Raw genomic sequence first — 280,712 nt, forward strand, 5'->3', positions numbered from 1 at the left:
TAGTGGGAGGAAAGCTTTAATGTCATACACTTTGTAAAGTATAATCTTTAGTCTTCGCAATGTGGAGCAACTGAGAGTCACTGTTTACCTGGCACTTTGGTTTGACTTTAAGAAGTGCCAAATGGGGAGGGAAGCATGCGATCCCTGAGGTCTGCTCTCTGTCTGGTTGACTGTTTAAAAAAAAAAAAACTACTGTACACATTGCAAGGTTTGGTTTCCATGATCACTATCCACCATGTAGACCTAATTATATATTCATACATGAGCTTGTTTTAATGAGAGTGACATTTTTTTTTATAAATCTTACACACTTACAAAAGCTTTACCCGAAAAAGGCTCTAATCATGATGTGAAACATAACTAAGAGTATAATCATTCATGGAAATACAAGGATGGAAGTGTCATCAACCTGAATTTTTTTTAAATTGAGTCGTTTTCATTTTGCAAAAACTATATAATGACAAAACCTGTTGGGTTTCTGTCAATTAATTACGCACAACACAGCATGCAAACTTTAAAAAGATTATTTCCTGCCCCTCTAATCTTCCTACAAAAGGTTTATTCTATTTCCCTACCTTTAGATCAGAAAAAGCGTGTCAAAGAAACCGTTACTGTTTGAATTTATATATATATATATGTATATATATATATATATATCACATGATATATCACATGATCATAATATCGTCATTTGACACAATAAAGAGTAAAAAGAAATAGTATAAAAAGAAATAGTATAAAACATAACTAGAAAAAACTAAAATAACTAGAATGACAAGATATGAACTATTATATGAAAGAAAATCTGATACAAGAGTTAAAATTTAAACATAATACAATGGCAGATATTAGCTTGAAAGCAAATGGTGTTTTTTTAACATGCTCACTATTACCTCATTCCACTCAAGTGGAATATATTTAGGTATATTTTATACTAGCTATTAAGAAAAACTTGAAAATAAACTCCAGTTTAATCTATTTAAAACGTTAAGTCTAGACTTTGCATGAGCTGGAACAACTCGCAAATGACTGCAAATTGCGACTGATAATCTGTCATTTATCCCCAAAGGGACTTGTTGATTTTACAATAATTTGTTAGTGAACTGGAAGAATTATAAGCAAAGCAGAAGAAGGGGGGGGGGAAAAGCATTACAAAGTATAGTAAACACACTTGCGAGGGAACTCGGGTTATTCCGTTGACCTCCCTGGGAACCTGCGAGAGTGATGATGATTAACTCGAACTCTTCACGGTATTTAGCGGTACGTGTAAACTCTCCCGCTAATAGGTCACTGATTTTTGCCGCCATGCATCAAAACAGAGCCACTTACGGACGCCACTGGCCGGCCGGTACGCGAAGGGAGAAGCATCTTTTTTTTTTTTTTTTTTTTCCCCCTAGCAGAGCTCGGTGGGTGGCGGAGGACGAACTCCCTCTCCTAAGTGATTCTCTCAGCCCGATCCACTCCGTGGCAGAGAGATGTATGTTTTCCCCAAGAGTTTACATGCTTTTCATAAATGTGTTTACGCATCTGCGAGCGTCCCGCTCTCTGAAGGTCATGCGCGTGTTATGATAACATCTCTGGGGGGGAAAAGCATAAATGATTCCACCGGAATTGATTTATGGCACGGGTTGCTGCTTGCCGCTGCACGGTGATTATTTATCTACATGAGATTTTGCTTTATTCTTGATGACTCTTTACTTGTCCATTCCCACAGGATGTCCTCTGAGTTATTTCCTTCGCTACGTGGAGCCCTCGCTGTATAAGGGCTGCACCGAAATTGCATAATGCAGCGTGTGTTATGTAACAGGAAGCAAGTCATTGTATGTCCGTTACGTTACGAGGAGGGGAAAGAAGACCCGACTCAGCATTGATTTATTGCAATTTCTTTGTTAGTTTAGGTTTTTGTGTTAACTGGTGATGGATCACATAAGTTGTCAATTAAAACGTACAAAGTGTCACGAAATGCTACATTGAAAAATAATAAAATTGTGGTTAATGCTCTTCCTACACTCCTTATGTCCATGTGACCTTTCCGTGTGGAGCTTACATGGTCAACCTGTGTTTCTATGTTACCGTAAATGGAAATTAAGGACAATTTTGGTGACATGGATGCATTGTTCTAAATCATGAGCCTGTCAATTTCTCCCCTTTTTCCAGTCACCTGATATATAATGACCACAGAAACTCCCCATTAGAGCTGCAAGATCAGAGATTTCTATGATGCACTCATTTAGTCTAATAAATCTCTGATTCTAACGCAAAAATGAAACACATAATAAAAGGTACCTTACCTGCCTGATATATCCCAGCCTCCAACACAAGCCCTGATTAAAAAAAAAAAGTGGTCCTCATGTTACAGTTGATGAATGGAAAGTACTGTACAGTACACTTAAACACTGCTACTCTTATAGGATTACATTTTGCTCAAATAGTAATACAAGCTAACTGTTAAGTAGCTGTTAAAAAGATGGAGAATTACACTCTTCTTAACCACATTATACTGCAAAATCACTGGGAGACTCATTTCAATTAGATTAACCTGTGAGAAAAACCTCTGCTCAAAGCAAATATATGAGTAAAATAAGAGGTTAAAAACAAAACCTGCATATTTATAGTACTGTAGAGCTGAAGTTGAAATTTTCTATAATTACAGGTATAAAATTATTGTTGGATCAAAGGTTTTTATTATTAATTTTAATTGTGGTGAATTATCAAAATTCATGGTTAAAATTGGAGAAAAAAAATATATACAAGGAGAGGAAAATTTTATAAAATGTTTCCAAAAAAAGAGTACTATTTATATTCCTTTAATGTGGGCATTTTGTTACTTTTGCCACATTTAAAGCTTATTTCTTCCTTTGACCTTTAATATTTGTGTATCTATTGAATGTTATAGTGACTCGTGCAAATATATTTTACCAGACACATCCAAGGAATATTAATAAAAATACACAAGTACTCAGAACAAAATCACTGACTTACAGTAATGCAGTATTTGCATCTTCTCAATTGATAATATCACTATAAAAGTGAAATACAAATGCTTACAATAGTTCATCTTCATGTATTTAATGTTAGTTTTGCATATATAATCAGCACGAGCCCAAACGTGACGCCGACTTTTCTCGTCGTCATTTGCAGCTTTTCATCATTGCATGTGAAGCCTTTCTTTTATGGGCCTTTGTACAAAAAGGAAAAACAAAGAGAGAGAGAGAGAGAGAGAGAGAGAACCACTGCAGCTTGATTACAAGTCCAGCTATTTTGACCAGAACATTTAGATTGGAGATAAAAGCCTGTGGTCTGAGCAGAATGCTTATCATCCGCGACACATGCTCCTTCAGACAATGAGACTTTTCTCAGGCAATTGTGTCCAAGTACAATGGTCTGAGCCAAGATGAGGGAATGTTTCATCTTGTTTCGTTTTGGGGCTGTATTTTGGAATAACAAGCCTTCTTTTACTATTTGTCTGATTGCTAAAAAACACCAAAAAAAGGAAATATTTCTAATATGATGTGATATTCAGAATTTTTGTGGGGTAAATCATTAAACTCAGCACTATCTTATATCATTCATCATCTCCTCCTATCATTCTGCCATCTTTCCCCACTAGATGGTCTGGCTGCCTTCCGCAGCTTCCTGCAGTCCGAGTTCAGCGACGAGAACGTTGAATTCTGGGTGGCCTGTGAGGATTTCAAGAAAAACAAGAACCCGGTGAAGATGGCCTCTAAGGCCAAGAAGATCTACGAAGACTTCATCCAGTCCGAGGGACCCAGAGAGGTCGGGGGTCTTCTTTTTGAAACTTTTGCAATCAGCTCAACTCCAAAGAGACTATAAATGACTCACGAACTGCAGTTTGCGTCACACACTGGCCACCGACTTTAGGAAGTCAAAGCGGTGCCTCGCTCATTAATTATCCACTACTTTAGAAGAATAAAATAGAGGAATTGAAATTCTGCACCGTGACATTTAACGCCAGTATCACAGTAATTTAGAGGAAAGGAGGAGATGAGGCTTTTCATCACATTTTGAATCAGAAGATTAAAATTGGGGTCAGATCAGGTGCAGTTCAGCCAGTAGATGAACTCACGATGTTAGTAGTGTGTGACAGGAGGACTTTATGAGGAGGACTCACAATGGGACACAAACTGAAAAGATCTATGTGAGCTGTATAACATTAAAGTCTTGATTAATAGATAAATTGTAATTGTACTAAAATAAGAAAAAAAAAGTTACAGACTTGGGTACTGAGCTACTAAAAGGACACACTGAGAATTGTGTCAAACAAAATACAACATAATATCCATTTAGCACATGTTACAGATGTTCTTAAGTTATCTTCCAAACTGGCAACCCGTGACATTTATTTGCACACTAATAAAGCTGATAATAAATATAAACAGACGTAGTTGTCGTTGTCTTTGGTGCAATGATAGGATGCTCTACTGATTGAATTTATTCTTTCATAATCAAATCTTAGAGGAAAATCGAATATAAGAAAACCCGCCAGCCTAAAATTGCACGACTAATTCTGCATATTAATACGTCGCAAAGGGCTTCCTCTCCTCGTCCTCACTTCGCTTTTTGCATCACAGGTGAACATCGACCACTTCACCAAGGACGTGACCCTGAGGAACCTGGTGGATCTCTCCCCGGCCACCTTCGACCTGGCACAGAAGAGGATCTTCGCCCTCATGGAGAAAGACTCCTTCGGGCGCTTCCTCCGGTCCGACCAGTACCAGGAGCTCCTGGTCAACTAAGCCTGAAGCCGAGAAGAGTGGGTCGGGAGGTGGGGGAAGGTCTCAAACGGCAGTTATGGAAAAAAAAACAAAAAACGATCTCAGTCGGAGGGTGGCTTTGAATTAAATATTTTGAATAAAACTACAAGTATGCAAGTCCGTTGAAGACTTTTATTTGACTAAAATCAAATATTTGAGGGTGACATAGGTCCAAAAAAAAAATGTGTTAAAGGGAAAAACTGTGGTTTGAAACAATCCCACCTCCCCACCCTAACACACACACACACACACACACACACACACACACACACACACACACACACACACACACACACACACACACACACACACACACACACACACACACACACACACACACACACATTCCTGACTTTCTATCCAAAATCAAGGCCATGGACATTATTTCCAAACCTTTTAAAGAACTACATATAATTTGGATGTTTTTGTTAAAAAAAACAAAAACAAAAACAAAAAAACGGCCTTCAGAGAGATTTGCCATTAAGATAGAAGGACAAGAACACAAATTAAAATAAAAATAAATTGTGCACACATATTTAAAATGAATGATTTTGAAACAAAGGAAAAAAAAACATGTGCCCCTTTCTATTAGGTTACAAATACTTTTATTAACCTGTTAGCTCCTACGTAACACACTTTACTTTCACTCGTGTGCCAAAGCTTTGTCAGACCTTTCAGGTTTATCGTTATGCGCGACCCAGACGACTCCATTCACCACCAAGCACTTTGTCGCACATTCCCAGAATTACTTTCCAGCACAAAGTGGCAACAGCGTCAGTTAAAGGGATGTTTGTTCTGGTTTTGAGAAGAACAAGATAACCTGCCCATTTTCTTTGGCCCGTTTAAAGTTGGCTTTTGGTTTTAACAAGCAGTATTTGGTCTGGAACATCTAAAGCCTTCCAGAGTAGTAAAGTTGGTTAAAAAAAAAAAAAAGCTACAGCAGAGCTAAAGCTGAGCTTTTGATCACAGTATTTTGTCTTATTTGGGCTTAACTGAAGACTGTTTCTGTCCATTTTGAACCTTTGGGTTCCCCTGATGGCACAAGTTTCTGTGTTATCATGCAATCTTATTAAACTTTTGCAACCTGTCTCTGAACACGAGCCTGAACATGACGTCCGCTTTCACCGCAAACATTTGCTTCCATCACATTTAATAACCAAAGCAAAACTCACCAAACAGAAATGTCTCAATGAAATTAGTTTTTTTCATTTTTTTTCTGAATTTGTCATGCAGATAGGAATGCTGGCCTGCTTCCTTTGCCCACAGACATTACAGCTCAAACCAAACGTCAGCCCACAGGGTCCATTGTGGGTTTTAAAGCCCCATAACATCATTGTTATATTTAGTGCTCGTAAACACTGTGACCTTGAATTACTTTTGACGACATTCGAAGCAGGAAATCTCTCAAACAACGTCGGTTACACCTCAATAATTTCCAATTACTCAATCCATTATTCCATGGAATCCGTAACATATTCAATCCGCGTCATTGCATCTCTTCTCTGTTCCGCTCTCACACTCCTAAAACATGTTGAATTTATATTTTCACATAGCTCTAGCTCTTAGTGAGATCCATCGGTGCTTGGCTATAGTTCGGATGAGTGGTCCGGCTCCTCTGCCGCCACGACACTGCAAGTCGCTCAGATGGCAAAAAATCAAAGAAGGAGGGGAATCTTAGAAAATAAGAGGCACAAACAGAGCAGAGGTTTCATTCAGCGATCGGTCCTCTATCCATGTTGCGCTACCAATGTTGTACGCACGCATGCCGAGCCCCTGCGAACACCCAGACGTGAGTCCTCAGTGGCAAACATGGGAGACAGAATATGGAAGTTTGCAGCACTTGGTTGTCCCTCAATGAGCTACCGATTATTGTACTCACATACCTACTCAATGGATCATAATACTAAGTTCTTAATTCAATATAAACTCTTAAAGGATATTTAGATTTACCACTACATACAAAAAACAGACACAGTTTTACGAGTCATCCATATGCATTATTGTTCACTAATTTCCACTTCAATGTAACACTGATTTACATCATTTCTGAGACATAAACAGATGCAGTGGTGGGTTTGGTGTTGCTGTGCAATGTTTAAATGTCCTACATATATATGTAGTTGAATGTAGCAATCAAGCGTGATCATATTTGCTCTTTTCTCACGTTTTGTTTTAATGTGTCACATATTATGTCACAAAGTACACATATATTATCATCTATATATTCAGCATTTTACAAGTCCTTATTGTTCCTTGAATGTAAATTTGCAACACAAAGCAAGAGACCCTACAGAGCTGAGCATAAGGAGAGACATATTTTCAACATAATTTGAATTTGGGAGAAAAAAAATGCTGACGAAAGCATTACGAATGACATCAAATGTTTAAAAAAATAAAATGAAGAAGATTTATTTGAGTGACAAGAGGGGATGATGTGGCTCAGATTGACCAGTCTGGAGTCATACCCGGAAATGTCATAAGTGAATAATTAAGACAAAAAAAAAATGTAAAGTCAATAAGGGCTTCAACTGTGCTGAGTATGCATTATCGAATGTAGCCGTGCATGTACGTTTTGAAGTCTATCACATAAAAATATATAAATGCATACAAATTCCTGAAGATGTATTTATTTGAATGTGTAAATATCTAAGTTATTCTAAAAAAATACAACAATGGAAAAATGTGTTTTTTTTTCTTTTGTTTTTTTTTTAATTGAGAGTTGGCAAGGGCTCTAAACACGAGTGTTTTATTTGCTATAAACAAGAAAAATCTAACTTTCCATTGTCATTTTTGTTTCTTTCATAAAAATATTTCAACAAAATTTTCAACTGCATAAATTAATCGAACCTTTTTTCCTTTTCCTTCAGTCACAATTTTAATTCGTCTCAATCTTCAATGGTTGTACAATATATTTCAGTAATAGTACCGTCGGCCTCTGATGGATGTGTTTTGAGCCATTTTGTGAAAATTAGTAAATAAGAGGGTAAAGATGAAAAACATTACGTCTGATTTTAGCGTGGCCCATATAGCAGACGACTTTATTTCTATATATATATCACTTTAAATTGAGAGAAGGCCTGCGTTAAAGTTCATAAAGAAACAATGGAGAAGAACATGGACGTCCATGTCTGGGGTCTGCAGAGGAAACGATTCAGGATGACTCATATCGCAACCAGGCCGTTTAGCAGAAGGGATGTCCCTTCTGCTTCATAGAAACAAAATCCAATCTCAAGTGGTTAGCCTGAAAAACATGATACAAACAAGTGTAAACAGTCTGTCGCTCCGTTCACGTCGCCGGTCTTGAAGCTCGAGTCCTGGGATCCATTTTTTTTTGCGCGATCATTTCACATTTGCGACCTGCCGTGTGAGCGCGATCGCATGGTCTAAAAGAGTTTTGAAATTGAAATGTTTTCCCAGTCCTGACTGATGCATTACTTTAGCTGCTCAACAGTTGACGGTGTTCCCGGCCGGATATTTGCTTCATGATCCATCTAATGAACCCATTCCCAAACAAATAGAATTAATCATTATTACACCAAAATGACATAATCTCTTATTAAGTCAACATTAAAGGAGAGTGTTATTGTTAAATGTCAAATATTCTGTATTTGCTTTTGCGGGTTTTTTTTGGTGTGTTTTCTTTGGATCTGTTTCTTAAGAGAGAAAAGAAGTATTTCAAATTGTAGAATGTTCTGGACAGCAGTGACGTCAGTTTGAAGTCATTTACTCCTATGACGACTACAGGATGTGGCGTAACGTTGTCTTGCTGGAATATTAAGACATTCCCAGAAAAGATTCAGATTCAGGCTTTTTGACTGGATCATCTCTCTCCTCTAGTCTACAAGACACGGAATCATTTACAAAGGAATTTCACGTTTTATCCATCTTGACGACGGAACAAATTTTGCAATTCTGCCCGAAAACATTTTAAATGGACTTTTGGATTGTAGAAGTGTCTCAGGATCATTTCCTCACATGACGTCGCCTTTGCAAGACAGTGTTCACAGATGTTAATTCCCGTAAGTGTCCCTGAGCAGAGAAACTGAAAAGCCTCCGTTCACAGCAGCACAGCCTCAGCGTAAGGTGCACATAAGTATAGGGGACCAAGCCTCGTACACTAAGGTCATCCAGGGAGTGCATCTCCTCACAACGAGTGAAGGCAACTCAGCTCTGGCATAAACTTCACAGTGGTGTTTGATTAATTAGTAAAATGTCTTAGTTTCAACATTTGTTTATGTTCTCTGGGCCATAAAATGTGTGTTTAAGAAATTGCAATTGACCACATTTTGATTTTATATTTGACATAGCGTTGTTTTTTCAGAATTAAGTTTTTTTTTTTTTTTTTTTTAACATCTGGAAGTTGCAACAGAGACACAACCAAAGACAAATTGCTCTTTAAACAAACTACAAGCCCTTCAGTGTGTCAAATCCAGAGTGTCAAATCTCTAAGAAAACAGATCAGTTCAATGGTGTATTTCCGTTCTTTCATTCTTTCTTTCTTTTTTTTTTAATTTTAATTGAGCCTCAGAATAAATTAGCCCCCTTGAAGAACAAAGCTGCGTGTGAAGAGCACTGCCACCGAGAAGTGTCGGCGAGGAGCGAAAAAGCAGAGCGGAAACAGATGCGGCCGAGGAACTGCCTGCCAAAACAAACACTGTCAGGAGCTCGCATTGGACGCATCCGTTACTGCAGCGGTTCCTAGAAATAGACGTAAAAGGTCAAATGCCTTCGGTCCCCTAAGGAGGTTAGTGCCATTACTGACAAACGCTCTGTTGAACCCGTGCATGTACAGTAGTACGTCACTGCACTCACACTGGATTTACACTGTTGGAGGTCCTGTTCTTGGTATTACGTCATGTTCACACATATTTTTGTAGTTCAGCAAGTAGAGATTGAAGTTATTGATGTATCTCATAGGCCCAATTAGCACCTGTGAGTGATTTATTTCATCTACGTGACCTGATTTTCCTGCAAATTTTGGCCAAAAGACGATTTTGATTATGTATTCGTGATAAGGTCTTCATAAGATGAATCATTTGTTTTCACTTCGCCTGCAGTGATGATTAAACCTGTAAACACAAAGCGGATACGCAAATTGATTTTCAACTCCATCTCCGGCAGCTACAACTGTGATTGGATTTTAGACGAAAACAAACAAACAGTTGGTGAAAGTAAGTTCAACATGGCCGTTCCTTTGTGGTCTTAGCTTCTGTATGAAAGGAAATAAAAGACGACAGACAAGGTGCCAACAGGAACTGGTGAATAAAAAAAATAAAAAAAATTTCTATGATAGTGATGATGGATTAAGGCAATAAAACTTTACAGTATTGTTTGTTTTTTTTATTCGAGTGTCAATAAAAGGTCAATAAAAGGACCGGTGAGCATGTTGGAAGCTGATTTCACATTTTATTCCTCATCAGATAGACCTGTTTTCAACGAGACAATGAGGCAATGCGTTCTCATGGCTTAAATACTGTTTATATACTTTTGAGAAAGATTCTTGTCTTTGAGAACATTCAGTCCATTTCTCCAGCGAGATCTGTGACGGGCAATACCAAACGACCGCTGACAAGTCTACACCCTCAGGGGTTTCTGTTCCCGAGCTGGTCAAAGTCTGAGCACTTTGAGCTGAAAAGACATAAACGTCATGTTTAACCCGTTGAGACCTGAGGCAACAGCAACACGATCTGTGTTTTGTTTTGGGTTTTTTTTTGTGCTTTCGATTTAAATGAAATGTGATTTAGTTTTTCCCCTTGAGTTTTTTCAATGAGTCACGTTGCATTGCACTGGTTAACGGCATCATCGGAAAACCCACTGACATGGGACCCCCGTCTCGAAAAGGGAGCAATGCACATTTATTGTTTCAAGTCTGGATGGAGGGGGGTAAAGGCTGCTGCGGCGTTGAGGAAACGTCGGTGCTTCAGAAGCTGCCAATTCTTTCCACATTAAGTGGATGCCTCCCTGGAGCGATGTTGTTTTTCTGATACAGGGAAGTGCACATTATGCTTGGCATTCAGGCTCAAGCTGAGAGAACACAGTTGCTAGGTGACCACCAACAAAAATAGGTTTTTGTCTTCTATCCTTTTTTTTCCGCAATAGTGAATGTTTATGAGCGATCACGATTTGGAATGAGGCAGAGATACACAGACGAAGACCTGAAACTTCAGAGATTCTTCGATAATTGAAAGTGACTGTCAAGATGACAACATCAGCTTCAACATTACCATCCAGATTAGTCGTTGCCAGACGACCCACCTTGGGACTGCCTGCCAGAAATGTAGTGGACCCTCCTATTATTGATTTCTGATAATATTAAGGTGAAGTCAAACACTGGTGAAGGTGCCCACTCTCACAGACATTCAAACCCTGAACCCTTCAAAGTAAATGTCATTATTGACTCAAGATTAATGATTACCTTTCAACTGAAAACAAAACATAACTACGTTTATTGTTGTCGTGTTCGATCACACATTCAGACCCTAAGATAATTGTATTATTTTCTACTTAAACGGTTGTCTTTCCTAAATGTAACCAACATAAATAGGGGTTAAATAACTGTTTCATCTAATTTCATTTTATGTTGATATATATTTTGAGTTTTATTTTTAAAGAACCGGAAGTTTATCTTTGTGAAACCGGAAGTAGCTTGCAAGGCGGCCGGAGCACATTTGTTTCATCGGTGAGAGTGACAAAAAGGAGAGAAAAAGGTATGAATAATCCCAACTTTTTGTGTCAAAATTGAGAAATTATTTAGTTAATAAGATTTGAAATCTTGTTTTAGAGGTTTGAGAACCAAGGAGGAAGATTTTTCTCCAGAAAAAAAAAACTAATTTGGAGAAGTAATCAGTAACTAATTACCATTACCAAATAACTTGACCACTACTGGTTGTTATGTTATTAAAGGGAGCTGTGCTTGTATTTTAAAAAACGGTGCTATTTCTCTGTTTGGGCTGCGATTTTACGCACAAACGCAGCGACGACTCACCACAAATGTTGATCCCTGAAAACTCCAACCACAGTGGAGATTTAGAAAAACCCTCGGTTAGAATCTAAAGTGGGGTAGACGGGAGATTTATGTCACAATTTGTGAAATTTCTATTTTTCCAGGATTCTGATTGGCAATCACGGCTTCATGCTTCTTGTTACACTGCCCCCTACAGGCTTGACAGGCTCTTTTTTTTCTTTTTTTAACCCAGCAACACAGGAGCAGAAACGCAGAAGAACCAATAACTAGACACCCAACACAAGTCCCTTATAGACGAGGAACACCAGGTGCAGCTAATCACTCGCTCAGGTGCAGGTGAAAGACCTCAGGGTGAACAGCAATCCGCCACAAGGAAGGGAAACCGAGGCTTGGTTCACACTGCAGGGAAATGCGACCCAATTAAGATTTTTTTGCTCACAGTGACTCATATCTGATCTGTTTTGTAGCCATGTGGAAGCTACAATTCCAATTTTTTCACACCAGACCCAGGCCTCGTTCCTATGTGGTATCAATTTGGATATTTTTCTACATGCAGCGGCCTCGTCATTGACGTGTGACTGACGTCATCGAGAAGCGACGGAGGAAGCGGCTGTTAAAAGGTGTGCTCTCTTTTTTCCCCTCATTCTCCTTCTTTCTCTCCTAATTTTTTCTTGATTCTGTCGACACTTATTTAACAGCCAGTTGAAAATAAATCTACACAGGCTGCCCTATGTTGCCAGATATGGCTGGCATCCTCCAATTGGGGCACCAAATTATCTTTCCTTTTAAGTTCATTCTGTGGTTTTGTGTATTTATGGAGTAGTGTTTATTACACGTATAGTAGTTTTTTTGGTTTTAACATGATTTCCACGCAGTCTGACATTTCGGCTGGTTTTTATTGAGGTCTGTGGGTTTTATTTTTGTTTGGGCTGGAAATGGCAACCATGGTGCTGACCTGTGTGGTGTCCATATTTACTTATGTTTAAAATGTTTAAAATGTAATGGAAACGACGAGGCAAAAAAATAGGAAACGTACATGAAGACCTGCAGTGTGAACGGAGCCTTATACTCATACAAAAACAGCAGAATTAACCTCTTTTTACCCAAAGATCCTTCTCCCCTGCAACAGGAAGTCAAGTCCAGGTGGGTGCAGGAGCCACATTTTATAAATGGGAAAACTTTAAGCTGGAAACTGAATTTGTTCTTCTAAACTGGCAGCTTGTGTTCTTCCTCACACGACTGACTTTTCTCAACTTTGTAAACACAGCATGAAATTAAAATGGCTCTGAGGCCGGCAGCAGCTCTCAAAACACCCTGTGCTATAACCTGCCAGGCAGATTAGAGGATTCAGCAGCCAGGCAAAAGGATGTTATCCAATTTACCCTTCTGGAAAATAGGACGGCTCAGGAGACACAATTTTGAATTGTCTGCACATTTCTATTGTATGAACTGCTTGTTCAAGTAGCTATACATGGCTATTATCCATTTCAGCAGCTGACTCTGAGAGATGGTGTGATCGCCACACCTGTCAGTCCATCAACAAAACCTCTTTTCAATCACTGCATACTATCTTTAATAATAATAAAAAAAATCCATGTGTTCATACTTAAAATGGCATATTTTTTCATGTCCACAAAAACGTTGTTTGATTACTTCTTTATTAAAAGTTTCATCAGATATTATAGTGCTTTTGCACATTTGAGTTGCCTAAATATGCAAAAGTTTATAGTGTATTCAAACATAGTGTGTCATGAGAGGTCATTCTGTATGTGGACACACTAGGTCACTTCTGTTTTTCTTTTTAGTTCAAAAACATCACATGTACCAAGTGATTGAAAAATGGTAACTTAGTTACTCATCAAAACTTGTATTTACATCCACTAGTCACTAAAAAAATTTAAGCAAACTTAACTTCTTTCAAATTTCAGTTTCTCTGATACGCCAGGTGAGCTTTGAGCGCTGCATGAATCTGTGCGGTGACAATTTCACTCATAGGTGTGAGGAAGATGCTCTGCAATCTGGTTATCAGCAGTTTGTGAAAGAAATGAGAAGCAGTGGCAAAAAGAACTCCTGAAATAAACTTGACAACATGCAGACAGCAGCAATTTTTATTGCGTCTCTTTACACCACAATAGTGCTTGGAGACACTGAAAATGCAACTTTTGAAAAGTTTTTTGAAAATCCTTCAACTCCATCTCCATGGAAACAGGGGGCTGTATTTCTGCATGAGCAGCTGGACAATGACAACAATGGTGGCCTCCAGATTGGCAGTCCATGTTTTCCTGGAACTTGGCAGATTTATAGTCGAGTCACCCGGAATAGCAACGCAATGTGTCCGTGTACTCGCCATTGTTGACGTTTAAAGCATGTAGTTCTCTGCGTATGTGTGCCACTTCATGGCCCAGTATACTAAATTCACCATTTTCAGTGTTTCTGCAATTTTTGTAATTGTTTTCAAATTGTCGCATTGAAAATGTAAAATTTTTCTGAGACGCAAAGATTATGTGTGACCGGAGCCAAAGAGAGTTTATTTAAGGCTGCTTATGCATTACAGATTGACATTTTGAAGTTACCGAGTTTGTTGAAAACTTCTACGGAACCGTTGCCGTTAAGAAAAATGTGTCATCTAATAGTGAGAGACCGTAGCTCTGCCGCTCCACAACAAGTTTCCGGCATGGAAAAAATAACAAGCCCACTGAAATCGTATTGATAAATATGAGTTATGAGTGCATCCTGGCCAAAAGTAGTGGCTTTATATAATCATCACCCCAGGCCGTGTTGACATGATGATATAATGATGTACATGCTGAGTACATCCAGGCCCGAGGACTCAATCATTTGTGTGGTACAGATATGTACTCCTCATGACAAAACCTCATCATAAGCCGTCATGCACTCATCATCCGATGCACAGAAAAGGAGGTTGAGCACGACCACCTGTTCAATCTGTCACCTTGTTTTCGAACTTCACCCGGACCAGATGGTGCGGAGGGGTGAACTCGAAACCCTCAGACGGTGGCTGACCTACATTTCACAGTCTCACCCTGTCCTCACGTGAAATACAAAGATGTGGGTCAAATACACATTATCCAAGTCCTGCCTTGGGTTTATGTGTGCCGTTTCCTCCGCTTTCATAACAATTGATTTATTTCAACTCAAAACAAAGAGGTTACTATAGTTGGGGCTGGGCGACGTGGCCTCAAATCAATATCACCATATATTGAGCAGTTCACCTCTAACGATAAATGGACGATAACGACTCCACTGCGCAAAGAAAATGTTTGGCCACTAGATGTAGCAGTTCTATTGATGGTATGACTCTCCTGGACCTATTTATTGCCACTTTAAAGGACTGTAAAACTACAGTCTGACTAGAGTCACGCAGCTCACATCACTCTGCCCGCTGTTTCTAAATTCGGAGGATTTGGACGATCAAAGCGGAGTTTCAATTTTATTTTTAATAAAGAAAAATTCCAATTTGCACTCAGTGGAAGGGAATGAATGCGCAGGCAGTATTTTGGCTGCGAATGACAATTTTATTAGCATCAGGTCCATTTCAGTGTGAAGTGACAGTACTGCCTGGGACCACTAGATGTCACTTTTGGCCACAGAATGTTGCTACTCTTTTGTGGCCCCGACCACCAGACATTACAAGTTATCACTTAGGGGGTTGCAGTGCACATATACATATGACACTGAATGGAATAACGTTATTCTCGTGTTTTGAAGTTGTAAGTGTCAACTCTGTAAAGAATGACATCGTATAGTCCATTAATGAAAACACAGCAATGTTTCAAGTGAAAATGAATTGTTTTTGCATTATCGTTTCAGAAAGGTTTTGCGTCTACGCGGCAATATATTGAAAACGATGTCTGGTTCCACAAAAATGGCAGAAAATGTTGTAGTTGGCATGCCGGTTCACTAGTGGGTGCTATTTTTTTCGTTTATGTAATGCAACAGAACACACATGCATACGGAGAACTACGCTACAACCATTAACAATTACGTTTTCAGAACATTCCACCATGGCCATTTTAAAAAGTTGCATTTTTAATAGCTTTTATGCTCCTTTGTCGTGTAAACGGACACCCAAAAATGTAACAAAAGGAGTAGCAGATAATGAACTCGTAGAACTTTTGGAATCCGACAGTCTGTTGGACTTTCACTCCTGTTTCAGTATCACGATGTGCTGGACACTTTTTTTCCCCTCAATGTCTGAACGTGAAATTGTACAAATTGGATTTTCACGTTTCAGCTCTACAACCTCTTATTTGGTGAACCATGAAAAGCAGTTAACCCACTTTTTTTTGTTTTTTTTCAGAATACAAAAACACTTTTTGTTCTTCTCTCTGGGCTACAAGGCTCGAGTAATGAATGCAAACTCCAGGGGAGCAACGTGACCGTCTGTAGCCATGGTGAGGAAAGTTTTGCTGCCTGGGTGAGTGCACGGCTCACATTTTACTTGCTGATTCATACATTACACCTGTACTTCATTGCAGTTTGATTGACTTGACCCTGTAGCACCCCGTGACACGAGAGGCATTCAAAACGGCATGTTTTCGAAGGGATTTAGAATTGTTGGTGACCCTTAAAAAGTGGGTTACAGTGGAGTTATTTTGTGCGGCTTCATGGGGTTGAACTGAGGTGATGTGTAAAGGACGTCTTCACAAAGGCAGTCATGTCTCACCTGCTCACCAGAAGCCCCCGCTGCCGCTCTGACATTCACACCTGCTTCTTACCAGCTAATTGACTTTGTGAAGTGCCGCCTGCCCGCACAGCTGCACCTCAACGTAAACTGCCTTTAGTCAGTCGTTTGGTCTCTAAAATATTGGTAAAATGCTGTTTTTTCCTATGCATTTCTTTTTTGTTTTTTATTTTCAGTTTTGTCACGATCATGTGCAAAATTAGGCAATTTTTATTTGAGCATGAGGGTGAATCATCACTCTTTCACTAAAGTAAAATTGCCGGCCTGCATGCAGTTCTTGTCCTCACCATTGAAGTGTGGGGGCGCTGGTCTTAAATGTCACTTTAAATCAGACAGCCACTCAATTTCAAACTGGGAAACCTCGCAAATGTCAGATTTCCCAATAAAAATCATGTGGGGGACTCTGAGGAGCAGCAACAGGAAGCTGATCCAGGTCTGTGGTGGCTTCCGTCTGAAGGTAATGTCTATTAACTGTATTATTGATATTCAGCACTGTGTTGTTTATGATGGTGCTCAGGACTGGATCTCTGATATTCCGGACCTCCTTCTTCTAATTCTGGTGGTCATGCGTGTTTGGTTTCAATTATTGGTTTGTTGATGCGTATTAACGTCTTTCAGAGGTTATTTTGTGCATTTTAAGGTGGATTTGATTTGTTGAGTCGCAATTGATCTTTTTTCCATGACGTTCATAAGACATCAATGCGATGTCCAGGGAATTCATACAACAAAACCTTTAATTGTGGCATTAATGCATTTTGAGTCATCGCCCTAACACATGATGATAAAGATCTGTTTTCCTGTACCTCATCAATTCCCACTTAGATTAGAGGTAAAGTCCTCTCTTTTATCTCAGATGAGGAGACCAATGTATGGATTTTGTGACAAGCACTGAACTTTACGTGCCAAAAGGTGTCTTCTCTGGGCCGAGGTGATGTGACTTTCAAAGTAGAGTTGCATTAAGAAACAACTGGAAAGAAAAGTGCATATATACGCACAAATATGTTAAAGCTTACCATATACGGGGGAAAAAATATCTTATTTTTTTGTTTCCTCTGGTAACTTGGATTCAAAAGTGAGGCCCCCTAATTCTGTTATAGTTTTTAATTGGTGATTGACGGGGACTAGCATGAGAGGCTATAATCTGGCATGTTGGCTGCTTTTCTTTAGCTTCCTGCAATATGGAGGATCTAATAAAAAAATATAATCAAACAAATCAAAATTAACACCATTATTTTTTCCTGAAATACGACTGGACATGACACAAAATAGGTGAGTGATTTTTGAATTTATTGCGCGGCTTTCACTCTCCAACTATGACAATTTGGGGTCTTGTGCTTCACTCGGATACAGTTAATGTCTCACTCTAATGATGAAGTAGCCTCAAACAGAAACTCTGCAATCAAACAAAACAATAACATACGAGTGCATCCGTATACCAGAAGAGGATTCTCCCTTCACCAAAGCATGTAATGTCAGCAATCACACAGGGTCAGGAATATTAAATGAGTTGTCCCTGTAGGGTTTGGCAAGATTTAAACTTATTCAAGATGAATTTAGAAAATACGCCATTTGTGTGGCGATTGCTTGATGAAACAAGCTTCTGAGTGTAGGTCAGGCACATTATGACAATGTGCAGATTTAATTTGCAGGTACAGACGCGTATTGTGACAATCGATGTTGCACAGTCACCCTTGTTATCTAAACTTTTCCTCACAACAAGCCAGAGATCCAGACACAAAGCCCCCGGGGTTTGCAGGGCTATGTGTACCGAGTGCGCTGGGCCGATAAGTGAGACTTGCGAGATAAGTGGCTCTGCGCGTGCACATGTCGGTGGGTACGTGCTTTCCTGCATGCCTGATTACATTATGACAGCAGGTCCCGCTGTCGGGTTTTAATTAGCAGGCCTTGCAGCTGCTTGGTGTTGGGAAAGCAGGGGGGAACATCAAGTGATAAGCGAGTTAGCGCTGAATGAAGCTCTGCTCCGGGCCTGGAGCTTGAGTTTAAACAGGCTCGGGCTGCTGTTACAGCTGTAGGTGAAGAAACGTATACAAACATGGGGTCTTGTATCACATAAACCGTGACATGAGGTGATGTAGATATGTTTACCAAAATCAAAATGTAGTGTTAATAATACAAAATACCATTGCACACACAGCAACTTATACTTGATGTGTTTCACACAAAATAACAACCATTGAACACGTTTTTTTTTTTTTTTTAAAGGTTAATGTGGCTGCACCTCCTCATTCAGGAACTAGGATTGGTCAATGTGGAGGGAAAAAAATGTAATTTCCTGAAGGGGATTAATAAAGTATGATAGTTTGTGAGTACGTGGGCAGCAAGCTAATGCACATTTATCACTTTCTCTGATTTAAATGACGAACTTGCAACAGTATATCACAGAAACGTGTAGATTTCAGCATGCACGTGTGAATTCTTTGTATTTTGTGACTCTTCCATAATGGTCCCACTGTCCTCGCAATCAGTCCCTAATAAGATAAATTCATCAGCAACACAAGAGTAAAGAGCAGTTTCCAGCTCAACTAGCTCATTTTGAAAGACTAATCTGTTGTGGGCCTTCATGGGAAAACAGGAATACTAATCCACTGAGAAGAGTTTGTTAAAGAATGCTAGTAAAATATTAACCCAAGCCCTTTTCCAAAATCGACCACTAAAAAGGTGATTTCGGCATAATTTATTCTGCTTTTGTCCTCAAAGCAGGCTGGTGAATATTTATCCACATTTGCCGTCGCCCTCCCCGTTAAGGTTAGACGTGCAGAAGATTGGGTTCAACCAAGGGTATTTAGAGAGTCTTACGTCATACTCACAAACTGTCCTTACATAGGCATGAAGTCTGGCCATGAGTGTGAATAAGATTGCAGTAAACAGCATTAACTTCGTGGAAAGAAATCCAAACAAAGGGACGAATCCATTGGGTTTAACCAGTTAATTTAAAAAAAAAAGAGAGAGAAAAACAGGTTTTTAGGTTATGAAAAATCCACATTTTAAGAATGACATGCAGCCAATCGTTAGATCTGGCTAATTTGAAATGATGTCCAACTTTTCTATACATAAAATGTTCAAAATTACAAATATCTATTTGTTTTCCTCATTGTTATAGTGTTTGAGTTAAAAAAAAATATCATTTGCCGGATGTCATATTTTGAAGGTTTGATAACAAGGTTAGAGTCTGACAATTATTTACAAACAGTCTGCTGATTACAGTAATTCAGTCTGATTATAAAGGAGATGTCCATGGTAAACTCATTAAGCCGATTCAAACTAAACTTTTTCCTTTTGCACTTATGTGAACTTTACTTTCCCTCAACACTATTCCCAATATTGCTGTTGTCACTCCCACACTGGACATGCCTTTCACAGAAAGTAAAACGAGGGCCTCCCCAAGGCCCCTTGGTAATTTAGTGCACTTTAATAGACGGCTGGAGACAGATTTAATAACTCTCATGCTGCCCACCATTCGAGTTGCTATGGTTGCAAGGACAGAACCCAATGTACCCACCAAGAAGTCGTACTTCAGCTCAAAAACAGACTCATCTGACTTGAGTTTTATTGGGAGAAAAGTTTTCCAAAAGGGATGAAAGGATGACTTGATCTGGACGAGACCATGAGACTCTGGTGTTGTTTACATGTCGGCTTGTTCCGCTCAGGGCCAGAGACCTTGCTCGGGGGGCATTTTTAACAAAAGCACGATACTATGTTCACATGAAACAATTAAATTATGGCTTTATCCATCCAACCATCCAGATGATGGCTATGGAAATGGCTCAATACTGACAAGGCAGTGGACTGCATAGTTCCAGTCATTGTTGCACCGGTGATACAATTTCACAACCAGTTTTACTCATGTGCTCATATGGAACATGACAATAATCCATTTAAACACTTTTAGTGAAGCTACTCAGTTGTACTGTACCGACTCTCTCCTGTACAGTTTGTTCACAAAAGTGAAAAATTGCTTATCATTTGTTGTAGACTGTCATTTGACGGTTTCATCTATGAAATCATTGTCCATGTAGTGTAGATAATAGGACATTGTCTCTGTATTTTAAACCTCTAACTGCGTAATGGCATGGACGTGCTCTCTGAGATTTCTTTTTTTTTTCTTTCCTTATTTTAAATTCTACTCACGTTATGCCCATTCTACTGTATTGAAAGCAACCATGGCCCACCTGAGTGAAACGCATCACCTGCTGTTCAACATTTGGTTTGAGCAACTCATACTTCAGATCTGCTTATGTTCAGAACTTGTTTTATTTTCTGGTTGTTTTGCATACTGTTGACCCTCTCCTTGAGTAGTTTCCTGTTTCCGTGCGAAGCTTGCACTGGTGCGTGATTTTTTGGAGGTCCCAATTCTTTTAAGGGACTAGCCCGAAGCCTCGTGTACAATCCTGCTGTGTGGATTTGTCATTTAATTGTATAACATCTGGAATTAATGAACTTGCGCAAGCACTTCCTTCTTCTTTAGCCATACTAACGACATGGCCCTTGGGTAAAGTAACATTCATCAGGCTGTGGTATGCGACTTTCGAAATATCTAAACCACTGGATGGACTGTGATGTCATTTTGTCCCAAATTTTTCTGATCATCCTCATGTGGAAAAATGGCTAAAGGGCATAAATATGGAAGCTGAAAGCGACTCGTGCGTCTGTCCTTTAACATCTTTACGCTCCAGAAATTCCAGTTACAACAGGAAATGGAGGTAAAGGGCCATGCTTAGTGGAGGTTGGGGTGGCTGCATGGACCATACACAGGATTTTTGGTTTTTTAAACTGAGGTTTGAGTCTAATTGGAAAAACGGCAAATGAGAAAGTAGTGTGATAGCAGTACCACTACGACCTGTTTATATTATATCTTATAGCAGTAAGATTATATGATGGATAACAATCCATGCATAAAATATTTAGAATACAGTTTTTTTTTTGTCCGTTTTCAAAAAAGGCTTTTATCATTGTGGGATTTTGTGTCCAGATGTTTTTCTCCCCGTCTCATTGAACAAATACTTGCTGACCAAACGCATGCATGCAAGCAGTAGCAGCAATAATGCAACAGTCAGACTGCTTCATTACCAATATAACTTTATTTATCAATAGCTATGGCTAAGACATACATAGGACAAATATATTATTTGTGAAATACATTTATATCCATCATAATACATTCTAGTATGCAAGGCCATCAAAATATTTCCAGTTAAAATGTTCACAATATTAAGTATCCGGGACAAATTACAATAAACATTAAATCACAGGGGACCACTTTATTGAATCAGTTACAGTTGATCTTTTCCACCATGCAACATAACATCACTACAGTGTACTACTGTTTATGCTGGAGTCAAATACCCATTGGAAGTAAAGTAACATTTTCAAAGTGCAGAGACGATGTTCATACAGCGAAGCCAGATGAGATTCAACTCTGCGATGCATACACTTTTAAGTACAACTCACTCACTTAAAGCGATGAAGAGCAACCGGTTTTCAGCTGTTGAGTGAATGCAATAAGTCGTGACAACAGTTAATGGGCAAGTAATATGCATTTAGCCCATAAGTCAGTATGATGAATATCAACAACTTTCCTGCAGCACAAGTAACACGCAACAAAAAATAAATGTATTTGATGGCTCATTTTAATATGGTTTGAGGAAAATGAACATATTCGCATGTGCTTTACTGCACTGGTTGAGCTGGTTTCCCATTTTTATTTTGAACCGTATTGCAGCAAATCGGCATACGAATGTGTAAAACTTTAATACTGATCGGTCATTACAGCTCCTTGTCAATTAATTTGCAAGTCAGTTTGGTCATTCATTAAAGACTTTTGCAATTAACATTGTCTGCACCGTAAATGATTACGGTGCCGAGGTAGATTTAGATTGTTTTTTTAAATTCGGTCAATGTAACCTTGGTAATCAGATTAGATTTACACACTTTGTATATGGAAATACTGAACATTCAACCTGTCCATATCAATCTCTATTAAGACAAAATACAAGACACTTGAGACTAAATAAAGAAATGGTTAATATTAAAGTAAGTGTTGTGTGTATTCATAATAGGAACTACCAGAAATGCAAGTCGTCTCACAAACTCAACTTCAAAACCAATTTATTTCCTAATCTACGAACAGTGGATGTGCAGTGTGTTTCCTCACACAAGTTGTCGTTCTTTGGCACCAACTCCCAAGTCCTCCTCCTTTTCCTTCCTACTTAGGCGCCACCAGTTAACACCTTCCTGTTGTCGGCGCAGTAAAAGCTTTTCTTCTCTTTGGTGTCCTGAGCGTCGTTGCCGTGTTTCCGACACAGATCCTGCATCAGCTTGGACTTGAGGAACCGCCTGTAGGAGTCTTTCTCCATCAAGGTGTAGATGGTCTTTTGGGCTTTGTCGAAGCACGACGGGCAGGGATGCTCCACGTTCTGCCTCGTTTCCTCCCTGGTCTCGCCATCCAAGTTCACCTGAAGTTACAGAGAAGAACTGCTTTGGAACCAAATCTTTGGGCATTTCACAAGTGTACGTGTGAATCGAGTGACACTTTTCCAACAAAGAAGCAGTTGCTTTTCTGCACAGTTCAACTTGAGTAAATGATAGGTCAGTAAGTCATTTAGATCATGAAAAAAAACAGTTAAACTGATGATCAAGGGAAAAATTGTGAAGAAAAGGTGTAATTGTAAATTCTGTATGGCAAAGTGTGGTTACTTCAGTTGCAGACGTAGTTCTGAATGTGTACCTTCAACTGTTGGTGTGTTTGGTGGCACAATGATTTGTAATCTTGCCTCAGACTGAGAGACAGTAGTTTTATTCTGATTAGGTGTATTTCTGTTTGGAGTTTGTATGTCCTCCTTGTGGGACACCCAAGCCCTCTCGGAAAACCCAATGAAAGACATGTTGGTTCAGTTAATTGGGGAAAGTGTGTATTTTTGTTTGTGTGCTTTAGCCATGTATCGGACTGATGATTGTCTTCTGTTCATTAGTTGAGTACAACAGTTGGATGGACTGATGGACTACATTTTAAGTGGAGTGGAAGCTCAACATTACACCACTGGTCAGGCTCAAATACTGAAAACAAACTGCTTTGTTAATCTTCTATGCACACTAAATCCACCTTAATGGTCACTGGGGTCTGGAACCCAATTCAGTTGACATTGAATGAAAGACAATCCACTCTGGTGGGTCATCAGTCCAACACAGGAGTAACACAGTGATGGACAATCCCATTCAACCCAATTTAGAACCATCTATCAGACTAATGCACATTTTTGGGCGGTGGGATGAGACAGAAGGCTGAAAGGCATACACGCTTTGGAATCCTTGAGGTCAAACTAGTGGTGCTGTAAAGAGTGCTGATCAATTTAAATCTAGAGCACATTTCAATGCACTTAAACAGAGAGAAACCCAACATTTTTACATGAGCAAGGATAAATGACTGTGAAAAGGTAAAACTCTTATCAGGAATAAACCTTTGAAGGACTCGGCTCAGAGGCGGAGACTATGTAGAATGAAACTGAGGGAGATTTTCTGTTTCGGTTGGAAAGAGTCAGGAAAACCCTTGTTCGGGTATCGATTCAAGCCTTGGCAGGTATTCCAACATGGGTTTGGGTGGGTTGTACAGATTCCTTCTTCAACATGTTTCCCCTCACTGCAGGTATATTTTATGCCGACAGGTGGAGGCTGTACACAGTTTTGTGTCTCCTTATTCTTTAACTACAAGACCTTAAATAAACAGAGAACCTTTCTGGAAGCTGAACATCTATTTAGCCGGCACCGACTTATTTGTTCTCTTCGATTTGAAATGCACTTGGCGTTTCATTGCCTCTGCTGTTCATCTTTATATCCACCCAGATACAATTGGCTTCAAGTGTCCACTTCCCTGAAGTAGGATACGAAGTTGCATAAATAAGACACAAGTGTGCTTCCACCTTTTTAAGGGAAATGCTCGTTAATGTATTTTCCGTGCACATCACTGATTTGATCTGAAGTGTTGTACCTCATTCGGCGCATCTGCCTTCACATATTGTTGATAGATCTGCTTTGCTCTGGAGGGCAGCTTGGAAGGGGAAGTCTTTTTGTACTCCTGGCAGGCAATCCAGAAATCGATGTTCTCCTGGCTGAACTCTGACTTCAGGAAGCTGGTGAAGACTGTACGACCACCTAGCAGAAACAAAGAAAACATGTTCCCATTTAGCTTTAATTGCACTGTACAAGACCCAAGAACTTGAGCGGAGTGATGTCTGTGAATACGCCCACCGAGAAGACCTGAATCCTGCCTACATGGTTGCTGGAGTCGTGTTGAAAAATGCAGTAAAATCAATAACGCCAGGACATTTTTGAGTACCAGCAGCTGCTTAAAATGCTGTTTCTATCCCCATGTTGAAAACCCTACAGGGTTTTTAACAACAGCTCCGAATTGTATATCGATTCCCAGGAAACAAACAATTAATCATTTGCAAATTCGGTTTATAGCATTAGCAATGATTGTCCAAAAATAGCATGAAATATGGCACAGACAGTGTGTCTATGGGAACATTTGACATTACTCCAGCTGGACACAATTGAATTTGAAAACAAAATAGTTGTGACGGCGCCGTCTTGTCTTGCATATTATTGTCAGTGATTGAATTACTAGAAGAAGGAGGTACAAACAAAACTCGGTCTTATTCAATTTATTAGACGTCATAATCCCTAATGAGTAATAAAAGTTAAAAGCCTATTTCTTTGTTGGTCGCTGGTGTTTTTGTGGAGAAAAAAAAATGTTCTGGTCTAAATGGCTGATATGACTTATGGATTGACACTTGTCCCTAAAAAAACTGATCTGCTATTTTCAACCTTTTAATGGCACTTTGAGTATCATCATGAGTGGCTGCTATTAACTTGAGTGATGTTTCCTTCGCTCTGTGTCTGCGTGTTGGACCTTGAACCATCAAACATGACAGTAGAAGAAGAGGAGAGTGGCAGCTTAGGGCTCTCAAGCTGAAGTGAAATGATAAAAATCAAGAAGTAGGTCAAAGTTTCAGTCTTGGAAAAATCCGTCCATTGTGTCCACTTTATCGTCAATAAGTCACCTGTCCATCACTGAGAACGTGGACGAGATAGAGCATCGACATGGACACGTGCTGCTCCAGCTTTGGTTCTTTCAGCATGTTTTTGTTCTCTGAAGTTAGTTTAGCTTTGCAATTTGACAATTACAAGGCTTACAGAGGTGTGGAAGCCATAAAACTACATTTGTGTTTTCAACATGGGTTTGTAATTAATGTGCAATCTTCTTCTTCCACTGATCCAATCATATAAACATCCCCATCTGCAAAATAAACTACAATTACTATCCACTTTTTCACTTTTAATTATGTCTCGGCTTATGTTCGACATTTTGTGAATGTTAAAGACTGTAATCTATGTGCGAACTGGTAATTTTGCAGGGAGTATATTGAGTAATTACTGCCTGAGTACATGGAAAATGCAAGGTTTTTGCCTCTTTATGTATCTTCGCTGGAATACTTTAGCCTACAGCATGTGTAGAGGATGCATTTTTGCAAAATTCTCAAAATTTGCAAAATATTTCACTTCTGTCTACATCAGTTTAAACAAAAAAGTAATTATAAATGAAGTAATTTGCCTTTTTTTTTCAAATGGGAAGATAAAGTCCCATTGGGGGTCTTATGGTGGGGGGACTGTTACAAAAATAATGCATTAAGAAGACAGACTGAGAAAACCACCGAGGTTATTGCACTGTAAACAAAAGAAGTCTGAACTAATGGGAACTGAAGCCGGGAAGGACGACGTTGAAGACATGATGATGTTGGAGGTCAATTAAAGAGGTCATGGAATGGAGCGAGTATGAACTCAGCTGGTTCCCGCAAGGCCGTCTCCCCCCATTTTTTTATTTTTTTTTATCAACACACAATTTGATTCTCAGAGGGCTTGCACAGATACACAAACAACTACACACACTCGGCACTGGTCAGGGCGCCCTAAGAGACCGTTTAGTAGTAGCCCTGTGACACGTAGCTAAAAACCGGAGCATGAGAATGTGTGTCGATGAATGTGTATGTGCGTCCTCCCACTCAGTCCATCTTTTAAATGTCCCTTTACCATTACGCTCACAGCCACTCATCAAAAGTCCAACTGTCTGTACTGTATTCAGTCCAAATTTCCAATTTTGTGCCTTTTCGAATGTGACGCCTGGGAGCCAGCATCACTTTTCTTTTTGGGATCGTTCGAACCCCGCTGATGACCATTAGCGAGGAATGAGAAGGTCAGGACCTCGTCTGATTATATTCCCATGACTGCAGCTCCAACAAGTCACACGAGAATCATTAGTTTGTGGGATTTATTTTTTTATTTTTTTCCCCTTAATACCGGAGAGACTTTTCTGATGAGAACTAACCCAAGTCAATCAACTCCCGGATAGCCGGCATCCATATCCATAAGGGTTCAACCGAGGCCTCGTGGGATTTTAATCCTGATTAGCCTGGTGTTGATGTCACAATACATCTGTCAGGTATGAGACGGTAATACTTACTGTCACTGTTCATCACGTGGCCGAAAGACTCCTTCCATTTCTCCACCTCAGCTGGATTGGGAACCCTGAAACGTACGTTTAAAAAAAATGTCTTCAGTAAGAGTACAAGGAAAGATGCTCACGCTTTTAAGCAGTAGTGACATTCTCCATGCTTTATACAGATACCTTGTGTCTATAGGCTTGTTTTGTGTGATTTCTGTGAGCAGCTTGTTGTTTTTTTTATGTATATTCTACTGTAACCCAAGTATTTCCTGTGAGGAATCAATGAAATACTTAAAAATAGATGTAGCCACAGTTCTGGTAATTTTGTGTTCTATCATTGTCAGTTTTTGAATGACTAAAGCTTTATCTCTTTTAACCCAAAACAAATATTAATGTTTTTCAGAAGTGCTGCAATCGACTATGAAATAGATTTTTGTTATGATTAGCAAAAGAGCCTCCACTGTAGATCCCGGTGGGACGTATTGTCTAACGATGGATCTAATAATGCTGCTATGCTTCGTCTGAAGCATATCAGCATTATTATTAAAAAAGTAAAAGCCAGGGTTAAGTGCGCTTGTTATGAAGGACAAGAATTGGTTTCCCACAGCAACACAATGTGAGGAAAGGTCGATCTGCAGGATACGCAAGACAAAAACGGTGACGCAAGGTGTAAACAAAACAAATTGAAGGGTACAATTTTACCCTCCCCTTTTTTTTTTTTTAATCTGAGAAAACTAACCAATGTGTGGTCGCAGGATTATAAGTGTGTTCAGTCCTCGTTCATATGCAAGGTGTCACTTCCAAAACCTTATCAGGAAGACGTGGAGGACAAAATCCAACAATCACCACGTGAGCAATGAAAAGCTCAACTCAGACGATAACGAGCATTACTGAGATTGCTTTGAATATAAAAAAGCTGCTTGCTGAGACTTAAAACAAACGAACAAAAACCAGAAAATTAAGGTACGCTCATGTAATTAAAACTGTATGTTCGAGAGGAAAATGTTTTTCACATGTGACATTTTATTCAGAGGACTGTACCAGTCTCCTTTTTTTTTTATATAAGTGTGCTTTGGTGTAAAACCAAATCAAACAAAGGTAGATTAATAACCGGTTTGTTCCAGACCCCCGTGTACCTTCATCACTGATCAAAATCAATTCCCCCCCCTCCCGCTCGCTTGACGCCACTCATCTCTTTCCTCATTATCCCTTTATCTCTCTCTGAACAAAGCCCAGACGCTGGAACGAAATCCCATAAGTTCCAACGATTCATTCAGATCCGTATCAATACTGAAGGTCTTGACAGCGTGAACTCTGGCACCAGTCAATATTTCCTTCCTTCATAACTTCAGGCGCCCGTCAGATTTGTCACGTCTTCAGATTCAAGTGTGATATTGTTGTTTTTTTTTCTTTTTTTTCTTTTTTTTTATGAATCAGTCTTATAACTTGGGAAACTGAATTGTAGTTTTCGGATAGCCAAATGTGTCGTTTGAATATCTAAACACACCATCTTCATTCAAGAAATAATAAAATGCATTTCCTTTGAGATCTCACTTCAATTGCATCATATGAGAGGCTCCAATATCTGAATTCCCTCCAGTACCAAGTGTAATATTTATTCTTTTGCAGTTTTGTTAGATAAAAAAAAAAAAAAAATGAATTCCTGCAATATGATCAAATGCAATCAATAAAATAAATCTACATGGAATAAAGAGAAAATGGTTGATCTGACCTCTTGGCAGCAGCAGTGGGGTGCGCTGCTTGGGGTTCAGGCTTTTGGAGTAGGAAGCTTATTTTGTGCTTGATGTCTTTGGCTCTGAGGGGATAAACAGACGAGGAGAAGTTCAGTTTGCATGCATGAACGATGTCAGCAAGATCCAATGTGAACTCAAATATTCACATCGGTCGTATTGAAAATAAATATTTGCATTTTCATTTGATACTCAAGAACAACATAGATCTTTAAAAAAAAAAAAAAAAAAAAGTAAAACGATACAAAAATGGTTTTCCAGGTGTTTATTAACATCTGTATATAAGACACTGGGCTTACCCTTTCAAGCATGTTGCAGGAAGTGTTGCAAGTCCTTTGCACATGGCGGAATGTCAAAGATCCCCAGTCAAACGCTGATGTTTAAAGTGATAACCGGGAGGCAGCAGTCGTGAGGCTGCGAGCGGCGGATGTTTTATAGTGGGGGTCCTTCGGTGTCAAGACAGCAGGCACGACTTGTCTCCACCCCCCCAGCTGTGGAGTTCTACCTCCAAACCTCATTGACAGAACGCCGGCCAATCGGAGAGGGAGAGAGAGAGAGTCGGAGAGAGACGAGGAGGAAGGGAGAGGGGACGACGCATTGAGGAAGGAAAAAAAAAAATAGGGGAAATTTACAGCAGATGGGTTCGTATGTAAGCAAAACAAAAGGTGTTTTCAACCGAGAGTGGTGTAACAGGCTTTTGAGCACATGAAGTCATCCTTGGAGGAAAGAAACAGCAGAAATCTGTGACTGATTCAAGGCTAATTGTCTGATATTCCTTTTTTTACAGCTTAACACATTCACTTCTCATTTTACTGCAAGTTCTTTTGTCGTTAAGCTGCTCTGGCCATTGCGGTCAGGTGGAATTAAGTTTTGGATTTGTAATTATCGTGTAATGTAGTGCATCTCAAGTCAAAAACTAAAGCAATAATCTCGATGTTCAGACAGCTGGTAAGAATTAAAGAAGACCTGCTGCCTGCACATTCCCTGCTCTCCAATCTGCTTTGCAGGCTCTTCAGGATCTCATCAAACAGACTTTGAAAACAACAGCTTCTACTGAGTGCACAACCTCAGCCTCCTTTCTAGTGCCTTGAAAGCCACTTGTTATACTTTGAAATCCATTTATTCATCCACTTGTGTTTTTTTTGTTGTTGTTTTTTTACTGCTTTGTTACATATTGGACTTGTCTGGCACTGGAGACAATCCCAGCTGAATATTGGTGACGGTACCTGACCTCGGGAATCCTTCGCTGAACAGAGAGAATCAGGTCGACTGACTTATCCATTTCATTCATTCATTCCACTTTATCATTTCATTCCTTGAGTAAACTTAAAGTTTGGTCTATACGTCCTCCTGCTCCCTTTTTGAACATGTAAAGCACATATGGTAAAATGAATTTAGTCTTTTTATTATTTAGTTTATTCATTTATTTATTCACAAACAGTCAGTAAAGAGCCATAACACTGTAATAACAAACCAAATTGGTCGTCTGTCCATACGAATGTCCGAGTACTCTCATTGTTAATGTTTGTACTGTGTTGTTCTCTGCAAACATCTGCGTGTGGTTTCAGAACAAAAAAAACCAGCAACAGCACCAACTAGTGGCCTGTCACGCTAAGTACATTGTTTTCAGCGTTTCTGCTGTTGCTGTGTAAATGCAAAACTTTTTTAAAACCAAAACGTGAAAAATAATGCAATTTCACTTGAAACATCACATAAATGGACCTTTCAACTTTTTGGGTGTGTCACAGAACGCTTCATATGTTGATAGTCTATAGGCTATTAATCTATCAATAATTCAATAGGCTTTATAGGGGTCGACACTATTGTGGTCATTGGAGTCACACAAGGTGACACATGGTCACTGTGAATGAACTTGACCCTTTGAAACTGTATTGAGTTGGATTTTTCTTTTTTTTTTTTGCACTATTTTAAAGTTTTGTTTTCACCAATATGAAGCTCGTTGCACTGTTCCCTGCACTGCACGTCATTCGGCAAGTTGTTTTTCTCGGCGCGATGTACCAGGTCCTTTCCGAGGGTGCTACTGAAAGACACTGGGACGTGTTAATGGAAGATCCGTTTCAATTTCGCAGATGCACCTGACACGAAAGGAAGTACAAATTTGTTTCATCCCTTTTGTCTTTCCTCCTCAATTTTTTTCGCTCACTGTCTTGTTTCTCTCTTTCAAGCGTCCCTCTCGGGGTTGACACAACATTTAAGTGCTTCTCTGAAATGTTTGTGCTCCTTGGTTTGAGCCGGACTTCCGGCAAAATCTGGACGCACACAGTTTTTGTTCCAACAGGTCGAGGCAGTCAAAGAGCGGAGATTGATCCGCATGTGTGTCGGAGTCCAGATAAACTGATGCAATTGTTGTAAGATGCTTCCTACCAGGATCAATGAAAACATGCATAGTCTCTCTCCGTCTCTCTCTCTCATAATGTTCAATAAACACTTTTAAAAGGAGGCAGGAAACTCGGGCAACTCTTTAAATAAGCAGCGTTTTCAAAGTGAAAATGGAAATGTCGTTTACATGACCGCGGTGCTCGGAGCAACTTTTCACAAACGCAAACACGATGCGTTTTAACTTGAGATGTTGCGAGAAAAGATCTCAGGTTTCTGAATCCATAAAGTCTGCATCTTATGTTTATAGCATCCAGCGACAATGCATAACCGGCGTTTTCCACTGTGTTCAGGAAAGTGAAACTGAATTCATGTTTCAGGAACATGACAAATAAATCATGACTTCTTTACATTTGTCCCTCTTTTAAATGTGATAAGCCCCTAGAAGTCAACTGCCACCTTGTTCCGCAGCTTTCAGAGTGCACGGTACACGAATAGACCATGAAAAATTTTATTAAAGACATGAGCAATGTCTATATAATAACATTCATTTGATAGTTCTGAGAGTACAAACTGTGAAAATACGGTCTAAAACGGTGTCCAGATTTTTAACTTGTTGTTGAATGTTTAAAATTATCTTGTCACTTCCAGTCCTAACATAATTATTTCAGCCTGAAAATGTCACGCACATCATTCCTCTGGTAGAAAATCCTCTTGTCCTTCATCCCTCGACAGGAAATCAGCTTGTGAACTCAACTGCTTAAAATCAAGATTGCTCTCTGATCATCAATATAGAAAGCAGCTTAAGTTATACTTAATGCTCCCAAGCGGCCGCTTTGATAATAATTGTTCTTCTGGATCACGACAGCATCCGTCATTGATAGAAAAGTCGCCAGACAGATAATGAAGGGCTTTAATGTGGCGACGGGATTGTGTATGAATGAGTCGCACACTAAAATGGATTAGTACGCAGAAAGCTCTGCAATTACTTGTCACGCAGTGCGTATCAATGGGGGGACTACTTTTAGAGTGAATATAAGCTATAATTACTAATGAGGAACATGTTTACACAGCTGCTATTAGAAGGCAAAAGTTACATCGGCCTACAATTTTCATGCAGCAGGCTGATTTGTCTCTGGTGAACATTTCGACAAAATCTGTGAAGTAGTTTCGACGTCATATTGGCAGACGTGATTCAAATAAATTAATTAATTCTGATTCTTTATCACATTTAAAACAGAAAAAGTAGGTTAAATGTGGGCATTTTTAAATTCAACTGGCACTTTTCAGCAATTAAACGAGGAAAACATGTTACGTCGACGATATATTTGTTTACGTCTCTGGCCCCGTTTCCATCCAGTGGGTCAGTAGGTTGCGCCCTTAACTCTGTCATATTCAACACGATACTGATCAATATTGTATTGTATGGTATAACATGAATGTATGCATTTTGTTTTGGCGCTCGGTGGTTTTATGTTTCCCAGCTTCTGCATGACAAAGGTGCTTTTAAGCCGTTTGTCCGAAGGTCGTCTCCTCAGTCGAGTGTTTTGACTTTCCATTTCACCGGTTTCTGCTCCTGGTGCGGCTTTACACACAGCAACACCGTCAGGAGATTTAATAAACAGCAGGGAAGCGGCTGACATACTTTAAAAACTCACTTTGTTTTCGTTTTTTTGAATTGAATCATTAAGTAGATATCTCATGACATATATCTGATTACACAGGTTTTTCATGTCAGTGTTGAATAAATCAGAACAGTATGTGCCGCTTAAAAAAAAAAAAAATGTTGACTGGACGATGAAGGCTCATTCATCTCGACCCCCGAAAGGCGAAATTGATTCAACATGTGCAGTTTCACTCGAGTAATAAATAAACAAGATTAACATGGAGGGCAAGCAGATGTAAATTTCAGGTCTGGAGTGTAGAATGCGGCTAATCGCTCGCATTGAAAATAAGCAGCGTGTCTCTCGTGTCCCTGCCTTCATCTGCTGGCGGGTCTTTCAGAGATTACCTCACATCCAACTCCTTTCATCTAATGCCTAAAAGCTGCTCGGATACTTGCTCTTAGACGTTTTTATTTCTTAAATAATCTTAAGATACCTCAAGCAGAAACATACCTTTTGTGATTTCCAGCCAACATTTGTGGGCAATTGATGCATAAAGAGCTTCCAATGGTTCCCTTAAATGGAAGAATGATCTCGGAACAGGGTTTTTTTATTTTTTTTATTTGTTCTAGTACAATCAGTCCTAGTTGTTATTGTTGTCTTTTGGAAACTGATACGACTCTGTCCGCTCCAGAGTAGTAAAATACGGTGCTTCAGTCGAAGACATCTGTGTTTTTATTTAGAGAAAAATCAATTTTGAGGAAATGACGTGCGCTTGCTTTGAAAGTACGAGCACGACTTCAACTCCGCTTGTTGACTCGACTCCATATCTTCCACCAGGACACGGTACGGATCCAGATGTGCAGAGCCTGATGGAGGGAGTCTGCAAAAACGACAGAACCTCGACAACCTTCAGCTGTGGAAGAGGCAAAGGAGAACCTAGACGGAGATTTCCCACCGTGGTGAGGTGAGGACGGAAACGAGTACAGGACTTCAGAGGAGGTTACGCCTGCACAAATCATGCATGAGCTTTGTGATGCATTTTTGAACACGGATACACAAGTGTCTGTATCCACACACGTACAAGAAACCTTTTTAGACACAGAGATACACACTCAAACCAGTATGTGCCTAAAGGTCGGCCAATTAAATCAAGAAAGAGAGGACAAAATAACAACACAAAGTTTTTCTGCTTTGTGTTTTTCGAGAATTTTTTTTTTGTTTCCTCTTGGTAACTTTTGTTCCCAAGTAGTTTTTTTCACACCCCTCCCTCCAGTTCTGTCTCCACAAGGTGCCGGCAGGATGCAGCACCAAACACATTTTGCACTGCACCAACAAGCCAGCAGTGAAAAAAGCACAAAATTGGGGTTTATAATGTTGTAGATCCTCCATCTTATTACTCAGCCTACGATTTTTTTTTTTTGGGGGGGGGGGGGTTATTCACAATAACAGGGCGCCCAGTTAAATAGGCATGTTTGGTTTCTGTCAACGTGGAGCTGAATCTAAATTTTCGCCGAGCAATCTCCCGTTGCTAATCAGCGCTCGTCCCGAAAACAGATATGATTGGAGCACCCCAGGCCAAGCTCGCGAAGCGGCGAGGTGATGACGGCTCCACATGTTACCAGCGCGCGCACGCACACACACACACACACACACACACACAGTAAGACCCAGACCTGCAGGAACGTGTGCAGAAAACAATATTGTTTTGCCGAAAGTAAATAAATAAAAATGAATGTGATTCCACTCCTGGAGACGAAAAACAAAATTGATACCCACAAGAGAAAATGTGGGTTTTCAAATATTTTCAGGGTTATAAACTCTGATATACTGCAAACGCCTCCCTGGTATGTCAATGCTGCCTCATTTTGATGATCTCCTTTAATGACGCACTGTATTTCAAGCGTCGACACAGGTTTTTCACAAAACCTTGCAATGATATTGTGGAAATTTATTGGAATTCCTTAAACTGGCGCATGATTAAGGCTCCATTTACATGGGAACATTTAAAGTGAAAATGTAGTGAAAATAGTTTTCATTTGCATGGCAACATTTTGAAATCGATGTCCATTTACACAGGAAACTGCAGAAACACTGAAAACGATGTGGTTATTATGCCAGGTCACGAATCGGCACTGTTGGTCGTTTGTGTAATGAAACCACACACAAGGAAATACGCTATGAACATTAACAGTGGTGACAATACTGACATTGAATTATTGCGTTTGACTCTCGACGATAAAACCACCAAGTCCCAGGAGAACATGGACTGGGAGTCCTGAATACTGATATGTGTGTGTATATATATATATATATATATATATATATATAAACTTGTCCAAAAAAACACATCTTGCAGTGCTTGCATCCCTTGCTTAAAGTTGCATTTCCAAAAGGAAAAAAAATATAAAGTTTTCACAAAACTAAATGGATTAAATAAGATTCTCAGCAGTTCAAATGATTCCTGTAAACAGGCTGGTGAGAAGTCGACCGCTAAAGCTTTAATACACGTAGGGGGTGGGGCACGTCACCTTTATGATTTTATTAATGGCTCCAAAGGTCGAGAGCAATTGATGCGGCTTCAGGGCGGCCGCAGCCTGGATATGGGCCCTCATAAACCACATCAGCTGACGGGCTAAAGTGGCTCTCTCTCAGTAAATTATCCCACTCAGGCCGGTCCGCAACCCCTACTGGTGTAACCGATCCGCAGGAGAGGGACGGCGGAGGCTTTTATAGCCCGTCAACTCCAATCCCATCAGTTCAGTAGAAGACAGTTACTGAAGGATATAATCACATCTCTGGTGGTCAAAACGCAGCATGTGCCTCCCGAAGAGCCATTTAACTAGACGGGTGACTCTTGATGTGAAATTAAAGGAGCACATATGTGGGGGGGCTCAGTATGACTTCATGAATCTATTTTGACCCGGGTCGCGGTTCACACTGTACATAAAGCATGTGGCTTTTTTTGAGTAATTGAGGAAAATGAAAGTCGGTTTAATCGGCGGTGAGATCTTTGCACTGTGACTCATTCAGTAAAGGCAGCGATTCAGGATGGATCCCTGTTTGTTCCGACAAACGTGGTCAACACATTTGCCCATTCCACACATCAAACATAACTATGGGGAGAAAAAATCAATAAATCCTGTTTTTTTTTTTTCTATTCTGTGCGCTGAATGTCTTTTGGCAAATTACTGTAGTTGTTAATTAGAACCTCCTGATATTTGAGGGTATGCATATGTTTTCCAATTCTGAAACTCTGTTTAGTTCCATCCAGGTCATGCATATGCTCAGACCAATTTTTTTTATATTTCCAATGTGAAACCCCTTTCAGCCAACACGAGCCGTGGGAGACAAATTTTTAAATTTCAAGCCAGTGAAACAAGCTTGCATCCAAGTTTGTTTCAGGCCCCGGTTACACGACAGCGACAGAAGTTTTGCGTTTACTCGACCATGTTTTGAAAACGATGTCCATTTACCAGTGGCGGCTCGCCAGTACAGGGTGAACTATTTACTCCAGCTGCGGTGCACATGTGGAACAGAAACATTTCAGAAAAATTACTTTCCGTGGAGATGGGGCATTTTTGTTTTGTTTTTTTTAGTTCCACTTAGTGGCTGGTTTACAAAAGTTGCATTCCAGTGGCTCTGAGCATGTTGTCGTGTGAACTCGCAGTCAAAACGCATTGAAAATACATAGCAGTTTACATACAGCTACTGTAAATGTGGCATTAATGTCTGTAAACTGCTGCGTACGCCTCACCTTTTCAATTCTTATGGATTGGTTGAAGATTACACAATAAATAAACCAGATGGAGACAGATTTGCTATCACATCTCGGAGACAATTCTACTTTCACCACAGCACATTTTTACTATTGCTGCTCTGGGGGCAGACTTGCTGAGCAGAAGAAAACAGACCTATCTTGCTGAGTTAACCTAAAATCTATAATGGAGCTCGGGTGTCTTGTGTTACTGTGATGAAACCTGGGGGCGCTCTGATTAATTGTTTTTATTGCAAAGGGTGTGTGAAATGTATCTGCTCACAGACCGTCTTCTATTCTGCTTTATCACATTCATGGTCACTGGAAATGATCCCAGTGGGTTAGAAGTGACGGCAGGATGGGTCACAAGTCCATCACAGGTCAAACTGCATAGACACTCTGCTTCTACACTCACATTTTAGGTAACTTGACTTTTTTTGACAATGAAAGGAAACTGAAGCACCTGGAGAAAACCCTCGGGGAAAAAGATGTAAAATCTACACACAGAGGAGCCAAAGCCCAACCCAAACTCAAACTGGGGACATCGTTGTGTGGTGAAAGTACAGTACTCACCATTACACAGCTCTGCACCAGACAAAACAGAAAGGGGTGGCATCTTTAACATCTTGCAGACTTTCAATGACCATGGGTGAACTGGTTAAATCACCACCATGACAGCACAAGCACATGTTAAGGTAATAATGGTAATGAAGGATATGTGGTCAGAAGATGTAATGGATAATGTGGATATTCATTGTTTGGGTGCCAAACTAGTACCACAATGGCACAGGACAAAGCTTTTGTCCTCTTCCAAGTAAAATTTAAATGTAAATTATAACGACTGCGCTTGATCTGGGTTTTTGAATTTATTTAAAGGGGTTACATTTGGAAAAATCTACTTTCTAATGGTTTTCGAGCAGTAATAATCGTCCCCATACCTGGAACGATGCCCCAGAAGTGAAAGTGCGTCCTCTTTTGCTTGAGGTTTCAGTTTTTTTTAAAGTGTGTTGCTCCAACCAGCCAATCAGAGATCAAACCCTATATAGTGTCATATAGGCTCCTCCTTTGACTCCACCCACAATTAGGCAGCTCTGCTCTGGCACATGGCACCACGAGAGGAAGTACTTCCTCCTCTTCCCAAGATGGGCATGTGTGGGCGGAGCCAGTCCAGCTCGCATGGACACAGCAGATTCTGAATGTAGCTCCTCGGGAAATGCAGCTGGAAAATCAAGGAAAAGCTTAATTTGGGGGCAATAAACTTAGAATACGATGTTTTTAGACCAACAAGACCATGTGGAAGTGTTAAAGCTGTATAATATGACCCCTTTAATACATGTTATTTAATTGTTTAATCATTTCATAAGTTCCTCTTGATGTTCGGCCTGATTGTGGGCTACATTTATGCCGATTCATTGAGATCCCCTATGAAGAAATTGCAAACTCAAACAAATACATTGGACACCGTTGTGTAAATGAACACTCAAAATTCAAATAGTTTTCCTTTTTTCACTTTGTCGCGTAAAACAGGACCTTATTCTTGTAAAAACTGATCGTTTAATTTGTGTTTGACAGTTCTAACAAGATAAAAGCTCACAGCATCACAAGGACAAAAACGAAACAATAACAGCTGTTGTTTCTGTGAAAACACTTCAGCTGGTCATATCAAAGTAAACATGTTTTTTTATCTTACTTCTGGCATGGTGGTTCAGTCTGCTTCCACTTGCTCAGGCTTTACTGTAAAGACGGCTTTCATCGCGCGCTCTCAGCCGTGACGATTAGCATATCGAACCCAAACAAGAGCGGCTGGCTTTTCCAGCTTCGGCTAAATGACCTGGAACGGAGAACCCGCAGTACGTGCGCAAAAGGAAGAGGGACCGGCGGTTGCGGTGATTGTTTATAGACATTGCTGTTAAATCAGTCGTGGCGGGCCATAATGAGCTGTGATGAGGCTACGTGCAGAACGCCAGGCGAAATCGGCGTTTGCTGGGTGGGCTCGTTCACAGCTTTGGCAACGTGGTGATGAGTGACGAGTCACTGGACGGGGTGGTTGAGGACCCGCTGTGTCATGTTTAAGTGTGTGAGAATTAGGTTCCCTGAATTAAGTAGATGAGAAGAATTTACCGTCATTCTCCTGGAAAATATCACAACATAATTCATGCAAGACGCTTCCAAAAACAACGAGGCCGATTGGGAAATAGACAAAATCAGTGACTTTAAAAATATCTTCTGAAATCCCATTTCTATAGACTCGCTTTTAATTGAAGCCTCCGTTTCATTTGACTTGTTTTTATTTCATTAACCTTTCTTTTTTTAAATTATGCCCCTTTATCTTTCACATGCTCTCTCTCTCTTTTAGCCACCTAGCCCTGCGGTGTTTTGTCGGCAATATTTTCTGTCTATTTAATGATTGTATCATCGGTCCTGCCTAATTTTTTGGTGTTTTACTTTGTGCAACAACTATTTGGCAAAGAACTAATAACAATCATAATAATATATTGAAATTATCTTAAAAAAAAAGTGAAGAAAGGGCTAAAATCAGGTCCAAAATCAGCTGTAAATGTAATCCAATGTTTCCCATCCTAATTCCACATGAAGCATTTAAACGTGTAAACATGTTTTGCAGAAGCACTTAAGTTTGATGTGGTGGAAAGTGTGTGGGGGGGGGGGTAAAAATGTTTATTTTGGTCATAGAGGTTGCAGACCCCTGACCTAAAGAGATGTGCATCGGTCCACCGTATCCCGGAAGAGCTCTATTTGAGATCTGCGCTTGTTGAAGTCATCGGAGGACAGTGAACTCATCAACAACTCTAAAAAAAAAAAAGAACTTTAATTTGAGCTGTGGGACATGGTGTGTGTGATCCAGCTGCAAGTATCCATCACATTATGTTCCACTGTGATCATAAAGGGATGGATAACGGTGGCCTGTGGAGTTTAAACCATGCTCATTAGATACTCAGGGACTCAGTAGCACCAGCTTCAGCTCAACATGCAGGACTGACCCATGCTTTCATGTTAGGGCTGCTCAAATATGGGGGAAAAAATCATAATCATGATTATTTACACGATTACGTCTTTGAATTTGGAACAGCATTTATTGAACATGTTTTGTTTTTTTTTAAACGACTCCTGTTAAATATATACAAATATCTTGTAATGTAGTAGTAAAGGATAAACTGATGTACTGCACTCAATCTTTTGAAAACAAGACATAAATCAAATACAATAAGAGATGTATAAACTTCAATAAATAAGTCCAACATAAATACTTTGATAAATTGGTCCAAAATAAAATAGTGGTGGTGTAGAGCCGATGAACGAGAGTCGGCGTGTGAGTTGGCAAGGGACTCCAAACTTGAAAAGCGGAACATTTACTAAAAATGATCCGTCATCCAGTGTTTGAAAACCTGCAGGACTCAATGCAAACACACACTTAAAGTCTAACATCTCGGTATCACTTCTCACTAAAACAATTTCAATGTATAAAACCATTTTTTTTCCCCCTGTGTTTATACTTAATGAGGTAATGTGGCGCCTGCATAAACTGCACGGCGCTCATTTAGCGACGTGACCCCGTGTTTCCTTACAGGGCTTATTAGAATCAGATGGGTGGCGTCGCAGTTTCATCCTTTAAAGGTAATTTCACTGTGAAGAAATCTGAGAGAGGAAATTTTCAGAGGCGGGAAATTCTGTCTTTAAGCATTCCTCTCAGCTCGTCGTCAAAGTAAAGCTTTATTTCCGTGCCATGTGTCGTGAAAAAGCTTCAATGCCTGATTATTGACTCAAAAATGTAAGTATTCACCATAAAGCAGGCGCGTCGAACATATGTTGGTCCATGGGCCACGGAAAGACAAATTCCATTAAGGGGGAGCTGGACTAAAGAAAGTATTGATGTAATAACCTTAAAATTTAAACTTTAAAGGTTTTTTTGTTGTTGTTGTAGCTCGGAGTCTGCGACAAATGTACTTTCAAAAATGGCGACAATCTCAACATAAAGCTAAATCTACTGAAATACAGTGAAATGTACAAAAAAGAACATTTGAGTTTCTGTTGCAATATGCATGTTTTTTTTTTACAAACTTATGGTTTTGAGGCTGATGTTTGTATTTTTCACAAAGAGAAAACCAGCATTCATGACAGCTTCAGCTCGTGTCACCCAACATTTTGAAACACCGGGTTTATTTTGGCAGATTAAGGAATTATCAAAAACTTTCAGCTTTCATTTACATGAACGTTTCAAGTGAAAAATATAATTTTTGCATCTTTTGTTTTAAAAGAAAATTGTTTTACACAGCAACGTTTTGAAGTCCATGTCCGCTGGGGAAAAATTATGGAGTTAGCGTGCCAGTTGTTTTTTTTTTAATCGAACGCTCTTCCTTTCTTATAGAGCGGTAGAAGCAACAAATGGCAGGTAATGCAACAACTGCTGTTAAACCCAGAAGAAGAAGAAAAAGACTCCCTTTGGTAAGTTGTTTATTCAGTCGCCCTGAACCTCACACCCACATTAAAATAACCATTTCTTCTGCATCTTCACTATTGAACTATAATAAAAGCATTCAAATAAACAATGTTGTTTTTATAAAAGTAGTTGTTCTAACAATCAAAAAACTTATTTTTTTATCCAGTTAAATGTAAAGAATGTCAGAATGTTATTTGTGACAGTATAAATTATTGTACTATTTAAGTATGACGGAAAATATTTTCACCTACTGTTTGAAATGTTTTATTGTAATACAAAACTACCGATGGTCGCACATATTTTGAGAAATAGCCGATCTTGTTTTGATAGCATTCAAAGATTAAGGTCCCCCCCCCCCCCCATGGGATGAAAATACTGACACATAAATACAGCTGACTTAAAGATTCTTTTTTCAAACATCATCCAAAAACAATAATTTGTGTTAGTGTTGAAATAGGGAGACGTCTCAAAACATGAAGCGTGAAGACACACGCGGTGTTGCACTGAAATAGAGACGCATCTCCTCGAGGGGGAGGACTGAACCGCCCACACAGTGAACGATTGACCGAAGAAAGTCAGCATGAAGCAATTCTGTAATGTGCACCTCAGTTAATCTAATAAACCCCTGAAGGCTCCTCAGACTTTCTTTGTTTCTCACTTATAATACACTGGCGATGAGCAGTTTCCCCCCCCTCCGATTGACTCATCTGAACCTTTGTCCCAACTTTGGTGGGTGAAAGTTCTGTTTTTGTCCGTCTGTATTTCTTTATTTATTATTGACGAGTTAAGATTGTTTCCTTTTCAATGCTGTTCATCAGTGCTGCGACTGGGAATGTGATTTTAGATGGATCTATAAATGTATAAGTGACACATAATTGTGTGAGGTGTGAGTTTCATATGCAACAACAAAAGTTCTGGCTTTAAGTTTCATCCTCCCTAAAAAAAAATGTTTTTACCACATGTTTGGAAGTCTCCCTTCTCCAGCAAGAGCAAACTGCACAATGTTAATATTGCACTTTACCTCTGTATGCTGGACTCTCCTCCAACACGCATACCAAACAACAACATTACCCCAGTTTTGTTTGTTGTTGTCTTCACCAGGACACCTAATCTGACACCACATGCTTCAGATCAATATTCATTCTGGGCAGTTTCCAAGCACTTAGCAGGTACTTTGTTTGGAGAATTTCAGCGGCCTCCGTGGCTTCTCTACAACCCATGTGACCCCGGGCTGCTTCGTCGCATGTAGGTCAGGACTGAGGATGGGACCATCTGTTGCTCCGACCCCTTTCTTCCCCCGTGACACCGACCCCGTTGCTCTCTAACTCGAGCTGTAGTGTACGTGTGTCCGTCACTCTGCAGGGTTACATTTGGAGTAGGCAAGTCGTGTCGACAGACCAGAAATGAAACATTGCAGAGGCCCGATGTCTTCGCCCGTCGGCGCACATTGAGGTCATGATGGTCACAGTCAATTTTAGTGTGGGATGTGTTCATACTTTATATCTTAAAGGTTAAGATATTGGTAGTGCTGTCAAATGAGTTGCTCTGGAATCATTTTGATTAATCACAATTAGCATTTTTAATCTATATCGATCACGTTTCATTTTGCATTAGCCGTGTGTGTGTGTGTGTGTGTGTGTGTGTGTGTGTGTGTGTGTGTGTGTGTGTGTGTGTGTGTGTGTGTGTGTGTGTGTGTGTGTGTGTGTGTGTGTGTGTGTGTGTGTGTGTGTGTGTGTGTGTGTGTGTGTGTGTGTGTGTGTGTGTGTGAGACCACCTTTTATTACCTGCCAACTAGAGTTCATTCATGTGTTACCAGGATTAGTACATGATCTAATTAACAACCATCAGTTACGACCGAAAAATTTGTCAAGTTCCTTTTATTATTCAGTGGAAATAAGTACTAGTACTTTATTACACTCACCGGTTATGAGCCAGAAGAGGAACAACTGCACCTCACAGACCGAGTTTGTCACTGCTCATGCTAATTTCTACAAATTACAAGTGTTATTGGATTTGGTTTGTCCGTCTGTAATTACACCTGTACCAATAACCTCACCAGTAAAGGTGCCGTCTGTCTTATGAATTCAACGCCAATTGCAAATGATTACAAACGACAATGGTTTTTTTCCTATGAGTGAAATTAAGAAACCCAGCAACTGATTTGTAAGGGGCACACATGACCGGAACTCACAGCTGCTCCACTGAACCCCACTTCAACACTTTTAAATCAGACATGTGAATTCCCCAGACTGAGAACCTGAGGCAACGTGCCTCAACGTGACCGCAGCGAGATCTGAAAGTCAGATGAGATCGACGGCTTCCAAGTCACGCTCTCGGGTCTGTGAGGTGCAGTTCTTCCTCCTCTGGCTCGTTCTTCCTCCTCTGCACTGGTTCCAGCATTCTGCTGTGATTCACGGGTAATAAATCCACGAGGCGGTGACGCCAGCGCTCTCTCTGTGTGAGCCGCCGACCTCAATGCAAACGGGTTGAACCGTGGTCACGAGGGAGCAGTACTTTATTTATTTATTGACTTTTATTTTACACTACTGGAGCATGATATACCCACAAGTGTACATTGATCCAGTTAAAATGTCTAATAAGACATAAAAACTGTTCCAATGTTTATATTTCAACAGGATATGTTTTCTTTGCTTAATCTTGGATGTATTCAACTCATATCTATTGGTCCCCCTCAGCATAGAGCCTTCAGTTAAGTAACAAGTGCCTCTGTGTATGAGTGCTCGCTGTATGGTACTATAGCACCACCTTGTGTGTACTACATGACCATGCAGACGCATAGCCCTTCATCGGCTTCCTGTAAAATTGAGAAAACTTCATATGTGTATAACGTACCTACTAAGCAGTGTCTAATCGTGTATAGAAAAAAAAAACGTTCCTCTATTAAAACATTTCAGAGAGTTTGGAGGATCTACAATCAGACTGGTTCAGTAATCAGTAATTTGTTCAAATGTAAAACATTTTGGTTTACAGGCACAAAAGAGCAATGAACATGAAGATGGAAAGAAACACAATGGGTCCATAGAAAACATTAATATGTATTAAAAAAGCTATGGAAATATCTTAAGAGCAAACTTTAGTGAGCATCAAAGACTTTCCTCCAATTTAAGCTGCCATTACATGAAGTTTGAGTGTTTTGTTTGTTTTGGGTTTTTTTTTTTTGTTTTCCTACCAGGGGATAAGAAAATAAAAATAATTGGAGAAACAAGCTTTTATCTTGTCTAAATTAAAATAGATTTTATCCATGAGAATGAATGTGCTCTGCAACACATATTTTTTTGACCATTCGTATTTGAACATAAGCAGTTTGTGATTTTAAATGGGCACTGTGTAAAGTCATGCCCCTGTTGTACTTTAGGGGTGTGTGTGTGTGTGTGTGTGTGTGTGTGTGTGTGTGTGTGTGTGTGTGTGTGTGTGTGTGTGTGTGTGTGTGTGTGTGTGTGTGTGTGTGTGTGTGTGTGTGTGTGTGTGTGTGTGTGTGTGTGTGTGTGTGTGTGTGTGTGTGTGTGAGATTACCATATGACCTCATCTCACACACACCGGGGAACTGCGAGGACCAAATGCCATCATTTCAGTTCTTTATTGTAAAAAGAAAAAATCCTTTCATTTTATAAAAGTGGCTGTCGTCAGCATAACAATGAAAGGAGACACTGTACTTTCTGACACTAGAGCTCAGGGTAAATACATAAACTGAGAAAAGCAGGGGTCCTAAGATTATACCCTGTAGGACTCCTCATATCAGGGGAGTGGGGGGAATTATTTTGTGGCCATGGTCCTACCTGACAGATATGAACCTCAACCAGTCCAGAAAAAAAAAAAAAAACACACAGAAATGTCCATGAGATGCTGTAAATGGTCAAAATGAAATGTTGTGATCACCAGTGTCGAACACCGCCGTACGGTCAAGCTGGAACAGATTTCAGTGCAGTGTGCAAGAACAAATGTTTTCACTTCTGATTGTGGTATTTTTCTCTGGACCAAAGGTCAAGCCAACAACAGGCCGATCGATGACCTCAAAAGCATAACTTAAAAAAAAAAAAAAGAAAAAGAAAAACATTAACGCAGTCCAAGGTAAAGAAAAAGCCCCTATATTTCCGCAACTCCCCTCATCTAATCAGTGTCGTTCCAGCTCTGTCCTACTGGTTTTATCATTAGATACGGAACAGGGATAGCAGAATATCACAGCGTTTATTCTTTAATATGTTTTTTACAATAACATTGTTCAGTTTGGTTTGACACTCTGACCATCAAAAATCATTTACAAACATGACACACACAGCACTTCACATTGCCACACAGCTCGCTTGTGCAAATACATAGTGACTAATGTGGTACGACGACAAAGCCAAAGGTTTGGCATGGGAGGTTTTATGCACGGCTCAGTGAATAGTAAACAAGATACAGAGAACAGCTTGATAAACCTGGGATCGATTATCTCTATCTATCGATCTATCATCCCCCCCCCCCCCCCCCCCCCCCCCCCACACACATTTTTGGAGTTTTGGGAGAAGAATCTTGTCCAATCATGTCTGATTCAGCACCTTGACTTCTCTTGTGACGCCACAATATACGAGTTGTAATCTTGTGATGGCTGCAGTGAAACATGGTGTGTCCTAAGAAAGACATTGTTTGAATGAGGGCGGATGTTGCTTGAAAACCTACAGTATATATATATACTTTTCTGGCATTGATGTAGACGAACCCAACAAAGGATCCAGAGCAAATAACAGCAAAGGGATCTTAAAAGCAGGACAGTGCACATTGACAGGATTTGGGAACCACTTCTTCAACAGTTATTCTCTTTCACATGCCTTGAACAAGATGTAAACTCATCTCAGCTAATTGAGGTAATGTAAGATGGATTTGTCTGACATTACACCAAAAACACATTTATTTAATTGTGCATAACTAAATAACAAGGTGCTGAACTTTGTAAAACAGCTTAAGGGGTTGGGAGGTGGGAGCAGAGTTAGACCCAACCCACAATGGAGGGGAGCTCTATATATCTGTGGTATCTGGTATTTTGATGTATGTTGTGATTAGTCAGCATTTTTTTTATAGCTATCTGGAACCTTCCTTTTTATCACAACACTGTTGAGTGACTGTGGTTTAATATGGCAGGAGAGGCAGAAGGTAGAAGAGAGAGAGAAAAGGATGGCGAGAGAAAAATGGTCTTTCTCTTTTTTTTCTGAGCATCTGAAATGAGAAAATAAGGCTTGAGGTGGCGTTCACAATATCGGGCATGCGACCTTTTGGTCTATTGACGTTAATTGACAAACGCTCCTCCAGTTTTGTTTGTTTATTTTCTCGAATTTTTTTTTTTTTAAGATACATTTGCTGCAACCAAAGTCAATTTCTCTGAAAAATTACATAATGTCTCTGTTTCAACATCAAATATATGTTTACCTTTTGGTAACTACTGTGTTTTTGACATTTTCTACCGTCTCGCATTCAACAAAGTGTCCGGACTGATTGCAAATTGAAGTTATACATCCATCTGTCAAAAACTCTTTACTTATGTCGTGTGGTCGTAGACTTTTTAAGCGGCGATGTTTCGTTGATCGTGGCCTAACCGTTAGTGGCTGCCAAAGCAGGTTAGGATCCGACGGCTCTGTATCTTACGTAAGTGTACGCGGTGGAAAAGGTTGCAACACAGCCACCTTCGACTTTTTGCGAGGCGGTTGACATGAACTGTTGATTTTGTGAAGAACATAGGTCACAAGTTTCACCATCACAGTGCCACATGCACCGCGGAGGAAAAAAAGCGCAGCAAGTGCAAATATTGTTTGACAAGTCAAATTGTCAATTGTCGAAGTTTCTGTGGGGGGGTCAATGTTCAGGTATGCGTATGGTGAAGCAAAATATAGCTCGGTCCATCCATTTCTAGCTATTATGTGTGCTGGTTGATCCATAGAGAAGTGTTTTGAAACCACTATCTCCTTGATCAAAGGCCTGATTCTAAGCAACTCGCTTTAAACGGATGTATTGGAGTTGGACGACGTGCAAAAGTTGCAGGATCACGTGAAAGACCGAGGTTTAAGAACGCTGTCCTGGATTATTTAAATAATAGTCACTGATGGAGGGAGCAATAAGCATCAAACACACATGAATAATTTTCATCTTCATTACATAAAAAAAATAGGTTAAAAATAAACCGTAAATGTGTGTGAGAGCATCTTCCTTCCACTAAAATGTGTAACTACAGATGAACTCGATGAGATAACCTGCTGTTTAAACTGACCCACACAGTGTTGACGGCTCCCCTAATGTGTAATTGTCGTCTCAGTGCAACATTAATGCAGCCACCTGCTCATTATTAGAACAGGACACACTGTCGAGGGAAACTTTTTCAAGTTGTGTAACACTGGTTGCTTTTTTTTCCTTTTTTTTTTTTAAAGCCTGATTGCTTGGGGACATTTGCACTGATCCAATCAGAGAAGTCAGTGGCATGTTTTCACTTCGAATGCAGCGAAATGAGTAGATCAAGTGACTTCAAACCCTCCAACTGTCCCTATTGATCCGACCGACCAGAGCTGCGGGGCCGATTATCTCCTGACTGATAAGCTTCATTGTGCAATTTTTTTTTTTTTTTAAGTGTCCCATTGGCTGAGGGACGGATGCGATGCGCCATTCTTTGATAGGACCATGTGACCCACAGAAGGGTATAAGAGGCCACTCTTTCCTTCCCTAGGCATCTCTCCTTCCAGCCCGTGAGTGTGTGTGTGTGTGTGTGTGTGACTTTGCGTGAGGGAGAGAGGGTCATCCAAGGGCTTTACCATGAAGACCTGTGCGTTGTTGTCGGCGCTGCTGCTGCTGGGATGCGCCCGCGGCGCGCCAGTGGAGCAGGGCGGACTGGATCAGGGTTCGTGCGAAGACGCGTCGGCCAAAGGCGCGGCGAAACTGGCCCTCAACAAGATCAACCGTGACCGGCAGGAGGGCTACAGCTTCGACCTGCTGCGCCTCTCCAACGTCCACATGAAGATGCACGTGAGTCACGCCACTGACGAGAAGCGTGTTTCCACGTGGGGTCAGAGAGTGAAGAATGAATGTATGCAGTTTGGTGATTGGTTGAACCTATTTAATCATTGAACCCTTGAATTATTGCAAGTTAGAAGCTGAAGTTGCATGTTTGTCTATAATGTGAAAACGGCCTCAGTCACATGTGAAATGAAAATTTGTTTTCCGACGAACATGCATGAAGCTGGAAGTACGTGAAGCTTAATAAAATCACAGTGATGCAGTCCCGATATCTGGAATGAAGTTGAGGGTCTCTACCAAGAACAGAGGTCGTGTTTACACAGCTGCCGCCAAACAGCGAGTCGCCACACTTTGTTGTTATTGAACGTGCTCCAGAAAAGCTAGCTGTGTGGAGCAACATGGGGGAAAAAAAAAAAAAAAAAAACCCGCAATGCATTGTGGTTTGTTATATTGACACCTTATTATTGCATTTTTGAATTCAAATTTTATCGCTTCTCCTTGATTTTCCTCCATTTGAATATTGCATCATCGGAGCTGCATTCAGAATCTGCTGTGTCTGTGTGAGCTGGACTGGCTCCGCCCACACACATGCCCATCTATGGGAAGATGGGGACGTACTTCCTCTCGTGGCGCCATGTGCCAGAGCAGAGCGAACTAATTGTGGGAGGAGTCAAAGGGGAAGGAGCCTACCTTGATTGGGATTGGGTAAACCCCTGATGACACTATATAGGGTTTGATTTCTGATTGGCTGGTTGGAGCAACACACTTTTTAAACCCTAAAACAAGCCAGGGAGAGAGAGGACACACTCTCTTCACTTCTGGGGCGTCGTTCCAGGTATCGGGACGGTTATTCCTGTTGGAAAACCATTAGGAAGTGAATTTTGCATAACATGACTATTAAAAACAAATATTCCTATCAGCTCCGATGTTGAGAACAGTACCTCAACCATTTTAAGTTTTTCCACAGGTGAGCATTGATCGACGACCACATGATGTGTGTGTTTGTGCACATTATGCAACAGGGAGAGGCCGGTGTCGTTTTTTACCTGACCCTGGATGTTGTGGAAACCAACTGCAGTGTTCTGCTCAAGGACGACTCCAGGACCTGCGTGCCTCGCCCCGTCGACAACACCCCGGTTAGAAAACACACACTGCACACCATGTTCAACCAGCACTATGACCAAATGTCCACTTTCACACACACACACACACACACACACACACACACACACACACACACACACACACACACACACACACACACACACACACACACACACATACATACATAGAGAGTTTACCACATGGCCGTGTTTTCACAAAAAAATAAGGGTTTTGTCTTGTCAAATTAATTCCTGCAATGTATTTTGGTACTAATGGATTTACGTTACAGTGAAGTTATAGTTAATATGTTGTACTATATTAAAAATAATAATGACTGTGCTGGCACACAGTATTTGGTACAAACCGGTAAATCTGCTACGACTCTTAGTTTTGGACGATGATAAAATTTAATAAAAACTGAGCTTTTTTTTTTTTTTTCTTTTAACATCTGCTGCACTGAAAGTATTGGACTGATTATTGCATTATTTTTGCAGGTTTATGGACAATGCAAAGCCGCCATCTACGTCAGTAAAGTGCACAGAGTCGTGCGTCTTTATAAATACAACTGTATTGTCAGACCAGGTAAGAAGGGTGCTACTTGTAAAGGCAATGGGGGGGGACAAAAAATTTATTTCTCTCTTTTAAATGTAAAATATTACAAATTTGGGGGGATTTCTATTCATAAATCTTGCTGTGTGATGCAAAAACCAGCAAATGTGCATTTAAAAGCAGCTCTTTTTCAACAGTTCCTGCAGCTAAAGTGGCAGAGCTGTGTCCCGACTGTCCAACTCTGATCGCCAAGGACGACGACATGGTTCAGAAGACCGTCTCTCTCGCGCTGGAGAAGTTCAACAAGGAGAGGGGGCTGGCCAATCTCTTCTCTCTGTCCCAAGTGACCCGGGCCACTGCTGGGGTGCGTTCATGAGTTCCTCCTCCATGAAATGAATCGATTCTACGTCACGTGCAGATCTGAGGTTTAATATCAAGCCACAAATCGATGATCCTGCACTCAAAAGCATCGCTCTCTTTCGTGATTCATCCAAAATTAAAAGCTGTAGCATATGTAAATACCTGCCGCGATCAAGTGTCACGGGCTTCCTGCTGCGCCGGCTCCTGACCAGAGGTTGCCGTTCTTTGTCTCTGTTGATCCAGATGGCCATGATGATGTATTACAATGTGGAGTTCGTCATCCAGGAGACCAGCTGTGTGAAGGGCACAGAGGCAGTTGTACTTGCCAACTGCCCCAAGATGGATTGCGAGTTCGCTGTGAGTCTTTATTTCTACGTATTAAAGAAAATATGTCAACAAAAATAGCAACCTATTTCCTTCAGTACTCATTAGAGATTTTTGTGATCGTAACTGTATTTCAGTTCGGTTCATATCGGAGAGCCTCATAGTTCAGTCGTACTCGTTCACTTTTCACTGTTCACTCTCCTCCAGCACAAGGGCTTCTGCACGGCGTCCCTGTACCAGCAGTCCGGCGATAAAATTGATCTCAGCATGGACTGTGAGCTCATCGAACCTGAGGTGAGCAAACAAGCTCGTGAACGTAGATTTGGGTCTCATCTGCATAGCAATGAAAAATGTGTATATACTGTGTTAGTACATATACCCCATTTTTCTTGAAAGTATTGCCAAGTGGGAATAATTTCAATTACAATGTGCTTGTAATTATTTATAAATAGCTGTAGTGCACATTTATATTAATGTCTATTTTATATAATGATGGTTGTTGTTAAAACTGGAGTTTTATTCAGATTTTTGTGTAAAATTCTAAGAATAAAAGTAGAACATTTATACTTCTACACTTCTTGCGAGGCTGCATTTTATCAACATTTCTCTGTAAAATGTGTTTTGGATTTCACGTGTTCTTTTGAATCCAACATGAATTTTCACCCGTGGCACAGCATCGTCACATTATTTTTCTTTGTGTTTTTCCCCTCCAGGCTGCAGAAAGAGAAAAGAAGCTGCACCTGCTGGCCGCAGGGACCGACCACACCCACAACGACACACACGCACACGACCCGGACCACGACACGGCGCACGCCGCCGACCCCGCGCACACACACGACCACGCGCACGACCACACCAAGAGCCACGCTCACCACGACCAAACCCACCAGCACGGCGACAACAGCGACCACCACCACACGCACGACCACGCCGCGGGCAGCGGCCACTCCCACGCCCACGCCCACTCCCACGACCACGGCCACGACCACGACCACGTGCACGCCCACCACGCCAAGGCGCACGACCACAGCGGCGACTTCCCCAACCAGCATCACAAGTACAGCCACGCCGGCGGCACGCACACCCACGAGCACGACCACGAGATCGCCCTGGACCACGACCACAAGCACGGTCACCTGCACGACCACGAGCACCACCACCACCACCACGAGCACAAGCACGAGACGGAGGCGCACGAGCACCCGGCGGGCGTGGTGACGACGCTGGCCGCCATGGACCAGCCCACGGTGCTGCCCTCCTTCCCCGACGTGCCCGCCGCCGGCCCGGAGGTCGGGGTCACCCTGCCGCTCAGGCCCGACCCGCAGATCCCCGGCGTGACGGAACCCGTCGTGGAGAACCTCCCGGCCACGCTCTCGGCCAAGTGCCCCGCTGCGGCGCCGGGGGACAGCCTGGTGGAGACGGTCTTCGCCGAGGACCCCTTGTTCAAGCCAGCGGCATAAGGTCGCCCGCCAAACTCAGCCGGGAACGGAGGTTTTCTGAATACAGGAACACTTTTTAAATGACATTCGATACATTTGGCTTCGATGGTATGTCGCTTACACGCCTCTGATTGTTTCCCCCTGATCAGTTTTGGGCAAAGTGATTGTCACATGTACATTTACATCTAACCTTAACTGACTCTTTTCAATCATCTTAATAAAGGCACATTGCAAGTAACATCCACCTCTTGTATTTTAATTTGATGTGCGACAGTCGGTTTGTTTCTTCCTTCTTCAGTGTGAACTTTGATCTGTTCTTGGTCAGATTTCAGTCTCAATTTACATCACAGGCATGTGTTTGGATTGCAAGAAGACTCATAGGGAGAACACGCAACAGAACGAAAGACAAACGTGGATTTTGATCAGCTTGAAGGGAAAGAGAAAGGGTCACAGGTTCACCTTTCTTCGTTCAAATGGAGTTCATTAAATCAATTAGCTCAACTGTGGAAGAGAACAGTAAGTCGGAGGCTACAGATGCGCATACGCACCTTCTCCGTACTAAATAGTTCTTAAGCGCAAATGACAAACATGGCAGCCCCCATAGTGGCGTTATTTTTTTGTTGACTCGCCCCCTGATGGCATCCAATTCGTCATCGGTCCATCTGAATGCTGGGTACTCTCGATTTAGTTTATAGCGTATTGTTCTCTGCACACGTGTGTGTGGTTTCATCATACAAACAAGAAACAGCGCCCCCTCGTGGTCCGGCATACTAACTACATCATTGTCGTGCAGCGTAAACGCGCCACTTTCCTTTAAGGTGTCGTCACATAAAACGTCCTCATGTGATATCTAATCCATAAATATCTACTGATATTTCATTACCCCCCCCCTATGGGCCATTTAACAGGAAATGGAAAGAAAACCATTATGTTGGACAAAATCATGCACATTTTATGTTTCCTAACTTAAAAAGTCTGTATTTTGTATAAACTTCTTGCTGGGTACTGAAACATTTCCTCTATAAGATAGTTACTTAAAATATTTGCCGTGAGCTGAACACATTTTATTTGTCCAATACTTTTCTCAAGTAGGTTTTCTTATAGTTTATTTATTGTACTTTCAAATAAATGTATTAATCAGGTCAACTCACTGAGAGGAAAATATGCATTTTATATTGTTGATTTGATTTGTATATATAATTATCTGTTTGAAAGAAACATGTCCTTGGATGAAAATGCAATTCGGGAGAGCTGTTTTTGCAAACATTTGGTTACATACATGCATACATACATACCAGTTGATAAATAAATAAATACACACAGACGAAACCAACCTCATCGACCCAACTTTCATTGGTGAGGGTAATGAGAGTGTGAGAAGTTTTAAAGTATTCCGTATTCTTAATCGCTTGAGTTTAACATTCTTAATTGAGCTTTAATGTATTTTTTATTTTTTCAGGGAAATACTGAATTGCCTTGTATCTTAATGACATTCTCTCTCTCTCTCTCTCTGTCTCTGTCTCTGTCTCTCTCTCTGTCTCTCTCTCTCTCTCTCTCTCTCTCTCTCTCTCTCTCTCTCTCTCTCTCTCTCTCTCTCTCTCTCTCTCTCTCTCTCTCTCTCTCTCTCTCTCTCTCTCTCTGAGATGGTTGTGTTGTATTTGTCGCCATATAAACAAAATTGAATTGAATTGAGCCAGATTTATTTGTATTTCCAAAATGCCAGTTAGTTTGGGGGAAAAAGTAAAATACCATGTAAAAACAAGTAAATTGAAATAAAGTAAATATTCTAATAGTCTTTATGTTTCTGGTGTTTCGGCGTGGCTCCTTTTGGGCCGTGGTCATGACACACAACAGGGAGAACCACTGAAGGGAAACAGATGTAGACTCGTTGAGGGTTGCATATAATGCAATTTCCCTATCGATACAAAAAGTGGTGTGTTCGACAAAAATCAATGGTTTATTATCACCAAATGTATTAAACTGCTGTAAATACAGACAATATAAGCTGTAGAAAAGTAACTGTCTCACAGTTTGCTGGTCGTGGTCAGAACGGCCTGCTGACGACAGCGACGACTTTTTTGCAGTTGCTAAAAGACTTTCGAATAAATCATTTCCGCCACGGTTGAGCATTTAAAGCCAAGACATGAAACATGGATTTTTTTTTTCCTCACTCCATTAATTTCCCCTGTTCCCCAGTGAACTCTGATCCCCTCAGTCGGCCTGAGACAGCCATTGGCCTGCGGAGCAGCAGATAGCAGCTGTTTGCTGATCTTTTGGGAAACGGGAGAAAGTCCAGCGTCGGTCGCCCGTCTGTCGAAACCCTCTCTGCAGGAACTCCGCTCTCAGGTCTTTTGCAAAGACGCCTCTATCCCGACTCATGCGTTCGTCTCGACCCCCAACCGGCTTAGGCACCTCGGGGAACGTGAAACTGTCCACGTCTTCCCCTTTTTTGCAGGATGCGAGCCCAGCTGCTGGCCCTGTGTCTGGTTCTACTGAGGCGGGAGGGGAGGGCCGGCCCGGACCTGACGGGCTGCAGGAGTCCCGAAGCGGTGAGGGTGGCGGAGGAGACTCTGCAGCAGATCAACCAGGGAAGGACCGACGGATACATCTGGGCCCTCAATAGACTTTATGACGTCTCTCACACTCCAGATCAGGTAAAAGGGGGGGGGGGGGGACACACACACGAAAATGCACACATAACAGGGTTCGTGCAACAAAGGGTGCAGGTAATGTGGTAAATTCATCACTTGCTTGATAAGTAAATTTGTACTTTATGCTTGGTTTTATAATGGGAATGAACACTTTGCAAGTGATCGTTGATTCATGCATGTTTGTGTTGTTTGCTGCTTTACGCCCGCCGGGCCACGAGTCATTGTACCTTGTACTTATAGAAGATATTCTACCGAGACGTCTTCAAGGTCTCTGGAGGAATATCTTATCTTATAGCGTTCCGACCTTCTCAGCTCACATAGAAATGTACTTACACACACACACACACACACACATACACAGGCCTGAGATCCAGTGTTAACCTTGCTTTGTTGTATCATGGAATAAGAAAGTAACCGCCTACTTCAACGTTGGGAATAAAAGCGGGCAGCAGAGGGAAGAACGGCGCAGATTGATGAACGAGCCGTCAGGTGACTTCACTCTCGGCCCTTGTGCAAGAAATGTTGATTGTTGTGACTATTCTTGCTCTCGATACTGGGGGTTGTCTCTTTTCTCCCATTTGTTCAGGTTTTTCACCTAACACTGCTTCATGGGAGTGTACATCTATTCTGTCAGAGATTCTATAAATGAAGACTTGGTTAGTCCCAATTGTGGTTTGTATTAATTTCACTTGAAGTTATTGTGATGGTTGTATATATATGTGTGTGTGTTCAGGAGAAAGGCGGCACGCTCTACAAGTTAACCGTCGATGTTTTGGAGACCGTGTGCCACATCACAAGCAGGAAACCGTGGAAAGAGTGCGAAGTCAGGAGTATCAGAGACGTCCCTGTAAGTGTCGCACACTGTCGAACGTCTGAACTACGCGGCGTATTTAATTGTTTTTGTTTTGTTTCGTCGTGGGTCCGACAGTGAAACTCAAAACAAAGCCGGGCTCTCGCTCGGTCTGCGTTGGACTGTTGCCATGGATGTAATTGAATGTTTTGCTTTAGCGCGGGGCTGTTTACATCTTGTCGTGCGTGTTTATGTGTCCACCTGCTCAAATACTCACGTTCGATCTTTCGAGAACAATAAGAAGAGGCAAAAGAAAGAAAGAAAGAAAGAAAGAAAGAAAAAGAAGTGTATAGCGCAGAGCCCAGAGTGACAGTGCCTGGACTGACACACGCACCAAAATGAGTTCATCTCACATCGTCTGATTTAAAACCACAGCAAATTCCCGACAAACTAACAAACTGTACTTTCATGCACAAGTTGTCTTGTGATCACATTGTATTTCTTTACCCATTTTAAAAGGTACAAAGCTACCGGAGCCCGTGATTGATCCATTGATTAAGAATTTCTGCCACATAAAACAAATATGAGGATTTTTCTTGAATTTTTTGCTGGATGGGGAAAAAATTTGTGTTGCAGCTTTAAAGTGTATTATTAAGTGGACTGTTGTTGTTTCTTTCGTTTTTGTTTTATTCATCTAAATTGTTTGTGTTTGCATGTTAAAAATCGTAACGATGGTGATGATGATAATAATTATAATAATAACATTAAAGTATAAATGTTGTGTACATTACAGTACCAGAATATTTTAATGAAGTCTGTTGTTGTGTTATAGGGGTATGGAGAGTGTGAGGTTTCTGCTCACTTTGACGGTGAAGTCAAACTCCAAAGCTATTCCTGTGTAATTCGAGAAGGTAAAGACATTTTTTTTTAAACGTCATAGCACTTTAAATTCAAGTAGGAAAAAGAGATAAACCCAACAATTCCTCATGTGCAAGCAAAGGGCTTTTAGAATAAAGACGTGGTGAGAAATGCCTTTTTTTCCAGTGTTCGCTATCGACGATAACTGATGAACCCTTGATTCACCAAACTGATGGTGAATATGGAGCCATGTTTTAACGAAATAGCGATGTTGACTTATGTACTGGGATCCAATCCTCGTTTAAATGTGATCAGGTGGCTGAATTCAAGGACTGTGTGTGACTTCTTCTTATTTTCCCAACCTGTTATTACAATCTCCCTGTACAAAATGTGACTTTATTTTAATTATAATCATATCATATCAGCCAAAACGCTCTGCGTCCTTCGACTTTTAGAAACCTATATGGTGCGAATCGCTCATTAACCCTTAGATGCACACGTGGGGTCAAAAATGACCCCACAGGTTGTTATTCTTCAACATCTTTAAAATGATAAGTTGTAATATATTCATATTCCAGGTGTTCCTCATAAAACGTGTTTGTGACATGAGGCCATTTGCATTTTTAGGTATTTTTTTCATAAATATTTAGAAATTGCAGTTTTTGTAGCACAAGAGGGGGTCAAAGTAACACATTTGGTCACTAATTTCATCACACATCATAATCTGTCAATGAGAAATAAGTTCATAAATGTAGGATAATACTTACATGTACGTTGCTGGTTAAAACTGACCTCCAGGGCGGTGAGACTGCTGACGGCACATGTTTAAGTGGGACAGTCAGAGTTGCTAAGAATTAAGTTTCATAGAAGACAAAAACTGCAATTTCTTCAAATTAATGAAAAAAATTTATAAAAATGCAAATGACCTCATGTCACAAACATGTTTTCTGAGGAAACGCCTAGAATATGAAAATATTGCAACTCTTTGTTTGAAAGATTTTGAAGACTTACAACCCAGTATATTGCCAAAACGCATTGATTTGAATTGGAACGTGCGGAAGAGTGTAGGTATTGGTAGGTTGAGCATCCAAGGGTTAAAAAATGTCAAAACTGAGTGGAGTCACACTGAATATACTTCTTTAACACAAATCAGTGGAAAATATATTTATTTTATGTATTTTTGTTCTTTTTTATCATGATGGATGGTGAGGCACTGCCCACCTTTTTTTTTTATTTAAATTTTTTATAAATTCCCTTCCCTGTCAGCCCCCTGTGTCTTACCTTTAATCTTCTCTATTCTCGGGGGTTTTAGTCCCTGCTGTCGAAGTGGTGGGCGTCTGTGACGACTGTCCCACGGCCGACAAGCTGGACGAGCCCATCGTGGAGGAGACGGCCAACCTTTCCCTGCAGCTGTTCAACAAGGAGAGCCAGCTGGGAAACTACTTCGCTCTGGAGAACATCACAAGGGCCAGTTCACAGGTTGGAGAAATCAGCGCAACCGACGACAACTCGGCAGTGTTGTGAAAGATACGCCTCCACGTAAAGGTTATTCATAAATGAATGCGGTGTGGGGCGAAGTTGAGGCAGGACGTGTAGGATCTGCCTCACATTGTTCTATTTTTTTTCTTTTTGTGTATATACTTACTTATTTATGCATGTCGGCACCAGGGTAGACGGCAAAGTAAGAACTTCATTCACTGTGAAAGCTGGCTTTTACTGTTGAGATGACAACAAAACACCTTGAACCTTGAACCTTGAACCTTGAACATTCTATATAATAACAGAAACACCGTTATGATTTGCCCACTTGACACCACATTTAATTATTTGCATTGTGAACAAAACAACATTCACACACATGGAAAATGCATCAAAATAGACATAATTTCTAGGGTTTTTTTTCTCCCATTATTTCAGATTTAAGATATGAGATGTGTATGAATTTACTTCAAAATATATATATTTTTTTTTTAAATATGTGTTTATTTTCCTTCCTTCTTTAAAAGGTGTTACAGGTTTCTACAATTAAAGTGTAGTATTAAAGTTTAATGTTCAAGTATTTGAAGGAGTTTCCTATAAAGGAATAAACATTAGCTTTATTATTGCATATCTGAATTTAATACATGCTTGTTGCTGCTTCTAGTTATCATTAGTTTATTCAAAAATAGCGCTGTTCAATAGCCTTCAAGATCCAGATTGTTGAGCGTCTTCCTCCCACGAACTTCAAACCACGTCCAGCTTTCTTTGTATAACTACTCATTTTAATCTGCACACACTAGTTTATATGAAATTCAACTTTTTCTTACTTAATCTACTGCACCAGTAGGCACTACTTACTAGGTAATCATTTTGTAATAATCCGGTGCATTTCATAATAAACGTTGCCACATTTTGTAATAACTTGTTTCGTAGTACAACAGTTATTACAAAGTGCAGGTAGAGCCACATTATGTATGAATAGTGCAATATGTAATAATGTAATAAATGTTTGGTTTTGTTTTTATAATAATAATAATAATAATAATAATAATAAAAATAATAGTAAAACAATAATATAAATAATAATAGTGATGATGATGATAATAATAAGAATAATAAAGCAATAATAAAAATAATAATAATAGTAATAATAAAAATAAAAATAATAGTAGTAATAATAACAACAATAATAATAATAATAATATAATAAAAACAATAATACAAATAATAATAGTAATAATAATAATAATAAAAATAATAGTAATAATAATAACAATAATAATAATAATAATAATAATAATAATAAAAATAATAAAAATAATAAAAACAATGATACAAATAATAATAGTAATAATAATAATAATAAAACTTCCAGGTTTCAGATCCTCCATGTTTTTAAAAAAAACAAAAAAACATAACTAACACCTTGTGTGAATGTGGTTTTAAAATGTGTTTTTCCAGTGGCTCGCCGGTGCGGCTTACTTTGTAGAGTTCACCATCGTGGAGACGGTGTGTTCAAAGAAAAGCGACCCCGACGAATTGGGCCGCTGCCCTCCAATGGACTGTCAGTTTGCCGTAAGTGGCGCACAATGAATGAGAGTGTTTAAAAAAGTTTTTAATTTCCTCAGGCTCCATGGGACGTGAGCAAAGGTTGAATTTATTATTTTTATTTCTCATCTCCTTTCTCTCTCAGCACAGAGGCTTCTGCTCCGGCTCACACGTCACTCCGGACGAGATGTTTGAGATCAGCCGGCCGGTTGGTAAAAAGGACTATCCATTCCACAATCCCGTCAAAGTCTCTTGTGAGATCTATGAGCCCAAGGTACAAGTTTTACCACGACGTTCCCTGGGTTTTTTAAACGTCCCGCGTGTTCGATTTCATTTAGTCCGTGTTGTTCGTGTTATGTATGACCGATGCGTCCATGCAACACTGCCTTGCTTCTGCACGACGGATCTATTTGTGTCACTGCCCTCTCTCTTCCACGCTTTTTTTTGGAACTCTTCCGAATGCGTCGCTAGGTCTCTGATTCGGACAACAAAACGTGGAAGAATTTCTTTTAAAACATGGAAAATACGACGCGACGTCTTTTCACGCAACTGAAAGCGCAACTTGTTTTTAAAAACGCTCCGACTCCTCCGTGTAAACCATGGAAAACGCAGCTTTTTTTTTTTTTTTTAAACATCGCTAGGGTGCATGCACACCATGGCTGTAGTAAATTGCTTTTTTTTTTTTGGGACAAAAGCAACAATGACGGCCTCCTGTCAAGACTCCCAGTCCATATGCTTCTCGAAATTAGACATTTTATAGAGTTGAGCATCACACATAATAGTAAGTAAGTAAGAAAGTAAGTAAAATGTATTTATAAAGCGCTTTTCACGGATAAAATCACAAAGTGCTGTACAGGAGAAAAGGTAGAAACAGCAATATTAAAATGTATATACATGTGTAAAATAGCAATAGCAATCGGACTTGACCGTGTACTGGCCGTTTTTCATATCAACAGTTACTGCACGCGTACAAAAACTTGAAAACTAAATTGTTTTCAGCGTTTTAGCAGTTGAAATGAAAACCCAACAACATTGCATTTTTATCCCCCGCTGTGGCTGATAGGCCCCGAAGGGGGATCTTGAAACAGTCTCCGTACGTCCGTACGTCCGTCCGTTCGAACGTTTCTACCTATATCTCGGCAACCCCTGGGCCCACAGTGACCAAACTTCACATGTGGATACATCTCAGAGGGGGAAGGGATACTATGGTGACCTTGACCTAATTTGCATATTAAGTAGGTCACAGGGTCACGAAGTGCTTAAAAACACATTTTGGGCTCTGGAGGCCTAGGTTTTTGAGCTAGGGCTCTGAAATTTTATACACACATGATACACACTCCAGGGATAACCTCCAGTTCACCAAGTGACCTGACCTTCACCTTGAAGATTGGTAGGGTCTGAAGTTTGCTCGTCATGGTTGTACAATACATGTATTTTCATAGAAACATTTCTCCTCATTTCTCAGCAGTTCCTGGGCCCACAGTCACCAAACTTCACACATGGACACTCCACCTGGGGAGAAGGGGCACCATGGTGACCATGACCTAATTTGCATATCAGGTCACAGGGTCACTAAGTGCATAAAAAACACCTTTTGGGCTCTGGAGACGTATTTTGACATAGCTTATGAAGAAGACCTTTCAGATTCTACATAATTATCTACTAGGACCCATGGAACACCCTCTAGTGTACCAAGTGTGCTGCCTTAGAGCTGGCTTTGTGAGAAAATATAAAGCCCTCCGGCGGGGGATTAGCCGAGCAACGGCCTTCTTGTTATTTTATTCCCCCCCCCCCACTCAAAAAACAGTCGCGTCTTCAATCTCTGATTTTCCCTCCAGGCTGCCGCCGAGGAGGAGACGGCCCACGCCAAAGCAGACGCCGGGCACGCCGAGCATCAGCACCACAACCACACACACCTGCATCCTCACGAGCACACGCACTCGGATCCGGCCAGCTCGAGCGGCACCGCCGCCGCCGCCGCCGCCTCCACGCCGCCGAGCTCGTTGGGGACGGTGGCGGAGAAGCCCGCCTCTCCCAGATCCTCCCCGTCGGCGAGAGCCTGCCCAGGACCCCGTAGATATAGACTGGGCTTGGATAGACTCAGGCTCTGAGGGGATTGTGGGTCACGGCACACCTGAGTCTCTCTCTGTTAGTTACATAAGGGATGGAATCTTTGTTAAGATATGAGAGGACAGAAAGCAGTGATCCACAATTATTGTCATAAATCACATCACACTGACCCGTTCCTGTGTGTGTGTGTGTTTCTTTTTTCCCATTAAAGATCCTCTGAGGGCCCATCAGATTAAGATATTTCTTTCAGCAGTGGTTAATCACTTAATTCTTCTCCAAACTGTTACAAGAAAGTGAAAGGAGGAAGCTTGTACGTCTTTAAATCCTCAATTAACCGACTCGGTTAATTACCGACTCAAAAGAAAACCTAAAGACGGGATTGCTTTTTCGTTTTCACGTCCGCCCCACAAAAAAGGGGCTCAAAATTCCATTTGGCTTCGCATTTGAGATTTCATTTTCAAATTTGACATTCCAAAATGAATTTTGGTCACTATTTTCTGTGGCATCTTTTGAAAATTTAAACTTAAAACCTCCTTTTCATTTTAATGAAGTCACAGAATAAGTAGCCTTGTTAAAGAAAATATAGATGCAGTTTGGATGATTGACCATTAATTTTAAAAATGAAAAAGTATTTCTGTTAATACATTTCGAATTGATTTTTGAGCCACATTCGCTTCCATAACAGAGTGAATTATTTCTTACTGTTATATAACACCGTACGGTTCAAGTAACAAGACAATACGATGATACAGCAGCTCAGACAGTGGCTGTTTATCCAGATGTGATTCAATAACTACAATACAGATTATATACAACAGATTAATGTCCAAATTGTATTTTCTGGACACAATAAAATGGATACGTGCAATCTAATATGTACTTCACATAGATGGTGAGACAATAGTTGTTCTGATTCCACTGATTGATTATATTCGAAAAGTAAATTACTTTTGCAAAGCTTTAATCAAGATTGAATAATCCTTTAAAAATGTATTGTTCACATGTGACAAAATACAAAATAGATACAAATGTACTTTTTACATATATGAATTATTCTGGCGAGGTTGCTGCAGTTTATAGTTTGACCACAAGATGTCGCCTTCATACTTGTATATTTGCTTCAGTCAAGCTGTTGATAACTTCTCATATGAAGTCAGTTTTTTTTTTTCATGTATTTTTAGCAGCTGCCAAAAAAGTGTCTCTTTAATAATGTAGTAATAATTCATAGTCTTAAGGGGTTTCACGCTTAATTATTTAGAACTATTGGGCAACTGCTATACAGCAAGTTGGAAAAAAAATAAACGGGTTGGACAGGTTGGGTCACCATACAGATTTATCGTTGGAAATACAATTTCAAAGCTTCATTTGAAATAACCTTACACTTTGTCATGATGTGATCTCGGTTGTCTGGACTTATGTGGGTCTCTGTCTGGGTACCAGCTGGTAACAGATGAACAACAAAAAAAAAACCACAACAGAAAAATAGGTTAATAACTACAGCTACCAATAACAGTATTGGTTCTTCTCCTGCTTAAATGTTAATGAGAAAGACAACAGACTGTAAACTAAGTTCTGCCAGAGTATCGACAGTTGCTTGCGTCATGGAATTGTTGTCGTATGACTTGAATCTTCTTTGTAAATGTTATATCATCCGCATCTGCCAAAAAAAAAAATGCCAGGACGCTGCGTTCTCTGGTTTTGGTGCAGGTCTGTAGCTACACCGCCACCTACAGGCCTGGCGTGTGCACTACATCTGTTTGAGTCGTCGTCGTGTGGACGGGAAACTGTTTAAGAACAACAGGGAGAATGAAGATTATTTTTGGCCTGCATGGATGGTGCGTTAAGTTTCTTGAGGAGAAAAAAAAACTCGTGAGTGTAAATCGTAGGTACAAAAGTGTAAACATCGGTTTTGTTTTGTTTTGTTTCGCAGCATAAATCGACAAAAAAAACTCTATCCCGAAAAGGCAACATATGCCGTAAAAAAATGTGAGACGTAATCAACAGATCAGCAACCTGGGAAGGATTAGGTTGCGCTCTATCTTTTTCTAAAAGAGCCTTAAGAGCACGCGGGGGTGCCCGGCAGGCTAACTGGCTGCATTCAGCAATAATTCCTCATGCAGAGACGGCAGCTGCTTGCGTCTGCTATTGAGCTCTGCTGGTGGCACAAGGGCGAGGTGGACATGAGGACTAGGAGCTGAAGAAGTTGTATAATGCTCAGGATTTGTGTTTTTTTTTGTTTTTTGTGGGGGTGGTTGTGAGCTGTCCAATGTAAAGAGGCTGTGAGGTCAGAGCTTCGAGGTTCTTTGCTATGAGCCTTTTCGAAGATGCACTGCTTACATTTGGTAAATTATATTGATGTTTTGTTATCCCCCGCCGTGGCCGATAGGCCCCGAAGGGGGATCTTGAAACAGTCTCCGTACGTCCGTCCGTCCGTCCGTTCGAACGTTTCTACCTATATCTCGGCAACCCTTGGGCCCACAGTGACCAAACTTCACATGTGGATACATCTCAGAGGGGGAAGGGATACTATGGTGACCTTGACCTAATTTGCATATTAAGTAGGTCACAGGGTCACGAAGTGCTTAAAAACACATTTTGGGCTCTGGAGGCCTAGGTTTTTGAGCTAGGGCTCTGAAATTTTATACACACCTACTAGTACTCTGTACACCCTCCAGCATACCAAGTGACCTGACCTTGACCTTGAAGATCGGTAGGGTCTAAAGTTTGCTCGTCATGGTTGCAAAATACATGTATTTTCATAGAAACATTTCTCCTCATTTCTCAGCAGTTCCTGGGCCCTCAGTCAACAAACTTCACACATGGACACTCCACCTGGGGAGAAGGGGCACTATGGTGACCATGACCTAATTTGCATATCAGGTCACAGGGTCACTAAGTGCATAAAAACACCTTTTGGGCTCTGGAGACGTATTTTGACATAGCTTATGAAGAAGACCTTTCAGATACTACATAATTATCTGCTAGGACCCATGGAACACCCTCTAGTGTACCAAGTGTGCTGCCTTAGAGCTGGCTTTGTGAGAAAATATAAAGCCCTCCGGTGGGGGATTAGCCGAGCAACGGCCTTCTTGTTTTAGTTGGACTTCAGAAAGAGGTTTGGATATACGGAACATCTTAGTATCTTAGTACCCTTAGTACATACCACATCAGCAGTTAAATCATATGCAGCATCACCCTGCTGTAAGCCCCCCCCAGGATGCCATTAGCAGCTTTACTTTGTGGGTTGTTTTTTTTTTTTTTTTTCCACAGCGGTGATGAGAATGTGAATTTGTGCTGCCCCACTTAGCCCTCCCCTTCCCGCCTGGGACCACCTTCCGGGAAAGTGTAGCATCTTTTACTCCCAGGGTGGCCCAGATGGTGTGTGCGTTATAAAACACGACAACTGCGTTAAACTTGAACGTACCTCTGCCACGTCTGCTCACACAGTTTCAGTGAAGGAGCCTTCATTCTGATTATCATTATTAGGAATGTGCTCATTTGGCATTTATTTCAATATTTCTATCAGTTTGGACGAGAGCCCCATTTTGTTCGACTCTTTTAACTTTTTTACAAGTAAATAAATAAATAATGACCCATCATATCCTAAGAAATGAGCAGGATGAAGCCTGGATGTATAATGTAAAATAATGTGCGCGAGTTGTGGACTCGATCAGTGTTCCTTAATTCGTGAAACATCCCATAATGTCTCCATACAGCCAAAAAAAAAAAAACCCCAATCATCCCGAGATGGAAATAAAATGCTAAATTTACATATATTTGAATGTGTTTCATATTATGTTTGAATATGTGTACTGAAAGAAATGCTTAAAAGCGAATGAGCATTACATTTTAATGTTGTTTTTTTCTAATCAGAGCAGTTTTAAATGCACGAGGCGACAATCATTTATATATACTATAAACTATTGGTGTTTTTGAATTTATCCATGTTAAAAATGATGAACTTCACTCTTAAACTGTAAATAAACCAAAAGTATTGATGTGAGTGAACTCCAAAGACACAGAAATGGTTAAAACGTTCATGTTTTTATGCGAAACCACACAATTTTAAAAGTTTCTTTAATTCATTGGGGGGGGGGGGGGGGGGGGGGGGGGAAGAAAAGCATTTGTTCATCAGAGTGATTATAGCGGCTTTTTCACTGATGCTGCCAAAACAGGATCAGAGATTTGGGGATTTGTTTATTAGATAATACGCCCCAAAATAGAAAGGCTGTATTTGGTGAGTGGTGAGAAATATATACCCAGAAGGCATTCTTTGAACAAATTAGTGGCTTCACTTTTTCAGAAATAAAAACCAGGGGGGGAAAAAAAAAAACCAAAACACCCACAATATATTATTGTTGTATCTGTTTCACTTACATTTATGTGGGAAAAGCCTCCCAGCAGGTTTTGGCACGTTTGACCACTAGTTGGTAGCCTTTCCCTTTCTATTTTTCCTTCACAACAAACCTGAACTCAGACCAGAATTTGTGTTTTTCATCAGAGCAAATTTAAGTCCTGAGGTACAAAAATACCATCTCATCTTCACGTCCAAACAGACCAGGCTTTTTTTTTATTATTTCTGACACATTTGAGCCAATTAGTTAAAAAATAAAAATAAAAATAAAAAATCTTGCATTATTTATGACTAATTTTTCCAAGCATGTGCACATTGTGACTGTGTGAGGTTTGCAAAGTGAATATGTCCACAACAGGGATGCAGCTCGTTTTTTTTTGTTTTGGGTTGTTTTTTTTAGTTTGCACGGGAGTCATTGTGTGTGTGCGTGCGTGCAGAGGGGAGGGAGCGCTGAAAGCGGAGAGAGAGAAAGAGAGAGAGAGAGAGAGGGGGGGGGGGGGGGGCATTGAGCCACTCCTCCGCCGGGCCACGGTGCGCCTCTGTTCCAATGGAAACAGGTGGGATCCCCGGACTCCTCCAATCACACCGTCCCCTCTCTGCGCGGAGGTGGAGGAGTGGAGGAAGGGAGGAGGAGGAGGAGGGGAGAGCCCAGAACCGGAGGCAGGACCTGACCAACTTCCACACTTCCACCACAGAGAGGGGGAAAGGAAAAAAAAAAAAATAGAAGTCGGGAAAACACATCTGTGCGCGCGTGACGTCCGTTTGCGCCGGTACTTGCGTGTTTGTATTTTTAAAGCTTGTTCGCGCGACGCCTTTTTTTTTGCGTGGCTCTCCGGCGCGCTGGGGAAGTTGTTGCCGCTGCGGAGGGCGGCGGAGCTGCGCTGCGGAGCGGGGGACGCCTCAACGCGATGGAGAGCATTCACTGACCCGGCGTCTGGAGTAGTTCACCCCCCCCGGTACCTTCAACCTATTCCTGGAAACCTTCCTGTCCTGTTACACCAACCCGGATTTGTTTTTTGTTTTTTCTATTTTTGTTTTTGTTCTTTTATTCCCAGCTGATATACACTTTGTTCCTCTCGCGCTTGTGGAGTAAAAAGTCAATGGTTGGAGAAAATGCCCGGAAAGACGAAGTACAACCTCGTCGATGATGGGCACGATCTGAGGATTCCGCTGCACAACGAGGAAGCGTTCCAGCATGGGATCAACTTCGAGGCTAAGGTGAAATTTACAACTTCCTGCAGCTCGGCTCAGACCTTTTTTTTTTCTTTTTTTCTTTTCTTTTTTTTTAAGCATTCCCCCGGCGCGAGATTTGAATGTTTACTAATTGACCCACCTGTGCGTAAAAGCGCGCAGCGCAAAACCAAAACACATTTGAATAAACAAAACTCACCCACCGTGAAAACGCGTGTAATAATAATCCCTGGAAGCTTTTTTGACGGCCAGTAAAGTGAGTGCAGTTTATTGGGGAGTCGCGCAGAGTTAATGATTTACCTTAATTTCGAGTGTGTCGTATTGGAATGAAACGGAAAACGCAACGCGTAATGTTGTTTTAATTAATTTTTATCTGTTTATTTATTTTTGTTAACCTGTCACGTTTCACCTCCCTGGCACCAACAGTACATCGGGAGTTTGGATGTGGCGCGGCCAAGCAGCCGGGTGGAGATTGTGGCCGCGATGAGGAGAATACGGGTGAGTTGTGCGCTATGAGCTCGTGCATTTTTGCCCCCCACAACTCCTACTACTACTGTTTTCTGTGTCTGTGAGGGTTTTGTGAGGCAGTTTGATGGATAATAACTGAAACAGCTCACGCTTTTCTAAAAAAAAAACCAAATGTGTATTGGCTCCAATGGTGGGATACTGTATTATTGTGAGAAATGAGTTCAACTCTCAAGCCATATCGAGTAAAATGAGACTTAAAAAGGAGCTGAAAGTGCCAACTGCACTCCTCTGACTCGCCCCTACTAGTTATGGGAGCACTTTGCAAGTGTAAGTGGTGCAGACTTTGTTCTGTCTGGGACTTTGCTTTTGCCTGGCGGGAGGTTCAGCCTCCCATGTTGCTCCATCACTGTTTTTTTTTAAGTCGCCTTTGAAGCAATGCATTGGACTGTGATTCTGCACCCTCCCTTCTTTCTCTTACTTCCCCCCCTTCTGCTGCGTAAACCTGCGATTTATAGCTTTTTTTTTTTCTTCCCAGTTTCAGAAAGTACACTTAATTAGCGTGGCTGCCAAGTTTTTGCAGAATTTCACCCGGGAGAGCTGAACTCGGGGGTCTAGCCAGTTGATGTGGAGGTATTCGGAGGGGGGATTATGGTGATGCTCTGGCTGGTGTGTGGAGATTACCTTGATGATCCTCTCCTAAACCAGACACACACACACACACGCACACATTTGTGTGGACACAGTTGAGCTTTTAAGGGCGCAAAATGTTCTTATAGCTCTTGTTAAAGAAGCAACCTGCTCCTATAAAGTGGACCTCCTGGTGTGCAACCATAGCAGCTGTCGCGGTTGGCAGGGAAATGGTTCTCTGGTTTGGCTCCCTGTGAGTGTGAAAACGGTTTAACGCTGGCCTGACGACACAATACAGGCAACCGCAGGTATCTTAACTTGGAAGGGAGCAGCTTTCCTAAAGGCCCTTTGTCCTGTACGGGTTGTAGGGAAACCCAACGCAGTCTGCACAGAGTCGTGATTCAAAAGGTAAAAAAAAAACAAAAAACAGAGAGGAGCAGCAGCTTGTTTTGGCAAACGGACATGTGCCAACTTTGAAATTGTTGAATGCATGTGTACACCAATGCCTGTTGAGTAAGGAAGGAGGAGTCGTTGCATCAGAAGCAGTGGCACGTCAACCCCCGTATGCAATTAAGTTTCTTGTGTGTTGTTTTTACTTCAAAGTCGTCTCCGGTCCTTCAAAGAAAATTTTATTGATTCACCCCACCGAATACGATCATTTATGTCCGCCTGCACCTTTGATCCATCTTCATTACAGCTGTTATGTGAGGAAAAACATAGACACTATTGATTTTTTTTTTTTTTTTTACTGCAACATAGAGACCGAAATAAGCTGCTCGTTCGTTATATTGATAATTTGATTGCGGTGCAGCTGCAGAAACTACTTGCTACCAGATAACAACACATGTACAGACACTTTAAAGTATAAAGTTGCATGATAACAGTGACGAAACAGCAAAACATAACTTTTTTTTTTTTTCCTCCTGCAACTGACAGGTTTTGTTTTAATCACCAGCACAAAGAACAAACATTAAAAACTGTCAGGCCTCTGGAAAAGCCTTTCCCCACTTCTCTGCGCATCTGTTCAGTCTTCAGGATGTGGAGGGTCTGAAGCTCAGTCAGAATACAAAAAAAACCCATCAGCACAGCCTTTGCCGACTACTTTCAAAAGTCCTTCAGGGACTCGCGCTGCATTTACATCCCCTTACCTATCGCGATCACGTATTTTCGCCGTGCCGATGATGCCGATTGTCGATTTCCTCGACGCGACGCGGCCGAGAAACTCCCGTCTGCCAGGGAAAGCCGGGTCGCTCGTCTGGTTTCTACTTTAAAAACTAATAAAAAACAACCACTTTCATTTAACTTTCGATGAGCTGCGCCGTCTCCGGGAGACACTTTGGTGGAGCGACGTTCCCCCCCGCGGTGTCTTGTGTTTCCCCGTGCGAGATTTTCTATGGGCTGCTGTTTCTGCACAGTCAGTCTGAGCGTGTGCAGGTTGCCAAGGCAACCGCGGTTTGATGTGTGGTGTCATTGTTCATTGTGTGCATGAGTCACCTGTAAGCCAGTGGCGGATGACGAGACTAAATGACACTGCAAGGAAATTGCCACCGGCGTGTGAGAAAAAAAAAAGAAAAAAAAACCCTCAAACAAAACACGCAGGATATCTGATTGTAGTTTTCACACGTGTGGAAGTGTTTCTTTAATTAGCCTTCTCGGGGAATCGCACAAATCAGATGGGAGAACGATTCAGCTCGACTTCATGAAACTTCTCGCGTGCTTTGAAATTTCACTCGTTTTCATGTAAGAAGAGGTCTGGGTGTTTTATTTTCTTCTTTCCCTAAAGATCTAATAATATTTGGTCGAGCCGCATGACATTTGTGGATAAACAAAACAAGCTCTCTGATATGAGCTGAACAAGCCACTTCAAATAAAAAAAAACCCCAGACAGAACCACCACCTTCCCACTGTCTTTTTCTTGCGTTTTTTTTTTTTTTTTTTTTACTTTTCCACCTCGTTGTCAGCCGAGATGAAGCGCCCACATTACACTAAGGTCCTCGTAAATTAAATGTATTATTATCATCGTCTGGCAGAGTCCAATAGCTGCTTATCTGGCTAAAAGAAGAGACCTTTGCAGCGAATTAAAGGGATTAATTTCTCATTAATCTGCCTCCGCTGGGTTCGCCGGCTGCGGGAAGATTGAGCAGCATGGGATTGAGGAGATTAGGTGTGTCTGAGGAGACGCTTTGGGCCTCGGCTGGGAATAAGAGAGAAATAGGGATTCTTTGTCCGTCCCGCAGGCTGCGGAGCCGAACCGGGATGAAGTCGGATAACGGATGTTCACTGGGTACATCGGTTATCTGATGCTTGGGGAAAAAAAAGAAGAAGAAGATTGGTGTTAGTCTTCTGTGAGTCCCAAGTTCCAGCACATACTTCAGGTTCCCATCTTAATGGCATTCTCAGGCTTTACAGTGGATCCAGACCGGGAGTTTTTAAAATGGAAGGGAATCTCAGGTGTTGCCGCTTGTAATGCTGATGATTCAATAAAATGTTTTTGATAACGTCTTTTCAAAGACGGTTATAAATATGATCTAATTTTAAAGACAAAAGCAAACGACAACACAGAGGCTTTACACATCTCACCATTACGCGACATCAGGTTGTGTAATTAGGGTTATTAAGAGATTCATGACTTATTATTTTTGTTGTAGACTGTTTAATTAAAGGGTTTCTAGTGTATCGCACAAGTATACGCATAAATCATGCAGCTTTTCAACACTTTCACATGGCTCTCATTGGTCCAAAAACATTGCATTCAAAGTTTATTGGTCCCCAAATCCAGCTTTTCCTTGATTTGAATATTGGATCATAGGAGCTACATTCAGAATCTGCTGTGTCTGTGTGAGCTGGACTGGCTCCGCCCACACATGCCCATCTATGGGAAGAGGAGGAAGTCCTTCCTCTCGTGGCGCCATGTGCCAGAGCAGAGCTGCCTAATTGTGGGAGGAGTCAAAGATGGGGGGCCTTCCTTGATTAGGATTGGCTAAACCTCCGATGACACTATATAGGGTTTGATTTCTGATTGGCTGGTTGGAGCAACACACTTTTTGAAAAAAAAATGGAAACATTCAGACTCCTGCGTTATTCTCTAACTGCTCCAGGACGGCTGTATTGACGTGCCCCAGATAAAGTCATTGTGGTGAGGCAACTCAGCTCCGTGACTCAAACCAAATAATCATGTTTGTTGCGGTGCCCTTCAGAGATACAGCTCTCCAACTAGGAACTCCTTACAAGAAAAGTTCAACATTATAAAGAGCTCCAAGAGAAGTTTGACAGCATTTATGAAAGTACATGAAAACAGTATTTTCTAATTCTGGGAGATAATAGCCACGTTTTCTTCACCTAACCTGTGTAGCTATCAAGAAACTGCACTATGCTATATATTTACAAGTGACTATTGTGACCAAATGTCACATTAAGTGCACTACATCATGTTTTAATTTACTTGTTGAACAAAACTCTTAACCCTGTTTCACTTCTGATTTTATATTCAGAAAACTCTTTTGCACGTTTACATTTTTTTGTCACAGTGATATTTTGCTCAATGTGCAATTTTTTGATGTATTAACCAAACGCCAGGTTATTTATCTTAACCTTTCTCGGTGCATTTCCCTTCTGGCTCTTGCCGTGATGTCGTCTTTTTACTCCTAATTGCGTCTTCATTTAAGCCTCAAGGACGCTTTAAATTGGGATTAGTCCATGAGTAATGAGACTAAAAAATTTAAAGAAGAGAAGAATTACAGAACTGAAGTAAAAGGCTGATAATGAAGACAGGTGAACCTCATGAGTGAAAGTGACAACCGCTGCATTGTTTAGTTTTTACCCGGTGTTAATTAGTGGCAGCCGGCGTTGACCTGCTTCACGCTGATTGACATTAACAAGCAACGGATGCTCTGCGTCCGGATGTCCACACACTCCTTCTCATTGGATTATTCATTTTTTTAAAAACTGGCATTTCTTCTTTAAGCAGCCTGCAGTTTATAAATGCAGTTCGTTCGCGTCTGCACAGATTTAAAGATTTAAACTACCTGCCGCACGAGTTTATTGACATGATAGACTGCATGTAGAAAGTTGCTGTTTAACTCTGAAACTCACTGTGGGAGGGAAAAAAAAAGCAGATTTACACTGGAAAAACCAGCACTCACTGTGAAAAATAAGCCCAGCCATAGTCACAAATCACCTGGCCGAGAACCAAACGGGAGCTCGGCCAACTTTCACTTTATTAACAGCTTGGCAAACGCGGCTGGCATTCTCCACGGATGCCTGTGCGCCGTCCTCCCTTCGCAACGGCGGCAACAACGACGGCGTCGTCGTCCCTCCCGGTGCTGACAGATGGGCCGAATCGCCCTCTTGAGGAGCAACACTGCGAGAGGCTATGCCCTCTTGTCAGGTCACGGGAAAACGACGCTCACGAGGCTCTTTTTCACCGCCTCGTGTTTACACCTGTTACCTGCCACACATGCATAACGACTTCCTGCTTTGCTCTAATCGCATTAATAAACACGAGAAGAGGCGCCTGAATAAACCGCTTTATGTCATTTTGGGCTTTTGCTCGTCCTCTCCGTCGCTGCACCTGACTGATGGTTTTGTTCGAAATCTAAAGAGATGTGACTCCATATCTGGCGCGTGGAGAACTAGTGATGGTTGGCCCAAAAACGTTGCTATTGGATCATAGGAGCTGCATTCAGAATCTGCTGTGTCTGTGTGAGCTGGACTGGCTCCGCTCACACATTCCTCACTTCTGGAGCGTCGTTCCAGGGATGGGGACGATTATTACTGTTGGGGAAAACCTTTAGAAAGTCAATTTTGCGCAATATGAGAATCTTTAAGAATAATGGACACGACGTAGAAACCTGAGCTGAGAAATCAGTGACGCTGCTTTGAAAGCGAGAAACATTGTTGTTGTCAAACGAGCCTTGAGTTTGTAAAAACATGCATAATATAGCAGCTAAAAGAGAATTTTTTTGGACATTTCACCATATTTTGCACCCGAAAGTTTTCATAAAAATTTGGCTTTATGTTGAGATTGGCATTTTCCATAGTAATTGTTTGATTTTGTGAAGAAAAAAAAGCATTTCAATCTCATAATTGTGAGTTATAATTTGTAAAATATGCACAATTTTGACCAATTTCCACACGTTTTGTTACGTAAAAATGTAATTTATCTGTGGCCACTGACTTTTAACAAATGAAAGAAGAAAAAAAAAAGTCCCCTTTTAAAGGGTTAAATGCTGGAAGTCTTTGGTATGAAGGTGCCCTTCAGTCAGAATGAGAGCGGTTATTCATTCCTAAATTAAATCCCGTGCAGGCTCAATCCAGCGCTCCTCATTTGTCATCAGCTGCCCAAATTGCTGCAAATGAGTGGATCTAATAATGATTTTGACCTGGAACAGGTAACTGACCTGTGGATGAATACGCTCATTTACTACGTGAACGGAGACTCACCTGGCTGAAGTAGTTTGACTGGTTAATAAAAAGAAAAAAGAAAAAAGTTGTTTGCTCTCCTGAAGGAGTGGTTACCTCAGGGATTATACACACACACACACACACACACACACACACATTGAACTATATCAAAGTATTTATGAATGTAAAAACGAAACTTTATTAACATGCAAGACGTTGGTACTTGCAAATTATTTTAAAAAATTCCTCATTTTAATGATACATTTTATTACTAGATAGATAGATAGATAGATACTTTAATGATCTCCAAGAGAAATTCACAATGGAATGTTAATTTACTATGGAAAAAAATGAAAGGCTTTTCAAAAGGCTTTGTTTGAAAAGAAAAATAAAGGTAATTTATAAGTCAACATTTCCCTGGGTTTTAAATTGTTTTATAAAGGCCCTGTTTATGTGCCATGATAAGTAAAAATGCTGCACATGTGCAGTATTACTATTTACTACAGCCGTGGCAGACATGCGCAATGGCAGTGTTTTCAAAAAGTTGCACTTTCCCCTCGTTTACATAAAGAGACAGTCAGAGCTTTTTCAAAAAGTTGCATTTTACCCCGTAAGCCGAGTCGGCGCGTTTTTCAAAACATTTCACCTCGGAAGCTGTTTTCGAAAAGTTGCGTTTACAGCGGCTCGGCGCATCGTTGTCGTGAAAACGGGACCTTAATTACATCTGTTCTGGTCACGTGTCAGCTTTTACAGTGAATTATACTGAGATATTCTGCTGAAAGGAAATACAGTTTTAGATTTTATACACTCCTTTGTTTTATTTTATCACCCTCAGCAGCACGATAAGTTACTGTGGCAAAAAAAAAGGAATGTGTGAGCTCGGTGAGCTCTTTGTGTATGCTGTGAAAAAATAAATAAAAAATCAACCGTTGATGGAGAAACAGACAATGAAGATCAGCAGGGAAAAGGTCACTTTGCTTTGGATTTGTGTTTCTTCCGCCGTCACCGAGCTACAGACTCGAGGGGGATTGGAAAGAAAACTGCTGGAAAAACCACTGTGTCACCAATCTGAATTAAAAACATACAAAATTAACTTGCTTTAGTATAAATACATGAGAATGAATGAACAAATAAATCCCTTTATATATATATATATATATATATATAATTTTCACTCTCTTAAATCTCTTCTTTAATCACAGCTGTGATGTATTTACCGTCGTCGGGTCGAACTTGGGATTCCGTGCTCTCTCTTGTTCAAGAGAAATTCAAATCGAGTGTTGCAACGTAGCCGTAATGTACCTCGGAGACACGACCGGAGCGCAGGAGCATCTGCCCGCCGTCCATAAACATCATCACCACATTTTTTTTCTCGTGCCGAGACGATCAACAGGGGAGCTTTTGAAAAATCCTGCGGCTTTTATGAAGGTGTGTGTGTGTGTGTGTGGCATCGTTGTGTTTTTCATCATGACAATTTCTGAAACAAGATAAATTTCACTGTTATTTTGCCTTTTTTTTTTTTTTTGCCAGTGATTCGAAAGCATCTGAAACTAGAGCTGCACTCGGTAGAACGCAGACTTTTGCCAACGCCACATTTTTGCATTGCCCGCATGATGGCCGCTCGCTCATATTAGATGCTAACCGAGGTAGCTTGGTTAGCTTCGTCACCGTGTGAAACACTGAGCAGGGAGTGTCTCCATGGCAACAGATGCTGATCTCCCCTCTCTCATCCGCTTTGTATGGGTAATTTTTTCCACAGTTTTTTTTTGGTGATTTATTCGGAAACGGTTAGCCGGTGACGCCCCAAAATCTAATCGATTGGCCCTTGGATGATGACAAATCAAGCGTGAATATTTCATGCAATTCGGGGCGAGTAGTTTGTGTGAAAAGTTGGCAACACATACAAACCAATTAATAAATGTATGCAGACGAATACGTATACCGATACCGTCACCCAACTTTCATTATTGTTCCTTTTCTTTAAAGACTTTTGTTTTTTTCTTAGGGAAACTATTCAGAGACCTTTCTTTTCTTTAACTTAAGGTCACAGTTAAAAGGTCAAGAAAACTGACTGACACTGACTAATACATGCTTCATTAACTCACTCCCCCCTTTTATCCTCCTCCTCCTCTTCCTCGTCCTGGATCAGTGGCTCTCTGTCGATCACATCCTTGTGTTATTTAATGCTCACTTAATATCACGGTTGCCCGCACCGCCACCAACTTCTGTTTTGCCGGCCGTCAGTGAAGAGTCGGTGGGCAGGCCTTAAGAGGCTAATGCATAACTCTCTTTTATTATTCGCCAGGTAGTAAATGAATTGTTGAGCTGCTCATAGTTTGCACACGCTGTGGGTTTTTTTTTTTGCGGGGCTTGACTCCCACACTCTGGCTTTGTGTTGCGAGATGCATTACAGTGAATCTCTTTTCGCCAGAGGCTGAAGCACACGAGGCTTAATTAAAATCGCTAGGTAACTCAATTGTAAACGGAATAATGATTTATTCGCCCTGCGCTGCGGCTGGCAGTTCGAATCTGAGAGGGTTGTGGGTGGTATGTTTAATAACTTCGCCCTTAAACGGCAACGTTGACAGATTCCTTTTACCGTTTGCGTGAATAGATATTTTATAGGGCTGCATATTTGTGTGGTCCAAGCTTGAATTAAAGGAAAATAACGGCACGCGATGCAAGATTTATCTTCAAGGTGGCGTTTTTGTGTGGAAGTACTTTCGCTCATTATTTTGTTGGGTTATTGCAGGTTGAATCATTATCATCAGACAAACATGCAGAGAAATGGAAGAAACCCGGCTGATTCAAGGCAACGTCTATTTGAAAAAGATATTCACGTGGTGTTATTTTAACGTTGTGTAACTTTAAGACGACAGACCAGAAGTTTTCCACTGCAGCTGAATTTCCCCCCAAAAAACCCTGGGATGTAACGGTCAGCGTTCACTCAAGTACTTCCTGTGACTGACTTTTACCACAATCAGGCACCGGGAAGCAAAAAAACGTGTTTTTTTTTTTTTTTTTCCCCTGTAAGTTGTTGTAACCATAGAAACTGCCGCCGTCCTTCTCTGCCCGCCCACCTGGCGGCCGGCGGTCAGCGGCAGAGCTGGACCGTGTGGGCGGCGGTGGCGGCGGCGGCGGGATTGTCTCACAAACTCCTGGATCCAATCCAACATTTATGACCCAAAACAAAAGACAGCTGGCGTCCGTATATATATCTTCGGTGCAGTTGCTGTGAGGATTTCAGGTCTTTTCTGTGGGCCTCTGAAAGATTTATTTTTTTATTAAATTTTTTTTAAATCTCTCAACAAGGTGTGTCTAGACAACACAGTCTTTTTCCTTTTTTTTTCCCATAACGTACACACGCATGTTGACTTTAGTTCCTCGGGACTGAATGTTGAAATGACTCTCCTGGCTTCGCTACCAAAGCTTTTATATTACTCTCTTGCAATCCCACCTTTCCTCCCCCCTCCCTCTCCCTCACCTTTTTCCACCCCCCCCTCCCCTCTTTTCCTCGAACAATCTGTTAAGCCTGTCACGTCGTCCTGCCCTTCATCAAAGGAGCGAGCCGAAACTTTGCTTGATTAACGGGTTCTTTTCTCAGAAACGCTGCTGCCGTAACTAACGGGGACCCAGACTTAATTTGATCCTTCCCCCCCCCCCTCTTATAATTAACGTCTCGCCATGCCACAGAAATATATTTCACCCTGCGAGATTTTTTTATTTTTTTTTTATTAACATTTTAATCCTGGGAACATTAAGTAACCAATAAATAAATATCCTACAATCAGGGTTGAAGTTAGAAGTGGTGGAAAAGTTTTGCTTCATTTGAATCGATTTATAAAAAAATACTCGGGATGCATTTTAAAAGTCGTATATTGCAGGAATGGGCAAAAATGTACAGTATGTCAGAAAAAAGTAACCGAATGACGTCGTTATGCGTTTATCTTTCATTACCCTCCAAACTTTGGAACACAATTTGTTTCGATACAGGATTTAAGTTTTAAGTTGCCTTTTACTGACTTTTTCTTTTGCATCCGACTTCTATTCATACTTCACTGTGTCGTTTTTGTAGCTTCTTCTTCTTCTCCTTCTCTAATTATAGTTTTCAGGCGCTCACTACTGCCACCTGGTGTACTTTTAATACTCATATGAGTGCGTGCAATGAGCCTTGTGGCGGCACGGGACGAATACAAATGCCGTTACACCTCGGCTAAGTGTTTCTCCAATCCGGGTTTTTAAACCGACAACCTTCCAGTCACAGAGAAAACCCCTGGTGGATTTGATCATGCTCTCGCTGTGCGTGTATGGATTTTATCAAGGTTCTGAAAACATGCCCCGTGTTGCGTGTTGACCGTAAATATGGCTGGCACTTCCGTCGCCACCAGGGTTGCCAGACCTGATTCACTGTTTGCAGCCCAAACAACGGAATAAAAACCAGCTCCACATCTCAGCGTATGTCGGAATCGCGTTAAAACCCTAAAACTATTCTATGTATGATAAAGAACACGACATAAACATACAGATGTACAAAATAAACAAAGTGAAAAGGTTGAGTTTGGCCCCTTAATTGGGGGGATACCCGCCATATCTGGCAACACTTGTCAGCGTGTAGATCCGTTTTCGAGTGGTTGTTAAATACAAACCGACGAAATCTAAAAAAAACATGACGGGGGAGGGAAGAAGGACAATGAGGGGCGGGGGGGGGGGGGGGGGGAGAAGCGTAGCTTTTAGCGTTTTTTGCGGAGCCGCTTTCTCCGGCGCTTCTCCGTGACGTCAGTCGATGATGAAAAATATCGAATTTGGTACCGCGTAAGAATGAGGCCTCGGTCTGGTATGAAAAAAATCAGAATTGAAGTTTTCACATGGCCACTAAACAGGTCAGATATGAGTCACTTGTGAGCAAAAAAAAAAAAATCAGAATTGGGACCTGTGAGAAAAACCTCTGCTCAAAGCAAATATATTAGTAAAATAAGAGGTTAAAAACAAAACCTGCATATTTACAGTACTGTAGAGCTGAAGTTGAAATTTTCTAAAATTGCAGGTATAAAATGATTGTTGGATCAAAGGGTTTGATTCTTTCATTTTAATTGTGGTGAGTCATCAAAATTCTAAGATTTTATAAAACGTTCCCAAAAAAAGAGTACCGCGAGGCCGCATAAGAATGAGGCCTCGGTCTGGTATGAAAAAAAATCAGAATTGAAGTTTTCACATGGCCACTAAACAGGTCAGATATGAGTCACTTGTGAGAGCAAAAAACAAAAAAACAAAATCAGAATTGGGTCTCATGTCCCCGCAGTGTTTTGCTCCCCTTTTTGATCAACCGGCCAAGTTTACCCGGCAGTGCCAGTCGGTTTAGACTCACTGCATCCTTAAGCTGGATAAACTGAATAAAAGAGGACGGATAGAGTGGTAAACATCAGTGTGTTGAAGATGCAATAGTGTATTGGCTGCAGGTTTCGTCGGAGAATTAATTCCCACCCAGCAAGTTTCTGTGTGTTTGTGCACGACGGAGGTGTTTGAGCCACACTTCTCAGCCTCGGAGGCCGGCGGAAGATAAACCAGGCAAACAACCGCAAACTTGAGTTGTCAGCGGTAATAAGTGCACTCCGGTTGCGTCTTTACCTCCTTTTCATTCTCGCACTTCGACGCCGCTGTTCACAACCCATCGCTTTGGCGCCTCATCTTCTCTCTGTCTGACAAGATAATGTAACGTAATAGTGCACAGACGCTGCAGGATTTCCTCCCAGCGTTTCATTTCGGAACTCTTCACTCCCAGTCTCCAGCAGCTTCCTGTAATTGTCAGCCGTAAATTGGGAGATTGAGACGGAGCCGTTGCCTCCAGGAAGGTGGCGGGGAGACGGCGGTGAGCCTCGTGAGTTCGTGGGTAGAAATGTTTGCCGCGGTTTATGCCCCCGTAAGCATAAACACAGGAACGGCGCTGAGGAAAAGATGCAACCGTGGAGAAGCAAGTTTTGGGAAAAAAAAGGTTGACTTCACAAGAAAATCACTGGGTTGTCCATCAGTTGTCAAAAGGTAAAAAATATTCGCTTCGACATCTGTCTGATTTTTCCTTATGGCTGAAGGTTTAATCTGCTAAAAAACTTTCAGTATGGAGTGCCCTCTAAAGAGAGAGGGACGTCGCTCGGGAGAAACACTTTGGAAATATAGTTGTAGCATAAAATTCAAGGTGGGAAAAAAAAAAAAAAAAGACGCCTTTTAAATGTCCATTTAGCAGTTTTGTTCTCAATATCGACTTTAACGGCAGAGTTCCTTTTACTCTCTCACTTTATGTGTATCTGGCTATTTTTCTTTTTCCTTTACTTCTCAACTAAAAAAACATCCTGAAGCACTAACGTTCATTCATCATCGTCCTCTTGTTGTAGCGTTGGCACCGCTCTCTGGATGCAAGACAAGCTTCACCAGTCCATCGTAGTCAAACACACACAGAATGACGACGACACACTCGCATTCACAACTAACAACGATTTAGCGAGTCAGTTGAAGGGCGGCCGTGGATCGGTTAGTAGCGCCGGGCCACGTTCATTTATTTATAAAAACGGTTATATTTCTTTGCGTTTGGGCTGCGCATTTACACGTAAACGCAGCTCCGAGTCACAAAAAGCGTTGATTTCCGAAAACTCTGGACACGGCGGAGATTGAGATAAAAAAAAATCTGTGTTTCCATTTGCATCTACAGAAGGTTGGGTGGAGATTTACACCACAATTAATTATTTTTTTTGTGTGTTTTCCCCCCCCCCCCTCTGGATTCTGATTGGCTATCTTGGCTTAATGCTTCTCGTTACGCTGCCCCCTTCAGGTCTGGCTGCTCATAGCAGCTCTGAACCAGGTGAACATGCAGGTTCTTGTGAATGAGATTTTTTTTTAGGTGGGAAAACGTAGAGAGGGTTACGCATAAATGTGTCCTTGAGCAAGGCATTGAACCCCAAACTGCTCCCAAGTGGATGGCTGAGTGCTAAATAAGTAAACTCCATGTAGCATTTAAATATTAAGTTCATGTTTCAGTTTTTAGGAATGTGGGACAAAATGAGAGAACATCCAAAAATCCACACAGAAAAGCCCTGCCAGGACTCAAACCCACAACCTCCTCCCGACGTAGTCAAGAGTGCTTACCACTTTTCTTTCTGAAGCACTTTTCTTCATTGCTCTCCGGTCTTCTGGAGCCCGTTCGGCTCAGCCGTGTCACATTTGGTCAGTAGTCGACGGTGATTGCTTTCACAACAGAGGCCTCGTTTACACAACACAGGTTTCCAAGTGAAAATGGGGAAACTTCCTTTTGAATTTTTGGGCGTCTGTTGACACAACAGCGATGCTCGGGGCCAATGAAAGTGGAACTTTTTGGAAAGGTGGCTTCCAAGGTCGAACTTTTTGAAAAAAAAATGCCTCGACTCTGTCTCCATGTGAACGGCTGAGAAACGCAGCTTCTCTTTCACCAGGTTGGGCGGAAAAAATGAATAAATAAATAAAACAAAACGCTGACCTCGATACACTGATCTTTGTTCATCCCTTTTATATCGTGATGGTATTTTTCTTTGGCTGGTTTAAAGCTGCACATTTTTAAATTGCTGATTCGTTTTGCAGGAGAATCAGTTGCAGATGCTTTTCTTCAAAGTTGCCATTAAATCTGCCGAGGCGTTGACGTAAATCACATCTTTTACCGACAGCGAAGACTCAACAAACGCAGGGCAGTGATTCTTATTCGTTTAATTTAATGGACTTTGAGTTTTTAATCTAGTTTTGATCGGAGATATTCCAGATCATATGACCGTAAATCGACATTTCATCCAGTTAAGATCTAATCGTCTGTTCGCCTCGTCACTCTTGTGCCCTTTTTAAAATTTCTGTCTCCGTCTACTTTTTTGTGGATTCCAGTGTGAGAAAACCTCCACTTTTGAGACTTTTTGGGCAGTTAAATTAAAGTGCTGCAGACCCCTGCTTCTCCTCACAGACACTTTTGAAGCGAGGCTTTGGCACTTTCAGCAACGCTTCTATAGGATTACTAACGTCTCGCCGTCAGACCACACACACACACTCGCACACACACACTCACACACACACTCCCTCCAGGTCCTGCTCCCTTCTGCTTCCACTGGCCTTTTTTTTATTATCTGCTCAGCATCTGCTTTATAGTTGAAAGTGGGCTATTTATGAATGCCTCGAGGAACAGGCTGAGAATCAAGACATCACAGGAACAAAGTTCCCCATCTGTCTCTCTCTATGTGTGTGTATATATATATATATATATATATATATATATATATATATATATATATATATATATATATATATATATATATATATATATATATATATATATTCCTCCCATTCACCTTTAGATTCGTCTTGTGGATTTCTGCCCTTTGTTCTCTCAATGAAGAGTCCTTTTACTGTTTACTTCCTCCTATCTCCGTCCTTTCTCCTTTCTTCCCTCACCTCTTCAGCGCTTTCTCCTCATCTCCACCACCCTCAGCCCCCCCCCCCCCCCCCTCACTCCTCCCCTTTGTATTCTTCTGGCTCTGCTTCTTGTTTCTGTCCCTCTTCTCTTCATTCAGCTCCATTCATCCCACTGTTTCTTCACCTTGCCCCTCCTTTTTCTTTCTTCATTATGCTCCTGTTCTACCCCCTCCTCCTCCTCCTCCCCCCCTCCTCCTCCTCCTCCTCTGCTCCTTCCTCCCCCGACATAGTTAGCGTCATTGTTGAAGAGCAATTTACGTGCATACTTGGCATGGTTTTCATAGCTCGGCTCTCAGGCGGAGTGACGAATGCACTGCGCTTCTTTCCGCTCACCCAGTGAGTCGGCGAACTGTCACTATCAGACGACGATTACCTCAAGACATTTGTTTTAAATGGAAATGGATTGTGATAATGGGTTGGGCATGATTGAACTAACTGGCCTGCACAAATTATTGCACTTGTTCTAATTTACCTGTTTTAATTGTATTGAGTTTGTGTGTGTGTGTGTGTGGTGTGTGTGTTTCAGGAGCATTTTCGAAAAAGAAAAGGGAAACAGCCTTGCGATGAGTGGTTTGGACGTGATATCAAGTTAAATGTTTACTTATTGTTTTGTTGACGCTGCTTTTAATTTGTGTGACCAATTAAGTCTAATCGTTAAGATTTGCAGCTCAATTGGTCTCACAACTTTTTTTTTTGTCGACCACATTCACTTAAATTCAAGCCAAAAAAAAAAAAAAACCTGAACCCCTGAACGTCTCATATCGAGACATATGGAGCTGTTGAGCGGCTGCTGCTCAGCTAAACACAATGACCACAAAGCACGGCAGCGACACACTGGACTATTTTTCTCTCATTAGGCTTATGCTTTTTTTTTTTTTATCACTTTTGACAAACACCTCATCGAAGGAAAGGACACACAGATGGAGTGCTTAGCTGCTGCTCGGCTAAACACTGCTGAATGACCCCAAAAGCACAGTATTGACTGTAGTGTAGTGTTTTTTTTTGGGGGGGGGGGGGGGGGTCTTTGGCTCATACACTTTGCCAAAACACTTATCATGAAAGAAAAACCCTAAATGCCTTCTTTGTAGACACAGATGGAAGGAAGTGGCAGCTTCTGCCACTGATAACAAAACGACCACAAATCACAACGAAGGCTCAGCAGGGTTTTGTTTTTTTTCCCTTTTCTTTTTTTTTGTTGTATATTTCACTTGTTTGCAGGCACATGAATGGAGTTTATTGCCGCTCTAATTTGACTGCAAATCACAGCGAAGACTTTATTTGGCTGTAAGTATTATTACAGAGCACTTTAAGTGGCAGGAATTGTCCGATTTCCTTCCAATCTTTCTGGTTGTCTGCAGTTTTAACGGCGATCTTTCTCAATTTCATCAATTTGTTTTGCATTAGAGACAAAAACTCCTTCACAGTTTTAGTTTTCTCCAGGTTTTCACGTGGTCGTGGATTTAAGTGATGGAGAGTTGCATGACGCTGTCTGTCTGTCCACACGAACATCTATTTATAGCGTATTAATTCTCTGCACGCGTGTGTGGTGTTATTTTCAAAAATCACCAACAGCACCCACTGGTGGCCTGGCATGAGAATTACACAGTTTTCAGCGATTTTTGTCAGTTCCTGTGGAAACGGGAATCATTTTTCCATACGCCGCCATGTAAAATACTAAAGTTCTATGAAACGTCATGTAAACAGGGTCTCAATCTTCAGTTTTTGAAAGAAATGACACTTCTCTGAGCTGTTAGCGCAGATCTTCTATGGATTCAGATCCTTTTTTTGTTGCCTTTTACGACGCGTCGTTCTTCCTCGCGTTTCATATCAAGACACTGGCTGCTTGGTTATAGGATAACATTAAAGTCAAGAAGCTTCCTCTTAGCTGGTATTACATGGTGGATGCTCCATGCACTTTGTACTTTTTTCCTTTTTTAAGCAAAGTGATCACAAGGTCGTTCTTTTGGCCTTTTTCAGGAAAGTCTCGAATACTTTGTTGTGTGGGAACACTCAGGGACCGTGAACGTGTTAAAGTCAAATCCTTTATGTGGTACGCTACTACCAATGGTTTCAGATGTTGTAAAGGGAAATGATCTTGAGTTTAACAGAAGAATATGGAGCTCGTTCTCTTCTAAATGGTTCAAAAGCCAGAGTTAAAAAAAAAAAAAAATAGATATGAAATAATTCTCCTGCACAGAAAAACTGAAGGTTGTGAGACTTCTGCTTTGTACGACAGATGTTTGGTCCCTTTTGTTGCTGGAGCTGCTGTCAGGAATTGATTATAAGCGGTTTTGAAATATATACATATATATATATGTATATATATATATATATATATATATACCGTAAGCCGCTACTTTTTTCACATGCTTTGAATCCTGCAGTTTATATAATGCAAAAAAAAAAAAAGGTTTTTTTTGCCTCCAGATTTTAATTCTGCATATAGATACATGCCGTTTTGAGCCTCTGCTTCTCCAGAACTTGCCCCAAAAGTGATATTTCTGCCCTTCATGACCTTGTCTTGAGCTGCTTTTACTCCAGTAGCTGACGACTGTGAGTGACGCGTTCAGGTGCATCACGTAAAGGTGCCTTGTTGGACTTTTCCTCCTCAGAATCACAGTCGACAAACAACCGATAAAATACTTAATCGACGGGGATAAAAACCCTGTGATTGTGTATTCTCTCTCTCTCGCTCTCTCTCTCTCTCTGTTATTTATATATACATGGATTCATTCACTGGATTCATTTACACACACACACACACACACTGGCAGGGCACTAAGTGATAATATTATGCAGTCATGTGCCGCTCCCAGGCTGACCTTGGAGCTGCCCTCATCTATCAGCCCAGGGCCCGGCGTTATCTCGCCACTGCAACCATCCCTCCTCCTATCTCCCCTCCACGGCTGCGTCTCAATCCCACGGCTAGCCCTCCTGTCCTTATCAGCTTCCTTCTTCTGTATCTTAATGCTGCCAGCAGGCTAGCCAAATGCCTCTTCTCTAACCCCCCCTTTTTCTTTTTGAGAGTTGTATTTCGGGCTCCTCCGGTCCTTTCCTTCCTCCGTCCTCGGTTAAATCTCGGCTCTCCGGCTAACCTCCCCTCGACCCGGCCCTTCTTTATTATAGCCACATCAACCTCAACTGTCAAATAAGGAACCACCTCGTCCATTAATCCTTTAAAAAAAAAAATCTCACGGATGTTCTTGAACCGGGCGTCTCCCTTCCGCTGGAAGTGTTGGAAATCGCAGTAAAGTTAACGAGTAAAGTCGTCGTCCCTGCACATGCAAGGAACAGTAATGACACTAAAGCCCCCTACAGCTGTCTGTATTTCCTTCCTCATCCTGTTTCTGTGGATCTTTCCTCCTCGAGCTGTAATTGTGCCACACAGGCGGTCATATTTTTCATGCACAAAAAAAAAAAAAAAGAAGGACATGTAGAGAAGAGTTATCAGAGCACATCCGTCCTGCATCGCTTCAAATGATTCCCCAGATTTTAGATCAGCGCAGATGAAAGGGAGACGGGGAAATGCTATGATAGGGAGGTTACAGAGATTGTTAGCACTCCTGTATGTGTGTGTGTGTGTGTGTGCGTGTGCGCGAGAGTGGGCTGCAAGGATGAAATGACATTGCCCTCCAATATGGTTTTAATGAAACCTTTTCCCCTCCACAGACACTTTCATTAAAGCTGCAGGCTGGTGCTGACAGCCCAGCTTTACCCACAGCCTGTGTGTATAGAGGATGCAATAAGCCCAAAACACATTGCTTTGCATCGTCTTTTTTTTTTTTCTCTCCATTTCTTAGCTCACTCCTTACTGGTTCTTTAATTGTTTTTCTTCCCTCTTCAAATCCACTGCTTGCTTTTCTTCCTCTTAATTCCCCTCACTCGTGCACTCACCCGCTTATAAGTAGCAGCAATAAAAACAACAAAAAAAGAGCTTTTCAAAAGCGTACTTTTTTTTTTTTACATAATGCTGACATGATTATATTGTTTGAAAAAAAAACCCAATCATGTTTCATTGAGAAATGTTCCTAATTTGCATCAAAAGTTAAAATCTAATTGGTGAATATCGGCACTTAGACACTCTGTAATTATGCAATCAATGGTTTTATTGCTGAAAATGTTTTTCCCCTGGTCTGAAACAGTGTTTGTCATTTTTAACGCTATACATCATTTTGAAACACATTGCAGGCCTTTATAATATATTTATCGTGATACCTTTTTAGGGATTAAAGCCTCTGTTTAATTCACAGTCAGAGGAAAACCATTCGGACGGTGAATAATGTTTAAAGTAGAGAGCAGTGGATTGGGTGGTAGAATTGAACTTAGGCACCAGTTTCAATCCTGAAGTACCGTAACTTCTGGACTATAAGTCGCTAGTTTTTTCTACACGCTTTGAACCCCGCTGCTTAAAGAGTGACGTGGCTAATTTATGGATTTTTATGGGTTAACAAGCCTCATGCCAACAATACTTGGGTGATGCGTTCAGGTGCATCAAGTAACGCTGACGTGTCTTTTTTTTTTCCCTCGTTTTAAAATTTGGTGGGTGCGGCTTATATTCGGGTACGCCCCCAATTGTCCGGAAATTACGGTAACGGCTTCTCAACACGCGTGTCATTATTCCCGCTCGAACGAGGCAGGAGAATTATGTATTTCTTACTGATTGCCTCATTTACAGTTCGCGGGTGTAGGTGCCACTTAATTGATTGTGCTTTAGCCGGTGGGGGGAGGTGGTGAAGTAGCGCGGAGTCCATCCGTCACTGTCGTCGCCATCTATTATCTCGGCGCTGGAGGTTGAAAAGATGGAGGGGGGGGAGAAAAAAAAAAACTGACTTTAAAGTTAAGGGGTGAGAAACACTGACTCATTGTCACATCCATTACATTCAGCCTTTTCAATTATCTGCTGCCAGTCCAGCACTTTGTTCATGTTCCCCTCGCTCATCAGGGGGTCTTAAGGTCCTGAAGGAGTCCGTAAAGAAGGGAACCCCTTAAAGCGCCGATTGGTTGCTTTTTTTTCTTCTTTTTTTTCTTTTTACATGTCTGTTACCGCGCCGCCAGCTTCCCTTGTGCATGCGTCCAAATAATGACGTTGTAAATTTTGACTAGTTGAGTTTAAGGTTGAAAGTGATTGTGCAGTTGTTTCAGTTCTGGGTCGTAAAGTTGATTTACTCCCACAGCGGCTGATTATGTTGGACTTTAATGGGGAAGCAGAGAAGATGATTGCATGCTTGCATGTTGTGAAAGGTCATTATTCTGTTGCAAAGGGGGAAGAAAAAAAAAAAAGGTCATAAATTCCGAAATTTAATAGTCGCCCAAAATGCAGACGGTTTCACTGCACGCTGCGTTACGGCGAAAACTGCAATTAGAAAGTGATTAATTCACAGTGGAGCTTCTCTGTATCTGTGTTTGAAGTGCTTCTGGTTAAAATACCGTGAGTTTTTTTAAGTGAAACCCAACTGATTTCTACTAATGTCGACACAACAGCAATGCCCCCCCCCCCCCCCAAAACCCCATCTGAAACGTCTTCTATGCGGGTGAAGATATCAATCATGAAGGTTGATGGATTCTCAAAATTCAATTATAACTTTCATCACTGCAGTGCTTTAGCAGCTTTTTTTTTTTTTTTTTGCACTCTACCAAGGCTTCAACTCCTTTCTCCCAAGGAGCACACGTGCATCTGAGTGATTTAATTCACACTGGTTGACGACTAAAGGAAGGCCAGCTGTCCCCGTCGGTTCTCCCATGTCCTCTGGAAGGAGAAATTAAACTACTTCAGCAGACTAGAAACCAGCGTCTCCCCCTTAATAGAGGCTTTCTTTTTTCTTTTTTTTTAGCACTGTGAACAATGTCTAGGTAATTGCAGGGTGTAGAAACTACATGCATGTGCACAGTAATGATGATCAAAGTAGGACTGTGAAAGTATGCAGTAGAAATGAGCCTTTAAAACAACATTTCCTCTTTTTATGACACTGAAATCTTAAAATGTTTCACTGAAATCCATCTTAAAAGCCTTCGGATTTCGAGGAACATTCGATCTGTGATACAGTTTTAACTCCTATGTGCAATTTTTAAATCAACAACTATCCCCAAATGCATGTTTTTTTTTACAGTGGGAGGAATTTGGAATTTGTAGAGGGAAAACGTAAATGTACGTACAGGGAGAACATGCAATATTTTGTATCGCAAGAATCCAACCTGGACTCAAACTCTTGGATCATCTGTCTCTGAGTGCAACACGTTCCACAATACCATCGAGCAGTGTGTGCGCTATACGACCCCCCCGGCTTGGCCATGATAACTTATTGAAAAGTGTTGAAAGTTGTCAAAACTTTAAAACACTACAATTATGGTTCTGTAGTACCTGAAAGTTCTATTTGAAAGAAGTAACTTTTTTTGTGTGTGTGCATGTCGTCACTTTTAGGCCACAATTTCTACACTTTCAAGTGAAAAAAAAGAAAAACTTTCATTGGGGCTTTGGGTGTCCGTTGACGTGACGACGGTGCCCGGAGCCTCTGAAACACAACTCTTTGAAAACGGCTCTCTGTCTCCGTGGAAACGGGAGTGGGAAACTGTTGGCATCGGTCCGTCTTGGGTGGAGATCCCAGGGTGTCCATTCTTAAAAGATTCCCCCCTCTTGGCCTTGCTGGCAGGATCCAACGGAAAGAACGAGCCGATACAGTTCGAGTTGCTGGAAGCCGTCAACAACCGCCGTCGGGGCTCCGATCCAGATTCTCCCAAACTAGTTTTCTGTAGCGCTGCTGCTGCACATGTGCGCCGGGCCTGTAGTAAATAGTTCTTCTGAATATGGCCGAGTAGAATGGCAATAACAACGTCTGCCTCCTTCGTGTCATGACTCCCCGTCCACATTCTCCTGCAACTTGGTACTTGTATTGTACTCTGGCGTGTGTGTGTGTGCGTGGTTTCCTTCCAAAAGCAATCGGCAGCAGCTCTTGGCTTCTGGAAGAGATGCTTGACGGATGCGTATGTTTGAATATATCTCAGTTTTTTTCCGCATATTTTATAGCTCACTGGAGCCTTTTCAGACTCCCTGTGTCTTATATAGGTTGTGACATCACCACAGGTCTCTATTTTTATTTTTGTAAAACTTGTGTCTTTCTCACAGTTGTCTTATGTTTTTCTGGGAATTTGAAAAGAACCTTCTTTTCTCAACTTCCCCGCTCCGGTTCAGCTGCACGCAAATACTCATTACGAACCATTAAGGCCCTGAGTGACAACTGTTCGACAGCGGAGGGACTCTCATGCCAGGGTTGCATCACGATGTCTGACTTTTCAGAGCCGAAGTCCACCTGGAGCAGATTTATCGACCGGAGTCTTCGTGTGTCTGACGTTCATGGAGGAAGACGTGAGCCGCAGACAATAACTGACTCAATCACTCAGCTGCGTGTGAAGATGTGGGTCTATTGTCATTTATTTTATGCTCTATGGCAGTGATTTTCAACCTTTTTTGAGTCAAGGCACACTTTTTTCTTTGGAAAAATCTCGAGGCACACCACCACCCGAAAATGTAAAAATTTTAAACTCTGTAGCCGATATTAACAATATAAAGTCATTCTCATCAAAGTTTTATCAACAGGAATCAAATAAATACAGATAAAAAGTATTTCCCAATTTCTTTTTTTAAATTGTGACTCCCTCAGTGTGAAACCTGGACCTGATGGATGAAGAGCTGAGATCCTGGTTCACATTCTTCCTTTTCAAAAACTTCTCCATCACTGTCACTGACACAGTACTTTGATACAAGATGGTAGCAGGAGGTGGAGATTAACCACACTGATGTCTGTTAATGTGTAAATGTGTATAAATGTGAATAATGAAGCAGAGGGAAGCTGAAAATATCTCCCAAAGGCATCAAATTACAAATGAGACATTCCTATGTTGTCAAACAAAATTGGGTTTTATTTACATGCTTGAGTAACAGAAAACAAACAACAGGCTCCCAGAAAATGGCGTCTCTGGTTCACCATCGTGAAGCTTTTCTTTTCTTCTGTTGTTTTGCTTTCTTCTCTTGTCTTCTGGTCACAAACTTCTTTCCTTGCCCCAAATCTGAAAAACCAAAATGTGTTTTGTGTTAAACAATGCTGGTTAAACAGCCCATCAACCAAGGTTAGTGCAGCTCTCCAATTAACTGGATATAAAATAAAGCCCATCCAACCGATCCAGTCACTTTTCAATGATGAATAACAGCTTGTCTTGTCATTGAGGTGCTTACTTGGATTATTGTTGGGCTGGTCCTTTTCCGTCGGGTTGGAGGAGCGGTCAGAAGTGGTGACCTTTGTCTCCTCTTTATTAGGTTGTGGTGATCTTTAATAAGCAAGAAGGAAAATTGTTAGCTTCAGTTCAGTTAGTCTTTTTTCTTAAAATACTAAAACTCCTCAGAGCGGTAGAGTTTGGACAAATACCTGTTGACAGAGGCTGAAGGTTGTTGTGGGACATCTTGTGCCGGGGCCTGGTCCTGCTTGTTCAGGTCAGACGGACTATATTTGGACCAGTATTTGCATCCGGGCCAGGTGATGCTGGCAAGTAGTGGCTCAATATAGTCGTATTCATAAGAACTGCAGCTGTCGCACTCCTCCAGGGGTTTGCTGTAAGATTTCACATTGGTAGATTAACAATCATTACACTGAACAGCTTGCAAAAGCACAATGATGTTGAATATTTGTAACACTTAGCAGCTATTTCATTGGGCTGTTTGTTTAAAAAGACTCAAAATCATCAGAAATAAAGTTTGGACAAAATACCTGTTGACAGTCTCTGCAATGTCCAACTCCTCCAGGTGCTTTTCGTCATTTGAAGTCTTTTCTTCAGTGAAGGTGATGCTGGAGAAAAGAGGCTGAACATAGTCATATTCGTAAGAGCTGCAATTGCTGCACTCCACCACCTGGTTGCTGTTGGACCTGGTGATGCTGGCAAGAAGTGGCTCAATATATTCATCCTCCTCAGAGCTGCAATCATCAGAAAGATAAACATTACAGGTCATTACACTCAACAGCTTGCAAAAGCACAATGATGTTGAATGTGTAACACTTAGCATCCAACTCATCATTATGTCTGTTTTAAAAGACCAAATCATCAGAAAAAGGGAGTTGTGACAAATACCTGTTGACAGTCTCTGCAATGTCCAACTCCTCCAGGTGCTTTTCGTCGTTTGTAGTCTTTTCTTCAGTGAAGGTGATGCTGGCAAAAAGAGGTTGAATATATTCCTCTTCCTCAGAGCTGCAATCGTCACACTCCACGACATGGTTGCTGTAAGGGTTCACGGTGGAAGATAAACAATCATTACACTCAACAGCTTGCAAAAGCACAATTATGTTAAATACGTGTAACATTGAGCAGTTATTTCATTTGGTGGTGTGTTTAAAAAGACTCAAAATCATCAGAGATAAAGTTTGGACAAAATACCTGTTGACAATCTCTGCATGGTCCAACTCCTCCAGGGGCTTTTCATTGGTTGAGGTCTTTTCTTCAGTGAAGGTGATGCTGGAGAAAAGAGGCTGAACATACTCATATTCATAAGAGCTGCAATTCTCGTACTCCACCACCTGGTTGCTGTTGGACCTGGTGATGCTGGCAAGCAGTGGCTCAATATATTCATCCTCCTCAGAGCTGCAATCATCAGAAAGATAAACATTACAGGTCATTACACTCAACAGCTTGTAAAAGCACAATGATGTTGAATATTTGTTACACTCAGCAGCTACTGTATTGGTCTGTTTGTTTTAAAAGACCAAATCATCAGAGAAAGGACGTTTTGACAAATACCTGTTGACAGACTCTGCAAGGTCCAACTCCTCCAGGTGCTTCTCGTTGGTTGAAGACTTTTCTTCAGTGAAGGTGATGCTGGAGAAAAATGGCTGAATATATTCTTCTTCATCAGAGCTGCAATCATCACACTCCTCCACGTGTTTGCTGCAAGAGTTCACAGTGGAAGATTAACAATCATTACACTCAACAGCTTGCAAAAGCACAATTATGTTAAATATGTTTAACATTGAGCAGCTATTTCATTGGTTTGCTAGTTTGTTTGTTTGTTTAAAAGACACAAAATCATCAGAGAGAGAAAGTTGTGACAAATACCTGTTGACAGTCTCTGAATGGTCCAACTCCTCCAGGTGGTTTTCGTCGTTTGAAGTCTTTTCGTCACTGAAGGTGATGCTGGCGAAAAGCGGTTGAATATATTCATCTTCCTCTGAGCTGCAACCGTCACACTCCACCACGTGTTTGCTGCAAGAGTTCACATCGGAAGATAAACAATCAATACACAGCTTGCAAAAGCACAATTATGTTAAATATCTGTAACACTTAGCATCTATTGTATTGGTCTGTTTGTTTAAAAGACTCAAAATCATCAGAGAGATGACGTGAGGACAAATACCTGTTGACAGACTCTGCAAGGTCCAACTCCTCCAGGTGGTTTTCTTCAGGTGAATCCTTCACTTCTGGAAAGAAATCTTTTTGCACCGAGGGAAACCCATGGCTTGTTCTTTCCTTGCCATTTTCCACCTCTTCTTGCAGGTCCTTCAGCTCTTTTTCCATAGCACTGATTTTCTCCTGGCGTTCATTCCGATTTTTGAAGTACATCGCTGCAACTCCCATCACCTCGTCCGCGAGGGACTTTCTGTTAATTGTGGGAGCGCCACAAATGTACTGTAAAACACAAGCAAAGACCATCATTAGACCTGCTCAATTAAATTTTTGCCTCAGTTACCTTAGAAAACGTTATTGTGGTCTTCAATCTTCCTCTCATTTCATTTACATCCAAAATTACGTGGTTCTACTAGAATTACCTGTATTTAACAACAACTTACATTCAAAATCTGGACCACTCCGTGAAGCACGTTCCCCTCTCCGGTCTCCATCTCTGGAAGCTGTGGTGGTACCGTCAAGTTGTTCATCGTGTTGTCACGACAATCTGCAGCAAATATTTTGAATATAATATTGTAAATTTTTCACACAAAATTGACAATTGGTAAGGTGAAATGTACTTTTTTGCATTCAACTCACAGTTTTGACGGAAATAGAGAATGTTGTCTGAAATCAAATCCTTGAGAAGAATCTCGCAGTGGATGAAGTCTTTCAGAGAATCGCTATCGCGTGTGTCACAATCGCTGGAGGGTGAAGAACTGGAAATCGAACTGGAACCTGGAGAGAAACAAGTGACTGCCAACGCTGAACGAAGCTGATCCGGACTGAAAGGAAAAGGCCAAATGGGTTCTATATATCTGCTGTCTGTCCTTTGATGTGTCCTTTGAGGGCCTCAAGGGGCCCTGTCTGTCCTTTGATGTGTCATAAAGGGCTCTTTAAAAAACTGGAGAAGATCAAAGTGATAAAAGGTCCTTTGATATCCTCCACGAGGCTCCTCCCCCACGAGGTGTCAAAGGACACATCAAAGGACAGACAGCAGATATATAGAACCCATTTGGCCTTTTCCTTTCAGTCCGGATCAGCTTCGTTCAGCGTTGGCAGTCACTTGTTTCTCTCCAGGTTCCAGTTCGATTTCCAGTTCTTCACCCTCCAGCGATTGTGACACACGCGACAGCGATTCTCTGAAAGACTTCATCCACTGCGAGATTCTTCTCAAGGATTTGATTTCAGACAACATTCTCTATTTCCGTCAAAACTGTGAGTTGAATGCAAAAAAGTACATTTGGTGGCCTTACCAATTGTCAATTTTGTGTGAAAAATTGACAATATTTTATTCAAAATATTTGCTGCAGATTGTCGTGACAACACGATGAACAACTTGACGGTACCACCACAGCTTCCAGAGATGGAGACCGGAGAGGGGAACGTGCTTCACGGAGTGGTCCAGATTTTGAATGTAAGTTGTTGTTAAATACAAGTAATTCTAGTAGAACCACGTAATTTTGGATGTAAATGAAATGAGAGGAAGATTGAAGACCACAATAACGTTTTCTAAGGTCACTGAGGCAAAAATTTAATTGAGCAGGTCTAATGATGGTCTTTGCTTGTGTTTTACAGTACATTTGTGGCGCTCCCACAATTAACAGAAAGTCCCTCGCGGACGAGGTGATGGGAGTTGCAGCGATGTACTTCAAAAATCGAAATGAACGCCAGGAGAAAATCAGTGCTATGGAAAAAGAGCTGAAGGACCTGCAAGAAGAGGTGGAAAATGGCAAGGAAAGAACAAGCCATGGGTTTCCCTCGGTGCAAAAAGATTTCTTTCCAGAAGTGAAGGATTCACCTGAAGAAAACCACCTGGAGGAGTTGGACCTTGCAGAGTCTGTCAACAGGTATTTGTCCTCACGTCATCTCTCTGATGATTTTGAGTCTTTTAAACAAACAGACCAATACAATAGATGCTAAGTGTTACAGATATTTAACATCATTGTGCTTTTGCAAGCTGTGTATTGATTGTTTATCTTCCGATGTGAACTCTTGCAGCAAACACGTGGTGGAGTGTGACGATTGCAGCTCAGAGGAAGATGAATATATTCAACCGCTTTTCGCCAGCATCACCTTCAGTGACGAAAAGACTTCAAACGACGAAAACCACCTGGAGGAGTTGGACCATTCAGAGACTGTCAACAGGTATTTGTCACAACTTTCTCTCTCTGATGATTTTGTGTCTTTTAAACAAACAAACAAACTAGCAAACCAATGAAATAGCTGCTCAATGTTAAACATATTTAACATAATTGTGCTTTTGCAAGCTGCTGAGTGTAATGATTGTTAATCTTCCACTGTGAACTCTTGCAGCAAACACGTGGAGGAGTGTGATGATTGCAGCTCTGATGAAGAAGAATATATTCAGCCACTTTTCTCCAGCATCACCTTCACTGAAGAAAAGTCTTCAACCAACGAGAAGCACCTGGAGGAGTTGGACCTTGCAGAGTCTGTCAACAGGTATTTGTCAAAACGTCCTTTCTCTGATGATTTGGTCTTTTAAAACAAACAGACCAATACAGTAGCTGCTGAGTGTAACAAATATTCAACATCATTGTGCTTTTACAAGCTGTTGAGTGTAATGACCTGTAATGTTTATCTTTCTGATGATTGCAGCTCTGAGGAGGATGAATATATTGAGCCACTGCTTGCCAGCATCACCAGGTCCAACAGCAACCAGGTGGTGGAGTACGAGAATTGCAGCTCTTATGAATATGAGTATGTTCAGCCTCTTTTCTCCAGCATCACCTTCAGTGAAGAAAAGACCTCAACCAATGAAAAGCCCCTGGAGGAGTTGGACCATGCAGAGATTGTCAACAGGTATTTTGTCCAAACTTTATCTCTGATGATTTTGAGTCTTTTTAAACACACCACCAAATGAAATAACTGCTCAATGTTACACGTATTTAACATAATTGTGCTTTTGCAAGCTGTTGAGTGTAATGATTGTTTATCTTCCACCGTGAACCCTTACAGCAACCATGTCGTGGAGTGTGACGATTGCGGCTCTGAGGAAGAGGAATATATTCAACCTCTTTTTGCCAGCATCACCTTCACTGAAGAAAAGACTTCAAACGACGAAAAGCACCTGGAGGAGTTGGACATTGCAGAGACTGTCAACAGGTATTTGTCACAACTCCCTTTTTCTGATGAGTTGGTCTTTTAAAACAGACCCGATGATGAGTTGGATGCTAAGTGTTACACATATTTAACATCATTGTGCTTTTGCAAGCTGTTGAGTGTAATGACCTGTAATGTTTATCTTTCTGATGATTGCAGCTCTGAGGAGGATGGATCTATTGAGCCACTTCTTGCCAGCATCACCAGGTCCAACAGCAACCAGGTGGTGGAGTGCAACAATTGCAGCTCTTACGAATATGACTATGTTCAGCCTCTTTTCTCCAGCATCACCTTCACTGAAGAAAAGACTTCAAACGACGAAAAGCACCTGGAGGAGTTGGACATTGCAGAGACTGTCAACAGGTATTTTGTCCAAACTTTATTTCTGATGATTTTGAGTCTTTTTAAACAAACAGACCAATGAAATAGCTGCCAAGTGTTACAAATATTCAACATCATTGTGCTTTTGCAAGCTGTTCAGTGTAATGATTGTTAATCTTCCAATGTGAAATCTCACAGCAAACCCCTGGAGGAGTGCGACAGCTGCAGTTCTTATGAATACGACTATATTGAGCCACTACTTGCCAGCATCACCTGGCCCGGATGCAAATACTGGTCCAAATATAGTCCGTCTGACCTGAACAAGCAGGATCAGGCCCCGGCACAAGATGTCCCACAACAACCTTCAGCCTCTGTCAACAGGTATTTGTCCAAACTCTACCGCTCTGAGGAGTTTTAGTATTTTAAGAAAAAAGACGAACTGAACTGAAACTAACAATTTTCCTTCTTGCTTATTAAAGATCACCACAACCTAATAAAGAGGAGACAAAGGTCTCCACTTCTGACCGCTCCTCCAACCCGACGGAAAGGGACCAGCCCAACAATAATCCAAGTAAGCACCTCAATGACAAGACAAGCTGTTATTCATCATTGAAAAGTGACTGGATCGGTTGGATGGGCTTTATTTTATATCCAGTTAATTGGAGAGCTGCACTAACCTTGGTTGATAGGCTGTTTAACCAGCATTGTTTAACACAAAACACATTTTGGTTTTTCAGATTTGGGGCAAGGAAAGAAGTTTGTGACCAGAAGACAAGAGAAGAAAGCAAAACAACAGAAGAAGAGAAAAGCTTCACGATGGTGAACCAGAGACGCCATTTTCTGGGAGCCTGTTGTTTGTTTTCTGTTACTCAAGCATGTAAATAAAACCCAATTTTGTTTGACAACATGGGAATGTCTCATTTGTAATTTGATGCCTTTGGGAGATATTTTCAGCTTCCCTCTGCTTCATTATTCACATTTATACACATTTTATAAAACTTTGATGAGAATGACCTTATATTGTTAATATCGGCTACAGAGTTTAAAATTTGAACATTTTCAGGTGGTGGTGTGCCTCAAGATTTTTCCAAATAAAAAAGTGTGCCTCAGCTCAAAAAAGGTTGAAAAACACTGCTCTAGAATCGAGGTGGAGATTAACCAGAATGACGTCTGTTAAGTTTCAATTTTACCGGCAACGTTCTGTGCTGCCATTTAGTGGTGAAGAGTATTTATACATGATTACACACTACTCTCACAGCTGACAGCGGCTGTGAGAGCAAATGAATTTTAGAAAAAAATGTGAAATTGGACAATTTCCCACGGCACACCTGACTATATCTCGTGGAACACCAGTGTGCCGTGGCACAGTGGTTGGTGAAAAACACTGCTCTATGGCTGCACCTCTCTTTGCTGCAATATGTATCTATAGCATATTGCAATAATCTAAGCAAGGTGAACTTTAATCATTAAATGAATCATAACTTCACATATAATATGTGCATACAGAACAGTGACCTGCCCCTGTTTTTCATGGCTGTGTGGTGTCGGGTAAACAAACTGTGTTGTTGTTGAGTGATGCTATAATGATTTGTGATAAATGCAACACTTATGCTTATTATTATTAATGTTTGAGATGTGTTCTCCCAAGTAATGGCACTCTTTCTCTGGTAGCTTTATTGTTTTTGTTCGTCTTTCCTTTGAATCCCTTTTAGAATTTACGCTAATTACATATTTATTTTATTGAATTAATTGATTCAAATTCTTCCGCATTTAAACACGATTAATCACAGTTCATTCAGTCTTCAGCTGTATTGAGATCGTGCATATCAACATGGCGATAACAATAAATTTGTGATATATTGCAGCCCCGCTTTTTAAGTCGCACTTTAAAGTATAATAAACTGTCACATTGCAAAATTACAACTTTTTTTTTTTATGCATTGTGATCCATCATCAATTATTTTTCCTCCAGAGAAGAAGTCAGTGAATGTGGAACTTGAGGCAAGATATGCTCGCAGTTTCCTCCACTAGGAGGCCTGAACCAGAAAAAGCATTGAACTTTTTGAATCCAACTTTATTTGGCCGTTCATGTAGTTTCCAATTATCTGTACTTTATACATGCATTCTTTTTTTTCATGATGGACTATCCCTTTATTTTCGCACCGAGATTATTACTTACTAATTTCAGAATAGTTTTTTTTTTTTTAATATGCAAAGTAAGTATTTCATTGGTTAAAGAAGATATTGAATATTTATTAGAACAGCTTGAGAGTTTGATGGAACATTTTCAGAACTTGACGCCGGTCCAGTTGCCTTTTTGTGATGCAATTAAATACACCATGGAAGGAAAATGATTCCCGGGACTCGCCCTCAGACGGGTTGCGGACGTCCCTCGGTGATCCACAATTCGATAAAACATTGAAGTGAAGCCAAACACCGCTGGACAAATCCACTCCCGTAGACCTTCAAAAGCAGGTGCCTTCAAAAATGAAAGAAATTGGCAGTTTCCCAGCTACGGTTTCTGGAAAGTGTCTTATTCGGGTTTTCTTTGATTCATAGTCGTCCCCCACTGACTGTAATAGGCCACTGTTTCTCTCCTTGAATCTACCCAAGCAAAAAAACTGATTACCTAATTGGTCCATCTGTTTCTTTTTGTTTTTTTCCCCATTTTTGACAAATGCTCTCTGGTGGTCGCTTGACAAAATTCCATGTATTATAAACACTGTGACAAAAACAATAAGCTAATCGAAAGCACGATAAGATTATACGCTGAAGCGGTTGCTGCATATCTTTGCATATAAATAAGGGAAGTCACCGCAGACGGGTGCTTAGAGCCTCGGTGTGACGTTATCAGGAGGTTCCAAGTGTTTACCGCTCAAAATATGTGTATGTTGACAATGAAAAACAGAAACGGAAAGAAAGAGCTTAATTTACGGTGCAATTATAATCAATGTGATTAAAGGGCATGTGTGTCCTTTCAAGCAGAGAATGCTGTTGGTGTGTTTCTGTAAACACTCAAAATGGATTAAATTGATAGAAATAGAAGTATGTATGTAGTTGCCCTCCGACATTTTTAGATGTCAGTCCACCCTCGTGAAAACTAAACGGGTCCGACCTCTATTTGACAAGCTGTAACCCTTTTTAAACACCATAATGGAGCTGCTGCTTCCTTCCATCTCCGAGACGGACGATCTCTTCCATCGGTATTAGGTTTGCTGTTCTACACACAGTTTGCTGAATATTGTTTCAGTCTATATCCCCTCACATTAATGCACACATTGGTTGGCAAAAGTTGTGTTTTTAGCGCTCAGTGAAACTCGGTTTTCAATGAGATCTGACTCGTTCGTGGTGAGAACTGCAAAGTCTCAATATTGAACCCGGAGAGCTCACAGTCCTCTCATTGGCCGTTATCTTGTTCTCTGTCTGAGCTGTGTGTCGGACACACCGGCTGTCTTTGCTGCCAGTGTTCGGCCCCTGCAGAGAATCGCCTTCAGCTCTGCTTACACGAGTTCAAGGGGTCAGGATTGTTTCCAGTTAACAAGTGCGTTGCTGGCATGTGGGTTAATGGTCACCGGTTCATTCAGATCGATGAGAACCAACTTCATCAACGATGTGCTGTTTATTCGTTGCAACTTCTCAACAATCCATGTGAACAATGCTTGTCGTATTTGGAGTGGAAATCGAAAGGCTAATAATAATAACTCACCGGTATAAGTTAAACTCGAGGTAAACGGATGTCTTTTTTTTTTCTTTTTAACTGAAGGATTTCACTAAATCGTGTGAGTGCTGTTCAAGCAACAACTTTTAACAACTGAAGTTAAGGAAGTGACACTTTGCATGTGTAAGAAATAAATCTTTTAACTACTTTGCTCTTTTGTTTTAAAGGAGTTCAGTTTTCAAACGCTTCCACATGATCTCGTTGGTCCAAAAACATTGTCTTCAAGGTTTAATTCCCCAAAACCAGCTTCTCTTTGATTTCCCTCCATTTGAATATTGCGATAAAATATATCATAGGAGCTGCATTCAGAATCTGCTGTGTCTGTGTGAACTGGACTGGCTCCGCCCACACACGCCCATCTTGGGAAGTGGAGGAAGTACTTCCTCTCGTGGTGCCATGTGCCAGAGCAGAGCTGTCTGATTGTGGGAGGAGCCTACCTTGATTGTGATTGGCTAAACCCCCGATGACACTATATAGGGATTGAGTTCTGATTGGCTGGTTGGAGCAACACACTTTTTAAAAACTGAAACAAACGAGGGAGAGAGAGGACACACTCTCTTCACTTCTGGGTGTCATTCCAGGTATGGGGACCTTTATTACTGTTGGAAAACCATTTTAAAGTGAATTTTACATGATGTGACCCCTTTAAGGCGCCAATATAATAAGAAATCAAGCCCATAGTTGTAGATCTAAGCATTTCATGAATGACCCACACACACCCACATGATAAAATAAATATAAACAACATAGCGTGTGGAAAAAAAATCAACAGATTGTTTATACTGTAGAGACATTAAAGTTGTACCCATACCTCATGGTGTTAGGCAGAAATCAGTGTTTTGGGTGTCCATCAACAAAAATCATGGTGTCCAAAATGTTTTTGATCTGCAACCATTCCCCTCTATATGAAAGATCTGGGTTAAATGTACATTTCAAACTTTTCAGTGTGGAGTCTCCTTGCGGCTTTTCTTTTCTTTTTTATTATTGTTCCTCCACAATCTGAAGCTGTCCTTGTTGACGGAGCCCAACTGTGGCTCAGGTGGTGGAGCAGGTCGTCTTCCATTCCCCTGATTGACAGCTTTTCGCTTTCATGCATCAGAGTGCCCTTGGGCAGGAAATTGAACCCCCAAATTGTTCCCAATGGAAGGTGGGAGCACCTTGCAATGGCCGTCGTCACTATTAATGTGTGTGTGTGGGAGAGAGAGTTTGTGACTAATGGTGTGAATCCCCTTGAGACTCCTGCAGCGGTGAAAATGTGCTCCCTGAGTGAAGTCTATTTACTCTTTTAATTAGCGTTCCCGAATTGGCCAAAGGTCGTCTGTCTGTTTGTGTTAGTTATGCGAGTCACTTGGCTACCTGTCCAGGCTGTAACGTTTCCCGTCGTCGTCTCGGATTGACCTCCAAGCCCCCCCGACGGCCTTGCCTCCCGTATGACATGGCCATAAAAGATTGAGGGACAGACGCTTGGTTGCTGTGAAGAAATGTGTGAAAAAGGCAGTGATGTTTTAAACACGGGCCTTGGCGACTCCTGCTCCTCTCTCATCTGACAGTGTGACGAACAGGAAGCTCGTTCCTTTATTTTGATGCACTCACAGCACTTTAAAAGGTTTATCAACCCTTTGAGAAGCACACAGCAGTTTAAGATAAAGATATTTGCACATATATAAATTAATTTGCACACAATTGTTGTTTAAACTTATTTATTGAATCGTCTGTTGTCGATAGGTCCGGCCACCTGTGGAGACAACACAACAATGAATTGAGCAATGTGCAATATGTGTATTGAAGAATATCTTATTCTTTTAGTTGTTGATGTGTGTGCTGGGAATGTTTGAAGATGTGGTGTGTGAGGAGTTTCCACTTACCGTATTTTCCGCCCTATAAGGCGCACCTAAATACCTCAAATTTTCTCAAAAGCTGCCAGTGCGCCTTATAGCCCGGTGCGCCTTATATATGGACGATTGTTCTACTCAAGACTGCTATTTGACAGCTGAACAACCAGAAGCTTTTATTTTGACAACTCTAACTTTGCAACCGGATCTTCAGAGCGGACGACACTCCGCACAACACCTTAATCACTCATGGTTGCACACCAACATTCTAACAAACCAAAATAAACTAGATGAAATAATTACTCCCTAAACTGGGGAACAAAAACACAGCATAAACACAATCAACACAACACCAAGCCCAACAACGAGCCACAATAACCTCCAACAACACAAAACATGAATTTGTCGCTGCAAGGCATGATGGGACATCATGCCTTGCAGCGACAAATTCAACCTGAGCTCCTCAGTGCAGCCGATAGAAACTCCCATAATTCATTGCAGCTGTTTGTGGTGTTTTAAATGCAATTATTGGGGGTTATATTTGGTTTGTGGTGTCGGTAATAATTGTGTTGTGTTGTGTTTTTGTTGCTTAGTTCATGTAGTTTAGTTTATTATTATTATTATTATTACCGGTAGTTGTAAGTTGTCAACCAGTAGTGAAGAAGGTTTTGTGTGTAGTGTCATCCTGGCATAGGCTGCAGGTAGACTATTAAAATAAAGCGTGTGCACCTCTCTGGGTGTTAGAATCAGTGGAAAATGTAACATAATGGCTTTGAGCTATAAATGTTGCTGACCACTGGTCTATTCCATGCGCCTTATAGGGCGGTGCGCCTTATATATGAATGAAGTTGTAAATTATGTCAATCAATGTAGGTGCGCCTTATAACCCGGTGCGCCTTATAGGGCAGAAAATACGGTACCTTGTCTTGTGTTCAGGCTGGTGTCCGAGTAAAAGATTCCCCCGGGGACGGACACTTTGAAGAAGGTTCCGGGCTAAACCAAGAGGAGGAGCAAGTGGTGGTGTTGCACATAGTTTTAGTAGGGTTTAGGATTTCATTTACTATTTAGGTGTTTGGTTTAGAGGTATTGGTCAATAGGAGTTTTGTTTCATTAAGTTATAGTTATAGTTTTGGTTTGGAGGATTTTAACTTAGTTTTTAGACACTAATGTTAACTTTTTTTTATCTATGGAGTTTTTAATGGTTTCACCCAGTTGAGGGAAGTGTATTTAAGGCGCCTTTTTACATCATTCACTGTTCTGCTGCTGGAGAAGCCACACTCATCAGTCCTCCAATGCACTTTTAACACTTTGTAGGTTTTTGTTTTGGGCACTTGTGAAAATAAAAGAAAGAAAGATAGCTGACTCCTCACTGATTTTACTCACTGCTCAAACCGCTCGTCAGCCACTCTGAGGCCGTATCGGAGATCCGAGGGCTAACAGACAGGTTTCTCAAAAAAAAAAAAAAAAAAAAAAATTCATCTTGGTAGAAAGCATTTTCTCCTTTGACTCTTTAACTTATTCTTGCATAAGAAGAAAAAAAACCCCAAAAAACAGTGAGATGACATTTCACCGGGGTTTCCTCCCTCCGACTCAGAATAACACGAAGTTAACCTCTGCCAAAGTTTCCCAAACACAGTTTAATTAATGAAGTAGCGGCTCGGTTTTTGGAGTCATCAGAGGCCGGCCGCCGTGTTGACGAGGCTTCATCAGAGAGCAGACTCCACAAGCGGCCGTGTACGCGAGCAACGGCAATGATCAATCATTTCACAGATGTTACGACTGGTGTGTTTGTGCGTCTCGGTTGCTCGCGGTGATCAAGACGGCTTGTTGCGGAGATGTGGGAGTTTCTTTTTCTTTTTTTTCTAAATCTCATTAGATGTCATCCAAATAGCCAGCTATAAGGGGGCATGATAACATTACACTTCTACTTTCAAGGAGTGGCAGTCCAAACAGATAAACAAGCTGGAAGTAGCGGGCGAGACGGAAAATTCATTGCATCGAATTGCAAAATACCAATTAGTCATGCATAGTTGAAAACATTCCTAAAAAAAATTGGATTTTTAGCTCTGTTTGACTCTCACAGTACATTCGTGCAGCATTTCTGCCCGGCCCTTCGTTGCATGCATTTCTCTGGTATTCATTGCAATATTTATACATCCTTCCAATTATTCATTTCATATTGTGTACTTTTTATTCAGCAGGGCATAGTTCTTATCTCTACGCAAGGTCTCACAAATGATGTCGTCTTTTGGACTCATGATGACTCAAACCTCTTAAGAAAATCTGTAAAATTGGGTGTAACTTCATTGAATTTCTAGAAATGTTTCTGGACATCCACAGTGCAAAAGTTCATTGAAATTCTATGTAATTATTTATTTTGCCATTGAAAGTCGGGGTTGAGGTTATGCATTTGTCTATGTATTCTTTTGTGTGTGTGTGTGTGTGGTTTTATTGGTTTTTATGTATGCATCTTACCAACTCTGCATCAAAACTACTTACCCGAAATCAGATTTATTAGTCAGATATTCAGAGTTCTTCTTGTATAGAAGTGCGTCTCTGCAGTCTATGTTCTTTATCAATGTCTCTTATCCAGATGAAATCTCTATCGAGCCTTGATTTAGACTTGCAGAGAATATCACTTTATTGATGATAACTATTCAGAAATCCTTCCCAGTTCAAAAGTCCAATGAAAATTCCTGTGATTGAAAGATTTATTGTTGACAGTAAATTAAATGTTGAATAATTATTAAGAGTAACTGAGGTAGAACAGGCATTGAGGGCTGCTTTTGCTTCAAAATGACCTTTTATATTGTTGATAAACTTATGAGTTCTGCTTGTGTCTGTTTCTTCAATTTACTGCAGTGCGTCTGTTGAAAACAATTCGGCATTTTTCGTCCGATAAATCGATATCTTCAAGATAAGCTATTTATTCCTGACAGGAAAAAAAACAAATACGGTCGGTAAATTAAACGCTGAAAAGCTTTATAGTGTTTCCCTTTGGCGTCAAAAAACTCGACTTTAAACCGAGCGAAACACACACTTTGGCGGCGTGTTTACCCCGAGACGATTCCCTCATTTACAGATGGACAACAAAGCGAGCTGGACGTGAGCCAGTTCGACAACATGTCACAGTATTACCATAAATCAACAAGAGATCAATACACGCATGTTTTGCGGAGTTTGTGCCTCATGAATAAAGCAAAGACGTTTAAAAAAAAAAGTCACAACCGGCGTGCTAGGATGAGCAAATGCCAAATCCGAAACAAGGCGTGTACCCGGCTCACAACAAGATCCCGCGGTGAAGCGTGGGGCGTGTGAGCAGGTAGGCCTGTTTTCATAATGTTCACACTGTGTGTTGTGTCAACATTTCCACTCACCCTCCTTCCTCTGCTCAATTCTCAGAGGGTGCAAATACAGCCAGCGCTAGGTTACTGTGTTTGTATATGTGTGTGTGTGCTGGAAGTGCAAGCTGGGTTCAGGAAGGACATTTCACGGAGAGGAAATAGCAGAACAATACCTCTGGTCTCAGCGTCTGTCCAGTGCTGCTGTGTCCTCATGAACTGTGCTGCAAGGAAAAAAAAAAAAAAAAAAAGTCCCTCTCAACGTTTAAAGCTGTGCTTCGCGCAATTTCATTGCAACTCGTCTGAAAACCAAATGATCGACCGGTGGCCTCTTGAGCTCCCATTACAGCAAATAAAAGTGTTGGATGGAAACGGGGCAGTAAACAGATTTACTGGCGTTGGAAGTGTGACGTGTCTCCCGGGGAAGAAGGTCACATTGTCGGGAGGCATTATGCTGACGACAATCTGCTGTTACCCTGCGAGACATCTTGGTCACAAAGTTGTTTGAACTTGACTTCACTGTGGCTCTTTGAAGGACAAATCATTCCAAGAAGTGGAGAAGTTCTTCTCTTGAGAGTAAAACTACTTGAGGTTTAGTGTCCCAGACCCCTGAGGGAGACACTGAGTCGCAAACGGCTCCGACTGATCGGGTCAGACCTACTTGATAGGTGACTGCCATCTTTGTATTGTGAATTATACTGAATAACATGACACTGTAAATACACCAATTTACCATCTGCCATATGCTGGACTAATATTGTTCGTTGGAAACTCTGCAAAGTATCACAAATTACTTCTATACTCCCTCTTGGGTACCGTTGATACACTCACAACACATTCTGGCCTGGAGTTGAGCTATTTTAGAAAAAAAAAACAATTCTGTACCAACTGGTTTGTGGAGTTTTTAATCATTCCTCCAGCTGTGTTTTCTGAAATACATTTCATGCAGTAGATAAACTGTTTGACCAGACGCGATGAAATGAAAACAAGGGGTGCGGAACCCTGATCGTGAACGTAAAAAGTCGTCAAAGACGTAAAGAGTTGGGCTCTTTAAGCACTAACGGCGCTTTTTCACTTGTACCTACTCAGCCTTACTCATTGTAATGATTGTAAAGAGGAACCGGCGACTCTGGATTATATGCTGTCTGATTTTGCCTGAGATGAGTTCCACTTCCCGAGAGGGATTGATATGATTTTGAATAAAACTATCAAAAAAATCTTTTTGTTCTACAGCCAAAACACATGTTTATGGTTTGGTGTGTCCCAGTCTACCAGTCTAGAAATCTCCTTGCTGTATGGCTATGTCCATTTTTAATCTGAATATAGTCGAACTCAGAGAAAGTAAGCCGTCTTGATAAAAGAGAGAGATATCATGCCGACTTTTGAACTTTTTCTTTTCTTTTCCCCCGTGTGGTTCTAATTTAAGAAAGGAACCCAATAAGTAATGGACCTTGAAGAAAGAGAGGAAGGAAGCGTCGCAGGACGCTGGCCAGAAAGCTTTTAGTCCGAGCACAGCTTAATTACCGACTACAACATCTCAGCCTCTTTGAAGAACTTGCCTTTTTTTTATTTCATGACTGTGGCAAAAGGTGACTTTTCCTAAGACTCGTGTTATTATCCGTGCCCCTCACGACACCTCTGCTGGTCTCGGAATTCTCTCGAACGTTCATTTTCAATTCCCCACGGTGCCGAGCCGTCGTAGAAGTGAACTTGAGGAATGCTGCGGCCTGATCTCCGGTTGCTCTTTGGAGCTGCTTTAATTTGCCACCTCACCAGAGACTCAACATAATTAGTCCCAATGAGGGATTAACTTCCGGCCACTGCACATTTCAGATCAGACAAAACCGCAGCGGCGTAATCGCTCCGCGAGTGAACTCTGGACGAGCTGACGCAGAAAAAGAAAACACGTTTTCAAGTCAGTTGGACTGAATATTTCAGCAGGACGAACACAATGGACAATGGTGGGGGGGAAGGAATCCTAAAAATTGCATTGAATACCATTGAGGTTAAATATGATGTATGTGGATGTAATTTGACTCTGGAGCATTTTTAAGGGCTCCATTGAAAAAAGCTTGAGAGCCAATTATTAAATTGTGTGTATACCTGATTCCTCTCACTGTTTCATTAGTTCTAAATCTGTTATTGCAATATTTACACGTACAGCAGCAAACTTAACTTTCATAGTTGAGTTGAAGCTCCAGCTGTGCAACAGCAGACGATCCTCATCATCAACCCTGAAGACGATTCATGGTGTTTTTAGGCCAACTGTTGAGAAATAATGACTGTCGCTGTGCAAAACAAATATTTTTTAAACGATCAATTTAGCGATTATTTGTAGATTTTTCAGATTTTCAAACTTTTTTGTTTTTTAACCAGAAAAGATGCATCCTGGTCTAATTGCTTCTATAAAACCACATTCCATGTAATTCCCTTAGTACACTCTTTTTATTTCCCCATATTCACGTATTTATCTTTGACATGCCGCCATTAATTTGCCCTGCTGTTTATTTGACAGACTTACCATTATGTACATTGGAGACAGTTTTAAATATATTTTTTTTCAATTCAAATAAATGGTACATTTTCAATAAGTTCAGACTCGCCTATTTTTAAGACATAAAACAATGTTGAAATCGATCACTGATCTCCACATTGGTGACTCGTATTATAAGGGTAGTTTTAAACCAACAAATGTTATATTTTAAGCATTTAAGAGCTTGTAAAATCTAAATATCCACGTGTATTTCCTTACATTGTTCTTTTCCAAAGAGGAAATTCCTAAGTAACCTACTTAGTAAGTAAGTAACTAACCCTTCCATAAACAGCAGGATCTGCCTTGCTCTTGACATATGTACATGGGTTTGCATACATTATTTATGCTCAGAAAAAAAGTAATAATAAAGGAAACAACAAGTGAGAGGTTCATTGGATTAACCCATCAAAACGTGAAATAAAATTATTGATATTCTTTATGAAGATCTCAGTATAGTTTGCATCGACGATGTTGCATGATATTAATATACCAGATAAACAACTCAATCTTTTGACGGTCTCAGAATTCAATACCATAAAAGGCTTTCTGAATTTGAACTTCCTTTATGAATGATGTTTCCGTACAGTTTGTATAGCGACGCGTGCTTCCTGCAGGAAGTCGAGTTTCCTTCCGCCGTCTACTGACGTCAACGTGTCGGCGTGTTTCACCGACTTAATCCACACGGAAAATACAAATACAGTCCAATGTAGCACGTTTTCAGGAAAAGTAGAAGAGTTGCACAGTTTTCCGTTTCACCTGACCTGCATGGGTTGAGAACTGTGGTGCGGAAACTGGAGAACCAGAAGAATTTCATTGCTGTAATCTCATTCTTTAACAAAGAGATATTTCTGATTGCGCATATTTTTAACAAAATCTTTTGTCAGATGCTGAAGTATTATATGTATAAAATCTAATCTTTGATTAGTGGATTTAATGTTAGTTGGGTTTCTCTAAAACCCCAAAACAAACGGTGACATTGTAAATAGATTAAATATTTATACCCGATTAAGCTTTAATTGGCAAAAGTGAAAAGTTTACTGTTAATTCTGGTCGAGGTAATTCACTTTTCACTGGTTTCTGAGACGAACATTGAACATAATTTGCGATTGCACAAATACAACACAGACATCAACATTATGCATATTATTTTTAGAATTGAACGGCATCGTATGACTTTGGAGGACAACGTTCTCCTTCTGACAGCTTATCTTTAATCCCCGGTATGAATTTATGCACAAGTTGTAATTTGACAGATTAATAGTTAAAATGAAAAAAATTAAAATGATGGAAGGAATGAAAAATCAATTTTTTTACACAGTTCAAAAATGAATAGAGAAAAACAGAACAGTTTATAGCAAATATGTCAAAATATCTGGACACAACTCCAGACGAGTATTACAATCAATGTGCAGTGGATTGGATCGTGTCGTTTCAATATTTTAGTTTTTCCCTTGTTTGTTTTTTGTTTTTCTGACATTTCACTTTTGTTTCTCTTTTGCAGATCCTTTGTGTTTTGGTTTTAGGCAATAATATGTATTAGTTTCCTGCATTTCTGTGGGAAAAGAACATTTATTGAAGGTTACAAAGAAATGTATTCATGAAAAAGAATGATCATAGATTTTATTCAAATGTGCCTTAAAAAAAAAAACCCGCCCAAGTGTGTCGATGGAGAATCAAAGCAAATTATATTATAGCTTGAAAATAATAAAATGCAGCACAACAAGAATAATCCGCGTGAGTAAAATCGGCTTTCATGTGGGACTTAAAGGCAATGACTCCAGAGTGCACTACTAAAAAGAAAAAAACATTTCCATAATCACACAGAATGAAAAAAAACAACATTCAGAGCTGTTGTTTAAAGTTCATTTAAGTAACATTTAATTACATACACTTGCGCCACGCTGTCGCCGCAAATGCGTCCGCGCTACGTTTCACTAGCGGCTCCGCGGGCCGGTTCAGTTTTGAAGTTTGATCGGATGTCCTCCGAGCTTAAACACTGTAACCTGTTACTAAAATATTCATAAGCTCCACTATCGGGGGGGTGGGGGAGGGGGGGGGGCGCTTTGAAGTGTGCCGGCACCTGTGGCAGAATTCTCTATGAAGGAAGACGCTGCCGCATTTTTAAACCACGCTTGTCTGTCGTGTTTCCTTTGGAAGCTGCACAATAGCGATTAAATTCCCCCTGAAACGCACCGAGGGAAGAGCTGATGTCACGGCGTCGTCGTGGGACCGCTGCGTGGAAAAAGGTGGCGAGAGATCATGAACCAAAAAGCCAGATGGTGCTTTATATTCTGTATTCATATTTTGTGTATATTTTTGGTAGGGGTGTATTTCATCCCAATGTTCAGCACAGCACAATGCTTGTTTCTATTTACTAGAATGTGCATTCTGTATGGCGCATTCCTTTGTGCCAACGCCACATTTGTCACCATGGAAACCAATGGGTTAACAAGGTTAGTTTGTCTGGGTGGTTTGAATTGCTTCATGTCCAGGATAATGAGGTCGCTGTATCATGTAGCATATCAGAGGATAAGGAATTTAAAACAGAACACAATGACGTTGGTTTGACATCAGTCCGATGAAAACTGACCGCGTTGTGGCGAAAACATGTTTTTGACCTTTTTTTATTACCTTGACCTTTGACCCAATTTCTTTCAAAATCAGCTAATTTGCTGGTTATCATCAGGGTTTTCATTTGTCGCGGTAGTCACATACATTTTAGGCTGTGGTTGAAAATTCCAACTAAAGTGTTTAAAATGGCTCTTTTATCTTTTATTTTTATTATTTTATTCGCCATCTTATTCATTCCCCGTCTTCAGATTATGGACGCTTCAAAAAAAACCTCCATTCTGCATGTCAGGAAGATCCAATTCACTTCCTTGAAACAATTATATACTAGTTTTTATCGTGGTTGCATTCATACAAATCAGCAGTAAATATCAAATTAACAATTCACAGCATAACTTTTAATTATTTTACATCTCAAACACTTATTAGCAGTCTGGATGAGTTTGAATAACTATTTATTTTTATTTATGCTTTTGTTCACAAAGGGTTTGGCAGTGGTGAATTACAGCAATGACTAATGTGGAATGACTTTGGAGGATTACGCTTCTCGTAGAGGCCTCTTCCTTTCTTTTTTCTTTTTTTAACTCGAGCATGATTCCCATCTCGGCCCGCTATGCTATTAAACATTGATCGCGCGCTAATAAGGGGGATGGGCTGTGGTCCAGTCGCTCCCCCAGCGATGATGAATTGCTCGACACAGTGAGCAGCGGCGGCTCGTATTATGCGCATGATTATCCACCGGCTGCACACCTGCATATTTCTGCTCCGTAATGATGGAATGGGATTAAAAAAATATAAATCGGGATCAACTTAAGGTTTTTATTTTTAATCGAGGTCACGCCATCCGCGCGGTTAAACTTTGTTATAGTCCGAGTTGCCGTTCTTAAATATTTTTCGGAGGGTTTGCTTTTTGGTCGTTTGGAGCTGCGCTGCGCCGCTGGGAAGAATGTGAAATTAATCCAAGATTTTTTTCATCAGAAGCTGTTTTGCAGTGATTGATGAAGTCTGGTTGTGGCAGCAGGAAACCCGGGCTCACAGATTGAAGGTGCTTCACTGCGATAATTAGATAGATTTTTTTAACTTTCGATTTCACCGTTTTTTGTGACATTGTACTAAAAATTTTAAATCTTCATAAAATCCTGTGATTATCTGGCTGCTACTTCATCTTGAGGACAAGTGTCGTATTTTTTCCGCACTATAGGACGCACCTGAATATAAGCCCGTGAGGAGAGGAGGGGAAAAATCCACCTTGGGCACATTTTAGCGTCAACACAGACAAATTACAACATATTCTCGAGACAGGACTTAGGATATGAGAAGGGTAGTTTTGCAGCCCGCCGCTAGGAGGAGGTGTCTCAATGAAATATTATAGTGAAATAAGATCTGTTGTCGGCACAATCCCGGACAGCGGGTTTGTATCTGATCACCCAAATATCTTGCAGAAATGTAGAACATCAATGTACAGTACATGGAAAAGTACTTTTTTTGGTTGCAGTTGAAGTCCTTTGACAAATATGTTAATGAAGAAACACAATTATTTAAAATCACATAACTGAACCAATACAAAGATGCATAGAATATGTATATATACACGTATATGGGATGCAGACAAAATAAATTCTACTTAAAATTGAATGTACCTCAGACCTTTTGACTGGGCTGTGCTGGTAAAATATTGCTATAATAACCTTTAAATTTACAATTGAAAGTTTTTCTTTGTTGTGGCGTGTTGTGTACGTGATGGTATACTACTATATATTTTGCAAGATCAAACAATTACTAGTGAAAATGACTACAATCTCAACATAAAGTAAATTTTAATGAAACATTCTGGTGCAAAATACAGTCAAATGTCCACAAAAACTGCAGAAATTCTCAGGCCCAGGATTGAACTGTCGTCTTCTTGATAATAATCAACGCGTCCAAACCACTGAAGCACCTTGCCGCCAGTGTGAAAGGTGTAAAACGTGTGCGTCGTGCAGACGTTGCCGTCCACCAAGGCGTGATTGTTGAAACACAAACTTCAAAGTGTTTCCATCAGAACGACGAGGTGAATTGATGACGAAGTGACGCCTCGGCACACGACTGAGAATCAGTCATCTGAACGCGCCGGAGCTGTCAGCGGGTTTGCAAATGAGCATCTCGGATACTTACTCAAGTCTGATTTGGCTGAACGTTTCTGCAAATCATGAGACGACTTGTCTTTTCCTCGGTACATCAAAACATCATTTCTGATTTTTTTTTTTTTCCCCCTCTCCCATTAAATTAAGACTCTCATCTTCCGTAGAGTACTGCTTTGGTTCCAAACTCTATATTTCTTTTTTTTTCTTTCTAATAGTCGTTGACCTTCCACGGCTGGCAATACTGAAAAACTACATTAAGTTCAGTTAACATTAAAAAGCCAGGCGCACCCAGCAGTCCTCAGTCTTTTTATTGACTTTTAGAAAGCGAGCGCCGCCGCTGGAGAATGAAACGCAGGCGAGAGGCCATAAAATACGTCACAGCTGCTTTAATGTGCAGCGACTGACGCAGCTTTAACAGCGCAGGCTGCGTGTTACTTCAAACTCACTTGGGGGTTTTATGCCCGGGATGAATACAGCGTGAAGATGTTTATGCAGATTGTATGTTAGTGTGATGCTCCCGTTTCCAAACAAGAAGAGAACTTGTACTCACAAGGAAGGGATGTTTGCGTGTGTGTGTTTATAATTAACTGCCGAACGTGTCTCGCTCTCATCAACCAGAAACAGTTTATGAGGTAAATCTTGCCTGTGTTGCTCCTGTGCGGCAGCGTTTTGTAAATCTGGGCCGACGTGTACCACGAGCACAGGGGTAAATGTTTAAAATGTGTTGCGTAATGAGTGAAAACCTCATTTTCATCGAGGGCCATATCACTCAATAATACTTCTCTTCAAAAGATCTGGTTGTATCTTTAAAGGTATATAACGACCGTCTCCTTCATCACTCTCGTTAATTATTTTTGTAAAAATGAGTAGTGCTGTCTGTTATTAAAATATACTGTAATTGTCGTGAACGAATCTCTTCATGCAGACTCACGAGACTATTAAACAGAAGACTTGTAAATCCTGTGTCGTGTAAACATATTGTGCTGTGATGCAGTCTGTCTTTTAATTTATTTTATTTCTTGCTGCTAAAATTCATGAATTTACACAGAAGATGAATAAAGATTTTCTCTTTGAAGCATGGACATGTATTTGGTTTTCACGTTCCATTAAACTGCTTTCTTCATAAATGTATTTCTTCTTGGGCTTGTTGGACTTTTATCGTCAATGTGTTTTAACTGACACGTCAGAAAACCACCAAAGATGAAAGCAGGGCCGTCTGCACGAAATACTCGCCGGGTATCTGTCAGGACTACGAGTCGAACCAGACACCCAATGCTGGTATCAGCATCAGTCTGTCCCAAGTGAATGGAGTCAAACTGCTTATCGCATAGCGATGGTACAGTGTTGCCACACTTTTATCCATTGTTGTTTTAATTACTACCTCGATCCCCTTTTTTAGCGACTCAACACACCACCATGTGGTATAATTTTGCATTGCGAGACCAGTCAAGCTGGGAAAAATTAGAAAAACTGATTTTTAACGACATATCACAAAACTATCTTTCGAGTAACATCCTGTCTTTTTTTTGTTGTATTTTTACTCTCTCTGCTTAGTCTTTAAGCTTATATTGATTTACGTGAAATGTTTGGTGTTGCTAGAAATGCGTGTTGTCGATGGGTGACCGAATAAACCAGTTTGCCTTCCAGCCTGGGGATCTCTGGAGCTCCTCCAGTCCAAACACAAACATGTCAGTTTAAGTGGTTGCCGTAATTATCCTGTATAATCCTATATCCTATATAAACATATGTGGTTTGGTCACAGTTGAACTGGTCTGTTTACAGTGTTCCCTGTTCAGATCCCAGCGAGTATCTACAAGCATTAAACAAGAACACTATGTTAAAAGTTTACTATTCTTCAGAAATAATATGCACCCCCCCCTCATCCCTGCGATGCTTCTTATGATGATTTTCCTTTGTCTCCGACGGAGCTTGCGCTCGCTCATTTCCAGCTTCGCGTTATCTCAACACGGGACTAAACGAAATCCAATTGGAGAAATGAAACTGAGCGGCTCTCCCGGGGCGTGGGGATCCGCGGGCAACAAGCGCCAAGCTGATCGCCAGCAGGATGTTAGTGGCCTCTTGAAGACTTTATGAAAATGGACCTGTCTTGTCTTTTTCTTGCCTTGCCCCTTGCCTCCTTCTCTAGCGATGACTGTCATATGAGCTACCGTCTGAAACGCCCCATCTGAGTTTTGTATCTTAGAAGTGCTTGCCGTGATTATTCGGCACTTTGTATAGACAGACGTATGACATAAAAAAAAATTCCGGCTGGTCTTTGCAGAAGGTTGTCGACGATGGTCCTTGTATGCTGGTGAATTTTGCCGCTAATTGCAGCAGCACATCACGGACTGTGATTGTGGTTTCTCTGCCGGTTTGACCCTGTGCCGACCTCTTCTGACAAGCAATCTCAACTGAAAAATGAGCAAATTAGAACAGAATACGACCTCGTAAATGCTACACAACAGCTATGCTGAGCCGTGGTATCACAGAAAACTGAGAACATGTTGGGGGTTAAACAGTGTGTGATGATGCACCAGCATGATATAGAAAAGAGATTAGGGGCTCGTGATGAGAGACATTGCGATTTCTTAATATTGGCACATCTTTGAAAGACGAAGCGTTTTAACCAATGGAGTGAGCCTGACAGGTTAATTATAGAGAAACATGGCAGCTTTGCCGGTGTGAAAACAAGACTTACTGTGGTTTTTCTCTGTAAAAATGCCTTGGAATGACTGTGTTGTATCTGGCATCATATCAATAAAAATGTAATTGAATTGAGAGATACAACCTTGGGCTGAGCTCAGGCAGCTGTTTGGACAGCCATGTGTAGAGGTGGTCACAGAGCGGCTGCAACACAATGTGGACTACCAACTAAACGCCCTGCGTTTGTCGCGAGCTTGAGCTGAGAAGTTCTCCGATAGCCTGACCTGCGATGCTGATGATTATATAAATTCAATGCAACGACACACAAAAAGAGCGACGTGTATGCCATGTTCAGAAAACACCTATTAGACACAGGCTTTATCAGATCCATAACACAATGCGGTATCAATTAAAAAAAAAAACTACAACCTACATGGCTTTGATGCTCCCCATGTCGCCATGGAAACGCGACATGATGACTTTGTTAGCTAGGAATTATTTCAAGGATAGGAGAGTTTACTTGAAGGTGTCTGTATTGGCATTTCCCCGCTGATCTCTGAATCAATGTTTGTACTATGAAATTGAACATTTACATTAAATACGTGTTTGAAATAATTTCAGGTCTCATTTTTACAATACGACATAACACATAACCATGTGATCGGATCTAAGCTGGAAAAGAATAATTTCCCTGGAAAAGGACATGCTGCAATATATTTGAGGGCTGTGGATTATCCATAAGTCAAACATCTCAATATCCTTCATCCATTCATTCACGTTCTTAACCTGATATATTCAGATTCCCAACACGTGTTAATATCTTCTAACGTGAAAAAATATGCCGTTCGACTCAACGTTATTTTCTACATGTACGATAGTTAGTGGATGTGAGACAAGCTGCAGACTCTGGCAGCTGGGTTCCATCCTACCTAGATTAGAGTTCAAGCTGTATTGTTTCCTCTTTCATACTTTCCACGAGCCGTCACTTTAGACTCGTAATCACGGTGCACAATAAATGATTAGGACAGGAGACGGACATCGTTCTGTCTCTCCCCTATCTCCTCCCTGATTACGTGCCGCAGCTCCCGATCGCGCTCATTAAAGCAGATATCAAACCTGACGTGGGAAGAATTAAGACGGTTTCAAGTTGAACTTCTATTCCTTCCCTTGTGTTTGCCATGGGTAAGTGGATCTGTTGGCTTTGCAGATATAGTAGAAGTTCCAACGGAGGGCATTTTGTCATACGGCGATGACATTATGGTGTATAATTCCAATTACTGCAACTTAATTTGCCTGGATTAAATGCTTTTGACCTATTAAATGTCGTACCACTGGATAAAGTGTGAGTTAATGTTGACAACTGCACAGGAAGCCGGGCATTAGTTGTTCAGTGAAACTGTGATGTATTGTAGTTCTAGTTTTATTAGAATGTCCATTCATCTATAGACCATATATACTCATTTGCATACACGCACGCTCCACATGCATACATTTACAAAGTACCAATTTCCATCGGGAGCCGACACCTCGCAGGTTGACAAGGACGAGCGCCAACACTGAACAAATCGCTAATTCATCACAAGTCTAACACACCCACAGATGGATTAGATTTATTAATTAACTTAACAGGAATGTCTTTGGACTCCTGGGGAAAATTGAAGTAGTTGGAGAAAACCCATCGAATGTAACCCCGCCCTACCGTGTGACACTTTGGAATATTTACAGATGTTTTTTTGGTTTTGTGTGGTTCGATGATAACGACTCATTTTGCAATTTTTCTGCTTACCAACATTTTTATGTGTGCAATTTTCAATAGAGCTGCACCGATGACCATTTGGACCGTTTTTTCCCCCCAATTTTTTAAATAAATAATAAAATAAATCATAGGAGCCGATAATAAAACTGTCGGCTGAGTCCGGGCTGCCAGGAAGCACCTCTCCTCATGCGGGAGAATTAACGCTATTAAGCTTGACTGAGACCCACTCTGCCTCTTATTAACACCCATTTATGACTAATGAGTCTCTTTGTCACAGCGTTTAGTGCCCATTTGTTTTGAACCGTACCGCCAAGTGCTAACTAATGACAAACTTGTCCACGTTCCCCCATCCGGTGTCCCCCCCCCCTGCCAAAACTCCCGAGTCGGGTCGTGTCCATCCATCAGGAAAACGCCAGGGAGTCGTATGGGGAAGAATATGCTTCTTATACTTGGATGGACATTATGTTCTTTGCAGTTAAGGGAATTAACTGAGTTAATTTATCACCCACTGTGCCGGGCAGAGACGTGGCACTTTGTACAGGCCGTGACGCTGGTGTAAAAAAAAATATTTATTTATGTTATTTCTACATTATTTATTCACTATTTTTCTTGTTTTTATTATATATATGTATATAATGAACACAAATAACCACTGAGGTATAAAGTGATTCATTGTTGAGGTGGAGGAGTAAATAAGCTTTGCGGATATGGTTGGGCATTATTTATTTAATTCTAAATACTTTGCTTTGCTCTGTTATGTTTATTTGTTTTGTGTGTTTTTATGTAATTATGTTGTTGTTTTGAATAATCAAATTTTTGGCCCACTTGTCCGAAATAAACATTTTCAATCGATCACGAATGTGACCGGGTCGACTTCTCTTTCAGCGGTTCCTCTTCGACGCTCAGCCGAGTTGGCTCCAGGAATTGCACTTGGGGTAAAAGGGGGTAATAATAGGGGGCAGATATGACCACCCAGTCGGTGTGTCAGTCGAGGATAAACCAAACAGACGTCCCGCTGCCGGGAACTGTTCCGTCGCCGTGTTTGCAGAGACTTTCGAAGTTATTCCAAAAACAATATATGTCAAGTATTCTCAAATAAGCACTGTGTTCTCTGAGGAAGACATGACACCGCAGCATAAATAAAGATGATGCTTCCTTGTTTATCAGACAGCCAGCTGAAGCAATATAGAGACGAGGAGAAGGCCTCGTCTCGGGCAGATGACGTTTCCTCTTTTTAACTCAACACAGTGATGGAAAGTGGGACGAACGCTGTAAAACTGCATTGGGTTTTGTGCGGCGAGTCGAACCACGGCGTGGAGATTGCATGTTTTTTCTTTGCATTCGTTGCACTTTTCTTTGTTACCGCTGGCTTTCTTGATCGTTGGGGTGAATTGATGACTCCATGTTGCCCCTGAGCGAACGTACATCAGTGTGTTGGTTTATTCCTTTGTTGTTAATTGGTTCATTCTCTTGTTCTTCCATTGGTTTGCTGGATTGCTCTCCCGCTCTCATTGTTTATTTTTTTAAAGTTGTTATTTATTTGTCCGTTTTCTCACATGGTTCGTTCTTTCATCAATTCCTGAGTTTGTTGGTGCATTCCTCTTATTTATTAATTTTTTTAAACCTGTCAGTTTATTATTTACTTTGCCACTTTGTTCATTTCCTTCTTTATTTGTTCCTTTGGTTTTTCATTGATTTGCCAGTTCGCTTGTTGCATTACTGGTTAATTTTTACTCCTTTGCTCGATTGATGCAGTCGTTTTAAGTTTAGTTTGCTCTGTTGATTCATTTTTCTTGTTGTCTGAGGTGGCATGCTGGATCTTATTCATATCACATTAATTCCCTACATGAACTGACTACCCCCCCCCCCCCCCCCAGGGGGGAAAAAACCCCCACCAAAAGCTCAACACAACATTGAACACGGGCCTATTTAATTAACTTACCATTAATTAGCTCCATTATTTGGATCACTTTTTAAGATTCACTAGTGTTTCTTTACTTTTTTCATAATACCCTAACCTTTTATTTTTGTTACTGTTGAGTATCAGACAGGCTTTGGTTTGGAGTTGTTATTATTATTATTATTGTTATTTTTATTATTGTTATAAAGTTATATTTTACCATTTGGAGTTGTGTGATACCTGCTAAAAACCGCAGTGGCTTAATGTCGAGCACGCTGCTGAGTCTTCAATCTTCTCTCTCATTTTTTTTTTTCTTCTTTTTCTTCTACCCAGCGGCACTAATATATAGAAACACCTGCTGGGTGTTGAATGACCCCATACCAGCCGAGGAACTCTGATATACACAAGCAGGGGAAAAAAAGCGGTGGGAGGAAAAACAAGCCAAAAAGCCACATACTTTATGTGAGGGGAAACATTTTTTTGGTTTTTAATGAAACGACCCTATCTTCAGATTTGCTTTTAACGAAGATCTATTTCATTCAGCTTGCTCGTGATAAGGCACCACAACTGTCATCACGACAAATATGCATAAACAGATCCCTGCCCTGCGTCTCTTTGGAGATGAATGTTCCTACGCAAGCACCAGTTTCAGCTATTTACAGTATGTGTGGGATCAGATTTTAGGCATTCGCCGTCTCCTGTCTCCCGCGCGCCGCATATAGCCCAGCATGCCAAGCATTTCCCCGCGTAATCCCAGTCTTCTACTATGGATCACGCGTGATAAATCGGTGGGCCCCCGGGGGCGAGACTTGAGAAGAGAGTTGCTGTCTCGATTGTTTCCTCGCGTCAATTAGTGAGCCTACAGTCACCCGCTTCCTCCTCTCCGGGGGCAATTTTGTGTTGTTTCACGCAAATGCAACGTCGTTTCACTCTGCGGTTACTTGATTGAATGAAGGATAAATGAGAAGTGTTGAGAAATTACTTGACGCTTTCTTACAAGATTTTCTGCCGTCCCCTTTGGCTTCTGGCTTCCCCCTGAACAAGTTACGGGGAGACGGTGATGCGTAAAGCCGGAAGTAAAACAAAACCTTTTGTAGGTCATAGAGGGCAAACACACACACACACACACACACACAAATACATACAGGCAGCCATTCACCATATTTCATCCGTGCTGCAGATCAAGACGGATGATGAGAGGAGTGTCCACAGGAAATTGATCATCCGCTCGGGCATTTGGATATTGACTGGCTTTAAAGGTCGTGGGAATGAAATCACGACCTCCGTGTTGTCGAAGCTGCATCTGCGGGTCGTATTTGGTTTATGTAATATGGTAAAAGCTCTGGTGTAGGGACGCCCTCAAATCCAAGGGCGGGTGTCCCCTGAAGACGGGTGTCCCCTCAATAAAATGACAAACTGTATGACCGAAATGAACCAAATGACAAATATGTAATGGCATTAAAAGAACATAACTGAATATATAATGCATACAAAATAGTTACTGTACTATATAAAATATAAATACACATACTGTGTATTTTTATATAATTTATATATAATGTAGAAACTAAATATAAAAATAAATAATACAAAAAATTATATAAAAAAAATAATACAAAAAATTATATAAAAAAATATATACATTAATATAAAAATAAATAATACCAAAATTTAAAAAAAATAAATAAATATAAAACCAATATAAAAATAAATAATACAAAAAATAAATATAACTTTCTAAATAGAATACTATATACAGTGCACTACATAATAAAGGTCACAAAATGTTGGAAAACATATCTAAACTATGATAAAATGGCACTTCGTAATAATATTCACATTTGAAAACAAGATGATATAATACAACAATAAATATAACTATACAACATTTTTCAAATGTAAACTGATCGTTCCCAGGATCCGAGATTTTAACATCAAGTAGATGCGCAGTAATACGACAGTAATACCTTTAGTCCGCCAAGATAATTGAAGAAGAAGAAGACAAAGCAGGAATCTAAGATGTCAGTGGACGTCGCAAACACGGACATTGAAACTTGTAGTATTTTGGCTGCTTTAGTGTCACTCGGCTTGAAATTTTCCAGGAAAACCTGTCCGTTGTCAGTGTCTACAAGGTTGTCACTCATTACGGTGTCTTGACAGTTAAATATGTGCACAACAAAGGCTTTTATTTAACGGATGCATGCTTGCCAGATGGAATTACACACATGTTCAGTGTCGGCTCTGCAGCAGTTGCTTGTACCTTTGCGTATATACAACCTATTTGAAGTAGCACTCTTTCTTCAGTTCTTACGATTCTGTTAAAGAGCTTTCTTAACAGTCGGGCAATAAGTTGTAGTGCACAAAGTGTTACCATAGCGTAAAATGAACATTGTGAAACGATACCTGTGTAAGCTCTTCCACAAAGCAGAATATCGAAGTGTCCTTTGGGTTTCGAGTGACCTTCTATACTCACTCAGCTGAACCCAAACCGAGAGACTTTCCGCCCGGAGGCTCATTAGAACGTATTAACGCTCCTGTCATCTGGTCACCCACCACCAGAGATTTGGCCCCTGCCCCCCCCTCCCCTCGTTCAGGCTTAGCCTCAAAGTTCCCGAAGCACTAGTCTTTAACGACTGTATGATCAGCCGACCGCGACGAGCTGTCATCAGTGTTTTAGTGCGAATTATTATTACGTTAAGTCTCGCCGGTAAATTGAGCAGATCAAGCAGATTAAGCCCCGAGCTGGGCGCCGAGTGGCTTCGCGTTATTCTGGGTTTCTGTCTTGTGATAAGATACGGTCTCTGCTGTGACTTTGTCTGGCTTTTTGTACGCCTCGTAAAACTTCGACATTACAGTCTGGGTATGTACACCGTTCAGCAGTGACATTATGACCCCTGACAGGTGATTAAAAAAAAAAAAAAAACGGATTAACTCTTTAGTGGACTGGTATGTATTCAGCAATGAGTCAATTTGTCCTCAAAGTTGACGTGTTGGTAAGAACAAATGGGCAGGCGTAACGATTTGTGCAGATTTGATAAAGGTCGCATTGTGACGGCGTCGGATCGACAACTTGTCAATCAAATTTTTTATTTATTAATTTTTTTAGAGCACCTTTTTAAAATGAAGCACCAAGTCCTTCACATGTTTAAACCAGAGGCACTTCCTTCAGCCCTCCAACTTCCCCAGTCCCTCAATTTGAGAAACATAATTATCATGTAAATATGATAAAATATGTAACTGGGAAATAAATTAAATATTAAAAACTCTATAAATATGTATACACACATTCATTAAAAGCCGAATGACTGAGGTTTGCGGACGCTCTCCGTGGCCATCAGCTCCTCCTGCAAGGTGTTTCAGAAACTTTGGCCATAATATTGGAAAGCTGCCTCACTGTGTTTTTTAAAAAAAATAACTAAATATGCCTGTGCCAGAGAATATCAGGGTCTACGAAGGTTCAAGGCAAAGCAAATCTGACAGATACGAAGATGCAAGACCATTAAGACAGTTAAAAAAAAACCTGAAAGAACCCAAAAAAAAATCAATCCTGAGACATGCAGTGAGCCAATGCAGCCATTAAAAAAAAAACTGATGTAATGTGAATCCTCCTCCTGGTCCACGCCAGGACACGTGCAGTCGACTTCTGAGGTAATTTGAGGTGTGAGATGCTAATTTGAGGAGACCAGAAAGCACAGTACTGCAGTGATCAATACCACTAGAAATAAAAGCATGCATCAGCATCTCCGTGTTAGCCAGAGAGAGAAATGGGTCTAGTCTTGGCTATATTGTTTAACTGATTAAAATAATGTTATTACAACATGTCTTAATATATAGAATGAAACTCGACCTCGAGTCAAAAATGACCCCCAGGTTTCTGACTTGTTCTGTTGATTAACAACATGTATAATTTCAAGCTTCAGTCTTGTCCTGGTTATTCTGTAAAACATCCCATATTAGATATCTGAAATACCGTTCCGACCCGGGAATGAGCCTTGGGGTGCGCCTCATTTTGAGTCTGTTTAAATAAATGTGGTGATTTCCTGTATTGCTGCACCTCAATCTAGTAGCACGGTGATGGAAATCTTACCGTCTTACTGTGTTTCTCCAAAAAAAGTTTCTCAAAATATTTTCCTTTAAAGTGGGAGTTTGGATACATTATTCAAATTATGGGGATGTAATTTGCACAAGTCGCATTTTACTCTGCGTTTCTGTAGACGAGTCCAGATATTCGCGCCGATCTATTTTCCACTGCTGAAAAACGCCTCCGGTGTGACTATCAGACCTGGACCACATTTCCTTTTTACATAATGGCTGGCAGAGCGTGCGTGGCTTACCTTGGCATTACAATGCATTATGGGAATAAAGCCAGTCGGGAGAAGTGTGCGCAATACTTGGAAATGTTTGGTTGACAAAATAGGCCTTGCTTTGTTTCGATGCATGCGGTGCATCAGGAAATTATTCACTTTCTTCACATTGTGTTGTGTTGCAGTCCTTTTCCAATAGAGATGACTTCTATTTTAAAAAGTGTTAAATAACTGCAATAAAGAGAGACTGTTGAAATGGATATCATTGTCGACATAACTTTGAGAGATGTGGCTACACATGCAAAATGCCATAATTTTATATTTCAGTGGAGTCCAATCGACACTTTTAGCTTCAGTTCGTTGTTGAAATATGAAACGTCAGATCACTCTTGAGTAGGTTGTATCTCTATCTTGATGCATTCATCTTTCCCTCGACCCCGACGAGTCTCCCAGTATTACGCCACTGAAAAATATTCCCCATAGCATGATGGTGCCGCCGCCATGCTTCACTGTTGTGATGCTTATTGGCCTGGTGGGGAGTGGCCGTCTGGGTTTTTAATTCCCTACCCTTTTTCCATATTTACACTTCAAACAAATCCTGTCCCTTTGACTTCAATAATCCTTTGTACTGTAAACTATGGAACCTGATATAGACAACTTGTGTGTCTTGTCCAAATCATGTACAAATACATGAATATACTACAAGTAGACGAAACGTCGCAGGGATGATCCGCAAAAAAGGGGAAAAAGCTGAGCTCAGTTTTCATGGCTGGGAATATAGATATTTTCAGGAAGCTTGCAACTTTTTCGCTTTGAAATAAAGGCTGTGACATCACAAAATGTGGAAAAAGTGAATCCTTTCTGTATACAGTAAATACTCATTGTTCCAATGCAATTACCACAATTACCTAAGTGTTCTGATAGAGTCCAGCGTGTTTTAATGATAAAGACGGACCGACACAGTCTGAGAGAGGTGCTCATAATATGACAGTTGAGTATATTTACACTAGTTTTTGGATTCAAGCTATTGTAAAATTGTATCAACACAAATTCACCCTTTAATTAGAGATCGGCTCGTATTTGTGATATTAAGCACATTTGCTTTCCAACTAAAAGCTCACACTTAATTCATTCTACAACGAATAATATAATCCCATTAAAGCCTCAATTCATGACGTTGCACAACAAACACACAAATAACTGATAATCAGTGAACATCCACTTTCTTGGGTTTGCGATTTCATTTATTTCGCATGGGATTTTCTCTCTCACCGAGTTTAGAAATCTAATCACTTTGACGGGCTTAAAGTGATGCTGGAGGTTAGAAGAAGAAGAAAAAAACTCTCTCCACTAAGCAACCGCTCCGATGCCACAGGAGAAATGCACGCGAGAGCGGAGGAGCATCGGCCCGTGAGCCTCGTTGCAGAGAAATCCAGCAACCGCTGTCAGCTTTGATAGCGTTCTTCCTGGAGAATGCCGGGGCTTTGAAAGGTACTCCAATTACTGTGACTGCGCTCCACAAAGCAAAGCCTGTATCACTGCGTAAGCCTGCCAGCCTTGTCCCCTACTCTTTTTTTGTTTTTGTTTTTTTTTTTTCATTTTATTTTTGGGTGGTGGAGAGCCGTCTCAGCAGGGGGTACACCTGAGTGTTTGCATGAATAAAAATATCTATGTATGAAAACTATCGGTTTCTCCCTCGAGGACACTTTGACACATGGACAGTGCATTATGGGGGGGGGGTGGGAGTGTTGGACCTTCGCATCATGTGATATACCAACTGACACGTGGCCATCAGTTAAGTTTTTGTTCCACTTGTCTTTGAATTTTCAGTAATTTCCTCATAAAAACAGTGAGGGAGACTTCCAGTGGAGTTATACTATTGCGCAACTGTATAGATGTCATTGAACGGTGTCAAACAAATGACATTTAGATGTTATCTACAGCTGCATGTTACACTGAGAGTATTCATGATGGTGATCGGAGTTTTCAGACTTGGAATCCCAACTGGAAGTAGTTTATAGCTTCTGCTTCTCCGCTACAGAAATGACCAAGTTAGGAGGTTGACTGCATAGATTTAAAAACACTAGATTCCTCGCGGCGCCGCCATCTTGGGGAGGTCTCCCGCTCGTACTAGACATAAAGATCCCAGGCGAGAAAATCCACAAAAACCTTCGTAGCTCGCTTAGCGAGCTACGGAGGTTTTTTGTGGATTTTCTCGCCTGGGATCTTTACGTTTAACACTGCGCCAAGATAGCGATGCTGTCGGCACGTTAACAGGCGACGATAGGCCGTGCGGCATCTCGTGTTTATATCTATGGTTGGACTGTACAAGATTACCTTTTGCATTGTGTCAAGAGTGTTTGGAGATGGAGTTGATCTGGCTAATAGTTGCCCGCTCATATTAGCATGCAGCGAGCATGAAGCTAAAACCGAATAGCGGCGTCGCTTTCCAGAGGTTTCAGACCCCAGGGTACTGAAACCCCCCCCCCGCCATTTCATTTATGCGACGCCTGAGCGGGACTTGGATTTTTGCCCGCAGCTTTGTTGGACGTGTCGGCCCGTGTGGCGATCTCTCGCTCCTCTCCTCACGCCGCACTTCCCCTGAATCCGAGACTCATATCAGGAGCCGATCAAACTGCCAAGTTTCAGCTCCCCCCCCCCGCCGCCTTTTGTTCCGTGTTCAGCTGAGCATGCAGAGTCCAGGTTCACGTTCACAGAGTCCAGAGCTGCCGCTCAACTGCTTTGCCTCTGCAGGGACCAAACCCTAGAACTGAGATCGCTCTGTATGTTTGTTTGTTTTTTTTTTACAAGTTATTCATTGCCGCTCTTCAGTATTTGATTTTTCTCTCACACACAAAAGGCAATGTGACAAATACATTTTGCAGCGTAGCAAAAGAGGTGGAACAAAAGTTTGTTTAATTTCATGCAAATAAAGGCCCCGTTTGCACGGCGTCCAACCGTTTCAATGGACAAAAAAAAAAAAAAGCAGGATTCAAACCTGCAAACTCGCCCACGAGCCAGCTTGCTCCGCCGCAGACTGACTCGCCGATGCAGACGTAGCCCCGGCAGGCGTCTGTCAAAGTTGTTTGTGCGTCGCCAGATGTGTGAGGGAATACAGCTTGAGTCCATGTGATGAAATGTGAAACCGCGGAGAGACATTTTCAAACCCAGAAGCCCTTTGGAATGACTGAAAATTTGATTACTTTGCTCTCTGCGGAGCCAGGGAATAATAATGTTGCAGCATTGAAGGAATTTTTTTTTTAATTTGCACAAAGGCACTTTGACATGAAACCCCTTAATCACAACCTTTTTTTTTTTTTTTTTTTTTAATCAAGGGAAATATCGATGGGGGCAAATTTACGATGCCTTTTCCTAATGGGAATGTCGTGCGTGAGAGGCTGGATGTTTGATCGTGAGGAAGATGACGTTCACGTTTAGCTCTTAGGGAATATTGTCGCGACTAACACGGCTGGGGAACCTGCGCCATAGTTTGACAACTACAAACTCTTCGTCAAGCATCTACTCTCTGTATTAACGGGTTTCAAGTTCCATTCCTGTAATGTATAATAAATCCCATTCAGAAAGCCTCATCCAGAACCGACTTCTACTCTAATGGAGGGGATAACTGCAGATTACTATCGCTAATGTAATATTCTCCACTCAATATCTAATATTACCTGTCTGAGCTCAAGGCTGACAAAAAGAGAGACGGATGTTTTTTTTTGTTTTTTTTTTGTCTTCTTAATCCTGGGTGAGCTTTTCCAATTTTCTCATCCCCATCTCCTGACACATTGAGCACAAAGTGCTCTTTGCTGCAAGAAAAAAAACAACAAAAAAAACATAAACAAAAACAACCCACTATCCTGAATTCAGTTTTTTTACAGCTTCCTTGCCTCCATTTTCTTTCGGTAAATTGCCCGCCCCTCCCGGACGCATTACGATGTTGAATTCCCCCCCCCCCCCCCCCCCCCCCTCGTTTCTCCATAAGCGCGGCCCTTCCAGCTTATGTGGAACCGTGGAGAATGTGACACTTTTCATGTTCTTGTGCAAAACAGCCTCCATACCTTTCTCTCCATCTCCCGCTGACAGTTTTGTACTTGTGCTTTGACAAAGGATTTCCCCCCCCTTTCTCCAAATCCATTGAAATTCACCGCCGTATGCTTGAAGCAAAATCCAATTTTGCCCACCAACTTATAGAACGGAACAAAACAAAGAGTGTCATTTGCATGGAGCTTTTGGGAGGTGGGGGGAGGAGGGGGGGGGGGGGGGTGGTGGTGAAAGATGAGATGAGAATTCCCCGATTGCTCTACTCATCTGGTTATTGAATTGGTGCCGCTGTGGAATATAAATCAAGAGCCTAAAGAAATGACTTTGCCAAGAAACATTGGGTGCGTAACATGAAAAGTCTAATGAATTTCAACAGCGAGACCCAGATTTTAATGTTGCGTAAGTGGAAATATTATCCCTGAGCTTCATATAAAAGTATCGGGACATTAAAAGCTGCTTTCTAGTATAAAAAAAAAAGGGTATGGAGATGAGTGTGAGTGAGGACTATTGGTCAGATTTGAAAGCAGAAATGTTCCAGTTCTCAATGTACCGGGGAAAAAAAAACATAAACTTTGACGAAAAATAAAATGTAAGCAATCAAAAGTAATCTCAGTCTTCGTAAGCTTTGTCATATTCCAGATGAATGAGATGAACACCGTTTTGCACTCATCCATCCCCACGATATTTTAAAGCAGCATCGGATCACATTGAGAGCTAAATGGAGAAAACCAACTACATGTTAGCTTTCTCAGCAAATCAATATAGCGCAGCTTAAACTCCATAGATTTGACAGATCCAGAGTGCAATTAAAATACCTGGTTTCCACTTTCGACTTGTTTCAAAAAGTGACAATTATAATCACCCCTTCGCTCTGGACTGTCTCCGCTTTCTTTACTCTTTCATCAGAAGGATTGTTCCTCCTTTGATGTCAGCCTGTCTAAAATAAACCATCCTATTATACAGAATGCGAAAGACATTAAGTGTTTTCAATCTTTTAATTGTTTTGTTTTCTTTCACTTTGACATATTTAGTCTAATTTGGCGTCATATTTTTTTCCTTATCCTTACATTTACGGATCGACTGAGGTTTGTGCCCCCCGAGCCCTCCTCCGGCTCACTTCCTCCTGCATGTTCCCGGCTCGGAGGCCACCACCGGTCCGGCTGATAAGATTGAGAGACATGGAGCCTCTGGCCCGGTCGTCCTCGCTGGACGTGCCGATGAAGGCTGCTGGCTGCTCCTTATGACGGCAACACCACGAGATAAGATGGCTGAAGGAGAAGAGAGGAAGTGCTCTGCCTCTGGTGCCTTAACTATCAGTAACAGTGCAGAGTGGTTGCACATGATCGTCATGTTTTTGTGTGTGTGTTTGACACCACAGGTCTGCTTCGCCGTGTGGGGCCTCCGACCTGTCGAGTTGTTTTGGGACTTGTTTTGCTCGTGGGCATAATAACCCCAGTGGATGGGAATTGTATCCCAGAGCGTCCGTGCTCTTCTTAATGCGCGACGCCGTGTAGGAACGTTTTTTTGGCAGCACGAGTTCGGCTGCTTTTACTCCTCTGCACACCTGCACGTGCATTTTGGCCTCAATGGACCTGATAGAAAATAATCAGGGCGCACAAGTGCAGACATTAAGTTTAAATGACCAGTAGTAATTGGACCATTGGTGCCTCAGTTGTTCCATTTCCACATTGCATTATTTCCTCATAATTTCCTTTACGAGAAGCTGATTTAAAAAGTATCTGGCCAATTTCTAGTGAGTTTACTGGGTTTGAATTGGAAATCCTAAAAAAACATCTGTTTTGCTTCACTTTGGACACACCGAGGTAAAATCCTGGAAATTGCCAATGTTTCTAGATCTGATATGTAACCAGTAGGTTTTTTGCATGTACCAGAGCTACTATTGCTGTCTCAGGGTGTGTGTGTGTGTGTGTGTGTGTGTGTGTGTGTGTGTGTGTGTGTGTGTGTGTGTGTGTGTGTGTGTGTGTGTGTGTGTGTGTGTGTGTGTGTGTGTGTGTGTGTGATGAGTGATGAGTGATGAGTGATGAGTGAGTTTGGGGAGTAATGGTCCGAAACCATTTAAAAAAAAAAAAAAGCAATTCTTTCACTCTGTGGGGAGCGTGAATGCTCTGGTCATCACTCTGGTCGTGTGGTTATGGGATGTCTTCGCAGACTGAGCCGTGACCCTTCGGGCAGGAGCCGCCATCTTTGTTTCGCTGTGAATAATGGGGGGTGACATTTTCAAGAACTTCTTGGGAAAAAAATCAGTTTCCTTCGGCCTGTAAATCTGGAACCACGACCGCCCCGTGAAGCGCTCATCCGAAACGCGCTCCATCGGCCCGATCGAACGGCGTTCTGGTTAAAAATGGCTGCGGTGGGAGATTAACTCTGTAAACGACTGGAGGCTCGTGTTGTCCGGTCGGCGGCAGATGGATCCCTGCAGATGGCTTGGGGAATGATGATAGTCCCTTACATAACGGGGCATTTTCACATTGTCAGTCCGGCGGTGGTCTGGAGGTAAATAATGGCTCAGTGTCGCATCCAAACGAGGCTAATGCCCGATAATGACCAAGTGGACTTCGCCAGGACAAACAATGAATTATTCTGCTCCAATTTCACTTCTTGCTTTTTACCGTCTCTCCTTTCTGTGGCGAAGAAGCCCTGTTGGAAAGACAACCTTGTCTCTCGTGTGGCCGCATTTTAAAGACATGTAACTATGAAAGGACTTGGTTTTTTATAAATATTTGATTTATGGCCTGTTTTCTCTGCATAGCTGCTCAGACAGTCTGGAAGCCGAGCTTAAATATTATGGTCTCCTTTTTTTGATGCATTATTGATAGGCAGCTATTAAATTCACTTGGTATATCTGCTCTGGATACTCTGAATAAATATCTGAAGGGTTGTTCCACATTGGAACAGCAAACTCTGAATACTTTGTTCGTACTTATAAAACTAAAGACACAGGCCTCTGCGCTAAAACCACAATGAACTGATTGAGATTAACCCGATTCCGTAAACAAGTGCATCTATAACAAAAGTTTAAAAAAAAAAGGTTCAACTTTAGTACAATGCATGAAACAGCCATTGTTCTTTTATTAACCCTAACACAAACACATAATTGGAATGTTATGTTGAAACATTACAAAACAATAACTTTGATCATAAATCAATACAAGGAAATAATGGCACACCCCAGAAGTGAAAAATGTCTCTCCTCTCTCTCCCTGGCTTGTTTCAGTTTTTAAAAAGTGTGTTGCTTCAACCAGCCAATCACAAATCAAACCCTATATAGTGCCATCAGGGGTTTTAGCCAATCACAATCAAGGTAGGCTCCTCCCCCCCATTTGACTCCTCCCACAATTAGTTAGCTCTGCTCTGGCACATGGCGCCGCAAGAGGAAGTTCTTCCTTCTTTTCCCAAGATGGGCATGTGTGGGCGGAGCCAGTCCAGCTCACACAAGACACAGCAGATTCTGAATGCAGCTCCTATGATCCAATATTCAAATGGCTGAAAATCAAGAAAATGCTGGATTTGGGGCAATGAATTTTGAATAAGTTTTTTGGGCCAATGGGACCACGTGACAGGGTTGAAAAGTTGGAGAATATGACCTCTTTAAAAAAACCAGTGATTGACAACGCTGGTATAAAAGCTCTTTTATGGTTTTATTTCAGCAGGAATGGCTCATGACAGTGATAGACACAATAGCAAATAAATGAAGCGTGGAGACCGACTTCAAAAGGTGTAAGTGAACTCCAAAGTGGAGCAGTGACTCACTCCGTCCCGGCAGAATAAAGACGGTCGCTCACTTCAACGCAGGAGCCGGCTTCAGCGCCGGAGTCCTCCAGGAACGTGTGAGTCAGAGGAACTTCAATCCTTCTGAAATTGTGTGTAATGACTAGACGATATCAGCTCACACAGCTTGAGCAAATCCGCAAATGTGACGGTGTGAAAATCCCCGAATCCAGATGTACCACACACACACACACACACTGCTGAAAGCTGTAAATACGCCTCACCTCAGTGTACCGAGATGTTTTAAAGGTGTAAGACAGGACGCGTTCCTGAAAATATTCACAACTCCTCACAACGCAGAGGTGTTTTACAACCTGAGGTTTTCATTATATTTAACCACACATTGAAATTCTCTTTCTGCTTTTCGCATCTTTATTCTCGTATTTGCTCATTTCACTCCTATCCCAGTGGCCTGTTGCAGAAAATGATATGAGACCCCGTAGCGCCGCATCATGTAATTATGGTGCAATATGACGTGATGAATCTTCAACTCATGTTGTATTTTCTAATAAACTTTGCCGCATTTTGTAGTAACATTTTGCAACAGTTATTACGAAATGCGGGTTAAATGATTAAATCCACTCAGTGGTACTTTGCAATCCGGTTTGATTATATTTGAGAAAAAAAGAAATGGCTGATAGAAATGCTGATTGTCTTGCAACTTTAAAAATCCACCAGTCACAACACAATGGCAGGTCATATAAAAAGTGAAACCTGATTTAGAGCCCTGCGCTCTGCCACCGCTGTGTTGGCAGGACAATAGCAAAAGGGACATATTATTTTAGTCCAGCTGAATCTTAATTTGTACACATTATTAAACATAGAACCGTGTCTACAGCCAAAGGGCAAAATGCATTGCATAATGTACCAAATTATTACATTTTCTTAAAAAAAAAGAAAAGTGGAACACCCTCGTTTTCTAATAAATGTTGAAATATGTAACAAGTGATTCCAAAATGTGGCAAAGTTGATTACAAATTGCCGCTTTATTACACATTGAGTTGATTTTCATTGGTTTGCACATGAGACTGGCAGGTAACACGTCGTAACGACGTTCGTAACGGCCCCCGACGACCGCCGCCGATTAACCGCCCCCCCCCCCCCTCTCGTCGCTCTCTACTGGTGCCATTTCGTCCTGCCTTGTATATTTAGCTCACAGCAGCAGAAGCTAAACACCCTTCACAGGCGTGGGCGTCGCTTTAATCCAAAGCTAATTGCCCTTGTGAGGAACGGCCTTCCAACGACGCACAATATTTTTTGCGAAACTACCCTGACACTTTTTATAGGACCCACTCAGACTTGATTTATCAAACGAGAACTCTCTTAATGACCCCCCCCCCCTTTTGCAGTCTCCCTGCACAAATATTTCACCCCCCACCACCCCGAGGTGCGTTTGATGTGCACAAACGGGACGTCCGCCTTTACTGTCTGTATCTATATATTGTAGACGACTTCATTAAACTGCCAATTACGGTCAGTAGGAGCTGCTGATCCTCTGCTGCGTGTTCGTGAAGGGTTTCTTCACGACAGCCGAGCCAAAAGGCCCACCGCTGTAATGTAATTCCAGCTGAGAGCGCCTTGTTAACCGAGGTGTCTGGCTGTAATTGGTTGTCTGTTGGTTATTTATTTATTTATTTATTTGTGCCTCCTGTTTGGGATTGTATTTCTTGGTATTGACTGAGGTGAGTGGATGAGACGTGCACTGCAGGGCCGCGTCGACAGCTTGGCTCGGCAGCAACGTGCATTCGGGATGCCGTGACTTTTCTGAACCAACAAGCTGAATCCCGCTAGATTCTCTCTGTGCCCGTGAATTTATTTATTTATTTTTTTTGAAGCATATCTTTATTATTTTAATATTCATACAACAATACAGCAACCAACAATTTAAAAAATATGGCATTATTGAAAACATTTGAAAATACACCAACAAATATTCACCAAATTTCTAAGCAATAAATGAAAAGAAAATAAATAAATAAGTACATACATAAATGAAAATACTGATTGACAATAATGATGAATAATAATATTCTCAATATAAGTTATAACATATACTTCCATCAAAGAAAACAAAAGAAAACCAAAAAAAAAACTTTTCTATAAATATCTTTATCATCTCACTCTCCCAATGTCTCCTCCGTATCCCCTCCCTCCAACAGTTCCAGAAACATCTTCCAAATGTCATACAATTCAGAAGCCCTCTTTCTCACAATGTAGGTCAGCTTCTCAAGAGCCAAACTCCATGTTAAGTTATTCAACCAGTGTTTAACAGAAGGACACCCAACATTCTTCCAACATAATCCAATACAACGTTTGGCCTGGAGTAAACACAGATCAACCATTTTCCTTTCTTTGCAGGATAAAGAACAGTTCTCAGGATAGATACCTATATTTGTTTTTCTTAAGAGATTCTGGGCATCAAAGAGACACGGTCGCTCGTCCTTTACGCCAACATTGAAGCCACATTAGCAAAACCCTTGAAGAAAATGTTTTCGTCCGCGTATATTTATTTATTTTTTGGGGTTTTGTATGTTAGGATGTATTTTACCAACTTTTTGCAAAAAAAAAAAAACTATTCACCCGGATTGCATGAAATTTTCCGGGATGATTTGTCGTCATCCGACGTCGGTTCCATTGGATTTTGAGAGCGATTCTAGGCGGAGCATGCGTTTTCGTCAAACTGGATCAATTAACCTGGTCCCTTTCAGTGTCTCTGCTAGATGGGCAAATAACACAGTTTCCTCGACTTTGTTAGCTGTTTTATTAAACATTCAAATTACAGTGAACTCAGGTTTTGTGGTGGGGAAAGCTCCTCAGCCAGGCCAACATCATCATGTCGACTCTCCGCTCCCGCCAGCACATCAGAGCAGGATTCTTACTAATAAAAGCTATGAGCTGCTTCCTAATTCTGCTCTAGATTCTAGAAATATTTTTTTTATTGTTCAACAATGTGCAAATCTAATTTTAACAACTATACACAGCGGGCAAACCCACAGACCCCCCCCCCCCCACCCCCAATTTGACCACAGGGTTAAATGCAAACCTCAGATTAGTCAAGTGTACACAACAAAGGACACTAAATACACTCAACTAAATGCCCTTTGGAAAAATACATTTTGCCTCCAGTTTAATTCGCTCACTGTTCCTCTATACTTTACTTTTCCTTCTTTCTCACCTTGTTTCTCGAATTGGAAATGACAGTTGGGTTTTTTTTCCAATACACTGCCATCTCAACTTGTTTAGTCGCACATTGTACTTTAAAGCAGTTTGCGTGTACGTTTAATGAAAAGAATAAATCAAGTGTGTTTTCGCCATTTCCATTCTCATTGTCTCTGTTGCCCTCATTCAGAGTTCCCGCATTAAACAGCCTCAAAATGGAAGAATTCAACCTTCATGCCGCACGGCGCGCATTGAAACTGTGAATAAATATAGATTCTGTGTATGGAGAAAGCAAAGGTGCTGCACATTCGCTCTGCAAACACACACACACACACACACACACATACACAGAACGTAAAATGTGGCATGTGTCACCCGGGAGGTTATAAAATGACTGGCAGCCTTTGGCATGGTAATGAGGCCGTCTCCTCGGACCAGACGTTCACCGGGAGGCATTCTTCCGAACAAGAAAGGCCCGACGTGGATGAAAAAGGTTCTGCTCTCAGACCCTAATTGCACCACATTCACAATCAGCTACATTTGGCTCAGTACTTATTAAGGAGTTGCCTCTCGTGTCAAGTCCCGACGACCGGAACAAGCTCCGGTTTCTGTCGCCGCGTTGCATCGGAAGCAGCTGTCCGCTCGCGTTGGCCTCGGGAACGAGCGAAGCGAACGCCTTCTCCGGCTCTCGGAAACTTTGATCCGGCCGGGAGTTCGGAGGTTTAACGTCGTCTCCGCTCCCAGAAAGGGTTCCTTGACGAAAAACGTTGTTTCGACTCGTCCATTTCCAAAAGTACAAAGGCTGATGTCGGATGATTTGACATGTTTATAGACGGAAATAGCGCGCATTATGAAAGCGATGCTCCGCTTTCTGTCCCTCCAGACATCACGCTGTGGCGCGACTCGGATGAAAAGGGGAAAATGAGTTTCCATAACCCAGTTTCGGGTCCGTCGGGCCTTTTATCTTGCTGCGCTTGCTCAACAGGTCCTGTGATGTCGCCTCATCTGCCAATTAAACATGTTGAGGTGGCATTTCATGGGAAAACGTAACAATGACAGTTAAATGAAGTGACTCTTTGACAACTAACACTTGAATGCATCATACAATCAGACAAATCAAAAAAAGGAAAAGTTTCAATCCTGTATTTTAGCGATTTTCTGTACACATTCTGTCCATCACGAGGCAAAGAAAGAGAGACAGAGTATCACATTCACACCTATTTAAAGTCACCAGTTCACCAACACGTCTTCCTTTTATCAAAGCATCAAAGGCAGAACTTTAAGGGTTTGGTCAAGTTTGATGAAGTCCAAAATGTAAGTGAGAGCGTCTGTAAACCTGCAGCTTTTAATGTTGCTGACCAGGATGTTCTGCATTGGTCAGTGTCTATCAAAGGTTGCAGAAAATGTTTGCATGGCAACATTTTGAAAAAAGATTTTACACAGAAATGGCGTGAAAAAAAATGCAGTTATTATGTCAGAAACCACACAGCCAGACGTTATAAACGTTATAGATGGCGAGAAGATGAGGGAAACCTTATTATCGTCCCTCTACTGAGCATGTGCAGAAGAACTACATATACAGGAGCTGTGTTTCAGAAAAGTTGTGTTTCCACGGAGATGGAGTCCGCGCATTTTCAAAAAGTTCCACATTGTGAGCTGTTCAGAAACAATTGTGTTTTTTCCATTTTCTCTCGATAATGTTGTCTTGTAAACCAAGTCCAGGTCTATTGTCCAGTTTTTCCTTATTTTTCAGCTTTTGTGAGCAATATTGGTCTTTTATTTTGTTGTGTGTTTGTGTGTATGTGTCGTTTTTTTGTTGTTGTTTTTTTTCCCCCTTTCAAACCAGGAGTTTATCGCCTGTGCTGAACCTCCCAGAAGCAGCATGATAAAAGAAAAGAATAAAAATGGATTGGCCTGATAGAATTTGATTGCATTCATCATCAAATAAAACTCTTTTTTATGAATGAAAGTGAGCAGTCATCTCTCTAACCAGTGAGGGCCATTAGCGGCGCCGGCTCGGCCTTGGAAATAAAAGCCCGCTGGAAGTGATTTGTCGATACACCAGCAACCTCTAAATTGAGTTTGTCTCTCTATCCTTTTGGGGGAGAGAGGGATTTCTCCTCCGACATGGTTCAATAAGAGCAAAGAAAAGCCTTTGTGATTCATCTCTCTTACTTCCTCTGACTGTAGGTGGAAGAGGAGGATGATGAGACAAAAAAAAAAAACTGATGTGTGCTTTTGGTAGTAAAGTATCACTTTGCAATCCATCAACTTTAAAGAGATTTAACTTGTTTATCAGGCTCACAGTAGATCCTCATTCTTACAAATGTTTTGACACAACAGAGAACAGACTGATTTACAAAAGAGTGAAAGTACGTGCGATATTATCTTCTTATGCTTTGAATTGTGAGTCTGATTGGTATTGATTAGTTTATTGTTCAGGTGAGAGCGAGGGAGTTTATTTTATTATTCTTCAGATGCTGTCAATCTTCAGATGTTGTGATTAACATTTGCCACCTTTGTTCTATCTATCTCTCTATCTAGCTCTCTATCTCTCTATCTCTCTATCTATGCATCCCTCTATCTCTACCTCCCTCTATCTATCTATCTTTATCTCTCTCTCTCTATCTCTCTCTATCTCCTATCTCTATCTCTATCGCTCTCTATCTATCTGTCTCTCTCGAGCTCTCTCTATCTCTATCTATCTCTATCTCCTATCTCTATCTCTATCTATCTCTATCTATCTATCTTTATCTCTCTATCTCTATCTATCTCTATCTCCTATCTCTATCTCTATCGCTCTCTATCTATCTGTCTCTCTCGAGCCTCTCTCTATCTCTCAATCTATCTCTATCTATCTATCTATCTATCTATCTATCTATGCATCTCTCTATCTTTATCTCTCTCTCTTCTCTCTCTCTCTCTCTCTCTCTCTCTCTCTCTCTCTCTCTCTCTCTCTCTCTCTCTCTCTCTCTCTCTCTCTCTCTCTCTCTCTCTCTCTCTCTCTCTCTCTCTCCAGAGGAAACAGGTGGGCAGGGAAAACGGGAAAGGGAAAAAAAACCCAATAAAAAACCAAACACTAGTCATTTGAGTCCGAGGAAAGTCGTGTGACGACAGTGACGGAATGTCGGAGGGGAAAGTGTTGAACTGTGCATTAAAGCTGTGACAGTTGACGGGCAGATAGATTTCCCTTGTTTGCTGGAGGACACAACAGGACAGCCTGCCAGGAGTTTGGAAAAGTCTCATTTATCTGAAGAGGAAACTTCCATTTAGGAAGGAGGTAGATTTATTTTTGTTTTTTTTTTTGCACTGGAGAAAAAAAGCAGATGATAGAATGTCTTGTTTCCTGCTGCTACATCGCCACTATGTGACTCGTCACCCTGAACAGGAAGCCCCGCCCACAGCCCTTGTCGATCTGCATTGTATTGCTTTTGTCTTTTCCAGACGGCTTGACTCATCCAGTCAATGACAAAAAGGCAGATGGAAAAGACAAAGCAGGAGAAGCACTGACAAAATGGAATAAGCAAAGACGAGATAGAAAAAGAATAATATGACACCCTTTGCGTATTTTTGGTGTTATTGATTCATTTTATATTTCCACATTTATTTCCTTAGAATTTTTTTCGCTCCTGTGATTCTATATTCTATATTAGGTTTTTACTTAACAAATTGAGTTGCTGCGCCTCTTTGTGCAACTCAACTGTTTCCACATGGCTTTACGTTTAAATGTTTTGCAGTGCGACATTGTTCTGAGGCAGTTATAATAAGTGCGAGACTTCGAACAGACTCGATGCCGCTTCTTGTCGTTCGTCACCGTTCAGCTTCCTTTTGCTTTTAGTTTGACCAAAACGCTTTAAAGTGTCACTCATCGGGAAGAGGCAGGGAGACGAGAGAGATATTCTGTCGCTGTCTGAATTTGTTATTCAAATGATAGAAAAATTGGAGGTTTGTGTTGGTCAGAGTCGCCCCCCCCGAAGACGCCGATTAAATCTGCCGAGCAAGAGGTAGAGGAAAAAGAAGCAAAACACCAGGACGTTGCACTAAATTGGAAAGGGAGCGAGATCCAGAAAAAACATGATGTGATTAAATTGTGATTACAAAATAAAAGTCCATTTGGATATTTTCCACAATATTCAGGACACAAATGTTTCACAGCATTCTGCATTGGAAGTGTGACGGAAATCGTCGTTTTTCCACGGTTTCTGCCGCGTTCAGCTCACAAACTGTGCGTCCAACTATCATGTCTGTCTTTGTTCCTTTTATTCATTTTTTTCATTTTTTTCAATCAGCCTCTGTCTGTGTCGTGTCCTCATCACCGTCTCTGTCCAGACTCATGAGATTCTGTTCACATTTGTCGTGTTTGGTCCGACTGGAGCTGGAGAGAGCATCAGAGTGGCGTGTGATGTGTTTATGTACACACACACACACACACACACACACACACACACACACACACACACACACACACACACACACACACACACACACACACACACACACACACACACACACACACACACACACACACACACACACACACACACACACACACACACACACACACACACACACACACACACACACAGGTGCAAACCAAACAAGCGGCTTAGAGAACAGATGTGCTGGCAAACATAGTTTGGTGCAGTAAAGTGGAATTACAGCATGAACAGAAGAGACCAACCACATCACACGGCGGTGACACGTCGCCTTGATGTTTATTATTCAATATGACGGAGTAATCCGTGCTTGTTTGCTGCAGTCTCACGTTTTGTGCCAATGTTAAACGTTCTTATTACTCTGTTTTTCTATTTGTTTTGCAACTTTGATCCCGACCAGGTTATGAAACAATTCACCTTACAGCCGAGACTTATTTCATGTGGGTGAGCTTGAGTGCCTAAAGAAAGCCAATGCACGGAAAACATGCAAACAAAAGAAATGTAGCTTTGATCAATAGAAATTAGATAAGTTTTGGCAACACTTGCTCTTGTCTGACCTTTCTGCTCATTTTTTGATAATAAAAACAACCTCTCCCACTTCTTATATGGCAAAAACAGCAAATATTCCATTTTTTTTATTGGATTATGTACAATTTCTTGAGATTAAAATGGTGTAATTCAATGATTTAGAGCTTCTAAAGTAGTTTGGGCTTCTTTATTGTTCCTGGGATGGTTAAAAAATAAGAAGAGGTTTTGGATATATCATTTAAATAGATTTTTTCTGAAAAATGTCCCCGCATAATTCTTATTAAATGCTAAATGCGCGGCTCGACTTGCAGCCCGACGACTGTGCACGCATCCATACATTCAGTTTCTAATATTTTGGCCCCGATTCAAAAGGCAGGGCTGCTGCTGATGGACCAGGTAACGTCCTGAACACAAATGGTTTCTGAAAATGGAATGCCTTTTCATGAACAACGTTACTCGAGATTGAATCAGCCATCGGTCTGTGGACAGAGGCGGAAGTGAGGCGGCAGGGGGGGTGATGTGCAAAGAAAAGATACCGGGGGTGTGGGGGGGGGGGGGTGGGGGGGTGTACACAAGAGAAAATATATGATGAAGTGAGAGGAGAGTGGCACACAAGGGGCTCTCGATGCTCTATCAATATGCCTGTGGGAATAGAAGCAAAAAAAAGGGAGAAAAAAAAAATAAAAATGACAGAGTAGGGAGGCAGTGGGAAATGAACACACACACAGATCCACAAGAATGAGCAGCAGTAAAAGGATGAGATTAAGATGGATGGCTGAAAGTGAGAGAAAAGGAAACCCGGGGAGACTAATAACACAGGTGTGAGCAAAGGGATGATAAGTTTTCCGGTGGGCAAGAAGAAAAAAAAAAGAGAACTCATTTGAGAAAAGACTCTTGGGCGTAAACATGTGAAGTGTGTCAACAGGAGCTACAGACGTGTAAGAGATGGTCACTCCTGTCATTTTTAAAAAATTTATATTTTTGCAGAGCTTGTGTGTTTTCATGAACCAAATATAGTCTCATGCAGTTAGCGTGTGTGTTTCCATGGCGACGGTCTATATTTTTTTTAACGTGTCGTGCTCGGTAATGATGGCCCCGCTAAATTTTCAGTTTCTGGAGTTATTTTTGCTCGGCTCCCAAATTTGTCTCGGCTGTGTTACTAAGCGCCACCCGCCCTAAGAATCTTCTGCAAACGCTTGTGCGATCGCTCGGATTTTTCTTGTTTGCTTCTACGGCGGGATCGTGCACATTGATGCGCTGCACGCACGTTCCGGTTTGCTAATGACTGCATATTTTAATCATGTTTCGCGTGTAGCCTCGCGACTGTGTGAGAGCCCGAAAGCAGGTTAGCGTGTAGCATGTAGCACTGATCAGACAAACTTTATCAGTTGTGAGGGGGCGTGGCCTGTTATGAGGGGGCGGGGCCTGTGACTTCACCCAGCAGACCTCTCAGCAGTGGGATATTCTACTTAATTTTTTTTTTCTTTATTTTATATTTGCATAAAATAAGAATCAAGTCTAACCGCAGGAGAGGAAAGAATCCCAAGAGGCTTTTATGAAATTCTCCCCATGGATGTATGGCGGAGTTGTAAATAAAAGTCTTTTAGTTGCTCGTTGGGTCGGTGTGGACGTCTGATGACTACAGTCACAAATTGAAATATAAAAAAAAATTACAAAACCATAATCACAATTTCATAGCAAAATCTGATTTGACACTTTTAAGTGGAAAGTCGTGTCTTTGATCACGAATGTGACTTTGATCACTCGCTTCGTCTGAAGCCTTGTTTTTCTCAGCCGCTTTAAGCTTCCTCCCGTCACACAAACAACCCGGTTTTTTATTCTGTTTCACCACAAATCCCCAATTAAAATTGAGGAAAAACTGCATAATTATCCACTGAGATATTATAATATTCATTATTGTTTGCAGATCTTGACAGTGAAGAGTTGCAATAAAAAATAAAAGTAGTTTTTCATTTGCACATTGTGAACATTAAAATCATAATGCTACTGAAACGTGATAGTTTGGACCTCGAAAGCTTTTATTTGTCCCGTCCTGTTCAACCGATTATTGAGTTTTAACAAGATATGGAGATGTAAGTAAAGTAAAAACGACTTTTCATTTGCATTCTTGAATCAGACAAGACATCCTGAGGAATTTTTGCTATATATTATTTATTATTTCAATTAAAACTAACGTCTGCGCTGGAGGCGTATTATTTTTCGACCATTTTTTTTTTATTTGCTTGTGCCCTGGATTACATGTGATATGCATTCTGCTCTGTGATCTTTCATTATAAAGACCCTTGGAGCACATTGGAGAAAGCTGCCACTTTATTGGATTTTTTTTTTTTTTTTATCGTCGCAATAAAAAGGTTTTGATAGTTTGTGGAACTGCAGCTCGAGCTGTGTGAGCAGATTCAGATTAATGCACGTTGTCCCAAGGAACCATAAATGTGGCATGTAACCGGTGAGTGCATGAGACTTTATGTTGGTGTTTCTGGCTTCTGCAGCCGTGATGAAGATTAAATGGAAAAAAATGAGCCCATGAGTATTTAGAATAATGCCGTCGCGCTCGTTTAAACATCACGTATGTGACGGGAGCCATCTCTTGTGGTTTGGGTTCAATTTAGAGCCCATTTGCATCCCAGTCTCAATCCATTTAACCGGGGGGGGGGGGGGCCGCTGCGTTTGTCCACTGAGCGACATGTCAGACCAGGATAATGTCAATTATTAGATTGTTTGTGGTCAAGCGTTAACTTAGAATGGCGAAAATCTCAGTTTCGTTAGAGAGCATTTCTGGACACTTGCCCTACATTGGTGCGAATGCTTATAATTGTACTCGCACGTAAAGGAGAAAAATCTGGATGAAACTCACACATTTCCTCAACTGTGACAGAAACTTGATGTCACTCAACAACAATAGTATTTATTAATGTAATCAATCACATTATAAGTGCAGAAGTGAAACTTTTTTGCCTACAAGGTGAATTCTTCATATATTCCCAACTCAATTAATGCATGCATCATATGTGCATTTTCCATTCCAACAAAGGTTCAGTGAATTCTTAATGTAGGTTTTGTTTCCATTACGTTATTTAACTTTTAACTGTCGATTGAAGCTGGAGAACGAATCGGTGAGCCATATGGACGATGGCATTTTCTGCTGCGCATCATTATTTCTTCATGATTCTTCTCCCCACTGATGTATATCTAATGTTGTAAAGTGCAATCAGTGGCACCTGAACCAAAAAAATAAACTCCACCAGCTCTCCTAATTGTTAAGGGAAGAGTTTCTCACCGGTCTTCCACTGTCGCCCGCCGTCGCCCGAAGCGCGAGCAAATGAATCTGTCAAGGTTGAAACACGTTCTTCACTTCATCAAGCAGCTAATGACAAAACGGTGGTTCGCACATTTAAGAAACCTGGACTTTCAGCTTGTGTAAGCGTGAGCTTAATGATCTGAGCTGGTAATTAAACTTCCTATTGTCGCTTTATCACTGCCGCTCGCTCCCCGAGCGCCTCGTATTCTTTACCTCCTTTTAATCCAACCATTCTGCTGCTTGAGCTTTGTTGTTTTTGTCATTGCTGAAGATTAGTTTTTAGGTACACTTTACACAGTTTATCTAGAAATCCGGTGCTCTTTTACATGCTATATTCAGACGTTGACTAAACAGCTACTTTATCGAGACACTCTAGGTCCAATTAAACATCGACTATGAGTTATAAAGACGCAAAGAATAAATTATTCCATTTCTATGATTGGCCAGGACTGAAAATGGAAATCCATCCATCCCATACTAACCTCCCACCTCAGAAACACACACACACACACACACACACACACCACAAACAATGTTGGAATTCTAAAACATTGCTAATCTTGTGACTGTGACGTTTGGCCATCTGGACGTGTGTGTTTCAGTGATTTACTGCACATCTGTCCACGGTACGTTCCTCACAACATTTTCTTTGTTTTCCCGGCTTCCTCATGTGAGCTCTGCTGGGCGCGTTTCTCCTTTCTACTTAAAACTGCACCACAAACTCCCATGTGCGCATTGTCTTCGGTTCACTTCCTGTGTTTGATCCCCACCCCGGAGTTCCTCCGCCAGTGGTTCCACCTTGTAGGCGACCTGCGGCAGAGTTCACTGGTAGCAGATGAGCTTTGCCGGCATGTTCAAATGAAGCCGAAATGAAATTTATCTGTCTCTTCTTTAGGCATCCACACATTTTTCCTCTGCGTTGTGTAATTTTACCAACATAGCGTTACACTTTCCCCTCCTTTGCAGAGAGCGCTAACTAACCACGCAGAGGTCATTCCAGCACCATATCCTGCCCTCGCCACGTGCGTTAGCCTCATTTCCCTCGCAGTGTTTGCTGATTTTTTTCCCGGAGAGGTTGCAGGTGAAGGTTCATCACGGAGACGTCTGTGGAAGATTGCTAGTCAAACGGATAAAAAGCAGTGCGGGGGGGGGGGGGGGGTGATGGTGATGGAAATATGCAATTTGTGTTTGTTTCATGTGGTAATGTGAGGTCGTTTCCAGCTCCCGTATCGCGTTCAAACAGATCTGCCGCCGTCGTCCCCGCCGCTGTTTTCATTCTTCCAGCCTGAGCCCAGACTGAAATAGATGTTTAAATCACAGTCTTTATGTTGTTTCTCCGGCTGCCTTCATCATACATTGTTTTGTTTTGGGTTTTTTTTTGCTCCATAGTCGAGTGCATGAACTCACTTGCGGTATTGTTGGGTAGCTTTATACACTCCAGCTGTAAATGTGCAAATGAGCGTGAGGAGTTGAGCCCACCTGCTGTGTTTTGTGTCACTTTAGCCTCCCAACCTGAGAGTTTCCTGTTGTTTTTTTTTGCACTTTCAAGAGCTGCTTTGTCTTTTTTTTTCTTTTTCTCCCTTCCCCGAGTGTCCTTCGGTTTCTTCTGGGCTCTCCGTAAAGTAAAGTGTCCCTGCGCATGAATGCTTGCTCGTCTCCTTTTGTCCACGCAGTCGCTCCTCAATGTCAAAACCCGAAGGATAAGCGAGTTTGGCTTAATGGATCCATTTTTCTGAAAAGTGGTTTTAACTTGTGCAACTGATCTTAAACCCATGGTTCTTGCTCTGTCTGCAATGTTCCTCGCAAACCTCTGATTTGTCGGTGGTTTCTCTCAGAATCGAACCCACTGGCGTACAAAAAGCGGCACTGCATGTGTTTTGTTTGAAAAGCACAATCACTTTCACAGCCCACTAATCTGTAGAGGACAATTAAGCCTCGATATACAAACTATAATTGGAAACCAAAACCAAACACTGTGAAAACAGTCATTATGTCTTTTTTTTTTTTTTTTGACCGATCATTTTTAATTAACGTCACATTTAATTGTTGAAAATTGCATCGGAAAACATCACGAGGTATCATCGCACCGATGTTTACATTGTTGTTGTTGTTGCAAACGGGGTACAGGAAAAACACAACTTAAAAGTCGTCTCTTCGCATGTGCAATGTGCAGTTTGTGTCCTTGGTTTTCTAATAATGCAGTGACAAGGATGCACGTTTTTTTTCCACTAGATATATGATTAAATTCACGCTGAAATCAAACACTATGACACTTAAGGAATTCAAGATTAATGCCTTCATTGATGTGATCTGATCTGCATTGTTTGGCCATGTTCAGTATAAAGACATTAAAAACACTGGCCGAAACAAAACAAATAGAATATTTGAATCAAATTTTCCACGGCTTCTTTTGTTGCTGTAACTTTAACTACTGCATTCAGAACTCGGTTCCCAGTGAACAAGGTTGCTTTAAAAAAAATGAAAAGAGAGACACCATTCTCAATCCACAATACATTAAAATGCTGCCTGTTGTTATGGCGCTCCTGTTAAATTTAGATTTTTAGTGGTTGGGTCTGATTCACTGGACCCTTGTGAATCATGAAACCGACATCGTTCACAGGCAATCCGCTGTTTAAATGGCAAAAGTGGACGTTGACACACACGCCACAAACAATACCCTCACACCCTGACTAATGTGGTACTATTGTAAGACCTGTAGCTCTTGATTCTCCAAACAGGCGGACGGCAGCTGAGCCTCTGCGTCGGTACAGACGCCTCGTTGAGCTCTTGGCAAACAGGATCTCGCACTTGTTGTTGAACGTTGGACAAACAGACACAAACAGACACAAACAGCCAGGAGAAGCACGGTTAGGAGCAGATTGGGTTGTTGCCCAATAGTTGATGAACCGTTTCCATTTGCTTTATTTGTTTATTTATTTATTTTTTGTCCAAAGCGATGCTGTCGGAGGCCTGACATGTGCATTCTGCGACCTCTCCCATTATATTTCAGCCATTCATACGTGCTGATTGACCTCGCGAATGCACACATCGATGTTATAGTTCTCGATTTGACGCCTTGTTCTGAGTCAAGGGCACAACCCTCAGTGTCTGATGAATTCTTATTAAATTCGAGATGTTAATTATGAATTGTTTATACTGTGTGTCCATGAAAGGTTGATAGATTCAAGTCAATAAAAGGTATTCGTGCTCAAAATTGTAGAATTGCGCTTGTAAATTATGAAAAGCTCATCTAATGGAGTCCCAGAGCAGCTTAATTATTATTATCCTGCTTTTAAACACTTGGTCCCGTTTGTCCAAAAACATTGTTTATCGCCCCAAATCCAGCTTTTCCTTGATTTTTTCCCCCTCTATTTGAATATTGGATCATAGGAGCTGCATTCAGAATCTGCTGTGTCTGTGTGAGCTGGACTGGCTCCGCCCACACACACGCCCATCTTGGGCAGAGGAGGAAGTACTTCCTCTCGTGGCGCCATGTGCCAGAGCAGAGCTGCCTGATTGTGGGAGAAGTCAAAACGGGGGGGGGGCCTACCTTGATTGTGATTGGCTAAACCCCCCCCCCGATGACACTATATAGGGTTTGATTTCTGATTGGCTGGTTGGAGCAACACACTTCCAGGTATGGGGATGATTATTACTGCTGGAAAACCTTTAGAAAGTGAATTTTGCATAATTTGGCCCCTTTGAAGTAGGAGTTTTCAAAAGGTGGGAGGATGAGCATTGAGCTCTCATGTCCACTGTCATGATCATTTGGGTGAATTTGTAACTGTTTTTTGTTTTGAACAACAGTTTATCCATTGACTTGAATCATCATAATTAAGAGTTTCTCTTAAAAAAAAAGCGTCCCTCAGACCCCCACAGCTGAAGAGTAAGGCCCAACGGGAGCTCACAGCTTTCGTAGCAGTCGACATATTTCTGTAAAACAGGTGGAAGAACTTGACGTCTGCTTTCAGACTTGATTTCGGTGTGATGAAATCCAAACTGTTATTGTAATAAATACAATTAGGCTTTTTTTTTTTTTTTATTAGCAGCTGTGTATGAGTTTGCAGAGCCCCAGATGATTGTGCAAGGTCACCTTCTGATAGTTAAAGGACTTCATTAGAACTTAATGCGACATATGGCGTTTTTTCTTTTTTGTGTGTGTGCGTGTTTGCTGGGGGCGAGACGAGAAGGTCTACATCATTTGTTGACCGTTGCTTCATCCGGACAGCATCTCGCACCAGGATCGGTTGTTTTCCTTGAGCTGTATAGTTTCGATTTCTCACCTCCTCACACCGAGTAGATTTCCCACGAGCGTCGGCACCCGAGACCAGGACTCTATTTTTCGCAGCGTCTCAAGAATTGCCAGCTGTAATACCGTTTGTTTATTTATTTACATACAGTCTCTGCCTCGTGAGCCATTAATGAATGTAGCGGAAGCACGGCAATGCATCACCGTCAGAAATAGACGTACACATGGCGCCACACAACTCGATTATACATCACAACTCATTCAGAATGCTGCCGACGTGGAGACGGTCGTCGGAGGGCTCGTGTTTGCATACGCGCATGCACACGGACGCAGGGTTCCTGTAGTAATACGAGAAGCGAGTAATCTTTCCGGCGCTGCTCTTTATTTGATCGGTAAACAATGGTGTTGTTTGACAGCTCGCGACCGGAGGTGGCGGAGGAAACTCCGGCTGGTTTATGGTGTTTAAATGAACTGTGGTGTCGAGGAAGAAAGTGCCAGTCCTGCTTCTCTCTCCGGGACATTTTACTGCAATACAATAACCGCTGAGGTTTTCGATTTCACAGGAAACTTATTTAAGTCGGCAGTTTTCTTATTTTATAGCTGGACGCTGTTTCTTGGTGCTTTTGAAATAACCGGATTTTTGTTATTTGCGCGGATGATCAGAAGCTGGGGCGTTGAGTCTCATCGATCTTTTCTAGTCATTCATTCAGAATATCGGAGTGAAACCAGATCAACCAGATATGGTTTTGATATGAATCTCCTATTGAGTCCCATTATGAAACAGTGGAAATACGCACTTCTTTATACCTCTAAACTGACTTCTTCTTCACCTTCCTTTTCTTTGACGTCTTTGTCTTCTTGGTACTAATTTTCTACTTTCTTGCATTTTTTTTTTCCTTTTCTTCATCTTCTTCTTTGTCTTTGTTTTGTCTTTTTCATCTCTGGTATTCATCTTTTTTCATCTTTTCCTGTCACATGTACATATGACAAATATCTAGAAATGTGTTAAAAAAATTTCAAAAAACAAGTACAGTTTATGTCCACTTTGATGTGTCTTTTCCTCGAAAAGATAATCTGTTGAAAATGTAGATTTAACAGTGAAAATGTGATCGCTTCTCTCCATGTTATTATGTTTTTATTCTTTTTACTATTCTTTTATTATTTTTATTTGAGAATTTTTATATTTACTGTTTTCTCATTTATTTATTTATTATTTTATTAAGTCCCAACCTATATTAACTAAAGGATTTTTACTGCACCTCTTAAATACCTGCGAAACTGATCAATCGCCGCATGTCTCTCGTCTCTCCACAGTATGAGTTTAAGGTGAAGAACATCAAGAAGAAGAAAGTCAACATCGTGGTGTCGGTGGATGGCGTGAAGGTCAACTTAAGGAAAAAGAAAAAAGTGAGTTATCGTTTTTTTTCTCCTTAATAGATTAATTCAGCGTATCATCATTTAAAAAGAAAAACACCATCATATTTTATGTGGTAATGAGGCGTTTAGTCAGTTTGGATTTACGCTCCGGTGCTTTTAAAGGCTTGCAGTTCTCCTCCTCTCAATATTGCAGCACATAGAAATATCTTCCTGTGGAAGCGTGAACTTATCTGGAATAAACAAGCCGACGCTATGAGATGTTATTAAATACATCCGGGTTATAATTAACAATTAGAAATGTAAAGCAGAAAACAAGGATGAGTTAAAATCTTGGAATATCTTCAATCGTACGACCGGAAACAGAAAAGATTCTTTATATATACGTTTTGATTAATTGTAATATATTTTTTGTGACGTTGCTTGATTGAGTGACGCTGGTGGCCCCCCCACTGGGAGGCCCCCCGCATGCCGTCTCACTTTGTGCTCGTTGAGGAGATATCATCTGTAGCCGCAGGAGACAAGGTCCCGGTTGTGTAACAACATTAGGTTAGCCACCTTTAAAAAGATTAATTTCCTCTGCCTGTGTGAAGATCGATCGCCTTCTTAATCAGAGGGCAGGTAGCTGTAGGAATGTGGGTATTGTTGGAGGACAAAAGGGGCCTGAGTGGGATTGGAAACCGATGAACGAGGAGAGACGAGAACTTGAAGACACTTGTGAGATTGACAGTCGGGTCGAGCTGAACCTGAGGAAAACTCCTGGACGTGGCAGGGCTGAATGTTATGCTTTTTCCCTTCCCGTCAAGAATTGAAACCAGTATTTTATAAGTTGTCCGACAGCTTTGCCACGCAGAGTCCTCCAGGATGAATTATTGTGTGGACTCGTCAAGCCCTTTACTCTTGAGAGTTGCTCCTTTCAGAACCGGCACCCGCTGCTCTGCCATAATGTTATGACAACCGAAGTGAACGCCGGTTCTCTTCAGCATGGCCCCAGTTTGCAGGCGGGATAAATTACACATCGAGTGTGTTTGAAGTCTTAAGGATTTAACAAGTACCACATTACATTGGCTTCTAGGCAACAGAGCATCTCGGGGTCTTAACATTGCAGCACATCTATTAAAAGGTCCAAGCAGACCTTGGAACAAAAAAAAATCAAAAAATCAAAAAATCTCTTAATGTTGTTGTCAATAGCGGGAAGAATTGTATGACTATACACTTGTACATAGTGATTGATGGCAACAACTATATTAGATAAAATTAGACTAGAATTTCAGGCACAATTCTGTTCAAATCAATTATAAACAATATGTTGTACTCAAAAAAAAAAAAAAAAAAGGTCCAAGCAGGGACGTCTACTGAGGCATTTAGTCCCATAAATACAAAACTACCTAGCAGAGGTTTCAAAACTTCCCTGTAACCAGAATGTAACGACACTTTTATTTCAAGAACACGATGGAGGTTGAATGAAAAACACAACAACCGTTAAAGTTTACAGTTTATCGCATTTTATCGTATTTTCAGCATTTTTTGAATGCGTAGTGTTTTTTTTTGTGTGTGTGTATATCATGTCGTGTCATTGCAAAAACAAACAACAGCGCCATCTTGTGGCCTCGCATGCAAAACTGATCGTTTTCAGTGTTTCTGCCATTTCTGCCGTATAAACAGACGTCATTTTCAAAGGTTTTCCCGAAACGAAAACTCAGCGTTTTCGCTTGGAACTTTGTTTAAACAGGCCATAAGTTGCTTATGATTGAAAAAGAAATTTTCACGAAGAAGGACAAAAACAATAAGTTGCATCAGTGTGAATCATTAATTTTTGTCAACACAAAATGTATGTTACTAAATATCGCTCATAGAGAATAATATGCTAAATATCATATTAAATAACCAATATATTTGTACGTTTCAGAAGTGTGCTGTCTCATTTCACATAAATCCACCGAGTTCTTGACTTTTCACTAACCTGGATGGACAAAACACACTGAACAGTTCAGTTGAACTGAACAGTAACCGATAGGCGCTCATAATGTTTTACAGCTGATCGGTATTGGGCTGTTTCTAGTTGGTTTTAAAAAGCTCCGCATATTCACATTTTCTCAGCCGATAGTTTGCCACCCTCTCAGACGACACATTTCCTTGATTTACTTGAGGAAATGAGCTCATGATGCTAGCCAGAGTCAAAAATAATTCAACTATGCAAAAAAAATCGGATTTTATCCCCCAAATGAATGTTTTAAATTAAAATGAATCGATGTTAGCCGTCTGACTTTTAGCTGTGTTGACTCAAATCTCTTCAGATTCCAATCTTGACACTGTGGCACTTTTTATACGCGTTTGAGGTGGAATCATCCTCATCTGTGAAATATTTAATACTTTTAATGTGATTTTATACACTTTTTCTACTTCTGAATCCACATCTGTGTGCCTGTTGACTTGAATTGGAACGGCTTTGTGTTATATTGAAGCCAACAACCATGCAGTGCAGGCTCTGGCTGAAGTAAATGGAGACTGGGTTCTGTGAAGTGGAAGTAACATGGCAACTCTTGATGTTTTGCAAACCGGAGGGGCCATTCGGCGCTAAACGGCCTCCGAAAATAACCTTGACATTGATTGTTTTTGTTTTTCATTTCCTCCATCGACAGAGTCGGTCAATTCCGTTTTGTGGGGCATGGAAATAAAAGCTGACGATGAGACCAGAAGACCAGACTAAAAATCGTGAATGATTAATTACAACACCCATGGGGATTTTATTAAGCATTATCAGATCAAAATTTAGTTGCGTGTGGCGCTAGCAGTGGAAGGAATCTGGAGATTACCTGCAGGAATGATTCAACCTACAGCTGGCTCGGTGTTTGGTTTCCAACGGGGAAAAAAGCTTTTTTTTCAGTTCAGCTCTGATTTGTGCTCCTGATTGGTTTCTGTGGCAGAGACTCAGTTTTTTTTTTTTTTTTTTTCTGCTTTCAGCCATCCAACGAGCTGCAATAACTTTTTTATGATTACGCCGTTGGAGCATGAAATATCTGGTGACCAGTGCAAGAGTATAACCTGTCTTTTGCCCGGTGGCAGGTGGGGGCAGACTCCGTCTCGCGCAGCCTTCACTTCAGATCCAGTGGCTGTAGGAAGATGCAATATAACATCCATCCATTCACTCAACACAGGGAATCGACGGCTCGCGAGCGTCATGCCGGGAAGAAACTTTCCAAATATCAATATATGAATCGTATTTTAATTGTATTTGAATTTGCTTTAAACTGTAATTACTGCATTTTATCTCAAATTCACAAGTAGCCATTCATCGAGTCCCTTTCTTTGAATTAGTGGCCGTCAGATTAATGCACTTCCACCCTGAAGAATTTATGTGGTGATTAAAAAACTTCTTTACGGGATGTATAGTGAGGGCACATCTAATTTAGTACATCTACATCTTGTATGTTTCTAACTACATGGTTTCATAACTTTAACATTTTTAATCTCTCGTTCGAGAAATAAAACGGATGTGGATTCCATAAAGGAAATCATTAACCCTTAAAAAAATATTCATTACAGTACTTCATCAATTAGGATATTTCTGTTTCAAAGAAACATCCGCATGTTGTGTTTACATCTGAAAAGTCTTAAATTTACGACAATGTCAAATGTTTTGTTTTTTTGTTTTGTTTTTGTTTTTATCAAATTTTCCTCAAAAGTCTCAAAATAGAAAAATATCCTCACGGGATTTCTATCAAAGACTGACTGCATGACTTCAGTACCACTGTCCTACTATGTAGTGTTTCATTTGTAAGAGCTAAATAAATAAATAAATTTTTCATAAATATTTTTTTTTCATAGTTTATTAATTCGACTATCAAGTAAAACACATCAGTCTCAGTGACCAACTGAAAGAAAAAAGATGCTTTACCAGAACAAAAGGGCAAAACCCCACCACTGGCTCGAGGACTGTTCGAACAATTTAATGATAAATACAAAACTGTCAAAAATTTATAATTATTTTTTAATTTAAAAAAAACCCGCAGATGTGACGAAATAGCATAATTTATGATCACTTGTGTATCAAATAATGGGATAATGGGATAATGGAATAACGGGAGATTCAAGGAGAGCCCATCACTGATCCGGTCTTGAATATTTCAGCTTTCCTACATGCATTATATTATCTTGAGCTGTTTTCTTGTAGTGATTCCTTCCGCCAGCTGTCCCACTTCCCTATAGCCTATTAACCATATGGTGAGTTGCATGAAAAGTGAATAATGGTTTCACACACTTTGGGTTTGCACTTAAGATCATTTCTGAGGACTTGAGTTTACATCACTAAAACAAAACAAATCAAAAAATACATAAAAAAACCTCAGTATGTTGCACAGTTCTTATCAAAGTTTGATTTCCCGATGGGAGCTGATGGATCATAAGTGATGTGTGCGATTGCTCTGCGATGGGTTACACTTGAAACCATCATCGAAAGCTCCCCGTCGCTTTATTTGACAGGACGGAATTAAAGGCCAGCCAATAGATAGATGATTTACCTCCACCTGTTTTTTTTTTTGTTTGTTTGTTTGTTTTTTTTAACCCCCCCCCCCCTACCATCTCCTTGTCCTGAAGACGGAAATGTCAAGTATGACGGGCAGCAATCTATTTAGGTCCCCGAGAATGGCGGAGGCAGTGAAAGACTGGAGATAGGAGTGATTGAATAACCGAGTCAACAAAGCACTCCTCCAGGCAGAAATCGATATGAATAATTCCTGTGTGTGTGTGTGTGTGTGTGTGCGTGTGTTGACATTTTAGGATGTGACATTAAACTGAAAGGTTTAATCAAACAGACAATCAAAGAGGAGGAAAGAAAGAAAAAAAAAAAAAAGGAAAAATGTACATGAATATCTCAATATTCTATTATTCTGAACAGCAATGAAGCCTGACGTGTTCTCTTATCACATTTCAATTGCACTGCGCTAATGGACGGTTTTGTGTCGTTCAAACAGAAGAAGGAGTGGACGTGGGACGAGAGCAAGATGATGGTGATGCAGGATCCCATTTACAGGTAAGCCGGTCATCAGTTCTAAATCCCACGTTGGTGTTTTGAGCTCGTCTTGAAATGCTCATTTGTCTGGCTTTCAACACTTATTGTAATGATTTCGGTCGTTATGGCTGTGTGTGTGTGTGTGTCCATCCATCCATCAATGCGTGCATCTTTTTGGCCATCCATCCATCCATCCATCCATCCATCCATCCTTCCATGCATCGATAGAAACATGCATATATTTATCCATCCATGCATCCATCGTCCATCTGTTTAATCCTCATCCATCCATCCATCCATCCATCCACTACCCCTGTCCCACAAATCCATAAAAGTAGTCTGTTTTTATAAGACTATATCCTGTGGTCAATATTCCAACATTGAGATTAGATTTTCCCCAGTACTTCCTTCACGACTTCCTTCTTTCGTGCTCAATAGGATATTGTACAATTCACACCATTATAATTTGTGTTTCCCGTTTTTTTTTCTTCTTCTTCCTATAAACTGTCGAGCGGCTCACCGTACCAAGACAGGGGTATTGCAATGTTGTAAATTTTAATGATGCAGTGAGGATAGCAGACATCAAAGGGCTGAGAATCTGTGAAGCTAGACGATCAGGATGTAGAATTGCAGAACATGACAAGTTTCGTGCGGCTGCTCGGGAGGAAGGGATGGATAATTCATAAAGAAATGTCACGAGAATAGAAATTACCGGGATTTATGTGTCTACAAGAGACGTGTTTTATTTAGGCCTTGATTTATTAAAAAAAGAAGCTTATGGTCTCTTTCAGTGCTAAGAACTCTAAACACAAGGTTAAGTTCACTCGGTTCAATTGCAACCGGGGGTTTCATCTTGTGAATTGACATCGCGCCGCCGTGTGTTTACACCCAAGTAAACATGCGAGACATGTCGTGCTGAGAAGCAGCTTGTGCACTTGCTGGCGACAGATCTGCTGACAAATGGTGGCCACATTTGAACATTTCTCAGCCAGTTTGTCTCGCGCGGACCCGTGCCGGGACTGTGAAATTCGGCACACGACGAGCGAACATCTCCCGCCGACGGAATGCCGGGCGACTGTGGCTCAGTTTGGGGTCGAGCCGGTCGTCTCTGAAATGCCGGTTGGTCGGTTCACTGATGTCTCACGTGTCGAAGCGTCCTTGAGCAGAGCGCCGAGGTCGGAGCCCACTTCGCGTGGTTTGAAAGAGTGAATGCGACTGACGACGTTGAAGCTGCCGTCGCGGCGAAAATTCACTCGTGTATATAAGTGAAGAGCGTTTATCATTTCAACTCGTACCGCGTGTTTGATTGAGCGCTATAGACTGGTTGCGCCATGCCTCAGAACTTTGCTTCGATTGACTCATACTTCATCTTCCTGCTCTCTCTTTGCTGCACACACACACACACACACACACACACACTCACTCCCAGGCGGGCGCAGCTCAGAAGTGCATCCAGGAGCTCGGCCGGCGCTTTGGAAATGATTCTGTCAGAAAGATGGATTTAGCCCAGCTGTTCGCGTGAGCATCACTGAACTCAAGGAATTCTCAAAGATTCAAAGTTAACGTTTGTTCCGCGCATTTGAGCCGCACGCACAATCGTTGTCACTTGTGTCGGGGGGGTTTTTTTTTTTTTTTGGAAGATTTAGCTGAAAGTCTATTGACTGTTCCAGCCACATGCAGTTTAAAAGGCTTGGACCACAGTTTTTAATCATGAAATCGAGAAATAGATGCCAGTTAGTGATTTAATTTGAAGTTGAGCTTTGCAAGGTGCCATGTTGGAGTTGTCATTACCACCATTCCCTCGCAGCAAAAACAAAATTCTGGCCTATCTAATACCCCGTTGACATTGACAAGTGAAATTTTGCATTTTGGAAAACCTTTGCGTTGAAACAATCCTAACCCAACGGTGTCCATTGACGTTCGGTTCTGTTTTTATGTAACATGAACACCGATGAGCTTTAAACGTTTTTTTTTCTTTGTCGTCTTGGTCCGCTCACTACCACTTTGTAAGAAATAAGATGCGTCTCCATCTGCGATCCAGATGACCGTGGAGCAAATGTCGACGCTCACGGAGGCGTGTTATTAAATTCAAGAGCGCACAGCACACGCCACATTCATGCTTATGAATTCATAACAACATACGTCCATGTGCAGAACGATTTACGACCTTGAATATATAGGAGCATATCAGAACAGTTTCATTTTCCCGTTTTACTGGGATTTACCGAGTCCTAACTTTTCAAAAAGTTACGTTTTCCTCTTGTTTCCACGAAAATGGGAGTCGGGAGGTTTTTCCAAATTGTTTTTTTCTTCCCATTTCCACAGAGACGGAAGATGTAGCGTTTTTCAAAAACGACGTTGCCTTTTCTCCCATTGCCACGGAGACGGCTGTCGGAGTGTTTTCACAATGTTGCTTTTTCACCGTTTCCATGGGGACATGAGTAGGAACGTTTTCAGAAAGTTGCGTTTTCCCCCCGTTCCCACGGAGACGGCAGTAGGAGCATTTTCAAAAAAATCTCCGTTTTCCACGGAGACGAGAGTCACGGCGTTTTAAAGCCATTCCAGCCGCTCCGAGCTCCGTTGTCATGCAAACTGACCATCAAAACACAACCCAGGTTTTCGCGTTTTCACTTGGAAACGCTGTCGTGTCGCTCGACATGTTTTCAAGGTGCTTCACTTTTCTCCGGATTCTCCGGCTTTCTCAAACACACCTGCTTGTTAGGCTGTTTGTTGTCTGTGGATTGATGAAATAATGTAAACACATTTAATAGAACTGTGTCGTTTTGAATATATATAATATAATGTACCTCTAAATACAGTTGAGTTTCAGTTTTTGTTCATCTCGATGAAGTTATAATGGTGAACAGACTGCTAATACGCAATAGGAGTGTGTTAATTGAGTGGAAGTGTCCTGCCTCTGCTGTGAACAGCTGTGCAAAAGCCTGAGTCACGCCAGATGCGAGCAGCAGTCGGCGTCCTGACTCATTATCAGTCAGGGAGTCAGGAAGGGCATGGATCCTCTGGTGGTCCTCGCTGATAAAATACAAAATATTCATGTGCTGCATTCTTATGGGGGAAGAAAAAAAAAAAAAAAAGCATATCTACATTTCTACTCTGTACTTTCTTTCAAACCAGACAAGACTGTGATATCTTTGTCCTTGGATTCCTCCGGAGTTGTTTTATACTCGAGCCGTTATCAATATGCAGGGAGGGCGGTTTGTATCTTTCAGCCTGTAGCATCACATATCGGGAGTTTTATTGGAAAAACTGACTGTGTGTGTGGTCTCGTTCCCGAAAGAAAAGATTATCGCGTGAATGTAAATATGGGTAAATTGTTATCGTCCAGGTGTAAATTCGACGCCCGCCTCTGAGAAAACATGGTTCAAATGTAACCTTTTGGAATTAAGCTTGAATAATGGGCTCCATAAGCTAATGCGATACATATTTATGTCTCCTTTTTTTTATCCACACGCCGGGAGGCAAACGCACATCAAAGACCCCGGGCTGATTTAAAAGCTCCTAAGTGGGTTTTCTTTTCTTTTTTTTCTTCTTTCTTCTTCTCGATGCACAGTGGCTGGACGCTGTGTGTCGAAGTAATCTGGGAGGATTTAGATGAGCGCTTTGCATATTTCTTTTGTGGACCCCTTTTCATCTTCAGCGGCTTCCGAGGCGGAGCTCGCTGGCTTCCTGCCACTGAGCCCGTCGGCCACCCGGGTACACGGCGGCGGCGTTGGCGGCGGCGGCGGCGCTGCCGTGAGGTGGAACCGGGCATGGCCGCAGTCCATCACGTTTACAAGTAAACATGACCGAGGACACTCTTCGTGATTACTCTTCCAATACTAATATCCTGAATCCCAACTGTAAATTGGACCTAAGCCGCGAACAAAATGCCTCAAAACAAACACTTGTTTCACACGGGGGAAAACAAAGGATTAGTGGCTGGTCAACCTTTTATCAAGGTGGTGACGAGGAAAATTAACTGAACTGAAGACCCGCGTCCACAGAATTCCTGATGAAACTCGTGCGGAAGCTTGTATGTTATCACTAGAATCTGTGAAAATCTCTTTCTCATAATAACAGGTGAAGTTTAAAAAAAAAGACATTTTTAAATACATTGCAGTCATTCCAATGTGCTTTTATAGAGAAAATAGAAAAGCCCAACATATCCACATGAGCAGGCAGGTTTGTTTGCGACTGTGGAAAGGAGAAACTCCCCCCCAACAGGGAGAAACCTTTGCAGAAACCAAGTCAAAATTAAAGAGGTCATATTGTGCAAAATCCACTTTCTAAAGGTTTTCCAACAGTAGTAATAAGTCCCCGTACCTGGAACGATGCCCCAGAGATGAAGAAAGTCTGTCCTCTCTCTCCTTGGCTTGTTTCAGTTTTTAAAAAGTGTGTTGTTCCAACCAGCCAATCAGAAATCAAACCCTATAGAGTGTCATCGGGGGGGGTTTAGCCAATCACAATCAAGACATGCAGCCGAGGAGAAATACAACCAAATGCTGAACGCTCAGCATTGTGTTTTCAAAAAGCGACTCCATCTTTTTGTAGGATTCGGCATCGTTCGCCGCCACGCGCAGTGTGAAACGAGCGTCTCCGTCATATCGTCTGCTGTTGGGTCCATCGTCTGCTTCGCTCCCACGCTGTCCTACACCTCGGATGAGTGTCTGATTCACAGCTGCTTTCCACCGTCACACTAATATATAATTCAATCTCAACGACGTCCCTACGCCTCGTGTCACCGAGTGGAGCTGGTCCCCGTATCTTTTAAAAAAAATGTATTTATTCACTTTTCTTCTTCTGCAAATGAAACGTATTATTCAATGTCATTTGAAATGTCCCGGAAAAATGAGATTCTGAATAGAGCCCTGTGACCTGACCCACATTTCCTGAGCAGCCGGTCGATGAAGTGCTCTGCTAAATGCGATGTCTGGTTTTTTTTTTTTTTGTACCAAAATGAGTAAAAATGTTCGCTAAAAAGCTGCCGCCGAGAACGTTTCCATCACTGCAACTTGCATGAGAGACGACAGTCGATTAAATCCGGAGGAGATAATTTTTTTCCTTAATTTTGCATCTCCGCACGCCATCTGTGTTTTTTTTTTTTTTTTTTCTCATTGAACGGTCACGAATCATTACGCACTCGGATGTATCCCGTCATATTTTCTTTCCCTCTTGCAACGCTGCGCACGGTGAATGAGTTCCCTCTGGTGAGTCGTGTCGTAGGTACCTGCTCCGTTCTGTTTCCACGCCTCCTGCTGATATAAAATGCTTTTATGGGTTTGTAAGTGACTGCAGAGGAAGAATTGGAAGCCTGCAAGGAGGAGAATAACGAGGTAGACATTTAGTTATTTGATCCCCGGTGCCATTTGATTAAAGTGCCCGTCAATATTTTCAGAAGTTTTAATGTTTTAATGGCTTTGCTGGCCTGTTGGTCTGCTGTCCAATATTTTCTATATTTTACTGTTCTTTAAGTTACAAACCCATAAAATAGTTCATCATGCAGATGTTGTGCAGTGTTGACGTTGCACTCCGGCAGGAAATAAACGTTACTAGTTAAATTGAGGAAATGTAGTTGATGTGACCCGGTGATCCTTCGCAGCATTTTCGCTTCTGCAAGCTATTTGTTTATAAACACTGTGATTTATGACAAAAAAAAGCTGCATTTTTCAATAAACTCCCATTTGTGACAAATTGATGCTGATGAAATTGGTGTTGGAGGTGTGTAGTGTCGACACGGGTGGGTCACGGCAAGGCATGGTCTTTACACATCACTTTTGTGTGTGATATCAATTATCCTACTGGTATCGGTACTCTGTATCGGCAAGATACTTTTTAAAAAAAAAGTTGCAATGTAAATGAGGGAAAACGTTTCTGAAAAGCTGCGAACTATACATGCTAACTTCATCATTTTCAGCATTTCTGCCATTTCTGTTTAAACGGACGTCGTTTTCAGAGCGTTCACTGTGTAGACGTGAAACTTTTCTGGAACAAAAATGTAAAAAAATAAAAAAAAAGTCCTTTGGGGAACTCCACACATGTACAGGGAGAACGTGCAATTTCCACTCATAGAAGCCAAAGTAACTGGATGAACAATGAATTCAAAGTGACACTACTCTCCAGGGACTGAAGCAGAAACCACAAACCTTTTTAGTTGAACCACGTTGAACTTTAGCAGCTTTATGACGGTTGAAGATGGAGCCTGGCTGATCTTACCGTTTAAACTTGTTCACACTGACCACTTTGTATACACCAAGGCCGGTTTTGGTGTATTGGAATCTATTTTTCTTATCAGGAATGCATTTCAAATTTTTGAAACTGGCTCTGAGAGTTGATAAATCTGAAAAGACTCGCTCGCTTCACAACGAAAATGCTAAAATATGGACACATGCAGTAACCCTGCCAACCGAAAACACAACAATGGAGGATTAAAGGGTTGCGTTTGTGCAACAGAAGCTCCTGGCTTTGACAACAAATGTTCAAATTCTGTTATTAGTTGGTACTAAATTCCAGTTTGACCTGAGGCACTTCTACTTTTTCATTACTCCACAAATGAGGCTTTTCTCATTTGCGCATCAATAATTGTATACACTGTATATTAACGCTATATGTATGCATTATGTCATCGTTCCTGTTTTTTTGATTTATTTCTGTATTTTGGCTCAAGTTTAGAGTGTTTTAGGTTGTTTTTTTTGTGGACAGATGCTTTTTTATGAGGAAAATATTTGGCAAATAGAAACATGTGGACGAGGTCTCAGGCCACGTTGACAAAGGGGTGCGAGGATTACTGTCGAACGCGAGAAGAAGTGGACTCCTTTGATTTGCCCACAATGGTTCAGTGAAGCCGAACTCTGTCGCGTCAACCCAACTCTCAATAACTTACAAAAACATAAGCAGGAAATAGATCCAATAGGAGCATTAGATAGTGTCTGTGTTCCTCACTGGGTTCCACAATGTGCCTCAAACAAACAAAGCCCACTGGCACAGGGAGGTTTGCACACCAGATTGGGAAACGCCGTTTTTTTTTTTGTGATAACGATGAAAAAAGACCTCATGGGTATCACGCACTGCAGCATAAAACCGACAGTATTTGTTACAATGGTGACACTTCAGAGATAATATTTGAAGGTGCCAGAGCTGAAGAATGTAGTTAACGCTTTCACTTCCTCCAACAAATCCCCCCAAAAAACCCATATTTATTAGGTGAAGTGGTGACTCAGTGTGAGCGTGCTTCATTATAGCGGGCTGGTGGCTCAGTTGGTGCAGCTGGTTGTCCGCTAATGGCGAGTTTGGCACTTTGATCCTCATTTCTTCTGGTCCATATGTTGAATCCTCCTTGACTGCGACACTGGAAACACAAATTTCTCCCAATGGAGGTTAAGCCCCTTCTATGGCAGCTGTCGCCATTCGTATGTGTGTGTGTGTGTGTGTGTGTGTGGGTGTGTGTTCACGTTGGATCATGTAAAGTGTGTTGAGAGCGCTCAAGCTATAAAAGGCCTGATTCATTAACTGTTTACAAATTCCAGCTCACGTAAATAAGATTGCACTTTCACTTTGTGTGCAATTTACGGGCGATTTACTCAGAATAACACTAAGAGCGATTTTAGCCCCAAAACAGGAGCGTTTAGCGATTTAGGTTTTTTTTTTTTTTTTTAGGTAGAAGGTGTTTGAATGTAATGACTACACAAGTCCCACAAGTACAAAACATGTCCAGTTGGATGTATTGGTGGAGAAAATTATTAAATATATTGCATGCACACAATACGCAATATCAAATTTCCACTTTTATTTCCACAAAGCTTTACTTTATCAGACTTGAAGTGCACTATTTTAGGTCAATTTATCATTATATGTTTCTCTGTGTTCTCACCCAACAACACCTTCTCTAACCTGGATTCAGTAACTTATAGAAGATCGGACTCTACAGTAGCTAGTGTCTGTTATTGCTCTGAAATACCATCAGATGGTTTGAATCTGCATGAATTATTCAAAGAGGTTGGATGGATGCGTTATTTTTGTTCACAACCAGCGTAGCGCCGTCGCCTTCGCCTGCCAGGATGAACCACTCGATGTCGACGAGCACCTTTTTGGTTGGACCGAGGCCCAGTGGAGTGCGGGAAGACCTCACATCGGCCTGTTTTTGTTTTGCATGCGAGTCGCTTCATTTTGCCACAAATGCACAAAAGTAAATGATCCGTTGCCACTGGAAGTGTTACAACTGCAGATAACACAGAGCGAGAGAAACGCATTCGCCTGCCGGACACATGTGAGCACGCATGCACGTCGAACCCGGCGCTCCCGGTCTCTTTGTTTCTCTTGAGCCGATTACACAAAGTCATCTGCCAACACATTCCTCTGTCCTGGAACAAACAAACCCGTCACACAGACACAGTGTCGCACCTATAAAGTTAATAAGGTCGCCCACCGATTCTAAACTGAAGCCGCAGGACGGAGAGCAGAGACCTTGATGGAGGGGGAAACAATGATTAATACATCGACGACAAATACTTGAAATACTTCAACAATTTATAACGATAAAGTGAACTATTTAAATATCATTTCGAGTTAAAAAACAAAATAATAATATAGTATGGATTTGGTATACAGTCTCGCCTTAGACTGATGTTATTTACTGTTCAAATAAACAATTCTGGAAACTTCCAACAATGAGTTTCTCCCGATTAATTAAATAACAGCAATCAGAAATGCATCAACCAAGTTAAATCGGATTTACTTCAACAGAATAAATCAAATGCACTTTGATTAGATTTGATTAAAGACACCCAGAAAGTTTTTCAGTGTAAATTAGATTAAAAACTATTTGATTAAAAAAACAAAGTCTTATATTAGTCATAGCATGTTTTTGTTGCTGGTCCCCTTGCTGTTGTTGTTATTGTGTCTGCTGCCACTGCTGTTGTTGTTGTTGCTGCTGCGACTTTGGTTGTTGTTGCTTCTGGTGTTGCCATTGTCGTTGTGTTCACTGTAGTTGTTGTGCTGTTGCAGTTCAATTCATTAAAACCATTTCAATTCAGTGGAACGGAAGTAAATCATGTTAACCTAAAAGAATGATCAAAGTGTTTCAAGATGAATTATGGGTTAAAAACCTTCTTGCTCATTGAAACTGTACATCTTTTCGTACACTGCCTGAGGCCACATAATGATTTCAGGTGAAAAGGGAAAAACCTTTATTGCATTTCAGTTGTTTCCGCCTTGTTGAGTGAAATAAGAGGTTTGGCAGCCTGGCAGTGGAGAATAATCCGGGGACTACTTCAGGTGATGAAACCTTGGCTGTCGGCCTTCTTCCTCTTGGTGGAAAACTAAACGTGAGCATCTCCTTTAGTCGCGTCTTTGCTCCGTCAACAACACTCCAGATCCTCCTTTCAACACCGTCTGCCAAAAGCAGTGAATATGCACACCCAGCATGCATTTTATCATCGTCATCGTTATTTTCTTGTATACGACTCGATCGATAATTTCAGACGTTGTAACGACTCCTCTAATGCAGATATATTTCTTTATTTATCGTTATTGACCGTTGGCCGGCTCATCAGAGGGAGAAAAAGAAAAAAAAGAGAAAAGAGAGACGTTTCCTTGTGGGAATTGAACGCAGCTTGGAATTCAGAATTTACTACTTAAAAACAAATAAACCCAGTGCTTGCAGGTAAGCTACGGGGTAAAAACACTGTTGTTTGAAAGGGGGAACGTACACCTCTGGTGGATTCCTGGTGCGAGTGGATCTGCGAGACTTTGTGAAGACTCACTTATTCTTCTCTCTCTCTCTCTCTCTCTCTCTCTCCGCTCTCTGGTGATGAAGGGAGCTTGTTAGACGTCTCGGTGTGCCTTTCTGCTTCTACTTATTTTTATTTTCCCTTCGCTGGGTAGCCAATAATAGTAAATCCCCCGGAGGTTTGTTAGAAAAATCCCCCATCAAACTGATTGGGCTTCCTGGCTTTGGTACCCAGTGTTATCACAGCACATCAAATGAAAACATGTTAGATTTGGGTTTGTTTTTTTTTCTACTAATAAGTGTTTATAGTATGTTTTTTACAAATTCCAGCTCTGGTATTTTTGGCTGAGCCTAAACCAGACGGAAGCCATATCTATAAGCACATTTTTATTTTTATTTTTTAATTTCGCAGGACATTTCAGAAGCACACCCTGACTTACACGCCTCAATGTTTCCGTGTGCATATTTCCTAAAGCCAGTTTAGTTTAGGCAATGGTAGGAAAATGGTGAATTAACTCTTCATATTATTGTGATGTGGGATAATAACTTGGAGTTTGGTGACATTTTGGTCACTTTGCATGCTGATTAACTACCAACATGCTGTATTTCAGGCTGCAATAGTCGCATAGAAGATGACACGTTGCCATTATTCCAACATAAATGCATTTTCCTTTATAATGCTCGACAATTTACTACTACTAATGAGCATGAAAATCTATCATGAAGTGACATATTAGTAACTGATTACGATCATTGATTCAATTACAGCTGCAGCCATTTCAGCCATTATGTTAGTTTAATTTTCTTTCTCTGTGAAATCATTTGGACTGATTCACTGCGCTAACAGCTAGCTTTAGCAATAGCGAAGGAAACCTTGCCTTGTCTTACCACAGCGCCACCCCGTGGACACATTACCGCTCATTTTGGCTCCTACACACCGGCCCCCGATTGATAATGGCGCATCGACGTAACAATTATCAACAGAAAGGAGCCAAAAAGAAGCGCATTGATTCATGGCAAAAAAAAAAAAAAGAAATAAGGGGACAAAGTGAAACTTATTTATTCAAATATTTAAATTTACAAGATAAAATATAATTTAACTGCATATACTGTTTAAAATCACACCTATTTACACCCACAGTACATCCTTACGTGTACAGAATGTGAGAGAAAACTGAAGGAATTTTCATTTCTCCTGTCTTGTACTTCAATTCAGCCATGAGAACAATGTGAACCAGCCCAGTTTGGCTCAGATTTTTTTTTGTTTTTTTGGAGTCGTACAGAAAAAAAGTCCAGGAAACGAGTGCTGGTTGATGTGACTCGTCTCAGACTTTAGGTTTTGTGGCCTTCAACTGTGGTAATTGCTGACATCCTCTGAGACGCTTCCCACCCCTGTTAATAACCCCCCACCCACCACCCCCCACCCCTCCAACTGTCTGAAGTGTTTGTCTCTGCCCCTCGATTCTCACTTCAACTGCCTCCAATGGAAAGATCGCGCCCACACCGTTTACAACCAATCTGTTGTTTATGTGTTCCAGAAACACCCTGATTATGTGATATGGAGAACGAGCCTTGATAGGAAACACACACACACATTTTACACACATTGTGCTTTGTTTTTTATTGTTGTTTTTTTCCAAGGCACTTATTCAATGCTGATTACATGCATTTATTATTCACACACACACACACACAGAGAAACACACACAGAAACACGCACGCCTATAAAGTTTCTCACAACCTTATTCCGTCCTAAACAATCTCCGTCTCGGCAGCGACGCTTCCCTCTGTGCTCCACGCTAATAGACTGTCCAGTCAAATTTTGACAGCGAGTTCGCTTTTTTTTCTCATGGAGGAAAAACTCTTACAAGTTTAAAACAACTATTTTCTTCTTGGACCAGAACTTTTCCAAAAAAAAACATTTGAAAGGTCACTTCCTTCAGATTATGAAAGAAGCGGTCATGCAGTTTAATCTTTATGTGGTGAGCCTTTAAACCGCCTGCAACGGAAAAAAATAAATAAATAAATGCCCAGAACTCAAGAGGAGTGGGATGTTTCCACAAAATAAAAGCACTTCTAGCAACAAAGAGGGAGACTATTATTATTATTATGAGTAACTCTTATATACATCCATTTTCTTGTCCCGCTTTATGGATGGATAGCTCATCTTGATCGAAGGAGGAATTTCTTATATATATATATATATATATATATATATTGAGTTTTTTTACTTTAACAAGGCAAATTACAACATCACAGTAGAAATGCAGAAACAAATATTGCTTAATTAGCATCCATACAATTAAATATCAAGGTGCCTTAAGAGCAAATAACATTCCTTAAAGTATTTTTGAAAAAATATTAGGAAAAAACAATACACAAATCCAAACGAAACAACAACAAAAAAACAGAAACAAAAACAAAACAGATCAGAACAAAACGGACTCACAAAGGGGTTATAAAGTTGTTTAACAATCTGTGAATGTCCACCTAATCTGACATTGTCCACGTAAATTACAGATATTTGGGATAAACTACAGCTTCAGATATCTTAATATAGGTCCCCATACAGCCTGAAATTTCTGAGAATTTCCTGAGAACTCATACCTCAACTTTTCAATGTGTAAAATCCCAACAAATTCCCTGAGCCAAACCTCAAATGGTGGTGGAGAGTCTGATTTCCACACGAAGGAGGAATTTCTGTTGCCGTTTTGCTTTATTTATCAATTTTATGATGTACATTTTGTTGCATTTAGTGCAGAACGCGGTTCCGTTACGATGCTTACTTAGTTGTCCAACGTGTTTTATTTTTCACTGACCACCGCCGCTCGGCGTCTGCATGGACGCACAACTCTGACTGCTTTAGCGAGTGTTATCGGTCATATTTCAATCATATTTAGCGTGTAGCATTGCTTGTTTGTGAACCTCAAAACTCGTCATGGACATAAACACGGCCTATCAGTTTGAAGTTTAACTTGCGTAATTATATTAATGGGTTTTGGTCCTTTCCGAAATAACACTACATTTTCTTCCAACCTAAACCATTTGACAGCAAAATGTAGTATTCTCCTCTTGTAGTGTTACATTTTGCACTTGCTGCCAAGTAAAATTTCATGAATTCATTATCCCTTTGTAACTTGAAGCTCTCAGCTGTGAGATCTTACACTTTTTTTTTTCTTTTTTAGAAAACTAGTTCATGCAGAGCCAACTGTGTTTCTGCCCACACCCAGATCAAGAGAGTCCCAGTGTCTCTCTGTATTATTTCTGCGGCTGGATACCGTCCACATGCTGACAAAAACAACGTGAGCCAGACTTAATCATTGACAGTCATGACACATAACAGAATACCCCATAGCTCCACAACCCCCCCCCCCCCCCCCATCTCTTCCTCCTTCTGTAATTCATAACTGAGGAGTTAAAAAAGAAGTACCATGCAAATAAAACATCAGTAAAGCACCAACAGGCCTCTGCAGCTGTCCGACACACATGTATTATTCGTCCCACTGCTGCTTTGAGTGACATTTTTTTCTTATTCTGTCACGAGCACGAGTGAAGCAGCAGCAGCATTGCAAGACCTGGTTTTCTTTTTTTTTCTCATTTCTGTCCTGAGGAAACAGATGTCGCCTCCTTATATGACACAGGACCTGTTGATTTAATTTCCGTAAGAAAGAAGGTCTTTGGATTTGTAATATCGACATTCTTGTGATTCGGGGGAACTCGACACTCTCCATCCAAAGTGCGGATTAAATCCCTCTGCTAATGCCAGAACATGTGCCGCATGCAGATTTAATTAGAGCCACGTCCCCGAGTGTGTTGATGTGCTCCACGTTATATAGTTTCTGGACTTTTTATCAGCCGTTTTATTTATTAAATTTTTCTTTTTCTGCTTCCAAGTTCCTAAATTGTGGCACAAGAAGAGGAAAGGAAGAAGATTACATAACCAAACCTTTTCAGAAATTAACATTTTCTCTCTGCTGCCCTCCAATGCTCTCCATGGGATTCTCAAATATCAATATTAAAACACCGTGACATGAAAACTGGATATCTTCAAAATACATGGCGTGACCTAATGTTGTTTTCGAAGGCTACAGTAAAATAGAACAGAAACTTTATTGTCATTTTCATCACTACAATGAGATTAAACAGTGCCAACTCGTCTGTGAATCATAAAAAGAATAAACACACGGATAAAAATTGTTAAAATATACAAATAGAGGGATAAAAACAAAGAAATACTCATCATTCATACACACATTAGAGTACATTTCTATTGCACTGGTCCCTTTAATAGCATATTTCACATGAGTTTGGTTTTTTTTTTTACACAGAGTGACTGCAGTGGAGTAAAAACTGCTTGACTATGTTTGTTCTTGTTTTTATTGCTCTGTAACATTTGCCTGATGGCTGCATTTCAAACAGTGTCCAGTTGGTCAATTGTTTGCCTTTGTTTTGATATGAGATTTGCCTTTTTTCTTGGTTTTTTTTGGAGGAATTTCAGATTTGGCTTACTTATCAAGGATTACATTTACGTACATGACAATGTTTTTGTGTCAAAACTCAAAACTTGTTTTATATATTAAATATTTCTCCGTGTAAATGGGAAAAATATGTAAGTAAAAAAACAAAGACAAAAAAACCTGCTGCTTTTTCCAGAAGAAAGAAAAGAAGAAGTGACTACGGACTGATCAGTAAAACTGTTTAATCCAACCTGTGAAATTTCAATAAATAAATCTTTATATAAATTTCAGGGTCATAATATGAACAAAATTAACAGATGCACATTTATTTTACTTCCACTTACTTTAGATAACGCGAAAGGAGAAAAAAAAGGCTATTCTACAGTCACTACTTCTTTGTCGTCGAGACAAAAATATGATAAAAAGGATCCCTCTGGAAGGTGCGTGATGGAAATTTATAGTGCCTGTGACATTTCCATTATGCTGTTAGTATTTCTGATCCTGAAACGTATGAAAAAGAGCAGCAGCAAAGGAATTCCCACATTAGTTGTAGAGGCTCTTTATCAAAACGCAAAAATGACCTTTAACTGTTAATTGTGACTTTAAAGAATATAGTCCCTTCGTCTTGTTGAAGCTGTGGTCCACTTTGTTCATGATACAATACCTACATCCGGAAACGTGCTGTAAGACTTTTTAAATATACTTCAAATTCACTTTCTCTTCTTGTCCAACTTTATTTGAGCTTTTTAGCATGCGGCCAGCGTATTGATCGTCTGCGTCTTCAGCTGGCTTTTAAAGGGCCGGCGGCCTCGAGCCCTCGCCATCGCTCGCACTTAAAGAAGATTGCACTTTCTTAGAAATTAGGATTTAGCTTCGTGTGTCCGCATCTATTTGTTTTCCCGCTTTCAATCGCCGCTGCCGCGACCATAAACGTCTCTCAGTTGGATGTAAATAAAGATGAAGATGGTTCAGTTCCTGTTTTTTTCTTCCCCTTATCTGCCTGCTCATTGCTTTCCACTATCCTGTCGGAAGTGTGTGTGTGTGTGTGTGTGTGTGTGTTCATTTGTGTGACCTTAGTGTCGAAGAGATACCAGATTCTGAAGGATAGATCAGAATGTGGTTACACACATTAAAAAAACACACACACTGATCAGCATCCAGAGCAGGCACAAGGTGATTCGTCTTCTGGGAGGGAAAAATATCCGCCCAGTCGTATTTCTTCTCATTTGTTCTCGTCGTTTCACAATTATTCGGCACCGCATAGAAATTGATGCCCAACATTTTAATTTCCGGCCCCATTTTTCCACACACAGAAAAAAAAAATAATAATAACACCTCGGACTTCTTCTGAAAGCAGAAGGTCAATTAAAGCTGATTTCTCACATATTTCGTGCTGCCTGGCGCTCCAAATGCCTGCTGGGAGATTTATTTTAACTTCAATATTGATTTCCGTGGTTCAATTTCACTTTAGTTTTACAGTAATTCTTTATGACCTTTTGTGCCAAGTAGTTTATGGCCGCACACCCGCGTGCTATAAACTAAGATAGAAGTACTGCTGCTTTTCTTTTTTCTTTCTTTCTGAGTGTGGAAGGACTCCCAGCATTCACGCCGCTTTGTGTGTTGTGTACATGTCTTGGATAAAACACGTGTTTCTCCAGCTTCGGGCAGTGAAAGACTTTGAGTTTGGTGTTCAATTTTCCCACTTTGCTGATTTGCTCAGCTCATGTAAGGTGTAATGATGACATGGGCGTGAAACACACTCATTCATATCCGTGGCCTCAGCGGAGCGCATGTTTAGTCTAATTTTTAGATCTGTCGTTTCTCCCCGAAGTTCATTCGTGTGAAATGAAAGAATGCGTCACAGTTGTGCACTCGGCGTGCGATGGAGTCTTAGTTGTTTATCTCCAGAGACGAAAAATCCAACTTCTGCTGCTCAACAGAAATGTGACTAAAACCAATACAGTTCAGTGAATTTGAGAATGAACGCATGAAAATGTAAAAAAGAAAAGGGAGGGGGGGGTTTAAAGGTTTATTTATGCTTTATGTAAACACTAAAACAGACACACGAGATGTAAACGTCACTCCCTTCGTCCATTCGTTCTCCTTTGTGACCAACTTGTTGGATTGATGGTTTGGAAGTGAATCCGCCAGAGTCGCTGCTCTAAATCAACATTGTGGCCAAAGAAATACCAAGAGGAAGAGTTGTTGTTGAGTTTTGGGAGAAATAAGTTACTGATATCTACTGCTTCTACTTTACTACTGACCTTGATGTTGAGAAATGGTGTCACGCACCTCCTCCGCGAAAAAACGTCTGTTATTTATTTGCTTCTTGTCTGAACACTGCCCCCATCAGGCTTACTAGTGGTATTACAACAGTCGTTGACGTTCGTAAGCTTTCAGGTAACTGAGAGAACGACAGAGGAAATGGACAAAAAGTAAATAAAGCAGCTTTATAACCATGCTGATGATCTCCACTTTGGTTCTTTCTTGTAATTTCTCCTTTCTCTATAAAATCATCTCTACCAGATGAAACTCGGACATGTTTCGTCATAAATAAACAATTTTCTTTTCTTTTCCAAACGATCATACTTCAAACACACAGGTGACTGATCTGTCACATCCTCTGTAATTGTTTTGAACTGGTCTTGATATTAACATAGATAGAAACTAAATAAAATAAAAATATATCTGAAGAAGTAGACATGTACTCAATATATTAAAAACGCTTAAAAAAAAAGTTAGTTTCCAGCCATTATAGGACATTTTGTTTTTTTCCCACTTTTCCTCCAGTTTCGTGGGTCTGAAAGGTCTTCAAAAATCTTCAAGAGTTCAAGATTGTCAGGCAATTTTCAGAGTTTTGGCAAAAAAAACGTAAAACTTTGCAAAGAAAGAGGGAAAAAAGCACTCTGAGTCTGCAGAAAGTTTATATTTTTACATTTAAAACACAAATTTAGGTTAGTTGTTTGTATTGGAAACACCGACCGCTCCACAGGGGGAAAAAAAAGTGGAGACGAGCTGAGCTGTCAGCATTGGGTGAAGGTTAGGTGAAGGATCTCTTTGCCGAAGGGGATGTGAATATTGCCAATAATGTGGCTGCATTTCTCCTAAAAAGTTTTGGAAAAACTTCTCAAAATAATGTATCGCGTGTCCAGCGTTACAACAGATGAGAGACATTAGGTCAAAAACACAAAATCATCTTCTCTCGTACTTTAGGGTTCAGGTTTTCTTCTTTAACCTCTTTTCTCATCAAGGCAACTTAATTCTGTTAACTAGATTCCCCCTTATCTTTTTATGGCATGTTTGACAACAACACTGCATGTTGAACGCTTATTTAAAGAGGTGTTTGTGAGGAGGCGGAGGAGCGACAGGAAATATATTAAAGAAGGGAGGACGAGAGGCCAACGTTAATGAGAAAACTTAACGGCAGCCGTTTGACGTCACTGAAGCCGAAGCCTCCGATATTCCAAATACTTTGCAGCCTCAATAGAAACCGTGCTACATTCTGAACATTTTTTTACACGTAAATACTAATTTCCAAGCTCCTGCCTTTCCATTTGAAAGTTAATATATGTTTCAGAGTTGCTCTTTGTCTCAGTAAAGAATAAAAAAAAAAAAAAACATTTATTCCACATTCAATTGCGATTTATACAGAGGTCGCATATTTAATTTTCTTCCCTTTATGATGATCATAAAACATCTCAGTCATGCTGTGAACAAGAATCAGAGCGACTCAGTATTTTCTCTACATTTTCATCTCGGCCTGTTATCTAACGTCTGCGTTGCTCCTCGGCTCTCCGTCTCTCATTCCTCTTCTCTTCGGTCCCAAGACTTTCTGAACTCTGTTTTTATCAGCTCAGCCTCTCATCCCTCTTCTGCCGCCGCGAAGCCCTACAGCGTGGAGCCACGTTCACTTCTGCAGTTAATTAAAAACTCCCGTCGCCCCCGGCACTCGTCCCCGTCACCTTACAGGACGCCGTTGATTCATAACGCGTCAGCTGCCGGTTGTACGCATTGTTATGTTTAGAGGGTTGTACTATTTATTGGTATTTTCCTTAATACAGTTATTATATGTAAAGCAGTTGTCTTTTTTAGTCTATTTAACTCTCTATAGTATTTTCTTATTGCATTCTTACTCTTGTATGTATTTTTAAAAAGCACAAATTATTTCTAACGGCGACGACTTCGACCAGCCGCACAAAGGGTGAGCGATTCTTATCATATATTGAACCTCAAGATGTACGCGTGATGGAAATCGAGCTCGGGTTCCGTACCGCCGAGGCAGAAGCGCCACATAAATATTTGACCGTCTTGATTTGTTTCCAGGTTTGTGTGTCTTGCGAGAGAAAAGGGGCGAGTGATATTCCGCACGTCTCTGCTGAGCTCCCTTTATTGCACGGGCGCAACATATTGATTTAGTGACCTCATTTCACATAAAAAGACCCCAAAATGTGTTCATATACATGCAGAAACTGGTGGCGGTCGCCGTATCAGTAAATAATGCATCAAAGAATGGGGAAAAAAAAAAAAAAATGAGGCTGGGCCCGCTAACTTCTCACATTGACTTTAACAAGTGTGGAAGGAAATTGCCTGTCTGCTGGATGATTAAGTCTGTTGTGTTACTTTTAGAATTGCCAAGTCTGTGTAATAAAACTTGCGGGGTTTTTCTTTATGTGGGCACACAGGGGTGGCGCTGACACAACAGCTTTCCTGGTAATGAGCCTCCACCTTCTCCCCCCCTCTGCCACTTTTAGTCATTTCTCATCAGCATAATGTCTTATCAAATGTGCTTTGGGATTAAGTTTGGTTTATTGTTGAGTTGCCAGATTCCTGCTGTTCTGCAAAAAAAAAAAGAAGAAGAAAAAACTGCACCCGCTTCCCCATGCAAGAAGAAATATGTTTCAATGTGCAACTTTATGTCCCTAATTCAAAGTCAAGTCTTCTTCTGCAGTCACATCAAAGGGCGTCTGACGGCGAAGCGCTCACAGATCGAGATGTTTTTGAGCACAACTGTTGGGGAGGGAAAAAAAAGCTCCTCAGGAATCGTGATTGTTTGCAGTGATTTCTCACCCGACGGGCTGCTTGTTATTTTCTGCCACGATGTAGTAACCACTTGAACTGTGGAAAAACTGCGAGACCGTCAGTGGGAGTCACAGTCAGTCACAGATGGAATCCAATTTTTAAGGTACAGGATTGAGGAAATTAGTGCAAAGAAATACACTGTCGTCGACTCTGAATATTGCGTAAAATCTCCAAAGTTACTGAAAACCAATAAGACTAAAAGTTTAGTTTTTAGTGAAGAGCATGGCCCATGGCTGCTTCTAAACTTGTTTGGAATCCACATCCGTCGATTTCTCGCACACCTCCACTACTGATGCTTTTAGAAAAATACCTGGTACCAGGTACAAACATGTAATGGAAAAGCCTAAAAACTGAGCCGAGTAGATGCGAGTGAAAAAGTGCCATATGATGCGTACAAGCTCTTTCAAATTTGAGTAGAATTTCTAGTAGTATTAGTTTATTCGGTCAACCAGATACATGATGCATGTGGAGTCGTGAGGAAGAAGTAGAGAGAAAGACACTCATTGATATCTGGTCTGAAGACCGTATATCACAGTGGTTTATGGTTACCCATTAGCCACGGGCTAACTAGCCTAGCCACGGCGGGCTAAAGTGGCGGGAATTCTAATTGCGGTCCGGACCAATCAATGAGCCGTGTCTCTTCTTGACTTCTTCTCTGATGAGCGTTTGTTCCGGGCGACGGCGCCCCACAAATGAGCGGCTGATGTAACCGCGTGACGTTTTCCAGGCGCTTTGATCTGGTCTCCAAAGTGAACGTGAACGCCACCCGAAGCAAATGAAGGAGTTGAAAATTCTCCGCTTCCCCTCCGAGTCCCGGAGTGTAAACTACTGGGTGTCCATCTGATTATCCAAACATGTATGAATGCACCGTACAAGTAATGATAGTTTAACACACATTCTGTTCTATGAACACACTGGTGCTCTACATTCCCACAGAGCTCCACTTTGATTTGATCAAAGCGGAATTTCCCCGAAGAGACGGCATGTGAATCTTTGACAGCCTTCTTGTTACTTTTTTTTCTGTGTCCGGCGCTGCACTCTGTTCCCTCTCAGTCTGACGCTCTTTGGTTGTCCTGTTCGCTGATTTTAACCTTCACACTTTAAAAAAAAAAAAATCTCTTTTATTCCTTTAAAGCTTCCTTTTTTAAAACATCGTAAAGTGTTACGGCTTGGATTCCGGGACGTCTCAGGCGTTCTGGTTTTGATAGCAGGTTGTTTTTGCTTCCAGGCAGGTATATTTAGGTCACCATTGTAAATAATACATTGAAAACAAGCAACTCGGTTTTATGCAGTTGCTTTGAGGATTAATTCAGGTCCTGTGATGACAGAAATCACAAGGGTGTGATTTGTTTTTGTATTTTGCATTTTCTGTTTGGAATATTTCAGCACGCAAAAAGAAAACTTTTTTCTTCTTTTTCAGTAACCTTGGAAATACTATTAAACATTCATGCTATTCAAAATTGATTCATTTACATTTCTTTCATTCTAATTTCTGTGCCTCGAAAAAAAAGCCTAAAAAAACACACAGCTTTAATAATTTTTTGAACCACTCTAGCTTGAGCTCAAAACTGATGTATTTGCATTGTTTTTTTGTTTTTTTTTATTGTTTCCTAATGTAAAACTTAATAGTAGTAATTAATCTGCGTGAATGTTATGTTCTCTGTAATGTGTCTTCCTCCTCTGTGAGAAGTTTTAAACATTTTAATAGCCTTGAGTAGCTTTAACTCTAAAAGCCTGCGGACATCACAGACTTGCACAAGTATCTGTGTTTAAAATATCTAATGTATAAGAATTATTTGGCTTTTTACACGCATGGGAGAACATAAACCTGAATGTGTTTAAATTCAACTCTTTAAAAGTTAAAACTCAGTGTTGTTCAACTTGTATTTCCCAGCCTTGGCTTTTGGAAACCCATCATCGTCTCTCAATCGGTAGGTTGCAGGTTCGAGTCCCACCTCCTCATGTCGACGTGTCCTTGAGCAAGACACTGAATCCCAAACTGGCCTGTTTGCATTAGAGACTCCTGTTTCAGAGGCTTCTAAAGTTTTCGATAGTATATTGGACAATATCTCCAGTCGAACTTGGTGAAATTGGACCGAACATGTCGACACGGCATGAAATTAACCCTGCTTTATGTCACTGCAGCACTCTTACCAATTATCCCTGATAAGAACGTTACGCTGTAATTGTCGGACAAGAGCTCTCCTATTTCCAACATCTTCGCTCTGCGGGGGATTGACAACAGACCTGTTGCTTAAATTCCAGCTGTTCTCACAAATGGGGATAATCAGGTCAGGCTAATTGAAGATGGAGCTTTTAGTCGAACACATCACAATCCCACCTCCAATTAATTCCCCCATGTTATTACATAGCATGAAGCACTTGACGCTTCTCAGTATTTAAATTCTTTTTTTTCCCTAGAAAGTACTTTTTTCACTTAATTTGTTCTTTTTTTTTTATTAATTCAGAGAATCATGACGCTACCTTTGGGAAATAACCTCCAAAAAGTGCATAACTTTGAAACAGCAACAAAGAGGGAAACTGCACCTTTGTTATATATGTCTATAAAGATATTTAGCTTTTTTTTTCACCTTGGGGCTTTATCTATAGATTCTATGACCACTAAGATGTGTTTTTCTTTTTTCAAACAAAACTTTTATATTTATATAATGTTATTATTCGACAAAATGTATATGGTGCATAACTTCAATGTTGGTTGAGTTTGTTGTTTTTTTTTCACAGTTAATCATAGAGCAGACTTTTTTAATCATTTATTCATCAATGTTGATTATTTTACGGTTATACAAGTACATAAGCTCTTTTATTGTTTCTGTACGTGGTCTGAATGATTGATTTTATAAATTAACCGATTCACTCACTAACATATTTATGCATTTTATATTAAGATTGTTTTTATGACGCACCTTTAGAGTTCACCCAGAAGCTTACAGATGTGTGAACATGAATTCACACACACACACATCTGTGAAAGTTACTGTGCGATGTTTGTTTTGTGTGGCACCACTTTTTACATTCCTGTTTCAGCAAATCTTTGGTTTACGTGTCCTTTTCTGTGTAAACATCATGCAGAAACTCTTTCCCTGCTGCCTAGTTTGAACCTAGTTTGTTGAAAATTGTGCAGAAAACTGAACGTTTCAGTGTTTTTGCACATGCACAGGATGGAAGGTCGCGGGGAAAAACTAAAAGAGCACATTTTAATCAACCGTATCCGTAATATTAAGATTTAATTCAGTCGTGAATTCGTTTAAACAGAGAGCCATTGTAAATGTGGCACTCGGCAACTGTTTCACATGTTATACTGATACTTTTATAGATTTCCAATAATAGGATGTTCAACTCTAAGCTTTTATATTAATGTAGACGTATTTGCTGCTCATTCCTCTACATGATTCCTTTGCTCTGCAGCGGGCCAATACTGACGGCCCGATCTGGCATCGCTCTATTGATCCCCATTTAAGTGTGCGATTGTCGATGTCGTGAGCTTGTGGTGCATTGCCTCTTAGCCGTTGATTTATTGTCGCTGGGCTTCACAGGCAGCGATTTATCAAAGGAGAAATGACCGAGGCGCTCTGAAACAAGCCCACTTCATTACTCAAACATCACATCACAGCCCCCCCCCCCCCCCCCCCCCCCCCCTCCATGTGAAAGACTCGGCTTGTTAACAAGAGGGTCTTATTAGCCGGGTTAGTGTGAGCGTTCGCAGGCCTTCCAGCCTTGTTAAACGCCACATTACGCCACCTGTCAAAATTTTTACGGATTCCAGGGTGAGGAAGCCGCGGTCGGGCCGTGTTTATTTGTTGCGCAACCTCCTCGGGATTTCCAGAAAGCCGACTTTATAGAGTCGATTATGCGAGTGTCTTTGTGTTGGGATTTATGGTTGGTAATTAGCATGAATGATTACTGAAAGTAATAGATTACTGAAAGTAATTTAGGGAAAAATTGGAATTACTAATGAAGTAAACGGTCATTTACTCAGCAACTCCTAGAGTAATTGAGTAATTACTCAAAAGTTAACAAATTATCAAAAATAATTTATTAATGAAAAATTATTAATTTGGATAAATTGATTATTTATCAAATAATAATGAATCGGGGCACCACCAGCTAAGCTGGAAATAGCTAATACCAAATTTCCTAAATTACTTTCAGTTATCCATTACTTACAGTAATTATTAATGCTAATTACCAACCATAAATCCCAACATTTGTCAAACTCTTGAATGCTCTTGAACTTTTAACTCGCCGTGCGAGTCGTGAATCGGCCGCTGAACTGGCGCCGTCTCGCTCATTTTCTCTCTCGCTTCCGTCCCTTTCTGCATCTGCTCGTAATTCTTCACATGCTCAGCCTCCTGCCTTCGTCCACCCTCTCATTTACCTCCACAAAAACCATCCACACTTTAGGCCACGGTCTGTCTGCAGTGGATTCAACACTCTCAGTTATAATATGATTTCTCTCTCATAAAAATTTGGATTTTGGCTCTACTTACCATCCTCGAGAGTAGATTTGTTCTGATTGCTTCTTTATTGTCTTTTTATGTTGGGTCTCACAGTATCGCATCCAGAGGAAATCTTAGAATTTATTACCTTTGGAGTTTAATGTTGGATATGACCCAGGGAGACTCCATAGAAAACCTCACAATCTTGACACAGTAGAAATCACCTGCTAATCTTAAGCAGCCTTTTTTACAATGAGATGAATAAAAAAAATTAAAAAAAAAAATTAATTAGATTTAGGGATTTCAAATCAACTTTACTGGAAGGAAGTGTTTCTGGTGGAAAACTGTGACTCAGTTGCAAGATATACTGTGAACTGATTTGTTGAAGAAAACCATTTTTCATTGATCCGGGTCAGCGCTCCGATTGCACCACTTCTCCAAGTTGGATTTTCGTGGGCGCTGGGCCGTCGTGTGTCTCCTGGGAATTTGTTCAGATTGAACCCAAGTGTTTCTGCACGGGAAAAAAACAACCTGAAATTCTCAGTCATTTACTCACAGTTATTGTAATGTAATCATGTCGCACATTTCCATCTACCCAACATGTATTACGTACGGTGGCCCTGAAGTGCAAACCACAACAACAAATCACTAAACACAACAACAAATTGAAAAACACAACTGCAAATTCAAAAACACAACACAAAAGAAAAAACACAACAACAAATGAAAAAACACAAAGACGGTCACTTAAACAGAAAAGGTTTTTTCATTTGTTATTGTGTTTTTCAATTTGTTGTTGTGTTTTTTCTTTTGTTGTTGTGTTTTTCAATTTGATGTTGTGTTTTTTCATTTGTGTTATGTTTTTCAAGTTGTTGTTGTGTTTTTTCATTTGTGTTGTGTTTTTCAAGTTGTTGTTGTGTTTTTTCATTTGTTGTTGTGTTTTTTCATTTGTTGTTGTGTTTTTTCATTTGTGTTGTGTTCTTCAATTTGATGTTGTGCTTTTTCATTTGTTGTTGTGTTTTTTCATTTGTTGTTGTGTTTTTTCATTTGTTGTTGTGTTTTTTCATTTGTTGTTGTGTTCTTCAATTTGATGTTATGTTTTTTCATTTGTTGTTGTGTTTTTTCATTTGTGTTGTGTTTTAGAATTTGCAGTTGTGTTTTTTCATTTGCAGTTGTGTTTTTTCATTTGTGTTGTGTTTAGTGATTTGTTGTTGTGGTTTGCACTTCAGGGCCACCGTAATTACGCCACATGTATTCGAATCAACCATTTAACGACCAAAAACTCAAAATGCTCATCGTAATAAAACATATTTAAGATATTTAAACTGAACATATGAGTTCAGTTTGAAAATATGAGTCTTCTCTATAAATATAAGCCTTTTATTTGGCGTCATCATCAGACATGTTTGGATATTGAACAGTGAAGAATTGCCCTCCTCCAATGTGACAGGAGAACCAATGGCTGCATTTGTTGTCTTGATTTATTTCCGCTCTTCACCTCCTTTGACTGCTCTCTTGTCGAGTCTGCCTTTTCTCTTTCCGAGATCTTATCCACCCCATGCATCTTCACCTGGGTTTCTTGGCAGTTGATAGAGACGCAGCCGAGCCGTCATCTCGGCGCCGCGCGGGGATTTGTCAACCCGGGGCCGGCGACCGGCTGAAGCTCGCTCTCGCTCACTTTCAGCTCAAGCGTCGCTCGTCTGGTGGTACACGAGGTTTTCGCTCTATCGCTGACTGAAACTCTCCCCCGTAGGCCACAGTTGGAAGATTTCATGACCGACTGCTGTGCTTCAGACGCTTGGCAAATGAAGCGCGGCGTTCGTTTTTACGACATGGGGCTTTAAGATGAGGGTGGGAGAGAGGGCAGATCAGAGCAGGACATCAAATACATTCATTTGATTCGTATTGATCATCGTGATGATTAAAAAAAAAAAGTATTTCAGGTGGAGGTCGCCCAGGAGGGGTTATATTGTTCCACTCCCCAGTGGAGAATTGCACCCTGGTGACGGCAGCTGATTAAATTCAATTAAATTCATCCAACGTGTGCAATTAAGGGCTACGAGATATATCAAGAAATAACTTTTCCTCGATAGACAAAGGAAACATGGTCCGTAGACTTTTTGATAGTCGATAGGAATAGCTAATGATAATAAGAGTTGCTTTGCCATACTGCAGGTGTGTTGAGGGTTTGATGTCATTTATTATCAAAGGTTTCTCCGCTTCACTCTAGAAGTGGCTCCTCATCAACTTTACAAAACAGCCATTATTTCTGACTTTTGTGTTTTTCACATGTGAAAGAACTTAATAAATCAGATGAATGGATTTACATGCACCGAAACATTACAGTTTAGCATCGTGGCCTTTGGACTTGTAATTGTTTTTGTTTTTTTTCATTTGTTTGCACCAAATGGAACCAGAAACTGGGTTTACTATGTGATGAATTTTATTTTTACTTATTTCTGCAATGTCAGAAATTCCCATATTCGCCCCCCACCCCACCCTCGATATGGACAGTTTACCTTTTTATCTTTCAAATGAATAATACAATTTGAATCTTGTGAACCACAAATATACATGTAGGTCCTGATTAAACATGTTCCTAATAATAAAACATCCAGGAACAAAAAACACTCCAGGTGCCTGCGTTTGTGTATTTATATGTTTGTGTTCTCAAAAATGTTTGTTCGTGTTTGTTTTTTTCTGTGTTTGTTAATATGCGTATTTACTGCTTTGCTTGTGTGTGTGTGTTTTCATAAATGTTTGTTTGTTTTGCATGTTGTGTGCGTTTACAACATGTGTTTGTTTGGTAATGTATGTCTATGTGTGTATGTGCATGTTTTGTAAATGCATTTATGTGGGGTTTTTTTTTTTTTTATGCTTGTTTCTTCATATGTTTGTGTCTTTATAAGCTCTGTTTGTTTGTGTGTGTGTGTGTGTGTGTGTGTGTGTGAGTCACACTGCAGACAGCTGTGTATTTTCACGGCGCACTCTGCAGGTTGACGACGACACCATCCACACCACAAGACCTCTGCTCATCTGGCTCTCGGAGAAAAGGCCAGAACAAATACCACAGAAATGTCACAGAGTGTATAGACGAGCCTCTCGATTTCACACGCACACACACACACACACACACACACACACACACACATTGGTTCGGATTCACATGCTTTGCGACACGGTCTCTCACACACATTTTAACAAAGACTTTGCATTTGCATAATCATCTAATTTCTTGCGCTGGTGTGGTTGTCCATTGTCTCACGCTGGTGAATAACTCCCAGCATCCTGCTCGGGCTCCTTAATATGCCACTAATTGCTCAATTAGAAAGCTGTTCTGCTGCGTCCTGCAGAACACGCTTCATATTTCAAGCTCACTGTAATAAACAACAACCAACAAAAGAGCCGCATTACGCCGTCAACCCCCCCCCCCCGCCTTATAATTCTGCTGCTTTTTAGTTTGAACGGCGGCGATAAGACGGAGAAGACGAGCGGACGGGAGTCGCATCGAACACGGCTAATGTGAATCGGGGAACTCATTTAGCGCCCTCGCTAAAATGCACCCGTCCCTCCTGAGAAATCTCTTTAAAAGTACGGCTGGAGGTAATTTGATGTGATCAGGGTGTTTTTATCCGGGTGCAATAAAAACAGCCCTGTGAGATGATTTTACTCCCATTATGGCTTTAAGTGCAAGTGCTCGGGAAAGTGTGTGATGATGAAACACGTCTGTGAGAGTTTATGCAAAGTGTTTGCTGTGCGAAATGTTTCTGGACTTTTAAAAAAAAACCTCATCTCTCTGCTGTATGTGTTGTTCGCAATATCGCAGAGTGTTTAAAATAAGATTAAATGGTCTGGAAATGGTAGGCAACATGTCAAATGTTGAATGTTTTAAGTGAATGAAAAGTCTTCGACACATTGCCACGGAAATGTTTTCTTTAATAGATTGAAAACAATTTGAATAATAAAGACGACAAGGGATGGAATTTGAATAAGAATACAGAAGAAGACTGACAATCCTATTACAGATGTGGGATTGGCAGCAGAGTCGAGTCTGTCAGTTGCAGCCATGAAAAAAAAAGCTTCTTCTTGCTCTGAAATGTTTTTATTGTTGTTTTTTTTAGCATCTGGACATTTTGGGTGTCTGTGGGATAAATTAAAAGGGAAACAATCAGGCATTCAGGTTTATATAAGATTTATACAGAGGAAGAATAGTTCCAAAAAAACTATAAACATCTGTCAATCACAAATCGTCTTACTTGCAACCTCTGGAAATGGCGACAAGTCTTTCAAAATCATTTTTTATGTTTTTTTTCATGAATTTATCAAGTTTTTTCAAATTCTCCCAAAAGCAGCATGTTTCTGAGTTTAGCAAAGCTTTCTTAAATGATTTGAAATAAATCTCTGATTATCATCAATTTGCTACCGTTAGGCTTTAAGAAGCAGGATTAATCAGTAAAACCATAAAGTCACGAAATAAAGTGCAAGACTTGCATAATAACTGTTTAAGCTCGGCCTCTGATGGTTTTTCATTTGTGGTGGAAATGTGGATACTATAAAGGAACGAGCTGATGGAGGTTTTTACAGAAATTGACCTTTCCTGCCCCTCAAGAGGAGATTTATTGGCTTCGCACATGAAAATTTGCCACATGCAGATGAAAAAAACTGTCAAATCAACATCTCCATTTACACGTTGCAAGTGAATACGCATCATTTTTTCCGTTTTCGTCACGGAAATGTTTTGCATTTACAAGGCAACATTTACACAGAAACAGCGGAAACACTAAAAGTGGTGGTGCAGGAGCAGTATTTCCTTCGTATACACGGAGATGGAACGTTTTCAAAAAGTTTCAATTTCCCCCCATTTTATACTGATACAGGGGGATGTTTCCATTTTTTTTTTTAATTTTATTTCTGGTGGCCCTGAGCCCCACTTTTGTTTAAATGGACCTCCGGAATGAAACTTCTTAAGTCTTAAGGGTAAAATTACAAGTGAGGCTGATCAAAAGCGTGACCCTGGGATAGTTACTATGCATTTCTATTGTGAACACAGCTTTTAACACCAGAGAGCCATTATTTGGAATTTCACTTAAAATAGTTGTTGATTGCACAAAGTCGCCCGAACTGTCCACAAGCGCACAAGTAAGTCCGAGGAGACTGTCGTGTCGTGATGTTTTTTGAGGGATTTTTCCGAGCTTCTGAATTCTGAATTCTGAATTCACGGTGAAAGTTTGCAGCATCCCCAAAAAAAATCATATATACACACAATCCGACAATGCTCTTGTCTAAATCCGTCTTGTATTCGCCTGCGACACTTCAACTCTCCTGCAGGTTTCTTTTGTCACCGTAAATTAGATCCAGCATCGAGCCCAACCCCTCCATCGTTCTCCCTCCTGCAGGTTATTGTTTATTATCTCTATTCTCTCCATTTTTACGCTTCTAAACTTATTCCTTCCTATTTACCTGCTCTGCGGGATATTGTACATCTCTTCCCTGTTGGTTGCACACATCCCACCTGCAGAGTCTTATTTTTTTTGTCTCGTAGCCATTCGCCCCAAGTGTCCTATTTCAGTGGGTATTTCTTGTTTTAATAGCATTAGCTCTGATGTCGCTCTTTTGCTTAAAAATATGTCACAGTTGTTATTTGAAGCATTTATTTTTACTTGCTAAACTTTACCAAACTTTCAATGTGTGTCACTGAGCTGAAGAGACACTTTTATTTTTGTTTAAGACTTTCTCTTGTTATCTAATCATAACTTTCTTAGCCTTTTTTTTTTTTTTTTTTTTTTTTAACTTGGAAGCTATAAGTTGGTGTTTTGCCTTTGGATTAAAACAAACATAAAATAGTGTTTATTTTTGTCACATTGAAACCCCGGAGAAACAGGCTGAGTGCCGATTTTGCGTCTTAAGACACGTTCAGAAACGCTTCCAGGCGCCTCAGCAGTTTCGCATTATATTATGCTTTTTTTTTTTAATGACCTATTTTATTCTCTTTCAGGATATTTTACGTGTCTCACGACTCCCAGGATCTGAAGATCTTCAGCTACATCGCCAGAGACGGACAGAGCAACGTGTTCCGCTGCAACGTCTTCAAGTCCAAGAAAAAGGTGAGGCTGAAATAAAGTTTCCGAGCTTTTACTCTGGAGGCGGTTTTTCCACAGTTTATTAGCATTAGCTCAAAACGTTGGCTTCCGGTGGTGTATTTTGCTGCGGGCGAAGTGGGCATCCGCCCAGGGCGCAATCTGTGCAGGGGGCGCGCCGTCTCTTGTGGCGCCGCCCTAGGATGTGCACAGGGAGGGGAAGCCTCAGTGTTTGAGTTGTGCAAAGAAATGCATGTTTCTCAAAATGTGCTCCTCGATATAAAATAGGGCTGGATGTCGTCGGGGAAGTCGACGTACGATATGTACCTGGATAACTGAGTCATGATCCAATACGAACATGGCCCACGATACACTAAGTACCTTAATACAGGACGTACCTTGATAGATTGACCTTGATACAATACGTGCCTTGATGTAGTACTACCTCCATACGCGGGCCTCGATACAATACGTACTTTGATAGATGGGTCACGATACAATACGTATCTCAATACAATACGTACCTCGATACGAGGGCTCGACACAATATGTACCTCAATGCAATACGTACCTTGATACATGGGTCACGATACAGTACGACAGTGATACGTAGGTGCCAGGTCAGTTAATGTGTCACAGCAACACTACAATAATACATCTATGTGCACTTTGTAAAGACAAATCTAATTGAGGGCAACAGAATCTGTGAGTTTTTCTAGTAACTTCTAATTTCTGGGGATTTGCAGTAGCTAGTTAAGTGGAATCCCTTCATAGTTTTTTGTTTTTTGGGGGGATTTCGCAGAGTTAGTGGTGGATTTAGCTTTGCTAACATCCTGCAATACTCAGCGTGTCAAACTGGGATTCTGTATAATTACAAGATTGAAAGAAAGTCAGCCCACTAAGTACCCAGTCTTTTCACAGTCTGTCATCAGGAGTTTAAAACAATTTCTGTTCCTTCTCCTCTCCAATCAAGCCTCTGTCTGAGTCACATCCTTCACACCGTCCAATAAAACCACACAGGACTTTGTCCGGCAGCAGTAATTCCTCCTCGCGCTGCGGGCTTGTCATTGTTGGGGTCTGAGAAAGGATTTTGAAGATGTCTCGGGGGGGGGGGGGGGGGGGATGGCGTTCAGCAGAAATGAGCCGCGCAGAGACAAAGTCAAAACAGAGTCCAGTATGTGACTTTTTTTTTTTTTTTCCCTAGAATAATTGTTCCAGTTTTCCACTTTCGCTGCCAGTTGGTAGGACTCGGTGGTTTTAGTCCGAGGGTTAGCCGGGTGAAGCACACACTGCCTCATTATCTCTCACACACACACACACACACACACACACACACACACACACACACACACACACACACACACACACACACACACACACACACACACACACACACACGCACACGCACACAGTTCAGAATACAAAATGGTAAGTGACACATACCAAAACGCTCTGTGGCAACCAGAGCCCTGAGGCCGTGTGTGTGTGTGTGTGTGTGTGTGTGTGTGTGTGTGTGTGTGTGTGTGTGTGTGTGTGTGTGTGTGTGTGTGTGTGTGTGTGTGTGTGTGTGTGTGTGTGTGTGTGTGTGTGTGTGTGTGTGTGTGTGTGTGTGTGTGTGTGTACACACACACCATGGTGTTTTCATCATAACTATGAGAAATGTTGTTTTCAGTCGGGAGCATCATTAAAACTACATTTTTGTGGATGTCTGACTTTTTCGTATTTAGAGCTGTTAAAATGCACCGAACAATGACAAAAAACAACAACAAAAAAAATCATGAAAGCGTCTGCGATGATGATAAACAATGCTAGCAGAAGTGTCCGTGAAACCGTTTGGCAATTAAGTAATTTTTTTAGCTGCTGATTATTTTTTGTTGTCGATGTCTTGGTGATTGACAGAGGGAGGTAAATAAGGTCATTTGGTTTATACAAGATCTAATTTTGCTTTAATTGAATCTAGTATTTTCCAAATAAATGGAGCTTTAACCATACTTTATTTGCTCATTCAGACAATGCTCAAAAGCACATTTCTTCTTTTTTTTTTTTATAAATTTTCTCTACTTGCACTGGTTTTGGCCTCTGCTCACTCACTTCAAATCAAAACACAGTCTACTCCACTGTATTCATCAATAAATTAATATAATCTCTACTATGTGTATTTTCCCAATCTTGATATCCTGTATATGCTGAAAAGGCTATCAGGCACCAAGGCTCAATTTTTTTTTTCCCCCAATGACTGTATTTTCTAGTATTCAATAAACATGTTTATGGCGTGAAAGCACAGCTAAATCATAAATTTGAGCCTTTATGAGCTCGAGCATGTCTTGAAACAAGAGATTCATGGGCGCTAACATGCGCCTCGACATTATAGTGTAAATACATTTTCCCGGCAAATGCGAGCCTACAATTAACTCCCCTTCATGCTCACAACGGTGAGAAGAAGCGTAGAAGTAGCACTCAGCGCGAAAACGAGCGGAGTGAGAAAGAGGTCGCGGAGAGATTATGCGAGGAACGCTCAGAGAGGATTGATAAATGAAACACCGCGGCTTAATGAATAAATCAGTGAGGGTGTACATGTCAAACGTGATTAAAATGTGATCTGAAGCACGGTGCGAGCGCGTTTTGACATGTTGAAGGTTGCGAGAGTGGGATTAAGTGGAAGATTAAGTCAACTTCAGTCCGCTCTTAACTACTGGTGGAAAAAAAAAAAATGGCTGGGCTTTAAATCACAGTGGTGTAAAAAAAAAAGACTTTATTGGCCTATCAGTTCTAACACAGGCTTGTGGGTCTCTCTCTCTCTCTCTCTCTCTCTCTCTGACCTATGCTCTCTCGCTCAGACTCTTCTTCTCCCTATCGACGGCTTAAAGGAAGCTAATGAATGACCCGGCCTCTATTATGTGGAATTGAAGTGCCGGTGATGGAGCGGGGGGCTTTTCATCAGAATACCGACGAGGTCACCTCATGTGTGTGATTGCGTATTCCTCCTGAAATGAATGACTGTGTTTAGGTGCAATTTCGGTGAATTGCGGTGGGTTTTTTTTTTTTTTTTAAGCCCCAGAGCGTTTCTCAGTCTGGAGGCTGGGTCTTTTGCTTTTCAGCTGCAGTAACAATCGAGTTTTCCCCAGATGAAAATTAACCTTTTAAGATAGTCGTTTCTCGAGCCATTCAAGTGTCCCGGTTCTTTACAGAGCAATGTCACCCCGTGTGTTGGTTTTTCACCCCCGGAGCAGAGGTTTTACCCGCCGTTACTGAATTAATTTGGGTCGACATTTCAATATCTTCTGTGATCCTCTGACTTTACACGACGACGACAGAATTTTAATCCAATACTTCAGTTTATCGCCTGCAAAAAAACCCCCAAAAACAGTCATCAGTAAAACAAGCATCTGTTACACATTAGCTTTTTTGGGGCTGCTGTTTAACATTTAATGGTAAATATTGGCTCATTTTGCATTTGATGGCAGCAACACATCTTGAACAAAACTTCAGAGGCAACAAAAGATTGGGAAAGTTAAAAAAAATATATACAGTGAGTAACATCTGAAAATTAATATAGGGTATTTCTGAAAGACCCAGCCTGTTAAGATTGGTGGAATTTTACCAATCTGCAAAATACTTGAAAAAAATTGTTTCTGGAAAACGTCCCTCAATTTATCCACACAATATGCCGTCGATAATAACATCTAGAGAGTCACAGATTGAATGTCAAATGATTGTGAATTTGCTTTGCAGCTGCAAACAGTTATGAACTCAACTGGAGCTGTTCAATGAACGGATGTTGTTTTTGTAATGGAAGTAAACTTGTGAAGAGAAAATCACATTGTCTTTTTTTTCCAGGTACACAAACGTTTTGCTTACTTTCATAAACAACGGAACCCTGCCCCGCAGGTGATTAGCATTTACCATTAGCATTAAGAAAGTGAGAATAGCTTTATGCAAGGCTGCTATGTCTTCATGTTTGGCTCAAAGAGATAGCAGTTAGCATTAGCATTTTCTTCCTTAGCCTTAGTCTTCCTCTGCGGCGTATTATGAGCAAAATGCCAAATTCGGTGTTTGCGTTATTATTGACGATAGACATATAAGTGGTTATGCAGTTGTCGACGTTACAACATTTAAATCTCATACTTATTAACCCTTTTTTTTTTTTTTTTTATGAATCCGTCAGTCCAACTGCCCGACAAGAGGAAAGTCGGGATCTTATCCAGTGCTGGTATCATCACTTGAGCTCGCTAATCTTTACACCACGTCTGCAGCAATAAGACGGCAACACACTCGTGTACTGAGAGTAGAAAAGAGACAATTATGGAGATAATAAAAGTGTGAATTGTGGGGTTTTATGTCTGATAATGGAGGATCCTGGCACTGCTGCTAAATGATACCTCACAGATAAGCTATTTAATGTTGTTATTGTTGTAATTATACCCTGCATGATGTGTTCTTTTATTTAATGGGTGTTATATTAAGCTTATATAAAAATTTAAAAAAAAAAGTCCTGTGTTCCTTGTTTATTCTCATTAAATGTGTTTGTTGTGATGGATATAAATCGTAGTGGAGGAGCGGCGCTGTGGCTGTTGATGTCGACGCTATCACATCGTATAATGTCAGTCAGCAGCTCCAACCTGTTCTTCCTCGGATACGTGTGACAAACTGAATTTTATACCTGGAACGGTGTGATTGAAACGCTCAGGTGACACATAACTCAGCTTCTCTGATAAATGACATTTCACTCATTGGCAAATAGCCCGGAAATATTTTGAGTGAGCGTGACGACAGTCTCTTTTAGCCCATGTGGAGTCAAACCTGCACCCCCGTTTCACGTTGCAGCAGAATAACTGCACCTTATGTTGAAATGTTCCACCTGTGATTGTTGAGAGGTTACCACACTTCGTGAGTGGGAGCAGATGGCAACTTGTGAGTTATATAACACTCATAGCTGGAAGACTTTAACTTACAAGCTTTTGGAAAGTTCAACGAATATTTAAATATTTATAACATTTCACTATATCAGTGTCACATGTTATTCCTGAGGAGTAAGTGGGGGAGGGTAAAGACCAGAGAGAGAGAGGGAGAAATATTGCACACAACAAAAAATTGACAGATGTCCTCTCTAATTTAAAAACATTATTCATCGTTTATAAAACAAAGAGAGATGGATGGGCATTCAACAGTTGCATAAAGCGCATTTAAAAACAACCATCATTGACCAAAGTCATGCCCGGGTCATTTACTGATAACAGACGATACCATAAAACGAATAAGGAAAATAAAGTTACTCCACCAGAAACATAAAATCTTTAAAATAAACTTCCTGTAAACCGGTTTTACTTCTGCTCAGAGAATAAAGTAAAACACTAAAGCGAGACCATCACCACTCATTTCCAACCCGCGGTTTCCTAAATCGATCCCACCAAAGTCGATATGTTTACAAACAAACTGGAATTTATCGCCATCAAACTTTGTTTGTGTTTTGACTGACTGACGTCATCTTGGGGAAACCTGCCCAAAAGGTTTCTGGGATGTCAAAGAGGGCGATTTGCATCGGCGCCAGTAAAAACATCAACATTTTCTCCAACAAAGCGACAAACGGGCATCTTGTCAACAACGCCTCGGGAGATTTGGGGAGTTTCCTCGGCGCCATGATATCAACAAACCAGAGGACGTTCCTTGAAAACTAAAGGCTGAAAATTACTCGTTTTGAGTGCAATGATGAATGTCCTTCAGAAATGTTTTGACAATATGATATAGAGATGTGCGTCAACAATTTTTCTTGTGTGGCTTCTGGTAGAGGAGCTTTAAATAGTCATTGCACAGTATAACAACAGTGTTTTTCAACCTTTTTGAGCCAAGGTACACTTTTTTGTTTGGAAAAATCTGGAGGCACACCACCACCACCCGAAAATGTTAAAATGTGAAACTCTGTAGCCTCTATTAACAATATAAAGTCATTCTCATCAAAGTTTTATCAACAGGAATCAAATAAATACAGAAAAAAAGTATTTCCCAATTTCTTTTTTTTAAATTGTGACTCCCTCAGTGTGAAACCTGGACCTGATGGATGAAAAAACTTCTCCATCACTGTCACTGACACAGTACTTTGATACAAGATGGTAGCAGGAGGTGGAGATTAACCACACTGACGTCTGTCAGTTTCAATTTCGCCGGCAAAGTTCTGTGCTGCCATCTATTGGCGAAGAGTATTTATACATGATTACTCTGCAACATCTCGGCTGTGAGAGCAAATGATTTTTAGAAAAAAATGTGAAATTGGATCATTTCCCACGGCACGCCTGACTAGATCTCGCGGAAACACCAGTGGTTGAAAAACTCTGCAGGAGATGATGCGATGATAGAACGGAAACGTGTGTTGCAGCCTTGCTTATTCATTTCCCAACACCTCCAACACGTCGTCACAGACTCTGAAACACACCTGACTGATGAAACGTCGTCCACACAGACGTGCCCCAGCCGCCGTTGTTCGTTTTGTGCCGTCCTGCTAATTTCCTCCAGGAGATCCGAGTGTTTGATGGAAGCGATTCCAGGCTGTGCCCCGATCACTCAGGTTCTCATCAGCCGGTGAGCTAAACAATTGTTTTTAGGTTCAATTAGGCGAGACGGTTAATAAATAACTCAGAGTTCCCACTAAAATCTGCCGTCCTCCGAGCGCCATGTGCCTCGTTTTACGCTGAGCGATGGCTGCGAGAGGAGGGCCGAGTGTGTGAACACAGGATGGGGGGCGGAATGAATGAATCGGCTCATCAGCGGAGCCACGGGACGTTAGAAAACGTCTTTAATCGGGAGTAATTCCCCTGCCATGGCCTCTTTGTTTGCACTGTTTTTATCCAAACAATGCATTATTTTCCCGTTTGTCCACTCGTTCTTCGCTCCTGCCAAGACTTCCAACCCCACCGCAAAAATAAATAATGCATCTCGCTGTCCCTTTTGCCGTTGAGGGCGAAATCTCTGCCGCGGGGATCCAGCCTTCCGGCAGCTTGATGTACAGCGGCGAGAGAGGGCGAGATAGGACGGAGATATGGAGAAAGCGCATTTATTCAGGTAAATTGACAGAGAGATAAGGCGATCGGGAGAGAGATGGATGCTTCGAGAGCGAGCCAGACAGAGATGATGACGGATGTCCAACAGAAGAAGCATTACATGACTTTAGCAGGAGGCGATAAAGGCCTTTTTGCATTTGAGTGACAAATCTCTTAGTGAACCTGTCAACCATGAAAAATTGGAGATCAACTGGAGAAGTGCCGCGGAGGCTAAGAGTGTTTTGATACTTAAAAAAAAGAAATAAATAAAAGTGAGTTGACAGAAAAGAGATGAATGCGTTGAAAGTGACCGTTAAGTAAACAAATGCATGAGTTACTTGGAGAACAGCTGCCAACAAGTTCTCCTCAACGGTTTCCAGACCATTGCAAAAATGGTACATATATGGTAAATAATAATAATAGACATTCATGAGACGTCTGCAGCGACAGCATGATGACTCGTCAACAAAAATTACTTCGGTATTGTTCGAGGAAGTTCACATAACCGCATTTTGGAAGCTCTGTAGTCAGCATACACATACCACAAGCTGGCACTGCTTTTTGTTTCGCATCACCGTGACTTTCAAAATAAAACTCCCAATTCCCAGGAGAATATTGACTGGGAGTCGTGACACTCTGGATACAACCATCGTTGATATTGTCCATCTACTGGGCGTGTATAATGAAGTGTGTACTACGAGCTGTGATGCGCATGACCAGTAGCAAAGTTTCCACTTTCTATGTTTTCAAACATTTTTTAAAAGTTATATCTTGGGAGCCATTTTTTGAAAGCATGGGTCAATATTCTATTGGATGGGAAAATGACCCATGTCTCAACTCCATAATGCAGAAAAATAAAAAAAAATGTACCTCTCACTTGTGTACACCTTTAGCATTGTTTAGTCTTGAAATAAAATTTTCGGAATTCATTTATTCTGTATACAAAGACTTGTACATTTCATTTCTATGCATGCGATAGGATTTAGTAGTGCCTTATTTTGAAATTCTATTTATAAAAGGAAAGATCAAATAATACACGAAAGCAGTGGCTTATGACATGTAGCATTTATATTAAATATCTACATTAGAACTTTATTATTACCAAAAGTTTCATATTAGGGATCAAAATTTATAGGGATGAGTCATTTTTCTATAACTAGAAAAATGATCCGTGGGTCACAATTTTAAAAAGAAAAATGACCTGGGGGTCACACTATATTCTGCGTGGAATCAATTATAAATAAAACAATATTAGCAATATAAGAACCCGGGGGGCAGAAAAGGCCCAGAATCAAACCAGTGGTTCTGTCAAACAATGCTCTCCACTACACTACCGCTCGTCTGTAAGCTTTTCATTGACCTCTTAAACTTGTATTTGCATCCACTCTTGGAGATCTACGACGGAGCCAAGGCATCATCATACTAATTGCCGGGCCCGTCCAGGATTTATTGGACTATAAACAGCGCCGCGTCTCCCAGCCGATATGTGTTGGCGACTCCAGAGCCTCAGAGTTATTGGCTTTTCTCCCCAGAGGCTAAATTATTGTGAGAAATCTTGCCAGCAGGTTCCCAGAATGGAAAAAAAAAACTAAAAACCTTTGCATTTCAAAAAAAAAAAAAAAAGTCTGATTAGTTGACTTAGTGGTTGGAAATGCTGAAGTGAAGAACCGAATGGATGCAGAATGGCAAAAGAAAGAGTTGTGCCGGGTGTCGAGAATTTGAATTAAGCCTATTGAATTGTGAAAATCCTCAACAGAGTCCTTGTTTCGTCATGCGATGGAATCGGGTGGATTCTGATCTCATATGTACAAGACAGACGGCATTTTATCGAATCCCCCAGTAAATAAAGGAGATTATTTTGGGGTCCGCCAGCGCAGATTAAAATCACTGATTGAAAGAAGAGATGTGTGCGATTTCCGGAGCGATTTCAAAGTAGTTGGATCGATGCGGTCTGATGGGTTTCAGGAGACAGCTCTGTGCCCCGGGTCCAGTGCTCAGTTCTGCAGGGAGGCGAGAGAGGATGCTTTATATATATATATATATATATATCAGTTGAGTTGAGGACAGCAGGTCACGGAGGTGTTTTTGAAGTGCTTTGATTTTTTTTGTTTTTGTCTGACATGAGGCCAGCGGAGGTTTAGGTGAACTGAGAGAAGAGAAGCCATGTTCAGGATGATGTTTATTTAGGAAGCAGCATCATGACTTGGTCACCAGGTCATAAAATATTGACTTTTAAAAAAAAAAATGTATAAAAAAAAAAAAATTCCTTTTTATTCAGATGCCACATGCCGCCTTATTTGATGTGTGTAATATAACATTACAGTGACTGGGTTAATTTTTCTATAAATAAAAGACAATGATAAATGATTTAATGCAAAAATATGAGTACCTTTCTAAAATGTTTGCATTTATTACATTTTTGTGGAATTAAAATCTATACAACCTGAACCCCAGATAGACACTGCAAGCAGAATTCCTGTATAGATTAGTGTGTCTATCAGGACTAATGTTGACTGCTTGCAGTACAGGATCATCAGCTGCACAAAAAGGCGATGAGATGAATAAAACAGAATTAAAAAAATATATATATATATAAAAAAAAGGTGTACAGTGTTGTGTTTGAGTGTCACCCAGTCGATTGATGTGAGTCGGGGAGATCCGTGCGTCGTGTTCACTGTACACAACATCTCCTGTATGCCTGCCTGTGGAAACGTCTTCAAAGGAGAACCACACTTGACTGTCAAGCTGAACATCAGCATGAGGGGGAGAGGAAGACATGAACGGGGTCTGAGGGAAAGAGGGAAGGGATGGGGGCTGATTGATGGAGGAGATGAAGAGAAAAACGTAAAAACAAAAACAAAGCTAAAACGGCAGATTTGAACAGCCAGTCAAGCAAGACAGAAGCATGAGTGGCGAACAAAGGACTGATCAAAAATGTCAGCTTATGCATTCATCCATTCATTCATCCATCCATCTTCTAATGCTGCTGTATTCAGTTCAAGGTTACTGGATAATGGAGACGAGGGCGGCGTATAGTTCATACAGTCATCGGCGAAACGCATCGCACCCATCGCCATCCGCCAAATTTTTCCAGTCAGCAATGAGCCCCGATTTCACCTACTTCACCTTCGCCAACCCCAAATGCAACCACAGAAAGAAGCAGCAGCAGATTTAGACGGTTAAAAAAAAAAAGCTGACAAACACTGTCAGCGAACAGCAAACTGATGAAATTGTGAATGACAGTGACTCATTATCACCACCCACAACAAAAAATTAGCATTACTATACCTTTAAAACTTTAAAAAAAAAAAAACATAACTGTTTCAGACTGACTTTAATTTGGTTTCTTGTCTTGCCTTCATGTTTTCCATTCATCACAAGTCGGATTCGTCATTTAGCATCAGTCGGCTTCAAAGGCAGTGACAAAAATCACCCTTATCTTTTCACGACGGCTCCTGAGCGATGTGTCTGATCTTTTTTTTTTTTTTTTTTTCCGGGATATTAATGCTCGTGGAAAAAAAAAAATTAGAGGAGAGAGATGACGGATGTCAGAGCCGAACAGATCTGTGTGTCTCTTCAATTTACATGATTTCACGTATAATGAGACGTGGGGAGACGCGACAGATGACTCTGTGTTTGAAAACGTCCTTCGCACTCGGCTACATCCCACGGTCCACTCTGCATCTAAACCGAGGACAAAACAAACAAACACTTGATTTTCCTCAGACATTCTGGTCGGATGTGTTTATGGCCACAGACTGCGGCGTTGATGGTCTCGGCTGTTAACGCAGTCGTCACTGTTTGTCTCCACAAAGTGATGCATAGCTCTGAAAATAGCTCACAGCGAAACATTTAAATGTTGTTTTTTTGTTTTTTTTATCCCCCCCCTAAACTGGCACCGCCATGTGTTCACATTTCTCGGATTTACATTCTTTGCTATAAGCAAGAGGGAGATAATAATCTTTAATTATATTGTTTCAGTTTATTCAGAAGATGGCGAATCAAGGAGTTTTTGAAGTTTGATAATAAATCACTTTAACTTCTAGCAGATTAATATGAATTTTTGCCCGTTATGAAACTGAAATAAAGCTGACTCGGGATCGCAGCTTGACGTATGAAATGAATGCGTTCCCATTCATTATAGAAGAAACTGCGGTTGATTCTATAAAGTTATACTGGTTTTCTTTGGCTTGTGTGAGTTGGGGATGGGGCAGACCCGATCCAGTATCGGTATCAGGTTCCGATATCGACGTAATTCACTGATCGGACATTTCAGATCCACGAAGCCGCGTCTGTTGCTGAAATGACTCCACATGTGTTTCCCTGCCTGCCGCTCTGATCGCTGGCTGCAAACTGTGGAATGGATTTTGCTGATGGGAGGCGGGTCTCAATGAGACGTAGAGTAACGAGTCAGGAAATCCATTCCACAGTTTGCAGCCAGCGTGCCGGCTGGTGTAGTGGCCAAATTTGCTCAAAAACAGTTTGTACCGTTTCCTTTTCTGACCTTATACAAACCTCAAGTTGCCTTTTGAGAGAATGCATGCATCGATTCTACAGTTCATACTTTACTGTAGAGAGGAGTTTATTACAGCCTTATATAAAGTCAACAATAATGATAATAATAAGGAACAAGGAAGCACTGGACTGTTTTCTAGGATCCCATCCCCTTGATGAGGGTCTTGTTTCAGAATTTCTTCTGTTGTAACACAGTAAATAAGCCAAAGCTATATGATTTAATTGAAAATAGAAATAAAAACAACTACAGAGTGTAAATGACAGTCCTGAATTGTTTGGTATTTTTGGTTTTTTTAAAGCTCTCCGGACTCGGGAACAAAGCCACTGCACCGTTCTGGAGGTTATTTCCCCCAAAATATCTCAAACAAATAAATCCTAATCTCTCGTCTGAGTGACTGAAGTCACAAAAAAATGCCGTCGACACTGTGTTGGGACGAGAGTCCAGACTGGTTCAGAGTCGATAAGCAGGACATGGGGGGGGAACTTTTGTCCTTTGCGGGGTTGTGATTTTGTTGGGGCTGCATCTGTCTGCTCGCTCAGCTGAGGACGAGCGGTGTTTGGAGGGTTCGGCCTCAGTGCCTCCAAATCAAATCTTTTCTGCCTCTGCGCCCCGCCGCCGTGACAAAAGCCAGACAGGAGAGCTGATAGCTGACAGAAGTCACCTAAGTTGTTTTCACTTGACTTGTCTTGTTGGAGCTGGGCATAAAGAGGGGAAGATAAGCAGACATATCCAACCCGGCTTACCTGCCAGGCAAAAAAAACCCAACAAAAAAAACATGAAAATGAGACAAATGTGCTGTGAAACTTGTGTTTTATTTTTCTTTAACATGTGCAGTTACGGTACTTACTTTAAAATACTCCCACAGTATGTTACAATAAATGAAGAATCACTGAGAAATGTTGTTTTCTCTTTGTGGAATTTGAAGTAGATTAACTTTCTTTTATCGAAACACATTTTTAATGGTGAATTCAATGACTTGAGTGTAATGAAGAGAAATTAAAATTATGAAATTGGCTTAATGAAATGCATTAAGAGGAATATGTGTGATCGCTCAAGGCCCATATATAATTTTATCTTCACTGTTATTGTGGAGCTTCGAACTCATCAGCTAATGCTTTTTATTGCGCCGGGATCTCAACAGCCGATAACAAAATCTTTCATTGTTAACTTTTTGTTTGTTTTGGGGTTGTTTTTTTAACTTTGTTTATTGTGTTTTTCCAACAGACCGTGTTCAATCACATAAGCATATTACAAATCAAACATTGTCAATAATAATTACAGTAAAAAGACAACAGTAGAATGAGCAAAACAGAAAAACAATTAAACAAAGCTCACACACACACACACTCACATAGTGTGAGCCCACATAAAACAAAAATAACAACAACTACAAAAAACTCCAATACCAATCACATTCTGGTCACACATCCTTCGCTTGAAAACATCTCGGTCACTCTGAGGGAATTAATCCTTTTAACATATTGAAGGAAAAAAACCCAAATATTGTTGAATTTATTGGATAAGCTGACAGCCAAGAGCCAAGTGTTTCCCAGTCTTATAAAAAAAAGAATAGAAAGTCCCTGTCCAGCGAGGATGAGAGTGAGATTGACTCGAGCCTGAAGAGCAGCGGAGGCCATGATGTCCTCGTGAAGTGAAGCTGCTGAAGGACAAATGTGAATTTCGATTCATTCGATCCCCTAAAACGTCTCAAAACTGCCTGTGAATTTCCTTACGAAGACCGACATCGACCAAAATTGCAACCTCGTGGAAATTCTGACTTTTATTCTCAATGTACGACAGTTGGCAGCACTCTTTTTACTCGGAACGTTAAAATACATGATACTTGATGTGAGGACGTGGCGACCGGACCCCCCCGTCTCCCTATGATGATTCCCGCTATGAAGAGACACTCAGTCAATCAACATGAGCCACATTAATTCTGCCGCAAACTGCACACTTTTTGAATTAGTGTGTCTCTTTAAAAACGGTAGTCCGGAAATGACGGTGTGTTTAGAGCAGGGGGTGTCGCCCTCATTTTCACCGAGGGCCACATCAGCATCATGGTTGCCCTCAGAAGGCCAAATGTAGCTAGATGATCTGCGTTTCCCAAGGCAAATGCATGATAGCGTGAATGCAAACTGTAATGCTTTTTGCTGCCTGCCTGCGGCAGGTAGACTGGAATGCTTTGAAAAAGTTGAAAAAGTTTCAAAAAGTTGAAACAGTTGAAAAAGTGCAAAACAGTTGAAAAAGTGCCAAACAGTTGAAAAAGTGTCAAACAGTTGAAAAAGTGTCAAACAGTTGAAAAAGTTTCAAACAGTTGAACAAGTTTCAAAAAGTTGAACTAGTTTCAAAAAGTTGAAGCAGTTGAAAAAGTTGAAAAAAGTTGAACGAGTTTCAAAAAGTTGAACAAGTTTCAAAAAGTTGAAACAGTGTCAAACAGTTGAAAAAGGGTCAGTTGTAAAAGTTTCAAAAAGTTGAAACAGTTGATAAAGTTGAACAGTTTAAAAGTCGAATGGTTGAAATCGGTTAAGATTTGAAGAAGTTATAGCTAGTTAAAAATTTCTCCATCCGTTAACATTGGAAAAAAGTGGCACAAAAGTTGAAATATTTTAAAAAGTTGATGAGATTTCAAAAAGCCGGAACATAGCCGGAAAGTGCCGAAAAAGCTGCACGATTTGATATTGGAATGGTTACGAACGGGTGAAGATTGACAGAGTTTTAGCGATTCGAAAAACGTACAGAATAAACAGAAACAGAATCTCACCTGCCTTGCATTCACACTAACTATAAGACAATATGAATGTAACTAAATGTAACCAAATATAATGTAAAATAATATAACTACTACTCAATTTTAAATAACTTACTTTATTACTAATTCATATTACAAATATTCCATATGCATTTGCATAAATATAAAAAAATACATTTGCTAGTTGCTCTGTTCAGTCTAACTTTGGCATACTTACCTCCATGCTTGGTGTCAAGATGTGGACCTTTATTGTCTCTATGACAACCGACGCGCCTCAGAGCACAAAAGACAAACCGTTTTTTGTCCTTGAAGCACAAACATGTATTTGCCTTCTCATCGTTCATGAAACAGCCTCCATCTGCATCAATTTTTCTCTTCCTGGACATTTTGTGATCATTTGTATTTCTCAATTCTATTTGTTGAAAATTGCATTGATGTTTTAGACACTGCAATCTTCCCAGGTAATATATTTGTATATATATATGAACAATCAGAAACGATGATCTATTCCCAACAGACGCTCTCCTGTACTGCACTGTCTATCGGGATCCATATGATATTTATTTTGACACAGTCGCACCTTTAAGCCCTCGTGGGCCACATAAAACAATGTGGAGGGCCACGTTCGGCCCGCGGGCCTCGAGTTTGACACAAGTGGTTTAGAGAATCCCTTCTCTCCTCTTCTGCACCACTTCATGCTATCGAGTCGAGGGGGAGCAGCTGCTCCGATGAGAACCGTGGGTAAACGCACAGACACGTACACACTCGTAGTCAAAAAGGACATTTTAGAACAGAACTCACTGACAGGTGGTCCGAGTCCAAACCCAGAAGCCGTCCCATATGTACCCGGACCGACAGCTTTTCAGTTGTTTTTTTATTATTTTTTTTTTATTAACTATAGACGTACCTTTGGTGGCCGGGGAAACACAAAGGCCAATCACATGCAGATTAGGCTCCGCACCAAATCTCCATTCACTCCGCACCGTCGGCCAATCAAATCTCCGTGTGTGTGTCTGGTGGTTAAATGCGGCAGAGGAGGAAGGTCAGGAGGAGGTTGCACACACAAAAAAAAGAGGGAAGCAGAAGAAATAATGAAACACGGGGAGGAAACAAAGGGAAACGTACATGCATACATACAAGAGGGCAGAAGTGCAGTGAGAACAGGGCAGGTGTTCAGAAACCACGGAGCTTATCAAAAGCGTCTTTGTTTAATATTTTGTTTTCGTAACAAACATGACCTTTATACATCTCAACGTGAACTCTCTCGGGGCCCAATGTGACGGTTCCACCGGGGATCCCGTGCCGCTCGCTCACCGCAGAGCATGATCGTTAAGGAGACGTGGCGAGAAGCTGCATAATTTCCAGCAGGAACGGAGTGACATTTCTATATTTGTTCTTTTCATCGATAGGCTTGATTGAAAACTGCAGCAGCAGTTTGAACAGCTTCAACTGTAGACAGCAGCAGTTCTACCTTTTTTTTTTTGTTTTTATTCTAAGGCCCAGTTCACCCAAAGTTTTCAAATTAAAACGGAAAACTTTTTGTGTTTTAGGGGTCCGTTTACACGACAACGACCCTTGAAGCCCCTGAAAGCTTTTTAAAAAACGGCTCCTAAGGTGGAACTTTTAGAAAATGGTATTATTTCTTCTTCTTCTTCTTCTTCTTCTTCTCCTTCTCCTCCTTCTCCTTCTTCTTCTTCTTCTTCTTCTTCTTCTTCTTCTTCTTCTTCTTCTTCTTCTTCTTCTTCTTCTTCTTCCTCTCCTCCTTCTTCTTCTTCTTCCTCTCCTCCTCCTCCTTCTTCTTCCTCTCCTCCTTCTTCTTCTTCTTCCTCTCCTCCTTCTTCTTCTTGACTTTAGACTTAGTACTTTTATTTTGACAGTCACCGTAATAACGATCCAACTCGGTCATCTGCAAGTGTTGCATGGTTTCAACACAACAAGAGGCGGCAGCGCCAGCTTGTGGCCTGTCATGTCTACTACATTGTTTCAGTTTAAAACGTCGTCGTTTTCAAAAGTGTTCTTGAAGCGCAAAACTTTCCTGAAACGAAAACCAATGACTTTTCCCTGGAGATGAAATGTGGCCTCGTGTTAAAGTGCAGCTCAACTTCTATTCGGTAAAGGAAAGAGCGTTTGCAGATGAACAACGGCTGTTTAGTTTAAATAAGTTAAAAATTTTCGTATGATCCACAATCACTGTTGTATCGTTTAAATGTAAATTATTGAGCTATTACACATGTTTGCATGTCCTCTATCTGTAACCGCTGCAACGCTTTGCAGCTCTGTTCAGAGAATCACAACCACATTTTTTTTTTTGTGTGTGTCTGTTTTTGATTTTCCTCCCCAGAGTCAAGCAATGCGCATTGTTCGCACCGTCGGCCAGGCCTTCGAGGTTTGTCATAAGCTCAGTCTGCAGCACACGCAGCAAAACGCAGACGGACAGGAGGACTGCCACAGCGACAAGAACGGCAACGACTCTTCTATCAAAGGTAGGCCAACTCACTCACCCCCCCCACCCCCCAAAAAAAAAAAAAGGAAAAAGAAAAACAAGCTCCACGGTGCGTTTGAGAGGCGGCTTGAATTTTAATCAAAGTTGTTCGAGAGACTAAAAGTATAACAGCCTGATGGAATCATCTTGACTTGAAGTGACAAAACATTTTTATTTTTTGGGGGGGAGATCATTTGTGCCTCTGCTCGTGTGAAAAGCTCGCTCAGGTATTCCCAGAGTGTCGCTGAAAGCGCCGTTGCGTGGGGGAAAAGGCGAGGAGCGCCGCGTTGAAACGGTTTGGCACGCGGCGCATTTCAACGCTTCAAGAGGAGTAATTACTACTTGTTGATTCCTGAGTGAGACAAACAAGGAGGGCGAAGTAGCGGCAGGCGTGGGCGAGTTTCAGGTGACGATTCAAAGGTGCATTTTGGTGATTCTGCTCTGCCATGCTGGTGGAAAGAAGCTGGAAAAATGACTGTGTGTAATAAACATAGTCCACTGGGATAAATGAACGTTCAATATGATGTTTATGTTGCTGACAGGAAGCGGTTTTGCACCCAGTTGACCCCCATTAGGTCATTATTGTCATACAAGCGAGTGCTGAGTGAATATACATCACAGCAGTACTACAATAATACATATTAATACAACAGGCGTGAATTAAAGAGACAAAAGTAGCAAATTCAAGTAGTTACTTAGCTAAATGTTATATTTTTGTTTTTTTAATTTTTCTTATATTATTTTGTCATTCAAGTAGACACGAGGCTCAAAATCATGATGATCTATTAAAACGGAACCAAAACACGAAACACATTCATTCGTCAAAAGGTTTTGGGAATGGGGACGTAGTTCATTCAGTCCTCTTGAAATTTTAAGCCATAATTAAGTCTCTTTTGTTTATCGCTTTGTGCTTTTGTGCAGTAAATGAGCCGTTTGTCCCAGTTTCCAATGAAGGCTTTTCAATTTACATGTGAGCTTCTCCATATTTGGTATTGGTCGTCTGTTCAAATGTAAAAAGTCTCGTCTTGGCCACTATTTCAACCAATTAACTGGCAACTGCGATTAGCTGGTTGGCTGTAATCATTGTAGTTGTAATTTGAAATTATCCCAACATCGAGGTTGGGCTGAGTCTGGGTGTGACAGCTGGTGATATTGTGTCTTTTCGTTGTTGTTGGGTTTTTTTCCACAGCTGTCACTTTCATTTTGTTCACATAAAAAAAAAAACACACAAAAAAACACTCTTGTTCTTTGATCGTGATCCAAAAAGGTCCAGACACCTTGACCGTCATGGGAATTTCAAATAGTGTTCCGTTTGATTTAAATGACAGGAGGCTCCAGTGATTGGGGAAAGTAGGTAGAACCTCTTTGAATTGTAGATCAGATCAGTCGCTGTCAAAGAGTTGGCCCCGGGCCCACACGCCGTTCTGCTTCCACCACACTCAGCAAATTGGACGGCGGAACCGTGGAGCCACAGAGATGAGTGGTCAAGTGATCTGAACTGAACTAAGCTGTGGCGACTTCACTTTAATTTTCAAAAACTGGTTTTATAAAGTTGTCGTCACAAATGACTTTTCTTGGTCGCAAAGCTTTGTCAGGCAAAGATGATGTTGGTGGTTTCACTTCAGTGTTGTAATATTTTAGAATTTCACCTCACATTGAAAGCAAATCGGTTTTGGAGCCTTTTTTTTTTTTAATGGTTTCACAATAAAACCATAGTAGCACCTGAAATTAGTCGGGCTTTGTGCTCAGTTCTCAGACGGCCGAGCGATCCATCAAGAGCCCGCGACCATTAACAGATTATGTCTGATATTTAAGGAGTCGTCGCGGCGAATCCGAATTTGTCACCTTATAATAAGCCAATTTTTTAAAAATGCATGTGATGCAGTCAAGCACGCTCAGAATCACCCTCACATCCATGTTCTCCTCTTCCCTTTATTGGAATTTGTCTCCAACAATAAGAATATGATTTTTTTTGTTTTTTGTTTTTCCTGAACGGATGGCGCTAGCTTCTGACGTTTCATTCTTGCGTGGCCACGTCGACGTCATTGTGTAATCATGAGGATTCTGCTCGTACGGTCTGCAAAAAAACTATTATTTAGGATCGTCTCGTACAGTGTGAAGGCTCTGACGAACCAAGAATCGCACACACACACACACACACACACACCAGAGAGGGTGATGCTGGAGTGAATGTCACGGATGAGTCAACCAGAAGAAAGAAAGCATGGCACAACAACACCGGCGGGCTGAGCTGCTTTTATCTGCTGCCTCATGCCGGGACGGGGTGGCGGGCTTCGCCGCCGAACGGGGGTGGGGGGTCACGTGGCTCAGAGATGGGGCTGCGTGAGGACAGGCGTCGCGATCCAGCAGTCGGAGGGAGTTCACGGTTTGGTCATTACGCCCTCTTCGCCCTGAGCTGGGAGGGTCAAGGCAGGAGAAACGTTCTCTCCAGAAGCCCCCCCCTGCAGCCCTCCGGAGACGAGCTGGCTTTCGACATGCTGATGAGCCTCAGAGATCACCCACGCACTCCCTTAAACGTATATCCACGCTCGTCGTGACGGGACCCCACATGCATACAAAGCGATGGCCCCGGCGCACACGCGCCGTCACGGCGCGTTAAGTGACACAAGATCCGTCGCGCACCGCCAACCAGCTTATCCGCAGAACTAATTATCACGGCGATGTCGGACAAAAGGGATGGAAAGAAGTGGGAGATAGCGGATTAGAGGCAAGAGGAGATTGAAAGGAGAAGAGGATGCCTGTTGGAGGGAAAACTTGGGGAAACTTACACAGAAAAAGAGGAAACGTGGCGGCGGATTAGAGGAGGAGGAGAGGGGACGGAGGACCGTCCTCAAAAGAGGCCCTTGCAGCGTTTCGGCGCAATTATTTGAGGAGCTTCGACATTGAATGTGCAATATAATCAAACACGTTTGTAATGAAGGACTTGCGTCACCCAGACTGGGAAGCAAGGAAGCCTTTAAGATGGAAAGCAATCAAGAGAATTGCGGGCCGTTGATTGATGTGAGCCGTTAGCTCATATCAGTACGAGCTAGGTAGCTCGGATCACTGTGTGAAACGTGACTTGTCGCTATGGAAACCACGCAGCTGCCAGGTTACAGAGAGGCCGGGAGACGTATTAGTGCTGTTATGACTAGGTAAATGTAGTGCGATGAGATAAATGGGACAGTTTCTCGCAGTTTTTTGGGGGGATTTATTCGGAAACGGTTTGCCGTTTACATCCCAAAATGTAATCGATTGGTCCTTGGATGATGGAAGAGGCGGAGAAGAGGGGCAGGGTTGATGTGTGACGGAAAGATATTGACAGAAGTGAAAAGGGAAATCTTACATGAAAATGGTGTTGTCTGGATAGGACATGAAGATGTTTGGTTTTTTTTGTTTTATTTCGATTTGAGCAGAATGGAAACGGCTTGGGCGAAAAGGAAGAGAGGCCAGATTGAGATGTTTGGATGTGCTGAGGGGAGAGAGTGGGATTAGGCTGTTGTGGACGGAGGATATTGGAGACGGGGCGGCCAGGCAGGACGGAGAACTTAGAGAAGATTGATGGAGGGGAAAGACCAGAACAAAGGGCTGAAACGCCTTCGGACTTCAAACGATGGCTGAGAAGAGGTGAAGTTTCACTGAGACAGCGGAACAGGAAAACCAACTTGATCGACAAATCATCAGATTGTAGTAATTTTTACATTTCTTCATTTATTTAGACAGTGCTGAGTAACATATACAAGATTAGATCCGAAGAGAATTGTGTTTTTGTTCAAATTGCCAGTTCAACAAGAATAAGACTTCAGGTTTCTTCTGTTGTCTTGAACTATTTACACCAATATTCACATAATGAGGCATTTTCCACCGGCGCATGTTCGGTAGAAAGTTTAGATTCCAGGTATATGACAGCCTGGTAAAAGAAACCTTCGCATGTTTGGGCTGTATTTGAAAGACTGAGTGTGTAACACCTACTAAAAATGAATAGTTGGAGATGTGAGGGGTCTTCAGAGATCACCGGTTTCATGAAACAAGCTCGAGATGAGGGGAACTTAGAAGCAGCAATACTCTCTGCTGTATCCTAGGAACGTAAAGGAGTCCACAGTCCACCCCGTCTTAATCGTGGCGAAGCCCTGAAATCTGGAAAGAATAATGAAAATGAAAAGGGTGTGGAGGAATCAAGTTTCTCAGGAGGAGGAGGAGGAGGAGGAGGAAGGGCAGGACAAATATGTTGGCGTCCAGCAGGAGGAAGTCGAATGAGGATAAAGATGATTCAGACATGGTGAGAATGAAATGAAGTCGAGGTTAATACAGCAAGGACACCAGTGGCTGAGTGAAATGAGGGGAAGCAAAAACACTGGAAATATGAATCGTCTTCACCAGAAAAAATATTGAGTTTTGTTTGAATTGATCAGGGGTGGAAAAGTCAGATATGCCATTGCAGAAAAAATAGTTTCCATAAAAGAAACGGGATTAAGATTTTCTCCTCTGACTTTGAGGCACGTAAACATGTCGTCCAACCTCGATTCTGTCTTTATTAATCAGTGCTCGAAAAGAAACTTCACCCATGTTTTTTTTTTTTTTTCCCAGAGTATTTGTTTCTTTCCCAGACTTTCATGGCAGGCAACGCTGGCAGCACAGTGCATTCTTTTTTTTTTCTTTTTCTTTTTTCATAGCCTCAAAACAAATGTGGAACTATTCTGTGGGTAGTTCAGACAAACTTTGCTTGGACACAAAAAAAAAAAAAAAAAAAAAAAAAAATGCAAATGTGAATTCTGGCATCCAGGCAGCCTTCCTGGGTTTTGCAGTTTGCGAGAATAGGGAGAAAACAGAACCCACATCCAGACACTCCAGGCGTTCCAGCCACTGTGAAGAAAACAGCATTTTAACCCGCGAGGAATATGCATTTAATGGTGAAACCTGCTGAATGCAAAAGAAGTCTTATGATTACGAATGTGTTTTGTTTTGTTTTTTAACATTTTTTTAATTGTAGAATTTGGGATAAATGATAAAAGAATCCAGGGGTACTTTTAAAGAGCCATGTACGTTTTTAGGGTTAAAGCACATCTAAACCTTTGAAACCTACATAGATTTTGGTATTTGACTGCGTTTTGTTTTGAGTAATATAAAAAATGCATGGATGCACTGTATTCACCAAGATTGTCGTATTTGATGTTAGGGGAAAACTAACATTGTATATTTACGTGATTAATGCATCGTATGACAGCTCTTTATTGATCAAGTGATGCTCGATTCGTGACCCACGTGTTGACCTGCCATATTCTGTTGCCATGGAAATGACATTTATTTGACTGAGGATTGAGAACTGCATTTAGATTATTACACACACACATGATGAAATAATTTTTGTATGCAATACATGGAAAAAAGAACCCCCCCACCAATTTCTGCAAGTCTCACACAGTATAGAACTTTAAAATATTCCAGAACTGGAAATGATTCTAGAACTCTGACAGCTCGTAATTAATTGTAAAGGTATTATGTTCTGGAAGTCGGATTCATTCTAGAACATTCTGAAATTCCAGAAATCCCGAATTTCGCATCTCGGTGTTTAGCAATGCTGTAATTTACTCCTGTGTTCTGTGACAAATCTGCCTTGAGTTTAGAAGAAATAAAAGGAAATGTTGCTAAAAATTGTTACTGGCCTGAGAAAGAATTAATGATCAAACCACAGTTGTGGAGCATGAGCAACAAAATTGAGTTTATGCTCATTGAATGCTTCATAAATGGAACTAAATGAGGTTATTTAGGAGTTACTTTTAGGTCCAAATATATAATGAAACCATATTAATGAGGCAACACATATTTATAAGTGAGTTTATTTACATTTACTTTAAATCCCAGCTTTAAGTGTTTTTTTTATGATTTAATTAAAAAGAAAATTCCTTTATGAATTTTACAGCTCACATTAGCCGTGACATTATCAAACCGAGGCTGTGTGAATATTTCTTCTGACTTGTGTTTGTGTGTGTTTGTTCGCCCATGTGTGTGTGCGTACATGCTCAAACCTCATCATGTGTGTGTGTGTGTGTGTGGGTGCAGGCGTGCGTGCTTATCCACCTGTATGTGTATGTACTTTCCTCGGCTCAGCCCGGGAGCTTACAGGCGCAGAGAAGACGGCCACCGTCACCGAGGAGACCGACATCGACGCGGACGAGTCGAACCCGCCGCTGGCAAGCGAGGAGTTAAACGCCAACAGAGGAGTCACGGATCTGGACGCCACGGCCAAGACGCCTGACCCGAACCTCGCGGAAAACCAGGTACACCACGCGTCTAAGAATCGATACGCACGTGTGATTTTATTTATCGCCAGCATGGTGGCAATCAAATGTTGTAGAATAATGAGACGCCACAACTCCAGCATTGAAACGTAATTACTGTAAAGAAATTATTCATGTGTGTATATTTAATGTAGTTTCAGTGTCACACATGGAGACGGGAGCTGCTGCACTCTGCTTTGTGTTAACAGTTCATTCTAAAAAATGTGTGGTGCGTTAAAAGCCATTGAAGTGCTGCGTCACAATGCATTAAAATATACCTTTTGTCACTGCGGTGTAAAGAAACGCACCTTAATGTGGTTCAAGGGTTGAATCCTTCCCCCGAATCTGTTCGTCTGCTTACGTTTGTTCGTGTGGACTTGTTTGGTTTGTTCGTTTGGCGCCCGCGTCTCACAGCGAGAAGGTCAGGGGTTCAAATCCCCGCTGGGACCTTCCTGTGCGGAGTCTGCATGTTCCCTATGGTGGAATCCGGTTTCCTCCCGCCATCCAGAAAAACATGCACAGCGGGTCAATCGTTAACCCTAAATTGCACCTGTGCGGTTGTGCGATTCTGTGTATTTGCCCTGTGATTGGATGGCTGGATGATAACAAGCAATGCTGGTCGTGAGCGCACGCTTTCATTTAATTTATATAAAGTTCGCTGACAGCTTGGTCTAAAAGTTTTCCAAAGGAAAAAAAATTGGTAAAAGTTCAAATCAAGACAACAATTTAAAAAAAAAAGAAAAAAGAAAAAAATGGAGATGAAACATCCGCTTGATGGTTTCAGGTCAGATTTCGAAGTATGATTCTCATGACTTGAATTGATGTAAACCACAAAGTAACCACAGGCGAAGTCGAGTCGGCAGCTGAGCTCCACGTTTGCTCCTCGTTCAGGTGTTTGTTCTCATGTCGCATGGAAATGTGATACAGATCGGTCTGCTGGCCGGCCTCTAGCGTCCAGACACGTGTGTGAGAGTGTGTGTGTGTGTATTAGTGTGTGTGTGTGTGTGTGGGCTCAGCTGGCAGAGCGCCACAGTTGTTTGGTAGGATTTCCTGTCAGACTCAGGGGGTCACTGTGTTTTTGATGGAGGCAGCAGAGGGAGGATGATGCCGCATGATGAGGGCAGAGAGGGGATGTCGGGTGAATTTTTTTTTTTTTTTTTTTTCTAAACCAGGCTCTTTGGCTGGAGGCTTCAGGATTTCATTGAATTTTTGCTGCAACGGTGGATCATAATCAAATCAGTTTCAGTTTGTCGAGGCCAGAAGGAGAGAGTGGACACCCGATCTGGCTCAATTTGAGTTTTTTGGGGGTTTTTTTGTTTCAAATGTTTACTTTCTCAACTAAACATAATTTTCTCAAACATTATTTCTTGTTATTTTAGTGCAGGGGTGTCAAACTCATTTCCACTGAGGGCCACATCAGCATCATTCAGCTGTAAGTCAGAAACCGAATATAATGCAACTACTCCTCAATATTAAATAACCTTTATTGCTTACTCATATTACAAATATTAAATATATCCTCATACAAATAGTGTCGTCTATCATTGAATCCACAAGTGAAAGTTGACGTCAGGTGTTTTAGCTTGAAAGTCGAAGCAAAAGTAAATCTCTGCAAATGATATAATTGAACACCTTATTATGGCATCGCTGTGTCCGCATTGCATATTCATATAAAATGTTACTGCTTTTATGTTGCATCATTTCACTTGTTTTATGCAAATCTCTTTTAATTTTTTCTGGTAGCTTTGTGTTTTGTTTTTTTCTTTGTTCTTCAATTCCCCGTGAACACTGGAGCTTATTGAGTGACGCAGTCAGAAAAAGGTGAGCAGGATCTGTGACGTACGATCTTATTAGTGCCTCGAGCACAATTAAAATAATTATTGAAAGTCAGCTTTAGTTGCAACTGCGGTTTGTCGTGAGGAAAGTTCCAAGGTTTACCTCAGAACTTGTGAAAATTACAACTATCATCATAACAGCTGAATTCCAAATGACTTGAATCGTCAAAATCAATCAATTTAAGTGGATATTCTTCTTATTTTATGTTTTCTTTTCATCTTTTTCACCTTGTCACTGAACCTTCAGAGCTCTCCTTTGCACGAAGAAGAAGCCCCTACGTGTCGGCATCCTGCACCGACAATTAACGGCAAATAATTAAATAGACTGCACTCCAGGCCAGAGTTTAATAAACTTTTCATCATTGCTTTAATGAGGAGGTTATCGCACCGCGGGCTGCAGACTCGCAGTAAACACACCTGTTAACTCTCCACATGAATGAGACTCTTCATCCAAGCTGCGTTTTCACACCTTGACGCCGACCGGCGTCGCTGTTAATGCAGGTGAAAACTAATGAATGCAGCATGTCGAGTTTTCCTTCCACAGTCCAACCTGCAGGCGGAGCAGCGGCTCGTTTCCAGTGTTGCAAAGCTTGACGACGTGGTTATCGCCATGTTTCCATGGCTTCTGAGCCTGACAACATGTTTGTTTTGTTTCCAAGACAGCTGAATATGCTGACATAAGGAACGTCATGTTTTCATGACTACTGAATATGCTGACATAAGGAATGTCATGTTTCCATGACTACTGAATTTGCTGACATCGGGAACGTTATTTCCATGACAACATCGGGAACGTCGTGTTTCCGCTTTATCTGACTACTTGTCTGGAACTTTGTGCAGCTCGTCACGTAAAGTCTCGCTCTTCTGCACCGGGGCTTCCATTTTTGAATTGTGTTCCATTTCTCACAACGTGTTTGATGCCGCACTATCGCGCAGAACGATCGAGGCTCTTTTCATTGAGCCGTTTTACTGAACGGCGCATTAAAAATTCCCTTATTCGGATCAGACGTAACAACGAGCCACGGGATCTCTTTTTTTTGGATCCAGGTTCAACTCCAGTCGTTGGCATTTTCCTCGGCTATGTTTGATCATAGCTGATATGCCGAGACAAAAGCCGCGACGCGTACCTCACGGGAGCTCTTTTAACTCGAACTTGCGACTGCACGCAGCAGCTGTCGGTGTTGGCCGACGCCACAATACAGTGCGACTGAAGCTGCTCCAGCTGTGTTGTTGGTCCACGCCAGGGCTGGTGTATTGTGTGAACGCCAACCCTGCTGCACTGGGCATCGGCTGGTGTAAAACGGAAAAAAACTAAAGAAAAAAAAACTTCTTCAGTTACACATTAACCGAGACTGTTGAGCTGTTTTTAACAGGCCCATTAACATTAAAGTTATGAGACTTTTCATCACGGCTCCTGATTGAAAGCAACGTGCCGTGAAATCACTGAAACAACGAGCTCGGCGCGGGTGACCTCTTTTCTCCACACAGCGAAAGTGTGTCTTTTCTTACGAGTGTGCATGGCCTCTATATATATATATATATATATATATATATATATATTTCTTTTTTTTTTTTTTCCTCCTCTCCCATTATTGACACATTTCATCACTGTCAGCTACGTGACAGATTAAATGGAAATGTGCAGAGACAAGTTGGGGGGGTTGGGGGGGGGGGGCAACAGTGAACAAGATGTATGTGTGTACCTCTCTGGTGCTTTACACACGTGTGCATTTTGAGCACGTGTGTGTGTGTGTGTGTGTGTGTGTGTGTGTGTGTGTGTGTGTGTGTGTGTGTGTGTGTGTGTGTGTGTGTGTGCGTGTGCGTGTGCGTGTGTGCGTGCACCAGCAGAGGGATTTGATTCACTACAGGCGTTCCCTGGAAGCTCATGAAAGGGAAAGCAGCCCGCGAGTGTTAAAGTTCATTCTCTCCCTGTCGGCTCCCGTTAGACTGACAAATCCCTCGCCGCCCCGCGTTCAAACGATCTCAGAGGAGTTGGTGATCAATCCGACCCCGGCCTTTGTGTCCAATGAGGGGGGGGGGGGGGTGATTAAGAGTGTGACGATGGGATGAATTGAAAAGACAAAAATCACAGTATTGAGATAAGTGCATGTCAGAAATTTTAAGAGGCATGTCTTGTTTTCTTTGGGGGGGGGGGGGGGGGGGGGGTCGTTTGGCCCAGAGACGAGTGGTTTTAATAAAGAGCGAGTGATGTGCAGAACAAAAGGGGCGAACGAAGAGCTCCAGAGGCATGTGAAGCAAAAATTCAAACCGTATTTTACAGCAGGAATGAGAGATAAGTGCAAGTAGCCTATGCTTTTGTGTGTAAATCACAAACAAAAGGTATAACTGTGTGCGTTTGTGTGTGTGTGTGTGTGTGTGTGTTTTCCCGTTCGTGCACTAAAGCCAGGCGGTACAACTCGCGCTTTGATAAAGGATTCGCCTCTGGCCCACTTTCAGACGCTGTCATCCAGGTGTAAACACTCTGATCTATGAGTGTAGCGCTAAGGGGGGTGCACTTCACTGGCAGCACTCCCCCCCCCCCCCCCCCCCCCCCCCTCGCCATCGCTTCATTAGCGTGCCTCGGTTATTTCAGACCCAACATGACCCAGCGTCCATAAAATACTGAACCGGCTTCTCCCCCCGGGTTGCAGGTCGTCAAGCCAACACTTCCTGTTTGATGTGATTGTTAAAATTCTTGTTTGGAAAACCTCACAGGCCAGCGCCGATCTAAACTATATTATTCTTTCAAACCAGATCAATCCAGTTTATTCAGCAGCGTTTCATTTTGCGGCCTCTCTCGGTGGGGGGGACTTGTAAAAGCTGCCGCCTCTTGAACTATTGAGCCACTTTCATACCGCTAAGTATACAAGCATGCCTTGGATTCAGAGTACACACGCGATGAGATCATACAAGCAAAAGGTTGAACCTTTCTCCTTGTTTTCTTGGTAAAACCATTGATTTATGTAGCTTTGTAGTGGGAAAAAAAAGCATTCACTCCATGTTACATCAAACGACTTGAAGTTCTACATCCTCGAATCCTTGAAACGCTTGACGCATGAGCATCGTGAGATGTAACTGGGGTAACCGGGGGCGGGGGGGGGGGTTCTTCAGGTTGCTTTGTGAGCTGATATAAAGTCAAAGGCTGAGATTGAAAACAGTCCAGCTCACACAGACACAGCAGATTGTGAATGCAGCTCCTACGATCCAATATTCAAATGGTGGAAAACCAAGGAAAAGCTGGATTTTGGGGAAGAAACTTTGAATACAATGTTTTTTTGGACCAATAATGACCCCTTTAAGCAGCGCTGACTGTAACATGAATCCAAACAAAAATTTACAGAATTGTCTCTTATCAGTTGTATGAGATTTACAGTTTCGCAGCATAAACATAGTAAAGTACCTTCCATTACATCCCCTGTAAGCATAACAGATTTCTTTCAGGTATTTTTCTTACTCTGAAACTTGTGCATGGACTATTTCCTGGTGCTTATTTTGACATGTCCACAGTATAGAACAGTCACACTTTTATTGCGGTCTTTCGGTTGGTTGATGAGTTTTCCGCCACTTTTTATCAGTTCTGTTACATTTTCGAAAAGTTGCGTTTTCTGAGCCTTGAGCCGTGTGAACACCCAAAACACTGCAAAACCTTTCTGTAGCATCCGCGGTCTAAAGATGGTCTCATAAACTGATGGTTCACAACTTTTATTGCACCTTGTATGTGAACACACCGTAAGAGCTACAACGTAAAAAACAGAAACATACAATTAGCAACTCTTAACAGCATGTTTACCCTTAACCTTAGCCTTAAATTACTGCCTTAAATGAAATACATTACCTTACATAACAATAAACTTAAACATTGAAATCACTTTGTAGTAAACCTATTTGAACCAAAACACAATAGCACTCTCTAGTGGTTAGAAAATTACTCTAACAAAGCAGATAAACACGAGGTCTGTAAAATGAAAGAAACATACATTTAAGAAACATTTAACAAACTTAATACGAACCTTGTCTCCTTAAAAACCGGGTGCTATTGAAATGTAACTATAAACTTCTCCTTAAACTAAATTCTTAACTTTCACAGAGCACATGTCACTGTCCACAGACGTCTTCGGTGTTTTCTTCTTTACCACCGTCACTTCCGATTTACGGCACTTGCAGTCATTTCAAAATAAAAGCATACATAACATACCGTCATTTCAACTTAAAATAATAAACTCAAAAAATTGCACAATGAACATACTCAAGTTCATTTACACTTTCCGTTTAAGTAAATCTCTTTCATTGGCATTAAGTCAGGCTATTTTTTTTTTTTTTTTTTTGAGTTAGAATTTTTCCTTGAGCATGTTTTCTGGTGGCCTCATCTCCTTGTAGTCCCTGTTTACTCTTGGAATTAAAAACAAACCTCAGTTTTAAATTCCCTCTCTTTTGTGATGCGGGGGGAAACGCACACACTTGTTTTCTCCTTCCAGGACAGAGACTCATCCTTTCAACACTCTCCTCACACAAGCAGGCAAGAAGAATTGAACCACTTCATTGCTCATTCACTGCAAACTCAATGAGGTTTTGTGAAACTGCCTCTTGACCCATTTGCTTTGGAGGCGCCGGCTCCTGAGGTTGTTTCTGTCGATGGCTTTAGGAATCGGATTTTTCGACTCCGCGGCAAGTGTGCGTCTTTTGTTCGTGCCGACTTGTTAAAGTTGTGATATAACCTCGGTCAGCCAACCCTCAGGAAGGCACAACTTCATCTTACAAGCTTTTAGCAGTCGTATGCGCGGCGTTTCCATCTGTGTGTTAAGTGTTACTTAGTCATTACATACAGCCTCTGATTATCTCTGAGCCGTCGTGAAGTTGAACGAGACGTCCAGGAAGTGACCTTGACGGCCCCACAGAACCGTGATCCTGATATAATCGAGGGTATCTGGCTTTACACGGACAGGCAAAACTGGAGTTTAGTTCTCCAAGATGTTTTTAAAGCGACTTCTGAGAAAAGCTTCTTCCAAAAAATGTGGGCAAGTGCTTTGAATGCAGAGGGCGGTCACGCCAAATACTGATTTCTCTCCTGCTGATTCACATTGAAATATGCAAAAATTGATGGAAGAAATTCCGTGACAAGACATCATTTTGACACTCTTTACCCCCCACACACACTAGCCTCAAGCCATTGCACAGTACTTTAATAAATATTGTGATACGTTGACCTGGTTTCATGTCATGCAGGAGAAACTCCGTTTCAACTGATTTTAAAAAAAAAAGAAAATATATGTTACCTAGTGGTACGTGTGAAAAAGAGAGCTGCTCGCCTCAGACAGGACTCAGTTAGACCAGGATTGATGAGGTATCGTCAATCTCAAGCGACCATGCGTTGTCTGGCTTCTGTCTGTGGTCGTCTATCACGCGGCGTTCCACTCCATTAGCCTCTGTTTTGTGCCGACGCCTTTCCCCAAACTGAACCGTGTTCCTGCCAGAAATGTTCGAGAATTCAGCGCAGGAGATAAATCTAATCACATGCCTTTACATCACTTCACTCACACCAGAAGCGCTGTAGGGTTTTTTAAAATATGTTCCAACATAACCTTTGGTACTGTATAAATAGTTGAATGCTCAATTTGTTCTGGGTTGTTTACACGGCTTTTCCAGTTATTTTATTTTTCCATTTTCGTTCAATTTGCAAAATGAAGAAAACGGATATTGTGCTGAAAATGAAAACAATCGATAGAAATTGGAAAGGAAATGAAAAGTCTTTAAAAACACAGCAATCGTGTCGCTCAGTCCGTACACTGTAGCCTGCTGTGTTACAAATCCCAGATCATCCAGCAGGTCTGTTGAAAGGGGAAGCGCATCCTGTATTTAACCTCCGTGTTCTGTAAGACTTTGCAGAAATTTTCTTTAAACTAGCTCGTATTTGAATTTCATGAAGACGATGCCCTCTGGCATAAAGACATTATTCCGTGCCATAAATTGTATCCTGGAGGCAGTGAGTCATATTTTAAAGATGCAACCAACATGGCGCTGGTGCATTCGGGTGTGTCCACTGTATTGTTTAAATAAATGATGATCTGAATGCAGGGCGAGAGACAACAAGCTGCTTCCTGACGGGTCGTAGGTAATTTATTTGTGGACCGTGAAACTCACCTCGCATCGCTGTGCATTAGTTTTTCGTTTTCTCAATGCTAAACACTATGCGCTCCTGAAAGAGTTCAGGCCTCACGTGACCGGGTGAGGGACCAATTTAAATAAGATCCGCTAATGTTTGCAGGAACAGGAAAGACACCTAGAAACAGCTGGAGCCAGCAGAAAACCCGACTCACTGCCCCCGGCAATAGCCGAATAACAATCCCATACATTACAATATTTATATATTATGACAACGGTGCATTATTTTACTCCGTCCACGTTCACGGTGTGAGTTGTGACTCACTTTTTTCAGCCCAAACAACATAAAACCCAAATACCTTGATAAAAACCAGCCCAAATCTCAGCCTGTGTAGGAATCATGATAAAACCCTGAAACAAAAAAAACACAAAAAAAATGCATTATGAACTAAACGAAGCTAATAGGTCATTGGATTTGGCCACATCTGGCAACACAGGTCCGTACGCAAAAATCCATTTTCAAGTAGTTGCTAAGTACGAGGCGACAGAATCAAGACAAAATGATGAGGGGGGCCGGGGGGGCGGGGGGGGCGCTTCTTATTGTTGACGTCCGTCACACGTCAGTGACGACGCAGTCAGAAAAATTGCAGAATTGGTACCACATATGATCGGGGCTTGGTTCTGGTTTCTATTTCACTGCAGTGTGAACGAGGCCTTTTAGCCACTCTGATCCAAACACGTCACTACAAAGCATCGTGTTACCATGGCAACCGAGCTTTGGGTTTATGCATTTTTTTGTTTGTTTGTTTGTTTGTGGCTCTGAACCACGGATATATTTTACTTTCCTATAACATCACGTCTTGTTTTACAGTAATGTGGGCACTACACGCTTTTGCTTTGATCTGCTGCTGTGGCAGGAAGTGATCAAAGCGCCTTTTATGAGGCGTTTACTGAACACAGCACAGACGTCAGCATTTTTATGAGTCTTTGGAAACGATGTATGTTTTATAAATGAGCCCATTTACACCAAGAACAATAAATCAGTGAGTAGAGGAACTTCCAACAGTACAAATTCTTTCAGAAACGAACATTTGTAATATATTTTGATATTTATAGATCGGTAACTTTTGTATAATAGAGACTCAGAAGTGCACTTAATTCAAATTTAAGCATAATTCATATATTCAGGGAAGGGCTTTTAGATTAGATTGGCAAATTATACATAAGCCGCATGTCCGCCAGTAAGAATTCAACGAACTATGTTACAGCGCTGAGAGATTGAAGCTTATCGAGTCATTTCTGAAGAAGTATGACTAAAACTTCAAAAAAATAAATCCTTAACAACAATTTCTCTACTGTGGCGAGATTTCTGCTGGAGGAATCTAATTCAATTATTCACTCCCTCAAATCATAAATCAAAATGGAGCTGTTCACTGCCCTAGGCAGGGTGGGACAGTTCCTGCAGACTTCTTTCTTATTTTTGGTTTTGCTCAAATCTAAAAAAAAAATTATAATAAAAAAAGAAACTAGAGAGAGAGACAGAATCTGGAAGGAAGTGAAAATAATATCAGAAATTGTGCTTTTTTTTTTTTTTTTTTACTTTCAATGTACCTTTAGAAAACTTTCTAATGATCTGTGTGAAAGTTAAAAAGCGCGATAAACAAATGCTGGCTGCAGCACGACCCATCCACCACGAAGCCGTCCAAACACATTATAAACTTGATTCACAAGATGGAGATTAGGACTTTAACGCTGCAACTTTAAAATGAAAGGGAGAGGAATAATGAGAAAAATGGGGAACTGATAATGTATAGTTGATCGACTGCAATCTGTGCTTTATTCTGGTTCACGACATTAGTGCTATTCTATAATTGTATTTATTTGTGTTCTTGTGTATCATTTGGAAAACTAAAATTAAAGTTGAATAGAATTACGAAACATGTCTATATGTAAAATATGTTTCTCAATTATTGCATTTCTGGGCTGTATATAAACTTGCCAGATCTGATTTTTACTACTTTATTACTCCGAGGTATCGCGTATTTTGGTCACGTAAACAGACTCTAGGTTTACTTGTTGTTTGTACGGCTACAGCGCTGCATTGTACAACCAAACACTTGCACTGTGCTGGACACAGATACTTTTTTTTTTTTTGTGAAATACAGTGCCACATTCCAGCTTTTTGTTGAGTATCATCGTTTTTTCTGTATTTCCATGGAAAACTCGCCAGAGATCACAAATCCTACTGACACATTCCCAATTCTTAAACATTTATCATGCTGCAAAAGGGGGCGTCGATCACAGGGAGCAAAATGTAATTCAGTGTTTTTCCGAGTGCAGCGCTTGAGTGAGCTTTTTGATACCAACAGTGTACAGGGGCACGGGCCTGTTAATCTGGAGTTTCTCCAAAGAAGAAAGTTTTTTTTTTTAAACATAAAAATCAATTATTCTAATCAGTGGCTCTTCTTCAGACAGAGCTCATTGGATTTCCCTCTAAAGTGATTCAGAAAGTGCTTATAAAGTCATCCAAGAGTGAAGCCCAAACCTAATTTTACACTCTTTAACTTGGTTATTTCGGTCAGTTTTAGTCTTCTGACATCACAAAAATGAGTCAAAATATAAAGAAGGGAGTTGAAAACTAGTGCTTGTTCAGATGTAAGCGAACACTTCTGGCGCTTTTCCACTAATACGACGACTCAGCCTTTACCCGACTTGACTCGACTCGCCGTTGACGCTTTTCCGCAACCAGGGACTTCCCTGGTACCTGTGCGTTTTGGATTAACCGGTTTCCCTGTTAACTGGTCACCTTTTTTCACAGCAGGTGTTAAAAAAAAAAAACCTCGACCAAAATCGTTGCTGTACGCCATTTCAACGTATTTCCATGAAAGTTTAAAGCCTCGTACTGTTTGTCGTGTTCGAACATCTGCTAACGAAGTCACCAGTTAACAGGGGCACCAGTGGAACCGAAACACCGGACTGTGACGCACCGTCGTAACAAACCCCATTTTGTGATGTTTTTAAGTACAAATACATTCTATTTAATTTATGTTTTGAGCCGATAAGCCAATGCACGTTCGAGTTCAGCAGAGGCGAGGCGAAAAAAAGCGCCATTTGACCTGAGCAGAACCCGCTGCACTACAGCGACTCACCAATGGATGTTGAGGTGAATTTTATGACGCGATCTTACAGGAAAAGTCACAGTGGAGTGAAGGCCCAGACTTGTTGTTTTAGAGCCTTTGATAACAGTTGTAAATCTATAAACTGGGCCTGTTGGCCGGTGAGGGAAGCCAGAGCCTGTCGTCTGGTGTTTTATAGCCCGTTAGCCCGAGTGTGTGTGTGTGTGTGTGTGTGTGTGTGTGTGTGTGTGTGTGTGTGTGTGTGTGTGTGTGTGTGTGTGTGTGTGTGTGTGTGTGTGTGTGGGAGGGGACGGCATGTTTGACAGGGCGGAGAGCAGCGAGTGTAATCACAGCTGGAGGAGGAGAAAGGAAAACTTCCTTTATCCCTTCTCATCTATCTTTAGTTTCCTTTTCTGTCTCCCCTACGTTCTATATCGAAAGCGTCTTTTTTTTTTTTTTCCCCTCCCTGCTCCTCTTACGAGTAGAACTGGAGGCAAAAAGACAAAAAGGGGGAGTCGGTCTCCCTGCTTTAGAAGCTGTATTAGCCCAGATATGCTGGGAATTAGACGTAATAGTTGAGTTTCCCTCCGGCGAGTTCTGACTAAAACAGTCATGGAGAAGAATTTAGGTGGAAGGCTTTTTTTTAATTCCCTAACGTCGTCAACTCCCCGGGGCGCGGTGTGGGTATTCGCTCTGCCGTAATCTGTAATTGGCTTAAACTGTGGTAAACACATTTAGCATTCAGAGAACAGGTGTGGATTGTTGTTGTTCAATCGGTACAGTAAACAGAGGATAAACAGGCTGCAAGTGTGTTTTAGCGCGTGTGTGTGTGTGTGTGTGTGTGTATTTAAATGTGAATTTAAAACCATTTATACACTCACATTGTGGAGGCAAAAAATGAAGCCTGTATCTGGAATGTGGAAAGGAAATAATAAGATTTAAAAGCGAAAATAGTTATTGCTTGTTTTCCTCAAACACAATGTTTTTGGTTTCTTTGTTTTTCCATTGAACAAAAACAGAAAAAAAAAAGATTATCAAGACAAACCTGCTTGAATAAAATGGCGCTTGGACCACCATAACCACGTGTAAATAGAAGACAGCGCAGCAAAGAATTGAATACACGTCATTTTTTTGTCTGTTTGCTGATTTTTCTGAAGTGAAGGAACAAGACACAATATTGTCTTTTATCGTTTCCGATGATGGAATATCCTCATTTTCACTTTACAAAAGGAAAGCTGAAATCCTCCTGAAAATGCAACTTTTTGGAAATGGCTTCCAAGGTGGGACTTTTTGAAAATGCAGCAATTCTGTCTCCATGTATACGGGGGGGGTTGAAAGATACTTTCCAAGAATATTCTTGCGCCGTCTCCATGGAAATGGGGGGTGGGGGACGCAATTTTCCGAAAACGTCTCCCAAAGTGGAACTTTTCTGAAGCACTCTGGTTCCCGCTCCATGTAAACAGGAGGGATATGCATTTTTCCAACTTTTAACAAAAACTACTCGCCCGCACTGCAATTTTCAGGGAGGATTTGCCATCATCCAAGGACGGTTGATTAGATTTTGGACAATCGGCGGCTAACCATATCCAAATAAAACCCCCAACAACTGTGAAAGAAATGTCTCGTACAGATCAGATGAGAGAGGCACCTCATGGAGGTCAAAGTAGATCAGAGTCTGTTGCCATGGAGACGCTCCCTGCTCAGCGATGTCGCAACCTGACCTACCTAGTTAGCATCGATATGAGCTAATGGCTAACATGCTAGTGCCGCGAACTCGGTTCCGCAAACAAATGTGGCGTTAGCAAAGGTCTGCGCTCTGCCAAGTGGAGCTCTAGATTATTACTGTTTTGTTTTTTTCTTTTAAACTTTAGTTTTTTTCATTGTCACGATGCATAATTTCCATTTCATTCATCCACCATTCCAGTTAATTTAACTTGATTCATTTGAATGAGATCGTAAAGCACAATTAACCCAAGCATTATTATTTATTAAATTATAAAAAAAATTTATGAGTGGGCTTTAATTTCTAGCACATAAAATTATTACAAATGTTGTAATCTTCAACCCTGAATGCCTGCAGCACCCTTGTCTTTCTGCCCTATTTAACATACTTGATGGCGTTTTTTATTTTTATTTTTATTTTTTTTATTCCTCACCGCTGCAAACCTCCCAACCTCAGTCAACCTTTATTTTGTGTGAGGGCACTCCAGGCCTTCTTTTGGTTTCTGAGAATAATTTGGCATCCAATCTTTATAGCTGTCTTGGCGCACTCTGCCGTGACATTTTTGGGAATTTATAGGACTTGGCTGGAGGAGACCGTTTAATTACAGGTCAAAACAAGGGGACATATTTTGATTTAAAAGTTTAAAAAAAGTTTTTTACGTCGTTTCAGTCGCTATTTGAGGCATTAGATTAGGTCAGGGTGTGAGTCAAGAAGAATTAGTTCCACATTAGCAAATGTTACAATATGTCCAATTTTGTCTATTCACATTTGGTTAATAACTTTATTTGTAGATTCTTGTCTAATTAGAATTGTTTTGAACAACTTGAGTGAATCAAATACGCAACATTTCTGAGTTTGACAACCTCAAGTCAAGCTGAAATTTGAGATTATAATACGGCTGTGCAGTTTGACATATCACAGTAAACTGTTTTATAGAAATTCTAAGGTTCGTCTAACTATTTTATGGATTTTTACATAAAGTAAGGTTAATTTACCTTGACTGCTACAACCCAGTTGGCCTCACACAGACTCGCATTCACACCGAGTGGCAATTTCAGGGTCACTAATTAACCTCAGATACATGTTGTTGTTTTTATTTGTACTGTGGAACGCGACCAGAGTGCCTCGAGGAAACCCATTCAAACATCACCTGCTAAGAAAGGCTGGTAGCAGGAGTCACCAGTTAACAGGGGCACCAGTGAAACCGAAACACCGGACAGTGAAGCAGTGGAACGATCCGCATTTTGTGAGATTATTATACAAATATCCACTATTTCATTTATTATTTGAGCTGATATCCCACGCACATTCGCGCTGCATCATATCGGGGGGCGATTACTTCGGCACGACGGGGGCGAATCTCAGATGACTCCGCCCGCGGCGTGGTGGTATTATACTATTAATATAGTAATGGAAAACGACGGAGGCTGAGTTGAGTAGTGGCGAGTCGAATGGAGCAGGGCTGAGTAGGTACTCGTGTGAAAAGCACCGTGGCTGTGTGTTGGATGCTTCAGTAGTTATTTATCCTGCAGAAAATATGAATACTTTCTCACAATGGATCAAGGGGTAAGACTGTCATTGTCATATGGAATGGAAGTAGTAGTAAACATAGTTTTTTGTGTGTGTGTGTGTGTGTGTGTGTGTGTGTGTGTGTGGGTGGGGGGTGTTGTTGGAGACAACTGCTCAAATACGCATTCACGATTTCTTTTCCATCTGCGTTGCGTCTCATTCCGCTGCTCCTGCCGCCGACAGCCTGTTTATGTCTGCCTCCTCGTTCTGCTCCACTATAATTGGGTGGAGTTCCTCTGTCCGCTGCGCCTGCAAACCAAACATGTCATCATTTTTCCTCTCAGTCGCTTTCAAGTGCTGAGTCGTCTTATTCACTCTTCCAGTTGCTGAATCTCCCCCCTCCCGTTTGCACTGAAAACACACGCAGTTTTCAAAGCTGTCGTCCCCGACATCCCTTCCTTTTAGCCGCCACGCACTTGCTTCAGGTGTCGCAGACGATTTCAGACGGAGAGAGAACAGTGAATGGTATCTCTTTGTGGCGGGGAGGCACTGGGGCGGAAAACATATTTTGTCCTTCAGAAGAGTCTTATCCACGATCTTAAACACAAACACACTGTGTTTCACGGGCTTCTTGGTATCCGAACCTCAAACTTAACCTGATTCCTATATGAACATGTGCTCAGCTTATATTCTGTTTATTCAGTGGAATTTCCATTGAATTCTATTAGTTTAGACCGAATCTAATATCAGATGTGGGTGTTTCGACATCTGGAAAAAAAATCAACTTAAAGACACAAATAATTTTCTTTACATGCCTTCCAATACCACAGATACGACAAGTCAGGTGTTCTTTTCAGAAGTTGGACTCCAGACCCCATCCGGTCCTGATAAAGACACTGAATATCTCCAAGCGGTGTCGTTATTTTGTGCGACCGGTTGATTTCAAACCACGTTGAGATCTGCTAAACAAGTTAAGTTTGACATTACGACAAGAGTCCACTTGCTATAACTTTTCCTACAGACACTTTAAATTTAATCGCAAATGACAGAAACCTATCTTTACCGTCAATGTGGACCTCCGTCCCTTGTCTCCACGGTGATTCGTGTCCCTGTGGATTAGTGGGAAAACACGTTTTTGATCCCTACTAGTATATAAAAACTCGCCACACACACACACACATACAGATTCTGGATTGCTATTCATTACGTGGTGACGCCAAACTACCTGTCAGCTTGGATAATTCCCTCTCATTAACCTAAAAGATCCGTCTCAGACAGGCCATCACTCATCCGTGGCTCCCATGCGGCGTGTGCCCGGACTTTGTGAGCGTGAACGCTTCGCCGTCTGTTTGTCACCACGAAGGTGCTTGAGGGGAGACGGATTGGCGGCGTGCGCTGGCGTCACTCGCTTGAAGTGGGTTCGGGGTCCATTTAATCGGGTTGGCGACTGGTTTTGTCGACGCCGCGGCGTCACTTCGAAGCGTTTTGGCTTCACGGGCTCACGACGCACGTATACCAAAGATGCGCAGATTCTTCCTCCTGCCCCGGTTTTCAAGATCTTCTGTTTTCCCCTCCAGGAAACCAATTCTCTTTAAAGCGGATTGTAGGGCTGTATCGGCCATCTGCTGCGACTCCTCGGTCATAACAATGCGGGCCTCAGCTAGCTCAATCCGGCTAGTGTTAGCCGTAACTTCCCGGTTAGTGTCAGTTAGCTTACCCGCTAAAGTTACGAGAGTGGTTGACATGCTCGTTAGTCTCTGGTCGATACCATCAAGTCTTCCTCCAAAGTCCGACCGCATTGCCCGGAGCTCTGATAACACTTCTCCGTGTTAGCAACGTCCATGCTGTTAGCAGTCTGAGTGCTAGCTATGCTAACACTCGTGTCATCCAGGAGGCTTACCGGGGTCGTTTTCGTGCTCGTCTTGCGTCTGCGGGTGAAGATTTCACACTGTTTCGCGGTTGGTGTCTTTGACATGGCCTTTTTTAACTCGACTGTTGGCAGTTTGATCGGGTTTTTCTAAGAAAAGTGTAGCATGGTGTCGGAGCTTCTCGGCTAGACCTCCATCTTGGTCACGTGACCCCCCCCCCCCGGAACTCACGACGCACTTGTATTTCGTTCAGAATTCAGACCTGCACCAGGCTTTGCAGCTACGTACATTTAAAGGAGGAAAAGAGAAGCAGATTAAAAATATTTAGTAATCTGTTTGGGAATTCAAGCCTATCGAAACCAACACTGGCTGAAGTACTCTGCCCTGTTATTTGCCCGCTGTTGGTACGTCAAGACCCCCCGGTCCTGGTAAAACACAACATTCCAGGAACAAAAGAGCCCTTTTTTTGCCCGTTACCAACAACAAAGGAATTTAATTGCATGGGTACTCATGCGGCGTCAGTGTTTTATCTGTGTTTTTGGTCAACACGTTATAGTCGACTCAGCAAAAGCGCCGGCGCTTCACTCCACTGAACATTAGACAGAAACTGTCTTCTGCATGTTCATAGTTTAGAAGTCGAGAACGCTTTGGTCTTATCGCAGTGTGATTACGGCAACATATCTGCAACTGCTAATGTATTTCTGACTGGTTGAATGACGGGAGAGGGCACGATGTACAGCCGGGGTTATTAAAAAAAAAAGCCTAAAAAAAAAAATTAGGATGCGTGGTGGCGTTGGACGAAGGAGAACCGAGTCCCGGAGCTCATTATTGCTGAAGTGGAGCGTTTCAGGGCCGCTGATCAACATTCTGCAGTCGGCGTCACTCATTCCACGCCGGAGCGACTCGTTGTTTTGGTGATGACTTGTTTACCCGGGCTTTTTATTTTTATTGACGCTGCTGCTCGTCCTGATTTATTCAATAGGATGTTCTTTTGTGTCTTTTTTTTTCACTTTCAACCCATTTGTGGTTCATTTGCAGGCTTGTCCACCTTCATACCCGAAGGGTATTTTCTTTCCTGTTTTAGCTTCCCCTCCTCTGATCTTGACCTTTTTTTTTTTTCTTTTCTTTTGTCCCGTCTCTTCTCTCTGGTGGCGGCAGGCTTCAGAGGAGGCCTCCCTGCTCCTGTCCAGCCCCAGGATGCTGCTCCCGGCCTCAGGCACGCTGCCGCCGGGCGCCCCCTTGTCCGTGCACCACCAGATCCAGCTGCTCCAGCAGCAGCTCCAGCAGCAGCAGCAGCAGACGCAAGTGGCCGTAGCACAGGTGCGTATATTCTCTGCACAGGTTAAAAAAAAAAAAAAAACACACAGTGAGGCTCGTCACGCACACTCTCTCACACGGCTGAGAGCGACCGTGGGTGATGATACCAGATCAGTGGGGGATTGTTTGCGTGCTCGTGAATATTCAACCTCCCACTCTAGACTTTCCTCCATAGAAAAAAAAAAGAAAAAAGAAGTACTCTGCATGCATTCTGATTGAGATTTCACGAGAATCCTGTACCTGCAGCGGCTCGTGCGATGATCATTAGGCGTAACGAGTGGTGCTTAGACCTTGAGTAAACTGTATGTTGCCTTGGCAACCGGTGACCTCTCGTTCTGCATGTCTGCAATCACCCCGGTTTAATTGGGAGCCACGACAACAATAATGACAGCAGATTTGTGCTTTGGTGCATGTGATGTGTTCGGCACCTGAAGTTGCTGCAGGTGTTATGGATAATATATATATATATGTTTGTGATTCCATGTGTGAAATACCATATACCTGAAATGAATTTTTTTTAAGAAGAAGCAGAAAATAAAACTTCAAACCTGTTGCACTGCCGGGTCCTCGGCCCTGGATGTTTGGATGAAACATAAATATTGTAACTCACAAACTTTCACTTTTTTTTTTTTGTTGTTTTGACCCAATGCCCAAAGATAACAAATACAGAAAAAGAAAAAAATTACAAAAAGATACCTTTTACGAATATATAAAGAAAAATGACTTGCAAAATATTAATTACAAATAAAAAAAAAAAGCCAAATTAAAATTTAAAAAAGATTATGAACACAGGTCGATTTCATAAGCTGCAAATCACCTCGCCATTGGCCAGGCACATTTCATATGAAATATACTAAATATGCTTTAAAGAAGTCTATTCTGCCAGTTTCCTCTTTTAAGGGTCACAACAAGTCATTTTAACTCGCACTGTAAAATGTAATTTTTACATTTGGACGTCTTTCTTTCCTCACATTGTGGAATCAAACACAAGTCCTACACCCTCTGGTTGACGCTGTGATAGTTAGTAAGGAAGGTCCCATTTCACAGTAACAAGTGTAGTTCGCGACCACCAGCAACAGAGCGCTGATTCCAATACACCACGGAATTTATCGACCAATTTGGAGTTTGGAAGTTTTGTGAAGGGGGAGAAAGAAAAAACAAAGCTGAGGTCCCCCCCTCGCTTTCTCTCAGATAAACTCAAACTGACAGGTGAGTAAATTTGCCTCGGGCTGTTTTCAAGCAGTATTAATGAAGCTGGAGCGCCTCCTTCAGTGATGAAGGTCAGAAAGTGGAAAATATTAAGCTAATTAGTTGTTTTTTTTCTCAGATAATGCCCAAGGATACAAAAGGAGAGAGCGATTGCTCTGATCACATGTTTTGCACTTTTTTTTTTTTTTTATGATTATTATGTCCCGAAGCTGGTGGAAAACAAAACAGCTGTACTGAGTGTTTTCACAGCAGATCCTTAATAGCAGCGATTGAATTTGTTCAGTTTGTTGAAAAGTTGTAGTTTTTCAGATTTTTGGAGTTTTTTATAAAAAAAAAAATGTTTTTAGATTATTTCAAAATGTTGTTTTTTTTTAATAATATGTAAGATATTTTTATAGAACCTTCATCAATGTGCAATTTCTGACTGAACGAGGAAAAATCACCGTCAAAATGAACTCCTCGGTTCCTCGCTGTGGAGCTGGAGGTCAAAGTAATACCATCTCTGTTTTGATTATTTCCCACCTCAGATGTTTTGGGCCAAGTACTGTATAATAACATCTGTTTATCCGAGTTCACAAGCAGAAAACTACAGCTAATCTAGGCTGTAATGTTTTCACTTTTGTGTACAAATTGTTGTCATACGATCCCAAAATAGTCTCACAAATCATGGTGCCACAAGAATACACTCTAAACAATGGATCGTTTTACACAAAGCTCTCCTTCAAAATAGTATATGTATTTGCAGAGGTACTCAAAGAAATCTATATACACAAAACATGGCTAAGACCTTTTTTTAAAAGAAAATATTATTGTATCTTTGACTGCAATATAAGAAATGTGTTGTTGTTGTACTGCCTGGGTGAACCAACCTTTTTTATGTGTTACTGCATCAATCAGATTTTGATTTAGAGGTTCAGTGAACCAGGAGCTGCAGTACGAGTTTTACTCAATGTTTTCTACACAGAGGCGTAGTGAGTTAAAGAGCACAGCTACATCCATGTGTCTCAGCTTGCAAGATGAGATTTTCTTTTTTAAATCCACTTTGATTAATCCATTTTTGATCAACAACAAAAAAAAAAAAAAAACTGCTCTACTGCTGCTTTATGGATATCCCCAAGTCTTAAGTGTTTTAGTGTTTCTTTTAATGCTTGAAATAGTTCAAAAATGGTTAAATTATCAGGCTTTTGGGTTTCCGGCCATAAAAATGGGAAGATAAATCTGAAAAATGTGCCCGAAGTCAGTGGGATATATTGGCATAATAGATATAAATGCCGGCATGATTTATTTTCCATTTATCACCTGGATCTGCTTTGCAAGTCATTCCGGCAGCTGTGTTGAAGCGTAGCGCACACAAGCCATGAGGTAGACGCTCTGTGTGAATTAAGTAAAAGGGACACGTCGCCAAAGGGGTGAAGAGGGGATCACTTTGCCTCTGGAATCCCCTCTTGGCGGCTTTACGGACCAATCGGGGAGCCGGGAAACGCTCTACACCTGTTGAAAACGCCACCGCACAAGCCCGAGTGGAGGTCAGAGTAAATGGAGGTAAATTACCACAGCGGCCCGACGCTAATGACAGTCCTCCAAGAGACGAGTGGAAGTGGAGATGTTTAATGAAGTCTTGAAAATTGAAGGGAGTGCCTCTGCTATCTGGCTCCAGATGAAACCTCGCCGTGCAGCTGCCACTTAATGTAGGCTGACATCTTCCTTGTCTCTTTTATTTATTTATATTTATTTTGCTTCTTTAGCCTACTTACCTGTCATTTTCAGGAATCCTCTTTGATCCTCACCTCGCTTTCCTTATACCGTCTCAGCCATTCATCCAATCCTTCAATGATTCATGCGTTCCCTCGACTCAGTCGCTGCCCTCGCTTTAACCAGACGTCCGTTACCGCTCCCTCCCTCCCTCCCTTCCCCCCTACGAACTAACGGCCGGCCCTTTCTCTTCCACCCTTCGTTCATTACCCATTACAAATGTAAATTGCATCTCTTAAGTGGTTTCCTCGTCATCGCCCTGACGAAATGACCGTTTCTCCCTCGGTCTATTTCTCCCCCCAAAAAAACGAGATAAAGAATGGGGACGGACCGCTATTGGAGGAGTTTCAAACCCTTCCACATCAAAGGGAGCCGGCGTGGGCAGCGACGATAATCCTGTCTGAGGGAGCACATCCTCCGCCGGCAGAGCCACGTGGAGCGCCACTGCAGCAAGCGGCAGTCGCAATGTCATCGCGCCGCCAGCGTTCACAACTCACACACAGATGAAACAAAAACGAAAAAAAAAAAAAAATCAGACCTGCAACAATCGTGCGCTCATTAACACAAAGAAACAACACAGACACACGGATCAGACACGACACTGTGACCTCCCGACTGCCATGTGGCTTGTTCTTTGCAACTGGTGCAACCCGACACGAATCGTTTTGAGTCCTGGAAACTGAAAAGGCGGCGCTTCCATCGGGGCTGCTGCAGGTTTTGCTCCGACCCAGATTTTCTCTCACCGGTCATAATGTTGTGGCTGATCGCACTCGCACAGTTGGGGGGGGGGATATCAGGGACCAAGCAGTTAGGCAAACAGGTTTCTTTGAAAAATGATTTTATTTACCCAACAAAATACAACGGACCAATGAAGGTTTCTTTAACAGAAAATGAGGCCAACTAAACAACTCAGGGGTTTATATCGTGATTGGGTGAAACCAAGTAAAACACAAGGGGGGAAACAAATGACAATACACAAACTAATGGTGGGGAAACTACTGAACCTAAAAGAAACCCCCCCTCTGCTATGTCGGAGGTGGTGGGGCCAACTGCTTGGAACAGCCTCTCGTCTGTTGCCCCGCCTTTGCCACTGCCCGGCGACTCCTCCCATCAGCATAGTAACTCAAAAATAGAAAAACATAATTAATACAAAAGAAATGTGGCAAATGATAGTCTTTCAGTGTAAAAATGTGTGCACGTCATTCAAACAGTGAAAGATTAAAAAATCAATTAAATGGAATAAATCAAGTGTGCAGTGCATATGAAAAATTTTTGGGGTGTGGCTGACTGTAAACCAGGAAGTGAGGTGAGTGAAGGCAGCACCTGCAGGCTTTACTGTAGGACACAGGGGGGAAACCATGAAACACCGTGTTACGACAACAGACGTAGTAGGATTATGACAGAAAAGACTGGCGATACAGTACAGGAATTATCACTCGATATATCATAATGTAGTGCAAGAGAATCAGAAAAGCAATATATTTATGTTGCTCTATAGATTCCCCATATGTTGGAAGCTTAAAACGCCTTGTAGACACAGCTGGAGTCTCCAATCTGCATTGGGAACCATAAAAGGAAAGTAGTTAAGAAAAAATCCCAACAAGGCATTGGGGAAGATTAAAATTGTCCCCGGGCCTCGTTCTGCCTGAAAACTGTTTTGAACAATGGTGGCATTAAAAAAAAAAAGAAGAAGAAGAAGCAGCAGCAAGACGCCGGCGTCTAATTAGAACTTTAACGAGTCACTTCAGGTGCTGGAAGCTCCTTCAATTTCACCGCGCTCAGATAAGAAGGCAGAAGGCGTCGGGTAGCGGCAGGTTTACTACCAGGGGACGACGGCAGTGGGACTCAAGTGGTGCACTTTTTAATTGGCTTTTTTGTCTGGCCTCAACTTTTTTTGAAAGGGGTTTCAGTTGTTCTCCCTCTTCAAGTCCTGAAAAGGGAACGAGGACTTTATTGTTTCCAAGCTCGTCGGCTGTGATCCGTTCTCTCTCTCGCGCGTGCACTCGGGCGTTAACTCTCCGATATCAAAACATCTTCATGTCAAATTAGTTGAATATTCTGATGAATACTGATGATCTGTACTAAAACATCTTTAATATTAAAAGATATGCTGCACAGATTCTTATTTTTGACTCGTCTGTACCTTGCAAATGTCCCTGACTGGGAAACTTTTATTTGCTTCTGCTTCACATGTTTCAGACTATTATGCAGATGATCTGCCGCCTTCTGCATATGAAGTACCTCTTTCCATTGTTACAAACACCGGCTTCTCTCTTCCTCAAACATAAGCCTTCAGTCCGGTTTTATTTGAATAATGCCAGTTATAACATAGCCATCATTTACCTAGAAAAACAAAACATTCAAAGTCCACATGAACCAGCATAAGAGGGACTTTAGAGAGGAACTGAAGGTGGCTGGTTTCCACTGCGTTAAACACAATGAGCTATTCCGATGACTTAACGTTGGCAGGAGGCACAGAAAACAAACCCGCTGTTACAGATCCTGCAGGAAGGCACAGAGTGACGCATCGGTGACCTTTGCATTCATGCAGAGTAAGAAAAAGAGAGAAAGCTCAGTGTGATAAAGTCGAAACTTATAGCAGCTTCACTGGAAATCGATCTGAGCAAACCCTGGCTGTGAGATGTGACAAATAGGAAAGTTCTACATCTGATCCCAAAGCGAGAGGTCCAGTGTTGGTGTGATTTCATTACCCATCTGTTTGGAAGACCGTTTAGGCAGTCGAATTGCTTTTCCTCACTGACCTGACTTGACTAAACTTGCGAAGCCAACAATACATTAAGATGGTGACATTGGGAGGATTGTTCTGTGTACGTAAAGATATTTCAGACAAATATCACACAAACACGTCAAATGCAAAATAATGATAATCATGTAACTGTGGTGGTTGTTAGGATCCAGGCCTCTCACCCAGAGGATTATGGGTAAGGGGACGGGGTTTGGGTTCTCCCGCGCCCAGGCTGTTGTGGGCTGTTCCAGTAGAGTTCTGTGAGTTATGAAATAAAGACGTGTTCCAAGATTCAGCTCTGCCTCATCCTTCATCCTGCCACATAACCTTAGATGTTGCACATTCAAAATGACATTACCAAGCAAATGATCTTCCCCAACATACTTATTTGTATTTAAAAACAAATAATAAGTAACTCTTATCATCTTATTTTTATTTATTTTTTGTACTTTAAGAATCAGTATATGGATGCAAAGCTCTATTTCTCTGCGTTCTGGTGATTTGGGGAACTTTAGCGATCGTAAACGATGTAGGAGTTACGAATATGAGGACAATGTATGCAAGTTGACAGGATTGAGAAATAGAGTTAACGCCTTCACACTCACGGAGTGTATTGGCTTATAGACATTCCCAGTCATTGCTTCTACCAAGTGCGTTGTTTTCGTTTTGCTATTCTATTATCTGAATGCAGCTTCCCGCTACCACTGAACTCATAAGTCAGTGCAGGACTCTGCATCTACAATATATATATATATATAAATCCCTGTGAATCACCTTTAATACATATGATAATGTTGTGCTTGAGCGGACAGGAGAGTATATGGTATACACCTCAACCATTATGCTATCAGGACAACATGTTTTCTATTTTCGCGGAGATTGCCTTCTCTTCCCCTCGGGGTACGATTATGTTTCGTATCCAAGTTCTGATCCAAGCACCAATTTATTCTTTACAGCACGAGATGTGTTGCTGGAATTTGTTTCTGGTCTGGAAGATTATTACAAGTTATAATAATGCAGCGTTAACCCCCCCCTGGCTACGTTAGTGACAAATAGGCCACACTGGGCTCGACCCAGTCACTTCCTCTGAGCTGCAGTAATAAAACTTTGGAGGCATATTGGAGTAGCAATAGTAATAATAATTAATAATAACAGCAATAATTAAAAGGTTTGATTCCAGAGATGGTGCCCTCCGTGTATGAAAAGGGAAAGAAATCGTCCGTACTCTTGCGTCTCTACTTTATTGATCCACTTCAAGAAATTACTTTCAAGGTCCCATATAATGCAAAACTCACTTTATAGTGGTTTTCTAATAGTAATGTGTCCCCATAGTTTGTGTATGACAACCCAGAAGTGACGGATGTCTGTCATCTCCCTCACACACAAATGTGTTCTCATACAGGAGATTCAGAAAATGTTCCCCTCATGACATCATGTGGAGAAATTAACACAGCTCATTAGCATTTAAAGGTACAGGCACAGAAACAGCCTGTTCTCTGCAGAGCTCACTGGAGGGACTTTTTTTTTTTTTTTTTTTTTTTTTTTTTTTTTTACTTTCTAACTGAAATTACAAAACCAAGGGTGGATTTGGGGCAATACGCTTTAAATACAATGTTGTTGGTCTTCCAGCACCTTTTGTGAATTTGTTTTAAAAAAAACTGTATAATGGGACCTTTAAGAAAAGTCTTAGCCAACGCTTAACTGTAAAATGTGCATTGTGCGGCCACCATACAACTGTATGAGTGTATTTTAAATGTAGCGGCTATATTTTTTGGAATATACATTTTTTTTTCATGTTTACTTGGGTCACATTTACACATCTTTACTTGACTGATTCATTCCCATCGACTGAAAATCCATGTAACTAACAGGCTTTAATAAGAAACTATATTTTCTTACTGAATAGTGTGGAGTAGAAGTTATGACTCAGGTCTCAAAGCATTCATACTTTTTCATGTGCCACCCGTCGGGAATTAATTGCCCACGCTTGCTGTAGAGCGTCGCCTGCTTGTTCCTTATAGCTACTGGTTGTAATTGGATAAAGCAAATATAACAGACGGTAGGTCAGTGGAGAGCGTTCGATTTTTGAGTTTGCCTTTCTTGCCTTTCAACACTGGTACTTGGCTTTATTTAGCATTGTTTAGATTCTCTTTAACAATGGCCCCACATGGTTTTCTCTCACCACCGTGAGATTGTCTGAAGACGCTATCAGACGGATATTGAAGCCGAACGCTGCTGGACACACTTAAGACGTTGGTCTAGTTTCAATTCAGCAATAATTATTCTTTAACATATGGCTTCTTAGTCACTTTATGTCCTTAGAACAGCTTTGAGATGCAGTTTAAATAAAGAACTTTTTTTTTTTCAGGCACTATGACTCACAAACAAGGAAATGGAGGTTGTGAGTGAATGGCAATAATCATGCAGGTCCAGCTCTAATCACATAGAGCTCATTATCTTTTTCTCTTATCAAATTTGCTCTCTATTCTTAGATTTTTTTTTTTTTTTTTTATCAGGCAGACCAAAAGCGTTTCCACTAAATGTGCTGAAGGAAAGTAGACCTCACCTCGTGTGGCTGCTTCAGACAGAAGCATTGTGCAGCTTTCCATCAGATATCCAAACAATAAAGCTGAAGATTTGACTTTCAAAACACTTCTTCACCCTCCGCGTCCCTTATTTTGCTTATCTTATCTCGTACCGTTGCTGCGGTGAATTATTAAAGATCCCTACGGCAGCCACCGCGGCTCAGCGAGACGTTTAACATGGACGGCGTCGGGGACGAATGTGACACTGGCGCTTGAGGCCCGAGAGTGTGAACCGCCGGGGAGTGGCTGGCGCGCCATTAGGCCTGTCAGCCGGACGACGGATGTCAGAGTGGAGCTCCTCTCCCGCGTCGCTGGAGATGAGGTCTCGTCCGCTGTAAATTACACCACCCAAGTCATCATCGGGGTGTCACTCTCGTACAAATGAGGTCTGCGGAGGCCTGGACGCAATCTGGAATGGCTTCTATTTGCTGCCCCAAGTAGGAAAATAATAATGGAAGTTGATTACCATCTTCCTCAACACACGTTTTTTTTTTTTTTTTTCTTGTCACGGTGTGCGCCATGTGAAATGGAGGCTATTGAATTTCCACTTTATTTTTTTGTATCGCTCCACACGACTGGCCTTTCATTATAGTTGAGTGGAAGTCGGAGGAAGGCGTGTGTTGGGTCTTTGACTGGAAAGTCCTGAATGGCAATTTTTATGAAAAAAAGGGGGACTGAAACAATGAAAGAGGTTGTTAGATTGTCATTTATTTTTTTCCAGGTTCCTTAAATACCGGTTTGTTTTCAAATAAAATGCAGGGTTTAAATATTTACATAGATGCTATAAATGACGGTAGATGCAGAAACACTCAGATATGCAACCGTGACCCAAAAGGTGGCCATTCGCCCAGTTTTAATCCCTTTTTTCAGCCCGGAAAAGTGTCGTTTTTTGGGGGGTTTTTTTCACACTTAGTGCATTTTGCTTCCACACTGAGTAACAGGATCACTGGTAACGAGTGTGTTTCACACCGTTTTGTTCAGTCGCCTTTCAGCCGTCAGACGGTCGACACTTTAAGCTCTGCTGGACCTCGTTCAGACTCCAGGGTCAGGCTTAATCAAATTATCGAGAGCGACACCGCCTCTCCTGTCAGAAAATCATTAATAAGTGGTCTCCTTCACACACACACACAGACACACACACCAAACCTTTTTTAATGTGTGTGATTTGAAACCTTTCGAATGTCTCTCCGTTGAAACTGTTGAAAGTAATTACAGTTTCAGGATAGCAGTTGGCTGAATAAGGGAGGAGGCGGGGCCACGGACATTTGATTTGGAGAGTCCCTTGAAGTCATTGCTGCGACGAAAGCCATGTGTGTGTGTGTGTGTTCGTCTGTGTGTGCGTGCACAGAATGAACAGTATCTTTCTTGTTATACAAATGATTTGAAACAGGCAAATAATTTTGCAGCCTTTCAGCCCCCCAAATTGAAATGAAGTGTCTCCTTTAATCTTGCAGCAGACGGCAGCGGCATTAAGGTTACGTGAGGATCAAAGCTGCCGCTGAAGTGAAGCCACTGTGATAAAAGATCATAAGTAACTGGGGGACAAAGATCTGCATTTTGTCTGAAGGGTTGAGTTTATCCAACGGGTTGGGTCGGCAAAATCTACGAAATACGACAAAGACCATTTCAGTCAGTGGATTGTTAATTGATGGGCTAATTCAACGGTTGTAAATGTCACAGTGTGAAGCAGCGCTCTGCAGCCCAGGAGGCTCTTTGTCCATTCATAGTGTCTCCGAAACTTAAAAAAAACAAAACTATTTTAATCATAATTTATTAAAATTGAAGGAACTTATAAACTATAATAAGTCGATATTCTTATATAAAGCGTTCAGCAAATTATTTCCGACCAACGTACAGTGTTTCTTTGCAATTCCAGAGAGAGTTGAAGCAAAAATTGGATCTTCATTAAGATATGTTGATCTGCCAAAGTGTCCTTGAGCAAGACTCTGAACTGCTAAACTGCCCCCAGTGGAGGGTGGCGTTCCCTGCATCGCGTTTCTCCATCAACAGTGTCATTGTGGACGTGTAAGATTTTTACCTACGTAGAGGAATTAAGCTCAAAGTAAACACTCCAGCTGTTTTTGCATTTTTACAATATTACATTTAGATTATACACAATTCTGAAAATAGACATCTTCATCACACTGGAGTTTTAATTCAACTACAAGAGTTTTTTTTTTTTTATTATTTTCTCGTGAGAAATTCAAGTTTTCCAGGACAAATCAAACAAAATCCGCAGAAATTGAACAAAAGCATCGAAGGCACAGATTCGCAGTATTGCTTGTGATGCGTGTGCGGTTCCAACGTGAACTATAACTGTAATTATTGACTAACAAGAGAGTCTCTTGTGTTGTGCAGTGATGTATTGAGAAAGCTGCATTTATTTATTATTTTTACCTGCTAAAAGTGTTTTCGCTGTGTGTGTGTCTGTATTTCTCTATTTAAACAGCGAGTGATTGATCCTCTCTCCTCTGACTAGAACAGAAAAAAAACCACGTCTTGCTGTGTTTTGTTCCTCGGCGTTGCTTTGAATAATTGCCACACAGGGTAAAAAAAAAAAAATGCAGTTTGATTGATCAATCGCTGCGTCCTGCAGAGCTGAGTCAGCAGGAGTCCGAAGCCTCTCGGCCCCTGATCAATGGACTTTATTAGACGGCGAACCACAAACAAAACTCACACTTGCTGAGTGCAAAGTGTTGATAAAGTATTTTATTGGTTGTTTAACTGATTGTCATTCGGAGAAGGACCTGAACGCATCACGCAGGGCCGCTGGAGTCAGACACGACGAGGTCGGGAAGACAAATAGCGCTTTTCTGGGATATTTTGGAGACTCAGAGGCTCAAAACAGCATGAATATATACATACCTGCAGAACAAGCCACGTCATTGTATAAGCAGCAGGGTTCAAAGCATGTAAAAAAAAAGAAAAAAAAAGTAGCGGCTTATAGTCCTGACATTACGGTAATATTATTAATTAAATCTTTACATCGAATTGGCAGTAACTAGAAAAGCAAGCATGATTTTTGAGGACGAAAGAAGTAATGGTAGCCATCAGTTACAACATTACTCATCACAGGGAGTTTTATATACATTTATGTATGTATACATGTGGTGGTGTTATACACTGCCTGGATTTAACTAGGCAAACAGTTACTGTGTGCGTGATTATCATTATCCTTATGATTCAGCCTGCAAACAAGTTATTTAACCCCAGCTGATGCGATGAGTAACTTCTCATTTCCTAAACAACAAAGACACATCCTGTGGTCGTGGTCATTGTATTTAAAAAGAAAAAAAGTGGGGTGCTTATAGTCCAGCAATTACGGTATTCGATATATTGCTAATGGGTCTCAGCCGCCTAGACCCCTACTCGTCATACTAGTCGTATATGATTTGAACAGAAATCCAACAGACATCCTTCTTCTGTTGCAGGAAGAGCAACTAAAGCCCGACTGTCTGTTTCTTTTGCGCTCCAGCCGAGAGAGTCGATCACCAGCCGTGAACACGGCGTGAAACTCGTCTGTCAGCTGTCAGACGCTGATCGACACGAGCCTCGCGCCAGCTGCCGGCACCTCTTTTTAAAAAAAAAAAAAAAAAGAAAAAGAAAACTTAACTGTATGTCTGTAGCGTTTGGCTCTGATTGTTGTTATTTATCTGGCTGCCGAGCTGGAAAAACGCTCGTTTGCGTCGCGTCTCACTGCCACGTTGTCGCTCGCAGAATAATCGTGCTTTTTAACAAAAAGCAGAGCAAGTAGCTTCACGAAACTGACGGCTTGAAACCCTGCTGGATTCTATATTATTATTATCTATATTTGACATAATTTAATTATTGATACAAAAGGTCAGTTTTTCATTTTGATAAATAATTTGTTCATTTTTTTTGCTTTATTTCAAAATGTTCTTACATTAAATAACTTGAATTTACTGCTTTTCTTTGTTTCATTATTATTTCGACTTGTTTATTTATTTTAGCCATTTATTATAATTATTTTTTAATTCTTTGTGTTCTTGCTTATATTTATTCCCCAAAATTTTCCCCCCTGAGTTGTAAAAGTGACTCGGCATAGTTTTCTATATATTAGTTTTTTTTCTGACAATGTCTTATATAAACTGTTTTCTTGTCCTTTGTTTGTTTTGTATTTGAATTGTACTGACCTCTACGGAGGTGGACAGACAAATAAAATGTGATTGAATCATCGGCCAATTTTTTTTTTTTTTTTTGTCATCACTGGAAAGAAAACAGTCGTTTTTGAGGTGAACTTAGAGTAATTGAAATTAAGCTGTACGTGGGTTACCTTTGTATTAAATAGATGTCACATTGAAGGCAGTGGCTTTGGAAACATGCCGCCATTTATTAAATTTTTTTTCTGAGTCATTTCCTAACGTCTGCGTCTCTCTCTCGTCCTCTCGTCCTCCCGTCCTTCAGGTCCACCTCCTGAAGGACCAGCTGAGCGCCGAGGCCACGGCCCGGCTGGAGGCCCAGGCTCGAGTCCACCAGCTGCTGCTGCAGAACAAAGACCTGCTGCAGCACATCTCACTGCTGGTGAAGCAGATCCAGGAGCTGGAGACCAAGATGTGCGGCCCAAATTCAAGTGAGCGCAACAAACTGAACATTGTATACGCTTGGGTATGAATTAGACCAACATAACTTATCATATTATATATGTTGTATTATAACATTACATAAAAACACTTGTAGTTTCTTTCATAATCACGATATGTCAGTGAAACTCAGGGAAGGCGTATCTCTTTGTATTCTTCAATCTGAAGGAATAATAATCTATATTTTGAGTTTGTTCTTCACAGCAAAAAAACCCAGAGTTGAATTAACGCCCACGGCGTTTATTTGAGGCCAAAAAAAAAACGTTTTAATCACTGTGATGGAAGCTTCTGTGACGTATCCTCACGTTGTCCGATAAAGGTTGTACTTCATCTTCAAAACTTTCCCGGTGAAAGTGAAGGAAGCATTTTCCATCCTAACTTAAGTGATTTATTTGTACTTTTACTTTTTTTTTTCTTTAAAAATTTTTTGGGGGTGTGGCTTATATTCAGTTGCGCTCAATAGTCTGGAAAATACGGTATGTCCATAGTTATATCATAGTAGTAGTGCTGTGACACATCGGCTGAACTGTTGGCATAGTTTGGGCAAATGTAAACTGATTCGCTCAGTTAGAGGAGGAAGATGCTCTATAATCTGGATGCTGGAGGAGGAAGATGCTCTATAATCTGGATGCTGGAGGAGGAAGATGCTCTATAATCTGAATGCTGGAGGAGGAAGATGCTCTATAATCTGGATGCTGGAGGAGGAAGATGCTCTATAATCTGGATATTAGAGGAGGAAGATGCTCTATAATCTGATGTTAGAGGAGGAAGATGCTCTATAATCTGGATGTTAGAGGAGGAAGATGCTCTATAATCTGATGTTAGAGGAGGAAGATGCTCTATAGTCTGGATGCTGGAGGAGGAAGATGCTCTATAATCTGGATATTAGAGGAGGAAGATGCTCTATAATCTGATGTTAGAGGAGGAAGATGCTCTATAATCTGGATGTTAGAGGAGGAAGATGCTCTATAATCTGGATGTTAGAGGAGGAAGATGCTCTATAATCTGATGTTAGAGGAGGAGGATGCTCTATAATGTGGATGTTAGAGGAGGAAGATTATCTATAATCTGGATGTTAGAGGAGGAAGATGCTCTATAATCTGACCGTTACTATGTAAACTCGAGGCCCAGGCTGGACTCCATTTATTCTCTTTGTGTGGCGAGACTCACACGACTCACCACGACACCAGCTCCGGTCCTAGAAAGTGTCTAATTTAACAATTAGTGAACTCGTTTTCTCAACAGCCTGAGCCGCTGCCTTGAAGAACAAACTAGAGCTGTCGACGTAATCCGGATTTCAAAACAGAAAGAAATGAAATCACATTGGAGGAGTGCTTTAAGAGGCGGCCGCAGACACTTTTAATTGATCTTTCTTTAGAGGGTTGTTGGAGAAACAGCCGCCGTCGTTCACGATTGAGCGAAGCAGAAACTTTTCAAAGTCATCTTTCATGTTTATTCTGATACTGAAACGATGGAGGGGCTCATCTTTTTTTTTTTCTCTCTGTGGGTTTTTTGGGGGCTGCAGGTCTGTGAAGGACAGTGCGAGGCGTGTTTCACTCTGCACCCGTGATGATGATGATGAAATGTTTTGAAATGTTTGTTTTCTTGGTTTTTTTTATTTATTTTTTTTATTTTTGCTGCTTATATAGATTTATTGGTGGGAAAAGTGATTTATTTTGTTTGGATTTGTAATCCCTCATTTCACACGATACCCATATATCTGTATTATACACAATATACACTATTCTCCCGAGCGGCAGGCAATTTTTAAATCTTTGTAGTACGACATGAGACATGTGAACCCGTCTCTCCTGGTTCGTCACTGCCCTCTATCTCAGTGTTTTTCAACCACTGTGCCGCGGCACACTGGTGTTTCTGCGAGATATAGTCAGGTGTGCCGTGGGAAAGTATCCAATTTCTAAAAATCATTTGCTCTCACAGCCGACAGTGTGTTGCAGAGTCATCATGTATAAATACTCTTCACCACTAGATGGCAGCACAGAACTTTGCCGGTGAAATCGAAACTGACAGACGTCAGTGTGGTTAATCTCCACCTCCTGCTCCCATCTTGTATCAAAGTACTGTGTCAGTGACAGTGATGGAGAAGTTTTTGAAAAGGAAGAATGTGAACCAGGATCTCAGCTCTTCATCCATCAGGTCCAGGTTTCACACTGAGGGAGTCAAAATTTAAAAAAAGAAATTGGGAAATACTTTTTTTCTGTATTTATTTGATTCCTGTTGATAAAACCTTGATGAGAATGACTTTATATTGTTAATAGAGGCTACAGAGTTTCACATTCTAACATTTTCGGGTGGCGGTGTGCCTCCAGATTTTTCCAAACAAAAAAGTGTGCCTTGGCTCAAAACGGTTGAAAAGCACTATTTTATCTGATGTTGTTCTCGTCGTTCTTGACAGTGGGCTCCCAGGACAGCTTGCTGGAGATCACGTTTCGCTCCACGGTGCCGCCGGTGATCTGCGACGCCACCACGCCCAAACCCGACCTGTCGGCCCTCGACCCGCCCGCCTTCGGCCCCAACGACGGCTCCGGCAGCGTCTTCCCCTCGTCCAACGGGGGCCTGGGGAGCCCGCTAGGTAGGGAACCGTGTCTGCTCAAGCTCGAGTGCTTCCGTTTCCTCCCGGGGCCGCCGGGACCTCCCCCGCCTCCCCGGCTCCCCTCGCCCCTCTCGCCGCCCGAGACGAACAGGAGTCAAGACGGGACGTCGCCCAGTCCGGGCAGGGGCGTGTTTTCCCGCGAGCTCAAGTCTCTGGGCTGCCTGGAGTTCGCCAGGTTCCGCGAGTCGGGCATCGCCTCGGAGTACGAGTCGAACACGGACGACAGTGACGACAGGGAGGATGAGGATGAGGAGGAGGAGGACGAGGAGGAGGAGGAGGAGGAGATGGAGATCTTTGGCTGGGGGACGGATGAGGAGACGGTGAGGCTGCTGAATGTTCTCAACAGACAAGGAACTCCCGACTGTCTGGGAGACGAGATCGCAGTTTAAACGCTGCGGGAATCCGGAGGAGACTGACCTTCGACCTGACAGGGAGCGAAGCGAGTCTTATCGGCTCCACACAGACAACCTCCAGTTGTTTTCATGCCAACGTATATTGATAAAACACATCCTTGTTAGACTGAAGTACAAATGTTTTTTTAAGGTGCATTCACACTCTAAATTATACAAATTGTGACGAGAACAGCGCTCACTAAGCTGGCCGGTGAGATTTAAGGGTATTTCTCTGCGTTTGGGCGTAAACGCATAAACGCAACTGCAACGGAGATCTGGATAAACTAGGTAGGCGGATATTTATGTCACAGTTTGTTACGTGGTATTTTTTTTTCCAGGATTCTGATTGGCTGTTGTGGCTTCATGCTTCTCGCCACACTGCCTGCCTCATAGCTCTGAGCTGTTTGTATGGATCAGTGTAAATGAAGATTTTCTCTTTTTTTTTTTTTTTTTTAAGGTAGAGGGGGAAGTGTCCTTTTTTGTGAAAACCCAGGGACGTGTAAACATTTGATCACACTGCTGGGAGATTAGACTCAATTCAGATTTCCAAAACGTTGCTGTGTCAAAGCAAAACTTTTTCCTAAATCCCAACAAAAACTGAGCCTGTGAAGAAAAGTGAAAGGCCAAAATAGTAATCATTATGGATTTTATTTGTATTGCACTTAACAGTCGTGAATCTCTAATTGCTAAAAAAAACAAAAAAACAATATAAGCCAAAAGCAGCCATTTAAAACCTTTAAGAAACGGCAGTAAAATCAGTAAGAGCACTTAAAAAAAACCTGCAATGAAAATCAATAAGAGCTGCAAAACAGGAATGTTTTTCGTTCTTCTTTTTTTTTTAATAATCAGCAGATAAAAAGACATTCGCTAAGTATAAAACAACAGGAGAAAACAAGGATTAATGCAACGCATTTCGCAACACTTTTCAATAACTCCTAACAGGAAACATTAAAGCAAAAATGGTATCTAGTATATTATAACAGTAAAAGTAAATTGTCAAACACAAATTGTTAAAGCAAACGAGTGTTATTGTCAAATTAAGTCTAATTTGTGGCAAAAAGAAGAGGTGAGTCAGGGTCCAGGGCCTCAGCGGACCTCCGGTGCTCTTTGATCGGTTCTGCTTGTAATTCAATTCAATTTAACTTTATTCATATAGCACCAAGTCATTTCTAGGTGATTTTTTTTTTTTTTCAAACCAACAGACAAAGCCTCCAATCAGACAGCCTCAAGTGTTCAAGCATGAACTGTGGCATCCACCTGACCACCAACCCAAAAATGTACATTCACTTCGAATCGACACTAAATATAGAGTCGGCGTCAAAATAGAACTGGAGAACGACTTGCTTATTGTTTCGGTTTACGCCATTTTTGCCGAGTCGAACTCCAGCCGCTGCACGTCGAGTCTGAATGCACCTTAAGAGTATTATTACCTTGAGTACTCTCAGTCCGTCCCGCGGCCGTTTTAAGTCTGATCTATATTCACACCCATGCAGCCACTCGGATTCCTGTTCCCGCTGCACCCGTGCGTCACTCACCCCAATACTTTTCAATTATCAAGCTCTGAGCCGACAAGGACCAACCGTCTCTCCTCCAAGTTTTTTTTTTTAATATATATATATAAATATATATAGAATAACAGCTCGGAATATAAACGTGTGTCGACGTTAAACAAGCTCCGCGGCGGTTTGACGGGGTACATACACATTAGTTCAGGGGTGAGCTTTTATTTTGTCAGGATTGCGAGCGTCGCCGTCGGGTTTTTCAACTGAAGGGAACTGAGGACTGATGAGCTTTGTTCCTTGTCTTCGTGTTTAACAGGCGAAACCCTCTCTGGCTCTGTTCGTATCTAATCAAAGACTATTTTTTAAGAGTATAAAAAAAAACAACAAAAAAATCTGTACTTGTGTGTTCAGACCTCATTTTCTAAACTTAATCCGCCCTTGACTTCTTTTCTTTCCGTCTCCTCCTTCCACTTGGTATTGCACTCTTTTTCACTTGTCCAACCATTTTCCCCAGTTTTGTTTTGTTTTTGTTTTTGTTTTTTTTTAATTTATGCAAAGCTGGGATTAGTCGGACCTCGAGGAACGCTGTTTGTTTTCTTTTACTCGTCCCGTAAACAAAAACATAAAAACTCTCCCCGCCCCCACCAAAACAGCCAAGAGTGGTGCCATTTCTTTGAACTGGAGTTGTGTGTATCGCCCCCCCCCCCCCCCCCCCCCCTCCAAGGCACAATGCAGTATTAAAGTATTCATTTTGTTTCACAAGGGAAGCCACAGTGTTTTATTTTTAAAATAAATTATAATAGAAATGTTCCGTACTGGAGCCCCGGTTTGTCAAGAGCACCGCGCTCCCGTCCGATCAATGCGGACCGTCGAGGTTTAAAAGGGAGTCGGGCCAAATCTCAAAGTGCTGGCAGTCTTTTTGCAAAGAGCTTAAGCCTGATAGGATCAAACCAATCAGCAAGAGTCCAGTGAACTGACTCCCGGCTAACCGCTTGCGATTCAAAGGTGTTTGTGTTGGAGGATCACAGAGATCCTATCTAAGCTGCTGTTTCGTTAAAGTTTGTTTGGCAATTTGTGTGAAGTCTGCGCCGGTCGGTTCAGTGTGTGTGTGCGTGTGCGTGTGTGTGTTTCTCAGTGATGTGTTCCGTGTGAGCTGATGGCTCTTAAAGCTGTGGTCATCGATCACCTTGTAATCCCGAATGGAGGGGTTCGCCGGTCTGAAATGGAGAGACGACAGTAAACGTGACATCGGAGAATTTTATCTCGGGAGAAAAATACCCGTGATCTGTCCGGGATCCTGGACGAGGTTGGAAGTGAAGTACCTGCAGGGAAACTGTCAGTTGCACAGCGGTGATGTCACACGAGGAGGCTGCGGTGACAGTCAGGCTGAGGGTGACTTTGGAAAGGGATTCTTGTTGATTGACTAAATGATTTGCACGTAGCTGTTTTATTCTAGTGTTGCGGTGATGCACCAACTGTCAACTCTCTGAGGTTCTGATGACTGATTTACTCGTGAGGTTCAGCTGAAGTTACATCACTTATAGGAGGAAGATGCTCTATAATCCTGATGTTGGCGCGCAAACTACTGGATTTAAGAGTTAAAGGGGTCATATTATCCTACTTTTTAACACTTTCACATGTTTTTATTGATCCAAAAACATTGTATTGAAAATGTATTTCCCGAAATCCAGCTTTTCCTTGATTTTCCTACATTTGAATATTGGATCATAGGAGCGGCATTCAGAATCTGCTGTGTCTGTGTGAGCTGGACTGGCTCCGCCCACACACGCCCATCTATGGGAAGAGAGGAGGAAGTACTTCCTCTCGTGGCGCCATGTGCCAGAGCAGAGCTGCCTGATTGTGGGAGGAGTTAAAAGGGGGAGGAGCCTACCTTGATTGTGATTGGCTAAACCCCCGATGACACTCTATAGGGTTTGATTTCTGATTGGCTGGTTGGAGCAAGCCAGGGTGAGAGAGGACACACTTCTGGGGCGTTGGTCCAGGCATGGCGACGAATATTACTGCTGGGAAACCTTTCGAAAGTGAATTATTTTTATCCTCCTTTAAGCGATTTAGGACTTATTTAGGAGTAGTGGTCTTTAGAGTAAATAGTACTTAAGAAGCAGTATGTAGTATTTAATCTTTATTTTACCTCAGAACACGTATCTTACCTGAATAATCCTCGTTGAGCACAAGTGAAAGATATCACACCTGAGAGCAGTGACTAAATCAGACATGGTGTAATTCACAGATTTCTTGACAGTCTTATTGAAAAAGAAACAAAAAAAAAAATGTACATTCAGAAGTTTCATTATTCAATGTCTGACTTATGTCTGAACTCCCTGACCAACATGACAGACAATCTAATAGAAGTCAAAATAGCACAGAAATGACATTTTTGTTAGAACTCCCCTCTTCTGACCTTTTTTTTTTTCTTCCTCTTCCTCCTGGGACTTTCCAAGTCTTTGGTTGCAGTTAAATGCTAATTTTAATAATTTAAACAACGTTTCACTCGCTGATGCAATCCTGTCAGCTAATGCAATCATTGAAATGTAATGAAACGGCCTCAAACATTCCCCGCAAAAGAAAAAGAAAAAAAAAACTGTTACGAAAGATCATTGCTTGAATCTTCACACCAGTATTGTAATAATTTAAACCAACGACCTCCATCTCATGACTCACAAAACTGCAGTTAATCAGAGCGCGTGTTACATTATTGAGGAGAAAATCGAGTTCGTTTCACTTCGAATCAGAATTCTGACTCACGCTGCCGAGGTCAAATGCAATCCTGGAGAGAGTGTGGAGCTTTACGAGCCTGAGATCACAAAGGCAAGTTATTGTATTTTTTTGGGGGGGGGTGGGGGGGGGCTTTTTCTTCACTTTCCTCCCCTGAACTCGAGTCACAATCGAGATTATTTAAGGCAGTCAAAGAGACGAGCACAGATGAAAGTCTTGACAGAAGCGAGCCGCTCCCCAGCACTCATCCATCTTGGTGAGCTGTCGTTTCTTCTAAAGGAGGACGAAGCTGCTGCTGCTGCCCGAACAGCGAAGACGCCTTTTCAAACGACACGTGTCACAGAGATGCCAGCAACAGATCTGTTAATGCCTTTAACCGCTTCTACTGCCTGGCAGATGACTGGCTTGTTTTTAGTACGGGGTCTAAATGTCAATAGAAATCTTAAATCCACAGCGATTTTGCATCACGTTCATTAGTCTCCGATAAATAAGCCCCGATAGAGAGTCCCTGCATGTGTGCACATCATTTTAAAGACATTTTGATGGTTCTAAACTGCAAAACGCAGTTACAAACAAAAAGCACTCTCAAATCAGCGAAATCAGTGTGGAAGAGTAGACCGTCTTCACTCGACAGAGAACTGGGTGTGCAAATTTAAATAGTTCAAAACGCATAAAGGGGAAACATCCAGCAGGACTTTTTAGTCTCCGTGTTAAGAATCAGCAACCGTGGCAAATGTGCCGGTGAGCTGCAGGAAGTGTGGAAGTGAAGAAAGGAACATGATTGATGAGGGGAAGAATGGAAGGTGAATGAAATACTGGGGTTGGAAGGAAGCGGGAGAGGCAGAAGATGTACAAATGGGTTCATAAAGGCGAAAGTATAGAGCGGGTGGGTGGAGGCGGCGTGGTGAAGAAGAAGGCAAACGGTCATCAGGGGCGACGGGAAACAACAGATAAAAGCAGCAGATGGCAGTATTGCAGCTCTAAACTACCATTAAACCCAAAAGAAGAAGAAGAAGTGAAGTCACTCTTAGCAAAAATCGACAGGAAACCTTGTGAGGGCCAATTGAAAAAATACAGTTTAAAACCAATTGGGAACCAATCGAGCAAGAAGCCTGGAATAAAAAGCCCAGACCAAAAGAAAATGGCGGACGCCAGTCTAAGACCCAATTTTGAACCCATCGAGGAACTATATCGAGAAAATATAGATGTAAATACATAGAAACTCGTCCGATCAAATCAACCTGAACCCAGATTAAAAATCACCCAGAAACCAAGTCCAGCCAACCCTGAAATTCAGTGTAAAAAAGCTTTGGAAAATCGATGACAATGCTATAAAACTTGGTTAAAACCAAATCGAAACCGGAACCAAACTCCAAACATTGAATGAAAACCAGCTAAAAAAATTATAGAAGAACCAAAGAGGTTTAAACGCAGTGAAACAGTTTAAATTCAACAACCAGTCAAACCAGATTAACTGCAGGTATTGAAATGAATTCAGCTTTGTTTTTGTTTCAGTATTTTTGTATTTCACAGCAGTGTCAAACAGCCAGTATTAATCATCACTTTTGCCGCTTTAACAATAATGTGTTTTTCTCTGAATTATATCAAGAAAGCCTTTAAAATGTGCAGACATCTCCATAGTAATGTGCAACAAGTCATTTGGCTCCGAGCCGTTAAGAAAATCGCAGTGACGACGGCGCAACGGGAAGAAGGTGGTGGGGGGGGGGGGGTCTTCATTCCATAAACAGCCACTGTACTCAGTAACCACGTAAACAAATAAAAAGTTAATGCCTGCTCAGACAAACTATGCCGAGATGCCAAGGCTGGGTGAACTCGGCGCTCGTTTCATCTTTTGTTAGGAAGCATGAAATACAAAGTAATGCCGACACTCTGCCCGAAGCCCGGAGGCTCAGCACTGTGAAATGAAAACAAAATAGAATTCAGAGAAGTGTTAACTGCTGTTGTGTTGTTTTGAGGTTGTTGTTTTTTTTTCCTAAGTGATATCAGTTGAACTACTTCAAAGAAACCCCCCCAAAAAAAGGAAAATGTCTTTTTTTTTTGGCCTTTTTCTTTCATAGTAAATTGAATATCATTGGTTTTTCGGGTGATTTGAAATGCCGTCACGTCGGGTTTTAACGCAGGAGGTGTCAGAAAGGTTGCCACGGCAACAAACCTGCTTGCGGCGGCGATAAACTCCCTAGAAGTGGGTAAACAATCAACAATAACACTGATGCCTCTCGCAACCTTCAAGTCAATGGGATTAGTTGAGTTGTGGTTGAAGACATTTAAATAATTTGCCTCATTCTTCCAGTACATGTTTCTTCCTTCTCTATATTTTTCACCTCGCTTCTTCCATGTGTATGTGTCTGCATCTTCCTCGGTGTGTCGGCAGGATCGATGTGTCTGGAACTGAAAGAAACTTTCTCAGGAAGAAAAAAAAAAAGGAAGATTTTAATGTGGTTTTAAACCTGTTGGTGATTACAGAATATCAAACTTGGCACCCTGTGGTTAAAATGGAGGCTGACCTCTGAACGAGAAGCAGCTTGTTCCAGAATAGAGCAGTCTGACGACTGACAGCTCCGCCTCCTCATACACTTTTTTTAGAAACGATATGAAAACCTCCAGTGTCACTCTGAGCACCAAGTGTTCTGACGAGGCACTAGAGGACAATCGGCTCTTTACGATATGATGGATGCTGGTTATTAAGAGCTTTATACGGTTAGATAAGGACTTTTTAAATTCTCTCTTGGATTCTTGAAGGCACTGAAGAAAAAAAACTAATATTGGAGGAATCCCTTCTGTCCCTTGCTTGTGGCAGGAGTGAGTCAGAATCTTAATTTGAGAAAATCAACATGATATTCTGTTCTTTGCTCTCCTCTTCCACGGTTGACACGGTCCTTCCCAGACTTATCCTCCAGATGTGGGAGGTTTATGGTGGCTTCCTTTAGCGGCTTTCCGTTGTCATACAGTGCCACCTAGTGGTCCCAGATGGTGTGTACCGGTATATTTTGTGTCATAATTCACGGCGCAAACAAGCGATAAGAAGCGTCGCTTATTTTCCACAAAACACGGTATTAGAAATCGATGCATTCTCAACAGTTTTCTGGTTTCACTTGTCATTTGAACTTGATTTAGGAGTAGTGGTCTTCAGAGTAACATAGTACTTTAGAAGCAGTATGTATTTATTTTACCTTAGAAAACATATCTTACCTGAATAATCCTCATTGAGCACAAATGAAAGATATCACACCTGAGAGCAGTGACTAAATCAGACATTGTGTAATTCACAGATTTCTTGAGTTTTATTGAAAAAGAAACACAAAAAAAATGTACATTCAGAAGTTTCATTATTCAATGTCTGACTTATGTCTGAACTCCCTGACCAACATGACAGACAATCTAATAGAAGTCAAAATAGCACAGAAATGACATTTTTGTTAGAACTCCCCTCTTCTGACCTTTTTTGTTTTCTTCCCCTTCCTCCTGGGACTTTCCAAATCTTTGGTTGCAGTTAAATGCTAATTTTAATCATTTAAATAACGTTTCACTCTCTGATGCAATCCTGTCAGCTAATGCAATCATTGATATGTAATGAAACGGCCTCAAACATTCACCCCAAAAGAAAAGAAAGAAAAAAAACTGTTACGAGAGATCATTGCTTGAATCTTCACACCAATATTGTAATAATTTAAACCAATGACCTCCATCTCATGACTCACAATGTGGTCCCAGATGGTGTGTACCGGTACATTTTGTGTCATAATTCACGGCGCAAACAAGCAAAGAGAAGCGTCGCTTATAGTCCACAAAACACGGTTATTAGAAATCGATGCATTCTCCGCAGTTTTCTGGTTTCCCTTGTCATTTGAACGCTTTGAAAACCCACTGGCCTCAACCAACCGCTTGATCTGTTCTGCTTTGACTCATTAGCCCCGCGAGTCGAAAGTCTCTCGCCCGTCATTTCGTATCACCTTTGTTTCCTCCACATGCATCCGACCTTTTCCCGGCCTCTCTCGTCACCTCCTGGACCTCCATGTTCCCACCGACCTTCTCCGGAAATGCCAGCTCTTCCACGCCGCCTCTCGTACAGCCGCTTTCTTCCTTATTCATTCATGTTGCGTGGCTGTGAAAAATGAAACCGCCTTGGCTTACTGTTTCACCTTGACGGGGAGGTCAGTGAATACCGTTGGTTTTTTTTTTCTGATATGTTTTTCAGGAAGAAAAAATACATATATTGAAAAGTGTGTTTGGGCATTTCTGGTGAGTTCGCGCTGAGCCGAGCAGAGAAAGTTGTTTTAATGTGGTGATTTGAAAATGTGACCTCATTCTCACTTCCTTAAGTAGATATTGATTGAGGCGCTAATGAATTTACCTTCTGCGATAGTTAAAACGTGGAGAGGAAAAACTGTTTGAGTAATTATTTTTTTTTAACTCGTGTGTCTTTGTGTGTAGAAGTGAGTTCAGCAGGCAGATTGCAGTAAAATCCAGTTTGTTTTTGTTTTTTGTTTTAATTATGAGAAGATAAGAAGACAAGCCCCCTCCTTTATTGCACTTAAAGCAAGTTATAAGTCCTGACATAGCAAGTTAGCATGATAAATGATAACCACCTGCAGCTTTTGCTGCAATAAACCCGGTTTTTGTGCTTTGTATTCCTAAAGCAGTAACTTTGAAAATGAAAGCAATGAGCAGTTTCATAGGTCTGCTCTGTACTTTAAAAAAAAAAAAGTGCTTTTATGGTTTTTACAACGCTTCAGGTGCAACATGTGACGTCTGGTTTCCCCTGTTGGGCGGCCGGGTCGCCTGTTAAAAACCACTGATTTACTGCTCATAAAAAGGAATGCCACTGTTCAGGGGCTGCTGCAGGTCATCGGCAAAATATGCTTCAACTTTTTGAAATCGGGCAATTGAAACGTACTCCTGCCACTTGTCGGCCGGGATCGCCTGCCCCCATAAATCGACTTTATAGCCGCTCGTCGAAATGTTCCTTAAATAATTAAATTTAAGTCGTACCTGCACGCGGGATGCTTCAAACCACTGGTGGCTCTTAATTCTTTATCTTCGCCTCTGGTCGTCTCTCGCACACACTCGGCGTTAATTGAATGTCCGACGGGGAGGGGGGGGGGGGGGGGGGGGGGGGGTGTTTGGGGGGCACGTTGCCCAACCGGTCAGTCTGCTGGAGCAGAGCAGGCTTTAGCGACTTGCATTGATTTCCCCGTCACACGTGTGTGTTGTTTGAAACTGGGGTTAACTACTGGGACAGCTGAGGGGCAGCTCCAATCAATACACAGCTCAGTCTGTCACCTGCAGACACACACACACACACACACACACACACACACACACACACACACACACACACACACACACACTAACACAGAGTATCAGTCTCCGACACACATCTGCATGCAGAAATATTCAGAAATGTCCTGCTGGGATGTGACCCTCTCTTTTCAGTGACACTTTTTTTACGGCCACTTTCTTAAATTTGCTCTAAAGGGAACTATTAACTTGCCATACCTTTATAAATTTTTTTTTAAAATACCACTGCAGGGACGGGATCGATGTCTTGTGACGCAATTAGGAATTTGTACAGTCCTCTGTGAGTGCACTGTAATCTGGGACTGAGCTGGCTCAAGGGGACCGTAACTCTCGGGAGTTACAAACAAAAATCAACTTTTATTTCTGAAATGTAAAAGGAAAAAAAAAAGCAAGAGTGAATTGTAGATTCTTCAAGATGAAACCGTCGATGGTATACCAAGCGTGCTACTGCCGCCCTGGGCCGCGTTCCGCGATGCATTTCCGCCTGATTGGCTTGACTCTTTTACAATATTTGTTGTGTCTTTGCATGCAGCACGTAAAACACAGAGATCTCCGGAGCGCGTGGGCGAAGTGAGCTCTCTGAGTGCTTGTTTTTGTTAATGTGAAGTGGTGCTGACGGAGGACACGAGGAGTTTGTGGGTCACGTACAAAACAAACACGGCAGACCATCGCAGTGTGAAAATTAATGACCTGGTGCGTGCCAAGAGAGCAGAGGGAATAAAGACCTTTTTTAAAAGCCAAACAATTAATCCTCTGACCTCAGATTTAATGGCGACAACGAGGCAGGGCTCCCACCTCGGGGGAGGGGGGGGAGGGACTGTAATATCATATTTTTTGTCACATTAACACATGTCTGTTTGTAAATTTGTAAACACATATTTTTATTGCATTATGTGTCGTTTCAAGAGGTGTTTGTTTTTTTGTTTGTTTTTTATAACCATAATCCTGCTCCGGTTCCCCGGTGGCCTCGTTGGAGCCCAATAAGAAACAACAGCCCGAATTGTGATCAAATAAAATGTAATAAAACCTGAAATGTCAGTACAAAATAATATATAAGCATTAAACATATTAAGATCACATTTACATTATTGTTCAATCTTTTTTTTTTACATTATTGACCAGTTCCTACATACTTGTAATTACATTTTAAGCGCAGAAAAATTACAGAATTATACGTGGTGCTATTTAAATAAAGTTGAATTGAATTGAATTTTGGGCTCAGCGCTTATGTTACATTGTTGGCCAGTTATTACATTTCAGGTTTTATTACATTGTATTTCATAACAATTAGGTAACATTTGTAACATTTTGTTACATTTTGTTACATTGTTGAATTTTGCTACATTGTTGAATTTTGCTCTGTCAATTCCTCTGCTTCATGTCACCGACCCCTTGAGTGACCCGTCGTGTTTGTGTCCCTGTTTTGCGCGAGCATTCAGCGACTCCAGCGACTCCTTTTCGCTGCGTGTGAACATCTGTCTCGCCTCTTTGATGTTCCCTTGACGGAGAGTTGCTGTGCTTGGCGCGGCGAAGTAACCCAGAACATGTGGCGCTCCAGATGTTGAAAGGCTAAAAAGAGCAAAGGGGGTCTCGCGGTCATCGCCACATCTGTCTGTCGGTCCTCGCGTCTTCTCCCGCTATCCCCCCCAACACTCTCCCAGTGTTTCTGAAGTGTTTCTCGAGCTAGCAAATATAGTATTGTCACTCCCTGTCTGAAGTCAAGGTGTACCTCTGTGGATACATGGAACAAAAGTAATTGGATTAAATGCTGACCTGATTATATATCTATATCTTTTTTTCTTTTTTCTTTTTTAATTATGAAAAAAGGAACACAAGCGTAATCACTCTAGTTAAACTCCATTTTTGCGACTGACAGGCAACCTGAGATTCTGCACACATGCCATAAACCCACAAACGCCAAACTCGCAAAAGCATCATGGGATTGATCCACTGAAATGAATAAGGGTCACATCTTGATGCATAACTGGCGCAACGTTCCAATTATTTCATGTAAAAGGGACAAAGAATACAATCAGATTTACATTTTTTTTTTTAAGCGACCATGTAAACACAGCTGATAAGTATTACAAGAATTATTCCAACTCTTTTTATTGACATTTTTCAATCCAATACAAATAGTACGGTACATTTCTGAAGTAATAAAGACACTATAGTGTCAAAAATACTCTCCCAAAAAGAACATAGCTTAGGACACGACCAGAACATATGAATATGGTCGGCAGGAGAAGGTATTACAAGAATTAACTTGTGAATTGAATGAGGCGACAGACTCGTCATCTCATTTATAACCCCGTCTCTGCACCGCTGCCGTGGAGCCACGTTCAGTTTTGAAACGTCTCACCGGCAACGTTTAGTTTCTCACAATAGAAAGTGTGTTGTTTGCTAGCTGCAGCGCGGCGTCTCCCCGCCGCCCCAGAGGCGACCTGCGGAGGACAAGGCTGAGCTGTGCTGCTGGAATTGCTCTCCTCCGGTTGACATTCAGGGCAGCTCGTCCCGTTTTGCAGTTTCCCTCCCGTTTACAAAACTTGTAATCGGCGTCGTATCCCGCGCATGTTGTGTTGGATTATTCACTGCACGGTCTTCAGTCGGCAGCGGGAGTTTCATTGGTATCAGACGCAAAGTTTCATTGGTATTTATGTTACTCCACTGGGTTTTTTTTTCTTCCTAAACACAGTTTTGCCAATAAAAAAACAGTCCCAACGGAGAAAACTGAGGCGAATTGAGCGAGGAGGTTATCTCGGGTAGAGGAGGAGGAGAGGGAGGACAGGACAGCTCAGTTTTGTTAATGGGTTCCTAGGTTTTTTTTGTTTTGTTTTTTCCCCTGGAGACAGAGGGTCAGATTGGGGAGGCTCAACCTGTCACACCGAGACAGATGCTGAATGATGTTTCCGGGGAAGGAATTCAGAGTTCTCTGTCTGGTTCACTTTCAGAGCAGTGGAAGAGGAGGGCAGCAGGTTTACACGTGTAGAACAGTGGCGGAGGTCAGCGCTGGACATGGAGCCTCGCTTCTACAGAGTTTATTGTGTAATATCACCATCGTTTGTTGGTTATTTCACTTTTGGGTTGATTCATATTGGGTTATATTAGTATTTTCCTTTTTTTCCACTGGTGGGTTGAGTTTTGAGGTTGTTTTCTTCAATATTTTAACTGCGGTTTATTTCCTTGACTTGCTGTGATTTCTCCCCGAATCATCACTCTGTGTCAGAAACGGTAATTTTGCTTTATTAAATTAGATAAAGCCGAAATAATATCCCGAGGGGGGAAATTAGTGCGGAGAATTGTGTGAGGATATGATGGCGATGGAGAGGACAGACGATAATACAGCAGATTAAAAATGAATATACTGAAATATATATATCGGCTTAATTTGAAGCTGTAATAGTTTTGTTAATATTTCAGTTGCTCGCTCTCTGCCATGCACAGATGAATTAAAAAAAAAAACATGTTATCACAAAGGCATTGGTGTAGGAAACATATTTACACATTAATGTCGTCATGCATGTCCCAATCAATATAAAAAATTTAAATCACGTTATTGAAATAGTTATTGATCATTTTAGGTTGGGTTTTTTTTTTCCTTTTACAGTTCTGCCTATATTCCAGTTTGAAGTGTACATATTTTATGCCTCCTTCAATTTACACTGATGCTGAAACTCAGATTTTTGTGAATATTTGGTGGCGAAACACCATCGTATCTCGTGGGGGGGGTGGGGGGGGTGGCATTCAATGGGTAAAATAACTCATTCTTAACTAAAATAGACTTTTTTTTAAAAAGTTTTTTAAAAAAACGTTTCCGTCAAGCCACCATTCGAAAAGCTAAAACAGATAATTCAGCTATAAAATAATAAAGTGCAGATAGGAGCTGGTTTTACCTTCACATCTGCAGGACGCCAGCGGTTGGTTATTCTGGTTCGCTGGTTGGAGATTAAAAAAAAAACCCATACATATTAATGAATCATCTAATTTCACAAAGATTACAAGTGCAATCTTGTTTTTATCTTTTAAGTGTTTTTGCACTTCTTTTTTTCTTTCTTTTTTTATATATATAGCCTGATACTACCAACAAGGATAACATGAATGTTTCATTAGTCTCTCCTTCAAACATGAATTCCCCTCGCCGAGCGTGAGACGACTGAAAGCAAACAGAGCGCTGGTGTGAAGAAGCCAGTCAGAGTTCAGTCGGATCAATCGGGACCTGCTTCCATTAATCCCGCCCCGCGTTGGTCCCCCGTGAGCCGCTCTCCAGAGCCCACGCACTTTTAATCATTCATGCTTTAATGAAAACCGAGTGAAACATGGGATGAGTGGCGGGGAGCATGTCAATAGAACATATTATTTTTCGTTACAATCCCTGGTTTCAAACCTCATATGTGAATTTAAAGTGGTACTTTTTTTCCACTCTCAAACTTAATATGTGAGTGCCGATGGCTCCGGTTTGAAGATCGGTGTGTTCATCCTCTCGGTTCCCACAACACTGAACTCGCGGCTCTCGGGTGATTTCAGAGAGGAAACGCATAAAATGTTTAAACAATTTAAATGTTTGACGGCGAATTTATCCTTATCGCTAAATTCCCCCACAGTTGTGCAATTTCCAAACACCTTAGCGTGCTTTAGAGCACAACTGAATCAGATTCAATCCTCTCGACTTTAAAGAACCTGTTGACACAACTGAATGAATATATTTATCTGTCTGAACCATCTGCTATAAAGGTTGGATCAAACTTTTCCGTGCTTTTCTTTGCTTACCCTGAGATTTGTCATAATCAGGGTCTCCAATTGAGTTGTCAGCTTGTGTTCGTTGGTGAAAGATTCATAGAAATGGAGGATCCCTCAAGGCTCAATGAATGTGAAAAGAAAACATCCAAATGAAAAAAAACCTGCCTTTGAGTGATAATTCCCTTACATCATCATAAAACCCGATTATTCAGCACCGCTACTGTAAGGAAGATGCATTCATGGCGTGTGCAGAATATGCGAGTATTTGGTTTTCGACCCGTGCAAAATTAACATCTTCTCTTCCATAACTTCCTTCGTTACCTTCGAATATCACACAATCCAAACCTGGAACATTTGTAATTTCACTTTTTTTTTTTTTTTTTTTTTATAGTTCTGTCGTTTCTGGTGAACAGCAGAATCGTTTTTCTGAGTAGCCTTCTTGTGTCGACGCTCCACCTGGAGTCAACGCACACAAACATGGAACAATTTCCACTATGTTGTTATACTTTGGCAGTTGGAAAATTAAAAACGGGCTGCAGTTGTCCCACGGACCCCTTTGACATATTGAGTACAAATTACATTATAATTTAATATATAATTAGAAATTGGAGTTGTAGTCAGAGATGTGTGACGATTAAAGTAAAAAAAAAAAAATCATTTCTATTTTTCCTATCTCGGTCGGTACATGGTCTGAGAAGTGAAGGTGGTATAACGTTAAATTTGATGGTATGAGTAAAGCAAAAACTACTTTTCTTCCATTTAATCGTGTCATGATGTTTTAGAACAATTAAAACAATATAATTGCAGAAGCCTTCCCAAATGAGACGTTAAAATTCATTTAAAAGAAAAGTGTAACGAGTTCATATAAAACAATACGAAAGGTTTTTTAGCTTACGTCGTCACGATACTGTATTTCCTTAATATATTCTCAATATGTTCCTTCACAGTGTAAAAAATCAAAGCCTTTCCAAACCAACTTTATATGTTTCTCTGCCGCAGTTTTAGCTATAAATACATAACTTTTTTTTTTTTTAGTTAAGACTGTAATCAGTAAACAATGCAGCTCCTGACATCCAGGCTGCATCATTGAATCCAAAACGCAATTACTTCCCACCATGTTTGTCCGTGTCTGCGAGCCCACGCCGCTGCTAAAACTCTAAACGCGTCGTGAAAAAGCATTTGATGCTTTGAACGTGGCCTTTAGTGTTTCTCATCTCTCCTCTTCAGTTCAAACACACACAATAAACTATAATTATACTGTAGGATTAGCATGAATTTTCCTTTTGGCAAATTTTTTATTTATTTTTTTTTTTTCCCCCATTTTCATCGGTGTTGCAGAAGATTGCATAATCCTTACAGTGAATTCATCCCGGCTGCTCGTACATGAGTGGGAGTGAGGACTGCTTTCCTCGGTTTGGTTGACTTCAGCGCCTCATAAACGTCTATTTTAACGTCTCTTGGTGAACCGATCATCGCGGCGCGGTGGAGTAGTGGTTTAGCGGTTAAAGTGTTTTTGTTTTTTTTATCCCCCGCCGTGGCTGATAGGCCCCGAAGGGGGATCTTGAAACAGTCTCCGTACGTCCGTACGTACGTCCGTTCGAACGTTTCTACCTATATCTCGGCAACCCCTGGGCCCACAGTGACCAAACTTCACATGTGGATACATCTCAGAGGGGGAAGGGATACTATGGTGGACCTTGACCTAATTTGCATATTAAGTAGGTCACAGGGTCACAAAGTGCTTAAAAACACATTTTGGGCTCTGGAGGCCTAGGTTTTTGAGCTAGGGCTCTGAAATTGTATACACACATGATACACACTCCAGGGATAACCTCCAGTACACCAAGTGACCTGACCTTGACCTTGAAGATTGGTAGGGTCTGAAGTATGCTCGTCATGGTTGCACAATACATGTATTTTCATATAAACATTTCTCCTCATTTCTCAGCAGTTCCTGGGCCCACAGTCACCAAACTTCACACATGGACACTCCACCTGGGGAGAAGGGGCACCATGGTGACCATGACCTAATTTGCATATCAGTTCACAGGGTCACTAAGTGCATAAAAAACACCTTTTGGGCTCTGGAGACGTATTTTGACATAGCTTATGAAGAAGACCTTTCAGATTCTACATAATTATCTACTAGGACCCATGGAACACCCTCTAGTGTACCAAGTGTGCTGCCTTAGAGCTGGCTTTGTGAGAAAATATAAAGCCCTCCGGCGGGGGATTAGCCCAGCAACGGCCTTCTTGTTTCTTAATGTATTTGTCCTGTGATGGACTGGCTGCACGACGTGTCACAAGTGATCACTGCTGCGATTTCAACGTGCACGATGTAGAAGTCGCTGGACACTGAACCGACGTGAAGTGGCTGACCGAAATGCAATAAATGATGTTTCCAACGGCGAGCCGCCGACCGAGGCGATCGCCCACGAGCTCGACCTGAGCGTGTCGGGTCAGAAAGTGTGAAGAAAAGAAGCATCGGGACATTGGAGGCAAGAGAGATGCGTGAAATATCAACCCTTATCGAAAATCCACCAACACTGAAACAGGTGGACGAAGCGCCCGTTACAAGTATTACTTATCGGAGTACAACACGTGTTTATAATCCATCTACTGTCTGAAAATTGCTGATAATCCACAGCAGCTCCTCCAGGAAGAAAGTTAACGAACAATCGTGACGACATAAAGAGTCCTACTGGCTTGTTTGTAATTAAATAAAGCATACAGTTCAGTACAATACAGGAAAAATTCATTTTGAGTCGGTGCAAGTTCAGAAAGAAAAAAAAAAAAAGCTACAATACTGTATTTTGTGCATGATAGAATTATTCGTGTGCGATTCCTTAAGAGGCACACGCATAAACAAAGCGCACAGGAAGAGCCCATTCATTACGGCGCCATCGCTTTAAATGAGTAAAGTACGTCTGTCAATTGTAAATATGTCTTATTTGTTTCCAGGCTGCAGACAAATCTTCCATTTTTGTTCTTATTCAATACACGGTGTAGTTCCTGTGCGGGGCACGGGAGATGTCGGGGGGTGGTGGGGGTGTGCGGAGAGGTTAAAGGGTGTTTTGAAAACAACAAATCAGTTCCTGCAGTTTGGGCCACTCGCCAGCAGAGCGGGCAATCGGAGGCTGTGACCCGCAGCTCGTACCGGCAATCAGGGCGGCAACGTAGCAACAAATGCCGCGGGAGGACGTGCAGCTTCATGGAATCCCAACACACAAACGTGCACGTGGATATTTTCGAGATTCGTTACAAGTCCAGCATGAATAAACCTACAAATAATAACAGGAAGAAGAAGAAGAGATGCTACGGGAGCCGACTGTGCAGTCATGAATTCTCTGCAGAGAGGAAAACCTGTGGCGCTGCCGGCTGCTTCATAGCAAAACTGGAGAGAGAGAGAGAAAAAAAAAGAGAGAGTGAAAGTTGCATTTCAGTGCCGATCTTTTTGCCTCCACACTCGAATTTTTACCAACTGCACAAAACGTGTGGCGGAATTTAATCTCGGGGAATTTTATATTACAACAGGATCCTTGTCAGCTTGTCATCAAGACCGTCAAAGAACCAAATTACTCACGTTAACGATTTAGACAAAATACACAGAATTTATAAAAAGGGAGTTTCTTTGACATTCAGTCAGACGCTGGAAATCACAGAATTAACTCGTGTCGTCTTCGTAGTGTAAACCCACCTCACTCTTCCACGGAAACTTTTTCTTTATACTTTAAAACCCCATTTCAAGTGAAAACGTTTCAGTGGAAACGCGTCACTTCTGCTTTTCTGGTTCAGAAAAATTTAGCATTTTCACTGCAACAATTTGAAAGCAATGTACAAAAAAAGGAATTTGCCTGTCGCACTTTCACATTGTTTATTTGTAAAAGGCGTTATAAATAAAATTTATTATTATTATTATTATTTGAATGTAAATGACAGGAATGCTGAAAACGATGTAGTTGGCATGCCCGGCCACTAGTAGATGCTATTTTTACGTAATGAAAGAAAACACAATATGTACGTATGTATACAGAAAATGATGAAACATTGAAACTCGTTCAAACTACATTACTTTCAGTTTATATGATTATAATGATTTTTACCAAATCGTTCCTGCTGCTGTTATCAGTTTGATCTAATATGTACAAATATTGGCGAAAGGCTGTACACGGAGCACTACATTGTACCGAGTAATACTTCCTTCTGCGATTCTGACAGTCGTTCTCTTCCAACCTGTGGGAATCACTGAGGAAAATTAAACAAGCTGTGACTGTGGCGACGTCACTTCTCTCAATTGTAACGAAGCAACACAAAAGACTCCACCGGTCTCGTCAAGCCTCGGCACGGAGGAACTTCTTCTGATTGGAAGGACCGTGGATTCGCCGCTCGGTGCCGAGGTGCAGCCGCCGGAGCCGAGGGGGGGGACAAATCTAAGAGAGTGTCTCTTAAACAGCGTTGATGGAACGCCCCGTCAATGGCAGGCACGACTCACTGGCATCGGGTCTTTCAATTTGTCGGTAATGAAATAGCGTTATCTCCGGAGAGAGGTGGCAGGGCTTTTATTTATAAGTCAAAACACAGAGAGAGAGAGAGAGAGAGAGAGGTTCACCAGGCTCCACGGTACACTGAGTAGCTTCAGTTGCTTTTCCCTGTGAGATTGATGGAGGGATTGTTTGTGTGGCCTTGGCACCAGTTTGCAAGTTTATTGATCCTTCTGATATTTACGGCGTCAGTTTTTTTTTTTTCGCCATTGTGATGCGTCGTGGAGGTATTAAAGCATTGTACATCTTTTGTTGCGGTACTTTAACTGAGTCCGGTGCGTCCTAAAGACGTCACGTCATCCAGCTTTTCAACACGTTCACATGCGTCCCGTTGCTCCGAAGCCATCGTATTTGAAGTTTATCGCCCCCCAAATCCTTGATTTTCCTTCCATTTAGCATATTAGATCATAGGAGCTGCATTCAGATTCTGCTGTGTCTTGTGCAAGCTGGACTGGCTCCGCCCACACACACCCATCTATGGGAAAGAGGAAGAAGTACTTCCTCTCGTGGCGCCATGTGCCAGAGCAGAGATGTCTGATTGTGGGAGGAGTCAAAGGGGGAGGAGCCTACCTTGATTGTGATTGGCTGAATCCCCAGATGACACTATATAGGGTTTGAGTTCTGATTGGCTGGTTGGAGCAAAGTATGGTCAATCGGCATTAATTCACAAAAATGTTGCTCTTACCACTTCCATATTTGGATATGGTGGAACTATTAACAGCGACGTTAACCTCTAAAGTGCGTGGACGCTTGGACGTCTCTGGGAATAAGAAGTAGTGCCTGCAGGCGGATGCTTGCTGCAGAAGCAAAACATCTTATGAACGTGAAGAGTTGTGTGCGTGCACCCAGACTTGTTTATGCAAATTGATATGTGTGCTTCCGTAATGAGATTTGTTACATCTGAAGTGAGATTTTGACGACTCAGATTTGAACCTGTAATTGTCTCTTAACTTCTTCAAAAGGCCTCTGAGTCAGCCGGATCTTCATTTTCACTATTTTGCATTCCTGATATGAGATTTGCTTGTTATTGCAGGTTTTTTGTTTTGTTTTGTTTTTTCCTGCCCTCAGAGAAACTAACAGGCTGGATTTTTGTTCCGTAACGTCTTTGTGACCTTCGAGCTTATAGATCTTATTGATCCCGGGATCTCTAGCGCCACGTCTTCATATGAAGACTGCATAACTAATGAAACAGTGACTAAAGGCTCAAAGCCTGAAATCAATCAGTCTGCAGCTTCTGCAACCCTTTAGCGATTTTCCACCAAATAAAATTTGTCTTGCTAATGATCTCAAATGTAGAAAAAAAATGCATTGATGACATTTAATAGTATTAAATGTATTTTATACTTTTTTTTTTTTTTTTTGCTTCTGTCGCTAATTGTAGGATTTTTTTTCCACTAGGGTTATTTTAGCAGTTTTGTCCATTTTCCCTTCTTTAGATGATTTTAGAATTTCAGAATTTCGACTATTGTTGATACATACAAGAGAGCAGGAAACAAAGTTCTGGTATAAGAGGAAAAACAACACTGGTAAAACTGTAAATGGTTAAATGGAATTGCAATTTCCTGAAAGTCCACAGTCTTGCCTTCAAGGTTACGTTACTTTTGGAGCTACAAGATATATGTGGTGTCGTCTCGTGCTTGATAAGCGAGGTCATATCCAAAACTTTGCACTTTTTTTTTTTAACACTATCCTTGACCTTAGGGCATGACCTTGACCTTTAGCCATGAATGAATTCCCCATGTCAAGTAACCCATCAGTAGGCATTTATTGCAAATGTATATCACTTCTGCTGAGCTATTGCAATTTTACATTTTGCCATATTTGTTTCACAATTTCCGATCTTTGCTGAGCTGCGATTTCTAATCGCTACTAAGTTGAAAAGGTTACCGGGCATGTTCAAACACCTGAGACTTTGCTTTCACAAGCTACATGGTCGCCTTTGCCCACCCCAGATGGTTCAATATTGGCCTCTGGCCTATGGATTAAATCTCACCGCCACATAACCTTAAACGCTCGAGGGAAAACACGCAAACTCGGCACTTTCTTTTTAAGCAACAGTCGTAACCACGACATCGTGTTCTATTGGTTCGTCTATAAATGGTAAAGATAGTAGGGTTATGTAATTAACACGGTGGTGTAACTCCAGTGTTATTCATCCGGGGCAGTGAGACTGTTGGTCATCTTCCAATCTCAAAGTCCCAAGATCGATTCTCGCCATCGAGTGTCCCTGAGTTTGAGAGCCTGAACGCTTCTCTCGGGGGGGGGGGGGGGGGGGGGGGGAATTGAGTTCAACGGCATTATTGATAGTGAATGGATGAATGTGACTAACGACGTCATAATAAGCTGTCTAAGTCGCGTCCATTCGGCTAAAAATTGAGGAGCGTATTCATCCCATACGCTCGCATGTAATCCAGCTCCGGCCTTTAACGTCTCGTTGCCCTTTCATAATAAACCGCCGGCAAAAAAAAATGAACCGAAATACCCAAAACAAAAGCTTCACTCATGTTACAGTATAGTCCCAGGCTGCTCTTCATCACTCTTTCTTTTTTTTTGAACCAGGACAAAAAGCAGTGTGACTTCTGCCTTTTGGATAAGGCTTTTTTTTTTTTTTTTTTTTTTTTTTGAACACCTTTTGAGAAAACGCTTGATTTGCATTCGTTTAGACTGGAGCCCTGAGAGCAGCGAGCCTCGCTGCTGGCTCAGGGACAGTCCGCCACATAAATACTAATGATAAACCACATCTGTGTGTAAATGAGCCGGCCAGAGACGACCGGGCTCGTTTCCAAACAGCAGGTTTCACCTTTTCCGAGCGGCAGAGGCGTTTCTGGGAAGCGTGTCGGTGGGGAAAACCTGCAAAAAGTATTAAGGCGTCGCAGATTTATTCATGTAGTTTCCAGAGTGCAGCGTGAGGTGTACAGCTGCAAAAAAAAAAAGAAAAAAAACACCATACTTTACTTTCTAGTGTCCTTCACAAAGCAATCAAAATGGCTTACTGAATTACAGAGTCCATCCATGAACTCTCCATCACCAGTTAAAGTGGGAAGAATATGCAGGTCTTATTGTCTGCTGGGATCAATAGTGACGTTTTATCGCCGGTGCGATGTGACACAATCGATCCCGAGATCCTCCGCGACCTTGATGTGCAGCCGGAACACAAGGATGACCGACATGCAGGGAAAACATTGAGCAGAGACTTAAAGGATGTAAATTAAGATGCAGTTTCACCGCGGCTATGAAATGACAGTGTTGATGAAAGGCCTTGTGCTGCTGTACTTGGTTTTCTTCTTCTTCTTCTTCTTCTTCTTCTTCTTCTTCTTCTTCTTCTTCTTCTTCTTCTTCTTCTTCTTCTTCTTCTTCTTCTTCTTCTTCTTCTTCTTCTTCTTCTTCTTCTTCTTCTTCTTCTTCTTCTTCTTCTTCTTCTTCTTCTTCTTCTTCTTCTTCTTCTTCTTCTTCTTCTTCTTCTTCTGCTGCTTCTTCTTCTTCTTCTTCTTCTTCTTCTTCTTCTTCTTCTTCTTCTTCTTCTTCTTCTTCTTCTTCTTCTTCTGCTTCTGCTTCTGCTTCTGCTTCTTCTTCTTCTTCTTCTTCTTCTTCTTCTTCTTCTTCTTCTTCTTCTTCTTCTTCTTCTTCTTCTTCTTCTTCTTCTTCTGCTTCTGCTTCTCAGAATCAGAATCGGCTTTATTGTCATTGTAATAAGTACAACAAAATTGCATAGAAAATTGGGGGAAAGTTCTTCTTCTCTTCTTCTTTTTTTTCTTCTTCTTCTCCTTCTCCTTCGTCGTCGTCATCTTCTTCTTCTGCTTCTTCTTTGTCGTCGTCTTCTTCTTCTTCTTCTTCTGCTTCTTCTTTGTCGTCATCTTCTTCTTCTTCTTCTTCTTCTTCTTCTGCTATTTCTTCTTCTGCTTCTTCTTTGTCGTCGTCTTCTTCTTCTTCTTCTGCTTCTTCTTCTTGCTTTAACGGCAGAAAGGATCCACAAAGTTGCGTTTCCGCCATCTGCTGGTTCTTTCTATCTCCATTGTTGCCCGTTCTCCTCATCCATGATGACCGTTTCCCTTCTTCTTCTTCTTCTTTACTTGGGTTCAACGGCGTCCGTGAAGTTGGACTACCGCCATCTGCTGGTTCCAGCTAGTCCATTATCTGAGAGAAACAAAAATGGTCTAAAATTGATACAGCAAGAAACGTTAAACCATTTATTTAAGTAAAAAAAATAAAATAAAAAATGACCACCTCTTCTGGCCAACAGGTGAACTCACACAGTATCCGGAACTTTCCGGAATCACAGTTTGTTTTTTTTCCTCCTGGGCGTCGACGTGCTCCGTCAATGGTTTGGTCTATTCCTAAAAATGACACCGTATTGTCAACCAGAGAAGTCAGTTCACGTGTGAAAATATTATGTGAAGAATTGTGGTTTGTCTGGATTTATCTCGTGGCCTTGACGTTATCGTCATGACTGTATCGTACCGTCCCCGCAACCTCAACGCTTCTCATGGATTCAGCATTTACTAATCAGCCGCTTTTGTTCTGCCGCCCTGATAAGACGCAGGTGGCCGGATAATACTTCAGAGTTTTGAACAGAGGCACTCTATTCTAGCGTTTTTTCTAGGCCTCACACTAAATAGATTGCATAGTTTTAAATAGGATAAGAGTATGATCTTGAGTGGAATATTTGCGCTTTGCAGACATGAATCGGGATTAAAATCAGAACATATTACATCCATACGGAGACGTACAACAAAGCAAATAGCATTATGTATAACTGTGTGTCAGTCAGCCAAAAAAAAAAAAGAAGAAACGATCAAAAATAGTAAATTGTTCCAGATTCCTAAAGCCTGAGGCGGTTCTTCTTCTAATGGGGGCACGAAAACCCCTCTGGGTGCTTCTGAGCGCTGCGGGATTTTCTTTTTCTCGTGACTCGAAAATAATCTGTTATGCCTTAATTAGCTGTAATCCAAGTATATTATAAACACTGCATATTTACTTCTATTTTTAATTTCTTAAAATGTCACGGTTTGAGGTTGACTGGACACGTTTTTCATGTGAAATTGTTCTGACTTTTTTTTTTTTTTATAATTATTGATTCAATCGAGTAGATAAGGGCAAAACACAGAGACTATTTAAAAGTGAAATAATCGGTATAAGATTTATTGCCACAACAAAGAGTAAAATCTACTTCATCCTCAGTGTTGGTATGCAGGTTTTAAACTGTTTATTCACATTAAAAAAATAAATGGGACCATCAAACCTTATTAAAAGGCAGAGCAGGAACCCGAGTTTTAATTAAGGCAGGCCTCCAGAGACCGAATGAATATATCACCAGCTTTAGTAAATATCGCAAACTCTTCGAATTAATCCGTTAATTTGTGGAACGATGGCATGGTGTTTAATAGGAATATCTTATCCTCACATTACGGTGCATTTTGAGAATAAAGTCAAAATATCAATATATATTTTTTCTTCCTTTCCAGAAAAACTGAATATGTTGTTATTTTATGCTAAAAGAGAAATACTACTTATAGAATGAGTGAAAAATTCAACCTCAGCAGGTTTAATTTTCATTAAATTGACTCTGATTTGGATCCGGTTTGCTCTTGTTCCATTGCAGACCACCGACGTATGTTCTCAGCTCAGCATGTAACGGTCGGCGATTTCTGAGGGTTTTTAATAATAATAATTATAATATGCATCCTTGTCCATTCATGTCTGTATTTGGAGTGCCTGCAGAGCCTTCCTTCTGCTTTTTCAACATTAAAGAAAAGACATAATGTCATTCTATAATTTACAATATCCCAGTGAGCGCTATCTTGAGATATGGAAACCGGTTGTTTTAATAATTCTTGACCAGTTTTTTATAGTTCCTCCTCTGTTACTGACTCGTCGGTCCCATTTCGACGATAAAAACGTAAAATCTTCGTCGCATTACAGGAGTCTGTAATGTGACGAAGTTCTCCGTGTACCACTGAGAACAAAACTTTCTGATAACGGCTGCCAAGGTGGAACTTTTTGAAAACGCTCTGCCTCTCTGTGTGTGTGTCAAGACTTCCAGTAAATATTCTCCCACAACTTGGTAGATTTATAGTCGACAGTCACACGTAATAACAATCCAACTCCAGCGGTAATATACATATTCTTGCCCCACTTAAATTGTTGTCAACTGAAATGTTGTTTTATTTGTTTGCACAGTTTTACCAAATCTGGCTGTCGTCCAGGGGGAAGGTACACACACGAGGTCACTGTGTTTAAAAATAATACATAACAGCATTTATTCTCTTTGCTTTTTTTTCTCACTTTGTCCCTCGTTCTTCTGTCATGTGACGTCTTCAGCGATTTCTCGTCTCTCTCCTTCTCCTTGAAGTTAATGGCCTCTGTATCGCCTTGATTCATAATACTGGATCACCCCCCCTCCACCCCCCCACACCCGGCCTCGGCCTAATGGGCTTCTCTAGATCTTTTGATTGGGACAGTAAAGTGAAATACTCCACCGTGCAAAGGGAAGTCAAGGTTACCCCTTGATGCTCCGTTGCATTTCAAACAACGGGCAATATTTTTTTTTTTTTTCCCCCTCCTCGTTTGTCTACACAAGAACAACGTAGCTTTCAGATGTGCTCACATGCTCCTCCAGGCTGCATTCTTAGAAGTTTCCCCTCCCGTGATCGGGTCCCGTTGCAGAATCCCAGAGTCAGCGGTTTTTAATCTCGACGAGCGAGAGAGAGTTGGGTAATCTGCATTTTTAAAGATGTTATCTGAAATCTGATGCTTCTGTGTCTCATTATATGCCTTCCGAGAAACATTTCTCTCCAAGAGGTAAGAGCTTCTCCTTAAAGTGGATTGGATGTGATCCTCACCCTTTGTTTTTCCTCTTTCTGACCCTTTTATTTTTTTCTCCTCTGCATCAATGCCCTTAATGCCATCGCTTTGTATCTGCATGCGCCATTGAGGTGTTTGGTTTTTTTTTACCTTTTGTGTTTTACCACTCTGCACATCATCACATGTAAATATTACTGCAAGTTTTACCATCGTACGCCCATGTGTTGTGCTTTGACGATGTGAGATCAGTGTGTTTTTGGCGCAAAGGAAGAACATGAGAACAAACCTTCCTTTTTCCTCGATTCCTTTAAAGAGTCTGTGTCTCACATTCTCCCAGTCAAACCTTCCCTGTATTGTAACGCGCTGAAAGATCTTGCAGTTTCGCAACATGAAACTCTTCAAAGCAGACATGTGCTCATATTTTGCGCAGCTCCTCCAGTGTATTCACACTCCCTTCTTTCTTCTTTTTGTCTTTATTTCCAGTTGATCAAAGCATGTTTGAGAACTCCATTGCCCAGCAGCAGAGTCCCCAGACCTCCAGGCCGGGCCAGCCCTCGACCCGACGCTCCCCGGCGTCGCTCAGCTCCAGCCTGGGCTCCAGCTTCGCCGACTCGCCGTCATCCGGAGGCCAGCAGAGGCTGAAGAATGCCATCAACCTGGGGAAAGCTGTGGGGGCGAAGGTCGGTGCGAAATAAGCAGAAAGTGCAGCTTTCATCTACGCACCTCCTTCTCTTTAACCCTTTTTTTTTGTTTGTTTGTTTTTTTTTTTGTTTTTTTTTTTTATTTTAAATACATTAGAGTCATTCCAATGTGCTTTTATAGAGAAAATAGAAAAGCCCAACATATCCACATGAGCAAGCAGGTGTGTTTGCGACTGTGGAAAGAAAAACTCCCCCAACAGGGAGAAACTTTGAAGAAACCAGAGGTGGAGGAATTCTGCGGACCAGTTGGGGTGAAAGGATAGAGGAGAGGAGAGGAAAGGAAAGACAGAGAGATAGACTTGGTGGGGAGAAACATACAATACCCTTGTTAGTGCTACATTTTTTTTTTCATTATAATACAATAATCACAGTGATCCAAATATTTTCCAACTGCCATGAGATTAAACCAGCCTGAGCAACAACAGAGTAAAAACCAAAATAATCACAACAATTATAACAAAGACATAAACAAAAGGACACAAAACAAAGAACAAAACAAAACAAACAAACAAAAACAACAACAACAACATGATTTTGATAATTGACAGAACAATAGCAGAAAATAAGAAAAATCAGCAGTAAATCTCATCAATGAGGAGTGGAAGTGTGTGTGTGTGTGTGTGTGTGTGTGTGTGTGTGTGTGTGTGTGTGTGTGTGTGTGTGTGTGTGTGTGTGTGTGCGTGTGCGTGTGCGTGTGCGCGCGGCTCTTTAACCCTTTATTTCTTCGATCTTTAAAAGTGCGATAAATGGCGGCTTGGTTAGTCGATTGTTGCATCAAAATGACCGACGTAAGTTGATTTTTTTTTTTTTTTTTTTTTTTTTTCATCCGTTCGGTCTCTCAGGTCAACGACTTGTTGAGAAGAAAAGAGCCCAGCCACCTCGGGGACATCGGGGTCACTGAGGTCAACAAGAACGTGGGCGCCGTTTGGAGCCGCATGGACCAACTCGGCCAGTCGGCCGCCAACAGGTACACGCGCAGTTTTTTTTTTTTTTTTAAACTTCATTGGCAGGTCCTTAGTTTAAAGATACAGTCGACGTGCAAATAAGCCCAAAGTTTTTCCACACATTTACTGGAATATTAAAACACACCGGTTGGAAAACCTGGGTGGGAGGATGACTTTTACCTGCACTGGGCAGAGAAGGAATCCATCATCGTACATCAGACACTGTGTCAGAAAAAGGTGAATAATTTAAAAAGTTATTCCTCTGAAATGTGGTCTTTAAATGAATAATAAATCAAAGGCGCCTTCAAGACACCTGAAGTTGAATAAGACAGATTCTCAGTCTTAAAAAGAATCCTGGCTGCACGGGCCGATTAGACTTACTATGCTGTAATTAGCTCTTAATGCTAAAAAGCACACCTGAAAATAAGAGTAATTTTAATGCACATCGTGTGTTTTAGTACATATTTTGCATTAATCGTTACATAATCTTGTCCTGCTGTCAACATTTAGGTGCAACGACAACGTTTCAGCCAGTTATTTTCTAATATATTCACAGTTTTTCGACAGATAAAAGAAAATGTGTGTGTCAAAACAGCCATTTTCGTGGCTCCGCTGTATATTTATACCAAACTGCGTCTGTGGCGGAGTCGAGAATATCCAGGGAATTATCACGGACTGAATTGCGCCGCAAGAGTGCAACGATTACAGATATCTGGCACAAAACTCAGCCGACGGACTGGCTCCAGTTTTCTTGATTGAGGTGTCGTTTTGGGGTTTGTTTTTTTTTCCTCTCCTTTATTGATGAGTTCACAAAACAATTAATGTTTAGTTCCTGAGATCAGCACGAGAGCAGCTGGTTGATGCCTCTGACTCAGAAAAGAACTGTAGTTATGCAAACTTGAGTTGAGAAATGTATTAATTATTAAAAAAAACAACCTAAATATTTAATGCGTGTATGTAAGCAGGTGGCGTGATCAACACGTGTGTCTCTGTTGATTGACTTGCTCGTTCCTGCGTGCCTTCATGGGTTGAATTGAATCCAGAGGCGTTGATCTCTCGTCTCTCCGCCCGCAAATCAGTCGAGCAAAAAAAAAAAAAAAAAAAGTATTTCTCAAGCCACTCTCGGGTCCCATTTGTGTACATTTATACCGGAATCAGGGTGCAGGTTGAGTTGAATGTGGCGCTGATGAGGGAAAGATTTTTTTTTTTGCATTGTTGCATCAGTGAATGCAGGCGATGAAAGCGCGACGAGGTGTTTTCTATTCGAACAGTGACCTCACCGTTCATTATTTATCCGTCGAGACGTTCCGTATTCCTGCATCTGGATTAAAAACGCTATTTTGGGGGGGTTTTTTCACCTCTTTGTTTTGGTTTGGGTTTTTTTGTCAGCTCATAGAAAAGAAGCAGAAAAATAAAGCCACTTCAGAAAAGTGTGTGTTTTGTATCCCCGGCACACTTTCGGCAGCACTTTATTGACCCCCAGTCTGCATCTCGGCTGCAACTGGAGCTCGAGCGGCGCCGCTCGTTTTCACATCATTGAGAAGCTAGCCTGTTGTTATAAACACTCTCAGAAGTGCCTTCAGAAGGAAAGTAGTAGAAGTACTTTCTGGTACTTTTCCACTTTGGCACGTTCTCGCTGATTTGTGGGTGAGTGCAAGTTTGAAGCCCGACAATTTAGATTCTTCTTTTAGCGACACTGACGACTCTAAACAGTAAAGCAAGTGTCTCTTTTCGCCTGCTCTGTTGTTTTGTTTTTTGTTTTTTTACAAAGGTTGGCACAGCAACACATTGTGGACTTGTTTCTTTTTTGAAACATTTAGTTTTTGCTTTTTTTTTCCCATTTGAATGCAAAGATTTAGCTATATTTATAATTATACAACATAAGACTGTACCCATTTGCCATTAGGCAATGTAATATACACACTCCGTAAAGGTTTTTGATGCTATCCCATTTTTTTTAAAGTCAAAAGTTAAAATCTCCATCCTGTGAATCAGGTTTTATGATGTTTTTAAGCAGTTTCCATGGTGGGTGGGTCCTTCTGCCTTTTTGCTCGTCGTGATCCTCGTACAGCATGAGATTTCCTCACACATTTAACAATAGTTTAAATCACTAAAGACCTGAAGTTCAAACCGATGCGAGGCAATGGAACATGTAAAAAGTTCAGCGTGTACGGAAGGCAGGGTACCTTCTTTGGTCTGGTGCAATAAAAACCACCTTTGTTAAAGGCAGAACATGAAATCTCTCTTAAAACAAACCGCTTCTTCCAGTTTTATACGGTTATTTAGTGAGTAATCTTAGAAATGCTCTGCGATAATAGAGCCCAGACAGCTAGATTCTCCCCCCCGTCGTCCCATCGACCAACCTTCCTCCTTCTTCTTCCTCTCTTCTCAGCCGGATCTCTTCGTTCGACTCCTTCCCTCGTCTCGACCCGCCGCCTCCGTCGGGTAAGAAGCGCCTCCCTCGAGCGCTGAAGACGACCCAAGACATGATGATCTCCTCCGACCCGGTGGTCTCGTCCCCGGACGCCGCCGACCCGTCCTCCCTTCCGGAGAAGACGCCTCTCGTCGCTAGAGGGGAAACGAGGGATGAGGAGGAGGAGGAAGAGGCGTCGGCGGCTGTGACGGAGGTCGCGGCCGACCCGGAATCGGCCGGGACCAACGGGAAGGAGGACGTTACAACGAGGGAGGAGGAGGAGGAGGAGGAGGGGAGCATGGAGGGAGGTGTGGATGAGCGATGGCTCCAGCTCTCCGTCCCGGATCTCATCAACAAAGATCCTCCTCCGGAGTCCCGGGTCAAACCCTGCGACGTGTGGCAGAAGGCGTCCGGGCCGGACTCCCGGCTGGCCTCCACCCCCGGCTCGGGGAAAACTCCCCGACGCATCAGCCTGGGCGAGGAGGTCCTGCTGGAGAATGGCGCCCCCTGCAGCAAAGGAGTGGGCGCTGAAGACGCGGAGCCTCACCCCGACCTGCTGTCTTTCGAGTAGCGTGAAGAAAAGTTCACGTCGTTTTGTCAATTCAAGCTTCTTCTTCTTCTTTTTTTTTTTTTTTGCTCTTGATAGCTATCTTAACAACAAGGTGATTCAAACTTGACGGTCAGATCAAACGTTGACTGACGCTTTTGTATATCGGGATGCACCATGTCAGAATATGTGTCGGGAATTCGATTTTTGAAACAAAATATTGCTGATTATTCGACACCAGTCAACTTTATGCAAATGAGGTGCGAAGAGCGAAAACATTCGGAAAACCTTCGTAAAACACGAGAAGTCCTGGAACCAAAACCGATACAGATTTAGCACAGCGTATTTCTTTTATCGGTATCGATATCATCGTGCATCCCTAATATATAACCGCATAACGTGCCGTGATGCAGGCATGAGCTTATAGAGGAGGAACATCAGACGCTTCTTTCCAACCACGTGATTTAACAATGAATGTAACCGGTTTTGATGAAATAATCTTTAAATAGGTGCAGCTTTGTACGTTTTGTTCTGTTTCCTGAAAGATTTAAATCTACAGTTGTATTTTAAAGTGATTTTCTACAGTATTATATTATTATGCTGTTAAATATTATATACAGTGACTTTTTTTTTTTTTTAATCTATTTAAAGGGACATTTGTGCTACGTGATATAAATCCTACAAAACCTGTCAGAAACCACAACCACAGTCATTTAGAAATAGAATTTACATATTTTTAAAGTAGATTAGCAAAAAAAAAAAAAAAAATGTTACCTTTTGCATGGAAAATCCATAGAAAAGCGAATGAAGAGAAGAAAGAGGAAGTGAGTGGGAAGGAGTGAGCGTACGTTGGAGGAGGAAAAGTTTGAGGAGTTCACTTTTAATTCAGTTTCTGGAAACTGGGTTCAGTAGGACACAACACAACCTGCTTTAATATTAGAAAAAATACAGTTTTAATTAATTAAAATTAGATTTTTTTTATTCATGTCAGCCACTTAAAATTGTTTTTCTTTTGCTTGAATAGGACCAGCTTTAACCAGATGTCAGAAGTTGGTTTTTTTTCAACCTTTGAATTCCTAAAAAAAAATCGTTTCGCAATAATAAAATCAAAACTGATTCGTTTATTATGTCTGAACCCACATTGAGAGGAGCTTTGTGTTGTTTTCTCCTGGTGAACATCAGCGTCCGATGACTGGCTGAACTGAAGGTGAACTCTTTGCTTGTCTCCTTTAAAAGAAACAAAAGAAAAGAAGGAGTGAAGACAGCCAGTTGGGGCGGATGGGCAACATTTCGAGATCGGTCTGGAACAAAGTTGAATTTAAAGCTTAAAAGCGGCGAGATAATGAGCTGTCAGCAGAAAGAGATGAAAGAGCAGCGTTTTATTCAAGCACAGCGTTCAGCCACAGACCAAAGAAAGAAATTAGCAGCTCAGGCAGACAGGTTGTTTTTGTCACATTGTTGTTGGCGAGCTGTCAGAAGGGAAAAGGGGAAGCAATAATTCATGCGTGGGAGGTTGTTTTTTTTTTTTTTTCTCTCTCTCTTTCTTTTTCTACTTTCTTTTCACTTTATCTGTTCATGAAAAGACCAAAGCTTAGGCAAAATGTGCAAACCGCCGAAGACTTTCTGGGAGAAGGTGCAGCTGCAGGGGAAGTCTCGGGGGGGTCGAGGAGATGCCTTTTCCCAGGATGTTTATTTCCGTATCGTCGTAACAATTTCAGACTTTATATGTTCACCAGATACTAACAAAGAAATGTATAATGTGAAAAACAAAGACTCTCTCTCCCCGGCTTTTAAAAAGTGTGTTGCTCCAACCAGCCAATCAGAAATCAAACCCTATATAGTGTCATCGGGGGGGGGGGGGGGGGGGGGGGGGGGGGGGGTTTAGCCAATCACAATCGAGGTAGGCCCTTTGACTCCTCCCACAATCAGGCAGCTCTGCTCTGGCACATGGCACCACGAGCGGAAGTACATCCTCCCCTTTCCCATAGATGGGCGTGTGTAGGCGGAGCCAGTCCAGCTCACACAGACACAGCAGATTCTGAATGCAGCTCCTATGATCCAATATTGAAATGGAGGGAAATCAAGAAACTTTGAATAAAACCAATGAGACGCATGTGAACTTGCTGAAAAGATAAATAATATGACCACTTTAAGTCTTTGTGCATCTTTAAACATCTCGATAATCGTCACATTCATTCTGTTTATGTTTGCATGAAGAGCGTTTAGTTGGAAAATGAAAGACCAAAACAGTTGAGAGTAAAATACAAGTCGATGCTGAGACGATATTTCAAGCTCATTTTGTAAAATCGACATCTGAAGTCGGCAATTTCGCTCCAATTTTTCATATTTGTGACGTATTTTTATTCCCTGATCACGTGGTGTTGCGCAATCACGTCGACTCACATCGCCGTAGTGTGTTACAGTTTATCAGGGTGTCTTCACCTTCCCCCGTTTGGTCCAGACTCTCAATTAAACTCCAATCGACGTGAAACACGGTTTGTAAAAACTCATCCGCTTCACTTCAACACACAGATCCTGAAAATAACCCCCCCCATTTTTATTTTTATTCGCTATAAAGTCCATGTATGACTCCATAAATGACCTCACTGTCCTTGGAGGGATTTTCTGACCTTGGAAAACAGTGAAAGTTTCCCAGAAGTCTTTGGGGCAGAGCGGGAGCCACAGCTGTGGTGTTGTGGAGGTCGTGCCCGGTGGCGGGAGAGGAATGTGGACCAGAGAAAGAAAGGCTTTGTTTTCTGGTCGGTCGGTGTCGGGCCTCCGCCGCCGCGCCGCAAACGGCTGGTGTTTCCCCACAAATCACAGGGAGTCATTTTTTCACACAAGTCACCAAGCACAACTTCCCCCGGTCGTCCTTTTCGAAACCTGCGCTCTGACGTGAGGTTGGATCGCCGTCGGGTCCGTGCAGTACACAAGAGTACCTGGAACTTTATGAAGTTATGTGAGAATCGCAAAGGACAAAGGACGTGCGTCTTTATATACTTCTAAAAGTCTAAGAAGCCAAAAGTTACTGAGTCATGGATGTTTTGTTTAAACTGACCTGCTGTGAGATGATGAAAATTATGAAACAGCATTGAAAGCTGTGTAAAATCAGATGACACCTCTTTGACTTTTACAGCTTGAACAAGTACAATTTGTCCAAAATGTCTCACTCACACACACACACACACACACACACACACACACACACTGTAGTTGCTCTGTAGTTGATTTTTACAGCTTAAACAAGTACAATTTGGCCAAAATGTCTCACACATACACACACACACACACACACACACATACACAAAATGTGTCACACACACACATACACAAAATGTCTCACACACACACTCTGTAGTTGCTATGGAGTTGATTTTTACAGCTAAAACAAGTACAGTTTGGCCAAAATGTCTCACACACACACACTACACAAAATATCTCACACACACATACACAAAATGTCTCACACACACACACACACAGTAGTTGCTCTGTAGTTGACTTTTACAGCTGAAACAAGTACAATTTGGCCAAAATGTCTCACAAACACATGCTGTAGTTGCTCTATCATAACGAATCAGTTTCTATTGATATGAAAATATGTTCAAATCTAAAATGTATGTTTCGAAACAATGACTGATAGACGTTTCACTTCAACGCGTCAACAAACTAGAGCTACACTCGGTAGAGCGCAGACATTTCGCCAACACCTCATTTGTTTGCAGAACCGGGTTGGCATCGCTAGCATGCTAGCCGCTAGCGCATATCGATACGAGCTGGGGAGGTCGGGTAGCAACGTCACTGTGTGAAATAGTGAGCGGGGAGCGTCTCCATGGCAACAGACACTGATCTCCATTCGGCGTCTCTCTCATCCACTTTGTATGGAACGTTTTTTTTTTTTTTTGCAGTTTTTTGGGGGATTTATTCAGAAACATTTAGCCGTTAACGTCCCAAAATCTAATCAATTGATCCTGGGATGATGATAAATCATCCCTGAAGATTTTATACAATTCAAGTGAGTAGTTTCTTTGAAAAGTTGGTGAAATAAATACATGCAGACAAAAACATGACCTCCTCTGCCAACTTTCATTGGCGAAGGTTAAAAAGACAAGCTGTAGAAAGGCATCCCGACCCCTTTGCTCTGATAACCACTGTTCCAGATGACTGTCTGATTAATAAATTAACAAAAAGAGTTTTAGTTTGAGCTTTTCGCTTCGGATTTCCGAAGCAGAGAGAAAATAAAGAAGCAGGTATTCTAGGTGCAGTGGAACCAAACAGGAGCTGCTGCTTGTTCGTACACAACAAACGTCTGTCAGCGAAATGACGAGTTTATTTCCTTTGTACCGATGAAGAGTAAAGCTGTTTTTTTTCCATAGATTTTTTTTGTCTTATTTCCTCTGACAAATGAAGGAGAGCGATTCGTTCCTGGTGTAGAAGCGACGTTACGTCGCTCTTGTTGTTTAGCTGCTTTTCACTTCTTTCTGTTTTACTTTCACGTTTCCACATCTTGTTTTTTTTTTTTTGTTTAGTTTTTTTTGCGAGACGACAACTTCAGCAATCGAGACAAATGAAGGATTCTGAACGGCTGCATGGCGAAATTCAGCCGGGACCTTTTCAATCGTGGAAACTATTTAATGATGTATCGTGAGAAATCAAACCGAATCAATGATTTAACTTTTTTTTTTTTTTTTTTGTTCCTTCCTAATGTACCTTTGTTATCTTTTCAATGTGGAGAAGCAATAATTCACACCATGATTGTAATCTTTATTAAAGAGAAAAACTGAGACCTTCTTGTTTGGTTTTTTTCTAAATCATGTCTGCTGAAAGATTCAAGGACGGTTTTCTTCTCCTCGTCTCGGTAGAACAAGCCTGTCTTCATTTATTCTGGGAATATCCTGTGTTTTATGTCTTTCCTTTATCTCCGCCAACCTCCTCCTCCTCCTCCTCCTCTTCCTCTCTCAGCGCTGCCAGAAGGTTTCCTGTTTTGACGGAGCTGTTGTCCTACTCAGGTTTTTTTTTTCCTAGTCCGTCTTCTTGGGCATAGTCATCGTCTTTGTCTGTCCTCCCTCTTTTTCTGGAGATCCAAACACAGAATTAGCAACGGCGAAGATTCCCGGAACCGAAGCTGCCGTGATCTTCGTTCGTTCCGATTCGTAGAAATCCGGGTCTCATCAGCTCGTTGTGACGGCGTATAGCCCAATTAGCTACACGACAGAGCACAGAATCCAAAAAGGGAGTCGATGGCGTGTAAAGAGGTTCGTCTTTGGCGTCTGTGGCGCAAACTACCAATCAAATGAGACTTGCAAGTCACTGTTAAATCATTCAAACATGAAGTATATACTAAGGAAAAGCTTCTTTATTTTCCTTCCTAATATTTATGTCTAAAAGTGTAAATATGAGGCCTTGAATAAAATGAGTCAGAGATTCAGCTGAAATAACATGAAAGACTTGAGAGAAGATGGTTTTAGCCAATCGTAGGGAACAAGTTTGTTTGAGACTCACTTATTAGAGAAGGTATACCTTTGAACTCCTGCAAAAATCCCCTATGCATTTATTAATTACAGCAGTTGAGTGCAGATTATTTATGCTGCTTGTATATAGACGCTGTGGCGTGGTTACGGCGTTGCGCCACTGGAGGGCGCTGTTGGTTAGCAAGTACAGTCAGGAGAAGAGGAAGAGGGGGAGATAGAAGTGAAATAAAAATGGTAGACGTGAGGATCAATCTGTGCACGTGTGAGTGTTTAATGTCGAGGAACCATTATTGCTTACTACACTCACACACACACACACACACACACACACACACACACACACACACACACACACACACACACTACTCCATGACATCCCTAAAATACAACCAAATCCTCTTGGCTTCAAATATTTAATTTGCCTGCAGTGAGTAATACTTTAAAAATAAATAATATTAATGATTAATCATTTACAGTCCATGAAGAAAACACCTCCATCCAGTGGAAAAATACAAATTATGAAGTTATGAAGGAGTTTCGATACCTGAGGGCGGAAAACAATTAAGAAATCGAATTGTAATTGTGTATTTTTTTTTTTTTAACTGCCAAAGGTATACAGGTTGTTTTATTTAGTTTTAAAGACATAAACTAATATTACTTTATTAATCCCCCTGGGGAAATTCATTTTTTTGCACCGATCCACGTTTTTTTTTCACTTCCGATCCGATCATGATACCTGAATGTATTCACTCACACACACACACACACACACACAAACACACACACACACACACACACAAACACACACACACACACACACACACACACACACACACACACACACACACACACACACACACACACACACACAAAGAAAGAAAGCTTTGACAGGTTAACCTGGATTAAATCGCTTGAATGAGTTTCACCCAGTTCAGTGAACTGAGAAAAACACATCTAAGGTGAAGGAAATGTAACTTTTAAAGTCAATAATATTGTTAGAAAGACAACACATCTGTGTGATGTCCTCACAACAATAACATAAATAATCTTGTTATTTTAATTATTTCAAACAGGAAATACTACAACACCCATCAGCGTTACAAGGGAAAAAAACATTAATTTCACTTTACTCAAGTTTTCATATATAAAACAACATAAAACAACCTTGCTTGATCAATATACATAAATTATGCAAATTAATTTCTTATTTTATTTAAGTTGATCCTGCAATTTTTTTTTAAAACAACTTTTAAGGCAGAGTTTGTTTGTTTTTTTGTTTGTTTTGTTTTAAGTCAGATATGAAATAGCAGGAAAACACGACGCCGTCAGCTGTTGAGGTCGTGACAGGGGAGAACACGACTCCTCCCTCCTGGGGGGGGTGAGGTGGGGGGGTGCTGGGGGTCTCAGCTTCTCGTCTCGTGGGACTCTAGCTAACGACGCGGTCTCCATGGAAACGCGGCGTCACGACACGCGGGCTGCCGCTATAAAAGGAGACCGGACGGAACCCAAATAAAGAAGAAGAAGAAGAAGAAGAGTCTCAGACTCCCAGAGAGAGAGGAGATCACCGGAACTTCCCCAGAACCTCCCCCGGACCCGGACGGACGATGCAGCGGAGCCCCCCTGTGACGCCTCCCGCGCGACACGCGCTGCAGGCGAACTGCAGGTGAGGGAATGACGAAGCTTCTTTAACCGTCTCTAGATTAAAAAAAAAAAAAAAAAAAAACTCCCACCAATTTATGACGTTTATAATATTCTTTTTTTTTTATTCTAGTATATTTTAACATTTTGTTTTTCTCTGTTCAGTTTGTAATGAAAATTGATTTACAAATATAGTGTATTGTTATTATATACAATAATACTCGCAGTAGTAGTATTTCAAGTTACATCTTCTTTATGTTATTATCTTTACATTCAGCACACAGATATATGCAATTATGAACAATATTTCCGATTAGATTCACTTTTTTCTTATTTATTTATTAGAGTTAGATTAGATTGGATAGATATCTGCAATCCTAGCTCTATAAATCGACAGCAAATGTGAGAATTAAAGAAAAAAACCAGAGGACAAATGATTCATTTCCATTAGTACTGCATGAATATTGAGTATCGGGTGTGTTTGTGTGCAGAGATGAAGATGGTGGCGTCGGAGCAGACCCCTGGGAGACCCCCACCACTGCAGGTCAGTTCATTACTCAGCATTCATGTTCTCACATTGTTCATCCTCATCACTTGTTCAACCTGCAGCGCCATGAGGACTTCAGAATGTATCTAAACCTTTGTTTTCATCCTTATTTGCACCCCATCTGGATTATTGGCTAGTAATAATAAAACAGCCAGAACAGTTTTGACGAAAAGAAATAAGAAAAGTAAAAGAAAAAAATAAACAGAAAGAAAGAAAAAGAACGGTCAATAAAGAAAAGAATTGAAAAAAAAACATCCAAATATAAAATGGCTAAAGTGGGAACTCCTGCAATCAAGACAAACGCATAAATATAATGAGAAAAAAGGACAACATGTCGCTTTATGTTTCTTAGAATGTCCAAAAATGTTTATACTGTCAATTGTTTTGTAAAAGAGAAATAACAAGGAACCGGCAATGATACTATTTTGTTCACGTTATTAAAATTATCGTGTTGATTTTATTTTCACACACGAGTAATGTTTTCCAGTCATTCTAATAGGATCAGGCACAAAAATTAGTTTCAGTGTATATTGTAGTTTTGGCTGTAAAAACAAACATGAATTAGAAATACAATCATGTCACTTAACTCACTTAACTGACTAACTAAATAAATAAATAACTACTCCCACTGTCCTCCTTTTGATAAATTGTTAAAAATTCCTGTGGTTTTTTTTAATCCCAGGATTAATGAACAGGAAGTTGTTTCAGAAAGTCCCGTCTGGAGGTTAAACTCAGACGTTTCTTTCTAAGCAGGATTAAAGCGCGTCCAGGTCGCCGCACCCCCCCAACCAACCACTAGGGGGCGGAGCCTCCCAGAGCCGTCAGGGTGTTTCTGAGCCTCCGTCTGTTCCGGTTCTGCCCCTCAGGTGGTTCTCCTGTCCGGGTCGTCACCAACAGCCGTGAGCGCTGGCGGCAGAAGAACGTCAACGGCGCCTTCGGGGAGCTGCGGCGCCTCCTGCCCACCCACCCCCCCGACCGCAAGCTCAGCAAGAAGGAGGTGCTGAGCCGCGCCCTGCGCTACATCGCCTTCCTGGACCAGCTGCTGTCCGACCAGGACCTCCAGAGGAGGGCGGCGGCCCCCCGGCACCGGGCGGACAGTGTGGAGGAAGAGGAGGAGGAGGAGGAGGAAGAGGAGGAGGATAGTGGGAGTAACCTTCTGCAGGAGCTCCACCTGGACAGCTGGTAGGAGGAAGAAGAAGAGGAGGAGGAGGAGGAGGAGGAGGTGTTTTCAGACCTCCAGAATAAATGTCGGCTGTTTCTCGTCTTCATACGTATCACGCGCCAACGTTTCGCGTGAAAACGCATCGTTTGTGTTTCCGTTTGTGAAAAGTTCCGCGTTCACACGGCAACGTTTTGAAAACGATGTCGGTTTACACTTGAAATGACAGACACTCTAAAAACGATGCAGTCTTCTTGTTGGCCAAGAGTCTGTTTGTTTTTTGTTGTAATGAAAGCAACACACGTGTCGAAAACAACACGCGGTAAACATTAACAAAGGGAAAACACGGACATCTGTGTGGTCAGGTGATGAACTTCTGACTGTAGAGTCACTGTGTGGTCAGAATGAATGGTAGCGTCGCCCCCTGGAGGTCAGGAGGAGGTATAGCGGTGTGAGAACATAATTAGAGCTGTAGAAATACGTTCGCATGTACATTTTTTTGTAGTTTTGTCTGATGTTCTCAGACGAGAGAACGTTTGATTGTTTCCTCGGTGAATCGAGGTCATGTGACATTCACATGTTCGACACACCTTTGATGTATTTTCATACAAAGTCGTGATCCTGCCAGATCACAGAAGATCCTGTAACCAGATTCAGTTTCTTTCATGTTGAAGGAAACTTTGGTGCTTTTTTTTATTTTTTAAATGTTATTAGTGTGAAGTCTTGTTAGTTTAGAAATATCTTTGTTGTTTACTGCGGATTATTTTGTCATCTGTTTATGTGCACAAATATGTTTGTACGAAAACTGTTTAATAAATATTTTTATTCAACCTGAAGATTTCTGTCTGATTCTAACATGTTATCAACCAACAGGAAAACTCACTGAAACTTTTAAATAAATTAAAGCTCCAATATATCTCGCTCACATAAAGCATTATTGGTTATTTTCATTCGTCTCGTTTGAGAATCACAGACTTGAATTGTATTTAATATCGTTTTTCACTTTTAATATCAAAGTTTCCTTAAAATAATCCTGAAATAAACAAACATTTAAAAAAAAGTTATTGCTGAGTTTTAATATCAAAACATTTTTGTGACATTTTAATTTCACACACATAAAAGTCTTTTTGTGCGAGGTCAAGTGGCTACATCACTGTGAAACGTCTCCATGGCAACGGGCGCTGAGTTCCTCTACCGACCGACTATGTATGAGAAATTCTTTTTTTTAAAAGCAAAAAAGAAAAATTTCACTCAAAACAAAATTCCTTTCTCTTTTGTTTTCATATTTAAAATATTAACTCTTTAAAAAAAAAAAAAAAAAAAAATATTCTTATTTATCCGGATCATCGAGAGTCAAAACTCTCAAAACTTTGAAAATAGGAAAATTTCTCCCTGTGGGATTAAAAATATATTTTTCTTTGAACCCTTAAAACCTTTGTATTGTTGCTCTGAATGACATTTTTAAACGTATGAAATTAAGAGATTTCGTTTTCCTCCAGCTTGAAGACAAAACCAAATGTAACTCAAGGGGAAGAGTGAATAGAGGAGGAGGAGGAGGAGGAGGAGGAGGGGGAAACAATGCCAACAGGTCCCAGAGGAGGCGAGGAGGCGTGTTTCAATTAGAGCGAACCGGTGTGACGATCCGTCGCTCGCCGTTCACACACTTTATCTGATGCACAGATCAGACAATCAGCAGAAAAATAAATCAATTCTTTCAACCAAACCCTCCTCCTCCTCCTCTTGCTCCTCTTCCTCCTCGAGCTCTTTCAGGGCTTCACGGCCTGAACTCATCAAAAGCCTTCATGTTCGTCGCGTTAACCTCGAGGTGACTGTGTTGTGAGAAATCAAATGGATTGATTGGAAACGTCAAACCAGAGCGACGAGTCGAGACATTCAATCTTCTGGGAGACTTTAAAAATAGAAATTTGCACACATACGGTCGGAGTTCGTTAATTAAAGCCTGAAATAAATCAAAAGTAATCAGACCGTCACAGAATCAGAACACAACAGGCCTTTGGTCTGGATCTCAATTAGTGTTCAGACTGGTTCTGAACTGGATTTGGATCTTTTCCTTTGATTTACAGTCAAACGTTGTGATATTTGAGGTTTTGTCGGCGCTTCGAGGCATAAATGCACTTTTTGAAGTCACTAACCTTCACGGATTCGTCAGATTGTTATTACGCCACCTAGTGGAAGTGCAGTCAGATTGTTCCCAACTCCTTTAGGAAGTCTCCTAGCACCTTTCCTTAACTAGATTAGTAACACTAACACCTTTCTTTAACTAGATTAGGAAGTCTCCTCACGCCTTTCCTTAACTCCTTTAGTAAGTCTCCTGACACCTTTCCTTAACTAGATTAGGAAGTCTCCTAACGCCTTTCCTTAACTCCTTTAGGAAGTCTCCTAACGCCTTTCCTTAACTAGATTAGGAAGTCTCCTAACACATTTCCTTAACTCCTTTAGGAAGCCTCCTAACACCTTTCCTTAACTAGGTTAGGAAGTCTCCTAACACCTTTCCTTGACTAGATTAGGAAGCCTCCTAACACCTTTCTTTAACTAGATTAGGAAGTCTCCTAACACCTTTCTTTAACTAGATTAGGAAGCCTCCTAACACCTTTCCTTGACTAGATTAGGAACCCTCCTAACACCTTTCTTTAACTAGATTAGGAAGTCTCCTAACACCTTTCCTTAACTAGATTAGGAAGTCTCCTAACACCTTTCCTTAACTAGATTAGGAAGTCTCATAGCGCCTTTCCTTAACTAGATTTGGAAGTCTCCTAACACCTTTCCTTAACTAGATTTGGAAGTCTCCTAAGACCTTTCCTTAACTAGATTAGGAAGCCTCCTAACACCTTTCTTTAACTAGATTAGGAAGTCTCCTAACACCTTTCCTTAACTAGATTAGGAAGTCTCATAGCGCCTTTCCTTAACTAGATTTGGAAGTCTCCTAACACCTTTCCTTAACTAGATTAGGAAGTCTCATAGCGCCTTTCCTTAACTAGATTTGGAAGTCTCCTAACACCTTTCCTTAACTAGATTAGGAAGTCTCCTAACACCTTCCCTTAACTCCTTTAGGAAGCCTCCTAACACCTTACCTTCACCCCGTGACGTCATCCACGCTGTTAAGGACAAGTGTCTAGGAAAGGAGGCGAGTGTGTGAACAGAGGATGGATCCTGACAGCGGCTGATTGAAAACCTCCTCCTCTGGGACCTGCCACCTCCTCATTGTCTCTCCTCCTCCTCGTCTGATTGGCCGAGATGTTTATCACTCCCTGGCTCCATCATGGGCTTGTTACTGTGACCTCCTCCTCCTCCTCCTCCTCCTCCTCCTCCTCCTCCTCCTGATGTGTCCTCCTCTTGGCAAACTGGATTGTGGGAAAACTCTCCCGGTGGCGT

The 280,712-nt window shown here is 41.2% G+C and overlaps 6 protein-coding genes across 6 annotated transcripts in view; 5 read left to right on the forward strand and 1 right to left on the reverse strand.

The window, feature by feature from the left end:
- Positions 1 to 5,120, forward strand: part of LOC308137676 (regulator of G-protein signaling 5-like) — an 11,040-nt gene extending 5,920 nt beyond the window's left edge. The window contains exons 4-5 of the mRNA XM_080506444.1: positions 3,611 to 3,777; positions 4,593 to 5,120. Coding sequence (XP_080362570.1) covers positions 3,611 to 3,777; positions 4,593 to 4,757 — 332 coding nt within the window. The 3' untranslated portion in view covers positions 4,758 to 5,120. The remainder of the gene's footprint in view (positions 1 to 3,610; positions 3,778 to 4,592) is intronic.
- Positions 5,121 to 21,524: 16,404 nt separating this feature from the next.
- On the reverse strand, positions 21,525 to 29,108 carry rgs4 (regulator of G protein signaling 4). The gene is made up of 5 exons (XM_080506453.1): positions 29,011 to 29,108; positions 28,693 to 28,776; positions 26,979 to 27,043; positions 24,447 to 24,610; positions 21,525 to 22,917 (listed from the first exon to the last, which is right to left on the reverse strand). The coding sequence occupies exons 1-5, from the start codon at positions 29,052 to 29,054 to the stop codon at positions 22,672 to 22,674; spliced, it is 603 nt and encodes a 200-aa protein (XP_080362579.1). The 5' UTR covers positions 29,055 to 29,108; the 3' UTR covers positions 21,525 to 22,671.
- Positions 29,109 to 40,807: 11,699 nt separating this feature from the next.
- On the forward strand, positions 40,808 to 51,658 carry fetub (fetuin B; the record flags this gene model as incomplete). The annotated part of the gene is made up of 8 exons (XM_080506321.1): positions 40,808 to 40,870; positions 47,575 to 47,870; positions 48,884 to 48,997; positions 49,460 to 49,547; positions 49,712 to 49,878; positions 50,118 to 50,231; positions 50,406 to 50,492; positions 50,912 to 51,658. Exons 2-8 carry the CDS (start codon positions 47,661 to 47,663, stop codon positions 51,656 to 51,658), a joined length of 1,527 nt encoding a protein of 508 aa, XP_080362447.1. The 5' UTR covers positions 40,808 to 40,870; positions 47,575 to 47,660.
- Positions 51,659 to 54,093: 2,435 nt separating this feature from the next.
- Positions 54,094 to 61,074, forward strand: LOC308137570 (fetuin-B-like; the record flags this gene model as incomplete). Its single annotated transcript, XM_080506322.1, has 7 exons — positions 54,094 to 54,291; positions 55,022 to 55,135; positions 55,911 to 55,989; positions 57,249 to 57,415; positions 58,877 to 58,990; positions 59,109 to 59,237; positions 60,802 to 61,074. The coding sequence occupies 7 exons, from the start codon at positions 54,094 to 54,096 to the stop codon at positions 61,072 to 61,074; spliced, it is 1,074 nt and encodes a 357-aa protein (XP_080362448.1).
- A 5,223-nt stretch (positions 61,075 to 66,297) lies between these two features.
- nos1apa (nitric oxide synthase 1 (neuronal) adaptor protein a) lies at positions 66,298 to 238,260 on the forward strand (the record flags this gene model as incomplete). The annotated part of the gene is made up of 10 exons (XM_080506953.1): positions 66,298 to 66,605; positions 67,005 to 67,076; positions 146,974 to 147,066; positions 152,007 to 152,065; positions 181,757 to 181,865; positions 198,479 to 198,620; positions 204,680 to 204,897; positions 222,206 to 222,367; positions 235,082 to 235,247; positions 237,674 to 238,260. The coding sequence occupies exons 1-10, from the start codon at positions 66,501 to 66,503 to the stop codon at positions 238,258 to 238,260; spliced, it is 1,713 nt and encodes a 570-aa protein (XP_080363079.1). The 5' UTR covers positions 66,298 to 66,500.
- A 25,605-nt stretch (positions 238,261 to 263,865) lies between these two features.
- Positions 263,866 to 268,528, forward strand: c6h1orf226 (chromosome 6 C1orf226 homolog; the record flags this gene model as incomplete). The annotated part of the gene is made up of 4 exons (XM_080506323.1): positions 263,866 to 263,896; positions 264,383 to 264,579; positions 265,443 to 265,567; positions 267,937 to 268,528. 4 exons carry the CDS (start codon positions 263,866 to 263,868, stop codon positions 268,526 to 268,528), a joined length of 945 nt encoding a protein of 314 aa, XP_080362449.1.
- Between the last annotated feature and the right edge of the window lie 12,184 nt (positions 268,529 to 280,712).

Source organism: Blennius ocellaris (genome assembly GCF_963422515.1).
Source record: "Blennius ocellaris genome assembly, chromosome: 12".
Lineage (NCBI taxonomy): Eukaryota > Metazoa > Chordata > Actinopteri > Blenniiformes > Blenniidae > Blennius > Blennius ocellaris.

Excerpts from the sequence above, each read along its gene's own strand:
- rgs4 (XM_080506453.1), bottom strand. The coding sequence starts at position 29,054 with ATGTGCAAAGGACTTGCAACACTTCCTGCAACATGCTTGAAAGG. Across the intron at positions 27,044-28,692 it reads CCCACTGCTGCTGCCAAGAG|GGTTCCCAATCCAGCTGAGG; the intron begins GTCAGATCAACC and ends CGTACGTTTCAG. Across the intron at positions 24,611-26,978 it reads CCACGTGATGAACAGTGACA|GTGGTCGTACAGTCTTCACC; the intron begins GTAAGTATTACC and ends TGTTTCTGCTAG.